Source organism: Apodemus sylvaticus, chromosome 4 (genome assembly GCF_947179515.1).
Source record: "Apodemus sylvaticus chromosome 4, mApoSyl1.1, whole genome shotgun sequence".
Taxonomy (NCBI): domain Eukaryota; kingdom Metazoa; phylum Chordata; class Mammalia; order Rodentia; family Muridae; genus Apodemus; species Apodemus sylvaticus.
The window spans coordinates 83275239-83519031 of NC_067475.1; the positions used below are offsets into that span (position 1 = coordinate 83275239).

The following is a 243793-nucleotide window of genomic DNA, read 5'->3' on the forward strand; positions in this document are numbered from 1 at the left end:
ACTCTAAGGTCCAATCCCCAGAGCTATCCCTGATGGATTGATGTCACCGCCTCTGGTGACTCTGCCTCTGGGGCTGCTGCCTGATGGACTCCCTCGCCCCCATGCTTCTTGGTTCCTGAAGTCATAAGCACTGAAGGTCACCCCACTTTACATAATTAGTGAAAGCCTGTCAAAACCCAAACAACAAACCACTGTGTTGGGGGATCAGGGAAAAGGCTCTGTGGGTAAACCTCATGCCTTTCAAGCATGAAGACCAGTGTTCAGACCACACAACATGTGTTTGTTTGTTCGTTTGTTTGTTTGCTTGTTTTTTAAAGGCACTAGGGACACAAAGACAGGTAGAACCCTGCAACTTACTGGAGCCAGACCAACCTAGTCAGTGGGTTCCAGGCTAGTGAGAGACCCTCTCTCAGAAAACAAGGTGGGTGGAGCCAGAAGAGAGACACCCAAGGATTTTTCAGCCCCTGCTCTCTTGGCCCAGTGCTTCCTGGGCCTTTGGTGGAGCAGTGATCTTGGGGAGAGTGTCCCTGGCTGCCCTCGAGCTAATTGACCACCGCAGGGAAAAGGCACATGGTTGGGTGAGTGACTTCACTTTAAGTTCATGACCACAAACCTCCAATGGGCGTGACCTAGTTACTCAGGCATTTCCACTGTGAGACTATGAGTCTCCTTCCCAGTCAGAGCTTTCAGTCTTTTCCTTCCCATCCCCCACAAAGATAACCAGGGTCTTGCCTCACACGTGGCTGAGAAGGTAAGATGCCATCAAGAGCCAATGTGATTCTCTTCCCGCCTGCACGCCTGCAGAGACCCTCACACCTCTACCTGTCTTGCCACACCACAAGCATTCTGCTCCCTGAAAACCCATGCCTCAGAATGACGGCAGCCCGAGTGGGTGGCGGCTACACCAGGGCCATTGACACTCTGGAGGTGTGCCCAGGAGGACGCCCACTGAAGGGTGAGCAGGAAGAGTTTGCCATGTGGAGAGTTTCCTTCTTCCATTTATGTCTCTTTTTGTTCTACCATCAATATCTTCTCTGCAGCATGACTGTTATCAATATCAATGGTTATCCTGATAACGGATATCAGGGTTATTGATATCAATGTGTGGAGTCTTTTATTTAAAAGAGAGTCTGTCTACATCTGTCCCAGCCCTGCAATCCTCTTCAGAGTGTGGACTAGTCTGGGACATGCTGCCATAGAGCTCCTGCACACACTTCCCAGTCTCTCTGTTTGCTCCCCGTTCCATGTCTGGTCAACCGCTTCTCCATTTCTCTAACGTTCCTTTGTCAAGGTAATCCCTGACCTCCATGTTCTCAAACTCGATTTCATTCAAGGTAGTCATCTGTAAGGCAAAACACAGCTGCCCACTCCCTTTCCTCCAGTTTGCCTTCCTATCCCAGCACATACTTGTCACCAGCCTAGTCACTGGGTCACCTCCCCAGATCACCACACTAACCCGCATCCTTCCCTAGTCAGTTTGCTTTTCCTGGGGTTTTTATCCCTGGCATTAAAGGCCATGCACTTGCTGAAGACTTGCTAATTCACTCCTTCAGCTGGATATCTCTGTAGTCCCAACTTTCAAACCATTCAAATATGGGTTTGGGAAGCATCTCAAACTAAACATTTCCTTAATATTAGCCTTGATCCCACCCTTCAACCCCCAAACTCCCTGTCTCCGGCTTTAGAATGGTGTGCCCATCACCATTTCTAAACGTCATAGGCTATCCTGTAGCTTTATCCAAGACTGAGACATAGCACCATGTAGTGTCATCCCAGGGAGTGCTTCCTGAGATGAACCCCTAGAACAGGAAGTGCTGAGTCAGAGGCTTATGTTCCGTCTAAGGAACACAGGTGCCCTTCAGTGTCTGTGGAGCCTGAATTCCTGGAACCATTCTGACACCCAGACCCACAGGTGTTCAGTCCTGTAAATAACTGTATATATTTGCATAAAGCCTATGCAATATGTTCATGTTCTTTAATATTAGCTCCGAGTCACTTACAATGCTCACATAATGATAAGCAGATTCTGGCTGTGTTGTGCTGTTCCGGGGCTGATAATAGGGAGTGTGCGTGCATGTCTAAGACAGGCAGGATTTTGTGGTTCAAACACCTTTAACCCACAGTTGGTTGAAGCTAGAGATGCTGATGCTGGAACGAGCAAAGCCCCCGCCTAGCAGTGTCTTCAGAACCTCCCAAAGGTTTTTGAAGCCCCTGACGTTATCAGTTCCAAAGTTACATCAAATTTCTTCTAAGTACGGAGTTTGCTCTCTCCTGAACCTTTTCCTATTCTGAGGCAGTCGGAGTCACCTCGGGTTCTCCCCTGGGTGATTCTGGTACAGACACTGAATAAAGTAGATACCAGGAAGTTCATGGTGCTCATGAGACCAGAACTCAGCCCAAACCCCTGTCCAGCACCCACGGCCACGGCGGAGGATCCATCCAAGCCAGACTCTTTTTTCTTTTCTTTTTTTAATGTTTTTTTAAAATTGAATATAATCTTCATTTACATTTCAAATGCTAAAACCTTTCCTGGTTTCCCCCATCCCTGAAAACCCCCAAGCCCCCTCCCACCCCTGCCTCCAAGTGTATGCCCCCCACCTGACCCACTTCCACCCCTCCCTCCATTTCCCTTTGTTGGGGCCTCTATTGAGCCTTCACAGGACCAGGACCTCTCCTCCCACTGATGCCCAACAAGGCCTTCCTTTGCCACATTTTTGGCTGGAAGCATGTGTACCCCTTGGTTGATCCAAGCCAGACTCTTAACAGGACCACTGACGGCTCTGTCGCTGGCCCTGTGCTCACTAAGTCTGGTTTAAAGCTGTTCGTCATCTTTCTGCTGCTGTGACAAAGTATCCGAGGCCGTCAGCTCAAGAGGAAGAAAGACTGTATGTTTATTTCTGATTAAATACATTTCCTAGAGTTACACAAAGGGACAGGTCCATCATGGTGTCCCCACAATACACATGGCTGTGCTTGCTCTGCATTGACCGTCCCCTTCTCGTCCCCTTCCTGCAAGACCTGTTTCCTCCTCAGATGTCTCCTCTTTGATCTCATGCCACACATATGGCAGCGAGCGTTCTTTTTATTAAAATTTATTTTTTGTTATGTATATGTGTGTGTGCCTGTGTGCATGCATGCATGCATGCATGTGTGCGTGTGTGTGTGTGTGTGTGTGTGTGTGTGTGTGTGTGTGTGTGTATACATGAGAGCAGTGCATCAGAGTCCAGCAGAGGGTGGGGTCCGCCCCCTCCCCCACCTCGAGCTGGAGCTTCAGGGGGTAATGAGTCACCCACGTGGTACCGCAAACCTTCTGCAAGAGCAATATGCCCTCTCCAGCCCTGTCTCACTCCCCACCACCCTTTCTTATCTCTACGCACCTCAGAACTCCTCACCTCTCACAGCCTCCATCCGATTTTCATGTTCTATACATACATATGTACATGTATGTGTATGTACCTGTAGCCACTCACATAAATAAAGGTGAATCAAGATTCTGACTAGAAAAGCGCAGGTGATATCTTTCTTTGAATAAGGCTTATTTCACTTAACACAGTGTAACTGTTCCACTGTGGCAGGGGAGAACATGTTTTAATTTTTTCCTTTATCTGTATTTTAGATGTACTCTGGGTAGTTTTTGTCAACTGAGGGAGGGAACCTCAACTGACAAATTGCCTCCGTGTACGAGCAGGCCATAGGCAAGCCTATAGTCAATTTCTTAATTAATGATTGGGAAGGCCCAGCCCACTGTGGGTGGTGGCACCTCTGCCCCCTGGGGCTGGCGGTCCTGGGTGCCACGAGAAAGCATGCTGAGGAGCAGGTCCATGAACAGCACCCCTCCATGGCCTCTGCATCAGCTCCTCCCTCCAGCTTCCTGCCCCACTTGAGTCCCTGTCCCGACTTCCCTAAATGATGGACTATTACCTGGAAGTCTTAGCCAAATCAACCGTTTCCTCCCCAAGTTGCTTTTCATCTCAGGGATAGACTGTGAGAGAACTTAGAAAGTATGTGTGAGTGTTTGCCTGCATGTGCATGTCTGTGTACTACATGCATGTAGTGCCCACAGAAGCCAGAGGAGGGCATCAGATTCCCTGGAACTGGAATTAGAGATGTGTGAACCACGTGTGGATTCTGAAAGCTAAACCCAGGTCCTCTGGAAGAGCAGCCAGTGTTCTTAACCACTGCGCCATCTCTAACTCCTGCAAAATCAACTAGCGCCGTGTATATTCCTGCCGTCGTCACTACCCCTTCATCCGTGGATAAACTTCGGCTAGGCCCATACCTCGGTTATTGTGACTAGAGCCACAATTAGCATGGATGTTCAAATATCTCCGAGGTATTGTGGAGTTAGAATCAGTTGGGTATGTAGTTAGATCTTATGACAGGTGTGTTTTCATTCTTTTGAGGATCCTCAATACTGATTCCAAAATGGTTGCACCAGTTTACAGTCATGTATAAAGTCCAGTGTATAAAAGTCTCTTTCTGTGCATCATGGCCAGAATTTATTGTCATTTCTTTTCTTGCTGATTGCCATTCTGACCAGGGTGAGGTGGATTTCAAAGTGGTTTTATTTGTACTCCTAGGATCTCTATCCTAAGGATAGAAGCCATTCTGATGGAGGACACTGAACGGTTTTCAAATACTTATTGGTTATTTGTATTTCCTTTTAAAAACATATTTGTATGTGTGTGCAAGTTTGTGTGTGATATGTGTGCATGTGTACTCATATGTGTACAGCTGAGTACACACATGCATGCATGCATGCAAAGGTAGAATCCAGAAGAGAATGTCTTTTATCGTTGGCCACTTTCTTCCCTTGAGATGATCTCTCACTGAATGGATAGCTTTCTGGGACCTGCAAGGCACAGTAATTCTCCTGCCTCCGCCTCACTGCTCTGAGCTAAGGCTCCAGGTTCATAAGCAGAGACACACAGAGCATTCCACGTGGGCTCTAGGGATCCTAACTCAGGCCTCATGTTAGAGCAGCTACAAGTCTCAGTCACTGACCTGCCCCAGCCCATCGTTTATATTTTCCCGTTTGAGGACTGTCTATTCCACTCGTTGGTCCATTTAATGAATTAATGATTTGGGGTTTTTGTGGGGTTGTTGAGTTGTTGGAGGTTCTTATAGGATCCCGGTGGTAGCCCCTGTCTGACAAATAATTGGCAAGGACTTTCCCCGTTGTATAGACGGTCTCTTTGGCTGCTGATGGTCTCCTTGGCCATCCATCCCTTTAATGTAATTGCTTTTGCCAATCGTTTCCTGTGCTGTTAGGAGGACTTTTCAGAAAGTCCTTGCCTATAGCTGCATGTAAAAAGTATTTTCCTTAGGTCAGAGTTCAGGTCTTACATGAGTTCTTTGAGTTGAGGTCTTACATCCCAATCTTTGGTCCATCTTGAACTGACTTGCATGCAAGTACGGAGAGGTGCATCTCCTTTCATTCGCCGCATGTGCAAGCCAGCATGGCGGTTCATTTTGCTGACTCCAGAGGTTTCAGTCAGTCTTCACTCTGCTCTGTTGCCTTTGGTCCTGTGTTGAAGCAGCTCTCCGCGGTAGAAGTGTGTGGCAGGTCACCTCTGGCCACCAGGAATCAAAAGAAAAAGAGGAAGGAATCATGTCCCAGTATCTACACCCTGCCCCCCCAGCCCATGCCTCAGTGACAAAACTTCCAGAAGGCTCTATCTTCTAAAAGTTCCGCATCCTCCCAATTGTCAGAGGCTGGGGATCAAGCCATCAATCAGCACATGGGTTTGGGGGAACATTCTAGATCCAAATTAGCAAATCCCGGAGTGGTTCCAGTGCTTTAGCGTCTCAGGAAGTAGAAAAAAGGGTACATTCCCCACTCCCAACCCCCAAGACTCTGAGAGCCTCAAAGGTAACAGATATTCCCCATGATGACACGAAAAGGGTTCCTAGACCTTTTAACAGAGAGGAATGAACGTGCAGGCCACATTTACGGATTCTCTTCCTACAGCTGTGCACAGGGTCTGATCACTTCGCACACTGCTGGGACAAAGGATCTGAGAAAAAAAAAAACAATTTAGGGAATGATACAGCACATCATGACAGAGAATGCATATCTGCAAAAACAAGAAACCAGAGTCACACAATTCACATTCAGGAATCCGAGAGCCAACAGGAAGTGAGGCGAGAGTACAACCGCTAGGCCACGCCCACAGAGGCCCACTTCCTCCAGCAAGGCCCCACCCTCCCGAAAGCCTCAACCTTCTTCAACAGGGATACCAGCCAGGAACAGTGTTCAAATACTTGAGCCAATGGAGAATATTTCACAATCAAATCACCACAGATAGGGCACGTGAACAGACATGAAACACGGTTTGTACATGGAGAAACAACATGTAAACTAAGGTTTAATTATGTTGTCAGAGCCTGGATGTGAGTCTTCTTGCCAGTTTTTTATCTGTTATGCTAGCAAGTGCCGCGTTCTGTGTGTCAATGACATATTGACATTTCTGCTGCTGCTTTTTGTTGTTGTTTGTTTGTTTGTTTTTTCAATATTCTGACAATGAATTTTAGGTCAGTGTTTTGCCCTTTTAAACAGCCTGAGAGAACACAGCAAACATTAGTAAGTGGTAAGACATCGCAATGCGGTTGTGGAAGAACAGTCGTCAGGGAGTTTCTCAGCTGGATTCTGCCCTCTTTTCTCCCTCTGTCCACCCGCGGTGGGGGAAGGGCCTGGCTCCTTTTCTTCACCAAGCATTGCATTACCATGAGAATGGAAACTGCAGCCGCCACCATTTCTACCTGCAAGAGTAGTCTGCTTTCAATTTGGCAATTAGTCCGGTATTTCTTTCCATGGGCAGGTATTTCTTGCCCTGGTTTCCGCAGGCTCATGTTCACCCGTCTGTAAGCTGGACCCACCCCTGCCGCACCCCTGCACCCCGCACCCCGCCCTCCCTCCACGCCTCCCTTCCCCCCCTGCTTTTCAGAGCAGTAGAAACCGAGACAGGTACTTAGCAAAGGTGCCGAGACAATGAGGCTGTGTTCTGGATGTCCTCTGCAGCCACCGCACGGGCCTGTTAGAACAACCCGGCCACTAGCTCCCATTCCTCCTCTCTCCACCCCACACCCCCACCCCAGCAGCAGCGCTGGCAGCAGAGGCGAGGAGAGAGCATCTCCATGAAGTTCCCAGATGACGCCGAGCGAGCGGACACGGTAGCCAGGGAAGAAGGGCAGGAATGAGACGCTAAGGTGCAGGTTTTCTTCTTCCACAGGGCAGCAGGGCATGTGGCAAGGAGCTGGAGGCAGTGAGCAGGAACACGCGCGGGGGTGGGGGTGGTGGGTGAGGTTCCCGACCGTTCCACAAGCGGTTGGTGACTATGGGCAAAATCCATGTCAAAAAAGTTATGATATTCTCAGCCCTAACTGGTAGCTAAATAAATGGTAAAGTGATGAAAGGAACGAGAAGGGAGGGAGGGAGGGGAGGAGGGAGGGAAAGGGGAAGGAAGGGCTGGAGAGAGAGAGGGAAGGAGTTAGCACTAACATTTTTCTGTCTTCTAAAATAAGGGAGCTAAAAAGATGAAAAGTTGACGTTCCAAAAAAAAAAAAAGTTTTTCAGTTCCAATTTTCTGTAATTACGGGATGGTTCAATTCCCCCATTATTGGTTTGTAGACATACGTCTAAGCGCCCCCCCCCCCCATACAGACTCCATCTTGCTTTTTGGTATCTTTTTCATAGTATTTCCAAATATATCTATGTGAATACAAGTATACCTGCAGTTCATTTTATTTGCTGTGTAATATTCCAATTAATATAGTAAACATTACTATAATTACCTCAGATACTTGCCAATTGATTGAACCTTTGTGTTTCAGCTGATGTTATTTAGATAATAATTACACACACACACACACACACACACACACACACACACACTAGTTAATTTTAAAATGCTTTGGCTACCTCAAAGGCTGGGCACTTCTAATCCTCCCCCTCCCATCCCAGGCCCAATTGGGGCAGTAACCAGTGGCCAAGTACCTCAAGACTCACGTGGCTGGTTGGTTTTATCTCCTGCAACTACTGTGTTTCCTTCTTCTCAAGTCCCTGAGATTCTCCTTAAGTCCTGCGTGCAACATTAGGCGTCCTGCCCCGTACCCAACCGTTGGCCACTGGCATCTTTATTGATAGATCAAAAATCAGTTGGGGATGGGGGGGTATGGGGGGTGGAGCAGCACTTGGGACACACAGGCAGGAGGATTTCTGAGTTCAAGGCCACCCTGAGCCTGGTCTACAGAGTTCCAGGACAGCCAGGGCTACACAGAAAAACCCTGTCTTGAAAAACAAACAAACAAAGAAACAAACAAACAAAAAACAGTTGGGGACAAGGACCTTCAGCATCTGGACACACAGACTCAAAGCATTAGCACCAATCTCCAAAAAATAATGAAAAGACTTTTATTTTTTACTGACATTTTAAAGTTATGTGCATATCATTGTGTGTGGGTGTGTGTATATGAGCATAGACCCCACAATGGCCACAAGAGAGCGTCAGATGCCCTGGGTCTGGAGTTGTCAATGGTTGTGAGCCACTTGAAGTAGATGCTGGGAGATGAACCCAGGTCCTCTGCAAGAACTGCGTTTGTAATGATTTTAGTTCATCATAATGAATGAGAACACACCTTCATCAAAAACATATGCATACTTACGCATATAGATAATTTCGGTTATGTTTGTGCATGTGTTAAGAGAAAGGGTCTTATGTCGCCTAAGTTGGTGAGTGCGTATTTGTACCACCATACCTGGTTCATGTTCTCATTCTTAAAAGTCCAACATCTTCCCATTTCTGGGAACTGTTAATCCCGTTAATCAATCCCTGCTACAGATGTTCCTTGCACCACAGGTTTCTCTCAAAACTCTTGGTGGCAGTCTCCATAATCCCATAACTCTTGCATTCTTTTGCCTGAAAAAACAGAACCATGTGCTGCCGTCCCAAGCAATAGCCAGGCTCCTCAGAAGGACCGCAGCTGCAGCCGCAGCAGCAGCCACCTCTGCCGCCCCTGGGGGGGGGGGGGGAGGGCGGGGGGGCGGGGAAGCAGAGCCATCCAAGCATCCAAGCAACCAACTAAACAAACAACACCTTCCCTGTGAAGTCTGTGAAGTCTGTTTCCGGCAGGACTCCTCACCAGCGCTCCTCTCCAATGTTGTGTCCTGGAGCCTTGGATGCGCGAGATTTTGCCACTTCCTGAATGCCCCCAAGGCCCTCTCCTACAGTCCCAGTGCAAACTGCTGCGCCCTTTTCGCCCTTTTCAGTCACCGATCTTTAGCAACTCCTGTCACTTTGTCTGCATCTTCTCAGTCTGCACCTTTAACTCTGCTGGTTCCAGTTTCCTGACCAAAATGTAAACTTCTCATGTCCTACTCTGATTGTTCATCACCAATTCTCAATGTCAACCTGGCTAAAGTAGCCAATGGTAGCCACGCTACAACCCCAAGCTCAAGCTGCCCTCAAAGTTCCTCCACCAACTTCATTGCTTTTGAACTGTAAACTTCCGCCCACGTTTCAGGACACGTGCAGAATACACATGAGCCCCTTGCCACACTGCAGCATGGCTTCTGTTCCCAGTTTTAACTGACTTTCTTTTTCCCATCTGAAGTCGCATTAGCCCAATCCTTCCTGTCTACATATCTACTGGAATTAGGGTGTTCTTGACTCCCACGAGAATGCCCCATTAAGACATTAATGATGGGGTCTGTAGAGATGGCTCAGTGGTTAAGAAAACTGACTGCTCTTCCAGAGGACCAGGGTTCAATTCCCAGCACCCACACAGTGGCTCACAACTGTCTGTCACTCCAGCTTCAGGGGACCTGACACCCTCGCACAGACATACACACAGACAAAACATCAATGCACATAAAAAGCAATACTAAATGATATATAAAGAAAGACACTAATGACATTCTCAGGTTTCTCTAACATGCATCTACAAACTCGTCCACACTCTTCCCACAAACCAGTTCTGAATCCTAAGAACCAGAGAGTCAGGTTTTGGCAAACTCACTGGTTCTGTGTGCTAGTTACATTAATGTGGCAACTAGTGCAGTCCTAATAGATAGTGTGGGGAAAGAAAGGTTCATCTGTGTGTCTTAGTGAGGGTTTTATTGCTGAAAGGGACACCATGACAGCGACAACTCTTATAAAGGAAAACATTTCACTGGAGCTGGCTACCAGTTCAGAGGTTCAGTCCGTTATCATCATGGCGGAAAGCATGGCGGCTCCTAGGCAGACATAGTGCTGGAGGAGGAGCTGAGACTTCTACATCTGGATTCCCAGACAGCAGCAAAAGAGAGTGACATTTTTGCCTGGCTTGAACATCTGAAACCCCAAAGCCCATGGCTGAGTGATATACATCCTAACAAGGACACAACTACAACAAGGCCCCACATCCCAATTGTGCCACTCTCAATGAGCTTTTGGGGACCATTTTCATTCGAACCACCACATGGGCTTCTGAGTTCAGTCCATCACAGCGAAGGCATGGCAGGGAGGCTCCGGCCACAGTCCTGGGAGTGTGTGGTAGAGCATCTTCACATGGTAGAGCTGGAAAGAAGCGCAGAGCGTGGGCTGGTGCCTGCTAGTTTTATGCCAACTAACACAAAACAGTGATTTTGGAAGCAAGAACCTCAATTGTGTAAACACCCCTACCAGACTGGCCTGTGAGCAGTCCTGTAGGACTTTTTCTTGGTTGTTGATGGATGAGGGCGAGCTGAGTTCACACCGGGATGGCACCATCCCTGGGCTGCCGGTCCTGGGGGCTCTAAGAAAGCGGTCTGAGCAAGCCAGGCGGATCCAGCCAGTAAGCAGCACTCCTCCGTGGCCAGAGCTTCAGTTCCTGCTTCCAGGCTCCTGCCTAGAGATCCCTGGATGAGAGACCGCAAGCTGTGAGATGGCATAAGCTCTTTCCTCCCCAAGTCGCTTTTGGTCATGGTGTTTCATGACAGCAATAGAAACCTAAGACAGGGCAGAACTAGGAACAGTTATGATCCTCAAAGTCCTGCCCTTGGTGAGCACGTGTGTGAGGTAGACCCAGTTCCACAGCCCTCCCTACACAGCACTACCGGTTGGGGAGCAAATCATGAGTGCTGGGAGAAGTTTCAGATCCAAACGTAACATAGGTTCTTCAACCAACCTCTGTTTACGCTCTGCTTTCTCCCTTTTATCATGCTTGCTGAATTTACCTTGTGACCTGTGTTCTTCAGAGTCACACATGGGAGTGAACACAGCCGCCTCGGACAGGGATTTCTTTCTCTTTTCTAATACTTATGTATGTATGTATGTATGTATGTATGTATGTATGTATGTATGCTCTGTTGTATGTGTGATGCCAGAAGAGGGCATCAGAAGCCCTTGGAGATGGTTGTGAGCTACCACATGGTTGCTGGGAATTGAACTCAGGACCTCTGGAAGAGCAGGCAGTGTTCTTAACTGCTGAGCCCTCTCTCCAGTCCCAAGATGGGAGTTTCTTAAACAGATCCTTCTGGTATGTCTTCATGCCCCTATACGGAACACATCTAGCTCTCCAGTGCCCTTTGACAACATCAGAAAGGGGCCAGCTCACAAGTGTCTTGACAAATCGCTTATAGACATAGAAAACATTGATTAGTTTTTACATTGGCAGTCTACTGCATGTCTTTTTTCAATCATTCTGGAGATACTTTAGTTTATCATCTAGTTTTTTACATTAGGCTAATTTTATGATAGTTTCAGAAAGCTCCATTTTCCATTTCTTTTGGCTTTCTGAGTTCACCCAGGGGTTATTGACCAGAGAAAGTGGGGAGAGTTTTTCACTGTGTTTAGTTTTTCTAATTTGCTTCATATGGGCCACTCTGACACATGGTATTCTCCTAGAAAAGGCATAGTTCCAACTTTGAAGTAGCCTGGAGCTTCACAACGCTAAAAGCTTTAACCCTGCAGGTTTAAAGGCCAGGTTGTGGAGAGGTGTGGTGGTTTTGACCCAGGCGTCTTCTTTACAGCAAACTATGAAGTGGAAGCTGGCATCGCTCCACAAAGACACCAGCGAAACCTGGAGCCCGGAGGCTGTGCATTCCTTGAGTACTTGGAACACACCCAGCACAGAGTCAGCACCCAATAAATGCTTCTAGAATGAAGGAACGGGGATCAACAAGCCCAGGGCATCCGCCAGGAGCCTTCCACCCGAGATCCTTCCTGTGAACTCCCATTCTTGAGGAAGTGACTCAGGGTTGCTATCTGGTGGTGGGTGAGAAAACATGTGCGCTCTATCAGCAGGGTGCTCAGCCAAGGAGCACCTTGGAACACATCCCTGGGAAACGATGTGTGTTTTAATGAGGACAGAGCTGACTACAGACATGCTAGTCATCTGACATCTTGGATGCCAGTCTGTCTTGGCATTTTTGGCCCCAAGGCCTTCCAGGACCTTTGAACTTCTCTGTCCAGTGGTGTGGAGGCTCAGAGAAAATTCCAAATTATGAACTTCATCGCGGAAGGAAATAGTTTTTGAGTACCTACTGTATGCAGTAGGTGCAATGAAGATGAGGTTCTGGTTGCAAGGACGGAAGGTAGATGGAGAGAGTGCCAACATTTAGTGGTAACAGAGAGCTACGGGTCTGGACAGGCAGTGTGTGCTGAGTCCATAAAGCAGCTACGTGTAACTCGAGGCAGGCTGTCAGGGAGAACCTTCTAGAAGAGATAGAAGGTGAATCAGAAACGAGGAGGTTCAGTTTTGCTAAGTGTTAACATATGCCCCTCCCTCACGTGGCCTCACAGTCTTGGATGGATGTTAGAGTCACAGGGTGTGGCAGTCAGTGTCATGTGTCACCTTGGCTAAGCTGGGTACACCTGGTGCCCAGTTGCTTGGTCAAATGCCAGCCTAGCTATTGCCCTGAAGGGAACTTTCAGCTATGATTCACTTTTCTTTCCTTCTCTCTTCTCTCGGTGCTGAGGCCTGGATCCAGCCTCCCATCTATGTTAAGCATGTGCTCTGTCACTGAGCTGCCTTCCCACCCCTAATTAACACGAAACCAGGAGACTGTGGGTAAAGCAGATCACTCTATGAGTGGTGGGCCTCGTCCAGTGTGATGAAGGAAGGCCTTAGGAGAAGAGATCGATGGATACCCAAGGTTGAGGGTGTGGATCCCCTCTGGATGACGGTGAAGACTCTTGTCAGAGTCTCTAGCCCTCCCTACACATTTCAGGCTTTCTGGTCTACCCCACAGTGCCGCTCTCAGACTCACAGTGCTCCACCCATCCTGTTGGCTACTGCTCTGTAAGGTCCTAATGAAAAGGGCTTTTTGTTTAACCAGCAGGGTTAGTGCACCCGAGTCCTGGTGTGTCTTCACAAAGGGATGTGAACCTGAGGGGGAGACACATGCCTTTAATTTCAACACTCTGGAGGCAGAAGCAGACAGATCTCAGTAAGGACAGTCTGATTTACACAGCAAGGTCCAGCCAGAGCTCTGCCTCCAAATAAAAGAAAAATCCTAAAAGCTAAGGAGCACATAACCACTATGGAGAAAATTAACTCCTTTTTCCCCTTCTTATTTGCTGTTCTGGAGCCCAGGACTTGAGTTTGCTAGGGAATGCTGGATCCATAATCTCTAGGGCATCACCCGCGCCCAGGCTGTCCTGGCAGGTTTTAGAATAATTGCTCTTCAGGTAGCGACCCCGATGCCCACCCTGACTCCCCTGAGCCTCCAATCCAAGCAATCACACAGCAACCCCTGTCAGACCCACCTCTTGTATCGCCAGATTCAGTAGCACTAGCTTGACACAATAAATGTTCCAGGGGGATCCACGCTCACTGGCTAGACACGCCCAGTGCACGTGCAGAAATTTAATGGAATAGATTTGCATTTTTAGACTCCAAAAACCCGGGACTAATTGTTAGTGCCCCTCCAATTATCATGAAATTTGGGAGTGTTTGGTTTTTTTTTTTTTTTTTACCCTAATCTTATGCAGAGTGTGCCCGAGGAAACTGGAGGAGGGCATCAGATAGTGAGGGCTACTGGTGGTTTGAACCATCGTGTGAGTGCAGGAAACTGAACCTGGCTTCTCTGCAGGAGCAAGGAGAGTTTAACTGCTGAGCCATTTCCCTAGGCTCCACGCGCTTCTTGTCACAATCTGTCGGATTTCACCCAGGGTTCCTTGTCTCTGCTCCCTGCTGAAGGGTTTTCATCTTTGTTTCCTTGGTTCTGGTGTGAGGCTTTGATGAGCGAGCTAGGCTGCCAGCAGTAGATCGGGGTAGGGACAACGAGGATGAGCTCGCTACGTACGTCCGAGGATGAGCTCGCTACGTCCCAGGCTGAGCTCCAGACTGCGTGTGCCTTATACTCACTCTTGCGTGCCCGCCACGGTCTTCAGCGGCATGCCCACGGGCGCTCCTACATTTCAGCGAGGGTCCTTTTTATTATGACACACAGTGAGAATGAAGTCACTTCAAACCTGTCTTCTGAGGGCTAAGCGGAGCCTGGACAAATAGGTTCCGCGGGGCTCTGGGCTGGCCGGAAATGGCAGGAGTATTATAGCTCTCAGAAAAGAGCCTGGGAGGTTTGGGTGGCCTGTGCAGGGCAGGTAGCCCAGGGCCTGAGTCTCTCCTCAGCTCCTTCGACGACGACGGTGGCAGCAGCATCAGAAGCAGAGGCGGCGGTAGCCAGCTGGGGCCAAGCTCTACTGATGAGTGCTTTGGGAGAGAGAACTCACCCCCAAGTGACATAGCTCAGTAAAACAGCTATTCTCTGTTGTAGAAACTATGCAAACCCGACCTGGGGTTTCTACCCCACCTTTGACAATTTAGTTCCTGGATAAAAGACACACATAACCTTCATATTTACAATTAGCCTTACACAGCGCAAGAGCTGGGCCGATCGATGCCTACCCTCTGTGCCTACCCTCTGTTAGAATCTACTTTCCTATGCATTACTTACTGTGCTTCATCTGGGCTGCTCTTAACTCCAGTTGGCCGGCCCAGAGGCCCACGTTGTTGCGGTTTCTCTTCCTCGGCAACCTTCTTCCTCGCGGTTCTCCGAGCCTTGGAATCCTAACGCTCACCTGTCTCTTCTGGCTGTTGGCATCTTCATCTACCAATCAGAAATAACTTGGGGACAGGGTCATAGGTCTATGTGCAGACTCCAAGTCTTGGGAGGCTGCACTTCGCATTACAATAGTCAGCAAGACCAAATCTCAACAACTCTCAGATGATGTGAAATAACTTGTGTGTTTTAGTGGATTGGGACTATAGAAACATTGAGGAGTGGGGGTGGGTGGGATTTAGGGGCAGGTGTTTCCTATTGGCTCAGTGTGATTTGCACGGGGAAGGACTCCAGGTAATTTTGTATGTGACTGACTGCTGTGGTCCTCTTATTGGGGTGTTGTGGTCCAGAGCAGGTGCAGAGATGTACAGGGAGTGGCTCAACTCCTGCAGATCTCAAGCCTCTGAGATTCCTGGGGTCTGAGCTCACTCAACCTTACCAGCTCTTGTGTTTGAGGCACGGGCCACTTGCCCTACACAATCCCACACCCTGAGCTCCTCTGCACCACGGGGGCTGCTCAACAAGTCCATGCGATAGGACTCAGCTGATACAGAGGTCACATGGTTTCTTCTCATTTCGGTAGTGTTTCCAATGGAGAAACGGGAAGGGAGGGACCCCCATCTTTCATATTCTGGAAAGGGCTCAACCGAGTCTGGGGCCAGAGACTTACCCCAGGTGACTGAGAGACTCGCTTTTCTTATTTACAAAATCAAAGGCTTAAGCTATGTGACCAGAGTGGCTTCTCTGTCTGCAACATAAATAACATTAAAGGGTCTGGGTAGTTCTTTTTGAGCCTTTTGTTTGTGCTGTCGAATTTATTTGCAAACCCTCTACATGCTCCCCATAACCCACTAGGTGTTTCTGATTCCTCAGAGATGCTAAAGGAAGTTAAAGATCTCAGGAAGCAAAATGGGCTTTTTTTTTTTTTTTTTTTTTTTACAGTTTCCTATATGACCTCAGCACCTCAGATCCCATAGCCTGCCCATCTATAAGGTCCCAGGATGAAAACTCATGAGCCACACTGTGACCAGAAGTAACTGAAGTGCTTGAAAGCTGTGCTCAGGGAACACCATGGCTCTGCTGTGTAGGGGATAGAGCAGGGTCTGTGTCAGCCTAGACTCGTGGTCTAAAAGTCAGGGAATCAAGACAGCCCTGTTTGGCCAGGTAGCCAGTGTGAGAAGGATGTTCAGGCGCCCTCCCACGTGTCTCCCTCCTAGTCCTGAGAAGAGGGGACTCTGCTGGGGGAGGGGAGGCAGGAACAACTTGCCTGAGATATTTCTCCATCAAGAAAGATGCCCAAGGCAGGTGCCCATGTGCAGGTAGCCTTTCCCCAGTGCCCTGGTGTCTTTAAGGGAGACTTACTTCATTCAATACTTTAGGTTCCTTAGGCCAAGAGATAGCCATGCAGATAAAACTCCAGGAACTTGAAAGCTCTTTAGGTAATTGCATCTAAAAATATCCTCTGGACAGGTATGTCGAATTAAATGTAACACAGTGAAAGCAGCCCTACGAAAACCCGGCGGCAAAGCGTTGGCAGACGAGGTTACCTGGTCATTTGCCTCTGGTTCTGGGCCTTACCATGTGCTATGGTGGGTCATTGCTGCTGACCACAGCTGCTATCCTCTGCTTTGGTACAAGGAGTGTGTGTGGGGTGCTGTGGGGGGCACTTAGCCCCACCCAAGCTGCCTCTGGGGAGACTGGAGTACTACAGCTTGCTGCAAGAAAGAAACACAGAACTAAGTGTGGACAGCAGAATCTTCAAACCCAGTAAGTAAACAAGAGGCTTGAGTTTCCTGGCATGAGATCTTACAGTCTTTGCATCACTGGGTGTTTGTTGTTTCTTAAAAGATGGACCGTGAAAGTCATCTGATTAAGCCTGGGTAGGGCTGCTTGAGTGGGTGAGCTGTGTCTTCACTGGTAAAGAAGAATAAACTAGAGAAGAAGACACTGGGCACTGTGCTGGGAGACGCTAGGGTGTTATCTCCACCCAACAGGGTTTGTGTCAGGGGTTAGCTGGCTCGCTCTCTCTGCCTGTCATTCTGGGAAGAAATTCGTGCAGATTGGAATGCTGAGTCTTCAGAGGACATCAGGGTGGGACCACTGCGCCAGGCCAGCAAAGTCTCTGAAACAAGTAACCAGGTGCTTTCAAGTTTTAAATTTCATTTTACATTTAGCTTAGTTGCGTGTAGGCCTGGGCACCTTGGGGTCGAATGATCTCTGCGGCGCCATACTGAGCACGTCTGTGGCAGGCTGCAGCTGGATCACGAAGGAACAGGATGCAGCGCTGAATGTTTCTTTTGCATATTGAAACTATACGTTTCCATCTCAGCTCAGGACCACGGAGCTGCTTTTGTTCTTGGCTTTTTGAGCATCCTGGAGAACTAGCGCCCTCTTGTGGACAATGCGCTAATCTCAGATTCAGTACGTGTCAGATTTCCAAAAGGGCCTTATATTTGAATATTCTTGGCAGAGAACACAAAAGGAAATTTGATGTTCTCTGAATGCAGAGAACAAACTTTTTTGTTAAGAAAAATGACTTGCTTTGGAACTTTAGGTCAGGGAATCTAGTATTAAGAAGTTATAGCTTTTTATTATAGTCCAAACTTCCTCTCTCTCTCTCTCTCTCTCTCTCTCTCTCTCTCTCTCTCTCTCTCTCTCTCTCTCTCTGTGTGTGTGTGTGTGTGTGTGTGTGTGTGTGTGTGTGAGAGAGAGAGAGAGAGAGAGAGAGAGAGAGAGAGAGAGAGAGACTTGGAGGTAAAGCCCTTATCTGACATGCCTTTATTTGTAGCACTCAGGAGGCTGATCTCTGAGTTTGAGGTCAGTCTGATCTATAAAGGACAGCCAGGAGTACACAGAACAGAGAAATCTTGTTTCAAAAAACTAAGTAACAAAATATAAATAAATAAATAAATAAATAAAGGAAGGAAGAAAGGAAGGAATGAAGAGAAAAGGAAGGAAGGAAGGAAGAAAGAAAGAAAGAAAGAAAGAAGGAAAGAAAGAATGAAAACTCCCTTTCATAAAGACAGTTGGATCTTTATGAAAATCTCTATAGGGCAAGCAAAGGCTTGTAAATGCCAAGTTGTACTACTTCTTTAGGCATTCACACGTTACAAAATACCCCAGGCAATCTCCTTCCCAGCCCTGATGGCTGCTGGTCAAGGATGAGGTGTGTCTCTCACAGTCTTCCCAGAGGGAATGTCCCGGATCGATGCTGCACGCTAACTGTTGTACACTCAGCAAAGACGGAGGAGGCGACTTTCTCAGGCTCACTGGTGGCCTGTTCAGCTCGTCAGCAAATACCAGGCCCAGCAGTCACCAAGCTAAGTTCTTGGCCAGACTCTGGACGTGGACAAGGGTGGTGGGGAAACAAGTGAGCTCACAGAGTCTGGGGCTGGGTACGGTGTCTCACATTAAGCGCTCAGTGTTGCGCATCTCCACAGAATCACTTCTCTCTGTGTTCCTCATCCTTTTCCTTCACCGAGAAAGACAACCTAGAAACCCCCGTGTGGGATGCGTCGGGTAATCACACAGTGAGCACTGGTGTGACGGGAAGGCCAACATCAGTAATAAAGAGCTAGAAGCCCCTCTCCTGCCAGAGCCATCTTCAAGATGCCCCTTCCCCTGACAGAGGTCTCTCCTGACGCTGATGACAGGCCACTTCAAAAATTTTGTCGCAAAATTATTGTGTGCAGGCCCTGGAGTTCAGCTTGTACCACTCCGTTCTGTGTAACTTCACATTGCGTCTTTCAGTTGGTTCGTTTTCAGCCTCGCCCCTTCTTTCTTTCTTTCTCTCTCTTTTTTTTTAAACTGTGGTTTGGACCCAGGGCCACACACAGTTAGGCAAGTACTATACCACCCGGAATATCCCCCACCCCTCTGTCACTTTTATTTTGAGACAGGATCTCTCCAAGTTGCCCAAGAAGGTCTTAGAAAGCCATTCTTAAAGAGCCCGAGAATATCTCAGCGGCTGTGGGTCACTGGCCAGTTTTTTTGGTGTAATGGTCGTCCCCTGTGCTTGGTCATTTCAGGGCCTGGAACCACAGGCTGGACCAGATGTATGCGTGATCCCTACATGAGACACTAGATGGCGCCATATCCTTCCACTCTTAGTACATCAAGCCAGATGTCTCTAAAGTCACCAAAGTAGCTCAAAAGCTACATTCGTTAATTAGTCCCTGAGAGCTTTAGAATGGTGACACCTGAATTTCGACATTTGGAGTTTAAGCGTATAGCACAGTAGTAGATCGTTCATCCAGCATGTGTGAAGCCCTGGGGTCAATCCCCAGCCCTAGAGAAAAAAAATAATACTGACTTTACCATTTAAAAAAATCCACTCAGTTAAATTTTCAGTTGAGGACTGGTGAGATGGCTCATGGGTTAAGAGCACTGACTGCTCTTCCAGAGGTCCTGAGTTCATTTCCAAGCAACTACATGGTGGCTCACAACTATCTGTAACGGGATCCGATAACCTGTTCTGGTGTGTCTGAAGACAGTTATAGTGTACTCATATAAATAAGATAAATACATCTTTAAAACAATTCTCAGTTGATATGTAAAAACGTTAACGCTGTTCATCTTCCTGGGACTCTGGGTTCTCATCCTTCATTTCCATTGTCAATAGAGTAATTTTACAGACTGCCACTCCTCACACAGGATGACAGGGTGTGATTTCAGAGTGTTATGGCTCAGGGGTTTCTCGCTCACACTACCCAGTTTTCAAGAAAATGGGTTCATTCTTGAGGGGGCGTGAGAGCACAGAAATTCTCTGTTGTGTTGTGCTTTTGCCACTCACTGACTCTGCCTGCACACAGCTTCTCTAAACAGTAGAGCACATGACGATGATGGTGGGTGAAGACCGCACCTGTGTCCTTAGAGGTGGAGCCCGGGGCTGCTTGTGAGAAATCCCGCAGCCCGGACACTGCCACCTTAGAGAGCCTGCATGTGGGAAAGATGGGCAGCAGTACGGGTGCCTGGGCGTGAGCCTTCCCCCTGCAGCTCAGATGCACCGTGATGAGGCACACGAGTCCAGCCCCACCATTTGCTCTTCCCAGGGCACAGGCGCTGTGGCCATCCCCAGCAGGCCCCACATGAAGCTCTGAAGTGGAATTCATAACCATGTTCACTGAACACAAAGTTTGGGGAGGACAGGTAACAGTTGTCAGATACCTCCAGGTCACCCTCAGAAGGTGTCCCATGAGACTATGACACTCCGAAGACTCACACATTTCAGAATATTCTGGGACTGCAGTTGCTGGCAGGAACTCTAGATTTTAATGCTCTGTTCCTTGTTTGGTTAATGGAGTCTCTAGAGATGGTTTCTGGATCCTTTGGATGTAGCTTTGGTAGTCTTTCATAGCTCACTCATATTCGGTGTGATAGGATGGTCCAGCCTCCTCCTACACTGGGATTTAGCCAATGCTCAGAGGATCCTGTTGTCTTTTGTGGGGAATGTTGTGATTTGTACACTAGGTAGACAGACACGTAGTGAATACACACTGAGAATTGCAGTTCAACCCAGAACTCACAGTTGACTTTACCTCCTTGTCTGTCTGTCTGTCTGTCTGTCTGTCTGTCTGCATTCCATTGAACACTGGAAATGGCTAACTGACAGAAGCCATCTAGGAAAGCTATGGCAAGCAAGTGAGTTTCCTGGAGATTTTCCTGGAGACGGCCCATCATCTTGCATGGCTGTGATGGGTGCACTCTGGAGAGACACAGCCACGGAGACTTCATCCCAGGATAGCTTCTCCATGCCAATATGCCTTTCCTGCCACTGTTACATAGCATAATGATTCCTGGGCACCAGCCCACCCTATTGGCAAATATTCTGCAGGTCAACATGAAAATAAACTTTCATAAGTTAATGCTGCTTAGATGAATTAATGACTTTATAGCATTCCTGATTTGATTAAAGTAATCTTAGGAAGAAAGTTTAAGGAGATGGTTTAGTTGTTTTCGCAGAAAGATGTAATACAGTTAGAATGAGGACGACTAGAGAGTATGCCTCCTCCTCCTCATAGAATATACCGGCTGCATAAGATAGACAATGAGCTTTCACAATTACACTCAGGAGAGAAATAGGCTTGGGACAGATCTGTGACTGAGGAAAAACATTCCTTCTAATTTAGGTCCAGGGATGAGGCCACAGGTGTGCGGTGCGGTAAAGCAGGGCCACGTGAGACTGCTGTTGCTTTGAGTTTGTAAAGAGCTTATGGAATGAAACACTGCTTTGAATTTACTGTTGACGTCCCTCTGTAACTCCCCTTTTGTGTAACATTTTATCTTGAGGTAATTTTATAAAGAACTTTTGTCTAAGAAGGTATAAAAAGGCTGAGAGAAAAAATAGTGTTACTGTTGGGGCTCTGCTCCATGCTCCAAATGTATATATGTCTGTCTGTCTGTCTGTCTGTCTATGTGTATGTACAATATGTCTGTATGTCTTTATGAATGTGTATCTATATGTATGAACATATATACATAACTAGGTATATGTGTATGTGTATAGGTATGCATGTGTACTTGTGAGATTGATGAAACAGATAGTTGGGCCCTGCTAGTGTGTGTGTGTGTGTGTGTGTGATATGTTTCCCCTCCCTGCCTCTTGTTGAGTTTTGATTGCTACTGGGTCCTTCTCTTGGCGATTCTGTGACCTCAACTGGATTACCCAGGCTCCTCTGTTCCTCTGTTCTCTGGGTGAGTTGCCCTGGTTACTTCGCTTCTGAGCTCATGCTGACCCCTGGCCTGCACCCATCACTGCACAGTTCAGGCCCCTGGACTGCTCCCTCAGCTCTCCAGGGACCCCTCCCTGCTGGTTACCTTGAGATCTCTTCACACATGCTGAGGGAGCTGTTCCTGCTCAGAGTTTACTGTAAATGTCTTACCTCCAGGTTCACTGTGAATGTACTCAAAGGGTTTTGGTTTTGCTTAGCTGTTTGCTTGTTTTAATTCTGGTGATATAACCAAGGCTTAACACAAACAAAACCCTTAGGTACTCTACCATGGGGTTGCATCCCAAGCCCACTTTTTTTTTTTCTGTTTTCCAGAGGGAATTGAATGAGTAAAAGACTATGTTGTAAGCAGGGCCATCTCCATTCCTCCCAGACCACTGACAGCACAACTCAACTACCCACCGTCACCAGTACTTCCATAGTGCAGATTCACCTTCAGTTGCCTCCCTGGCCCCTCTCCCTCTCCCTCTCCCTCTCCCTCTCCCTCTCCCTCTCCCTCTCCCTCTCCCTCTCCCTCTCCCTCTCCCTCTCCCTCTCCCTCTCTCTCCCTCTCCCTCTCCCTCTCCCTCTCCCTCTCCCTCTCCCTCTCCCTCTCCCTCTCCCTCTCCCTCTCCCTCTCCCTCTCCCTCTAGTGGTTTGATCTGACAGCCCTGGGGCCATGGGTTTGCCCCTTCACACTAGGTGTGAGCTGACTCGGGCTGATGACGCAGTAGGCCCACCCCAGGCTCTGACTACAAGCTGACTTGCACACAAATGCCAGTGGAACACACATTCTGAGAACTTACATCGGGCACACTTGTCACAGATAACAAGATCTCCCTCCATGTTCCCTGGGAATAGGATGCCATGGATTCTAAACTCTGCAGAAGCGCTTACCTTCCATAGAACAGGGGAAAGAAAGCCCACTAGGAACCAGTCTGCTCTGAGGATGCTAAGTTATAATTAGCTACTCAGTGAGCATTTCTCAAGTGGCAGCTGTATACCTGACATTGTGCCGGCTGTATACCTGACATTGTGCCAGCTGTATACCTGACATTGTGCCGGGTGTTGAAAATAAGACTAAATACAACATTCTCTTTCCTCTCTGAGTACAGAGGACGTTGGTATCTAAATATTAATAATGTTACAGGGAAATCATGGTGAAAACTGAAACACAGATGATATGTGTGGGTGGAGCAAAGAACGAGGGAACTGCCAACCGCGAGTCCTGCCATCGAACGCCAGACTGTCTATTCCTTCTACCATCCGACACACAGGGGCATGCACAGGCAACCGATGGAACCGGCTGTTACCAAAATAGTTTTTGAAGTGAAGGAATAACTGGGTGTTTTTTTCCTTCCCTAAGATTTATCTTAAGTGGTTGGTGATAATTAACTTAATAATGCTATTATTCTTTGTGTATGTCTATGTGTGCATATGTAGGTACAAAATATCCTTGGCACATATATATTAAAATAGGGTTCTCATCAAAGCCAAGGCTATTCTCAAACTCACAATCCTCCTGCCTCAGCCTCCTATGTGTTGAGGTTATAGGCATGAGCCCCACACCAAGCCTTAGCTCTTTCTTGATATTTCTCCTTTTCGTTGGTCCCGGGGGCGGGTGCAGGGACTGGTACTCAGGCCCCTCCCTCAAGGACACACAGTCCGGGTTTTCCCGGAGCCTTTCATGGGAGTTCATAAGGCTCTGGCCCTGATGGGGCTCTGGCCTCTTCCCCTCAGTGTTTGTATTCTCTGGGAATTATGGCAGTATTTCAAATGTGTGGAGGTCCCAGGACAACCTTGATGGCTGTCCTCAGACTCCATGTCACTTTACTAACAATATTATTTTTATAAGTATTATTCCAATAATATGAATTATTCTAATAATTATTCTAACTATTGTAATAATACATATTATCTGTTAACAGGAGCCTCACTATGTAACTTTGGCTGGCTTGCGACTCATAGGATCCACTATGTCTGTCTCTTGAGGACTGGGGTTAAAGGTGTGCATCCCACACCACACCTGGCCTTCATCTGAGATTTTGCAGAGTGAAAAGATGCAAAACCCAGACTAGGGGGAGGACCACAGTAAAACGCCAGACAGATGGTCTTAAACTGGATCCTACAGAAGGGAATGCCAAGCGGGTATTTGCAGAATCCTAGTGAGGTTTTGGGCAAGCACAGAAGTGTCCTTGCTGTAGACGACACGTGCAGAGTTCACGGCCCCTTGCATCAGGTTCCTGATGCAGAATTACTTAGGTCCAGTGGGGCCCCACAGAGCCGCACTGGATGAGCACGGACGGGGTCTGTGCCCAGGCAGGGCTGTGTTTCACACTAACTGATCCATGTGTGTTCTTGGAGTAGACGGGGAAGAGCAGGAGCTACATAACAGAGGGAGAGACCGTCCACTCATCTGGGACCCTGGTTGTCAGGACACCGGAGGAGCTGCTCGCTCTGGGCGTCACAGTGCTCCAGAAGTTTCCCTGAGCCAATCCTTTGTCCATCCAAGGGCCTGAGCAGCACTTGGGTCACAGAGTCCCTCCCCTCCCTGTGCAGCTGGGCTAGGTCTCAAACTCTTAAACAGGGCTGGGGAGTGGCTTGGTGAGTGAAGCATCGGCTGGAGTTCATTTCCCCAGGCCCCACCTAGAGCAACGTAGATCTGAAACGTATGTTGTAATCCCAGCACAAAGTGGGGGACAGAGACAAGAACCCCAGAAACTCACAGGCAGGCTAGCCTCATGGTCAGGAGATGAATAAAACACCCAATCCCAGACAAGGCTGAGAACGAGGAAAGACACTCTGACCTCCACACACATGCCCACACTCACACACATGAACGTGCCCACATACACATGAAGATATACACATTATATATGCACACACACACACACACACGAAGATTAAAAGCATAAATTAAAGTTTAAAACAGGCATGGCAGCCTGTGCTTGTAGTGTCAGCTGCCTGAGCTAGTGAGGCAGGAGAATTATCCAAAAGCTTGAGGCCAGCCTAGAAAATATATTGAGGTCTATTCTCTTAATAGATTAATAAAGATAAAAATAAATAAATACATGTATGTCTGGACACCTTTAAGGTCTGGCCTTTACAAATCCTCCTTCTCCTCCTGGCTCCTGCTCCTTCCCAAAACTCCAAATGCTAAGAAATTGCAGATGACTGAAGATTTTGAGGACACGGCTAAATAAAGCTCTGTTAACTGCCAAACCTGCCGAATTCCAGATAAAAACAAACAAAGCTCTGGAGCGTCTGGTAACGGGAAGCTTTCTAAATTGAATTCTACTTAATGTGTCCTAGGGGAGCTGTATAGCTTTATAAACTGTTTCCACCCAGGAATGAGAGGAGAAATCGCTGAGGCCTGTCTGTCCTGATTAGTACCCCCACGCCCACCTTCACCCTGCATAGTATGATTGAGTTTTGGAAGAAGTGTCTTCTCCAGGATGGATTCAGTAGGCTGGCCTTGAAGAAGCTGAAGAAGCGTCCCCAGGTGTCTTAGTATTTTATTGCTGTGAAGAGACACCATGACCACAGCAGCTCTTATAAAAGAACGCATTGAATTGGGGCTTACTTCCAGTTCCAGAGGTTTCGTCCACCCGCACCATGGTGGGGAGCATGGTGACACCCAGGCAGATGTGGTGCTGGAGGAGTAGCTGAGAGTTCTACATCTGAGTCCGCAGAAAGCAGGAAGAGAGAGCGAGCCATGGGGCTTGCTGTGGGCCCTTGAAACGTCAAAGCCCATCATCCCCCAGGGACACAAGGCCAACCCTCCTGATTCTTCCAAACCGTGCCACTTCCTGAGGGTCAAGCCTTCAAATATATGAGCCTATGGGGGTCACTTTTGTTCAAACCACTGCACCAAGTGAACACCGTCTAGGGCTCAGGAGCACAGTGGACTTCCATGGGACACAACAGGTTAGTGAGATGATGGGTTGGAGGGTCCAGGCTTCTGCTCTCTTCACAGAAGTCTGTACATCTTGGAAGAATATCAAGGTCTTGGAAGACCTTGGTCTTCCTGGGATAATATTCACATTTTCTTTATTTTTAATTAATGGTTATTTATTTATTTATTTATTTATTTATTTATTTTGAGGCGGGGTCTCACTATGTAGGTCAGGCTGGGCTGGCACTCACTATATACAGCACAGGTTGGTCTCAAACTCTGGATCCTCCTGCCTCAGCCTCCCAGGTACTCAACATTAGTTCTGCATTTTCTTTGCAGACAGACAAATTCATAGGAACACAAGAGGGAAAAGGGCATTATAGAGAATATCACACAAAAAAGGTCAACCATAAAAGATCCTTGAACTCATGAGTGGTGCAGGATTCATGTCAAAGTAGAGCTGATAAAAGGGGCAGGGAAATGTGGGGCATCCCAGCGTGAGAACTTACCCTGAGTGGCTGCTAGGTGGGGCTTCAGTGCACAAGTCCCCACAGGCTCATTCCCTTGAACAGTTGACCCTTGACTAATGATGGTGCTGCCTCCGGATTTTGTGGAAGCTGTAGGAAATGAAGTTAGCTGGCAGACGCAGGACCTGGAGGTGAGGCTAAGGGCTAACCCTGGCTTCTGGTCCTCACCTCTCTACCCTACTCTGTTAAATGGAAGTGGTGTTATCCCTGGGTTCTACCAAACAGCCTCCACTCCTGCCTGCAGCCCAGGGGCGGGACCTCCATGGTGACAAATAGCTATACAGCCCTAGTATCTGCATCCCCATGGACATTACTTAGGGTAAAAGCCTTGCTCTCCTCTAGAACAGCTGCTGTGAGGTGAGGAGGCTTTATTCCACCCCCAGCTCCCACGCCCCAGCGTACATCTTCTGGCATGAGTGACAGTGTCTAAAGGACACAGTGGCGGTGGCAGTTGGTTTAAAACTGGGAAGACCTCTAGGGACTTGGAATACGTTCAGTATCACCCATGTCAAATTGCCTCTGGGAACTTCAGGTCTCCATGCTTGGAGGGGCATAAACCTGGGAGAAGAAGTAGCAATGGATACGATGTCACACATTCAAGTGGTCAGCAAATGGGCTGGGGATATAGCTCTGCGATAAAACATTTGCCTGTGGTGCATCCGCACTTGAGCCCCAGCCTTGTAAAACTATTGTTTTTAAGTATCAAATATATGGTTTGTGGCTACATATTTATGTGATGTGCATGGTATGCAGAGAAGTAAGTGATGCCTGCCTATACCGTGCGCTTGGTCCTGACCTGGAAGGGACGTAGGTGTGGTGCTCGTAGATAAATAACTGAAGACCAAATTCAAATAAATGGTGAGTCTACTTAGTTTTTTGAGAGAGAAATGTACAATACTCTTGGACCTCATCCCTCTCTGAAAGTCCACAGCCTGCCCTTCTGCCTTCAGCCTGGTCCCAAAAAGCTTCGGCCCTGATTCTCAGATGCTCTTAAAATGGTAATTGAATCACTGTGCTTTAAAAAGACTACCTGGAATTTCAGCCTTGAGTGAAACAGCACCCCTGAGTCTTCAGGGCCAGAGAAGACTGGAAATGGAAGGAAATGGACCAGTCAGAAAAGCAGCTCACAGATACAGCTCCCAGCCCCTCTGTTCCCCCTCACTCACATGGTGGTCCCCTGAGTCCAGGCTGGGCACCAAGCCCAGATAAACGCAGTTCCTGTAGTGGAACAAAGATGGTTTCTCACTGTCCAACTTTCAATTCTCGTTTAGAAAGATTATGATAATGGAACTGAAGGTGATCACAGCAGAGCTGGAGAGATGATGTGTGGTCAGGTTTTTTAGGGTTCAGGGTTGCTTTGGAGCAGTGCTTGTTTATTTAACACATATTTATCGGGGTTGAATATGTGCCCAGCTCTGGGATACAGCAAGAACCCCGGGCATGCATGGTGTGTCCTTGTGGATGTGGCTTGGGGCCTCTAGAACAGTGTGCTAGGCAGTTATCAAATGGCCATGCGACACCCTTAGACATGCAGGCAGGACCTGGAGGTGCTGCACAGTGCAGAGCGCGTGTCTAGCATGTGCTGGGCCCTAGGCGCTATCCAATAGCATAGAGAGTTAGGGAGAATTAGAGAGTGGGGAGGGATGGATGGAGGGAGGGAAAAGGAGGGAGGGTGGGAGGGAGGGGGAAGGAGGGACGCACACATAGACAAATATAGACAGTGTTGGTAAAGTCTTAGCTGGAGCTACAACTGGAACTCAGTGGTGGAGAGACTGCCCACCATGTCTGGATTCTATGTTGAGTTTGGGATGTGGAGGACAGAGAGGAGAAAAGAAAGGCAGATTAATTTTGTGGATTGTATATGAAGAGAAACTCCTGCTACATGAACATAACAACTTAAATTGATGGATAAAATATAGAGAATTCCTCTTTGTCCATTTCGTTAAGGTATGCTACGGGCTGAAGATCCCCACTGTGGGCATTGCCTTTCTGTTGCTGTGATAAGACACTATGACCAAAGCAACTTGTAGCAGAAAGGAGTTATTAGGGGCTTACAGTTTCAAAGGGCTGAGCCCATTCAGGGAGCAGAAGAGCAGGCAAGAAGGCATGGCTCTAGAGCCAGAGCCGAGAGCTGTTGTCTTCAAACACCAAGCAGTGAGAACTAATTGGGAGTGACATGGGCATTTGAAACCTCAAAGCCCACCCCTATTGGGCCACACCTTCTCCAACAAGGCCACAAGCCCTAATCCTTCCCAAGCAATTCCACCAAATGGGGACCAGCTACTCAAATATATGAGTTTATGAGGACCGTTCTCATTCAAACCACCACATTTGCCAAAACACTTGAAATTCGTGGTAAGAGACAAGACCTTTAAGGGGTGATGAGGTCATGCCACAGCCCTTCAGCCCATGAGTTATTGGTTCTGTTCTTTAGAAAACCCCAACTAATACAGTAACTATTTTCTGTCAATACTTTGAAAATATCCCACAGGGTTCTGCTTCACCGTTGCAGAGACTGGGCACTTACAAAAGTGACAGCTGTCATCTACATTTCACATTTTTCTAGATGTCTAGTGTGTGGACTATGACCGATTTGCTCCACATCATTCCTTTAATACTTTCTCTTACTTGAAGAAGAATGTTACAAACACTTCCCGACAGCCCATGCCAGCATTCATAGTGTCTGTATCCCTGGCCCAGGACCTTGGCTTTCAGCCGAGTCCTCCCCATGATGTCCTAACAGAAGCACCTATATGTGGCTCGATGGGTTTAAGCCCCTTCCTCAGATCTCAAGACGCCATGTGCACATTCGGGTTTTTAGTTTGCTTTCCCAGGCCCTAGCTTTCTCAAACAATGAGTGAAATTGTGTTAGCCATGTGCTCACAGTCAGAGCCACGAAGGTCTGCCTATGACGTCACCCATGGTTAACTCTTATCTCCAGGAGGCCTTCACTGTTTTCAACATACTGAAGGGCTTTTAGTTATTCCTACCTGGGACCAGTTCCTGCTGGGAAATCCCATTTAAACCTCTTAAAGCAGAGTGAAAGAGATGCACTAGAAGAACTCTGGAATTTGTTTTACAGCCAGAGGTAACCCGACTTGGTGAAGAACACAATGTTTCTACTCTGTGATACCCACTGACCCCACCCAGGATCTTGAAGCCCAGCCTGCATACCGCAGTTTTCGCATCTCAGCGCTACCAACAAGTCCCTCCTATAGCCCTGAATCCGCCTTTAACGTAGCATCCTTTTACATTCTTGCTGGCACGCCCAAGAGCTGGGTCACAGTTGTCAGGGCAACAGCGCGTCTGCAGGGAGCACAAGCTCTCCAGGGTTTCCAAGGCAACCACTCAGCAGCAGGGAAGCAGGTGCGTGCCCAGAAAAGCGCCCTTAGGGCGGAGCTAGCTAGGGTGAGGACCCTTGGGGAACCGAGAGGCGTGGCCGCTACGCTGAGGAGTGCTCAGACAGGCCTTGTACTTGCGGATCATAACTTTCGGTGGAACAATTGGCTTTCGTAGTGCACTTTCAAAACCGAACCGAGGATTCCTCCCAGCTTGGTGTATCCGGCTTGTCTCCAGGAGCCACTTGCGATTGGGAAATGGTCCGAGTGGATGAACCGCAGCGGAGCGTCCTCATACAGTAAGGTCCTGTGGAACAGAGTCCTAGGAACAGACCAGGGAGTTGTTGACGTGCGCCACGAAAACCTGAGGCACAGTAGCATAGGTTTGTTGCGCATCGCGCGGTGCGCAGGACATCCCACCAAGGCCCAGGAGTCAAGTCGGAACTGGGCTGGAGGAGAACTAAATCCTTTCTGTTTGAGATGCAGGTTAGCGCTTCTGCGTAGTACTCGTCCTTGGTTTGGTCCATTCCTCTTGTTTTCTGAAAGAAATGCTGCAGGGAACCCATCAGATGTATGTTCCAAGGGAATAGGAAAGAAGCGAGGTTTTTTTTTTTTTTTTTTGACGATTCTTTGGCATTTGAACCTTGGCATCATGTGTCCCGTCCCCACCCCCATCCCCCAACCTCCACCCCGTGCAATCTTTACTGCGGCCAAGGCTGGGAGACAAGCGCAAGGCGCCGACTGGGTCTCCCGCCTGTCATCTGCGTCGCCCCCGTGAGGGGAGGGGCGGGCTGTCTGACACAGTTATTAAACCTGGCAGCTGCGTTGGCGGCACCGAGAAGCATTTTGGGGGAGCTCGGGGAAAATAGGGGGTTGCCTGCTGGCCGTCTGCTGGTTCTTTCTCGCTGCCTGCAAGGCGGTCCCTCAGACCTTCCTCGTGGTTCTGGTTGGTAACCAGAGTTCGGGCACTTTGGCAAACACTTGAAACGTGAGTATCTGCCACCTCGCCCAGGGCAGGCGACAGGCTCCAAATGTTTTCGGCTTTGCGACTGGAAACCTTAGAAAGCGATGCTTAGAAGGCTGCGGGGATGGGGTAGAGGGTACTCGGGACGCAAGTCACCAAGCCTAGCCTGGAGGTGGCGCGAGCAGGCTGCAGCCCTGGCGGCCGCGGGAGTGACTTAAGCACCTCGCACGAGGACTGCTCCTGTGTTCGAACCCAACACAAAAGAACCCTGGGCCTAGGAATCCAAGGTGCACAGTCCTGTCCAGCCGCTTGGGAAAGGCGACAAGCCACACTTTAAGGTTGGCTCACAGCAATGACACATAGCTTATGCCCTCTAGTCCGTGGGGACCTTTGTGCACTGCCTAGGGATTGCCGCTGCCCTCCCTGAAGCCACCTAGCTGGGCAACAGGCTCACGGCAGCTCATGGCCCCTGGGTCTGGATTCCGGGAGGATTTCAGAGTTCTGAGACTTCAAGTCTCTCTGCCAGGCTTCAAGATGATTTCTTCCCTTCCCTGCACATGGTGTTTGCTCTTCCAGGGCAAGCACATATTCGGAGACTAGAGACAAGCAGAAGGACCCCAATCCCCTCCTCAAATTATGAATATTGTGAAAGGGTGTGGTGGGTTTTGTTTGATGTCGCCATGAAGCAGTGGTGGAAACCTTAGTGTTCGATTTAATTTTTATATTTAATTTTGGGGAATATTTTAACTTTACACATCTGGCAAAAAAAAAAAAAATGCAAGGCCTCTCTGAGGTCTGTGTGTCTCTTGAGGAATTCGGCTTTCCCTGAAGTGTTCCCAGAAATGCACAACACAGTCCGGTGTCTCCCACATGCCTTGTTCAGATACTGGGACATCCTTCAATGTCCACATGGCTTAGAAGCCCGCACTCTTGTCTGGTCCAGTCTCCTGAGGTCTCTGTGCAAGGCTTGCTTTTGCTTCCCTGTGATTTCTCATGTCCAGCTTGCAGCTTCCCCGGGGTGTGGGTCATGGAAGACATGGCCTTCTCTAGAAGGTACTTCAGATCAAGACTAGTGCCAGCTGGGGATGCCAGCCACGAACAATCGCCGGTCTGCATCTTCTCAGGCATAACCAGGACACAGCAAAGCGATCTCCAGAGCTGCTTACGAGACATGCTAAGATCTGGGCTGGTCTTCCGATTCTGTTCCCTAGCTAAGCAGCTTCTGTCGGCCTGACCTTTGAGGGTTGATGTAATGAGAGCAAGCCAGACAAGACAAGAGGGGAAATAAAACAGGAGGGGGAGCATTTTAACTCTCAGAAAAGCCCCAGCCAAATGTAGCTTAGAAACTCAACTGATTATAAATGAGTCTATAGGTAGGAAACTAAATCTATTATGGATACATATTATGGCCCTTTAATTTTATATATGGGATTATGGTTCTGACCCCAAAGTGAGGTTTGGTATTTGGTGCTTGAATTTGCACTAAATCTCAACATTCACCCCCATGGTGTGGATTCCCAGTTCCCTGTTAATTAAAATCGGATTATGACTGAGTGGAAGTGCGGCGAGAAGCAACCGACGTGGTTCTGAGCTATGCAGTGTGACCTAGAAGCCAAAGCAAGCGTTTCTATCGAAGCCAATCGTGAGATAAAGGGGTGCTATTCCCAGCGTTCCCTGGTCTGGAATGAAAATGTGGGGAAACTGTGGGGCATTGAGGATGGGTCAGTCCAAACAGGGAGGAGCCTAGAGACCAAGGCTGTTTTGGGGAAAGAGAAGTTAGTTACTGCCAAATGCAGGTAGAGCTAGGGAGACCGGGAAATCAGACCCTGATTGGATCCAACAAAGAGATTACAAAATGGTGCTGTTCACTGCCAAGGAGCATCCAGAAGAAAAGTTGCCACCACTGTCACCTTAGCTGCTCCTAGCCCTGGCTCCAGATCTTGGACCTTTACGCCTCTCCTAGAGCCCAGGTCATTTCCCAGGCTCAGATTTTAACTTATCTGGCCCAATCTCAGGGGTGAATCTGTTCTCAGAGCTCTCTGGGTAAGAAAATGGGCTGACTATGCCTCAGATGCCCAGGCCTGTTGCTACAAGGGCAGGCAGGGGGCACAAGCGCTGAGAGAAGCCGTGGTCTAATGAGGTTAACTGGGGAGGACGGCAGAAGCCGACGACGTGCAGGCTGGCCAGCTCTGCCGAGGGAACCAGGAGTGTAGCTTTTGATATGTTGATGTGAAACCACCAGATCCTTACAGATTGGCAACTGATTAAAATAACTAAAAGTGCATTGCGCTTGCCAAACAAAATGCCCCTGCCAAATCTGTCTTACAGTCCAGATTGTGCATCCTCACCAGACCTTGTCTTCCCAGAATAGGGCAGTGCATGGGGCACAGGGGGTGGTGCTGGGTGGGCTGCCAGTTGCCCCAGGACCTCTGTCTCCCATCCTTGAAGTTTATGCTTGCTTCTTTCCCTTCTTCCTTCCTTCCTTCCTTCTTCCTTCCTTCCTTCCTTCCTTCCTTCCTTCCTTCCTTCCTCCTTCCTTCCTTCCTTCCTTCCTTCCTTCTTTCTTTCTTTCTTTCTTTCTTTCTTTCTTTCTTTCTTTCTTTCTTTCTTTCTTTCTTTCTTTCCTTCTTTCCTTCCCTCCTTTTTCCTTCCTTTATTTTTATGAAAGAAGAAATAAAAAAAAAAGAAACAAACAAACAAACCTTGCTGCCCACATTTTCTTCCTGGTGCTGCAGGCTTGGCCAATGCTGGCCTCATTCTCTGGGAGGTCCCTAGTTTTCTGACCCGAGAGCTCTGGATTATTGAAATGAAGAAACAATCTCTAGTTTCCTAGAATCTTTTCTGGCTGTTTTGTTCTGGTACCTTCTAATTGTGTGCTTTACCATTAAGTGTAAACAGACTAGTGATTTATTGTTATTGTTCTTGTTGTTGTTGCTATTGTTGTTCAGTGTTGGGGATCAGATCCAGGGCCTGCACATACTAGGCTAGTGTTTACCACTAAGTGGAACTTCATTCTCTTTTAAATTTTTGTAACTTGTGAGATATGGGGGAGGGGTAGTTTCACCCCTTCTACACATAAATATTGAGTTTCTCCGAATCTTTGTCACAGTCACTGTTCTATTGCTGTGAAGAGAAGTCATGACCAAGGAAACTCTTTGAAAAGAAAGTATTTAACTGAGGGCTTACATACAGTTTTAGAGGGTTAGTCCATTATCATCACGGGGTGGGGGGGGGTGCATAGAAAAGTAGCTGAGAATTTTATTTACAACTTGACCTGCAGGCTGTAGGCAGAGAAAGAGGGAGGGAGTGGGGAAGGGAGAGAGAGAGGGGGGGGGGAGAGAGAGAGAGAGAGATTGGGCTTGGTGTGGGCTTTTGAAACCTCAGAGCTCATATCCAGTGATACAATGACACGCCTTCTCTAACAAGCCACACCTCCTTATCCTTCCCAAACAGTTCCACTCCCTGCTGACTAAGAATTCAAATAGATGAGTCTACAGGGTCAATTCTCAGTCAAAGCACCACAACCAGGCACTAAAGAGAGAGGCAGATCTTTCTCTGGTATGTTGGCAGATACTAAGGACTGGTAGTAGGACATGGTTTTGTTGATGGAAAGCAGAACACCTGTTTCTTTCTAGCTCCTGTCCCCAAGGTGGGGCCGAGAAAGGGTGGTACCCCACTCCTTCCCTAGTGATGATACCCTGAGAATCATCTAGGGTGACATGAGACCTGCCTGAGCAAAATGACAGAGATTTCATGCAGAGGGCGTGAGTGCACAGCCCAGGCTAACAGTCAGAAGGCAGCTTTGTAGAGCAGTGGAGTCAGCAGCCAGTTGCATAGTCCATGGGCTCCGTCACGGGCTCCGTTACCGGCTCCGTTACAAGCAGAGCCATAGCGAAGAGGCGGGGCCATATTTCTTTTATTGGTGGAGGAAACTCCTGAAAAGCGATCCTGGGAGCTCCCTAAAGTAACAAAAATCAGGGCTCTCCACCCATCGGTTTCACTATTGTTGAAAGAGGAGAATTCTGAAGCTAGAAGCTAGAGACCGCCCTAGAGAGGAGAACAAGGTGGATCCAAGTGCTTGGTTGGAGTCTTCTTGTGGAAACTCAGAAGTCTCTGACTTGGAAGGACAGAGTCTGCAGCAGCCCTGACAGTGAGCTGCAGACATCTCAGGCATAGCCAGGATGCCACGGCCTGGCGTACCCATCCTTTCTGGGTGACTGCACAAAAAACAAAAGAAATGAACAAACAAAAAACAACAACAACAAAAAAAGCTTGCCTCCTTTCCTGGAATTGTGTTATCATCTTCCACCCTGGCAGCCTCTGCTGCCAATTTGGACCAGTTCCCAAGCATGAGAGGATGTTTGGTGTGGTGCTGATGGTCTGCCAGTGCCCACTTCTAACCACCAAGCAGCCTCAGGCTCTACCCAGAGTTCCTCTCTCTTGATGCCTCTATCAAGCAGGAGCGCATCCTGCAGAGGGCGTGGTGGGGTCAGCCCTTGGCCACCTTGCCTTTCCTCCTGCTGTGGCCCAGGCTACCTGCTCAGCACGACTGACCGACTGACCGACTGACCGATTGACCTACTGACCGACTGACACAGGTCCCAGGACACCTACTCCTGTCCTTCTCTGACTTGACAAAGTTCCTCTTGAGAATCTATTTATATCATCACCATGTAAATTTCCTAACGGCGGTCTATCTGATTGCCTTTCTGTTCTAGAACATTCCTATTGGCTCTTACTGTTTTAATAAATTTGATACTGTGCAAAAGGTTCACATGGGGATGGAGAGAGAGAGAGGAAGAAGAGGAGGAAGTGGAGGAAGAGAAGAGGAGGAAGAGGAGGAAGAGGAGGAAGAGGAGGAAGGGCTAATCTATTCTCCTGAATTTATTCATGATAGAAGCAGAAAAATCATTAAAGGGAAACTCGTCACAGGCTTGCAACTGTGTGTGCATCTATGAGCAATATGACTGAGGCCAATATTATGAACTATAATTGTTTTTTTAAAATAGTAACCCTATCAGAATTTTCTTTCATGAAATATTATCATTAGTAATTACACTATTTATTTATATGCTGCTCTAGAGATAAAACTCAGGGCTTAGTGTATTAGGAAAATTATCTCCCACTGAGCTACATTTCAGCGCGCGCACACACACACACACACACACCTTTTTTGACATGGTTTCCCTGCATAGCCCTGGCTATCCTGGAGTTCACTATACAGCCCCAGCTGGTCTATAACTCATAGCGATTCATTGCCTCAGCTTCCCAAGTGCTGGGATTGAAGATGCATGCCATTTTGCTCTGTCCCATTTATTTTTAGTTTATTTCAATGGTCCATTTATTTTTATGTGCATTTGTGTTTTGCCTGCATGTATGTCTGTGTGAGGGCGCCAGATCCCCTGGATCTGCACAGACAGCTGTGAGCTGCCATGTGGGTGCTAGGAATTGAATCTAGATCCTCTGAAAGCAGCCAGCACTCTAAGCCACTGAGCCATCTCTCTAGCCAACCCCCTCATCTTATTTTAAAGTGGATTATTTTCAGTACTGTATAGTGACAAGCTAAAAATTAAATTATCTGGCAAATGTATAGTTATATATAATAGTCAGCATACAAAAAGATTTAATCTATTAAGTAATGACTCTGTTTCTCCAGCCAGGTTTCCTGGGGGGAGGAGTACATTTCACAATTTTTTAAAAATTAGCTCTTATCATCGTGTTTAGAAGAAAGATTCCTGCACAGCAGCCAGACATGGAATAAAACAAAGACTGTACTAGATTTCTGCTAGACTGCTAATCGGGTGCTGGGCAGGTGTTAGCCAGTGCATGCCCAGGCTGGGAAGCGGGGCCTGGCATCTGCCCACACAGTCAGGCCACTGAGTGGTGGCTCTTGGGCTCCAAGGGGTTGTCTGTAACTGGAGTGGGACTTAGCAGAGAGCGTACACAGCTGTGCAGGGTTAGGGGCCGAAGGAGCTGGCGTTTGGCCACTCACTTCTGATAGGAAAGAGGGAATTATATACAGAGGTCAGGTCTCTAATGGGGCGTGGGAGGGGTGGAGAGCAATTTGCTCAAGACACCCATGCAGCGCCATCCTGCAAATGAAGCAGTCACTGCAGACTGTTTTAAGGACTAAGACGATCACTGGAAAGGGTCCAGCTTGGCTCACGGGGCTCAGATGACTAAGCCACAATGAGTATTGTCATCAAAACAAAGACACCATGAGACTCCGTCAGATTTCTCTACGAGGATGAGGGTTTGAAACTTGTTATCACAATGGAGGTATCCCAAAGGCCACCTGTGCTCATAGGACTTCGGGGTCTTTCTTACATCCAAAGCTCTCTGGATTTGACAAGTTCCCAAGGGACCCCCATCTGTCTGAGCTCCCTTCCACTCTCCTGTCTCTAGCATCCAAATTTAATACTTCCAAAAGTTCATTAAAACAAAAAAAGCATTATAAAAGGTTTTCTTTCGACCGTGTAGACAAATGATAAATATTTGAGGAGTCAGGTATGTTCATCTTGAATTAAGCAGTGCACACAGTATGTACACGGATCACAGCCTCACATGGGACAGCACTGATGTGTTCAGCTGTGTGTGTTCATGCACCACTTATAAAGGGACTCATTTAATTTTTAAAAGAAGTCAGGGCTCCTTCCGTCTGCTGTCATAGCTGTCTCCCTGCTAGCACGGTGCAGCCCGCCTTCTGTTCTCCACACTTAAAGGGACTTCACATCTGTCCGCACCCCGCCTTGTTGTTCTTTCTGTGAGTGTGCTGGCACGTATTTTGAAGAATTTCATCCCTATTATTCAAATATAATCTGGGGAGACAAGAATCTAAGTTTAAGTTTTGAGTGTGCACTGTAGACCCAGAATTTTCCCATGTATGCTTGCTTGCTTATCCATTTATTTATTTATTTATTTATTTATCTATTTATTTATTTATTTATTCATTTATTTACTTATTTATTTACCTATTTATTTATTATTTTGTGGTGTGATAAGGCAGTTGTGCTTAACATTTCTAATACTGCAACCCTTTAATACACTTCCTCATGTTGTGGTGATCCCCCAGTATAAAATTATTTTCGTTGCTATTTCACAACTGTAATTTTGCTACTGTTATGAACTGTAATGTAAATATGTATGTTTTCCTGATGGTATTAGGTGACCTCTGTGAAAGGTTCATTCGACCCCCTAAAGCGGTCTTGGCCCACAGGCTCATAAGGGAACCATGAGACTTGTATATACCAGGAAGCGGTCTACCTTTGATACACACTGCTGCCATAGTTTTTGAAATGTCACAAATATTTGTGTCTGGGAAATGGCTCCACAGTAAAGTGCTTGGCTTGCAAACTTGAGGATCTAAACTAAAAACCCAGAATTCAATGAAAAAGCTAAGTCTGGTAATGTGTGCTGGTGACCCCAGGAGGAGGAAGTGGGATCCAGGAGACTCGCTGACAGCCAGCCTGGCCTACGTGGCAAACTCCAAACCAATGAGAGACCTCGTCTCAAAATCAAGGTGGATGATGTTCCTGAAGATAAAGCCTAAGGTTGTTCTGAGCTCTGACCTCCAAATGCACACACGTACACACACACACACACACACACACACACACACACACATACTCACAGCCATATGCACACCTACACATGTATGTGTATATGTACACACATATGACAAATGTACAAAGTGGTTCCTGTCTCTAAAAATAGAATTCCATCAGAGGTGGGAGACTAGTTTGAAAGCATTTCCTTAAATCCATGTGATTGTCTCCCAAGAGAGTCATGTGTACACTGTACGGTCTATAATTCACTTCCCATTAACCTTTGACCTTTCTGGAAAGCTAATAGTGCTTCTAATAGAAGAGCACCCTATGTCATCCATAAAGTGTTACCTGCTAGTTACTACTGTGAGGTAAATCTCGTGAAAATTCAGAACTCGAATCCTCAGGAGCAACTTTCCATTGCTTTATTGTTATTCCTGTGTGTATTCCGTATGCCGCTATTTTTAAGTATCTGGAACAAAAACTACAGTTTCACTACGGCTTTGTTAGGGATGTGTCCATCTGGGCTCCTCTATTCTCAGTGACCCAGCGCTGCCCAGTGCATCTTAGAAAGTGAGCTTGTCTTTTTCTGTGACCTGTTCAAATATTTTTCTGAAAAGTTTCTCCCATCTCTTTCCCTCTGCTCCCCATCTCCTTGAGTTGGTCTTGATTGGCGTAAGAGGCGTGAGCTGCCTCTGTATTCCGGTATTTTGTGGGATTTGCACAGTTTCAGTGTTTATTCATTAACCATGTTGACCGTTTGGCCCTTTTCAATATGCAAGCTCACGCTTTTCTGAACATTTGTGGGGAAATACCCAGGTTTCTCCTGCGTCTCCTCTGTCCTCTCTGCTGGAATTCCTGCGCGCTGAAAATACACAGGTGTTCTCTGCTTGTGAGTTTCTTCTGTGCTATGCCACAGGTGCTTTTGTTTTCCAGGTTTAATTTCTAAAATGCTCTTCCTGATTTTTGAGAATACTGGCCCTCTGTTTCATGGATGCCATAGTTTTAGACTGCGTAGACCGCAGAGTGGCTTCTGTCTCTCTTTTTGTTCCCTGTATTTATTGTTTCTGTGTCCCAGAGTTTTCTCTGCATTTTGTTTTGTTTTGGCCTGGCTTTTTTCCTTTTCTGGATGCCTGGAGATCTACACTGGCAGACTTTGTAGAGTGACCTGGCAGTTAGCCAGGTTTTCTTTGAGTGACCCCAAAAGGCTGTGTGGGAAGGATTTCTCATTAGAGGAACAGTTCGGTTTCTTCGGTTCTGAGTGACTCAGCGGAGGAGGCTTGCTCAGCATGCTGGAAGCCATGAGAAGCTGTCCTCCTCCTTACTTCAGGGCAGGGAGGGCAAACTTCTGAGTTTGGGTAGATAAAACTGGTTTGTCTTATTTGTTTGTTTTTTGAGACATAGTTTCTCTATAGCTGACTGTCCAGGGTCTCACTTTATAAAGCAGGCTGGCCTCAAACTCTCTGGTTTCCAGACCAAAACTGTGCTAAGAGTCCACAGATTAAATTTCTCCTCTAAAGTGAATACTATTCAATTTTCAATTTTTTCTTTTTGTGTACCTGTGTGTATGCATGCCTGCACTTGTGTAGGCACACACAAATGTGTGTGTATGAGTGCACTTGTGTGTGTGTGCATGACTGTACTTGTATGGGCACACATGTGTGCCTGCACATACAGGCGAACACACATGAAGCTTGAGGCTGATATCAGGAGTCATCCTTCATGGCTTCTTCTGGTCCACTTCCTCTCCTGAGTCACGGTCTCTCAGTCAGATCCAGAGTTCAGCTGTCTGGCTGGTCTGGCTGGCTAGTCTGTCTGGCTTGCTCGCTCTGGAGAGCCCCGTGTGCATCTTTTAGAGACTTGAGTTACAGATGGGCCACTACACCACCCGGCATTTTCATCTGCTCTGCGGATCTGAACTCCAGTCTTGACAATTCTATGGCAAGTGCTTTGACCCACTGAACAATCTCTGCAGCCTCATTTTCATCCCGTACACTGCTTTACTCTGGGGCCTGATGAATATATGTGGTGGAATGAACTGTATAATGATATCAGGAACATAGACGCTGCAGCAGAGGGTTTGGGTTCTTGGGTCTTGGTTCTGTTTATTACTACCCCTAAGATCTTGGTCAGTTCCCTTTAAAGCCCTGTCCTGGGGACTCAAGGACCCACAGTGCCTAGGAAGATGAAGAGTGCAACTAGATTCTCTTCCTTTTTATTCCTCACGGTCAATTCTGTGTTTTAAGAATATGGTCTTTTATCACATACAACCAGGCCAATGAAAGCACAAAGGAATACAGACACACGTGACCCTGCTGTAGAAATGTGGCTCACTGAAGACGCTCATTGTTTTCAGACTTGGCAATTAGAAAGAAAGGGGCTTTCAACAAACCATTCATTGAGGAATAGGCTGGAACTTTAGCATGGTCAAAGACAAACTGTGACATGGAAAAGAGCCCTGAATGGAAGTTCTCTGTCACAAAGGCATCTAAGTGCATCTACCCAAATAGGAAAAAAAAAAAAAAAAAAAAACCCAACAACCCACTGTTGAAGGTCTTGCTTGCTTCCAGGGCTGACTTTGTGGTGGGGTCTTTCCCGGGGGATGTGCTCTCAGTTCTGCTTCAGGACTTAGAGTGAGATGGGTCCCCCGTGGTACTTCTTGACTCTGGGGTGAGTAGAAGTCTATGGGGGAGCACCAGAGCCTGCATCCCAGGAGAGAGACCAGGAGGGAGATCCACAGATACAAATGGTGGGGTCAATGCAATGGAGAGAGGGCATCCATTGGCCAATCTACCCCAACAATGCTTCAGACAGCAAGAAAGAGTCATCTGTGGGCTCCACCCCTCAAAGGGGCCAGTCTTCCAGAGACCACTGAAATAAATGTTTTGCTGTCTCTGTTGTTTGGCTTCTTGAGACAGGGTCTTGCTATGTGACCTGGTTGGCCTTGAGCTTGTACCAGTCCTCTTGCCTCTGTTCCCTGGATGTAGGGTTTGCAGCTGTGAGCTTCTATTGCAGGGTAAACCTGCTCTTCTGCAGATATACTAGCTCAGAAGCACCAACAATGGCAAAACATGTTGCTGTTGGAACACTGTGGAGTATTATAGACAAGTCTCATCTGCCATCTGTCTTGCTACTTAGTTACTTCTTGGTTTATCTATGGTGACTTTTAGAATAAGGAAATATGGTTAACTGTATATAAGCAAACATTTTTAAAAGGAGAAATTGTGGATGTATAGGTATCAGAAGTGTGTTAGCAGTGTGCATGCCTGCATGTGTGTGTGTGTATGTGTGTGTGTGTCTGTATGTCTCTGCATGTATGTATGTGTTTGCTTCTCTGTGTATAGTGTGTGTGTGCTGGGAGTAGACCCTGGACTTCCTCAGTTCTGAGCTACACCACAGCTTTGTGCAAGGAGTTTTGCTAGCATTTGTTTTTGATATTGAGTTATATTCATTTAGGGAACTAGTGAAATGAATTATGTTACATCCATAAAAGAAGAAGCCATTCAACCACACACATACACACACACACACACACATACACACACACAGGATGGAACTATAGTACCAAATATTTCCATAAGAAAAATAATCTGATTGGTATTCATAAGAAGGCAAGACAATCCATTAATTGTGTATATTATTTTATTTTAACTGAAACTGTTTTCACAATGCATTTATCAAGAAAACAGCTGGTCTGACAATCATTTGCCATCATTTCTATGTGATGTCATGATAGGCGATACTTAAAAGTTTTTCAAAGAACCTTTATTTCTTTTGAATTAAGAATGCATGAATGGAGCCGGGCGGTAGTGGCACACGCCTGTAATCCCAGCACTTGGGAGGCAGAGGCAGGCGAATTTCTGAGTTCGAGGCCAGCCTGGTCTACAGAGTGAATTCCAGGACAGCCAGGGCTACACAGAGAAACCCTGTCTCGGAAAAAAAAAAAATCCAAAGAACCAAAAAACAAAACAAAACAAACAAACAAAAAAAGAAGTGGTATATGAATGAAAGGTGTACACTAGTCTTTATAATATACATATTAGGTAATAATGATGTTTGTCTGCTCGCTCCCTTGCTCTTCCCTCGCTTGCTTGCTTACTTACTTGCTCGAGACAGGGTCTCATTATACAGTCTGGGCTGACCTTGAACCCAGATGTTTCTTTCTCATCACCCCAGTGCTGAGACAGGCATGTACCAACATGCCCATCTTAATATCCATTGAAATTACACTATGGACTTTGAAATAACTCAGTGTTAGTCCTTCTATTTTTCACTGTTGAATGCACTGGAAGATGCAAGTCAGTGCCCTTGAATGTACACATAGGATACGTACTGGCTGACTTAACTGCACTGAGGCCTGGGAGGTGGCAAGACGGCCCAGCAGTTCAAAGCACTGGCTGTACAGCCATGAGAACTGGAGTTTGCATCCCAGCATCCACATAACAAGCCTGGTGTTCCGTGCCTGCCTGTGACCCCAGCTCTAAGGAAGGAAAACCAGAAGACTGTGTGGGCTTGCTGGCGTCCAGACCAGATGGTGTCTCAGATTCAGGGGGATATCCTGCCTCAGAGCAATAATGGACAGTGTGAGAGGACACCCTTTTCTGGCCTCCACATACACACACAGGTATGAGTACATGCACACATATATGCATAGCACACGGACACACACACATACATTCACACACACACACTTTTAAAAAGCATAGCTTTTTTACCCTTGGCTCTAATCTAGAACAAATTAAAAATACTTTAGAAGAATTTCACGCCAGGTGGTGGTGGTGCATGCCTGTAATCCCAGCACTCTGGGAGGCAGAGGCAGGCAGATTTCTGAGTTCGAGGCCAGCCTGGTCTACAGAGTGAATTCCAAGACAGCCAGGGCTATACAGAGAAACCCTGTCTCAGAAAAACCAAATTAAAAAAAAAAAAGAAAAAAGAAAAAAAAAAAAGAATTTCACTGATCCCAGCCCTGCAGCAGTGGAGGCAGCTCCATCTCTTTGCAAGGCAAATGTATAATGAAAAGCAGTTGCCATTTGGACCCAGCACAGGGTGATATGACCAGGTGGCTTTTTGAGAAAAATCTGTCCCACTGACCCACTTGCTTCAAAAGATGAATACTTGTACTCTACATACGGAGTTTATATCCTGTCTGCTTATGCAATGAGTCCTGGAAGACCACGGCATGGACTGTCGGGTTCTCCAATGGAAACTGTAGGCTCTGCTTACCACAGCCGGCCTGGCAAATCACTTTTGATTTAATTCCATTTGTCTATTTGGGGTAGAATTTTGTTGTGATCCTGTGGGCTGCTCTAATTGTCCCCTGGCTCCACTTCCTGGTGATTTTCAACCTGTGATTTTCTTTGTGTGATTTAAGTCTTATAAAGCATATGGTTATATTTCTATGTGCATAGTGTATATGTGAATTTATATGAATTTATGTGATGTTTTGTGTGATTTCTAGACCATAAGATTTGTGAAGATTTTTTTAAAATCTCTCTCTCTCTCTCTTTCACACATACACACACACACACACACACACACACTCTCGCACCTGTGTGTGTGTATGTGTGTGCGCGCTTGTACTCGAATGAACAAGCTTGCCTGTACACACATAGGTATGTACATGTTAGTATAGTTGTCAAGGAGACCAGAGATGGCATCAGACCCCTGGAACTAAAGTTACAGGCAGCTGTGAGCCCCGTGATGTGGGTGCTGGGAACTGTACTCAGGTCCTCTGGAAGAACAGCAAGCATTCCACTATTGAGCCATCTCTCCAGTTGCTGTTTGCAAAGATTTTAATGCTGAAGGAATCCCCCGATACCCTCCATTATTACTCTGTCCAGAATGGCAACTCTGTGAAGTACCTCTCCAGTTCCCAGATAGCGTACACATGTTCTTTATCGGACTTTTTGGGGATGTCTGAATGTCTATACATGCTGTGGAATAACTCTGTTTCCCTCCATCCACACAACCAAGGGCACCCTGACTTCATCTGCATCTGCAGATCACAAGTGTGCCTTGGGGCTGTCCATGGAGGGACCAATGGTACCTACAGCTGGCGAGAGGATGGCACATTTCCAGCCCCCGAGTAACAAACTGAATGGCTTGATTGTTGGGGAAGACAATGTTGGATTTTAAACTAAAGAAGCAAAGGGAGAAATGGGAGGAGGAGATGGGGGAGGAGCGAGAGAAGGGGGAGGAGAAGGGGAAGCAAGAGAAAACAGGACCAGACTTAACCCAGTGAGACAGTAACTCATTTCCAGTGGAATAGACAATTAAAAATATCCTAGTATAGTCACCGTGCCTCTTCCCATTTTTATGGGGAAATAAAAATACATTTAAAAAATTAATAAGGTTATCTGGCATTCTTTGAGAACGGTGCTGGATAGGTTTATGCAAACTTGACACAGCTAAAGTCATTTGAGAGGAGGGGCCCTCAGGTAAGCAGCTGCCTCCCAGAGCCAGGCACAGCAGCTCTGGCCTCTCAGCCCAGCACTCTGGAGGCAGAGGCAGGCAGATCTCTGCTCTTCAGAGTGAGTTTCAGAACAGCCAGGGCTACGCAGAGAAAGTCTGTCTTGAAAAACAAAACAAAATAAAACAAGAAGAAAAAAAAGAAACCTCCATAATATCAGATTGTAGGCAATCCCGTAAGGCATTTTCTTAATTAGCGATTGATGGGGGAGGGCTCAGCCCATTGTGGGCAGGGCCGTCCCCGGGCCAGTGGTCTGGAATTCTGTAAGGAAGCAGCTGAGCAAGCCACGGGGACCCCAGCCAGTGAGCAGCACTCCTCCATGGCCTCTATGACAGCCCCTGCCTCCAGGTTCCTGGCCTGCTTGACTTCCTGTCCTCACTTCCTTTGATGATGAACTGTGATGTGGAGCATAAATAAAGTTTGCTTTTGGTCATGGCGTTTCGTCACAGCAATAGAAACTCTAATACTAAAGACAAGCACTAGATGAGGCAGATAACCAGGCCTCTCCTGGTGAGCTCCAGGCGGATGAACAGGCAACATGGCTGCCGGGCTGTGTGGTGTGGTGCGGAGGGAACATGGGGTAGGGGACACTCTACCACATCCCTGCTGGTGCTCTCAGTTCTGACACAGCTATCCCAAAACCAGGCTGGCCAGGACCAAGCAACTGCCTTTGGCTACTGAGTTCATCTCCCTACAGAGTAAATTGTCAGCAGTTTACTGTGGAGGTCTTACTACTCCCAGGAAATTTGGCCAGGATCAGGGAGGAACTACGACCCTGATTTAAGATCCATATATGGCTGCTCAGATCAACCCGCACAGCAGAACGGAGCCCAGGCTCGGGACAACGGTCCCGTGTTTCTGTTCAATGTGATGAAACAAGAACATGCTTCGTGTGTGTGTGTGCACTCGCGCACGTGTGTGTGTGCACACGTGTGTATGTGTGTGCGCACGTGTGTATATGTGTGTGTGCACACTTGTGTGTGTGTGCGTGTGTGCGTGTGTGCGTGCGCATGTGTGTTCATCAATGGGTGTACGTGTGTGAGTGCTGGGAATCTGAACTCAGGTTCCCATGCTTGCCCAGAAAGTGGTTTTCCAACTGAGCCATCTCCTCAGTACCTTTGCCTTTTGGGGATCTGGGGATCAAACACATGTTGCGCACATGTTTACCGCTGAGATATACCCCAGTCTGGGATATCTTCCTCTGATGATGCAAAGGGCTGCTGGGGAGCTTCCAAATAGTAGTGATGCCAGCTATAATTATTGACTCTTTATCAGTAGCTAGGCAGGACTAGGCGAGGCCAGTTTTTTTTTTTTTTATGTACCGTTCATGATTGGCCTATAAGGTACCAGTGCTATGGTTTGAATAAGCTTCTCCCTAAGGTCCCTGTGGAAGGGGGTTCTTGAGCCTATGGCGCTGCTGGGATATCCTGGCCACCACGAGGAGAGAAGCTTTGTTCTATCATGTGTTGCCTGCCTCGTGGTGCTGTCTTACCATAGGCCAGACCTTTTAGGACTAAGAAACCAAGGCCTGAAACATCTGACCCCCTCTCTTCTTCAGCAGGCATAGTTTTCTTATGGTGCTGGAGATTGAACCCAGGGCTCTGTGCACGCTTGGCACAGATGTGAGTGGAATTCAGCCTGTGCTGGGAGACACAAGTGAATCCCAGTGTCCGGGCTGCAAGGTAGTGATGACTGGCCTCAAACGAGTGCCCGAGACTAGAGGACAGTGCTCTTTAGATGGAGTAGTGAGAGAGAAGAGAGGAGATACCATTCTAGATCTGGGTAATGACGATCAGGAGAAAAGGGGTCGGGCGGGGGATGACAGGGAGGGCACAGGGGAGAGATGGAGCATGCTGGTGACTTAAAGCCAGAGAGCCAAGCCTGACTGAGTCACAGGTCAGAGGGCTTGTGGGTGTGACATCCTGTGACACGGGAATGGGAGGAGGGTGGATTTTAACCTGGGCACAGTGCACAACGATTACTATCAGGCTGTGTGTGACCTAGCTGCAACCAATGCTTAAAAACTCCATCCCAGCCTGGCCCCTCACCTCCTTCCTGCACTGTGTTGGCAGATAAGCAAGCCTTTGAGGTGCTGGGTGCTGGGTGCTGGGTGCTGGGTGCTGGGTGCTGGGTGCTGGAAGGATAGGAAAGGCAGACATTGAGGTTTCTAATTCTCAGTTTAGATCTGTGGGGGGAAATGCAGAGGACACCTTAAAGCAGCCTTAAAGAGGAGGTCCACGGCTTGGCACTCCACCACACCTGTTCCTTAGCTTCTGCCCGAGGAAGCCGGACTGGAGGCTGGCTTCCATTCTGAGTTCCAGCGTCCCAGGCACCTAAACCCCCTCCACCTGCACTGAACTTGCTGTGGCTCACCAGCCTCTCTGGCTCCAGGTATCACAGAAAACCGGGAGCTGCCAGGAGTTTCCATTCTCCCTTGATCCTACGGACAACTGGCCCTAGCACTGCTGGGTGAAGATGCACTACTTCACACAGTGTATTTCACTTACAGGAAACGTGGGTCTCCTATCCTTTCCCTCCGTCTTGCCAGCTGACACAGATGTCCTGGGGTTGGTCTTTGAGCCAAGGTGAACACAGAGAGAAAGGCACCTCTCGGACAGATGGGGGCTACGCACGGGCTACCCCAAGTGTGTAAAGGATCAGGGCCTCGTTAGCTGCAGACCAGGCAGGTGGCTTCGACTCTAGGGCTGTCACCAGCCTGCCAACCCCAGGATTCCTCCAGAACTGGTTATAGCAGATGGCAGTTATCTTAGCAACAAACTCACCTGTGTCTCACAATTTCATTAATTACAAAAAATTCCATGTCTTTGTAGTACAGGATGCAAGGAATTGTCTTCGCCTAAGGAGCAAAGCTCAGAGAGGCCTCTGCCTAGGGATTAAGGTAAGCGAGGCTGCAGGCGCCATCAGGGAAGGCTCCTGTGTAACCACAGATAAGAGGAACTCTCAAGGGCAAACAGATCTTGTGTCCTAAATCACCTTGGCCAAGTGCATAGCAAGGTATTGATTACTGCGGTATCAGAACAAAGCATAGACAACCGTTTAATAGCTACTTGTGTTTAAGAAGCTTGCATGGCACAAGCCCCCGGCTCTCAGTCAATGGCTTCTGCGTGCCCCGCCCCCTCCCCTTATATTAAGGAATTCCATGTGCGGGCTGAGGGGATGACAGTCTCCAACAACACTGCAGTGACAGGGGCCTCCCAGCGTCTGGAATGGGGCAGATTCCTGAGGGCAGATTTGGGGAGTCACCGAAGAAGGACGTTGGGTGGCAGACAGAGGGAAACAAGCTGGGGTCAGGGGTCCAGGACTGGCTCTACAGCAGAAGGATGGGCTTAGAAAAGAAGGAGGAATAGATCCAAACCATAAAGAAAAGGAGCGTAAGGTGAGGCACCTGCTAAGTACCCGTGTTGATCACGTCCGATGCAGCCACGACATGAATCAAAACATCACTTCATACCTCATGAAAGAAACATATGTCAGTGAAAAAACCTTCTAATTAAGAGTCACGGAGGTAAGAGGAACAGACCTGTGCAAACGAGGTGTATCTCTCAAAGTCTGGTTTCATTCTTTCTCATTGAAGTTGAGAGCATAACTCAGCAATAGAGCACTTGCCTAGTGCATGAGGCCCTGGGTTCCAACTAAGCATAGCCCCTCCCCCCAAACATAGCTCCCTCGTCCCCAAAATGGTACTTGAGACAGGACAGATATCTGTATGAACTTGATTTGATCCCGGATGGGCAAAGATGTAATTGGACAATTGGAGTGTAAACTGTAGATTAGGTGACATGATTGTGCACAAAATTCCAGGGCTCAACAACCACTGTGTCCTCTTTCTTAGGAAATACACACTAAAGGGATTACAGTTCCCTGTAAAATGACTGCCACACCTGACTAAAGACAACACATTCTTCTGGTTGCATAAAATTCTCTGGGTTTGTCTGTTTGTTTATTTATTTATTTATTTATTTATTTATTTATGTTGCTACTGATGATGATTGTTTGTCACTGTCATTTTGCTGTCATTTAAAATTTATTTATGCTCTCAGTTACATCAGTCAAGACTCAATGCAGCTGGGACAGAAAGGCCCCAATGGCTGCTTAGACAGGAGTGAAATCTGTTTCCCTTTCTGACAAGAGGCATCCAGAGGTGGGCTGGGACTCTGCTCCATCTCACTTGCCAACTAGACATCTTCAGCCACTCGCTTCAGCTTCAGCCTAATGGGTTGTTTAGTTCAGGCCGACAGGAAAGAGGCCTGCAGAAAAGGGTCGGCGGAGCAAAATGGCTCCTGATGTTGGAAGACCCGTTTTCTCAAAGCTGAAGTTCTGTCTTTTTCCCTTACACCTCGTGGGCCAAAATATCCTGAGAGCCACGGGCAGGTGACAGAGAATCAGAAATGATGTCTTTATTCTGCATAGTCCTGATGGGCCTCCTTCATTCACAGTGCTGAGTGTGACATGGACCCTGGCTTCAAGCCCCAGTATTTCAAAGAAGGGAAGGGTTCTGGAGGAAGGGGGACAGTAGCAGACAGATACCAGAGAACCCAGCCACGCCCCTGAAGAAGACAGCTTTCCCTGACAGCCTCTATGAGGCCTTCGACCTTAAAGCTCTGCTGGGCGTCACCCTGACCCAGGCTCATTTATACCGCCCTGTTATTGCGGTGGGTGATGGGCACCCACGGCGTGTGTCCCACAGCCCTGCCGTTTCAGACAGACCACACTCCCACCCCACTGACCAGGCCAAACTCCATAGAACAGCCACTTTACTTGTTAAAGATTAACCCGTCGCCTGGCATTTACCCAAGAGGACAAGCTATTTTTAAACTCAGAGGTGAATATCTTGAGTAAGAAAAAGGGCTCCAGAGCCTTCTGTCAGCTTCCAGGCTACTGGAAGAGGAAAAACAGCCTTTGTGCAGTTGATAGCGGGCACAGAGACCTATTCTGTAGAAAGATAGATATGCTAATGGAAGTCTCTCTAGTCCCCCGAGAGGCTGACTTCGGGCCATCTTTGTATTGAAAGGGAGTCATTTCTGGAGTAGTAGAGGGGGGGGGAGGGGAAGATTCTTGGCCAAAGAAATATGAGAGCCTTGCTGCGGATATGCCCCTTTCTTGGCAGTTTCAGATACAAAGATACTATGTTAGAGGCCCTGTGAAGAGTTTAGTTTCTCAGACTTGCTTCCACGACGCTTTCTTCTCCATCACCCATTGCCTCTGACTAAAGAGCTCTCCTTGGGCATCACTGTGCCTCGGAGCCCAGCGGAGTTCTCAGGTCGCCATTTTGGTCTCCTCTCATTTTGAATTTTACAGAAAATAGAGTTCAAGTCTCCTTTAGCACAGTAACAAGTCTGTTGTTGCTTCATGTGCTGCATTTGGACAGACTGGAGTCTCACTGAGGAAGGGTTGACATCTGGGTAGTGGGTTTTTGTTGTTGTTTTGTTTTTCAAGTTTACTCTATGTGCATGAGTGTTTTGCCTACATGTATGTAGTCAGCACATGTGTCCTCGGAGGTCAGAAGGGGGCATTGGATCCCCTGGAACTGGAGTTACAGGTGTTTGTGAGTAGCCATGTGGATGCTGGGAACTGACCTCGGGTCCTCTACAAGAGCAACAAGTGCTCTAAAGCACTTAGCCATCTCTCCACCTCTCACCTGAGAGTTTTTAAAGGAATACTGATCTGTGGCAAGACTTGGCAGCTGTATCTGGATTGTGACTCAAAACTGCCTGCAGCACTCAAAATAGGGACCTAAATGCAGCTATGCTAGGTCAAGGATTTGTCTTCAGAACAACCTACTTGTGAGATTTATCATCATCATCATCATTATTATTATTATTCCTGGTTCCATATTAATGGGGAGAGGACTGCAGCCTGAAGTTCTCTCTAACCGGTGAGAAATCCAGTCGCATGCAGGTTGGTAAGGGATGACAGCTACCTCCAGTTGCCATCAAACCCGTCCAGGAGTAAGATGGAGCTGCTGTCTTTAGATAGCTAAAGGATAACCAGGCAATCTTGCCCCTGTGGAGCTGGTGAAACAAAGGAATGATTGGACCCCCAAGAAATTAAGAGTCTCATTAACCTCACCCATTCAGGGCCCATTTTTTAATAATTTTGCTTTGAGTAACATAGGATTTTCTTTTGTGTGTTGTGTAGCACAGGTCCCATGCTGCCTCATAATTTAATTTTTACCTTTCCTGGGATGGAGGCTGTTGTTATTCCTGTCAGGACCCTGAGGCTCTAGGCAGCCTGGGGCTAGGCAGATAATTGGCACTTGGCCAGGAGCACAGCCACCAGCTCCCTGATGCTGTAACCTCTCTGTCAAGGCTGGTACTCTTCAAAAAGCAAACTTTTGAAACTGTGATCTCACCCAGAGATATTATAGAAGTGCCTTTTGAGAGCTCCCACGCCAACTCCTTCATGAGCAAGGGCTTAACCACTGAGCCATCTCCCTGGCCCCTGGGTCTTGCACTGATGAAAGTACTGTGGTGCAGTCCGTGTGGACCGAAGTATCTTTAAGTGATTCTGTATATTAAAGTCTTTTTGTCTAAGCATTACCCTGACTGGTAGGAAGCCTTTATGGGTTCTAGTCACAGTTCTCAGGATGGAGGGTGGTTCCTGGGAGTAAGGAATAAGTGGTCATGTGATTGCCAACATCAGGACTATGTGACAGGTGATCTTCTGGACCAGGAGAGACCCCTGGCTGTATGCCACCACCACCATCCCAGTTTCGGGATGGCTCTGGCTTCCTGGGCTTTGGCTACTTGAGATCCACACACCAGACAGAAATAAGGAAGGAGGGCCTCCCTCTGGCTCATGGTTTCAGGGATTCTGGTTCATTGCGATAGGACGGTTATGAGGAGGTGGAGGAGACACAGATCCTGTGCACAGCAGCAGTCAGGGGACACATGGAGGCTGGTGTGTGTGCATGGGTGGGGGGGGCTCCTCACATGACAGTAGGTCAGGAAGCACAAAGCAGGATTGAAGAAGGGGTCTATCGATAACCTTCATCGTTGCACCCCTTAAATCACCCACTCTCACCGGACAGGCCTCAGCTCCTAAAGGGTCCACAACCTCTCTAACAGGGTTACCAGCTGGGGAACAGGGTTCGAACATTAGCCTGTGGGGAACATTTTAGATTCGTCCCTAAGAAACCTTTTTCTAAGCACAGAGACAAATCTAGGAAGCTCTGCAGGCCCAGCACAGCACACAGAGCAGAAGGGGCTCACAGAGTCATCATCCAGCTCGGGTCTCTGTGCCTGCTCCTGCGGGTGTCCTCTAGACCCAGAGCCCTTGGGTGTCTGTTCACCACTCTGTGCTTTTCCTACCCAGATGCCCTCAGGTGACTCTGAACAAGGTCTTGTGGGGAGGATTGTGGGGTCTCTCCCCAAGAGCCTGGCGATTGTGCATTGCTTGTTAGAGACTCTGTGTGGTGTAGGGAGTGAGTGGTGTCACCAACTCCTGATTAGCAGCTTTCTCTCCTCACCTGAGTGTTCTCTGTATCTTTGAAGGTGAAACTGGAGAAGGGCTGAGGGTGGATGTTTGCTATCTTGGTCCACAGAGTGCTCTTAGCAGCCCATTTTACAGGTAAGAAAGCTGAAGCCATTGGATGACTAATCAGTGAGTGGCAGGAGGTAAGGAAGGAGGTCTTTGGCTTAGAAGCAGAAGCTACATAGAAAGAGGACAGTGCTGGGCGGGGGACGAGCACCCCCTGAAGCCAGAGCCAGTTATGATGGGCTCTGGGGATGCTAGAGAAGTTTTGAGATGATAGAACTTGGACATGGTGGGCGAAGACATGGATCCATTCCCAGCTTCCTAACTGTCCAACTGTCTACAAGGGGTCAGGAGAGTTGCGCTGTGTCATGGAGGTGGGAGACCATGGGGGCCACTGCACGGGGTTCAAGGGTGCCTTCCCTGTGTAGCACAACATGACGCTGGCTTCTTCATCTATAAGTGGTAAACATCCCTTACGGTTGTTATAGGGATGAGCAGGCTGGCGTGAAGGAGAGAACTACACCAGGGCTGGGAGTAAGTTCTGTGGCCAGGCACTCCATGAAGCTCTAGATTTAATCTCCAGCACCGCAATAAATAAATAAAATAAATAATTATGGCAACTGAAACACCTGGTCATGGCAGGCATCCACCAGCCTCAGTATTTCGTAGAAAGAGTTTGTTTTCAGTATTTAGGATACAAATGTAGAATACTCACTTTATGACCTTCTGTAGGTCTCCTCAAGTCTATTTGATGTCTCAGTTTAATTCTTGGGCTTCATTACAAAGAAAAGCTTGTCATTGTCGTTCTGCCCAGGTGCACTGGCTTCTTCTTGTTCTTGTCTCCACGGTGCTCCGCAGCAGGCCAGCCCAGCGGTCCCTTCTCTCTGCCGGGAATGATCTTCCTCCTCCCCACGCACCTGTCCCCTCTGGCCACTGGAGCCAGCCTCACAGAGTGATTTGTTGAGATCAGGCTGCGCTCTTAATGGTTTAGTGTCTAATTTCACAAGGAGCCTGTTACTTGTGACTCTTCTGTGTCTAGCACAATGTGGGATCAGATTTTAGAGCAAAGTTGGTCCTGAGAACCAAGCAGGCAGCACCCCAAAGCCTCATTCTGGGGTGCACAGAGGCAGGGTGAGGACTGGAGACTCCAGATCAGAGCAACTGAGTTTATACCACAAATCACCTGAGAGACAGAACATGGGGTACAGGAGCGCGTGGTACAGGCTTACCTGCCTCAAAGGTCACAGGAGAGGAGCTGCAGAGATGGCTCAGCGCCTACGGGCTCTTATTCCTGCAGAAGACCAAATTCTGTTCCTAGAACCTACATGGTGGCTCACAAACACCTCTAACTCCTTCCCTGGTATCCGATGTTCTCTCCTGACCTTCTTAGCTCCCAAGAATGGAAGTGGTACACACACACACACACACACACACACACACACACACACAGCCCTAACACCCATATACAAAAATAAATTTAAAATTTTTAAATGTGTATGGGTGTTTAATCTGTGTGCCACATTCTTGGCTGAAAGAGGCCAGAAGAGGGTGGGCCCTGAATCCCTAGAAGCTAGAGTTACAGGCTGCTATGCACTGCCATGTAGGTGCTAGGAATTGAACTTGGGTCCTCTAGAAGAGCACCCTGTGCTCTTAACCATTGAGCCATCTCTCCAGCCCCACAAACAAATCTGAGAGAGAGAGAGAGAGAGAGAGAGAGAGAGAGAGAGAGAGAGAGAGAGAGAGAGAGAGAGATTGATTGTAGGAGAGTCAGGATGTACACAGCACTGGACAAGAATGAGATAGGGGGGCAAGCAGGGATCCAAGCTACAATGGAGTGACATGGGGTGGGGTAGGGACCGTCACCTCAGGAGGGATTCTAGCCCAGGAGAGAGGCAAAGCAGAGTCTCTAGGGCTGCCCTGGCCAAGCACCCCAGGCCAGGTGCCCTAACAACAGACACTTTCTCCGAGTTCTGGCAGCTGAAGTCGGGGCTCGGGCTCCTGGGTGGTGCCTGGAGAGGATACTCCTTCTGGCTTGCTGTGGCACGTCCTGCCTTCCTTCCCCACTGCGTGCCCATGGAGCCTTTCCTCCGGTGCTCCCTGCTCATAGGGAAGGAGAGGGAGAAGGCTGGGGGCAGGAGGATGGGGATGACAGGGACCAAAGGAAAAGTGTCAGACTCTCCGATGTCCCCTCTTAGGAGGACACTAATCCCACTAAGACCTCATTTAACTCAATGACTTCTGGTCTCTAAACACAGCCTCACCAGGGCTTGGGCTCCAACATGCATGAAGTGACAGGAACAACAGTGTTCAGTCCTCAGCAAGGAGAATGAGGAGGATGAAGACCCGCAGACACTGACTCGGAATTCTCACAGTTCTTGTTCACTGCCGTTTGGTTCCGTTCCCTCACTTGTAAGCCTACTCGAATAAAGCAGGCTTGACCTTAGAGCCTTTAAAGCTACCATGGCTTGACTGTGTTCTGTGTAGCCTCCCCCATACAACATGGTGGGTTCAGCCTCAGAGAGCACAGCCTGGGGTGAGGGTGGGGTGTTTCCCATCATCAGCATCTTCCCTTTCTGTCTGCAGTGATGGTCATGTCTGTGATGGTCTACACAGCTATGCCTTCTGGTTTGAACAGAGCCAGGCCAAGGCTGGGGACAGAGCTCAGTGGCGGAGCAACTGTCCCACTCACAAAAGACCCTGAGCCCCACACTCAACAGTGCAGAAAAAGAGCCAAGGGAAAGCTTTATTGAACAGCTGATGAGCCAATATTAGGCATTGACTTTCTATTCATCCCTCGAAGTGTTACCAGTAGGGATCATCCTGGGACGAGTTTGTCATTCATGGGGGATGCACCTCTACTCTCAAGAGATTCATAAGAGCTTGGAGAAACAACAACAACACACACACACACACACACACACACTCACATACTCACATGTGCATGCATATGCACATTCACACACACACACATACACACACACACACACACACACAAACACATGCAGGCACACAGGAGACTCCACAAGGAGAAGCACAGAACTAGAAGCTGATTTCATGGTTCCCAGAAGCCAGTTAATCACAGCCAGGCCTGATCCCACTCAGGATGAGTCTGATGACAAACACTGGGTCTGGTCAGGCACTGACTAGAAGACGAGGATGTGCATAGGTAGTGGTCATTACACTTGACCTTTCTGTGAACAGAGGCCCAGGAAACTGCCAGACTAGTGGTGCTGAGCCGGCAGTGATTTGTCATCTATACACATCTGGCAGATGTTTGGGGATATCAAGAACCAAGTGGGACAAACCACGCAACCGAAAGAGCAGAAGCCAGGGATGCTGCTTAACCGTCTACAGTGCCCACAACAGCCTTGAACAAAGGATTATTTGCCCCAACATATCAATAGCGCCAAGGGTGGGAAACTGGGTGTCAGTCTGCGGGAACATCTGGAGCGTGGTGGGGCGTGAGAACTGGGTCTTTCCACGCCCCAGGGTTTCAGGTTATCTACCTGTGATTTAATGGGCTCTTAGGTTGCATTCGCCCTTAACAGTATGTGACTGAGTGAGCAGCGGGAGCAGAGCGAGGGCGTGAATGTCTAGAGAGCATTCAGAACAAAGCAGGAGGGGTTTCAGGACCCAGTCCTTAAACATTGGATAAACCTGTGGAACTGAACTGCTTCAACCTCTGCCAGAGCTGGAAGCACCTCACCCTTGCGTGGGACTCACTCAGGGAGATTCTTATTGAAGCTCCAGAGACAGACTCTCCTAAGGTTACGCAGGACTTCAGACGCCAGCCAGCGTACCTGGGCACCTATTGCCAAGTATTGTCTGGGCTGCCAAGCCCTGAAAGAAATACAGGGTTCCCAAGCCTGTGCTGAGCCATTATTTCATGCCCTCAAGCCATACTTCCTCCGTCCTCATAGCCAAGGACTGCTCTTCCATACAGTGGTGACCGGCTAGACGGAAGAGGACTGGGCGGAAGCAGGCTTTGTCGGCACAGGGAAGTCAGGCTAAAGGAAGCACAAACCATCAGCGTCGTCAGAACAGAGTGATGACATCATCCACACTCTCCAGAAAATGATGATTTCCAGGATAACCCCTCCCACAAAACAGTAGACAGTGCTTGGGGACCAGAGAAGAAATTCCAGTGTTAAAATTTCAAATCGTGGTCATAGAACATATGTTGAGCAGGGGCAGGGGGAACCACTTGTATAAAGAGAACTCTGAAGATCTGTCACTGTGTCATGTTATAAATGCATGCGACGACTTTGAAATCAGAATTGTCGCACGACATTTTCATGACGTGTCAGAAATGTATTCATCTGAACTTACAGCTGCAAATTGCATGCCCCTTGATCGTCATAGGCTGCGTCTCAGATGTCCCTGCAAAAGCCCAGGTGTTAGAGCTTATTCTCCACAGTGGCACCGGAAGGCGGAGGTTACTGGGGCGTGCCTCCTAATGGAATTATTTACCCCCAAATATCACCAGCGCTGTGGGTAAGAAGTCCAAACCCAGTCTGAGGGAGCGTCTGGGACCCCAGGCCTTTCCTTCTCTTTGTATTCTTCGCCTGTCTATGAGCTAAGCATCTTTGCCCATCTCCCACTCACCACCATAATATGTGGCCTCACCACCAGCCCTAAAGCAATGGGTCCAACTGACCGTGAACCAAACCCTTCAAAACCATGGCAAAAGTCAGCCTCTCTTTGTAAGCTGTTTCTGGTATTTGAATATAAGAGACATTGAATGTGAGCACTTGGGGGAGTGGCACTAAGGTAGGAGAATCGTGAGTTCGAGGCACCTTATAGTGAGATTCTGTCCCCCAAAAGCGAGCCTGAAAAGATGTCCTAGTTAAGTGTTCGCCACACGAGCATGAAGAACCGAGTCCAATACCCTGGAACCCACATCAAAAGCCAGGTGTGGCAGTGAGCGTCTGTAACCTCACACTGGGGAGGTGTGGGGTTTGCCAGGCCAACCAAACCGATAAGCTTGTGGTTCAGGGAGAGACTCTGCCTCAAAATAAAGTGGAGCACAATTGGGAAGACACCTAACATTGACCTCTGACCTCCATACGCATGCAAGCATACAGGAGCTGAAGGAAGATGGCCCCGCTGGGTGAGAGGGTGAAGCGGTTGTTAGCCTGGATGGAATGTTCTACACCTGGGTGGCTCTAGAACTTACAGGGAATCAGGTACAGCCATTTCCAGTCCAAAGTTTCTAAGTGTTGACAAATATATACCACACCCATTTTCATCACATTCATCCATCACTCCTGCCTCTGCGCTCAGAATCAGTGTCTTCTGCTGCTGTCGACTGCTTTGCTTTTGACAGACTCTGCTTGTGTTGTCCAGGCTGGCCTTGAATGCCCAGGCTCCACTGAGCCTTCTGTCTTCGCCTTTCCGGGCCGGGGCTATGGTGTGTTCTGCTGTGTCTGACTTTGTTGTCTCTTCCTTGTGGGGCTAAGGGTGGATCCCAAGGTTCTGTGAATGTCTGTCAAGCACTGTACTACTGACCTATGCACCCAGCCAGTCATCATTGCCTGGTTTTTCTTCTAGGAATGCAGTCAGTCTTGTGGCTGCCTCCTTTTCTCAGCCTGCCTGGGAGCTGTGTTCCTCGTGTATGGTATCAGTAGCTTAGCTTTGTTCCTGAGGGTGGATATGTGATTTTTTTTTTTGTTTGTTTGCACTAGTCCCTTACTTTCAGATTTGGGTTATTATTAATATATCTAAGAACAATCTAGACATGTTCTCATTTATCTTAATTAACTGGACAGAAGTGAGACTCGTAGGTTTCCAGTTGCTTACCTTTATAAAGCACTGCCCAAGTGTCATGCCTTAGGTGGGCGTGCCAGGCTGTGTACCCTGGCCATGGGGAAGAATTCCAGCTACCCTCATCTTTGCCAGCTCCTGGCACTGTCAGACTTTTCAGTTTTAGCCATTCTGTGGGTATATAGTGACTTTTGATTTTTATGGTAATGATCAATAAGCATTTTATCTTGTGTCTTTTGGAAGTTTGTATATTTTCTTTCATGAAATACTTGTTCAAATATTGTCCCCTCTCTGAGACGGAGTCTCTGTGTAGCGTTGGCTATCCTGGGACTCACTATATAGACCAGGGTGGCCTCAGACTCACAGAAACCCACCTGTCTTTGCCTTCTGATTGCTGGTATTAAAGGTGTATGCCACAACATCCAGCAGACCCTGTCTTCAAATTTATCTTAATGAATAATACGAGTCTGAACGGCCCTAATAGTTTCTCAATCTGTGACTTGCCTTTTCATTTTATTTTTCTCGCCAGTACCTTTAATGGGAAAACATTTAATTCTATTAAAAAAATCACATTTGTCAACTTCTTTCTTTTATTGCTTTGGTTTTTTGGGGGTTTATTATTATTATTATTATTATAGAAGACATTTGAAATACCAAAATGAGATCCTGCTTTTTAGAGGCTAAAATGTTCAGGAGACTTTAAGAAGCCTAAAATAGACTTAAGATATTGGCGCTCTGCCCAGAATTCTATGCAAAGGCAAAGAAAGACCAGCAGCCTGGGATGGTTTGAGAGGCTTAGTGAGATAACATGCTCTGTGACTGCCCTTCACCCTGACCCCTTTCTGTAACGTCACATTCGCCCGGGACACACGTCAGCCCACCAGCCTTTGTGTCCACCCCATCACCCAGTTTCCACAACAGGGTTAACCTGGTGCTCTAAGGCATTCATGGTATCAGGTGACTCCCATCCCTCCTTCGTGTTCAGAATCTACAGCCAGCCTTGGAAGGTGGAGAAAATAATCTTTCCGGTGTATTCCTGTGCCCTGCATTCACAAATGGATGCCTGTTTTACCCTAAAAGCCCTCCAAGCACAGAAAAGGCACACTTTTGTGAAACTCCAGGTTTTATAACCTGGAGTTTAAAGTCTTTTCCTGAGCTGGGCCTGCCCTCCAATCCCACTGCCTGCTGCTCCCTTGAACTCACTTCATCTGCAATTTACCCCAACACTGTGGGGGTAAATCGCAGATGTCCTTGTGCCGGGTCATTCTCTCTAATTAGAATATTACTTGCTTCTTGTGATATCAGGTAAGCCTCTTGAATAAAAGCTGTTACTATCTGATTCTGAAAATTTCCCACAGGTTCATGTTGAATTCTCACGATTCGTGCTTGAAGTTCATGATAAACGCCTATTTCCCAATTTGCTGATGCTTTGGAGGGAAATGGGGGCACTGGGTCATTTGGGAGATGGTGCTTGGCTGGCAGAAGCTGGTCACCAGCCTTTGAAGGTTATATCTGGGCACTGGCTCCAGCCTAGCTTTCTGCTTCCTGTTCTGTGGTGATTGTCTTAAGGTGCATTTTAAATATAAATGTTAAACTTTCAAAAAATTTTAATTTGTATTCGTATTCATCTCCTTCTCTTTCTGCCTTTTGCGTGCCCCTTGCTGGTGCCCCAGGCTGAGTGGTCCCTAATTCTGCTCTCCTCACACGGGCGGGCGTTACTTAATTTCCCCCTCTTCCCTCCCCAGCCCCCTTAAACTCTCTTCCTCCCTCTCACGGTTCCCTTCTACTTTTAGCACTCAGCACTTGTGTGCACACACACACACTCACACACATATACACATACACACACTCACTCAACTCACACACACATATTCACACTTACACACAGTCACACACACACACACACACACACACACACACACACACACACACACACACATACACATGAACCACAGAGAAAGTGGGAAAGAACCAGAGACAGAGACACGGAGAGACCCATGTACAGAGAAATTCATGTCTAGAGCCCACAAATGAGAGAAAATATGTGGTATCCATCTTCCTTAGCATCCACCCCCACCGCCACCCCACAGTGCTGGAGCTGAAGGGGAGAGCCTGCTGGAGGATTAGACTTTGGCCATTTCAGCTTTGCAGATCCTGCCCACAAGCTCTTCTTGCCTCTGTTTGCAGAGGACTTCCCTGGGGAACATAATGAGATGCCAAAGGTTATGGTGCAGGTCTGGCCTTTACCTCCCTCCCCCAGGGGACCTGATGATAATGCTTGATGTGGTTCTACTTTGCTGTGAGAAACGCCATGAGTTGCATCAACTTGTGAGAGGAAAGGGCTTATTTCATAGTACATACTCTACGTCAATCCTTCACTGAGGGAAGCCAGAGCAGGGACTCAGGGCAGGCACCGGGAGCAGAGATCATGGAGGAGTGTTGCTTACTGACTCAGTTCCCTTGAGTCAAGCTCAGCTAGCCTTCTTACACAACCCAGGACCCAGGGGAGGCGCAGGCCACAATGGGTTAAACCTTCCCACATCAATTAGCAATCAATGTGCAGCAGCTAGCTGGTCTGATCTGGACAACGGAAGCTTCCCCCTTCCTGGGTGATTCTTGATTATGACACTGAAGTCTGACCAGGACACAGAGCCTTGTGGATATTGTGGTTTTAGTATGAGGCACCTGTCATAGGCTCGTGTGTTGAGTGCTTAACCCCAGCTATTGGCACTCTCTTGGGAGAAAGGGCCTAGCTAGGGTTAAATTGTAAAGGGTGTATGCAGTCCCTGGCCCCTTCTTCTTCGGGCTCCCCATATACCATGAGGTGAGCAGCCGGGTGTCACTGTCACTTTGGTGGTCTGCCCTACACTGCCCAGCTGACTCTTCTGAAATCATGAGGCAAAATAAACACCTCCTTAAGTCCTTAATGTCCAGGACTTTGTTACAGCAATGAGAAAGCTAGCAAAATGGCCTGACGGGATACTTCCCCAGAGCCTTGCTCAGAAATTGCTGGCTTTATCAGCGATTTGCCAGAACTCCTGATGCCTTGGCCTAGAGCTGGGGCTTCCTTCATCACCAAAGTGCATGAGTGATGGTTGGAGAGCAGAGGACTGTACCTGGATGGGCGCCAAGCATCACTCCAAGGTGCCGGCTACCTCTCTGGCCCCTGTCTTTGGGTTAAGCAGAGAACAGCAGGTGCGTGTCTGCTGGAGGCCACCAGAGACACTGCATCTGTGTGAACCCAGGGAATGGCCAGAGCGTGGTGGATTTGCACTGTGCAGTGAAAGAGGGAGGGAGCTGTATCTGAGAACTGACCACTCTGATGAGACTTGTTCCCTAATGGGACAACGCCCTTTCCTCTCTCTCCTGTGTAAGTGTCAGCTGGTGTTCCCTCAGAGAAGTACTCGGCTCCTCCATGAGCCCCACATGAGCTCCATCTCCTTCCTTGAAGTTGCTAACACCCTCCAGCCCCTGACCTCAGGGGACTGTGAGGTTAGAGACTCAGCACAATGAGCTGTGTGAGCCCTGAGCTGCTGCCCCCATCGCAGGGACTTCAGCCTCTGTGGGAAGGGAGGGCACACAGGAGAACCTTCTGTATTGTACAGTAAGGCTTCATGGGCTCTGTGTCATCCAGAGCTTGAGCCTGTCCCTCTGGAGACTTAGGATTGCCAAGATGCTCTCTACCGGTCCAGCCCCTCACCCCACCCCACCCCTGCTGAGCTGATAAGGTGCTGAAGGATAAGGAGTTGCTCCTCCTCTCCATCCTCCACCTTGGCTACAGCAGCCAGGCCTTCGCTGACATGGAACCTAGTCTGTGTGGACATGGACTGCATGCTTAGGTAGTGCGCATAGCTCAAGCGCTCATCTGGGTACTTGGAAACTGAGACCCAGGACTCCAGTGTATTATGAAATGGACACAGGAGCTATCACTTTGGGCAATGAGAATAGGAAAAGCAGAGGCGATACAGCGGATGGGTGGGTTGGAGGGAGGAGCTTTGACTTGAAGGGAGTGGGGGGGGGGCGGGGGACCTGAAAAATGTGCACTCTGGAGAGAGGAAGGAGTCTGGGTTTTCAGAGGGGGATTCAAGCTTGTGCCATACTTGAGGGCATTGGGCTAGGCCTGTGAAGACAGTTGTTGAAGCAAAGGTCAGAAGCAAATAGAACCTCAATTAAAAAAAAAAAAAAGACATTGCCCTTCCTGCTCAGCGCGCCTTAGCTCCCTACCCCCTGTCTCCCCTGCTTCAGGGTGAAACACAATATCTTAAGCAAACAGAGCTCGAAGAGGCTGATCATTGGCTCCCATTGTCCCTTGATACCACAGCCCCTCCCTCCTCTTGGCCTGTGCTGTTTATATTTTTTTGTAAGGGCCACTCTTTAACTCGCAGCCTGACTACTATAATGGGCTCATTTGTCTGAGGGCTAAAGAGAGCTGCGTTCCTCGTGCGAGGAGGCTGGGCCGGTCTCTGATGCCCAGGAGTGGCTGCTATGGAACTCAGGTAAGACCTCTGTCTGTATGATGAGTCTTTCTCTGGGCTGGCTGGTTAATTTTGGGCACGGAGGGGAACAAGCTATGTATGATCTGGCGGCTAGAGTTTTGTCATGGGTTTTCAGTTCTTGTTTGTAAAGACAGAAGAAAGAGAGACAAATATCTGAGACCTGCCCAGGAAGCTTGTACGAGACTGGTCCACTCAGGTGAGGAAGGAGAGGAAGCAGCATGGGGCTGAGCTGAAGACTTTCCCACCCCCTCCCCACACCCGGCTCCCACACCCCAGGCTGCCGGCTCAGCTCAGAGGTTCGCTTATCCAATGTGAACAGCTTACATCTGCCGTGGTGGGGTTTCTGTAGCTTGTATACCCCGGTCGACCCCCTTTGGGAGATCTAATATATTTTAGTATTTTCAAAGGGAAGGGGTAGTGGACTTGTCATAAGCAGACCCATTCAGAAATGTGGGAATGTTTGTGACCCAGCGAGCTGCTGTAAAGTTTAACTGCCCCATAAAAGTGCTCAAAGGGTATGTGGCGTTAAGGACCAGCCCTGCGAATAGAGAGTTTGTCCTTGATTACTGGAGTGAAAAGGCTGGGGGGTGGAGCGGCCCTGGCTGCCCCACCCCCACCCCTATCATCAGAGGATACTGTGAGGTGGGCGAGTCTGCTGGGGTTTGGCCAGCCATCTGCAATCTATACCTTGTGGTTCCTGGGTCTGGTTTCTGGGGCTGTCTGTCTGTCTGGTTTCCTCTTCTTAGCCCATTTGGCAGTAGACACCTGTCCTAGCATGAATCCATAAGGGCAGGAAAGTGGCGGATGCAGGGAACCCTAGGAAGGCTACCCTAGAGACCGCTTTAGAAAATCCCCCCTCCCGCTGAGCTAAAGGACTGTCCCTCAGTCCGTGGCAGCTTTGATCGGCCGTTTGTGCGCATCCGAGGAGCCTGGTGGTGCGTGAACGCACTGTGCGTTTGGTGTGCAAAGCAGTCTGATGAGCTGTAGAAACCAGGCTGGTAGTCAGGGGCCATCATTGCAGTGCTTTTCAAATCTCTGGCTCCTCCCCATCCTCAGTCTTTGTACCTGGATACAGCACCTTTGAATGTGTCGTCCTTCTGGGGAGCTAGAGGAGTCAATTCCGACCGAAAGCAGCATGGCATTTTAGCTCACCTTATGAAAGTGTAAAGCAGTTTGCTAGCAAGGCCAGGCTCCTGAGGGAGTGGTCTGAAAGCCTGGGGGGTGGGGGTGGGGAAAGGGAGTGGTGGGGGGGGGATGAGGGCTTAGGGGTGTGGGGACAGGGCACGGGGGAGGTGGCTAAGTTGTTCCTTGGAGAAGGCGGTTAAAGGGAAGAATTGAATCTGAAAATGAGCTTCATCCTGCCCAGGGTGGGACTGGTGCAAAGGAAGGAATGTGTGTCACCTGCCCTCCAGCCCCACCCTGCAAAAATCTGTGTTGGGGACACTGCATTCCCACACTCCTGCCTGACTAGATATCTTCTGATTTCTGAAAGCAAAGTTCCCCCAAACTGCCTCACCCCAGGGGCTGACCGCAGCCCCCATTGTCTCTTTTGCTACTGACCATCCTCCGTAAGTCAGGAGTCCCAGCAACCTGAGAAGGGCTGGTGACTAGCCGGGTAACTGTCTAACTTTGCCCTCAAGTTCAGTGAGTTGTTAAAGACCGTTGCTTACAGAACCCGGGGAAATGCTTTTTCTGTTTGCTGGCAAACAGGATACAATGGAGAAGATAAGCACTCAGATTAAAAAGATGCATGCGATAGAGATGGGGCAGGGAAGGGGCCCTCCCGGCACCTCCACCTGTTCAGCAGATGTGCTGTGACTTTTGTTGTTATTGGTGGCTTTGCTTTGTTGTGTGGGGATTTCACTGCATAGGCTCCATTGGTTAGATTATTGCCAATGGGGACTGAATCAATCTCCAGAAACATTCTGCCTCCTGGAGGCTGGCATTGGCGCTGCAGCAGGAGAATGGTTCTCCTGACAATCAGACCCCTTCCCAAGGCTTCTGGGACCCAAAATGCCTTCAGCCTTTGTATATCCCATGAGCACACAGAGATACCTTTTAATTTTGTGCATCCTAATGGCTTCAAGAACTGTTTGCCAAGAAACAGGGACAAGACCAAATATATATCATCTCTTGTGTATATTTGTGTAATTGCAGAATGTCTCTGTGTACCAGCTCCCAAGTGTACAGAATTTGGTTAGTCCTAAGAAGGGACAGCCTAGGGTAAGTCCTTGGGGCCCAGCCCTGCCACATTGGTAGGGTGACCCCAGAAAGATGAGGCAAAAGTTCCAGAGTATTAGGCTAAGAGCAAGAGCTTCGATGTAGACTCATCCTGGTCAGCTCTTCCATTTGCTGTTTTATTTATGTAATACTGGGCAAATATGCTTTTCCAAAGTTTCTGACTGGACCACTGTGAGGTTTAAATGTGTCCACAAGAAACAAGTCTGTTGTGCTCAGCACAGAAACCCTGTGATAAACTCGTTTCTTTCCCAACTACCAGCACTCAGTGTTAGGCCTAACCACAGGCTAAGTTTGGTGAGTGCTGTAGAGGGATCATCTTGTGAACTGTTTGGATGCCTCACCTGTCAATTAAAAAGCCTGTTGCTTGTGGTTTAGTTAGGGAATGGAGGTGAGACATCGGGAGGAGAAAGAACTCTGGGAGAGAAGGAAGCTGGAGGAAGAGCCTGAAGAGAGGGGAGAAGAGCACATGGCCGGCTGGTCCCTGAGCACAGGAAACCAGCCTGGTCGCAGAATGTAGGTTAAAATGAATGGGTCTCTTTAGTTATGATCTAGTCTGTGTAGAGCCTAGCTAAATGGCCAAGGTATTTGTAAAAGTAATTTGAGTCTGAGTCTTATTTCTGGGAGCTTGGGCCTGGGAGGCAGAGCCAGCTTTAACTATAGCAGAGTGTGTCCCAGGCTTGTTTGAAAATTCTTGAGAGAGGAACTAGTCAGTCACCTGTACAAGGTCATGATCTAGTCCATACACCACGCTGACTGGCAGGTGCGTGACTCTGGATTAAATGTGTCCCTTGAACCATTGTCATCTGATCTGTCCACAAGGCAACATCTTCACAGTCGTTCTAACTCTTCATCCATGGGTAGATCTGGCAGATCTAGCATATACCTCAGAGTTGAACTTAATCTCAGGAAGTCCCTTACCCCCTCCAGATCCCTCACGGCCATCACTAGCACAGTGTGCCCCTCCTGGGGCTGTTTGAGAATTGAAAAGATAGGAAACAGAGATGCCTTCAGAAGGCATGGCCTGGGGCCCTTCCCGCCCCTTCCACCGTGAAGCTCACCCTCATAGTGATGGAGCTTTCTAGAATTTGTTTCAGAGTTTCCCACAAGGAGTAGGTTGAAATCGTTTCTGAGTACAGAAGCCTGATCCTGCAGGGACAGGGTGGAAGCTAGGAGCCACAAGGAGAGATGATGGAAAGTCAAGGCCACACCCGCACCACAGGAAAGCAGCCCTTTAGAAAGCCCAGCCTCAACCCCCTCCTAAGATCGACAAGAGCAATCATTTCTTCACCAGGTCCTTTCTGTAGAAAACCCTTAGAAAATGGAGGCCCCGAAGCCAAGGGTCTAATACAGTAGAATCAGGAAAAATAGTGGACAGTGCCTTTTATCTAAAGAGCACACAGCCTGGTGACCTTTGTGCTCCTGGGGCCTTCTTATCGACACAATGAGAAGAGTCACAATTTGGTATGTATTCATAGTCCCTGTACTTCAGAGTTTACTGCAGTCTTTAACTTTCAAACTGTATACATACACCTTCATCCACGCTCAGTAAACACCCTGTTTTGTCACCCTGTTTTGTCATCTGGGGACATTAAAGGGACTCATCAAAAAAGACAGAAAGCAAATCAGACACCTTCCCTGAGAAGCCTCTAGAGAACCTTTCACCTCAAGCCACTCTCGGGAAGCACATCTCCTAAGTCACCTCTGCCCTCCCAGCCTTTCAAGGATCTCACTGCCACAGGGTCCCCACTCTCCACTGCAATTCCCAGCACTGTGCTTGACAAGCTGAGATGAAGGAACTGCATGCCCCACAGCCTGTCCTCATACTGCTGACTCTAGAAACCACAGGCAATCAAAAGGCCATAGCTGACATCACACACACACACACACACACACACACCTCTTGAAAGCAGCACAGGAGCCATCTCCAAGAATGATATTCTCTGCAGGTATGAGGAAGACCTTGGAGTCCATGGTCTCACAAAGCCTGTCTGTAATCTTGCTACTCCCACGGGGGCAGTTGCCAGTGTGTGACCCTTGCTATAACAGATACCCTGCCAAGGAATCTCCAAGGACAGATTCTGACGGGAAGTCTTCTCTCTTAACTCTCCCTTCTTCCCAGAAGAGTGAAATAGAGTTTTTTGTTTTGTTTAGTTGTATTGTGCTGGGGTGACACACAGGGTGTCCTGCACGCTAGGTCACCCTGTTCCTAAGTCACATTCACCCACTCCCCAAACCTACAACCAAGCTGAACTTTGAAGCCATTAGTTAGCTCAGAACTTTGTGTCATAAAGGCTGCTCTTGTGTTTCCCAAACAAGTTTAATTTGCATAAATTTCACCCCCCTCTCTTCCTCTCTCTCTCTCTCTCTCTCTCTCTCTCTTTCTCTCTCTCTCTCTCTCTCTCTTTCTCTCTCTCTCTCTCTCTCTCTCTCTCTCTCTCTCTCACACACACACACACACACACCACATACACATACACACACCACACACACATACACAGACAGTACATACACACAACACACACACACACATACACACAACACACATACACACAGCACACATGTAACACACAGCACACACACATAACACACACATATACACACAGCACACACACATAACACACACATACACACAACACACACATACACACAACACACACACACATACACACAACACACACACATAGTCTGATGCTGTAGGTGGCAGACAGCATTGATGCTGTAGGTAAAGGATAGCACTAATGTGCATGTGGAGCACTAACGTTCATATGGAGCACTAATGTGCATGTGGAGCACTAACGTTCATGTGGAGCACTAATGTGCATGTGGAGCACTAATGTGCATGTGGAGCACTAATGAACATGTGGAGCACTAGTGTGCATGTGGAGCACTAATGAGCATGTGGAGCACTAGTGTGCATGTGGAGCACTAATGTGCATGTGGAGCACTAATGTGCATGTGGAGCACAGAGCTGACGCTGCAGGTGGCAGACAGCTCTGATCCTGTAGGTGGGGGGAGCACACACTGACTTGTCTGCACACCCATTTCCACCATAATTTTTCCTTCCTAATGAGGCACAGCGAGCAATGAGCAGAAGTGAATCCCAAGGAGTGCTTACAGGAGCAAGCAGTGTGATAGCATTTCACCTACAGGCTACTGGCTTCTAGAGCTTTCCATTTCATGTCTTTAGATCACAGGTTACTGAAATCAAGGGAGGCTTAAAAATGTCGTTACGGTGATCCCCGAACAGGGGTTTCAAGTCAAATGTATGTGTGGCCTCTGCCTGCTCCTAAAGTCCACAGAAATCTGCAATCTCCTCTCCCATGGTGGCCCCTGGGTGCTTTCCAGATGGCTAAAAATTGAATTTCCAGAGTACCCAGTCCAGCCCAGTGCTTCTGACGGCTGGAAATGGAATTTCCAGAGTACCCAGTTCAGCCCAGTGCTTCTGACGTATCACTGGCCCTTGGGTTCTTCCTCTAGAACCAGGAACAGAATGCAGGCTGTGAGCTTTATGGTTCTTGCTGAGTCTTAGCACACAGGCTCATGCCTGGGCACAGCGCCTTTCTTCTGTCTGTCTTTTGAACAAGAAATAGCAGCCATTGGTATTTTCTTAGGAATGAAAGTTCTTTCAATCCACCCTCAGCTTGGATAGCTGTTGTATCTCTGGATCCTTTCTGTGTTCCGGGCACACTGGGGACATAACATAAATATTAATTACTCCTGGTACATTACCAACAGAAAATGGAAAGACCCCTATACGGCAGCAGTGACCCCAGAAGTCCCAGAAGCCGTGCTGGCTATGTGACGAGGACAGATAGTGACAAGACATTAAAAAGCTGCTGTCTTCCCACACTAAGCACTTGCAATAAACCAAGGGTGCCATTGTCTGAGCTGTCACTGAGGCTGGGAGAAAGCCGGGAGTGGAGCAAGGGCAGGCACTCCTCCCACATGGGTGTTCTGGTCTCTGGTGGGAACCTCCTTTTCTACTTATGGGCCACACCGACCATGGGCTCTGAGCTGTACACAGACCCAGTGCCATCCCAAACTTCTGGGTGTGGTTTTTGAGGGCAGGGTCCCTGGAGAAGGAAGAGTTAGTGATAGTGAGGGGAGCTGAAGTCAATAGCACAGGGTAAGCAGAAGGGCTGGCAACCAGCAGCCCTCGTCCTCTAAGAATTGAGGTTAGTGGGTCAGAAGGGCATCTCAGTCTCCAACACTCTACAAGCTACTTGTGATGCCATTTCTGTAGCAACCATGTCAGCTATGACCTCAGCTCCACCTAGGGTGTTAGGAGTAAGAGGTAATGCAGGGAGACAGACACTGGTCCTTTCTTTTGAAAGTTGTCATTGTACATCTTTTCCCTATGTGGATGTAAATTTATCTCTCCTGATCCCTTCATTTTAATGTTTTAAAAAAATCCACAGTGAATAGGGGGAGGCAGGGTCTGGCAAGAAGAGTTGGAGTGGCAACTGGGGATTAAAACCACTGCAGCCCCTTTCTTATGTGTTGCCACATTGGGTGCTTTTGCTTGGGGGGGGGTGGCTCTTCCTCCCACTTTCTTGTAAGCAGGGTTCTATGCTCTGATGCTGCCCACGGATCACCTGTCCAGTCCCCTCACATGGTGACTGTGGTACCCAGGTCCAGGCTGGTATCTATTGTGTGTTCCGTTAACTAAAGGGGAACTTGGATTTTGTTCTTCTGGCTTTCTTGTTCCAATGAATTGGGAGACAGGACCAAGCAGTCTGGCTGCACCTGGAGATGCTAACACCTCTTATGCTGAGATTCCTTCCAACTCTGCTGGTTAGCTTTCCATCACTGTAAGAGATGCCCACATCAAATAGACTTTCAAGTAAGAAAGCCTTATTTGGGCTCCTGGTTTCAGACGTTTTAGTCCATGGTTCTCTGGCACTGTTGCTTTGGGCCTATGGTAAGCATGATTGAGGAAGACACATAAGGTTGACCTGTGGTTTCCATTCACACAAGAACATACATGTGCACACACCTGTGTGTGGATGCACATTACACAGGACACTGACAGACCACTGGAGATGCTCATAAAGTAATGAAGGAGTTGTCTACACAAATAAGTAGGGTGGCAGAGTGCTATCAGGACTTTCCGTGTGTGTGTGTGTGTGTGCGTGTGCGTGTGCGTGTGCGTGTGCGTGTGCGTGTGCGTGTGTGTGTGTGTGTGTGTGTGTGAGTGCATGTCCCTAAGAGATTATAGTCATCCAAGGCCAATCAAACTCTACAGTTAGGGTTCGGATTAAGGATAGGCTGTAGACTGGGGAAAGAGAAGAAAGACCACAGCAGGCTCAGGAAGAACTAACATTACAAAAGGTACGTGAGCTGAAACTGAAGATGGCAGATGAAAATATAGTGGTTAATCATGTAGTCTAGGAGGAAGTCAGGCTCAAAGACTTAAAAAGAGTTAGTGGTCTTTGACGATTTGAGCCATTCATATGTCACTAATACATCATCACCTGGCTTTTCCTGCAGTCTTCCAACAGATGATTTATTTGAGCACTAGAGCCCCATTCAGACACCCTGATGCATACACACACACACACACACACACATGTATACGTATACTCGTGCATACACACATGCATGTACACATGCATGCACACACATATGTATACATATACTCATGCATACACACATGCATGTACACATGCATGTAGACATATAGCTCATACATACAGACACCCTGATATATATGCACACACACACGTATACATACTTGTATATACACACATGCATGTACACATGCATGTACACATGCATGCACACACATGTATACATATACTTGTGCATACACACATGCATGTACACATGCATGCACACATATAACTCATACATACAAACACCCTGATGCATACACACACATGTGTATATATATATATATATATATATATATATATATATATATTCATCCATATACATACACATGTACACACGTATGCACACACATATGTATACATATGCTCATGCATACACACATACATGTATACTTGTATGCACACATACATACAGACACCCTGATGCATACACACATGCACACATACACTCATGCACACACACCACACACACATGTGCACATACACATTTTCCATGAGTCCTTAGAACAGTTGCAGTGCCTCTTTTATGGAAAGGCTCATAGTTAACTGTATACTTTGACTCTTACCCCTATTAGTCATCTGACTCACGGTACAGGAAACAGTGTTGTCTCCTGTGCCAAGATGTTGTACATAATCCGTGTGCACAGCAAACACTGGCTACCCTGAGGCAGAAGGAACGGGCTCTTTCCAGCTGTTTCACGCACAAGTCTTTCTGCTAATCTGACATCTTAGATACTGGACAGATGTAGTAGGTGAAATTAAAGCCGTCTGTGAAGAAGCAGACCCCAGTCCCTGAACAGTGGTGTCAGGAAGCTGATCTACCAAAGAACTCCAGCAGGAAACGGTTTCACCTTGACCTTGTCATGGCCTTGTAATGCCAGTTAGTTCATGCCAGGGTTCTCAGAACATCCCTTCCCACTTCACAAACTTCCTCACTGATCCCCAAAAGAATTCCACCCTTCTGGTCATGAACTGAATACCAGAGAGTCCCCCCAGGAGGCCCCTTTAAGTCAGCTAACCCTCCAATGGTTACTGTTGGGATAAAGAACTCCACAACACACGTATTGTGTTGGAGTAAGATGTAAGATTGAAGAGCTAGGCACAGTAGCACATGTCTGAGTCCCAGCTATGTGGGAGATGGAGGAGGATCGGTTGATCCAGGGTGCATTGGAGACAAGACAGTAACTCCTGCTCCCTCCCCACCCCAATTCCAAATGAAAAGCTGTGTGAGGAGAGTTGGGGCTGCAGCTCATGGTAGAGCACCTGCCTAGTATGTGCCAGGCCCTGGCTTCTATCCTTGGCACCACTGTGAGATAACATGTAAAGTCTTAAAGAAACAGAGACCAGAACTAAGTTCTACCTCCTGTGTGTTTGTCGTGTTCTAAGCTGTTTCAAAGCCTTGTGGATGGCATTGAAGATGATCCAAAGGTTACATGTGGCATCGATGTCACAGCCAGGGCGCAAGGGGCTCTGGCACTAAGACAGAGGGGAGGCACGGGGAGGGAAGAGTCTAGAAGGAAAGGGGCAGCGGCTGGCCTCCAGGCTTGGCATCAGGACTAAGTAAGTGTAATTAAACGGGGAAGCTGTCAGACCTGTGCTTGTGGTTGTGTTCGGGGCAGCCACTGGCACATTGAGCCTGTGCCCAGATAATACATGGCATGTGATAGATTCATATAGAACAGGAACACTTTAGGGGAAAAAATAATAAAAGTTCCAAGGTGGTATTAAATAGAAGACATGATCAGACAAGTTAGTGTGTTGGGGTGTGTATGTGTGTGTGTGTGTGTGTGTGTGTGAAATTTAATAAAACTCCTTGCATTTTCTAATCCTCTTTCTCACTGTTTGCACCCAAGGTGTCCCCTGCCAGTGGCTTTTCTCCTCTCCATCCCCTGATGTAACTCGGCTCACAGTGGGTGAATCTTATGAATTCAGTTGTTTTCTCCAAATCCCTGTGTTGAAGCCTTAACCCCTTCCCCCATACCTCAGAATGGGACATTTTATGGAAAGGAGGTGATTTTGCCATTACAAGATAGAAATATAATGCCATTAGATCCTAGACTTTTCAAAATTTCCCTGCATTGAAGACTTGTCCCCTACCCCCAGCCCAGCCTGCACTGCTATAGTCAAGTGCAGGAGTGTGCAACTTCAGAAGCTTGGCCTAGTAAAATGGAGTTCAGTTGTGGGCACCTGCCCTTGAAGGGAATTTTGGAAGCACAGTCTGTCTGTACATCTCTCTTACCCATGGCCACCATGGGTAAATCAGTCTCCTTTGTCATGTTCCCAGCATCATGTCTCACCCCTGATTCCATGGATGTACACCTGTGAGACCAGATAAACCTTTCCTCATTTTAAGTTGTTGGTTTGTTTTTTTTTTTTTTTCTTCGAGACAGGGATTCTCTGTGTAGCCCTGGCTGTCCTGGAACTCACTCTGTAGACCAGGCTGGCCTCGAACTCAGAAATCCGCCTGCCTCTGCCTCCCAGAGTGCTGGAATTACAGGCGTGCACCACCACCGCCTGGCTTTAAGATGGTTATTTTAGGCATCTTGATATGGTGACAGCTGGCTGTCACATGAGGACAGATGTTATTAGTGAAGTACAGTAATTCTGGAGGACGGCGGGCCCCTAACCTAATATGACTAGCGTCTTACAAAAGGGGGGACATCTATCTGGTCATAGAGAGAGAGAGCCAGGGACAATCAGTGCTACAATGCCACAAGCCAAGGAGCCACAGGAGGCGGCAATGGGCTCCAGTGGGGGGTGGGGGTGGGGGGGTGAAGTGGGGGTGGGGGGTGGGGATGGGGGGGGTGGGTGGGGGCGGGGGGGTGGAGTGAGGGTGGGGGTGGGGGTGGGGGGTGAAGTGGGGGTGGGGGTGGGGGTGGGGGGTGGGGTGTTCTCTTGCTGGAGCAAGCACCTCCCATCACACTGGCTGCAGGCACCCAGGCTGTGAGGCAATACATTTCTGTTATTTAATCTCCTCACTTCCAGGTACTTTGTTTTGGCAGATGCAACAAACTAATACAAACTGAACCATTCTCCCTACTCCGTATTTACCTTTGATGGCTAACCACACACCTGCCCAACCTGTCTTGCTTAGCCAGAAGGTCCCAAATACCTTAGAAATGTGTGTGGTTGGATTGCATTCTGTGACCTCGTTCTGAACCCAACTCCTGGCTTCTCTGGGTCCTCTTTCATTTTCTTCTACTTAACCTGCCACCTGAGGCACAGAGATTGTCAGGCTATAACCTCCCTATGATACCTGCGCCTCCTACCCCCTTGTACTGGACATCGTATCCTAGTTTCTCTCTTGCTGTCTTTGGAGTCTTTGCCGTTCATTTCAAGCTCACGTCCACATTCTTTCTAGGTTGGACTCGCCTTGTGAAATTATCTTTCTGCGGTGTCAATCTTATTACATCACTTGCTAGCTCCGAATCTCTCAGACGGTCCCTTTAGTTTCTAGCCAGATGTCAAGATCCCAGACAAGCACCGTGACCTAACTTCCTTGCCGTCCACCATAAAGCGTCTGCCCTCATTGCTCCTGCCCTGTCCCTACAGCCACATTCAGGATCAGCTAGTGCCCCACTTCTTTGTTCTAGGGCCTGCAGAAGCCCAAAATTTAAAAGGCTTGTCCAGGAGGTGGCGGCAGGTGGGGGTTTGGGGGTGGGGAGCTGTCTTTGGATTCCAGAGTGATTGAAAATCCCCATCTGTGCTCTCCTCAACCCCACCCTGTGTTTCTTTGACAGTAATTTTGCAGGCTTGGGAATTGGTAATTCTTCCTAGCATAACCTGCCCTAGATTCTAGAGCGCTTGAGAGTAAGTAGCGACTTCACGCTGTCCAAGGCACTCCAAAGTGAGGAAGGGACAGGGGAGGAGATAGGGAGAAGGCAGCAATTTTGACCAGCTGTTTTGGAGAGTGAAAATTCAGTTTGCAAAGACAGCACTTCCGCATCCTTTTCTGTGCTGACTGTACTGTAATTGACTCGTGAATTGGAATTAAAGCAAACGCCGAGTTTCCCCCACCCCCACCCCGGTCACGTTCGGCAGACTTTGCTTTCAATACCGAATGCCCGGTGGTGGAGGCCGGCGGCGCTGAGCTCGCTCTGCCGGGCGCAGCTGAAGTCACTTCCCCTGCAGGGACAGAGCGTGCTTTCGTGGGGTGGGCGGGCGGGGGGTGGGGGGTGTGAGTTTTCCGCAGTAGACCTGAAAACCCAGCCAGCCGCGGATTGGCGCATCCCGGCTGCTGCCGCCTTAGTCATCGGAGTGGTTCTGGAACTGGGCACCAACTTGCGTGTTTAGCCGCGGCTCTTTGTGCGCGGATCAGCTGCGGCGTGGGCTCTGGCATCTAATCCAGGATTTGCCTCTGCGCGAGGCTTATGGAAAACAGATGTCTCGCCGCTCTGGGACTGAGCACAGAATGGAAGTGACCCAGAGAGGAGCTGTTTGGCACCGACGACACGGAGGGAAGGCCCCGGCGCGGCCCGCGAGGCCAGCTCCGCTCCTCGCGTCCGTTCTCTCTGCCGAGCCCGCCGCTCAGACCGCGTCCCGCGAGCGAGCCGTGTGACCGTGAGGCCGCGTGGGGCGGGAGCCGGGACACCGGGGTCCGCAGCCGCCAGAGATCTGGGTGCGAGCAGCAGCCGCGAGGGTCGCGGTAAGTGTCCCGGAGGGCGGGGGCGTGAGGGGCGCGGGCATCTCGGCTTGGGCTGCTGAGTGCTTTTCCGTGCTGTCAGCCAGCCAGCACCGTTCCTCAGGACCCACGGACCCCCCGCAGACCCTGACCTGCAAAAACGCTTGCAAAGTCATTTGACTCAGGAGAAGAAAGCTATTCTACAATCTTAAAGCTTAGAAAGGCGTCCTCTTCTCCCCCGCCCCCTTCCGATTTCATTTTCTTTCAAAAAAAAAATGTTTTTCTCTTAGAAGTGACTACTCAACTAGAGTCCCTTCCAATTAGCTTTCACGCTTTCCCTCTGACTTCTGGTTTATTAAGGGGGAGTGGGGGGGAGGTGAGGTTGCCTTTTGGGGCTTTTGACTGCTGTTGAAAAAACTGCATGCTGCTGTCAAGAGGTAAAGGATTGGGGGTGGGGAGAAAGCTTGTCCTAAAAATGCCTGTCAGATGCAAGACATTCTGCGAACCCAGACCCTTTCCCATTTGTAATCTAATCAATTCCAGGGAGCAAGTGACTTATTTTCTGCACCTTCTTAGTCGATTTAGGGCACAGACGGCGTCATATTCAAGTGCTTTTTAATTGGGGGGGGCGTGTTTGTTTATTTTGAGGTTCTGCGGATCAAATGCCGGGCTGAACTAATGAGCTACGGCTCCAGCACGCAGATACTTTTTAGAGAGTACATTTAAGAGCATTTAGAGTTCTGAGAATCTAACGATTAGGCTAGACCCTAGGATATCCATGAGAGGCTGTTCTCCTGACAGTATGCACATGCATGCCCCACCCCCCGCGCCCCTCGTCGCTGCTGCTCAGTTTTTGGGCATTTTTTTGTTTCTTCTAAGATGAAGCTCAACCCTCACATCTGTATCCTTAAAATATAGTTATAAACTCACTACAGCATAACTAGTATTTCCAGATTCCTTCCTGGGGGCGGGAGTTATCGTGCCGGATTGTACTTGACCTCTAGTTTCAGATTTCCACTCGATTTCACCCTCGGCAGAGCTAGCCTGCGCCCTTCCGCTCCAAACAAGAGAAGAGCAGGGGCGCTTCAGAGCCTTGACCACAGACAGAAAGTATTTTATAGACTTTGTATGACACACATTACATTCCCGTCCTGTTCAAACATAGGCTCATATAATGATTAAAGATCAGTTAGAAGAAGACAGGCTCTGCCTCCCTTCTCCCTTGGGTAAACATGGCTTTTGGTGAGTTGGGCAGGGCCTTCTGCACTCAGGATTGAGCACAGAAAGGTCACGCTGCCTTCGTGTTAGCATTTTCTTTTCCTGGTAGCCTCCTTTCTTCCCTCCCTCATTTGTAGAATTCTATTTCACTCAATTACTATGACCTCATTTTGGACTGTGGCACACATGAAATCATCACCTGTCATTATCAATGCTTGTTTGGGTGAAAATGGTCCTTATCAGTATTTTCTGAGAACGTTTACCCAAACCTTGCCTTTATTTCCCTAGAAAACTCTCCATATAATAAATTGTACTGTATCTGTCAAAAAATAATTGTGTCATCCTTATCTTTAATTATTCTTGTATCATCCTGTTACTGTTGACTTATGTGGATTATTATTTGGGGAGATTATAGTTTCTATTTTATACTTAAGTACAAGTAGAAGGAACTTCTCATAAGACACTAAATATAAGTGGGTTAGAAAGTATGGCCATTAACATCGAATGCTCTGGCTTTTTCTTTGTTCTGCGCTTGGGTTGAATTCTGCCTATTGACTCTTTAGGTCAATAGAGCTGATAGTTACCATGCAGATCAAGAGTGGCTTGTTTATAGTCCAAGCTACAGGAATTTACTGCTCTCCAGATTCATCACTGTGAGAATGTGGCCCATTCAGTGGAGATAACCCAATGGGGTGATACTAGAAATTTCCAAAGAAGCTTTGAAAGGAAGTCCCAGAATCTTGAAAGGAAAATATCAGAATATCCTCCTTTCTTTGCTCTGGCTAAAAATGATGTTGCTTACTTTATCTTACATCTGTCTTGGATAATCAATGTGTAAAAGTCAGTGTTAACTTGATTATTTTATACACTGAAAGTTTATTCTGGCAGGTTCTTCATAAATGCCCTTTTCATGAAGTTGCTAATGACTAAGGCTTGGACAATGATAGCATTCTCAAGAAGAATCACTCCCAAGTGTCTGCTTGAGTGGCCTGTCTCTCAGGGTTATCACTGCAGAGTCTCTGCTTGAGTGGCCTGTCTGTGAGGATGATCATAAAAGCCTTGAGGCAGAGATTGAGGCCTTATCAGACTGTCATCAAAGTCATCCGTGGCGCCCGTAGCTAAGATCCAGTCATGGCAGGTGCTACCTTGCTGCTGACATTCCTTATTCAGTGAGGCCCATCATGGTATCGTGTCCCTTCTGAACAAGCAGCCCTCTTTGTGTCTGGTCATTACTCCCTAAGCAGCACAGTAGAACTGTAATTCAAAACTGCATAGGTATTACAAGCAATCTGAGATGACTTAAAATCATCAGGGGATAGGCATAGGTTATGTGCAATAGTATGTGGTTTTATACAAGCACTTAGTTATATTCAGTTTGGCGTCTATGGGGTGAGGATGCCCGTGAACCATTCTTCAGATGCCAAGAAATTCCCTGTGTCTTATGCTCTTTTATAGTAGACTTGAAAACTGAATGGCAAGTTAGCAAGTCTTTTTTTTTTTAAATAATTGATTTGTATGCATTTTGTATACATTGGTGTTTGACCTGCTTGTATATCTGTGTGAGGGTGTTGGATACCATGGAACAGGAGCTACAGACAGTTGTGAACTGCCATGTGGGTCCTGGGAATTGAACCTGGGCTCTCTGAAAGAACAGCCAGTTTTCTTAAGTGCTAAGTCATCTCTTCAGCCCCCAGTTAGCAAGTCTTTTTTTTTTTTTTTTGGGTTTTGTTTTTTTTTTTGGTTTGTTTGTTTGTTTTTGTTTTTGTTTTTGTTTTGAGACAGGAAGCCCTGGCTGTCCTGGAACTCACTCTGTAGACCAGGCTGGCCTTAAACTCAGAAATCTGCCTGCCTCTGCCTTCCAGAGTGCTGGGATTACAGGCGTGCGCCACCACTGCCCGACTCAGTTAGCAAGTCTTTAGAAAGAAAACCCCAGAAGCCATCAGTGAGACCAATGACTTAAGTTCTCTGGGAGAAAAAGATACTTAGTTTCATCATATGGACAGTGTTTGATCTGAGACTGGAAAGAACTGACAACTTTATTTGAGGTAAATAGAAAATTAAGGGGGATAAATATGGTGACGTCAAGCCAATGCTTACTTCCCACTTGGATTTTATGTCATTTGTGAGGTTTGGTAGAAGTTAAACCTTAGAATCAGTGCTTATTAAAATTTCTTCACAATGGTTACTTCACACACACACACACATACACACACACTGCATCCTGCCTGCCGTTGACTCTCAATGTCAGAACAGAAGTACCTCTTCCTAGAATTTTCACTGTTCCCATTTGTGCCTTACACACTGTATGTCTACATGAAATTTACTTATGCAGAATGGCCCTAGGAGATTCTAACATCTTTGGTTCTGTGGATATGGAGGGTGTGGGTTGCCTCCTGGCATGCACAAACCCCTGGGTTTCATCCCTAGCAACATATCATAAAACAAACAAACAAACAAACAAACAAATGTCTATCCTGAGTCCTTGGATCAAACAATCAGAGTATCTGCCTGCACTGTCATCAGCCTACGGTGGATTAGAAATGTGCAACTGGAAGGCGCTGATACAGGCTTCCTTCTGCTTAACAGAAACAAATGAATCCACCTGAGACATACCAACTTCTGCTTCCAGAAGCAGTTAGCTGAGGACGCTAGAGATGGCTGGAGCTCTGGAAAGTAATTAGCTTTTAAAATTCCTGTTGTCAGTGTGTAAATATCTTTCAGTTTTCAGGGTCTGCTTCTCTTCCTGATGCCTGGTACCTCCCTTTAAATACACCCATCAATTTAAACTAAACTATCAAAAGAAGTGAAAAACCACTCTTACCTTTTGGTCTCTCTTTTGGACCTGGACCAACACGGTAGAATTCTGTGTTGTTTTTTCAGCAATGGTGATTTTTAGATCCAAAAAATATGGCATGTTTCAGATTTAGGCTTCTGTTGAGCAATCTGATGTAAGACCAAAATGTGGTGGGAAAGTTAGAAGGTTTTGTTTTGCTTGTGGCTAGGGGCCTCAGACTGGCTAATAATGAACTCGACTTCAAGCCCCCACAAGTGTTCTTTTCAATTGTTCTGCCCTGTCTGGTAGAAGGAAGGAAAGGCACTGTTCTAGTCTGTCGGCCGAAGAGATTTATGGAGAAAATATCTGATTTCAAAGTCCTGCTTTGTGATCTGGAAGTGCAACAACACAGGTGCCACAGTGGACACAGTCTCCCTTTGTGCAACGGTGTGTAACAGAGAATCTAAGCCTGGAAGGCAGTTTCAAGCATTGGTGGTGTCTGTTGAGTAGCTACCAGGGAGCCTCCTTCTCCCACCACTTTCTTCCAAAGGCTTCCCTCCAGCATTGCCCCTCTGTGCTGTGTGACACCATTTCAGTGGAGGCATGAACAGATAAATGTCTACTCACCCCAGACAGGAAACCAACTACAGATCAAAGTAAGAGCAAAACCAAAGTCCAGTTCGATGACCTAATGAGCTTTATTGGGGTTACTTACAGGGGTAGAGAGGACTCAAATATGGATGCATCCCTTAACCCCCCAGCCTTACCCCACAGCTTACAGCCAGCTCAACAGATTAGAGAGGGTCTCTCGGTACAGCTGGTCTGAGCCCCTTCTAGGCACCTGGGCCGATTTCTGCTGCTCCCAGGTGGGTTGGCTAGGCCTCACTTCTTGCAGGCAGTTAAGTTGGTCTCCTCCTTCTAGGTGGCTCCAATCTGAGCCTCTTCTAAACAGCTCAGCTTGCTGAGAGTCACTGTCTCTTTCAGGTGGCTTGGCTGGTCTAAGTGTCTCTCAGCAATCCTTACTGCTAATATATGCTTAGGGAGAGAAGGGCCTAGTGTGTTTGGTCAGTTTCATGGACTTCCAGAGGCACAAGTTGTTAACGTCCTGCGTTTTAGGGGTTTCCTTGAAGGATGAAATGTTTGACTTTTCTCGCGAGTATCCTATATCTTAATAAACATCCTTCTAAACTGGAAGTTTATGGGAGGATTGGTACCACAACACCTTGTCATCCCTTCCAATCAGCTCTTAGGTGGCTGAGGCAGAAGTACTAGACTTTTTGAAGCCATGGTGAGACTGTCTCAGAAAAAGCAAAACAGCAAAAGAAATCTTTTGGCAACTTGGAGACCTTTTTAGAGGTTCAGATGCAGATGTTACCTCAAAGAACCTAGAGGTCCCTGGAACTGAGATACCTTTGGTGGTAGAGAGTATTTGGGGGTTTTTAAATGTAACCAGTGTCCTGGTATTTGTTGCATACTTACTCTCAAAGACTTAGTAGGTCTGGTCTTGCTCCCAGGGGTTTACGTCCACAGATAGCCCTGTGAGTGGGATGGTTAGCTGCAAAATGACCCTTAATGGGAGTGTGGCTGGAGGGTAAATGATACTCTCTTGAGCTTTGCAGTAGTTGAGAAGATGATATCAGACCCCCTGTAATCACGAAAATAGCCTCTCAGACTAAACAAAGACAAAGCTGTCTCATTCCCTTTGACTACATGCAATTTATTTAAATTAGTGTTGCGCTTTCTACAATGGTCTGAAGCCATATTATGAAGCCACCATACTGAATAAGTTTTCCGGGCCTTTGCTTAGGGATGAAAACAGTTTTAGGCACATTGAACAGGATTTGCATCTTGTCAGCTTCCCTGTGTGACTTGGGCCACTGAGGACAATAGAAACCACAAGTCTCTCTTTTTAGCCAGACAGTCTGCCTTGATTATGATTCTGCTGGGAATTAAACTGGTGATCTAGGAGTCTGGGGGAGGCGAGGGGGTAGCAAGAACTTTCAGCACACTCAAAAGAAGAAAAGCTTGGGGTCAGACCTGGTCCCTCCCTGCCTTACAGTTTGAGATTAGGCAGTACAGCGCGCCTTGGCTGCAGCAGAGGCTTACTCTATGCGTAGGGATCTCTTTGATGTTACCATGTGAATTGTTTCCTTCTAGCTCTGAGTTACTAAATCATCTTTGGTGTGCAGTAGCTATCCAGGGTCCTTCCTTTCACCCAGTGCTTTGGATTCTGCTTCAGGAGGGCAGAATAATAGCTAGCCATTCTACTCAAAGAAAGAAGCTGTAAAGTCAAACGTTGTATGCAATGTAAATGCAGACTTCAGGTCCTCCTGAATCAATAGTTCAAATGGCCAAGGATCAGTCTTCCAAAGAGAGTAGACCGAAGGTTACTCACAGGGCTGAAAGCTTCAGGATTAGCCCCTTGCTACCCATAAACACCTATGTGAATTGCAGACACTCCATCTGATACTTTTCATCTTCCACTCCTTGCAAATATGAGTCACCCTTACCCCATCAGCTTGCTCACGTCTTAGCTATATAGTTAGTACCTCCTGACTCTCTAGACCAGACGTCCCTGGCCACTGTACCTTATGGAGGCTTGTAATGGCTGAGACCATCAGTGCTGAGTGGCTTTACAACAGTTTTAAGAACAGGACAAAGTAATCACCAGTGAGAAAGACCAGGCTACAAGCTCACACTGGGTGTATGCAGCTCTGTCGAGGGTAATAGGGATGTCAGCCTTGTGGCTCGCTGTGCAGAACAAATGGCAAAAACTGGTTATCTTTATCATCTCCCTCTGCCAAGAATGAACACACTGATCAAAACCAAATGTAATGAAATCAAGTGTGCAGAGTGCGGTCTCCAGATCTTTGCCATTAAAATTCTCCTTTGCAAAGCTGTTTCCCTTTCATGAGAACAATACGTTCGCCATCTGCATAGCACACACTCTGCAGCACAATTGAGCTGAGCTGATAAATGGTCTCTTTCACTCCAGCCATGTGGCTGGCACCCACCCCGGGTACAGTGAAGTGACAGGGAGCCATTTGCCCGAGGGAGGGATGGATGGAGGCCAGTGCAATCCTTTCTGGTTTTCCTCATTCTTGGCTATAAAGTAGCAATTTCCCTTGGAGGTTCCTTAGTCTCCTGCCCTCTGCCCCCAACAGTTCTCCAATCAGAAGCCTGAAGTACAAAGTAATCTATGCCTGAAGGCTTAAACCCACCCGGAGCTGCCGAACCAGCCACCAGAACAGAGTAGAAAGATTTAGTAGGGGCCACAGTGTGGCTCAGTGGTACAGCACAAACAGCATGTATTGGGCTCTGGGTTCATCCATGCACCAAAAGAAAGCACTATCAGCTACAACCCTAACGCTGTCTCACTTGTAAATGTAGTTTCATTAAACAGTAAAATACTAAGTTTCTCAGGTATTTCCTTTATAAGTATTTTGCTTGTAAGTTACATGAGTGTTTTGTTTAAACAAAGATTCTAAACTTTTAATAAATATTTATTATAGGTCAAATTCATACAAATTCATATCGCCTCTCCCCTCCCTCTCTCCCTCCTTTCTCCCTTTGATGGGGTCTCACTGTGTAGCCCTGGCTGGTCTGAACCTCTCTATGTGGGCCAGGTTGGCTTTGAACTCCTTAGAGATCCACGTGCCTGTCCTAAGTGCTGGGATTAAAGATGTACGCCCTCGCTCCCGGCTGTTCCTTCCTTTCCTTCAATCTTTCTTTCTTTCTCTCTACTGGTATTGAACCCAAAGCTTTGCCATGCTAGTGTGACCTCTACCACCAAGCTACGCCCACATTACTACCTAAAGAGACTTTTAACACCCACAATAGGTTTTGGTTTTTTTTTTTTTTTTTTTTTTTTTTAAGGATTTGCTTTCAATAGAACAGTTTCTGTTATGGAGGTAGACAGATTTATGGGGTTATAAAATTGAGAATTCCATCTGCATAGGGGCTGGTTTGCATTTATAATTCGGAACAAAATATTCTTGGCATGCTCGAGGCTTATTTCCAACAGGATGTTCAATGCTAAGCCCCAGTCAAGACAGAACTAGGTAAAGTGCTTTTCCTACATGTCTCCGAAGCCATTTTCTCTTTCTCAAGTCTCTTAGGTAAATGCATTCACCAGAGTGACATCAAGTCAGGCTTCATCAAGTCTTCCTTATACAGACATTCTGCTAGTATGGCATTCTGCTGATGGCTGGTCAGCAAGGTACAAAAGACCCCCAAACCTTCTGCTTGTACCCCTTGAGGCCACCCAGGGCTCAGCCTGTGACTACACACAATGACTGCTGCAGTAGTTAGAGTTTACAGCCACAACTTTAGAATTGGCACTCCTTGGTTCATTCCCGATCTTTGGCACAATTTTTTTCAGAACAAATATCAAAGGTGACACAGGAGAATAAAGTTCAGCTGAGAGGCGGAGGCGGGGGGAAATTGGAGGTCAAGGTTAGCCTCCCCTGCATAGTGAGTTTGAGGCTATCCTGAGCTAAGTAAGCACTGCCTCATAATATCCCCTCTCTACTGAAACATTCATTTGTTCACTTTAAAACAGAAACAGTTCACTTAACATTGAAGTTATGGGGTTGGAGAGAGCATGGAACTTAGCAGTGAAGAGCACTGGATGCTCTTCCAGAGGTCCTGAGTTCAAATCCCAGCAACCACATGGTGGCTCACAACCATCTGTAATGGGATCTGATGCCCTCTTCTGGTGTGTCTGAGTACAGTGTACTCATATACATAAAATAAATAAGAGAATTTAAATTAAAGTCATATGGAGGCTTTCATACAGAAAGTTTGGCGGTTTGAGGCTGTAAACACCAAACATATGGACTCTGTCCCGCTGCAGTGTGTCTTATTTGAAACAGGCAGTGAGGCCAACAGCTAGCTCTTCCTTGATCTGCAGTGCTCCTGGGACAAATCGTATTGAGACTTGTAGCTGGATGTCCATTCTGTTTTCCTTGAATGGTTAGCACTCTGGTTAGCTTTCAGTTGTAAATCAATAGAATTAGATTAAGAAAGAAACAAAACCCACAAACAAGCAAACACTAAACTCTTGGCTTAGGGTAATACATTACTGTGTGTGTGTGTGTGTGTGTGTGTGTGTGTGTGTGTGTGTGTGTGTGAATGTTTGTATCAGAGCTGTTTATTGGAGACTGTAGGTGGTTTCTCCCTGGAGCCTGGGATATTGGAGCTGCCAGGAAGATTGAACTGACAGTCGACTGTCTCTTTCTTATTTATGATGGCCGCCCTGTTGACCCACCGGGATGTGCTTGGCCATTTTCTTTACTCTTCCCACCACTCTCTATTAGTCATAAAATTTATTGGCTCCGGTGGCGTGAATCTAGAAGAACCTGCTCCCTCAGCTCAAGCCCATAATTCCTTCAGTGCAGCGGTTAACTAGCTAGGCTCCTTTGGCACAGAGATCGTAACAATGATTTACTCTCAGAGTTGAGAAAGACTTTACCTTTAACAATTCCCTTCAGGGCTGAGGGTGGGGTTCAGTGGAAGAGTGCTTGCTTACCTGTGTGTGCCAGATCCTGGCTTCTGTCTCCAGCACCTGAAGCAAAGAATAAAACACAAATAGATACATTGTTATCTCTAAGGAATGCTCCAGGAATTTGAGCGCCAAAAGGAGTATTCCCACCTAGGGCGTGCGTCTCACTAGACCTGATGCTCTGTGGTTCCTGACTGAATGATACATTATGAAGAAATGCTAGGAGCCGGGTAGCTTATGGTAGAGCACTTGCTCAGTGTGCATGAGGTCCTGGCTTCCACCTGTATCAACAATAATGAGAGAATTGTGGAAGACTCTAAATGAAATTGTCTAGGTTAGGATTTCTATTGCTGCGATGAAACACCGTGACCAAAAAGCAAGATGGGGAAGAGAGGGTTTCTTTGGCTCACACTTTCACATTGCTGTTTATCGTTGAAGGGAAGTCAGGACAGGAACTCACACGGGGCAGGATCCTACAGGTAGGAGCTAATGCGGAAATCACAGAGGAGTGCTGCTCACTGGCTTGCTCCTCACAGCCTGCTCGGCCTGCTTTCTTATAGAACCCAGATCCCTGAATTCTTAAGTTTGAACATTTCCTGAGGTAGCAATATGAAGTTTGATCATCCTGAATGACACTGGGCCACGTCATCCAGCCACAGCCCCAGTCTACCCCATCAGCTCATAAGCACAATAGGAAAAAGCGAACATTCTAGGTGATGCTGGGTGGTGCCTGGAGTTTTGGATGCAGGTCTCAAACACACCAAGTGAGTTATTCAACATTCATGCATAACTTTGGCTTGGGAGGATGCTGCCCAGCTGTAGGCAGGGGCTAAGCTAAGCTAAGCTAAACTGTTGATTATGAAGAGGTATGAATGCATTATTTATTTATGACATTTCCAACCCCAGGAGGATTTATGAGAATGTAACCCCAGTGTGAGTTGCGCGGCACCTGTATCTTGATGAGGTCACCTTGTGGGAAGATATCAACACAGCAGGTGGGGCTTGGGCCACAGCAGGGACTTCTACAGTGGGGAGCGGAAGAGTGTGGTGCTGAGAGCAGAAAGTTCTAGCAAAAGTTGACAGAGCACAGACTGACTGGTGAGTGCACCAGGGGAAGAGAGATCTGCTGGCTGGTCAGAGAAAGGGGAGAAGAAATATGTAAACTCAAAGGGAAGACTATGCACAAGTCTTAAGCAGTGGCAGTAATGGTATATTTTGGGTGTGGCACCTTAAGCCTGGGAACACCCCCACTTCTGATGCTTCCTCTGATCTTGAGGACTGGGAAGCCGATGTCCCTGTTCTCAGTGTCTGGCTGAGGTCATTTCAGGGAGAGGTCATCTTCACCAGGCTCTGTGGCTGCCAGAGGCAGGAGGGTGAGACCCAGTGCCACACGTGTTAGATCTTTAGAGATGGCTACAGGACCAGCTGTCCTCCCATCGGATAGACTTGGATTTGGGATTTAGATGCATAGCAGCAGCCCTTTAGTCCCCAGAGTAGGTGGGCTCTGACAGTGGGAATATAGAAGCTAAGCCTGGGGATTGCTATTTCAGTAGCTTTCCGGACTTGGGTGACTGCCAAGAACCAGCCCAAGAAGCATTTGCAGAAGTCAGGGAGACCAGGGAGCTCTCCAATGGACGTATTTACAGTGGGATGATCGGGAAGGCAGAGAATGGTCTGAACGCTTGGGATGACGTTGATTTGTAGAAACAATGAGGGCTGTGGAGAAAGCAAGTACCAGGGAAAGGAGGAGAGAGGATGATTGCAGGATAGAGGGATAAGGGAAAAGGGATTTTTACTCTAAAGCTCTGAGTTTTCCTAAGCAGGGCATTCAGTGGATGGATTATGGTGTCAGAAGCTCATATCATTGACCCCAAATGACTGTGTATGGGCCAGAGAACCTAGGAAACCAATAGAGTCCAAGGAGCTGGAAGTCTCAGAATAAGAGAGACCAATGAGGAATCCTCAGTCTGAGACTGAAGGCCTGGGAGTCCCGTGTGGAGCTGTTAGTACAAGTCTATACTCAAAGGCTGAAACGTAGGGCCATGGAGGCCCATGGGGCATAGATGGAGTGAAACTGTACCCACTCAGGAAAAGCTGATAATACACCAGAATGTGTGCCTTGTTTTTAATTTTGTCTTCCATAGTTGCCCCCAACCCAGTGAAGAATTTGGCCAGGCTTCAGGGCGTGTCTTCTGCCCTCCGATTGCTCATGAGCAGCGGTTAGCTTTACCAATTGACCTGACCATCCCCTCAAGCCAACATTAGCCATTAGCGGCCGAGGGGGTGATAGGGTGGCAGGCGGGCCACTCAGAAGGAGTTGTTGGATGAAAAGGAGCACGCCACGCCTTTCTGAAGAACCGAATAAAGCGGAGGGGGCCTTATGTTCAGGGTCTATGATGTATTTGGGAATCGGTTCCCACAGTCTGACCAGCAGAGCTGTTTCCTGCTGAATAAGATGTCACCATCGTATGACATCATTTCTGCCCAGAGTTAATACTTCTCCTGCAGTTGCTGTCTGCAGAAATTACGTTAAAGAAGTGTAAGCACAGGCTAGGTTGTTTGGGCTGTATGCCCAAATCCTTCTGCCATGTAACAGTGTGGCAATTTTAGAGCAAATAACTTTAAAAATTCTCCAAAGTTTTGTGCATCTGCCTCCCTTCCTGTATCATAGATGGAGGGGGGGGAGGCAGCAAACATGGCTTTAATCCCCACTAAGACTCATGGCAGCCACACATGACTCAGTGCTTAAGAACTGGCTTCTAGAGACATGTCCTCCAGCGATGACTCGGCAGAGGCAGCTCGAGGCTTATCAGGCTGTACTGAAGACTGAAAACCTAGCAGAAGCCAAGGTTTCTCTTTACATTAGCATCTCTGATGTTGGTCACACCTCCCCTCATCTTTGCAAAGCTGCCATGAGAGTGCAGACGCAGGGGTGGGAGGCGGAGGGGCGTCAGACAGCAGTTCTCAAGCTGTGGCGCTCCTGAGTGGGTTGGGAAGCAAGTTGGTGCGTTACAGCCAGTCTATTTTAGAAATGAGATCTGTGCCAGGCGTGGTAGCACATGCACTCTGGAGGCTGAGGCAGGAGGATCGTAAGAGCCAAGCCAGTCTGTGGTACACAGCAAGACCTTGACATGAATGCATGAATAAAAATCAAAGGTTAAACATGAACTAGCAAGGGGCGGGAGCTGAGTGTGAGCCCATATAATCTTTGTTTCAGTGAAATGTATGTCTGTATCTTACCCAACATAAAATACTGGTTTATAGTCACAGAAAGGGTAGAAACTCAGGCATAGAAGTACAGGGAGACTAAAAGACATACATAGTCTATCCCATGAAAATCATGGTGGTTATCAACTTTATTTGGCCGTTGAAAGGGTTAAACACGGAAGGCACTGTGACCTTTGCCTGGTTTACAGTGCTTACTGTAATGATTTCCTCTGCCTAGGTTTCTTTTTCATCTCTAATCCTTGTTTTCTACCCAGGCCTTTCTCCTGAGGTTAGAAACTAGAACTCAACAGCTGCTGACATTTCCAAGTTGTTCACAAACAATTGGAGCTCAATATGTCTGCCATAGTCAGTTTTCTGTTGCTACAACCAAATACCCGGAAATGGATCATTTATACATAATACACATTTACTTGGTCAGTGATTCTGGAAGCTGGAAAGTTTGAGGTCAAGAGGCCTCATCTGGAGAGGATCTCTTAGCAGGTGGAGACACTCTGAGGTGTCCTGAAGTATCCTGAGGTGGCAGAGGGTATGACTTGTTGCCTGGGGCTCAGAAAAGAAACAAAAGCAAACCAGCTTCTATAGTAGGCCCACCCTCAAGGTAATGCATTAACCCATGGGCCAATGACTCTGCCATGGTGGCCCAGTCACCTTTGAAGGATCCCATCTGGGTCCAGCACTTAATACCTTGCAAGAGAGACTGAATTTCCACTTGAGTGTCAATGGGGATATCCACGACAGGTAATGTCCACACTTAAACTCGTCACTGCTGCTTTCTCTCTCTAGTTGTTGCTTCCATCACAAAGCACACAGACTCCTCCATCATCCCTCACCCAAGCTTCCTGACTTCAGGAAAGTTTGTAAAGTGGGAATGGTAATGACCTTTGTGATAATTAGATAAGTTATGTGTAACAAACACTATCTGGACCTGGGTTTTTGTCTCAGTTAGTAGAGGACTTGGCCAGCATGCACAATACTCTGCCTTCCATTCCTAGCACCAATAAACCAGAGAAGGGGGTACACATCTGCTGCCCTAGGACTTGGAAGGTGGAAGCAGGAAGAGCAGATGTTCAGGCTCATCCCTGACTATAGAAGATACACAAGACTCTGCCTCAAACAAATGGACAAACAAATTAACTAATAGAACAGAGTCTGGGCTGGAGAGTTATAATCAGGGCCCAACTCATGTCTCACACGCACAAGGCATTGGGTTCATTTCCCAGTACTGCAAGCAAACAAATATGTAAGCAAAATCACTCAGTGATTGGAACATGTCACACACTTGCTAAACTGCTGTGGTCATTATTTGATGTGTAAAGGTAGCTATTTTTAATTTTTAGAAAAGCACAATTTCTCTCATCCTGGACCAGAGCTGCCGTGGGTATGAGGTTGCTAAGGATCCCTGCACCAGCTGCTCCTTCTGACCACTGTATACTTCCTAGACTTCATTCTTTGCCCAGTCTCTGCTTCTCCCTCAAGAGTAATCTAACCTAACTTGTCTCTTGTCTTGGGCCCTCCAAGCATACTCTGTGCTCACCTCATCCAATCTCTTGCCTGTAAGAATTATGACTCTTCTTTCCTTCTGGACTCTATGTCTCTTGAGAGTCCCATGTGCAGCTCATCACAGTAGCAAAAGCTCCTCCCTCGAGTGTGCAGGTACCTGCTCCACAGGACGCACAAAAAAATGCCTACTGGGAGATGAGTATCTTGGTCTGTTTTCTGTTGATGTAAGAAAATGCTACAAGCTGGGGGATTTCTTTTAAAGAGGTGTATTGTGTATAGTTAGGGAAGCTGGGACGTGAGGTCAGGGGACCCAGACTGTTGAGCACATCGATGTTGGTGAGGACTCTGCCGGGTCCCCAGACAGTGCAAGGTCACACAGTAAGACAAAACAGAAGCCAGAAAGTTCTCACTTTATAACAAAGCCACTCCTGAGATAACCCATTTATTTCCTCCTAATCCATTAACCCAGGATGGATTAATGTCCTCTTAGAGAGCCTGCCTGGACCCATCACTTTACCTCACGGTGGGAATTAAATTTCAACATGAGCATTGGTGGAGACATTCAAACCAAAGTAATGAATGCATGAAAGGGCTTACTGGTGTAATAGCTTCCTGTTCCGTGCCCATGTCTGCCTCCTTCAGGAAATTCACTCTGTTGCTTGCTGGACATTTAGTACCCCCGGCCTTTGTTCCACTTTAGGTCTCCATTGTGCGCCTCATATCACAGAAAAGTAGGCTGTTCACTCCAACAGTGGCCCCCTCCTTAATTCTCTGGTGCCAGCGATGCTGGGTCCAGAAAGATTCACTGTTTGGAAAGATTCACTACCTCTAACTGTTGCCTTTTCACCCAGTGGTTTCTGCTTGTCTCATGACCCTTTGAAGGCCTCTCAGCCGTCACATGACAGTTCTAGACCCTTCTCTCGCCATGTGCAACCAACAAAACAGTTACTTTCAATCTCCTTTGCAAAATTCTTTCTTACAGAAGAGCCCTTCATCCAGCAATGTCTTCCTCATGTTTGTTTTCACTGGCTTTAGAGTCCAAGGGTTGTGTCTTAAATATTCTTGCAAACTGCTTGGCCATCAGTTCTGTGTCACCTCTCGCAAGTGCTGGAGGAGGGAAGGGAGAGCTAGTCCAACCTGAGCCTCTTGCTTCCACTGGCTTAACCTTGGAGACCGGCACGGGAGAGAATTGAGTTTAACTTGTCCTTTGACTCTTAAAGGTACCTCATCTGACTCTTCAGTGGTGTCATGACATAACCGCATGCTGCTCAGGCCTTCGGTAAACTGTTTTGATTAATTGATTGACTGGTGTCTTTCCTAGTAAGTGTACCTTAAGTCTGATGCTTAGCTAATTTGGGGTATGCACACTAATAAAACAAAACCAAGAGCCAAAGTATATGAACTGTTTAAATGTCGATATAGAGACACGGATAGACTGCTATGTACATAAGTTGTCACGCCATGCCAGTGGCATGACATAGTGTCCTGACTGTCTATTGGCAGCCAGCCTTGGAACCTAGCATTGTCTCCTGTGCAAAGAGCTACTTTCCCAAGTGACTCAAAAGCTTGTCTCCATCCAGAGGCCATGCTGGATGACCTGTAATAGTGAAGAGAATGATGGTGGTCAGTGCTGGATCCAAGAGGACAAAACTCAGTTTCTTTAAATCACATTAAATGGAACCACTTTCCTGCAAGAAACAGGGACCCCAGAAGTTGGGCCTTCTTATTTATTTGTTGTTCCTTCTCCATCGAACTCTCAAGGAAAGATGAGCCTAGAGTAGTAGTTCTCAACCTTCCTAACGCTGTGATGCTTTAATACATTTCCTCATCTTGTGGGGACCCTTAATGATAAAATTATCTTAGTTGCTACTTTGCAACTGTGATTTTGCTTTATCCATGTTTTCTGATGGTCTTAGTTGACCTCTGTTGAAAGGGTTTTTCTACCCCCAATGGGTCACTACCCCTAGGCTAAGAATCACTTACCTAGAGAAGCTGATAGACACACCATTTGTGTCAGTGTATGCCAAATAACACTCAGAGACAAGCTGGCAAGCCACTCAGTTATCACAGTTTGGCGGAAGGCTTGCCAGTTCCCAGTCACTCACATGTTTCAATATCTGTTCCCTTTTCAAACCAAAAGGCACATGGCCTACACAGCACATTTCCCGACATGGACTCGGGCAGAGTCCAACGAGGAGAAGGGTGATGAGTTGTGATAGATCACATATGCCCTTATACTGGAGGCAGCAAGGTCATGCAGAATGCCCTGTCGTGACCAAAGGTCACTTGCTGGTATCTTTTGTAGGCGATCACAAATCAGAACAATAGGAGAGTGTATGTGGTCAATGGAATAATTTTTAAAGAATTTTTTTCACACAATTTAAAAAGTATCATGCCCACCACACAGATGGAGAACATTTGCAAGAGGGAACCATATGAGAAGTGATGTTCCAGTCCACCATCTACAAAGGACACATGAAGAGTGTCCCTCTATCACAAGCCACTAACTACAGACAGAGTGGACCAATGGGTAGAGTCCCAACAGTACAAGTTACTAAAAACGCGTTGAGTGTACCTGTTGGTAGAGCCCCCATGCCACAAGCCACCGAATCCAAATGGGTAACTGTGCCACATCAACTCTGCTGCTAACATTACTGAGGCACTCTTACTGTTGAAATCAAGTTGATAGCCTCTTGGCCTTTCACATAATTTGGTAAGTGTAAACTGTGCTAAAAGGTTGAATTTCAACCATGTATACACCACGTTGCTTGGTAAAACATTGCCTTCAAGTATTATACTCCTTTAAAGTTAAGATAACTAAGCCCCTAAAATACCATTCATTCAAAATAGATCTGGCATGTCACTCCCAGTTTGAGACTATTCTCTTCCTTCTAAGAGAGTAGTTCTTCACCCTCAATTTTATTCATTCAGTCATGTTCCATGTAGTGAAATTTTGGTTGGCACCAGACCACACGTGCAGCGGTGTCTCACAGGACTGGGAGGGAGCTGAGCCTGCTGGTGCTGACGTCATCATAGTGTGCAAGGTGCTTTTCCTGCGAGTGCTGAGATGCTGTGTCAACAAACCTGCTGCCCTGCCGGCTTCATGACCTTACAGCACACAGCCACACAGTACAGATACTTGACAAGGGCGGGCGGTTCATGGTTTTATACTATTCTCTTATTATTTTAAAACAACTCCCCTACTCATTTATTTTGTGCATGTGTATATGTGTACATGTACGAGGGCACATACACACGCGAGGTCAGAGGTCAACGTCAGGCATCTTCCTCGATAGATAGATCTTCCTCCACCTTATCTTTTGAGTCAGGATCTCACCTTGAAACTGAATCCTTTTTTTTATTTTCTCATGCTGACACAACAAGCTTTTTACTGACTGACTGAGCCATCTTCCCAGCCTCCACTCCCCAGCCTCCACTCTCCCTACTTACAAAGGAGCATGATGGCTCCCACACAGCACAGCACAGCATGTGGGTGGGGACCTCAGGGCTCGTACTTTCTGTCACCCTTCATTGCACCATTTTCTCTCATTGCCTGCTTTGCTCTCACAGAGTTTTATTTATTGTGGCCCGGGGGACAGTAAGCAATGCCCTATACATATTTACAGCCACTGAAGCAAGATGGATAGTCATCTATACCACTGGGGTGTCTGCAGGGGTCTATTCTGTGGTGTTACAATCATGAGATCAACTGAGGACTCTTCTCAGAACTGTCTCCTATCATTACGTCATGCGTAATCCTGTGGTGGTTAAGAGTGCTCGGTGCTGGGCTGGAGAGATGGCTCAGCGGTTAAGAGCACTGACTGCTCCTCCAAAGGTCCTGAGTTCAAATCCCACCAACCACATGGTGGCTCACAACCATCCATAATGAGATCTGATGCACTCTTCTGGGGCTGTCTGAAGACAGCTACAGTGTACTTAGATATAATAAATAAATTAAAAAAAAAAAAAAAGAGTGCTCGGTGCTCCTGCAGAAGACTATGGTTTGGTTCTCAGCATCCATGACAGTGGCTCACAATTACCTGTGGCTTCAGTTACAGAGGATCTGACACTGTTGTCTGATCTCTGCAGAAACCTGCATGCACATGGTACGCATGCACACACACATGCACACGCACAAACATACACAGAAAAAGAAATGATAAAACCTTTTAAAAAGAAAAAAGACAGGGCTTCTCTGTGTAACCCTGGCTGCCCTGAGACTCACTCTGTAGACCAGGCTGGCCTCGAATTGAGAGATCTGCCTGCCTCTGCCTCCCACGTGCTGGGATAAGGTGTATGCCACCACCGCCCAGCTAAAATGCTACTTTCACTCCCCTTTCACATGTCCCGTGCCAACTGAGCACTCTCGCACTGTTTCATGAATTGAATTAAGACAATGAATGTGTAAGCGAGTGATGGCCAGGAACAAGAAACTTGTGCCACGTTTCCTTCTCATCCTCTCTTCTTCTGTCTTAGCTTCCCCTTCCTTTTTTTTTTCTCTTTAACACATACCATGACTTTTATTAGGTCACCTCTCTTTCATTGATCCCTGTCTTCATTAGAAGCAAAATTTTGGGGCCAATGAGATGGCTCGGCAAGTTGAGACACTTGCTGCCAAGCCTGATGATCTGAGTTCGAGCCTCAGGACCCACAAAGTGAAAGGAGAGAAACCAACTTGTCCTCCGCCCTCACATGTGTTCTGCAGCGTACACACAAACCCACACAGTCATCAAGCAACATTTTCTGAGCAGAGCTCACATGAACACAGAGACGGAAGCAGCAGCATGCACGGGGTCCCCAAAGGTCTGCACCAGGGCCCCTGTGTATACACTGGGGTTTTTATGGGAGTCCTGAGTGTGTCAACAAGTGGGGATTTGTTTCTGTGCCTTCTCCTGGGCTCCTTTCCTTCTGTTTGTCGTGTCCAACTCCAACATCATGGTTTTTGTTTTATCTCATTGTATTTTATTTTGTCGTATTTTATTATTATCCCTTAGAACCCTGTTTGGTTTCTAAGGAGAAACAGAAAGGGGAATGGAGGGAGAACCTGGGAGGGGCAGAGGGAGGAAAAACTATAACCAGGATACGTATGTGAGAAAAAAATTCAATGAAAAGAAAAACTAAGTTAAGTAATTTTATTTTAAATTTAGAGCAATATAACATGACCGTGTCTAGGTCCCTAAATAAAAATTGAATATCCTGCCTATGATATCTTGTTTGGGTTATATACAAAAGGTCACTGCAACTGAACTGTGTGTAAAAAACAGTTGGACTATTTTTGAAAATATTTTCCTTTGGTAATGCCGGAAATACTTAAGGGCAGGCGGGCAGTAAAAAATAACAAGATATATCTAATTTGGTAATATTTTGCTTTCGATATTGATTTTGGGCTTGACACAGTTCTACAGATAAGAGTTTTGCAGGGGGGTAAAAACTACATCTTTGCCTAAATAGTAGTCATCTCTTTCTTCAAAACTAAACCTAGATGATGTTTGGTAGATCTGCTCTTCCCACTGGCCTGGTTTTATGGCACTGGGGCGGGGTCTCTCTCACTCAGAGCTGTCCTCGTCCTCCTGTTAGGCAGGCAGGCAGGCGAGCGAGCGGTCTACCACTGAGCTATGCCGCAGCCCTTAGACTCCCCTGGTAAGCTAAGTCCTGTGAGATGTTTCTAGGAAGGCATGGTGTCCTTACTCCTCCCTGTCGGCCGTCAGCCACAGCGTGTTCTCCCAGCACTCGGTGGTTTGCTGGAGCTCACTAGTTCAGAACACGTAAAAGCAGGACTGGGGTAAAGCCCGGCCTAACACGATCCCTGTGTTCTTTCTCCAGCAACGAGAAGGGAGGGGGGGATTGGAAAATGTCCAAATGATGCTTATTCCTCATTACTTCCAGTATTTATTTATATCCCGTAATCACATAGATATATTATTAAGTGCACTTTAACTATTTTTCTTATTCTATGACAAAACTATTTGACCATAGCCTCTTAAGAAACAAAGGGTTTACTTTCAGCTCCTGGTTTAAGATTCCTTCATGGTGGGGAGGGCCCAGCAGCAGGAGCTGACTGGTCACACTGTCTGTAGGGGGGAAGCTGGTGCTCAGCACTTTGTCTGTTTTCTCCAGACCGGGACCCTAAAACGCATGCGCTATACACACACTACACATAGACACATACAAACACACACCACACACATAGATACCCACATACCACATACACACACTATACATGAACACATATACACACATACCACCCACACACATACTCACATACCACACACTCACACACACATACACACACCACACACACAAACTACACACACCACATACATCATATACACACTACACATACCACAGACTACACACCACACATACACACACACAAATACACTATACACACACCACACACATCATTCACACACACTACACATATACACACCACACACACACACAAACACACCACACATGTACAAACACCACACGCACACAAACATACCACACATATATACACATATACACACACCACACACACACACACCACACACACACCACACATACACAAACACACCACATACACCATATACACATACACCACACACACACACACACACAGACCATCCACACACCACACACACAAGCATACCACATACCATGCACACACATACATATACTACACACAGCACACACATAGCACACACACAGCACACATACACCACACATACACCACACACACACCACACACACCACACACACATACCACACACATACCACACACACACTCACACACATACCACATGCACATACCACACACACACACACACACACACACACACACACTGTTTCATATTACACACACAGCACATCACACACATACACACACACCATTCACATACTCACACACTCACACACACACACACACACACACACACACACATACACACACATATTCTTCCATGTCACACACACACACACACACACTCTTCCATGTTTGGGTTAGTGCTTGCTTTTTGCTGCCAAGGCCATGTTGAGGACTTGGCTTCTTCACTACAGCGTTTTGGGTCTTTTTGCTTCTTACTAGTCCCTGGAGTTTTCCTCTTCTGTGAGTCCCCTTCTAACAGGATGTCATGTTTATTTCTTCCCTGCCCTTCGCCCAAATGGCTGGCCAATCATTGACCTTTGAGGACTCCAACCCTTTGTGCAGGGTTCCGGTTTCTCTGCTATCTTGGGAACTCCCGCTGTTCGCCTGGGGAGTATATACTCACAAACCCTGAGTCAGAGTCATTAATTCCTCTAGGGGCCTGCTGTGCGGACAGCCTTTTTCTATTCTTTTTTTTTTTCTTTTTAAAATATGTTTTTAATTCAATTTGGAATTACATTACTTTGCACTTCCATTGCCCCACTCTCAAACTGATGAGACTCCTTTTCTTTGATTATTATTGTTACGTACATTATTATATGCATACATGTGTACAAGGATTTAACTACAACCTGCTGAGTCTGTTTTCGTTGTTTGTGTATATTTGGTTTCAGAGTTGACCATTTTTTTTTGTTTGTTTGTTTGTTTTACTGGATATTTTATTTATTTACATTTCAAATGTTATCCCCTTTCCCGATTTCCGCCCCTAGAGACCCCCTATCCCATTCCCCTCCTCCTGCTTCTATGAGGGTGTGCCCTCACCCACCCACCCACCCACTCCTGCCTCCCTGCCCTCGAATTCCCCTACACTGGGGCATCAAACCTCCATAGGACCAAGGGACTCTTCTCCCGTTGATGTCCAACAAGGCCATCGTCTGCTACAGATAGAGCTGGAGCCATGGGTCCCTCAGGCATGTTCCTTTGTCTGTACTGTAGAGTTCAAACTGCCTTTATGCTATCCTGCTGTTCTGAAGAGATGTGCAGGGCAGGGGAAACAGTGGGTAGAGTTGTAATGGAACATGCTTTTTCCTACCCTCATCTCTGTGCAGGGATGGAACCAAAGTCTTGTAATGTTACTAAGCTACCTCAATGTTGTTTGGAGAAGGTATTTGTGGTGTTCAAATGACTGGATAAAACCTCCTCTGAGATCCTTTGTACTCTGATTCTATGAAACTTGACTTTGTGTTTATTTTGTTCAGTTATTGGCAAGAGCTGGGAATTGGGGTGGAGCCCCTGAGTCCCTATCAGCACAAGCACAGCGGACCTGGGAGCGCATGGCAGCACAGGCTGTCTTACTTTGTTCTGTGACTTGAAAGAGAGGATGAGGATAGGCTTGGGGTGCCACAGTTCCCTTGAAGAGCACACCCCCTGTGACCTGAAGACTTCCCAATAGAACACGCATCTTAAAGGCTCCCCAGCTCCCGATAGTGCTGCAGACTGTGGACCAAGGCTTTAATCACACGACCTTCAAAGAATATGTCCACACTGAAGCAGATGGAGTTTATGACCCTGATCCAGGCTTTTTGGTCCACAACTTTACAGTCTATATGTCACAGGGAAGTAGATCTCCTCCCTTTAGGAGGTATGAATGTCACTCTTGGTAGGAAGGCAAAAAGGAAAAAAACTGTTGGGCTGGAGAGATGGCTCAGCGGGTGAGAGCACCAACCTTTTCTTCTAAAGGTCATGAGTTCAAATCCCAGCATCCACATGGTGGCTCACAACCATCCGAAAGATGTCTTTCTCAGATTCAGATGTAAGACATCTGACACCCTATTCTGGTGTCTGAAGACAGCTACAGTGTACTTACATATAATAAATAAATAAATATTTAAAAAAAAACTGTCAGGTCCTATGACCTTGCGGTTGTGCTTTTTTAGATAGATAGATAGATAGATAGATAGATAGATAGATAGATAGATTGGTTGGTTGACCTGAGAGAATATTTAGGCATTAAGAGAACTTGTCACTCTTCCAGAGGATGGGGTTTCGGTTTCCAGGTGCACAGAGCAGTTAACAACTGTCTCTAACTGCAGCTCTGGAGGATCTGATGCCTCCCCTCGCCCCCATGGGCACTGCATACATGTGGCTCTGCATACATGTGGCTCCCAGATGAACATGTAGGCAAAGCACCCATATACATAAAAATAAATAAAATATTCATAAAAAGTAGTCTATACAACATTTTCTGTTGATTTTTCCTCCTTTCTTCCTCTTGAGTCCCACACCACCTGGTATCTGGCCACGCCCACGTATTTCTCCGTGGGTATAGAAGCGGTCGTAGTGTGCTGTTGGGTATACTGTGACCTAGTGCCTTCCCTTTCTCCTCTCTAATGATGCTCAAGATTGATCTTGCTTGTTTCCTTCATCATATGCCAGAAAAAAAACACAAAAGCAGGTTGGCAGGGAGCCAGCTGTTACCTGTGACTCAAAGTGTCTGGATGAAAATGTCTGCGCTTATAGCGGGCTGAATAAAGATGGCCCCCACAGGCTCATACAGTTGATTGCTTAGCCACCAAGGAGTGGTGCCCTTTGAAAGGATTAGAAGGCTTAGGAGGTGCGGCCTTGCTGGAGGAAGTGTCGTCAGTGACAACACTTTCAGCTACTTGTCTAGAGCCATGTGTGCTACCTGCCGCCTTGCTCCTGGTCAAGATGATGATGGACTGACCCTCTGAAACTATAAGCAAGCCCTCATTTAAGTGCTGGCTTTCAAAAGAGTTTCCTCGGCCATGGTGTCTCCTCACAGCAATAGAATAGTGACTAAGACAGTTGTGGTTTTTCTGGAAGAGAGGCTACAGCCGGTCAGTAGGTATTGGCATGGCATCTGGCAGTGAGGGCTGTTAGAGGGGTCTGTTTGGCTGTATAAGCAAAGATATCCTTTCTCTAAGGATAATGGCTGGATGCTGATGACTCTGTGCAAAAGCAAACTGGATTCTTGGACGGCTTTACAAAAGAGGCCTTACATTTCCTCTAGTGATGAGAAGCAACTTTAATGATTATTATTATTTAAAGTTATTATTTATAAATTGCAATACCTCTGGATTTGGTAGTTACTTTATGTTATTGGAGAAAAAAATTATGGCCTGCAAGAAAGTTGATATAAACTTGAAACTGAAAGTCTTCTCAGATTTCAGAAGAGAGGAAAGCAACGTGCCCTAGTTCTATCTGCAATCATTTAGGAGGAGCACGGAGAGGCAGTGCAAGAGGGAACGTGCATTGCTTGGGGTACCCGGATGTTTCACAGCAGACTCATTGATGATCTGATTCCATATCGTTCGGAACTGCCACTTTCTAGTAGGTTCTTCCTATGCTCCTTTGCACTCCCCAGGTCTCTTCACTAAACATGCTTGCTGCCTTCTGACCACGTTTATAAAATCTATTACGCCTGTGACCCTCAACCCAGTGCCTCTCACCATGGCTTCTTTCTTTCTTTCTTCCTTTCTTTCTTCCTTTCTTTCTTTCTTTTCTTTTCTTTTCTTTTCTTTTCTTTTCTTTTCTTTTCTTTTCTTTTCTTTTCTTTCTTTCTTTCTTTCTTTCTTTCTTTCTTTCTTTCTTTCTTTCTTTCTTTCTTTCTTTCTTTCTTTCTTTCTTTTTCCGAGACAGGGTTTCTCTGTGTAGCACTAGCTGTCCTCACTTTGTAGACTAGGCTGGCCTTGAACTCAGAAGTCTGCCTGATCTGCTTCCCAAGTGCTGGGATTACGGGCATGCGCCACCACGCCCAGTTACACTGTGGCTTCTCAGCTCACAGAGCCAAGCGACAAAGTGCACACACAGGCACACCCCTGCATCTGTCAGAAGCACCGTGCCTACCTTTGCAAAGCCCAGACTGTCTTTTCCATGTCTTATCTTGCTGACTAGCAAATGGGTACTATTGTTATCTTGTCTTGTGCACAAGTCTTGTAGGCTTTTACCTGTGAAGTTTATGCAGTCTTTGGACTGGGTTATAACTGTGTTAGTCAGTCTGGTTTGCATCCAGACACTGATGCAGAGGGTCATTGAAGACCTCTGGTTGGATATTTCTGTGAAGTGAAATCTGTGAATAGCACAGCATCTGCCATTTCACTGGGCTTACGCAGGGATAGGCAAACTAGCCAGCAGGCCAACGCCTGACTCCTAGCCTCTTTCTACACAGTCTCTGTGATGGGGATGCCTTTTATGCTGCTAGTCAAAATGATTTGGAAAAAGCCAAGATAAAAAGCATTCTGTGATATAAAAGTTAGATAAAATTTCAGCTTTTCGCATCCAAAAAAAACAGTTTTGTTGGCACTTGCTTGCCCACGTGTCCGTAGCTTCAATAGAGTTAAGTGGGAAACTGCCCTGATGCTGTGCTGGTCCGAGGTGTTTACTCTCTGGCTCTTTAGAGAAAATGTGCGTCTGATTCTAGGCTTGAGTAGGTGATATTGTGATATTTTCAAGTCTTGTTATGTACCTGGCACTGGGCTGATGTCGTTTAGGCAACAGTTCACCTAGTTCTCACAGCTCACAATCTCTCTGTATCTCTCTGTATCTCTGCCTCTCTGCCCCCTGACTCTGTCTCCTCTAGAAAGTACCCTCTCTACTTGAGCCTACTGTTTTAGAGACAAAGGCCAGAGAGAATAAATAATTTGCCCCCCACACAGCTTGTCTATGTCAGAGCTGAGGTGCATATCCATCTTAATCTGTAACCCAAATCCTTCCCCCACTACAGAAACTATCCCGTCAGCTAGAGCTGCATCCATTTATCCCTATAGGTCTGAGGTAGACAATGCAGATAAAAAGTATTTGAGATTAGATTTATTTTTATTACCTTTCTTGTTTAGTGAGATATTAATGTGTTAATCTCTCATTAAAGTACGTAAATCCTTTAGTGGTAGTGACCATCACATGACACAGCACAGTGCCCTGCACATCACAGACACTAAATAAAGTTTGCTGGATGAAGTTGGTAAGAAAAGGGAAGAGGGCAGGGGGTTACACACAAAACAAATGAAACAGGAGAACAAAGAACAGAGAACAGAAGGAGAAAGACATCAAGGAAGGATTGGGGTACCTCGGTATTGGCCATGAGGTCCCAGTGGCATGACCCCAGGACTCACAGCACAGCAGGACACCTCCTGATAGGTCCAAGCAAAATCTTATATTCTCTCCTTCTGCTGTGCCCCAGCTGTTTCTGTTTTCTAGCTCCCGTGCCCTCCCATCCAGTGGTACTGTGACCTCTTGGCCCGAGGCCCAGACACACTCTACTCTTAGAGGGCACTAGGTAGGTCAGCCTTTGCCACAGCATGTTCTCTCAGAAGAGGGCACGGAAACAAATCCTGAGGGCTCCGTGTCCAAAAACTATGGCAGACATCAAAAGGCTTAGCTTTGACTCTGGAACAAGACCAAAGGGAAACTGGTCTCCTCCAGTCTTTCCAGGAAGTCTGCTGGCTGGAAGAGCGAGAGATGCTGGAGCCAGGCTTTCTCGGGGGGGGGGGGGGGGGGGGAGGAGGGCGAAGAAAAGAAAAGGAAAGAAAGAAAAGAAAGAAAAGAAAAGAAATGGTGGTGGGGAACAGAAACTCTCTCCCTTCTTGAGGTTGGTCTGGCACTGAGAATGGGTGTGAGGAGCCTCCAAGGTCCACAAAGAAGCCAGAAGGAGATTGCTAAGCACTCGGGAAGGAGCCATGGAGGCTGGGGCCAGCCTCATCCTGGGAAGTATGCATCGAGGCCTCTTCTGTTTGAGTCTGTCCACTCTCATATGTTGGTTTCAATGAAATCAAAATGAAAGTGGGGAGTTACACCTGACTCTTAGGATTGCTGCTGTCCATCCAGAAGTCTGACAAGGTCTCCCTCCACATCCCAGGCTGGTGAGGAGCTCACTGTGTGCGCTGTTACCCTCAAGCCCCTGCCACGGCCCGCTGAGTGCTGGGATCGTAGGTATAGGCTACACACCAGCTTTAATCTAGTCTTACCTCCTATAACCAACGTTTATTGAGTCGTATATAAACCCAGCTCCAGAAGTACAGGGTCCCGAATGAACTCGTAAGTCCACTAGGCGCTTCACTCAGCACACTCGCTTGTGTGCAGACTTGCCTTGCCCCCTCTAGCTTGCTCAGCTATTTGTCTTAGACAGCCTAGACCCACCAGCCTGGGGATGGCATTGCCCACAGTCCACTGGGCTCTCCTACAGCAATTAGCAGCCGTGAACCACCCTCAACAGACATGCTCACGGGCCAGTCTGATGGAGACCGTTTCTCAAGTGTTGGTTCCTCTTCCCGGGCACTTCAAGCTGTCAACCAAGATTAGTCATCATGCTCTTATTATATTAGTTGGAAAATGGAGGAGTACATCTGTGTGCCATTTGACAGGCATGATGAACTCTCATGCTGTCTGCTCTCACCTGCCCAGAATGACCCCTTTGTTTAGTGTAGTCGTGTTGTCGAGGGTACCCACCTGTTAATTGTCAGCCTCTTGGTAAGTAGATCCATCAGTGCCCGTGTTCAAGTATACTTTATTTAACTTAATAAAGTCCCTAAGTGCAGAAACTGGGCTGCTGTTATTTCAGATATGCCAGAGAAACTGCAAAGTGCTTCCTGCAAGTAAAAGGGTAAAAAGTTATTTTAAGAACAACACATTCACATAACCTGATTACAGTCTATTGTTTTTGTTTTCTATTTTAATCGGTTGTCAACTTCTACCGCTCCTAATTTCTAAGTAAAATTTATCACCATAGTAAAAGTTATCACGGGTGTGCATGTAACACACCTAGGGTTCAGAACAATCCAGTTTCAGACATCCACAGGGATCTTGGAACGCATCGCCCAAATTAGGAGACCTGCTGTAGAGAGAATCCGAGTCACGTGCTGGCACTCACAGGGAGACTCCGTGGGATTACAGGACCGAGAGAACTCAAGCCCTATAGACTGCTTAGAAAGATACCGTCCTCCGTCGCCCCACTGGAAGAGGCAGCCAGTGCGGACTAAAGCCCAGTCCGCAGTTTATTCCCTTAGACAAGGTGCCTCTTTTACCACCCCCTTTGGCTTAAAGCTCTGAGTTATTGAATGCTTAGTAAACTCAAGCCTGGTTCCTGCAGAAAAGCACCTTAAATCCGCAAGATCCGGAGCATCCGCTGAGACTCTGGAACCCGGATGGGCAGGAGGCAGACGAGCTTTAGTCCTAGAAGACTGGGAAAGGGCGTCGGCTGAGAGAGCACATGCGTTGTGGGATGTCAGTCCTCCCTGGGCGATCCCAGTCACTTACAATTTAGGACGCTGTCGTCACAGCCGGCAACGCCCATCACTGCTGCTTCCAGGAGTTTATAAAAAAGCTTCAGCTGCCAAGAAGCATTGGTGGTTCAGTGGTAGAATTCTCGCCTGCCACGCGGGAGGCCCGGGTTCGATTCCCGGCCAATGCACTTCTAAAATCTTTTTAACAAACTTTTATGAAACCACCAGAACGAAACAAAACAACGTAACAAAACAAATATACAAACAAAATAACAACAACAACCAAAAGGTTTTAATGCCCTGTGAGGAATAATGTTAGCCAACGAGACCTACTGAGGGAGAGAAAGGAAGAAATTCTATGAGCAAAACCATCACTATCTGGAAGGAGAACTATTGCCATTACGTTTTAGCTGAAGCCCGGCTGGCTTTCTCGGGGGGAGCGGGGAGGAGAAGGGACCTATTGCCATAGAAACGGAAGGCGTGGCTATGCAGAACCAGGAAGTTCCTGGGGCATCTGCAGGCTGAAATTGTCTTGATTTTTCCCCCCCTCATAGTAAAGCCAAGGAGGTGGGATTGGTTGCTTAGTACGAAGGAGCGCGTGCCAGCGCTCCGATCCTCTCCACGGGTCAGATCTCCTCGCTGGTGTAAATGTACTTTATTGTGTGGACCGCATGAAAAGAATTTCCTTAAGAAAAAGAAGGGCGCCCAGCCAGGCACGAGTAGCCATGCGCCGAGTCACCCACCTACTGCCTACGGAGGGCAGTCTGGGCTTGGTGGCGCCTCTGGGTGAGGTCAGCCGCGCCCACGTGGTTGCTAGGTAGGACCATGAGGCCAGGGTCAGAGCCCTTGCTCATTAGACGGAAAGGCTTCAAGCTTCAACCCTGCACTGACAATCAGGGACTTGCACTACGTTGAGTTTGACCTTTAAAATGAGAAGTTTGATAGCCTCTGACGTGCAAGTTAATTTTTCCATGGATAAACCTTCTGTACACGTTTCCAAACGTACATGTGCACGTGGAAGCCAGAGTGGATTTTTTGAGACAGAATCTTCTTGTTGGCCCAAAACTCAGCCGAGGAGTCTAGGCTGGCTGGTAGCGAGACTCGGACCCTCTTGACTTCTTCGGGAGGGGAGATAACAAATACAAGCTGTCGTGACTGGTGTTTTTGACTTTTTAAAACACGTTTTTTGAGGGACCAAAGTCAGGTCCTCATACTAGCTAGGCAAACCCTTTACCTACGGAGCTGCGGTCTGGCTCAGCACGGGTATATCCAGGAATCTAGAGTTAGCACGCAGTACTAGGAGATCCCATTCCAAGTGTGGGAAGGAGACATTCAGTTTTGAATGATACACAGCCAAACAATGGCAAAACCAAAGAGCACTTTGCAGGTTTGTCTTTGCCTTTGGTATCAACTGTGTGCTTGCTTACTCCGCCGTATACAAAGCAGAGAGCCGAGGAACACAGAAACTCACAGCCTGTTTCCCACCAATCATCTGTCTTCTTTCTTCTTCTTTTTTTATTCTTTCTCCATCTACACTTGCATACCTAAAAGGGGCATCAGACCCCTTTATAGATTATTATGAGTGCTGGGAATTAAACTCAGCACCACCGGAAGAACAACTAGTGCTTTTAACCAATGAGCCATCTCACCAGCCCTAGGAGGTTTTAGGGTGTGTTTCTTTTTCCAAAAGATTTATTTATTTTATGTATACGAGTACACTACAGCTGTCATCAGACACATTAGAGGAGGGCATTGGATCCCATTACAGATGGTTATGAGCATGTGGTTGTTGGGAATTGAACTCAGGACCTCTGGAAGAGCAGCTGGTGTTTTTAACTGCTGAGCCATCTCTGTCCAATCGTCTAGATTCTTAGTTGTATTACAGACTCACATGTCTACCACTGCTCAGCACAAACAAGGCAAAGCCAGTGCTTCCCACTAGAATTGTAAGGGAAGGTTGTGGGGGGAACCCAGGTGGCACTCAGACTAGTCTGTGCCAGGCTTTGCTTCATGTTATCCCTTTACCCAGTGCAGATATTGCAGGTTGAATAGTATCCCCTCCCCTCAGAATGCACTGAGGCCCTAACCCTTGACACCTCGTTTGGAAATGGAATCTTCACATGCATAAACAATTTACGATGAGGCCATACTCAGATCGGGTCCTAATCCAACATGACTGGTTTCTCCACTGAGAAAAGAGACATGGAGAAAATGCCATGTGGAGACAGACATACAGACAGGGAGTTATGTTAGAACATGTAACATGACTGGGGAATTGCCTCTATAAGCCAGAGGACAGGAATGGACCAGAACTGGAAGAATGCTTCCCTAATGGCTTCCCTGGGAACCTGGCCTTGTCAGCACCTTGGTTTTGAATGTCTGGCCTCTGGAACTATGAATGAATATATTTCTCTTTTTTAAATTATGCCAGTCTGTGGGGCTTTGGCCCTCAGTCTCAAGGACTGCAGTAAGTAAAAATAGCATAAGGGGAAGCACACGTATCTAAACGAACCTGTGTCCTTGCTTCCACAAATTCCATTCCAGGATCCTGAGATGATATATAGCCCAGGCTGCCCAGCCGCAGACCCCAGTGTAGGGAAAGGGAAAGATCCCTCAAGACTCAGGTAGGAAACCACACTTCTCAGTTAGAAAAATAAGATGATGGAATCCACAGATGACAGAGGAGCTGGCTACCAGGCGCCTGTTGGGTGGTGACAGTAGCGGGCAGCTCAGAGGCACCCACTAAAGAAAGCAGCCTTCGTTCTGTCATCCAGACCAACTGAAATGCTGTTCTGTGTAGGATTTTGGACTCAAGTTTTTGTTGTCTGCTCAACATGAGTCACCATGAGAAAGGTATCATGAACTCAAAGGTCACTACTGACAGAAATGCAGGGTTTGGGGGAAGAAAAGCAATGGTTTTGTTTTGTTTTGTTTGTTTGTTTGTTTTTGTTTTTGTTCTCTGTGCTGGGCAGACTCCACCAAAACACATCTTCAGTCAGGGTTCTATCTGGGTCTCCATCATTGCCCTTATTCCTGGCTGGAAACAGCTGTCCTTGCATCTAATCCACATGACTATAAGCTAAAGGCAGGGAACCCTGCCCCCAGGGCTGCTTTCTAGAAGGTCTTCTTCTATCGCTTACTTTTCTGTGTCTAACACACCTGCTGGCACACAGTCACTTGTGAAATGGACACACAGTGGGAATACCAACACCAGGTGTGATGGTTTGAACATGTTTTGCCCTTAGGAAGTGTCACTATTAGGAGTTGTGGTCTTATTGGAGAAGTTTTAGCCTTATTAGAGGAAGTGTGTCACTGTAGGGTGGGCTTTGAGGCTCCTAAGATCAAGTTCCGCCCAATTGGGGAAGAGAGATTCAGTCTGTTCTTGACTTCCTTTGGATGAACATGTAGAACTCACAGCTCTTCCAATGCCACACCTGCCTGGACACTGCTGTGCTTCCTGCCTTGATGATAATGGGCTGAACCTCTGAACCTGTAAGCTGGTCCCAGTTAAATGCTGTCCTTTGTAATAGATGCCGTGGTCATGGTGTCTCTTCACAGCCATAGAAACACTAAGACACCAGGTCAGTTCTGATATCAACTCTTGGTTTGAATCAGTTGTTCCTTACCTTTGTCTTTCCTAAGAGTTGGGTAATAATTCTCACAAGAGTTCTTTGAAAGCCAAAGACAAGAAAAGTTAAGTAATGATTACCCCCAGGCAGTTGCTAATATTTCTGGTTTCTGGCTTCCCATTTTTCATTGGTTATATCTATTATGTCACTGACACACATTTCCGCTCTAATCTTTGTTCTACTCTGAATTACCTGTTTACTCTTTTTGCTCTTTTATCCACTAGGGGCACCATGGCACAGTTCACTTCTACGGTATAGCAGCTATTCCTTCAGCTAGGCCCTTGACTTTCTAAACTTGTCTTTACTAAAATCGTAGTAATACCCACTCTGCCCCATGTCCCCACATCTGACTATAGGAAAGAAGAAACACACCAACAGCCACTACCTCCACCCTGTACCTGTTGCCTGGGAATGTCAAGAGGAAGGTGCTGTGGCCTGCTCAAACATCCTCCAGCAATCCAATTCCCAGCTTCCAAACAACTGTGCTCAATGCTAAGACACACCCTAAAAACAAAGGTGCATTTTCCTACGGCAACCTTTCATAGACTCATTAGGTTCCAGCTGAACTCCCAACAGCCATCCTACCCAGACAGCAGCAAAGCCACGGTGACAACGATATTTGGAATAGGGCTATCCTATGTACTGCTATAGCTACAGAATGTGTATTCCTGTCCAAGTAAAAGGTTGGAAATAAACTATGAGCCTTGTATTAGTCAGTCTGTTGTCACTGACAAATACCAGAGAGAAACAGTTTCAATGTAGGAAGGTTTGTTTTGGAGGTTTGCAACCATGGTTGCTTGACCTCCACACTGTGTGCATAAGACAAAGCAACACGTAAAATGAATTAAATATTCTAGATAGCCCGTCTGAAAGACACACAATCCAGGTGCTTTATTTTCAAGCTGTAAGCCAAATTGGGCGGGTTTTGGAGCTGTTCTAACTCACATCTCAGCATAGGTCCCCTGCCACTTGCTGCTTCTCCTGGCCATGGCCTCATGGTCCTTCTCCCTCATGGAGACTTCCTCTTCTCTCCATCTCCTTTCTCCTCTTTTGTCTCTACTTGTGACCTCCCAGGCAGGTAACTGAAAATCCACATACCTCTATCTACAGGCCAATCACAGGTTTAGCCTTTTATTGACCAATTAACTTGGTGAGCAAGTTTATATAGTATCACTCGGTGTACATGAGGATCTCCTCGTGGGGACAACCAGATCTTGGGGTCCAGTAATTTGCATTTCAATACATAGCAGCACAAGACCAACCCCAACTGCAACATGGGAAAGGGGATAGTGGAACAGGTTGGCCAGAAAGTAGGAGCACGGGCCAAGACAAGAATATCGAAGTCACACCCAGCAGTGTACTCCCTCTAAGTAGGCCCACCTCCTAATTCCATCACCCCTCACTAACAAATGATGAAGCCATCAATGTGGTAATCCCTCCATAAAGTCAAGGTGCTCACAATTCAATCATTCCCCTGAAGTCCTGAGAGATTGGGAACTAAGCCTTTAACACATGAGCGTTTGGGGGACACATTACATCGGAAGCTCTGCCCCTCTGTTCTGCTCTCACTCCAGGCTCCAGCAGTGCTGAGCCAGGACTCCCAGTGCTGTGAGCCAGCTGACCTCTCAGCCTTTGCGGGTCTAGTGCTTGGATGAATTCCCATCCCTCCTGTGTGTGCCCAAAGCATCCCTTTCCTCTTCTGTCAGGCACTTACGCGTTTACTCCATAACTCCCTGCATGCTAAACTCTGTCTTCTGTATCGATTGTGACCTAAGTGCTCAGAGCCTGTTAAACTCTTCTGTGTCCTCAGTTCCTACTCAGTGCCTGGGACACTAGACAGTGAGAGTGTTCGTTGAACTGAAGGATTGAATGTGTGAGCTGCCTTTAACTATGAGTCCAGCAATAAGACCAAGGACCACTCCCTACCCACTGCCTCATTTCTTACCATCATTTCCCACCATAACAAGCCAGGCACCTTTGTAATGGCCTGTCTTAGGAAGCCATTGTAAACTTATGTAGGGGGGACCTGGTTATGGTTTTAAGTGCTGATCCTTAATGCATTGTAAACTTTTGAGGCAGAATATACTATACATCCACATAAAACCCTGTGCACAAATTTATTATTTATTGTTATTCATTGCTGCCCAAAGTCAGAAACAGCCCTGGTGTCTACCAACTAGTAAGAATGGATAATTACAGGTGGGCGGTGGTGGTGGCACACACATTTAGTCCAGCAGAGGCAGGCAGTCTCTGAGTTTGGAGCCAGCCAGCCTGGTCTACAATGTGAGTTCAAGGACAGCCAGGGCTGCACAGAGAAACCCTATTTCAAAAAAAAAAAAAAAAGGAATGGATGATTACACTGTTCTACATCTATACAATTAGATATTGTTAATAAAGGTATGTGATACTGATATATGCTATGGTGTATGAACTTTTAAAATGTCCATTTTATATGATTTCATTGTCATGAGTCTAGCACAGAGAAATCTATTTGTGGATGAGGGTTCCCTGCAAGTAGAAGTCTACACAGCCAGAAAGTAGATTAGAAACTGTTTAGGATTATAGGGGATAGAAAGGTAGGTGGTGACAGCCAAAAACTGCAGGGTTTCATTTGGTTTTGAGAGAGTGAAAAACCTTACACATTGAGTGTGGTAATCATTGTCCACCTCTGTGAATATGTTAACAGGCTTTGAAATATGTGTTTTATTATTGTCAGGAGTAGTAGAACTTTGTCTATTTTGAGAACATTTTCCCTCTGCAGCCTAAGTTGATCTGGAACTCAGTATCAAGACCAAGGTTGGCTTTAAATTCATGACAAACCTTCTGCCACAGGTCTCTTGAGTGGTAGGATTCCAGATAAAAATCACCATGCCTGACTAAAGAACACTTTGAGATAATTGTGTAGTATATGGATTATAGTTCAGTAAAGCTGTTAAAAAAGAAAAAAAAATCAGCTGGATATATGTAGCATTGCATGCCTTTAGTTCCAGCACTCAGAAGGCAGAGGCATGTGGGTCTCTCTGAGTTTGAGGGTAGCCTGGTCTATAGAATGAGACCCTGTCTTTAAAAAAAGCGAACAAGCAAGCAAGCCCACCAAATTCCAGAAAAGTCTACAGTGTTAATCTTGAGAGTGCTAATTCTGAGAGCTAAGTGATCCTAAAATGTCATACCTAAGGTCACATGTCCCTACATTTTTCAAGACCGGTTGACATCACTAGACTTTCAACTCACCATCCCACTACTAACCAAGATCACCTTCGCTGATCTCAGGAGTCATGGCTCCATTAAGGCCTCAATGCAGTGCTTATCTTTGGGGAAAGAATGACTGTCATCAAATATGCAATTTCATATATTAGAATATATGAAGAGTGGTCACTCTTGAGCTAATGAAGATCGCACCAAACAGTATTGCCTGCCTCCACTGTGAGAGGAAAGCTGTCAATTCCATTCTAACATGTCTGGCTTTGATTCTGAAATATTGATTACAATATAAAGAGCCCTTAAGCACTGTTAGATAGGCACTTGTTGGCCATTTTGTACTCTAAATATTTTAAGTAAGTTTGATGACTTGGGAGGAAACCAAGCTATGGGCAAATGCAAAGTTTATCATGTTTCTCAATCCTTAACTGAAACCAGAACAGAACAGAGTCTGGTTTGCCCTAATCAGAGTATGCACCTGAGAGTAATCATTTTCTCCTCCCTAAATGATTAGAACTATTAAAGTCAGAGAAATATCCTTTGTATTGTTTGGCTTGGTGGAACTGTGTTACACAGACCTTTATTGGGAGCTACATCAGGTGGATAAGTAGAAGAAGCTGTGGAGTGGATCTGATTTTGCATTTCAAACAATCTGCATTGTTTCAAGCTACTTGCTACATCCAAAGAACCCGATTTTAGTTGAATTAACTGTTGAGAATCTATGGTGTCACACCCACTCAAAACACACCTCTAAATGTGAACTTTCATCCACTCTCGAATCTGTTCTTCCTGCCTCTGTGATGGTTTATTTGACCAGCAAAGCTTCTTTCTGATTGGCAACCCCTTGGGTGGGTACCAGTTTTGTCGGCACCGCCAGTGATGCTTGCTCCTGATGCCTCCTGGGGTTAATCCTGCAGTCGGGGATTTAGGGATGGAGCCTGGCTGCCTTGCACCGGGAGCATGCGAACAGCTGACTGCTGACTCAGAGGGGAAAGCCAGCCACCCGCGAATCTCTTTGCAGCTCGTTGCTGCATCCCTATCCCACAATCCCTTGCTGCAGTGTGGCTTGCTGCAGTCCTTTCAACAGACGCTGAGAAAAAAAGATGTCCTGTAAGATAAAGATTGATTGGTCTGAATTCGGAAGGGGGTCTCCTACTTGTTAATGACCCAGAAACATTCCTGCCGACTTTCCTGAGCCTTCTCTCATTTCCTACATTTTTCTCTTCCTCTGTCCTGTTCATGAGCTGGCACATCTCTACCTAAAGCAGAAGATATGCTGGGCTTCTGATGATGGCTGCATTGCATGGTAGGGAATTTTAACCAGTCTCTTTGCATGGTGCTTCCAAACTTGAGACGGTGGCAGAATTGTGCATTGTTCTTTTGGATGGCCGCGGAGCTGCAGCGATAACCTCGAGGGGGTGCCTTTCTTTACCTCGCTGACTAGTCTGTTTATCGGGAGAAATGGGTAGGTCCTTGGTGCTTGCCTGTATATCTGATGGATAACTGCTTTAGCTGCTCTCCTTTCCTTTTTCTTGGTGAGGCTGCATGTTCTTTGACTACAAAATAGGGGAGGACCTGCTCTTTGCCTAAACAAAAGCATCAAATTAACAAGTGTGGGGAGAAAGCTGTTGTGAACAGATTAGGTTTTTAATCCATTTTGGTCGTTATTTTAATGTTGTCTTGACTTATTCCAAGAAGAATTACTTTTCCTGTATCTTGCTAGTGAGATAAAGTATTAAATTTGCAGGATTCCTTCCTGGCTACTCCTAGGTGGAGGGTGTGCGATTCTACCCTTCCCCCACCCGGCTCTCTGCCTTGGGTTGAGCTCCCTGCCTCCCAGTTACCATTGGAAACCCATTCATTCATAATGCATGACTCGACCCCCCTGGATTCTAGATGCCATTGAGAGCTGCAAACGTACATGCATCAAATATTTCTTTCTGACAATTTTTCCTGCCATGGAAGTACAATCAGATCTGGGTGGAGCTCAATGGAAGAACTACATAGAGAGAGAGAAATCCTTGGGTTGGTCCTCACTTCTGCTTCCTCGAATCACGGGTAATTTTTGTGTTAGTTTTTTTTTCTCTCCCTCTTTCTGCAAGAATGCCCCACCCTGACATTAATCTTCATTGTATGGCGATAGGAAAGCCAGTAGGAAGGCCATTTATTTTCAACTAAAATTTGGATGTTGAATAAACGAACTCTGGAGCCAAATGAAAATATTTTCATCTGAAGAAAAGATAGGTTCTGTGTCCTAGCTGCCATGATTTAGACTCCAAATGAGGCATTTAAAAAAACTATCAGTACTTCATCTTATGTTACAGCAGTTTTATTCTCCATGAGTAAATTGCTAGAGGTTTTGAAACAATGTAATAAAGAGGGTCATTTGTTGGCTTAGCTCCCTAAGTTGGATTCTGCTTTGCTGATGAATTGATTTTCAAAGCACTTCCCTTGTGTTTTAGGCAGGTGCTTTGTCGGCCCTGTTCTGACCCAGTGTAGGGTTAAATGATGCCGCCACTGGAGGGCTAGTCAGCAACACACAATGAGAAGTTTCCTGTGTGGTGTGGCTACTGCAGGTGGATGTGCCTCTGGTGCCTAGTCCTCCAGATATCCTTAGCAGGCCCTCTGAAGAGTTCTTCTAAAAAAGACAAGCAATTTGCATCACAAAGATTGCAAGGCAATGTAAAAAATTCCCTGACGTAGAAGTGCCATTTGGAGACTGATGAATGTCCCATATTTAACCCACATAGCTTTAAAAAAAAAAAAAAAAAAAAGACTAGTCTGGACAGGTTTCTACCCCTGTGAATGTCACAATCCTAAGATAATTTTTAAATGATTAGGGCAACAAAAGATTAATGGGTGCTATGAGTTATGAAACAAAGTAAAAACACGTACTCGTCTTCAAAATGAAAATGCCCATCTTTGGGATAGCCTTTGATCATCATTTGGATAGCCTTTGACATTGATTTCTCCTAATTCAACATTATCATCTGCCTGCTTTTCATAGAAAATATGTAGATATGAAGATATTTCTTAAAATTACCAAAGCTTACATTTTAAGAACCCTCTCACCTCTTCTCATTATTTCTCTGATGAAGACTAATGCTCTGGCCAAATGTTCTCCTGAACTACAACATATGAAAGAGAAAGAAATATTTTAGGTTTAGAAAATTGATGCAAATTATCTTTGTGTGTGTGCCAGAGAGAGAGAGAGAGAGAGAGAGAGAGAGAGAGAGAGAGAGAGAGAGAGAATGTGAGGCGACGCCTGTGCCCTGTTGAAGACCACGTGCTTGCCAGAAGTGCTGCTTGGAGGAACGCCCCCAACCTGATCGTAGTTTATTTCTGCAAAATTTTGAGTGTATTACTTCTAAACTGTAGCAGAGTGTTAACTTGAGTACATCTGTCGTGGCTTTAAAAAAAGAAAATGCTGTGCTGCCATCTTTCCCATACTACAGAAGGGCAGCAGGTCAGAGCCCAGGGCTTTGCCAACAGAGGCTATGAGGGGTTTCTGAGTATTTCTGTTCTGTAGGTTGTCTGAATTCAGGGGATCAGGTTTCTGCCTGAAACTTGGAGCCTTAGATTAGAACTGAGTGGGGTGGAGTGGGGAAGCCAAGTATGTAAATCACCTCACTTGAAGGACCCACATGTTGCTGCTTTTTGTTTTGCAATCTTTCTATAGCCGCCTCTTCACTTTGTTCTGCCTTCAGATCTGATATCCTCCACTTCTCCGTGAAGCACTCTTTATTCTTTTTCTGAAAACTTATTATTGAAGGAAGCATACCTTCAATACCAACTAACAGCAGAAAGAACACGCCTCTGTACACCAGAGGCAAGGGCACAGAGGGTGGCTGTCATGCTGGTTTGGGAGTTCTGAGGTGAAAAACTTTCTCCCTTTTTGTCAGCCTCTCATAGCTCCCAGAAGGGATCCTTACCCCTTTGCAACATGGCTGCTCCCTGCCTTTCTGTGGTTGCAGAATTCTCAGCTGCTTTGTGTGGTCCCCAGAGGGAATCTGGGGGTGGCACAGGCATGGATATAGGGAGAAGAGACCCCATTCATCTTGTTTGTCCCAAGGCATTGCAAGGTAAATGTCGATTAGCTCAGCTACTTAACACTCCTTGCACAGACTCAGCCCTTCGGAACCCCAGAGCGCAAAGCTTAAGAGAATGGGGACTTGAGTCCGGCTTAGGAATCAACCCCTTGCAGAGAAGCCAACACTTCAAGGGAGCTGTCACACATCCATCCCTGGCAATAGAAGCAGAGTTTTGGGCAGCTCAGGCACACCCTCACCTGGAGACTGACTGAAATTAAAGAGAGGCTCTCATCCTTCAAACACCACACACACACACACACACACACACACACACACACACGAAAGAAAAGATCTTGGATTCTAATTTACAAAGTGACTCCCAGGAGATCCGACTTGATTTAACTGAAAGTGGGTCACCCTGTTTTCATTCCGCTGAAGACTGCCCTCTTTCTTCTAGCTGAATCACTAGTAACAGTGCAAATTCAAGTACCCATAGGCTCTTAACCCAAAACACTGGCTGGGGGGAGGTACTGCCTTGCATACACATGTGCTCTTGTGTGCCTATGTGTGTAGAGGCCAAAGGTCAGTGTCTTATATGATTCCTTTCCACCTTAGTTTTTGAGCCGGGGTCACCAGCTTAGCAACACTGGCCAGTCAGTGAGCCAGGGCCCTACTTGTCTCTGCCCACCAGAGCTGGGATTACAAACTTCTGCCATGCTGGCTTTGTCTAGGGATTAGAACTTGGGTCCTTACGCTTGCATGGCAAACACTTTACTGACTGAACCATCTCTCCCAGCCCCTAAAACACCTGTTCTTTAGATCGTACTTCACCCATGCCTTGGGGGCCTGCCCAAGTGTCACCTGTCCTGATGGCATATTGTGATTTAATAGTTCACTACTTCCTTTCTATAAATGTATCGGAAAGTTTTGATCTGTTAGAAAAGCTGGGGTTCTGTTTGTTTGTTTGTTTTCTTATGGCCGGTCCTCCTCCTCATTAGCTAAAGAACTTTTTTAAAAATGTAAGCACATTATTAAGTATACTCACCAGAGAGGCCCAAGACTAATACTGACCCAGGAGTGGCGTGGAGCTGGTCTGTGGGACAGACGTGAAGCCAGGCATGATAGCGCACACCTCCAGCATCAGCTCTCCGGAGGCCGAGTCAGGAAGGCAATGAGTTTGAGGCCAACCTGGGCTACATAGGGAGACCCTGTCTGAAAACAAAAGAAATGGAATCTCGTATCTCTGGGGCAGTGTGCACCACGCCTTCCGAATCGCAGGCTAAGGTTCTACTTTCTGCCATCTTACCAGGACCGGCCCACCAGCCCGTGCTTGCTCCTGCCCTTTCTAGATTTTGTCTTCCCCTCTCCCTCCCTGCTCTTCCTCATGCTGGTGTCAGCAGCAAAGCTGGCTACCCTTCTCCTCTGAATGGTGTAATTTGGGGTGGGAAGTGTGGTCTGAATCTCGGGATTGCAGACCCAGCCTTCTCTCCTCGTCTCAGCTCCCCTCTCAGGTCGTCCCTCCCCCCATTCAGTGGCAATTCCCACCGCATTGGAAGAGACTGGAGCGAGTGAGAAAACACGAGAGATAGTGCAAGGGAAGAAAGGCTGGGGCAGGGTTTGTCTGTGCAAGGACTGTGTTTCCTGTTTGCCGAGTTGCTTTTGCCACAACATGCCATGTTCAGCTGGCAAACCCACCCGTAATGAGGGCTGTCTGCGCCAACTCTCACGCTGTTTACTGTCGTGCATATGTGTTCTCAGCAGATTTCCGGTTCTTCCTCTGAATTTGTGAACATGTTAAAAATATGTTGCTAATACTTACCCTCTGGATGATAACGTGTGCTGCTTTAGGTTTAGACTGTCACACCCGGAAGCAGGCACCGCTGATGGTGACAGCATTCATAACAAACATGCTTTGTCACAGCGTCTCTTTCCCACTGTCACGCTTTAGTCCCTCCCCCTCCCCGCAGTATACTCTGTTTATTCAGAAATCAGTGACCATGAAGTACCAGGCACATACAGTCCTAGCTTCTGGGTTGACTGCAGTGTGCAGACACACACATTCCTGTCACCACAAATCTGATACAGCAGGATGAGGGGGCAATACAGGGGTGGGAAGATAATACGAGATATATTAAACAAGTTGCATATGGTATCAAAGTGGTTTTATTCAGTTCTTTACTGTAACAAAAACTACCATAGACTAGGTAGGTGGCTTTCAACAATTGTTTCTTCCGGCTCTGGAGGTTGGAAGTCCTGAATCAGGGTACCAAGACCGTGGGGTTCTGGTGAGAGCTGCCCTCAGGCTTTGCAGACAGATGGCCTCCCCTCTTGTTGTATCCTCACGTGGAGAGGGGGGGAGGGCTGCATATTTCACTCAAGCCAGCAAGCACAGCGGGGCGCATGCCATCGCTAGAATCAGCTGAGGAATATGCACAGACCTGCAGCCTTTAGCCAGTGCCGTGCGCTTCCTCAGGTGAGCAGTTCCTGCTCTGTTTGATTAGAAGAGCAAACCGTACCTGGTTTCTTGACTGGCCTCCTCTCCCATCTGGGTCTCTGAAGGGCTGAGACCCTTCCTACCCCAAAGCAGCAGAAATCTGTGCGGGATAATCCTCACGGCCCGATGCTCCCCCACAAATGATCACAGACTCCAAATACACTAAGGGACAGAGCTTCAACAAATGAACGGTGGGGCACTGTGTAGACATGGGTGTCCACCAGGGAAAACGTGCTCATGGAGCTAAAGACGGCAAAGCCAAGAGAGACCGCGTGCTGGAAAAGTGGAGACAGCGCGGGGTTTACACTGTGTGAGCAGGTTGAGAGGGGACCCCTAACAAATCAGTTGGGTGGGGTCAGGGGTAGAAGTGGGAGCCAGGGCAGGGGTGAGACACCCTCTGGAACGACAGTGAACTTCAGCTTGGCTTCATTTAAAAGTTCTTCTAGCTGGTGGATGTCAGTATCAGTCTAATGTAGACTGTGTCCTATAAAAATGACTTTTGACCAGGCATGGTGGCTGGTGGCCTGTCACCCCAGCACTTGGATGGTTGAGATAGGAGGACTTTTAGAATCTGGTTGCATAACAAGACCCAATTTCAAGAAGAAAGACTCTTCTGCCTTACCTCCAGTGGCCTTTTGCCAGTGGGTGTGACATCCGCTCTGCTGGGCTCCAGCGCTGGTTTCTCCCACATATTCTGCTGATTGCCAGCAGAGAGCAATTCTGTTTCTGACGTCAATCTCTTGCACTGACTTCTGCCTCATCATCTAAGGGAAGGAAGGCTCAATGACAGTTTGGAGCCCACATAGGGAGGGAGGCCCAGGGGAAGTAAGCGGGCATTCATTGTTGGTAGTGCTCAAGGCCTTTTTTGAAAACTGCTGCCTAGGCCGTGGTGGTGGTGGTGGTGGTGGTGGTGGTGGTGGCAGCGGCAGTGGCTGCGGCACATGCCTTTAAATCCAGCGCTTGGGAGGTAGAGGTGGGTGGGTCTCTGAGTCCAGTCTGGTCTGCAGAATGAGATCCAGGATAGGACAGCCAGGACTACACAGAAGAACCTTGTCTCCAGAAAAAAAGAAAAAAAAAAAAGATACTGCCTAGAAGCGTCCCAGTGAGCCCCTGGCCCCTGCTGTGCCTGAGATCTTCTGAGCACATTGTCCCTGACAATGAACTGCTTTCCCTGGTGCTTCCCATACAGCAGTATCCCCAGAAGTGTCCTTATCCTGGCAAGGCTGGGGGTCTTTGGAGCCAGGAGAGCTTTTGTGTTGACTGTGGGAGTTCTAGAACTGCAAGATGCCTTCCACAGGCCACTTGTGACAGATCTGCAACATTGTCATGATTTTAAATTAGGGTTAATGAGTAGGCATAATTAATCTACCATGTAAATGAACAATACTAACAAAGAGGAATTATCACCACAACAATTACCACAGAATTAGATTCAATGGGTTGGGTTTTTTTTTTTTTTTTAAAGCTTAAGAGCGTAAAAATGTTGGCTTGAGAAATTTCACTTGGTTAATACATGCTATTTGATTAACACAAGGCTTTTAAAAAGTACCTTAAACCTAAGGGGTTCTTTCCCTCTCGGACCTTTCTTTGGGCTGTTATTGTCCAGCATTGCTGAGCGCATAGAGGTCGCGTGAGAAGCATCAACCGTAGTCAAGGACAGGCAAGGTGGCTCAGCAGGTGGATGTGCCGCTCTGCCAAGCCTTGGAACTCAGTTTCCTGGGACCCACACAGTGGGAGAGCCTGCTTAGCCTCTGACCTTCCATATGTTGGCTGCGGCCTAGAGGCCTCCTGTACCCCCAACACAAATGGATAAATAAGTGCAGCTCTAAACTTTTAGAGCTGTTCAAAATGAAATTTAGCTGGCTTTTCAAAATGTTGTTGTTTGTTTAATTTTTACTTTTGATTTTCTGAGACAAGGTTTCCCTGTGTAGCCCTGGCTGTCCTAGAACTCCCTCTGTAATTAGACTGGCCTCAAGCTCAGAGTTCTCACTGCCTCTGTCTCCTGAGTGCTGCGACTGAAGGCGTAGGCCATCACATGTAGCTGACTTATTTATGTTTGTTTTACGTGTATGCGTGTTCCATGTGTCCGCCTTGGATGCCAGAGAGGGTGTCCTGGAAATGAAGTGACAGTTGTGACCCATCCTGTGGGTTCTGGGATCTGAACCCAGGTCCCTCGCAAGACCAGCAAGGGCTCATAGCTAGTGAACCCTCTCTCCAGTCCCTATTTTACTTGATTTTAATGAAAAGTTTAAGAGAATGTAGGGGAGTACGGGGAATTGTTACTGAGTATGTGCTCTATCACTGAGCCACATCTCCAGTCCTCACTGTAATAATAATAATGCTGATAATAATAATAATAATAATAATAATAATAAACACTTAGGGGATTTTTGTTCAGGAGTTGTGTTGATTTCTCACAGTCATGCAAATTCTACTGCCACTGAGAGAGCATGCTGTCATTTTTAGGAGGCACACACAAGTAGTACCCTTGTTTAAGATTACCTATCATAGCCCTATCAGAGAAGGCAGAGTCTGAAATCTGAGCTTTCTGCTCCATTGATTTTCCTGGATGATCTTGGGCAGGTCATTTAAACCCTCAGCTTTGGTTTCCTTTTCTCTAAGACAGACAGTGCTTCCCTTCACTAGTCTGATGTCATAGGATGTGGTCGGGCTCCTGAGAGATGACCCGCCCTTCATTTGATCCATGAACAGCTAGCTCTCTCTCGTCTTTAGGGAACACTCTATGGAAAGTCTAGCCAACAGTGATGGCCGATTAGCTATTCTGACCTACACTGCCTCACCATGCAGGGAGTCCTGACTAAAGTATTCCTAACAGATGCTTTACAAGGTACCATTTATTAATCATATCCTTTATAAAACTATCTATGTGTGCAACTCTGCTAAAATGGATCTTGACAGGACTTTATGTTTTTAAATCTTATTTTAAATTAAAATGTAATTATACGGGCCGGAGAGAAGGCTCAGCGGTTGGTTAAGAGCACTGACTGCTCTTCCCAAGGTCCTGAGTTCAAATCCCAGGAACCACATGGTGGTTCATAACTATCCGTAATGAGATCCAATGCCCTCTTCTTGGGTGTCTGAAGACAGCTACAGTGTACTTACATATAATAAATAAATAAATCTTTTTAAAAAATGTAATCATACCATTTCTTCCTCTCCTTCTACTCCTTCCTGCCTTTCCTGTGATCCTCCTCTCAAAATGTGTGATCTCTTTTTCTCTAATTATTATGATTAAAGGTACATAAAAGTACTTGAAAGTGACGCGCAAAACCCAGTATAAAGCTCTGTAGCTCCAGAATGACTATTCTAAATAAGTAGAGGTTTATTGAGATATGTAGACTTTGGATCTTATTAATTTGGGTGTGTGGTACTCATTTTATTTGCACATTTTAATAAGCATATAAAATTATTGTCACATATATAGATGCACATTTAAAAATGTATAAATATATAATTACATCCCGCTGAGTCCATTAGTGTTTCCCGTATGTTTATGTTTTTAGGGCTGACTTCTTGGATTATAAGAGGTAGGATTTTCTTAATAAAAGTTGAAGTGCTTGGAACTGCAGAGTGGGTCAGCAGTTCTGAGCACTGGCTTTCTGGACTGCAGAGTGGGTCAGCAGTTCTGAGCACTGGCTTTCTGTCGGAGGACTGGGATTTGGTTCCCAGCACCCTACTGTTCACAACTATCTGTAACTCCAGTTCTGGAGGATGTGACACTCACTTCTAGCTCCTTTAGACACCAGACATGCTTGCAGTGCACATACATGTGTGCAGGAAAGACACTCACATACACAGAATAAAAAATAAATACATCTTTAAAATAAAGAGCTGAAGTACATCTAAAAACATGGATTATTGGGCAAGGCATAAGAACTTAATTCATGTTGGGAAAAGAGTGGCTCCCACAGGAAGCACAGGGCTGTTCATGTTGTAAATATGCTGCGTTTTTCAGCTGTGGACACAGGTCACAGACCATGTTCTTGTGCCAAATGTAAACTAGGCTTCCAGAGCTCAGCCTTATTGACACATAAGTCAGAGGGACGGGGGCAGCTTATGAGGTGAAGAGGCTTTAAATTTCAGAAATACAGACACTACTCACCCTGCAGGGTGTGTTCCATGTATGTATGTATGTATGTATGTATGCGTGCATGTGTGCATATGTGTGTGTGCACATGTGTGTGTGCATTTGTGTGTGTTTGATGAGAATAAAATATTCATCTCTATTATGTTAAAAATTAACTAGGTTTTTATCATTCCTTCCTTCTTTTCTTCCTCCCTCCCTTCCTTTTTGATAGAGTATTTCCCTGGAGAAAAGAAGGCCATAGGAACCTTTCCAAGTGCTTAGAAGATTGATGAATGAATTTCAGTTCAAGCCACACTAACTGTTTGAGATAGGAGCCAGACACCGTAAGGTGGTTGGCCAGAGCTGTGTTAGTTCTAACTTTTGCCCAGTGGACTCTGTTTTCTTCGCTGGTCTTCATACACATCACAATTTGAAGTTTCCTCTGTATTGACTTCTTTTTCCCCTTCAAATGTACAGAAGTGAGAGGATCTTCCTTTAAGATTACAGGGACTGTCTTGCTTTCTCTCCACTCTGTTACTAGGTAATAGATTCTAATAGCCTCTGATCACCGTGAGGATCTGACAAAGGCAACAGGGTTGTGCTCTGGAGCAGTACTGTGGGAAGGCTGTGTCTAGGAGTTTTCTCAAGCATGGTTTGCTAGGAAGACCCATGTCCCTGCAGTCAGAGCGATTGAGAGCCTTCCCTGCATTTCAGAGTGTGGAGGGGCAAATGTCCTCCATGAAAGGAGAATTTGGGAGAGTCAGGTTCTTTCTATTTACTGTTGAGAAAATACCCAAGTCTGATCAATCTCCTTGGGTTTGTATTTCTTTTCTTTGAAACTTCTGAATATGTATAATTAAGAATACTGGTGTCAGCCGGGTGGTGGTGGTGCACGCCTGTAATCCCAGCACTCTGAGAGGCAGAGGCAGGTGGATTTCTGAGTTCGAGGCAAGCCTGGTCTACAGAGTGAGTTCCAGGACAGCCAGGGCTATACAGAGAAACCCTGTCTCGAAAAAACCAAATCCAAAAAACAAACAACAACAACAACAAAAGAATACTGGTGTCAGGACTGAAGAGATGGCTCAGTGGGTAAAGGGACTTGTAACCTATCCTGAGGGCCTGAATTCAGTCACTGGATCTATGTGTAACTATTTTTCCTCTTGGGCACCACTCACTTTCAAACCCAGCAAACATCTTGGTATAACGCACCCTCTCCTGCTCAGTTGTCTGCGTGGGGAAGACGCCACTATTTTGTCATTATTTAGAGCATAGACAAGCTTGCTAACCCTTCAACCGAGAGCTGATTATTTTGAGGTCACCAACATTGACTGCTACCTGTATTTAAAAGGGATGAGCTGGGGAGTGGTTTACATGTACAGGATGATCATCTTGTTTTCCTTTTGTCTTTTCTCTCTGACCACAGCAGCGTGCAGGGTCGAGGACAGCCGGCCCCCCATGTCAGTGGTCTAGGATGGCCAGTGAGGGCGCCAGCATCCCAAGTCCTGTGGTGCGCCAGATTGACAAGCAGTTTCTGATCTGCAGTATATGCCTGGAACGGTACAAGAACCCCAAGGTCCTGCCCTGTCTGCACACTTTCTGCGAGAGGTAAGCTTCTTTTGTCCTGCCCCACCCACCTTCAGCCACCTGCACGGGCTCTTTCCCAGGACTCTACCGCTACCCAAGGGAGACAATGCCCAACCTGTGCTTCCAGCAGACATCTAGGAACCCAATCAGGAGTTACCAGAGACTTACTTCATTTCAAACGATTACAAGACCGAGAAAGCATCCAGGAACAGACTGGCTCACTGTTGAGACTCAGACTGGTGAAAGAAATGAAGGACAGGAGGGGAGTTACTATTGGATGAATGGCTCCTATCTCTGTTTTGCTGAGATGAATGGCTGGAGACGCTATTCATCAAGATAGGGAAAGAACACAGTCTGAGGAAGAACATTGCTTCGGTTTGCTGCCTAATGGGATTTATGACCCTTGAGACGGTCTAAGAAGCGTCAAGAGGTAGAAGACATAGGCCTTAGAGAGCGTATCTGTAGGACGAAATACAATGTCTGCTATACTTGTAATGCTCTAAGATCCTAGAGGAATCTTAGTGTGGCGAGATGAGTAACGCCAAGCTTTATTAACTCTGAAAAGCTCGAGCAGCCAGGAGGACAAGACTCCGTAAAGGAAGATGATGTCCACCAAAAAAGGGAATAGAAGCAGGGTCAAGCTTGATGAATGTCAGTTGCCTTGTAAAATAAGATGGAAAATGCCTCTTGGGCTTCCGTGCCATTTCTGACTTCAGCAGATCTGCTTCCTTTCTGGCAGGGATTCAGCCCTAGCTCCCCCGAGTCACTGGGCAGCCACCCCTCCTTGGTGCCGCTTTCTCCATCTGCAAAAGTAAGAGGCCACATTGGTGGTTCTCAAACTCTGGCTAAGCAATCTGAAAACGGTATACAGTATAATTTGGGGTCTGTTTCTGCAGTGCTAGGATGAAAGCCATGTATGCTGGGTGAGCACTTAACCACTGAGCTGCAGTTCCAGCTATTAGAGGTTAGATTGTGACGTCAAACTGCCTGGGTTTGGATTCCCACGCTAGCCCTGGCCTACTAAAGAATGCTAGGCGAGGTTGATTAGCTCCTCTTTGTGCCCGTGTTTCCTCATTGTCCAAAGGGATCATAATGGTGCCTCCTCCGTAGGCTCATGGGAGTATGTCAAAGGTGCTTTGTAGCACATATGGCGGTTATTACTGTTAATACAGTTCTTTCTTTGAGTAACTGCTAAATGATGCTTCTAGAGAAGGAAGAGGCGGTATGTCTGAGCATAGGTGTCTCATACTTACTTCAACCAAATAGGTCCATTTCAATGCTTTTTTAAAAGTTGATTATAGTTTTGTGTGTCAAATGAATTGCAACATTAACAAACACATTTGATTTTTCCCTTCCCCCCAATTGCTAAAGTCCACATACTTTAAATATTTATTTCATTTATGAGTACACTGTAGCGTCTTCAGACACACCAGAAGAGGGCATCAAATCCAATTACAGAAGGTTCCGAGCCACTGTGTTTTTGCTGGGAACTGAAATCGGGACCTCTGGAAGAGCAAGCAGTCAGCGCTCTTAACCTCTGAGCCATCTCTCCTACCCAAGTCCAAACACTTCCGAGCTCAATGCTTACAGAACAAGGTTTTCCAACCCTTAGTCTGTGTGGGAGTCACATGGGCATCTGATCTGGTAGGTCTGTCACGTTCCTTGGAAGGTCAAGGTTGCTTGTTCTTGAACCAAACACACTGTGGGTGTCAGGGCTCTAGACACTACACAAGTCTGTGACATTTTCTTTTCCTCAAGCACAGTTATTTGTCTGATCAGTGGATAGAGCCAGTGTGAGGACAGATTAGGGATTGGTCTCTGAAGCATCATTTCCCTGTACAGGACACCACAACGTGGGTTGTGGTGCCCTGTGCTGACTGTCCCCACGTGTGCTCTCCCACAGGTGCCTGCAGAACTACATTCCAGCCCACAGCTTAACTCTCTCTTGCCCGGTGTGTCGCCAGACCTCCATCCTGCCTGAGAAAGGGGTGGCTGCACTCCAGAACAACTTTTTTATCACAAACCTCATGGATGTGCTGCAGCGAACGCCAGGCAGCAACGGCGAGGACTCTTCCATCCTGGAGACGGTCACCGCTGTGGCTGCAGGGAAGCCTCTTTCGTGCCCAAACCACGATGGGAATGTGAGTGAGGCATAGCGGGCTGCCTGGGGGACATGGTGGCCCGGGGTGGGCTTTGGATATGTCAGAGATTCTTCATTAAAGCAAAGCTGCTTCTGAGAAATTACTAATTAAAAAAATAACAGCCATTAGACTGTTTTGCCTGCTCACTGCCTCTAGCCAGAATTACTTAAATTGTAAAATCCATCTTTATCATCTCTACTTAGAATATACTGTTGCTATCCTCAGGAAAGAGAGTCAGTTGCTGCTTGCAAGCTAGGCATGTGTACTCTGACATAGCATGAGCCAAACAATCATGGATAAAGATTTAATAGCTGATAAACACTATAGGTTGAGAGTGATTGCTAAAATGCTAATTAGAGTTTTATTAATATTAATATTATTGTTATTGTTATTACTATTGGAGAAGGTTTTTTCCTCATGTTTTAGATTCTGCCCCTTGGGAAGGTAGAACTCAAGCTCTGTGAATCCCTGGTAAAGACTTTAGATTGTGAGTTGCAAACATACTTCCTGCTTCTAGCAAGCTCAATAACTGTTATGAATGCAAATGGACCCGTAACACTCACCCAATCCGTGACTCACGCAGGCTCTGTGCCTGGGAGGGACAGGATAATGGCATGGCTGGAAGCACGGCTGAGTCAGCCTGGCTGATTCAAACCCTGCGTCTGAAACGTATTCCCTCCTCAGCAATAGCAAGTTTATTGAACAATCACTTCCTTTTCTGTGTTAAGGAAGTCATGACAGAACTTACCAAACAGGATTATTTGAAATTGGGAATTGAAGAGTTTAAATGACATAAAGCGCATGGTGAGCTCTCAGTAAAGATTACTTATTACAGATATTTCTTGGTCCAGGAGAGGTGTGCAGACCTATCATCCTAGCACCCAGGAAGAAGAGAGAGAAGGCTGATGAGGTTGAGAACACCTTAGCCGTACAGAGAGACTCTGTATCTATCTATCTTAGAGGTTGGAAGTGTGGCTCAGTGGTAGAATGCATGCCTAGTGTCTTAGTTGGTTATCTATTGCTGTGATAAAGCATCCTGGCCAAGGTAACTTGTAAAAGAAAGCATTTCATTTGGGGCGTAGGTTTCGTGGGATGATTTTGAGAGCAATGATCGTGTTAGGGAGCAAGTCAGCAGGCAGTCAGGCATGGTGCGGAGCAGCAGCCAAGAACTTATATCTTGAGACATGACCAAAACCATGAGGTAGAGAGAGACTGGGAATGGTATGAGTCGTTTGAAATCTCAAACCCTGCCTCCAGTGACACATCTCCTCCAACAAGGACAAACTTCCTAATTGTTCCCAAACAGTTCCATTAGCTGGGGACCAAGCATTTCAATATGTGGCCTATTGGGGCCATTCTCATTCACACCACTACGCCGTGCATATGAACGTCTCTGCATTCAGTTTCTGGCACTGCTCCCTGAACTGGATGGTGATGGTGATGGTGATGGTGATGGTGATGGTGATGGTGATGGTGGTGGTGGTGGTGGTGGTGGTGGTGGTGGTGATGGTGATGGTGGTGGTGGTGGTGGTGGTGATGGTGGTGGTGGTGGTGGTGGTGGTGATGGTGGTGGTGGTGGTGGTGATGGTGGTGATGGTGGTGGTGGTGGTGGTGGTGATGGTGGTGGTGATGGTGGTGGTGGTGGTGATGGTGGTGGTGGTGGTGGTGGTGATGGTGGTGGTGGTGGTGGTGGTGGTGATGGTGGTGGTGGTGATGGTGGTGGTGGTGGTGGTGGTGGTGGTGGTGGTGATGGTGATGGTGGTGGTGGTGGTGGTGGTGGTGGTGGTGGTGGTGATGGTGATGGTGATGGTGATGGTGATGATGATGATGATTTGGTGTTAGAAATCAAGCCCAGGGCCTCATGAATGCTCATGCCCTGTCACTGAGCTATACCTCCAGCCCTATCATTATATTAATTCTAGTCAATGACTTTATTCACTTTCCCCCCTTGTATTGGCCAAATAAAAAGTATTTGAAACTACTTGTAAGTCCCACATATTATAAACCACCAGCAAAAACAAGTGGTTGTTGGAGCTGAGAAAACTTTATTAGCCATTGACGACGTCTCACGCTGCCCCATACCTGCTCCCCTGCAGCCTGCCCGGCCTCCTTAAAGTCCTCAGTTGCCTGGCCTCCTTAGAGTCCTCAGTTGCCCAGCCTCCTTAGAGTCCTCAGTGGGCTTCCTGCCTTCAGGCTGGCTGAGCCATTCCTTCTGTGCCTTTTCTTAAGTGTTTGTTCTCTTTCATTTCTGTTTCCTTCCTGGAACAGCTTTCTCTGTTCAGCTATACTCTCTGGGTAAGCCATGCCACCTCTTTTTTTGAGACTGAGTCTCACTATGTAGTATTCCTTACTGGTCTAGAAGTCTCAGATGAGACCAGGGAGGGCTTGAACTTGAGGACATAAGCCTGTTTGTCCTCCTGAGTACTGAAAATAAGGTCTTGTGTCATTATGTCCAGCCACGCTACCTCTTAATAGCATTTACCTCCCTCGTGTCACTTGCCACCCTGTCCCATCGTGTTCATCATGTCATCTGTGGGCTGTTTGGTCTCCTAGCTTTCCTTCTAGAATGAATACAGGTAGGCAGAGACTTCGTCTTCAGCAGATTGTAGAACAGATTTGCCAGACACCCACCCTTGGCTTCTCAACAGTCTACAAAGCAGGTGTGAGTTACCCTCGATGGAGAGTCTCAGATTTGGACAGGCTAGGCAGCAGTTTGACATCCATGAAGCTAGGGCTAGAAGAAATAGCATCCTGAGCTTCATAGTTTCAAACACACGATGACACCATCACTTGAACATCTTTAACTATTTAATTGGAAGTACCCTGGGCTAGTAAGCACAAGGTATAACATATAGATGATGATAATCCAAGGGACACTATAGTGTAGATTTTACAAGACAAGCTTAAAAGTTTCATCCCAAGGCAAGCTGAATGTTATTTTTCTGACCCCTTTTCTTACTGGCTCAGAGTAAATACTGAGGCTCTCTGCCTGGGCTCCCATCCAAAATACTACATCTAGGACAGCATTTCTATCAGCTACAATTCCCTTAAAATTTAGTTCAGTCATGGGGCTCCCTGCAGACCCTGATTGACAGGGAAGGAAGTCTTGGAAACAAACAGTAGGAGTCCCACCATAGGCCCCAGCCTAACATTGAACAGGTAGTCATATAGAATGCAAAAAAAATGGCAGTTGGAAAGTAACATCTTAATTGGTGTAAGGGTGTGTTGGTGTTCAGGAACAGTAGGCAGCTGTGGCACCTAGAACATGAGGTCTGGAGGTGGGGCCAGAACACGAGTGGGCAGGAGACTTCCAGCGAGGAACCAGCAAAGTAGATTGGGGGAGCTTGTGACACACTGTGATACCATCAAGAAAGTGCCTGACCTCAATTCCAGAAGCAGCATGGAACATTAAACCTTCAAAGGCAGAGGTGGATAGCTCACTGTTTGAATGGTGGATGGACAGTGAGCCTGAGGCTGGGCTCCAGGTTTGCATTTACTGAGATGTTCATCTGAAGTGGATAAGAGGTTGGGCTAGAGAGGACCACTGGGCCCAGGGCAGGAAGCAGCATGCATTCCTGCAAGAGTCTGAATCCCACACAGGAAAACCCACGTGTTTTAAGAAGGCAATATGTGAAGCCAAGCTAAGACTGGGTGAACTCTAGCCCACTGAAATTCACTGTATAATTAGGTCACAAGGGGCGGGGCGTGCTGGAGAGATGGCTCAGTGGTTGAGAGCACTGACTGCTCTTCCATAGGCCCCAGGATCGATTCCCAGAAGCCACATGGCGGTTCACAACTGTCTGTAACTTCAATTCTAAGGGACTGGACACCCTCACATAGGCATACATGCAGGCAGAAAAACAATAAAGATAAATGTGTAAAATAAAGATAAATCAATTATTTTTTCAAAAGGTCAGTATATTTACCTCCTGCTCAGTGTGCTAAAATTAAATTGTCGATTGTTAACGGAAACAAAGCCGCAAAATGTCTTTTGAAATTCACTCCCATTTAAAACATAAAGAAAGGGTAAACAGGACTTTCTGGAACCCAGAAATGAATATTTTACCATCTAATGTATGGGGTAAATAATCCCATGGTGTTTTTTAAAGGAGACTTTTTAGAGGTTAAATAAAGTAGTTTCTTTTATTTGAAAAGACTCAGGAAGTTAGAAGCCAGATGTGCCGCATAGGCTTGGGCAGGAGGAGTTCAAATCTCCTCAAGTCTGAGTGAGTTCAAACCCAGTCTGAGCTACATAATGAGATCCTATCTCAAAAACCAACAAGCATGCACAAAACCCAAGAATCTAAGAAAAGAGCAACTATATAGACTATGAAACGTGAAAAAAACCCGTGTCTGTGGTTCTCAGTAGACTCCCAATAGAGACAGAAAGCTGCAGACAGCCAGGCGGTGGCCGCATGCGCCTCTAATCCCAGCACTCAGATGCCCAGGCCAGCCTGATCTATAAAGCCAGGGCTACACAGAGGAACACTGTCTCAAACAAACAAAAGGAGAGAGACAGAGACAGAGAGAGACAGAGAGAGACAGAGAGAGAGAGAGACAGAGAGAGAGAGAGAATTATGACACATTTATATTCCTGCTACTAAAATCTAGGGAAGGAAAAATGAAAGCTATTAATAATTTAACTTATAATACTATCTTAGTCAGGGTTTCTGTTCCTGCACAAACATCATGCCCAAGAAGCAAGGGAAGGAAAGGGTTTATTAACTTACACTTAAAGGAAGTCAGGACTGGAACTCAAGCAGGTCAGGAAGCAGGAGCTGATGCAGAGGCCATGGAGGGATGCTGCTTACTGGCTTGCTTCCCCTGGCTTGCTCAGCCTGTTCTCTTATAGAACCCAAGAACACCAGCCCAGGGATGGCACCACCCACAGGGGCCCTCTCCACTTGATCACTAATTGAGAAAATGCCCCACAGCTGGATCTCATGGAGGCACTTCCCCAACTGAAGCTCCTTTTTCTGTGATAAGTTGTCCAGCCTGTGTCAAGTTGACACACAAAACCAGCCAGTACAAATACTAACCAATACTGTTAATTAAAGGTCCTCAGAGGGTTCCTTATATGTAAAGAGCACTGATAAGCAAACTATGAATATTTCAAAGAAGTTGAGAAAAGAATGTAGAAAACCCACAGGGAGGGTATAAATAGCTAAAAATCAAATCACAGAGGTTAAGCTTCACAAAAAATACCTCCATCTAGTTATTTTAAAAGGTAATAACCAGGGGCTGGCAAAATGGTTCATCAGGTAAAGGCACTTGCCACACAGGTGTATGAACTGAGTTCAAACTCTGCACCCACATAAGGCAGAAGGAGAAAACAACTTCTCATAGTCACCCTCTGTCCTTAGGTCTTGTCTTAGGTTTTTTGGGGAAAAGAGTAAATTGCTTTCAGAAAAGTGATGTCAGTTGGGCCAAAACATAACAAGTGCTTTAGATAAACTTTCATTTTATAATTCAGCAATTTCACTAAGAGATTATTCCTAAGTAAATTACTAGATAAGATGATGATTCAGTCTGAGTGTTATCATTTCTATATTATAGTAAAACTTAGAAATAGAAATTTACAATATTAGACACCTGTTGAGGTTATTGTAAGCCCATATAACCGATTGCTAGGTAGCTATTATAGCTATTAAAAGTGATTGATTGATTGATTGATTGATTGACTGATTAATGCTAAGAATTTTCAGCCCAGGGTTGAGAACATGCTTTAACACTGAGCCTTACTCACAAATAGATATTTTTGAAATAAATGACATGAAAATTAGTATATGGAATTGTGTATGTGTATATGTATATATTTGTGCTTATAGTTCTGGTTTTTCTCTATGAGATTACAGTGTATTCAGTATATGCAGTATAGCGTATACTGTCTACAGTGTAAACACTGTAGTAAGGAATAGTGTGTTGCTCAGAAGGGACAGAGTCTCAGAGAGAATGGACATGTCCAAGAGCCTGCTGTGTTTCACTGTGCCATTGGCCCGGTGTCCTCAGGAACCAAGAAATGACATTGGCCAGAAAGGCTAAAAGGTCAGGATCTGGAGGAAGGACACTGGGTGCAGTTGTTGGATACCTGAGCCCGACCTTAGTCTGAGGCTCTGTTGAGGAGCATTCAGAGCTGGCACACCTATGTGATATCTGTTCATCTCAAACTAGTTGGAGATGTGAGAGAGTGGATTCAGATCAGTGAAGAGATAGACGGAAGCTGTGGGAGTCTGCTGGAGGAGTCCATCAAGCGGCTCTGATCCAGGCCAGCAGGAATGAGGTTGAGGAACTGGACTAAAGGCGCTGATTGACACCAGACTAATGATGTCTAACTGTAGTGACCAGTGATGCCGGGTCACTACAGGTCGCACTTTAGTACCAAGGTGCTCTCCACTGAGGTGATTACCTCTAAGATGACTATGCAGCAGGAATGGTAGTGTTGGCTGTAATTCTAGCACTTGAGAGGTTCAGGTAGGACAATCACACATTCACAAGTTCGAAGCCAACTTGGACTATGAAGCCAGATTGCCATCTCAAAATAAATGGGTGAAGGGAGGAATGTGTCTCACACTCATAGGGCCTTGGCCTCAAACCCCAGCGTGGAAAAAAAGTGAATAAAGTTAAACTACAGGACTTAGGATGTGACTTGTGTTAGGACATCTGCAAGGCCATGGGTTCCCTCCCCACAGCCTCAGAAACATAATAAAAACTGAACAAACCGAGTTTCCATAAAATGCACTGTCTTTCTTAGGGAGAGCTAAGAGAGGTGGGGTCTCTGGCTTCCTCCTGGGGGAGGACAAACTAGCAAAGAATTCCTAGGTTGATGTCACATGTCTTCAGTCATAGCATTTGGAAGGATCTCTGTGAGCCTGAGTCTGAAGCCTGTTTGGTCTACATAGTGAAAGCCTGACTCAAAGGAAAAGAAAGACTCCCCTAATGATGTTTACCTAATGGAGCCCATGTTAGCACCAGAGACCCTCAGATGCCAGAGGGCCGTCAAAGATTCTTCATGTTAAAATAGCCCCTCCCTTCCTTTCTACCAAATGCATCTCCTCTGGCCCCGCCAAAAAACAAAATCTATCTAAAGGCTCTGACCCTCCTTGAGGTGAGCAAAACAGTTTAAAGTATGTTCTGAGCACTTCCTACATGTAGAATCACTGTGATTCTTCGAGATCACGAAATTTAGAAGGCAGTGAAAGGCCCTGGGGAATTAGTAGCATCCATCTTAAAGCTCTCCGTTGTCTGATCATAGATTGTAGGCGCTCATGGCGATGTCGCTTTGAAACGGGGATGCTCATTGCATATGCAAGCCAAATGCAGTATCCCAGATAAATTGCATGCAGTTAATTGCCATGGGTAAATCTTTAAAAACAAGTCAGGCATGTGAAGGTTAATAAAATCGGGTGATTAACAGCAGTGCGGGGTGCTGCCATGCTGATTAGCACCAGCGGCTGAAAGCCCTCCAGTGCTGAGATGCTGTGCACTCTGCTCATTAAATTGCAGGGACAGCACTGCCAAGTGCTAAGAAAATGGCCATCGGTGATCCAAGAGGCTCTTTGCTCTTAAAGCCAACTCTCATGCCTTGTGATCCTAGGTAGACAAATGACCACGAACCCTGTCTGTGCTCAGTGAGGCTCCTTACTAACAAGGATGTTGACAGGAAGAGGATGTTCAGGATCCTCCCCTCCCCCACCAACTGTCAGGATCTCCATAAAGGCCTCCAGATTGGCCACAGGCCTGGAGCATCCTTTTCCCCCTAGGAATGCATGTGGCCCTGCCAGCAACTCTGCTGATGGACACAGACGGTGACCACCTGTCAACAGCAATGAGCTCACCCTGGCCTCTGGCTGCCCTCCCACCCCTGGGGACAGTGCCATCATCTCTCCAGAAATGGATGGGCTCAGCTGAGGGGCCCATAGTCACCCCACAATTAGTGCTGAATTCAACAAGCCTCAGCTGTGAAAGCCTGGAACCAGCATTTAAGAACCACTAGCTTTCGGCACCTCAAAACGATTCCCGAGTTCTTTCTCCCAGGATGTACTTGGGATATTGAACCACAGACAATGAACACTTACTTCCAGCTCAACAGGGGTTCTTCTTCCTTTTTCTTTTTTCTTTTCTTTTTAGGTAAAATTTATATAACATCAATTTCAGTATTTCCAACACCTGAAATGGTATAGTTAGTGGGTTTTATATTCATAAAATTATGCAAGTACATAAGTAAATAAAGTGTGTGTGTGTGTGTGGGTGGGTGGGTGGGTGTGTGCCTCATTTCCTAATTCACTGGGCCTAATTCAACACCCCATAATAGTAGCCTCATACCTATAATCAGCCATCTCGCCCTGATGATACAACATGTCCTGGTCAAGATTTTCATGTGTGACTCTCCCTGCAATCCTGGGATCCTTCTGATATGTGGGTCAGTTTTGTTAGTTTATTGTGCAATCCCAAATTTACAAGGGAGATCAGTCTGCCATTGTCTTATAATGCCCTGTGGCCTAGAGAATTAGGAAAGGGCATACACAAGTACACACGCATATTTTATTTACTTATTTACTTATTGATTGATTGATTGATTGATTGATTGACTGTAGACAGAATCTTACTAAGTTACCTTGCCTGGGACTCTACTCTCTCTAGACAGCATGTATTAGCATACTGTTAACACAGAGCCTCAGACTCACAACAGATCCACCAGCCTCTGCCTCTCATGGGCTGTAATTAAAGGTGCTCACTATCACAACCAATTCCTCTCATGTATATTTTTGGAAGTGTGTGGGAAAGGTTGAGATAACGCCTTACCTAAAAGCTCGGGCACTTCTACCGTTGAAGCTTTTGGTCAGAGACTGTCCTTGCCGGTGACTTTCTGACTATGTGTCTATTCAGAATTGCATTCATCTTTGTATCTTAGTAGTTTGGGTGTTTCTAGGAATTTGTCTGTGTCATTGGGGCTGCTTAGCCTGCTGGCGCCCATAATGCCATTATAATTCTTCATGTTTCCAAGATTCAGTAGGACTCTACCTACTTTCTCTCCTGATTTTAGTAATTCAAGGCTTTCTCCTTTCTTGGCCAATCTAAATAAGGTTTTTCTTTTCTTTTCTTTTCTTTTTTGCCCTCTCAGCTTATATGATGATCTGTCGGTTACATGCTTTTCTTTGTGACAGCAACATTTGCCTCAGTCTGTTATGTTTGGTGATTTTTGCTTATACTTTACAGAAAATTTCTTTTCCACTCCTAATGTTCAACATTCAACTTGTTTCTTTGGACATTTATTTATTTATTGGTGTGAGGTTAGATCCAGTACCTTGTGCATTGTGGGTAAGTGCTCTATCATTGAGCTATGTCTCCAAACCTTTTTGTTGTTGCCATTGTTGTTGTTTTAATGATTAATTTTTATCATTTTAATTTTGTGTGTGTGTGGGGGGGGTTAAGGTTAGAGTTAGGGTTCAGGGTTCAGGGTTAGGGTTAGGGGTAAGGGTTAGGGTTATGTACAGTGCCTTGTGAGACCAGAGACATCCAATTCTCCTGAGTTAGAGTTCCAGGCAGTTGTGCAAAGCCTGAAGTGGGTGCTAGGAACTGAACTCAGTTACTCTTTAAGGGCAGTATATGTTCTTAACAATGAGCCATCTCTCCAGCCCTGAGACTTTGGTCATTTTGAGGAAGAGTCTTCCTATTTAGTCAACACTGGCCTTGAACTTACGATCTCCACCTTCACCTCCCAAGTACTGGGACTATAGGCTGATGACATTATGCTAGGCCTGATATGTTCTGGGATAGGACCTGCATTGTTAACTTTACTGACCATTTCCTGTCCATTTCTTTTTGCTTTCAGGGTTCTCTTTTTTGTGTAATGGGTTGGTTATAAGGTACCTTGCTTCAGTTCTGTTTGAGTTGGCTACTTAGGGTTTATGCAGCTTTTTTGGCTATGTTGATTTGTCTTTTTCATCAAATTTTGAGGAGTTTCCAGCTCTAGTTTCTTCAAAGTATTTTTTTAAAAAATACTTATTTCATATATTCAGTGTGTGTGTGTGTGTGTGTGTGTGTGTCTGTGTGTGTGTGTGTGTGTGTGTGTGTGTGTACAAGGTCAGAGCTTGGGAGTGGAGATCAGAAGGCAATGTTGCGGAGTTGGTTCTCTGCTTTAACTGTATAAGTCCTAGAGATGAAACTCAGGCCAGGAGCCATCTTGTGCACTAAGCCGTCTTGCTGGCCCTCAAATATTACCTCTTCCTAGTACATGTTTGGTACTAGGTTAGGTTACTTTTCCTTTGTTCTTTGGTCTCTAGTGGATTTTACATTTCAGTTGTCGTGCTTTCCAATGCTGGAAAACTTTTGTTTGGTTCTTCCTTAACATTTCTGTGTCTTTAATATTGTCTATTTGATGAAGCATCATCTCCTGGTTTCTATGCTTATTTGTTTGTTTTTGAAAGTATGTATACGTTTCTTTTAATTCTGGGACCATATGTAAGAGTTAATTTAAGCTCTAGTAAGGCTAATCTGGATTTACTAAAAGACAGTTATTATTCACTTATTTTAGTGTGAGCCACCTTCTCTTTTAAAAAATTGGGATTTTTTTTCTTTCTTTGGTGTATATGGGTGTTTTGCCTGTGGTGTTATGTGTACGGATATATTCTGTATATCATGTGTCCAGAGCCCACAAACACTGGAAGGGGTTTTTGGATCCCCTGAAACTGAAGTTTGCCTTCGTTAGGTTTTATTGCTGTGAAGAGACACCATGACCACACTGACTTTTATAAAGGACAACATTTAATTAGGGCTGGCTTACAGGTTCAGAGGTTCAGCCCATTAGCATCATGGTAGGGAACATGACAGCATGCAGGCAGGCATGGTGCTGGAGAGGGAGCTGTGAGTTCTACACCTAGATCTGCAGGCAGCTGACGGAAAGTGTGTCCCATATGAGGCAGAGCTTAAGCATGTATGACCTCAAAGCCCGCCCCCACAGTGACACACTTCCTCTAAGTAGATGTCATATGCCTTCAATTACAACTACTTGAGTAGTTAACTCAGGGAGATGGTGAGTTTGAGAATAGCCTGTGCTACATAGTGAAATTCTTTGTTTTGTTTTGTTTTTTTGAGACAGGGTTTCTCTGTGTAGCCCTGGCTGTCCTGGAATTCACTCTGTAGATCAGGCTGGCCTAGAACTCAGAAATCTGCCTGCCTCTGCCTCCCAAGTGCTGGGATTAAAGGCATGCGCCACCACTGCCTGTGAAATTCTATATTTAAAAAGAAAAGTAAATAAAAGAACGATAATATTGTGGCAACTCTGGAAATCATATTTTCTCTGCATTATTCCCTCTCTGTGTGTCTGTCTTTTTCTTTTTGCTTAGTGACTTTTCTGGGCCAATTATGTAAAGGCTGTAATTTTTGTCATGTGTGGCCACTGAAATTATGTTCCATTAGGTTAGCTTAGTCATCAGCTAGTGATATGGCAGAGATTTCCTTATTCAGTAAATCCATTTTCCTGCCACCAACTGTTGAAAATATAAATTAAGAAGAAGGGCTGGAGAGACAGTGGCTCAGTGTTTGGAGCACTGAATGCTCTGGCTAAAGATCTGGGTTCAATTCCAGGCACCCGCATGGCAGCTTAGAATCATCTGCAAGTCTAGTTCCAGAGGATGTGGCATCTTCCTCTGCAAGCCCCTGGCAAAATGCTCACACATGCACACGCACATGCACATGCACACGCACACGTGTACACACACACACACTGTAAAGCAAAATGATCAGATTAGGAAGAGGTGTGGTGACCCTAGGACAGATCCTAGGCTCTGCTCGTGATGAGATTTTAGATTGTTAGTGTCCATGTCTTACTTCATGTTTTTCTCTTCATATAACTTTCTTCCCACATCATCCCACGCCTCAGACTGCAGAGGGCAACTGAACTCAGACCAGAAAGTGCAAGTAGGATGGCGCAGTGCTTGAGATCTCTAACAACTGCACAGACACTGACTTCTAAATAAGCGTTACCTTGCCTAACCCGTTCTACATGGAGGCAGCCTCTGCTGTCAGTGGAAGTGTGCCAGTGGGTTGGATGAGCACTGCCAGTGTGTCACACTCTCCAGCCCAGACCCGCGCATTGGTCCCCACACCCTGAAGAGCCTGACGGAGGAAGCCTTGACATTCCACTCCTGATTCCTTCCTCCACACAGTGATTTCTGGCACCAGTGGGATTTCATAGTATTTACTATGAAGGTGAAATATTGGTTATATATGATCTAGAAATGAAAAGTTCTGATGTTGTGAACCACCTGCTGAAGCCAAGAAGTGAAGAGAGCCTCAGCCCCCACAGGATGGTGCTCCAGGGATCACTGGGAGGATTTTCCACCCTTTCAGATGGATCCTGGGAAGGACATTTTTTAAAAAAAGTTTTCATTATTTATTGGAAATTTTTGAATAATTCCTTTCATCAGCTCTTTGAAAGACAGGAATCTTTTTAAATTAATGATTTTTTAAATAAATAAAATATTTGTGATACAGGGCTCAAATATTGTCACTTAATATTTGCATTTCCAAAAGTCATTTCTAAAAACCTTACAATTGGAAATTTAGCACGACATTGCATTAGTTTTAGGTCCTCCTGTTTCCTGAACAGTGAAAGCAGGGCTATGTTAAAGTACTGTAAACAATCCAAAGTGCAGCTCCAGATGCAGAGAGGAAGATCAGCTGAGAGGACCCCTTGGCTCATACCTTATCTAGCAGTTTCTGTGTGGTAGACATTGAACTGGTCAGAAACATATGTATAACAAGCAAACATTCAGTCTTCCCTTGGAGGTTCAAATTTCCATTTGAGTTTGTTATTAGCATACAATGTAATAGAGCAGGAGGAGATATTCTGAACAGGACATGGAAAGAGAAAACTTCGGGCTACAATGGCACTCAGTGGTTCAGCATCTGCTTATCATACACAGAGCCCTGGGTTTGAGCCCCAGCCCCACTCCCCCCCAAAAAAGGGGGAGAGAAAGAAAGGAAATTTCCAATTATAGTCCAAGCCTAACAGATCTTCCTATGTGACAATATTTTTTTAATGAATTGATCCCTATCTCAAAAACAAAAACAAAAATTAAAAAAAAAAAAAAAAACCAGGAGTGGGGTTTCCAATTTATGGGCCAAGCATAGTCTTAAAAGGTCATTTTATGTGACAAAAATAAATAAATAAAACAAAATACACATTCCTGTAACGTATCATGTTCCTGCATCAAAGTGCAGTGGTACATGAAGTCTAAGATTCTTGTGGAAATGTTTTGAAGGACTTTTATCTGAACCTGGTTCACTCAGAAAGATTGTTTCCAAAACACAATCAGCTCCAGAAAATACTATCAGAAATAGTGAGACTAAGGAAGGAGGCCTGTGGGTTACCATGACACCAGTCCCTGGAACACGAATAAGGACACCCCACGATTCCACAGCCCCAGAGCCTGCAGTGTTGAGTACCTGTAAGAGGTACCTGCCATTGCTGAGGCACGACCTGGGCTCTGTGTAGACCGAGTCCCTGTGCTCAGGACCTTGTTGGCTTCAGTGGCACCGTGAAAAGCCCATCATCCATCATGTTGGGCCAGGACACACGCCCTTTTTGGCATGTGTATGACTGAAACCACCACATAAAAACCTCCCTCAAAAGTCCTATGAGAATTTAAAACAGACCTTGTGTCACATTGTTACTAAGTGTCCATCCTAATTAGGATAAGTGGCTTAATTTCACGTTAAGGACAACCAGATGATGTCATTGTCATCACCACAGCAGTCACTAACTGGGAACCGTTCTGAGCTGGTGCCAAGCATCATCAAGTGTGTATTAATCCAGTCAATCTGCACAGCAGGCCATGGAGCCTGTTACTGTCAGATACTGTGATCTATCTCTACTGGACAGAGCTGGAAGTTGAGACTTAGTAGAGTTAGCTCATTTGCCTATAGCCATTCAGCAAAATGGAAGATGGAGACAGGATGAAAACCGAGGAGTGCATCTCTGTTCAAGCAGTGGCAATTTTAAATAGCGCTCTAGAATGCCGTGTGACCTCCCTCCCCCCACCAACCCCTCCCCACTCCCCCCAACCCCCACTGTCCACAGACCGCTGAGGGGATCCACCAGGTGAATGCTACAGTCATAGCCAAGTGTGTCCAGTGGAGCTTTCCAGGGTCTGTCTGATACGTTCTGTTCTGATGGAATGAATGCAGAGGCAGAGAGGAGAATCCCGCTGCCTTCTGTCAAGTCAAACACTGCAGAGATGTACTGAAATGCAAAGCAATGCCGAGTTCCAACCTCTTCCATCTTAAGTAACAAATTATGTTACTCACCACTAGGATTTAAGTGGCTTCACGATTACTTTCATGACATTACATTAGTAATGTTTTATTTCATTTTTAATGTGACAAGTATCTATGGAAAGAATCCACATACGCAAAAGTACTTTTATTTTATTTTATTATATTTTATTATATTTTATTATATTTTATTGTATTTTATTGTATTTTATTGTATTGTATTTTATTTTATTGTATTTTATTTTATTTTATTTGAGACAGGGTCTCACTGTGTAGCTGTGGCTGCCTTCAAACTTGCTATGTAGACCGGGTTGATCTGGAACTTACAAAACTCCACCTTCCTTTGCCTCCTGAGTCCTGGGACTAACAACTCTCAGCTCCATGCTCTTTTGAAGTCCTCAGCTCTTTTTAAAGAGCTTGGAGAGGCTCAGAGACCAGAGTGTTTGAGAGCCATAGCAGTGGCTTAGGCGTCGCATGCACCTGTTCAAGGCCTGTCATACCAACATCTGGGCACTGTAAAACCAACAGCTTCAGTGACCGGGAATGATGGGAGAATGTGTGTGTGCTTCCCGCAGAGTAAGCTCTCTGTGTTACCCGCAGGTGATGGAATTTTACTGCCAGTCCTGTGAGACCGCCATGTGTCGGGAGTGCACGGAGGGGGAGCACGCGGAGCACCCCACAGTCCCGCTGAAGGATGTGGTGGAGCAGCACAAGGCCTCCCTCCAGGTCCAGCTGGATGCAGTCAACAAAAGGTGCCACGCCCTTCCAGACTCCCCATCCCATGTGAGGCCCGGCCTCCACACCCAGTGTCCCTGAGATGGCAGGGTCCTGCTAGCCTGTATACATGACTATGTCCTATGTTCTCCTGGATCATGTGATCCCAGAAATTCCCACCTGAAAGCAGAGGTGGGGGTTTCCTTAGGCTGCTGACGTAGCTCTCTGCCCGTGGTGGTGGCTGGGATAGCTTCTCTCAGCCTGAGTCCTGCACAATGGGGCTGAGCAGTGGTTGCTCAAATTCCCTCCTGTGCTTGTCTTGAGGGTTGGTTTTGGTTTTTTTTCCCTATTGGTGTGGACACAAATGAATATAGCAGCCATGTCCTGAATGAGCAAACCAAAAAAGGAGGTTAACAACCTGCTGTAAAACAAAATAGCTGATAGTCCTACTGTCAACAGTCCTAGTGAGAAAAGTATAGTTGTGGGGACAGAGAGATGGCTCAGTGGTTAAGAGCACTGACTGCTCTTCTGGAGGTCCTGAGTTCAAGTCGCAGCAACCACCCACATGGTGGCTCACAACCATCCATAATGAGATCTGATGTCCTCTTCTGGAGTATCTGAAGACAGCTACAGTGTACTTACATATAATAATAAATAAATCTTTAAAAAAAGAAAAGTAAAGTTTAGTTGTTCGATGTTACCTAAAGGAACTTGGAAACTTACAAGCGTTCTCCGGGTACTCTACAAAGTTTATGTGGTTGGAAGAAAAAATATAACTAGACACTTAGAATATAGCGGTTCTAACACTCACACACACACACATGCATGCACACACATACACATACACATACACACACACACACACACACACACACGCACAAGCATGCACATGCAGATGTACACTTGGTGATACCTAAACACATTTTGGGTGTCCTAGCAGTGGTCTGGGAATGTGCTATTGATTATGAAGAGGAGACTCTGTTAAACATCCTATATGCATGGGCGTCTTCTGCTACAAAGAACATCTGGCCATAACTGTTCCTCCAAGACCTTTGCACTATTAATAATTAATGCGGGTGGTTGATGGTAGACTGGAATAGACATGACCCTGAAGGACTCACCTGTTCCTTCCTATTGCCTTTTAAAGGTGAAGAAAGAGGCCTAGATAAGGCGCTTTGCATTTAGCGAGGCTGAAGGTGTGTGGAGACAGGCTTTGGAGTATTTCTAGGTAGAAGTTAAATAATGATCACTAACAGCTGTCCTGTCTCTCAGACTCCCAGAGATAGATTCTGCTCTTCAGTTCATCTCAGAAATCATCCATCAGTTAACCAACCAAAAGGCCAGCATCGTGGATGACATCCACTCCACCTTTGATGAGCTGCAGAAGACTTTAAACGTTCGCAAGAGCGTGTTGCTCATGGAGCTAGAGGTCAACTATGGCCTCAAACACAAAGTAAGGCTCTGCAGTCCCGCGGGCTTCCTGCAAGAGATGGGGCACAGGGGGCGGGCCTCTGTGTTCTAACAGAGGCAGTGGCGGTGGCCAGGGACCTGTGCCACTGTACTTCATCACCACTGCACTTTCCTAGGGACCAACAGTGAACTGCTCTTAAATTTAGTAGAAACCTGCCCTTTTGTTTTTTTCTTTCATCAAAACTGGGATTCTGTGGCTTTTTTCTGTAGCAACATATAGTTCTCCATAAGGAGAGGTTACATATAAAAATGTTTTCAGGGCTTAAGGTTGCCTGGAATGTTTTTCTTCCTTAATTATAAGGCGGAGGAGCCTCTTAACTGCCCCCTCTCTCTCAACTACTCTAACCTGTTCCTCAGCTTCAAAGCAAACCTGACTGCCGCCTTTGTTTGGCTCTGCAAGTCTGTGCACCAAGCAAGGGTGGAGAGCTTCTGGTATTCAGGTGTAGAGACTTCTCAAATGCTTGGGTTTTGTTCCCTGAGGTGGTGACCGGCAGCTCTGAACAGCTAGGGAAAAGCCACTGGGTAATGACTAATTCACATTAAGCAGACAATTTGTTTGCTGTTGGTCGAGTCCTTTCTCTTTGCCCCGTGTAAACAGATGACCTAAGAAACGCACGTGTGGGTGAGAGGCAGGGTGAGGCGGAAGGGAAATCTCCAGATGGTACTGGAAATGCAACTTAGCATTCCGCATGGGTTCACTGGGTTAAATGGAATGCAGGTGGTTCCGAGCCACCTGAGTGGGCGGGCGTAGCTGTTGCTTCTTTTGGGCGGAGGGCAGTTCCTGGCAAAGTGTCCTGCAGGCTGCACCGAGTCCTGCAGGAAGCGCTCACTGCCTCTGTGTACCCGGCAGGTGCTGCAGTCGCAGCTGGATACCCTGCTCCAAGGCCAGGAAAGCATTAAGAGCTGCAGCAACTTCACGGCGCAGGCCCTCAACCATGGCACAGAGACGGAGGTGCTCCTGGTGAAGAAGCAGATGAGCGAGAAGTTGAACGAACTGGCGGACCAAGACTTCCCACTGCACCCGCGCGAGAACGATCAGCTGGATTTTATCGTGGAAACCGAGGGACTGAAGAAGTCCATCCACAACCTGGGGACCATCCTCACCACTAACGCGGTCGCCTCTGAGACGGTGGCCACGGGTGAGGGGCTTCGGCAGACCATCATCGGACAGCCCATGTCCGTTACTATAACCACCAAGGACAAAGACGGAGAGCTGTGCAAGACAGGCAACGCATACCTCACCGCTGAGCTCAGCACCCCCGACGGCAGCGTGGCGGACGGAGAGATCCTAGACAACAAGAACGGCACCTACGAGTTCCTGTACACTGTGCAGAAGGAGGGGGACTTCACCCTGTCCCTCAGACTCTACGACCAGCACATCCGAGGCAGCCCGTTTAAGCTCAAGGTCATCCGCTCTGCCGACGTGTCCCCCACCACCGAGGGGGTGAAGCGACGAGTCAAGTCCCCGGGGAGCGGGCACGTCAAGCAGAAGGCTGTGAAGAGACCCGCCAGCATGTACAGCACCGGCAAGCGAAAAGAGAACCCCATCGAGGACGACCTGATCTTCCGTGTGGGTAAGGAGTGGGCGCTGTCCCCGACTCTGGCTAAGGGGCGCCCTGGCAAGCGCTCCCTGTTAATTGGAATCCTGCATTTCCGAGCAGGTGGGGAGCTCCTGGTTGTTTTGCTAGGCTAGTTTCTGTAGGCTCTTCTTCCTAAATGTTTCTTCTTCCGTTTCCTCCTTTCCTTCCCCTCCCGCTTCCTCCTTTCCCTGATAAATGCAGCCAGTGAGAAGCAGAAGGGGGGAGGGGAGCAAAAAAACCCCAACAACCCATAATTAAAACAAAATAAAACAACCCAAACAAGAAGGGGGAGGGCAGCAAAAAAAAAAAAACCCATAATTAAAACAAAACAAACCCCCAACATTTATAACCTGGAAATTCAGAACAATTCTCACTTTGGTGGGAGCGTTTTTGAAGGACTCCTGACTGACTCAAAGGCAGAGAGCCTTGCCTCAGGCAAATTCTTGTATTTCTGTGAACTCTGTGGGCTTGGGCAGTGGCTGTCCCACAAACGGAATTCAAATATTTCTGCATCCACTCCTGCAAGGAGTGGGAAGTGGGGGGGGGGGGGCGGCAGAGCTGGAAAATAGCTCCTAAGACCTCAGGGTGGAGAAGGAAATGGATTTGAGGTGGGGTTGCGATGAAGCCAAAGGTGTAGCCTGAGCTCTGGAATGCAGTTGCCCCTCCCTCTGATTTATTACCTGTTGCTTTTTACCTATGTTTGTTTTCACTGCTTGTTTTCTCAAGAGGAAGCGACCTAAATATAAACCAAAATAAAGGGTGTCCAGCCATTCTTAAGGAAAAGAAAAGCTTGCATTTTGTTTCAAAAAGGACCAGCAGCAGCCTATCTCGTTGTTCTCCTAGTTCTGTCTTTACCGCAGCCTGGCAGCCTGCCTCAGTCTCTCTGCTCCCTCTGGTGGGTGTCCACATCACGGGGCCTGAGAGAGCTGCAGTTTGTTGACTGACACACCTAGAAAGGAAATAGACTTTTCTATCACAAAACTTCAGAAACTGGAAATCTGCAGACTCCCATGTGCGCTGTGGGAGGAAGGCGTGAGAGACCATGCCGGCCAACCTTTCTTGTCATCTATTTTCCTTGGACTGTCTTGGGCAGCTAGGGCTCCTTGGAACATTGTGGGCTGAGTCGCCCAGTTAGCTCTCAAGGCTGAATCCAGTAAGGACTGTGGAAGGAAGACATGTCCATTCAGAACATGCCTTTCTTGGTCACCTGTGTAGTATGGCTCCAGGGGACAAGCTAGGACAGACACAGGCCTGGATCCTGCTGCTCCAGTTCTTCCACTTAAGCCTTGGGCCTCTCTTTCCTTCAGAGTCAGCTTCCATGTCCGTAAACCGCAAAGCTTCCCTTTAGAGTCTTCCATGTTGTCGCAATGATACGGTCCCGAGGATCAGTTTCGTTTCTTCTTGAGAAATCCTAGTAGTAGTCATGAACTATATGTTAGGACCATTTTTGATTATGTGCGGAACCATCACACTGTTTACATCATGGCTACAAGGGACAGTCTCCTCGGGGCAATGGTAAGGCTTCCTTTTTCCACACCCTCCTCAACAGTCTCCTAGTCTTTTTGATGGCTGGTTGGTTTTCATTTGCATTTTCATGGTAGTTAGTAGTGTTGACCACTTTTATATACTTGTTGGCCACCCGTATGTCTTTTAGAAATGTTTATATAAATCATTTGCCCGTGTTTAAATCACATTTGAGATCATCATCATCATCATCATCACTACTACTGTTGTTGCTATTGAGGGTACAGGTGTCTCAGCGAACATGTGGAGGTTAGAGGACAACTTCAGGGCTGGCTCTCCTTCCTCTGTAGGAGTTCTGACCATCAACAGACCACTAGGTCTGTTTGGTAAGTCTTTACCTGCTGTGCACCTCGCTGGCGCCAGGTTGTCTTCTCGCCATAGATTGTTTGGAGCCCAGAGCCCAGACAGACCGGTGTACCAATGTAATTCCAGCATTTGAATTATATTGGTCTGAGAGTCTGAGGCAGAAGGATTTCGAGCAGGTTACAAAAGCAATGGTTTTTCTTAATTTCTTTTTATGAGTACCACAACCTGGCAACAAAAGCAAAAACGTTAAGCTAAGAAATTTCTGTTCAATAAACAAAACTGTCAGCAGAGTGAAGAGACTAATGAAAAATAAAAAAAGAGAGTATGTGATTATTTTAGCTCCTTATGCATCTCAGCTATCAATGCTTTGGTGGATGTATGGTTGGTGTGGAATTTCTTCCCTTCTGTTTGGCTTTGTTGAGGGCGCTGTTAGGCTCATGCCTAAAAGCCTTTGCTCAGACCAGCATGATGAGCTCCTCTCCTCAGCTTCCCCCTGCGGGCTGTGCAGCTTCAGGTGCCAGGCTTCGAGTCTTTAATCCAGTGTGGGTTGTCACAGATCAATTAACCATAAATGTGTGGTCTGTTGAGTTTTGTCTGTTTCTGAGGCAATCTCACTATATACACTTTGTAGTCCAGGCTCCTCTTTTTTTTCTCTCTCTCTCTCCTGAGATAGCGTTTCTCTGTGTAACCTTGTCTGTCCTGGAACTCACTCTGTAGACCAGGCTGGCCTTGAACTGAGAAATCCACCTGCCTCTGCCTCCCATGTGCTGGGATTAAAGGCGTGAGCCACCACTGCCCGGTCAGATTTCTCTTAAATTCTATATTCCCTGCCTTGGACTTCCAAGTGCAAGGATTACAGGTGCCAGCATGCCCTCCAGGCCTTATACACTCTCTCTCTCTCTCTCTCTCTCTCTCTCTCTCTGTCTCTCTTTGTGTGTGGGTGTGTGTGTTTGTAGGTGTGTGTGTGTGTCCATCCTTTTTATGCTAAAATTATTCTATCTTTGTCAGAAATAGCTTTGAAGTAGATGTTGAAATCAGAGAATAAAATATCTCTGGCTTTGCACTTTTCCCTCAGAATTGCTTTAGCTTTTGGGGGATTTCTGTGGTTACACATGAATTTTAGCATTGATTTTTCCTTGAAAAAAATGTAATTGGAATTTTGGTGAACAGTACATTGAATTTGTAGATTGAGTAGTATGGACAGCTTTCTAATATGTATTCTTCCAATCTGTGAACACAGAATATTTTCCCACTTATTAATGGCTTCGTAAGTTCTTTCATAAATGTTTCTTGGTGATTATTGTTCAGACCTTTTACATTATTGGTTAAAAATATCTCTAGAACTTTTGTTGTTGTTGTCGTTGTCGTCGTTGTTGTTGTCTTAATTCTTTAACTTCATGTCCTAATTCAGACTCTTGTAAAAGTTAGCACTCATGACACAGTGATGAAGCTCAAAAAATGTTTCTAGAGCACCTGACCCTGGCAGGCATTATGCTAGATAATGGATATATTATAGAGACAACAGAAATATGATCTCCTTCCTGGAGGAGCTTACAGATCTATATAGCAAATATATGAGTAACTCTGTCTCCTACTGAGGGAGTGATGGAAAGCTACAATACTAAGGAGTTTAAACCAGAGTTTCATAGGACTTCCTCAAGTCAACAGATACAATTAGCAGGCAGAGTTTAAGCTGGAGTTTCAATGGACTTCCTCAAGTCAACAGATGCAATTAGCAGGCAGAGGGATCAAAGAGCAAAGCACAGGTGAAGAGAGAGACTAGGGCTGATGGATTCACGCCATGCACATCTTGTGCTGAGTGAGTAAAGGTCCAAAGGATATAAAGTGAAGTGATTGGACGCATCCGTGTGGTGTGATTGGACACATCTGTGTGGTGTGATTGGACTCATCCGTGTGGTGTGATTGGACTCATCCGTGTGGTGTGATTGGACTCATCCGTGTGGTGTGATTGGACACATCTGTGTGGTGTGATTGGACGCATCCGTGTGGGAGCCCACTGCTGCTCAAACACTCTCTGTATCCTCACATGTGACCACCCCCAAGCCTGAATCCACAGGGATTGCTATTGTTATTTATGCTGTGGTCTCACCACCCAGGAAGACTGTAAATTCCTTCAGGTCAAGAGTGATGCCAGTCGTATCATTTGTCATCCCCAGCAACACTCAGAACTTCTTGGTGCAGCATCAAGGCATGAGCTACAGAATCTAAATTTCCTCTTTTGGGTCGGTGAGGTGGCTCTGTGGGTAAAGGCATTTCTTCCCCATTCTCATGGCCTGTGTTTAATCCCCGCAACATTACTTTAATCACGAGTCTCAAGGAAATGTTATAATTTAACTGTACAGATGATTTAAACGGTAACATTTAAAGGTGCATGCTAAAAGTTAAAGCTGGGTATGGCGACACATGCCTTTAATTCCAGAACTCTGGAGGCAGAGGCAGGCAGATCTCTGAGTTCAAGGCCAGTCTGGTCTACATAGTAAGCTTCAGGACAGCCAGGGCTACATGGTGAGACCATGTCTTGAACCTTGTACCTCCCAAAACAACAACCAAACACACACAAATTAAAGGAATTCTAGATGATGATTGGAATCAGGGGAAGGATGTGGACATTTTCTGAGTCAGGCATTGTACTGTGTATCATCTTACTGAAGATCCGTAGATAAAAGACTGCTTCAGTTCTGATTACTCTGCTGAATAGTGTACTTGTTGATGTATGTAATCTTAGCTGTGCTGGAGGCAGCTACTGCTAGTTTATTCGAGGTCTCTATGATTTTAACTCGAAATCATGAAGAATTATTTAAACTCTGGAAATGAGTAAGTACCACAGATCAGAGATCCCTCTCACAACCCCAGCCCTACTCCTAAAGCCATATTATCAGGACAACATCTAATCATCCTTACCACAGAAGAAATGCAGACTTAAAGAACTGACAGCTACAACTTGTAAACACCCCTTAACTTCTGTGGTTTTACTAAGTTGATGGTGTGGTATCTCTCATGCCTGGCAACTTAATTGCATGCCCACATAAGTTAATTATAGTGTCTCTCAATATTGTATTGGAAAATAATTCTGAATGAGTTAAGAGAAGTAACTCAGAGCTCCTGTTGGTGACAGTTCCAGGCCATGCAGAAATTCCTTTCTGCATTTGCTGACTGGGAGTTATAAGCTGGTTTAGTTGGCAATTGAGAGCATCATTGAACAAAGGGGAGTGGAAGATTTGGGAGGGAGGGAAAGAATCACAGTTGATTGTTTCAAAATATGTAATCCATCCCCCATACCTTAATGAGTTAGTGGGAAAGTGGATGAAGCACTCATCTGTACTTGAGAGCATGACATTTTAAATGGACGTGTGGGGCTGGAGAGGCAGTCTAACTCAGAAGCTCTACAGACTCTGGGATTGATCTACTAACACGGAGAAGAGAAAATGTGACTAGAATAGAATAGAATAGAATGCAGTGCAATGCAATATACTTCATGTAGCATGTGCTCAAAAGTTCATAGAAACACACTACATTATTTCATCCCACTCCTGCCTTGCCTCTGTAAACCACTTTCTTCCTTCAAGTCTGAGATGAGGGAGGTCATTCTAAGACCCCTGCTGCAGTCCTTTGGGAATCTTATCCTTGGGAACTCTCCCTTCATTTCAAGTGGAAGTAGATCCAGTTTATAGTTACCGTAGTTATTAAGTACTAAGCACTGTACCACAATTGCTAATCAAATTTCTCTTCCTATTAAAAACAAAAACAAAAAAATCCTTGAGATATTAACTAAAAAAGAGAAAAGGTTTACTTTGGCTCACAGTTTTGGAGACTCTAGTAAATGATTGGTTGGTTCCATTGTTTTGAGCCCAGCAGTGAGTGAGGCAGCACCTTGTGTTGTGGAGGGCTTGATAAAATGACCATCTTACTTCATGGTGACCTGGGAAGCAAAGTCAGGAACAGTAGGACGGAGGTCCCCATATCTTTGTCAAGGTATGCCACTAATGAACTAACTTCCTTCCACAATGCCTTTCTTAGTCAGGGTTTCTATTCCTGCACAAAACATCACAACCAATAAGCAACTTGGGAAGGAAAGGGTTTATTCAGCTTACACATCCACATTGCTGGTCATCACCAAAGGAAGTCAGGACAGGAACTCACACAGGGCAGGAACTTGGAGAATGCTGCTTATTGGCTTCCTTCCCCTGGCTTGCTCAGCTTGCTTTCTTATAGAACCCAGGACCACCAGCCCAGGGATGGCACCACCCACAACGGGCTGTGCTCTCACCCCTTGATCACTAATTGAGAAAATGCCTTACAGTTGGATCTCATGGAGGCATTTCCTCAAGAGAGGCTCCTCTCTCTGTGATTACTCCAGCTTGTGTCAAATTGACACACAAAACCAGCAAGTACAACGCCCTACATCTTTCAGGTTCAAACACCCCCAGTAGTGCTATAGGACCAAGCCTTCAATACATGGGCCTTTGGGTGACATTCTACCTCCCAGCTTGAGTGCTGTGCTATAAAGTGCAGCAAGGGAACAGGACAGATGTTACAGATGTTACTCAGGGAGCTTATGGTATAGGAAGGGATACAGTTAAGCAATTAAAGTATAGTGTGATGGATAGGAGTGAACTTCTCCAATGAATTTTAAGAGAAAATGTGGTCCATGTGAGCTCAAAGAAATCCATCATGGAGTTGGAGAGATGGTAGTTGTTGCAGAGGACTGGAGTTCAGTTCCAGTACTCACAAAATGGCTCAGAACTGCTTGTAATTCCAGTCTCAGAGGCCTCTTTTGGCCTCTGTAGGCACTTGCACACACGTGTGTGGGTCTCCCCACACTTGTAGATCATCCACGAGGGCAGTGTGAGCAGAGATGTTGAAAAGGGGGTTTGGAAGCCCTTTAGTATATATGGTGAATGGCCACATTGGTACTGCTTGTCAGTAGGCAGGGACTCTACTTAAGGTGACTGAAGGCTTATAAAGTTTTGGGAGACTGAGGTTAGGGACATCCAGGATGGGCAAAGGCCATTGGCTGGAGGCCTCATTAGCATGGGGAAGCATTTCAGGAATCTCAGGTGCTGGCTGAATGGGTGTTGTCAGAAGAATGGAAATTGATCCTATAAATTAATTGAGGCTATGTGACAGTCCTCAGGTAGAGGTGAGTGTTAAGACTTAGAATTCCCCAGACAAGGTCAGAGAAGGAGAAATTTTGTTATTAAAGAAGGGAGTCCCCCATTATGTTCCAAGTCCCAGATTCTCATGTCAATGGTAGACTTCGACCTTAATTAGCAGAGTTCTCCCAGACATGTGGACATACATATAGAAGATGACATAGACAATAACTATTATTTTTGGACAGGGCCTCACTATGTAGCCCTGGCAGTCCTTGAATTTTCTGTAGACCAGACTGGCCTGAAACTCGAGAGATGTGACACATGTCACATCTGCCTCTTGAGTGCTGTGATTAAGGAGTATAACACCGGAACTGGCACAAACAAAAGTGTGTGTATAGTAAAAAGAATGCAGTTTTCTCCTTCTTCTGTCTCTAATGTGACTAGCTTCAATCTCTTCAGCTGCACAATGGAAATGATGATATTTATCCTGATGAAAGGGAATTCATATGAAAGTGCTGTGTATGCTGCTGAACATTTCACTTTCTCACGATGCAGCAGCACGACTTAGGATTTGCCGCCCGGCATTAATAACTCACACGTGCGCTCAGCCATTGCTCATTCAGCACCTGTGTGGCCCATCCTCCTGCAGTGGTCGGGGTGCTTCCCTCAGTAACATCTGGGGAGATTCTTTCATTCAGAGCTCCTTGCATACTAAGTTGGAGGGGGCAGTCAGAAGAGATACACATTGTTTATCCTCTGGATTCAGTTTAGGGGTTCACCTCCTGGACATTTGGAAGTGGTCATGGGGGGTAGAGTTCAGAAGCTGTGGGTTTGAAAATTCCTCTTGTGATTCATAGGTTAGTTTATCATCGGGAAAAAATAGTTTATCTGTTTTTCTTCCTTTCCCTTTCTTTCTTCCTTCCTTTCTTTCTTTCTTTCTTTCTTCCTTCCTTCCTTCCTTCCTTCCTTCCTTCCTTCCTTCCTTCCTTCCTTCCTTCCTTCCTTCCTTCCTTCCTTCCTTTCTTTCTTTCTTTCTTTCTTTCTTTCTTTCTTTCTTTCTTTCTTTCTTTCTTTCTTTCTTTCTTTCTTTCTTTCTTTCTTTCTTTCTTTCTTTCTTTCTTTCTTTCTTTCTTTCTTTCTGACTTTCAAGACAAGAGCTTCTCTGTGTAGCCCTGGCTCCTGGAACTCCCTCTGTAGACCAGGCTGGCCTCCAACTCGGAGAGCCCCCTGCCTGGGCCTTCCGAGTGCTGGGATTAAATGTATACACTGCCACCCCAATAGTTTAATTACCTTAAGAAATTGTTGCCAAATTATTTATAGCTCCCTTAAATTCTGTTGATTAGTTAGTAGCCAACACAAGTAATTGTGAAATGAATCTTTTAGATGTAAATAGGAAATGATTTGATAAGTACTGTTAATATATGTGTTGTTTTACTTATCAGTGTTAAAAAAGAGTTTGCCTTCATTACATATTTTCAGTGTTCTGTGTACATATATATGTGCACACATGGATGTGTGTGTGTGTGTGTGTGTGTGTGTATACAAGCTTGTGTGGCCAAGGATTGAACCCAAGGTCTTGTATAAGCTGGGAAAATGCTCTAAGACCAAGAAGAGAAACAGTGGGAATTTCTAACAAGACAAACGGTGCTCCTAAGAATGAGGGTCAGGTACAGTGCAGGCATGCACAAGGCTGGGCTTGGGGAGGCGTGGTCTTTAGCTCTTGGACACAGAGAAGGTTGGAAAAGGGGGAGGCAGGTGGAGAGGGAGGTTTCACTATTATGACATTTAATTGGCAGTTTGTTGTCTTTGATGGTGTGTCTGTATTTATGTGTGTGTGTCTGTGCTTCTGTGTGTCTGTGTGTCTGTGTGAGTGCAGGTGTACATGTGAATGTCCGAGGACAGCTGTGGGAAATAGTTTTCTCTCCTTTATTGGGGATTTGGGACAGGAACTCAAGCTTGCAAGTACTTGAATGGTACCGGCATTTTTTACATTTTCCACCTGCCGAGTGGCCTTGCTGAGCCATGCCTGTTTTATCTAAACTGTGCAGTGCAGCTGACTGATGTCCCTCCCATCCTGTGGTTTTATTTATAAATGGGCCAACAGATAGAGAGGCGGCTGGCACCTCGATGGCCAGATGCTCGCTCAGCAGAGGCTGCAGAGCCCCTTTTCAGCAGTGTGCTTTGTCCCACTGCCCTGGTGACCCGGTGTTGGCAGCTTCCAAGAACTCCCTCATTCACTGCAAAAGGAAAGGATCCTCCTGGCCTGGATTCTGATCGGATTAACATGGGGTTTGACTGAATGTCTTCCTGTCCCCAAATGCGGTTCTTTGCCATTTCTCTTGGTGCTCAGAATCGTGGCCTTATTTCTGTACAACACAAAAACATGTTGGTGTTTTGGGTGCCTCTGTTGTCTTTCTTTCAACAACAGCTGTATGTTCTAGAAAGCAAACGGAATCTTTTCACTAATACCATTTTTTTTTTTATTTCCTGGTATGCGCTGAGTCTTCTAGAAACATAATGGCCTCTGTCCTTAGCCAAGGGCTAGATGAAGGAGATCCTCAGGCAGTGTTTGTCCCAGCCTGTACCTGAAGGACAGTAAATCAGGGTTTGTCTACTTTCCTCAGGTGTCTCTTGGCTGCCTTTCCTCTTCTGTTTGTCATCCGCCACCGTAGCCATGGGCACATTGCCAGTTTCACATATGCAAGGATCTGATAAGTTTTCTCTGCCAGTGAAATGAGCCAGTTCAAGCCAGATTACAGCATCTAAGGGCAGGTTTATTGGGAAGCCCCCTCACAGGGAGGTCCACTGGTCCCAGGAAGGAGGCCAGGGAAGTTGCCATAGGAGGGGGACACAGGGGACCGGGAAGAGAAAGAGAAACCGCACTCTAGCAGAGACAGAGAGACCTAAATATTCAGATTTTATATAGGGAAGAACTTCTGGGGGGAGGGGAAGCCCAGCCCCTTGGTTGGAAAGTTCAGGGCAGAGGGCAGGGTATGCACTGTAACTGGGAGGGACTGAGGGATGCTGGGAGAGCCTGGAGGCCAGATCCACTTTGGTATGCTAAATATGCACCTTAGCTTTTTGTCCTGGGGTCTGAAACCCAACAGTATTACATCACTGGGGTTTCTTTAAGGTCATTTCTTTTGTTTCTGTTCCAATCTCAGTTCTTATAGGGCTCTTTTTAAAAAATGTATTATTAGTGTGGGGGGCCATTGCATGTGTGGAGGTCAGTGGAAAACATGCACATGTGCAGTGTGCAGGCATGCATTCTCTCTTTCACCTTTATCAGCTTCCAGGGATTGAATCCCAATTGCCAAGCTGGTGGGATTGACTTGATGTCCTGCTGAGACATCCATCCATGGGCCCTAAGACTCTTGCTTTCAAGTTGGTCCTGATACCTCCTTCTGATAATGCCATACTTTGGTTTATCAATTTTAAGTTTTATTTATTTATTTGGGGGCAGGGACTATCTGTCCCAAGCTATTTATTTCCCTTCTCCACCCCACTCTCAGGTGTGCTTGGATTACAGGTGTATTTTTGAAAAGTCAGGGGTTTGGGTTTTTATTTTTCTTAGAAGCACTGGCCTTACCACCTTTAAAAAGACGTTTGTAAAATAAACACTGTAGAATCCTTCTTTTCCTGGTCCTCAGTTTTGCTCTTCCTGTGTCTAGTTACTCAGATATCAGCAGGAGAGACCCCAAACAAAGCACACTGATACATGCCTCTCAACCATACGTTTCTCATCCATGTGACCAGATATCAACTCATTCTTTATCTTTTTATTTATTTTACTTGTCTGTTTATTTGTTGTGAGCCTGACTCTCACATTGTTGTCCAGGCTGGCTTTGAACCCCTGGGCTAAAGCAGTTTTCCTGCTGGGCTCCCTTTGGGTACCACAATGCCCTGCTTTCACATGCAGGCTTTAAAAACATGCTCACTCATTTTGCATTCATGCGTCTTGCAAAGATCCTGTGCACCAAGTGATACAGTTAATGAAATAGAAGTTTCCTTCATGATGCAGGACTTTCTCTCTGAGGATCTGAGGTTTTTCTTTCCTTGTGCTCAGAGACATTAGACACAGAAGAAGAAGTAAACCCGGGAGGGCCCCTGACTTCGGTCACTGGGATCTGGTAGCTAATCTGAAATGGACCTGCCTGCATGGCAGCTCTAGTGTTGGTTTGTTTAGCTGACATCTGGGGATGGCTAAAAACTACTACATTGCTCTTTTAATATAAATTTAATTATAATTTATTTTTCTCATTAGGAATTAAATGTTAAGCTTCTTTCCAGGTCATGCTTAGACAGTTTGCCTATTTCTATCCATTAATACTATGTCCTATGGAAATAAGTTATTCAATTTTTTTAAACATAAAGATATAGCTGATAACATGCAGATGACACGCTTTTACTTCTCTGCCCTCCTCTCTCTTTCTCTCTCTCCCTTTTCCTTGTAATCACAGTCCAGTGACCAAAGTTTGACCTTAAGCCCAGCATTAGGGAGACTAAAGGGAGAGCAAACTCAAGAACAATTGGGCCACACTTAGTAAGATCCTGTCAACACACACACATAATTAAGAGTGAAATATCAGGAATATAGAAGTCCAGAACCTTAGAAAAGATTGCAGACATGGATCCAGCGTGGGAGAACCATGCCTCTGGTACAGGACATCTGTGGCTCCAGGGTGCCCGTGTGCTCTGAAAGTCAGATGTCCAGGCTTCCTCCGAGAGCTACAGAGGAAGAGTGAGATTTTTACAAAACTTAAATATACTCCTCTCTTGTAACTGAATAGTTGGAATATTTTTATTATTTCTTTGTGAAATCTGAATGTATTTTAACTGTGTTAATATTCAGCTACAGATTGATTAGAGAGAATTAGCATTTGCCTAAGAACGATTTTTGCAAAGACTTTATTGGTCTGAAAGAGAAGGCGAGTAGTTCATGTTCTCTTATTAAGTTCTCTTATTAAGTCATAAGAGAGCCCCCATCCCTGCCCAACCCCATAAGTATATAAATATATATGTATGTGTATATATATATATGTATATATATATTTACTGAGCTACAGCCACAGCCTTTGCATTGATACATATACATACACATATACATATACAAGATATACGCACACACATATATGATGTACATACACACAATGTATATGTATATATCAATGTATATATACATATATATCAATGCAGAGGCTGTGGCTGTAGCTCAGTAAGCACCTGCTCAGCATAAACACAGCTATGAGTCCATCTCTACCATGGAAAAGAAAAAAGACAATGTATTCTCATGCTACTTATAGAGGCTGAATTGCTAATTTAATTCTTTATAACTTAATTTCTGTACTTTTCTCATTTATTCTTAGGTACCAAAGGAAGAAACAAAGGAGAATTTACAAACCTGCAGGGTGTGGCTGCATCTACGAGTGGAAAGATATTAATTGCAGATAGTAACAACCAGTGCGTGCAGGTATAGCCCTTCGTGTGCTCATTTGACTATGTTGACTAGAGCTAGGTGTGTATTTCTTTATTTTAGATTGAAGATAAATAGTATAGGGAAGGAACAAGATAAGTATGTAGACTTCTGTTTTAATTGTGGGGGGGGGGGCGTGGGTGGGTAGGGGAGTGTCAGGGGAGATTTCTTAAGCAGCACTGGCAGATTCTGATCCGAGGTACATTTCACAAATGCCTTTCCTGCCCCAGTGATCTCTGTGCTAGTTCACATTCTAATGGATGTAAATTCATTGAACAGATCTTTTCCAATGATGGACAGTTCAAAAGTCGTTTCGGCATCCGGGGACGATCCCCTGGGCAGCTCCAGCGGCCCACAGGGGTAGCGGTGCACCCCAGTGGGGACATCATCATCGCAGATTATGACAACAAGTGGGTTAGCATTTTCTCCAATGATGGGAAATTTAAGGTAAGAGTGACTACTGTTTGGCCACTAAATAGTAGAAAGAACAAGTAATATGACATTAAATTATGTTTTTCTTGTTTAAATCCAAGCCATTATCTTCTAATTCTTCATAGAGAGTCATCAATCTCAGTTTTATTAAACAAGAGTGGCTGTGATTATTTGATAAACTTGCTCTCTTTCTCTTACCCCACACATGCACACATATAATATACAAGTGTAAGCATATATATGCATATGCACACATACATGTATATACATATATACAGGTACACATATGCATATCTATGCATACACATACATGTGTATTTTAAGTGTCATTTATTTTATAAGGCTTATTTGCTTCAAAAATCACATTTATCAAGAAACTATATTGATTGCCTTAATTTGAATTAAAAAAAAAACACCCCTGCAAAGGGTTATCAAGGGGGCAGTTTGTGATTTCCAAATTAATTTGCAGACTGTCACAAGGTTTTGATCTTTCTTAGGCCTGTGGTGGAAAGCCTGGAAGAAACACATATAATGCATATTTCCTACTTTTAAAACACACAGAGGCATACTGCGGGGAAAGCCTGAGGCACAAGAGCTGTCAGTTGTAAATTATTTGTTATAACCTGAAAAGGCAACATTGATGAATGTCGCATAGAACTAAGAAAGAAAAGAAAATGGAGGCCGATTCCATAGGGATAAAGCCAGTTCACCTACACCCTGGATCCTGTCATGAGAGACTTGTGCTACTACCCTTCTGTCCTCTTTTGGCAAAATGTAAAAATGGCATCTCTGTTAGTCAGCCCTTTTACTGCTGAGACAAAATGCCTAAGAAAATCAACCTAGAAAAGATTTGTTTGGCCGACAGCTTTGAAGGCTTCAGTCCACAGTCACTTGGACCTGGTGCTTTGGTGCTGTGGCAAAGGGAAGTTTAGGATGAGGGATGGAGCTCCTGACTCAGGAAAGCAGAGCAAGCAGGAAGTGAACAGAGTCCCACAGCCTCCTTCAGGGATGTGCCCCAGTGATCTCCCTCTTCCCACCCGGCCCTAATGCCTCTCTGCTCCAGTGAGGACTAGGCCTTTGGCAGCCAGGACTTTGTGTGTATTCAAGATACAACCGGAACAACTTCTGTTTCTTCACAAGTCATCAGGGACTAGAGGAGCCCAGTGGATTCTCCTCTTAGGTGTCACCAAGGAATCACCATCAGTCAGACCATTTTGTTCTGCCATTCACAAGTCTATGAGGCGCTGGGTCAAAGGTCTTTCAGAAGACCGTGCACACTTCGCTTTGTGCTATCTCTCATAGAGTACCGACGGCTTCTAGTTTATTTGACAACATGAACATTAACTGGGATCAACCCCTGGAATCCCACTTCTGGGCTTTACTAACTTTTGATCTTTGGGAAAAATCCCATCATTTTTCTGAGTATTTAACATTCGGAGTTTAAAAACATCTATCTCACAGGATTTGAGTACAAATTAAATGAGATTTATTTCTGAATTTTTATATGGGTCTCATCTAAGAAATGTTTTTCTCCATGCCTCTTGTAATCTTTTCCAAAACATAAAGTTTGTGTGACCAGCTATGACTTGGGCTTCATAGCTGAATGAAGGTGTTTAGTTGACACCACATCACTTCCTTCTCTGAGGGTTTGGAGTGTGTTTTCCTAATCCATTCTGGAACCCTACTCACTGACTGAAGGCATTGGAAGGCTTTGGGCTGTCATAGTTACCTCATGGTATTTACAAGAAGGTATTTAAAAGATGGGTTACATTTTTTTTTTTACTCTCAGATTAGAACCCTTGCTTTATGTAGGGCAATACCTTTTCAACCTAAGGAAATAAAAGGCTGTCCCTTTAACATTGCATTTTTTAGTTTGGCTAGAACTTGACAACTCCATAGAATGGCCATGGATACAGGGAGCTCTTGTGCCTTTCTGTGTCTTCCAACACCCAACCATGACAACACTGGTAGCAACATAGATAAAACTGTTTGCTGTTCTCTAGAAGAACTCTAGTTTGGAGAAAACCTTCTTATTCTTGTTTTAGACTCTGGCAAAATGATTAGCAATCTGTACACTTGGGAGCAAATACAACAGTAGCTTTTGCATATTGAGCAAGAGTTTGCTAGCTGAGAGAGAGAGAGAGAGAGAGAGAGAGAGAGAGAGAGAGAGAGAGAGACAGAGACAGAGACAGAGACAGACAGAGACACGAGGGCTCCCTGACTGGGATATTTTACACTCATGACTTGATAGTTCCATACTCATAATAAATACTTGGAAGAACTGAAATCCTAAAGTTGGGCTCTGTTGGTCATGAGTGCCTTAGACGCTGTGAAGTGCAGACAAGATCTTGGAGCAATCCTGCCCTCCAGAGGACAGAGAAGGATATTGCCTGTTGCAGCAAGAATCTCTTCAGGATAGATGTTGGTTAGACCCCATTGGGGTAAAAAGAGAACATGAAAACACTTGAGTACTGTAAAAAGTCCTCCCAGGTGTGCAGGCTACAACTTAGTATCAGGAGATTACAGTTTTGCTCTTTTAATGGGTCAGTGAACTCACCGTGCCGCTGACTTCCCTGTTACCCCAGCATGATCTTTCTGTCTGCTCCTGACCATCTCAGATGGGTAGCATCTCGACTACCATTTTTATAGACATCTGGTATGTAGTCGAATAGTTATCCTCTCCTGCCTCCTTTTATGTCTTCCCTCATGGCTTATATCTTCCAGACCAGCTGGGAGCCTTTTGTAATCAGAAAAAAATTAAAATTAAAAATATATACATACGAAACACAAATATGGTGACCTTTATGGCCACTGTATTCTAAAATGTCTCAACTTTCCCCTCTTCAGCATGAAAACCATTTGTTGAGTTAAATGCTCTTGTTTAACTGACTCCAAGATCTGAAATATGTTTCTTACTCTTCTATAATAATAATGCCTGGCTTGTTATTTCACTTTGTAGAATTCAGTGCGTCTGAACTGGAAACAATATGGGGGGAATGGGAGAAAGCAACATTGGGTGTCAGCTTTAAGTTGTGCTTGTAGATCTGCCCTAGCTGACATCCCATGGTAGAACTAAGATAATCCTTTGGCTTCTGTTTTCATTCTAGATAATTATCCACTTGGTATTATATGGTTGAGTCATTCTGGGTAACAACTGCTGTTTGTAACGTTAAGTAGTAGTGCATTACGCGGTAATGAGAAGAGTGCCAGCTCTCCTTTTGATCTCCGTGATACCTTCCTTTCAGACTTGAAAGAGCGTGAGCGATTTCCTTTCACGCCATTATGTTAGAGCCTCTTTGATCTGTGGGCTTCATTGCAGCATCGGAATCAGACTTACACAAGAGAGTCGCTGGCCTAAGACAAGATGCTTCCTCTCCACGTAGTTGTCTCTCTGCTCTAGGGCAACCGCACCTGAATCTCCATCATTCGTAGACTTAGAAGAATAAAGAGTCCCATGAAAAGTCCTACTCCGAGAAAGCTCCATCGCTGTATTAGGAGATGAAGAGTAGATATGTAGGAGGCTGGAGAGAGGGTTCCGGGGATGAAGCTTTTGTTGATTTTGTAGAGAACACAGCACCCACGTTGGCAATTCACAACCATCTGTAACTTCAGTTCCAGGGGATCTGATGCCCTCTTCCCACATCTAAGGTCACCAAGCACACACATGACACCCAGACACACACATAGGCAAAATACTCATACACATAAAGTAAAATAAATAACTCTAAAAATTAAAGGGTACATCTGTAGCTCTCAGATTTCTATCAGGCATGCCAACATGGAGGGAGAAGGCTTTATAGCAGAACATTTGAAATGTAATCAGTGGGGGTTAGTTTTTAATTTAAAAGATAACACAAATAGCTTTAAAAATATGTGTATGAAAAAGTATAAAATAAAAGGTAAGAGTTCCTTTTGCCACCACTGACCCTCCACTTCCTAGGCTACAGAGTCTGGCGTCTACTTTTCTTCCCAGAACTCCAGTCTCTATATGGGGCTGGTTCCTGGACCCCTCTGAACATCAAGGCCCAAGATCATTCAGGATTTGCCTACAAAATGATGGAGTTCCGATACCATCCATGGACACCTTTATATTTTGAATCATTAGATTACTCATATCTAATACAAATGCCTTGTAGATATTTGTTGTGTTGTATTGTTTTGGAATAGTGAAGAAAAAGGTCTGCGTGTGTTCAGTAGAGATTTTGATATGAGGTTGCTTGAGTCTATAGAAATGTAGTATTAAAATATATGGAGTCATGATTTGGTAGCTGGAAAGATGGCTCAGTCTATAAAGTACTAGTGGTGCCTGTAATGCATGTTGTAAAAAAGGCCAGGATGGTAATTCAAGATGGAGAGGTAGGAAGGACAGGTCCCAGGGGATCCCTGACTAGCCAGCCTGCCTAGTTAGCAAGCTCAAAGAGAGACTGTCTCAAAACACAAGGCCCCTGGCCTCTACATACATGTATCACACATATGCATTTACCTCCCCACCTACATACATGCATACCTATGCCCCGACACAAATAATAACCATGATTGGGTTAGCTTATAAATAATTTTGGTTTTGTGTAGTAAACAAATAGCCATTGAGTACAACTTTCATGCATCAGTAAGTGTGGTGGATTTTGAGCACACAGTGGTGGATGGAGTCGATGTAACTTCTAACCACATGGAACTTAATAAAGTTCGTTTTTTGAGACAGGGTTTCTCTGTGTACCCCTGGCTGTCCTGGAACTCACTCTGTAGACCAGGCTGGCTTCCAATTCAGAAATCCTCCTGCCTCTGCCTCCTAAGTGCTGGGATTAAAGGTGTGCGCCACCACTGCCTGGCAATAAAGTTTAATGGCACCTGCCTGAGATTTTAGTACTGAGTATGGAATGTATCTGCAATAGTAATGGCTTCTATTTGGTGACTGTTTACAATTATATAACATTGAATAGTTTTATATTATTTATTAGTTGCTTTTTTAAAGGTTTTAGAAAGAAATATAAGGAATTCTAAGGTTAGATGAGGTGAGTAAATCTGTCTGCAACTTCCAAAGTGATCAATGCAAGTGACAGGAGAAGGAAGTCTTTCTCTACACCCTGTACTCTTTCATCAAGTGTCCATTTACAAGGGCATTGTGGTCCAAATTTGGTGGCAAATGCCTTAAAAATAAAGCTTTTATATAAATGTCTGTAGTAGATGCTGAAGACTGCAGAGCCATTTTTCTGAGACAGAGAGAACATTTGAGCAAATGTTTTCCTAAGACAACTAACTAGCTTCAGATTGGCTTCTGGAATGCTTCAAACTTCGATGTATATTTTTCTGTCCTTGTTTCTAACAGACAAAAATTGGATCAGGAAAACTGATGGGGCCCAAAGGAGTTTCTGTGGACCGCAATGGGCACATTATTGTGGTGGACAACAAGGCATGCTGCGTGTTCATCTTCCAGCCCAACGGGAAAATAGTCACCAGGTTTGGTAGCCGAGGAAACGGGGACAGGCAGTTTGCAGGTACACTCGATGGTAATATGTGAGCCCCCTTCTTTTTGCTTCTTATGCTCACATTTGCATGCTGTCTGAGCATGTTGAAGGTGCCCTGTTCCCCAGTGTGTGTGCAGCCTTTAGGGGGAATGCTGAGGGTGGAGCTAGAGCCGGGGGGGGGGGGGGGGGGTGCCGGGGGTGGAGCCAGAGCTGAAGCAGTAGGCAGTTGTCCTGAGAAGGCTCAGGTGAAAGTGCAGCCTTTAAATTGTTTCTCCTTGCCTGGCAATGGTGGCACGTGTCTTTCATCCCAGCACTTGGGAGGCAGAGGCAGGCCGGTTTCTGAGTACGAGGCCATCCTGGTCTACAGAGTGAGTTCCAGGACAGCTAGGGCTACACAGAGAAACCCTGTCTTGGGAGGGAAATGGCTTTAAAAAATTTGTTTTCTGCCGATAGTCGCTCACACTGCAGACGATGGATTTTTAAATATTTGTATTAAATGAAATAATATATCTTAAAATAAAATATTTACCAAAAACAAAAACACCCGACAAGTGCTTGAAGACCAATGAGTGAGTTTCCCATGGCTGCAGTTTTCTTTCACGAGCCTCAGGATGGGGGTTATTTCACCGTTGTGGGTTACTGTAAGAGGGCAGGGGTGTAGAATATCTGCTAAGAGCAGCAGAGGCAGTCTTTTTTGTTTATTTTTTAGTTTTTAGTTTTTTACTTTGTACTGTGCAACTTTGCAATCACAAGCTTTTTCGGATGTGCACATCTGCAAGGAAAGGCTGAGCACGGCCCATTGATTTTCCTTTTCAAAGGATGCTTGGCACGATTTCCAGTTTAGCTGGCATCGTTTTTCTTTGTGTTCATTCTCTCCTTCTTTGTCTAGCCCAGATTCTGAACACTCAATATTATAAAATGTGGGTTTTATGCTCAGTTTTTTTTTTTTCCAAAAGAAAAATTACATTTTGGAACCTCTTTCCCAGAGTGGAGAACGATGATATCTTTGTAGGAGTCCTTTACTTCCGTACTTAGCAAAAGCATGCTGTGGTCAGAGGTGGTGGGTGTGGCTTACCCAGGGCGGTGCAGAGAAGGGCTGCTGGTACTTCCTGCTCATCCTGCTTCCTTAGGACTGCCACTCTAAAGGCTTGGTGGGGCGAGGCCAGAGCAGACAGCTAAGCAACGTGCTGTATCCAGTGTATCAGGAGCTAGAAGTCTGGCGGCGTCCATGGACTGGGGCTTGGGTTCTTTGTCCTTCCTTAATTAATTCAATGTGTCAGTCTTGTCCTGTGCTGCAGCGGCTACTGTGCTGTCATCTGTCAGCGTGTTTGCTGTCGGAGCCCTCATGTGTTTCTCCCCCTGTTTTATTGCAGGTCCCCATTTTGCAGCTGTGAATAGCAATAATGAGATCATCATTACAGACTTCCATAATCATTCTGTCAAGGTACTATTAGCACTCCAACTGTTGTTACTTGGCATTGCTTGTACGGAGAAATTGGTCTAGTTGTAAATAATGTGCAGCACTGTGCAGACAATCAGACCCGAGTGGGGTAAGCCTACGGGGATCTGGCTTCAGCTTAAACACGGAGGTTTTAATATAGACTTACTTACTTGGGATACAGTATGATGGCTGTCAGTTTCTTAGATGGAAACTGAGATGAATGAGAATGATTTAAACATTTCTAAAACAGGTGCTTGGACATAGAGACAGAAATGACAGAAGTGCATATGTTTCTAGAAGGAGGAGATTTCCTGAGGGCTGGGGATGCAGTTCAGTGTGTGTCTTAGTTAGGACTTTATTGCTGTGAACAGACACCATAACCAAGGCAGCTCTTATAAAAGAGAAACATGTAATTGGGGCTGGCTTACAGACTCAGAGGTTCAGTTCATTATCATAAAGGCGGGAACATGGCAGCATCCAGGGAGGCCTGGTGCAGGAGGAGCTGAGGGTTTTACATGTTGATCCCAAGGTAGCCTGAAGAAGATTGTCCTTTCTGTACTGGGAAGAGCTTGAGTTTAGGAACCTCAACCCCCCCCCCCCCACACACACACACACACACACAGAGTGACAACTTTCTCTAACAAGGCTATACCTCCTCCACTAAGGCTGTACCTCCTAATAGTGCCACTTCCCATGGGCCAAACATATTCATTCACACCACCACAGTGATACAGTGTGGGCTTAGCATGTTCCAGGTGCTGGGCTCAATCTGCTGCATCAACATTAGTAAACAACAACTCCATACAAGTATAAAAAGCAAAGCTATAAAATTCATTTCAGCTCTTAGATCATCTTCATCTGAGAAATGTATGAGTAAGTGAATGACATCAGGTGAGATGCAGAAAATATAAAGTGTTTGTGATTATTAAAGGTCTGGAAGAGATGGTTTCAGGATCCAGAGATATTATGCCAACTACTTAAGCTCACCTTTCATCTGAAGGAAATCATAGCATTTGCTTTATGTTTTTCTCTCTGACAGATGTTGAATGGTATGCGTGGGGTTTGTTTCCCATGACACAGCACTTAGCAGTAACTCTCAATTCAATTGATTTCTTGCTTAGTAACCGTGAAATCTATAAGTCAGAGTTAGTAAGTAGTCTACTATGGGTTTTTAAAAATATATTCTTATTGTTTTAGTAGTGTTTGGGGGAGCAATAGTCTGGGATTCTATAGATACTATGAGTTTTTCTTTCCTGTGCATAATAATTATGATACAGTTTAATTCATAAATATCATGTAGGAAGCTGTTGTGTGAGCATTCTGCTGCTGTGATCCAGTATCAGAGAATAACAAAATCAAGGAACAAAGGTTTATTTTGGTTCATGGTGTCAGAGTTTCAGTCATAACCACTTGCAGAGACAAAGAGAAAGAGAGGCAGAGCTAGGGCTCCGAGACCTTGCATCCATGACCTACTACCTACAGATAGGCTAGACCGCCTTCAGTCTAGACCGCCTTCTGCTTCGGCTGTCTTCTAGTGGTCCGTTCATCGATGACCCCCATCAGTGAATTAATCCACTGATGAGGTCAGAGCACTGGGATCCACGTGTTTCCTAGAATACTCACCTCTGAACATCCCAGCATTTGGGGACTGGACCTTCAACTCCAGAACCTATGAAGGGCCAAACCACGGCAGCAATAAACAGTGATGACTAATTATGCGATAGAACAATGATAACCCTGCTGTCGCTGTGATCTGAAACTGTGACTTACTTCTGGAACATTCCACTCCTTTCCTGCCACAGTTGCAGGGCCCTGAGTAAAGCTACAGATGGGTAGGGAAACTGTGGCCTTTTTTCTTTTTTCACCACAAGACGACTGAGCGATGGGTACGGTGAGCTTGCCTGGAATTCCTAGCACTTGCAAGGCACAGGCACAGGTGTGGGCAGGGACAGGGGGATCAGGAACTTGAAGCTAGCCCAGGCTACCCATTGAGACCTTATCTTCAATAAAAATCCCCCCCAGGCCCAGAGTCAAACAACAAAAATAAAGTGAAGTCTGCATTTTAATTTTAATGTGAAGGAGATGTACTTATGCCAAGTAAAATATACTGGATGGGAAAGTAAGCAAGGACCACCAAAAGGATCGTGTGCAGGAATCAATAGCAGAAGGCCTGTTGGTGTCTTTACCAAGCCAACGCATGCTCACTGGTCTCTGGAGTTGTTGGGTATCAGTGGCTATGGGACTAGAACTAAGGAAGGCTTCTAAACTCCTCCTTTTCCCTGCCCCTTCTCTCTCACTCATTCTTTCCCCTCCAGTCCCCTTTCCGTCCTTCTTTTCTCTCTTCTTATTGCTGACGATAAAACTCAAGGTTTCCTACCTGCTAGTGTGCAAAGTGTGCCTGCCGCATTCCCAGCCTGCATCGGGGCATTCATAACCTAACGTATTAGCAAGAGCTGCCTGTGCTTGTTTCTGAGGAGCCAAGGAGGACTCAAATGTCCTGAGGTCATCCTCAGATCAGATCGGTGCTCAAAGCTGTGAACCCTCTGAGGCCCACACATGAGCAACCGTTACTGTAAAGGTTGCCCTGACTGTCACTCTTCTTGATTTGTTAGTTAATATTTCCATGCATCTAAGCAGTGCCATAATGGATAGTTAGAACAACATCCCAGGGACATCTCCGGACCATTAAGTATCATCTGAAGCATCAAGATACAGTTGTTCACTGTGGTGACATTAGACACATTGAATGTATTTAACATTGTCATTAAACATTTCATTCCAAAACCTGTGACCTATATTTGTATAATGTATACTATTATGCAAATACCCGGTAAACCACAGTAACTGATCGATCAACCAATCGCACCAGGCATGAGAGACCTCCGCCCTCTTGTTCTTAATATGTTGATATAGTAAAAAATGGTAATAAACCCTGAGTATTTGGTCTAACAAAAACCTGATCCAAACTGAATGGCAACCCATCCTATAGAGACGTAGTGCCCATATTTTAATTTTTATTTATTTAATAAATAAAGTTTCTTATTTGAAGAGAATAATATTTAGTGTTTTAAAATAAATACTTAAGTTTTATTCAAAACACCTTATAATATCTAGTATTTTATAATTTGTAATTTTTTTGTATTTGTAAGTATTTAGCAACCAGTTGTAAATGGCAAAAAAAAGAAAAGTAATTTAATAAATAATAAATGAAATTGCATATGCCCTGGGAATCACAAGAGACAAGTGTCTAGTATATAGACCACTTTTTTCAGACTGTTCTCCAGTCACAGGTCTCACTATAAATAACTTGCTCAGACAGCTATTTTTTTTTAATTTGGTTGAGTCATCTATTTTAAATAAAAAAGTCTTTCAATACTTCGTCCAGGTATTTAATCAGGAAGGCGAATTCATGTTGAAGTTCGGCTCAAATGGAGAAGGAAATGGGCAGTTTAACGCACCAACAGGTGTAGCCGTGGACTCGAATGGAAACATCATTGTGGCTGACTGGGGAAACAGCAGGATCCAGGTATGTTAGAGCTTCTACAGAGTGTGTCAGCTGGCAGGGATTGAAGAGTTGCCATTCTAGAACCTGGGAAGTCATAACACCATAGATAACCTCACATGAAGGACCAAACACCCAAACAGGAAAGGTAGAAAAAAGATGGCATCGTTAGCATAAGATCTTCTCATTCAAAGTTGTTACTCATTTATTTTGGTTTAAATATTGTTCTCTTCAGACCTCTAAAGGGCTCATTGCTGGGATTCAATGCAGCCATTGAATAAAAAGGTACTACTTGGGTATTTTACTCAAAAGTGAAGACTCAAGTTTTCTTAATTGTGAATACAGGCAACAATCAGTAGTTTTAGAAAATTATGATTGTCACTAAGAAAATATACATACACACACACACACACAAGCTCATTACAGTTGGCCCAGACACCCCTCACTGCTGTTTATGTTCATTGTGGCCATCGCTTCTTTTCATTTAATGTGCCAGTTAATTAGCAAACATCCAAAACCAGATGTGGTGACACTTGACAATACTCCCAGCACATGGGGAGGTAGAAGAAGAAAGATAAGTAGTTCAGGTTGTCTTCATCTGTGTAGAGTTCAAATCCAGCCGCATTGACTTCAAGCCATATATATGGTTATACTACACATATTTAATTTTGTACTTTTTTTCATTTCTTTGAGATATAGTCTATATAGCCCAAACCCTGTATAATCAAGAAAATAATTGAGAATATCCATGTAATGCTTTTACTTCTCATATATATTTCTCATATGTATATATTTCTCATGTATATAAGGTCTATCACTTATCATACATATTATATGTTATATAATTATATATATATGTATATATATACATATATACATATATATATATAATAAAGCTTATACTATATATCTTAATTACTTTAACTGACTTCTGTATTCATAGAGACATTCTGGGATGAAGATGCATGTAGTAGCTCAGTTGACATACTACTTCTCTAGTACGCATAATGTCCTGAGTTCAGTCCCCAGTACTATGTAAGTTGGGCATGGTGGCACAGACATATGATCCCAGCACTTAGGAGGTAGAGACAGAAAGATCAACAGCTATGTATGGTTGACTACATAGCAAGTTTGGAGCTAGCCTGAACTATGTGAGGCCCTGTCTCTAAAGAGAGAGATTCAGAGGTCTCACTGTAGTAGGTAGGAGGGTACTTTAGAAGGCAGGAGCCAGGCGAGTGTGGATGCTGTTTCTATTGTGTGGCCTCCTGGCATCCACCTGTTTACATTATTCCTGAAAACCCCGTGGGCTAAACAAAATGGTTGGAAGGAACCCAACATGGGAACTTGTAATGGGGGAAGTGTTACCGGTCTGGGTTTGCATCTCTTAATTTCATCACAGTAGAATCACATGGACCATAAAAGAGCTGTTGCCTATTCAGATGTTGCCTGAACTGTAGACTTGGACAAAGAATGAAATCTCTGTTTTGTCATTGCACAGCCATAGTAAGAATGAGGCATGGCAGTTCTACAGTAGTGACTTTAGTCATGGAGGGAGCAGGGAAAGAAACACGACCAGTGTAAATGGAGACAGGGGTGCTGTGCTGGGGTCCTCACTAGGACAGAACAGATGGACTGATTGCGTGTCACAAAGCAGCTATTAGATTGGCTTCCATGACTCAGGCCAGCGAGTCCAACATCAATTGTCTGTATGCTGGAGAGGCCAAGAAACCAGAAGTTTCTCAATCTACCAGGCCCCTGCCTCAGCAGTCCCAACATGGCAGCTAAGGGCTAGACTCTAGGCCCTGAGCAGTGGTTCTCCATCTTCCTAATTCTGGGACCCTTTACTACCTCATGTTGTGGTGACCACCAACCATACAATTATTTTCATTGCCACTTCACAACTATAATTTTGTTACTGTTACTACTTGTAATGTATTTTTGGAGATAGGGATTTGCTGAAGGAGTTGAGGATCACTGCCCTAGAGGATTCTGAGCGAACCTCAGGTCTTCAGCCTGTGCTGGAAAGTTAAAGAGGCTGGGTTCCAATGTCTGCAAATGATGGTGGTGGTGGTGGCAGTGGCAACAACAAAGCAGATGCACCCACCAGCCAGGACAGAAGGCAGTAGGCCAAAAGCAGCAACTTCTCTCTTAGACCTCCTTAGGCCTGGACCACAATGAGGGAGACTCCCCACACTGAGGGAGATTCATCCCCCGCTCAGGTCATCTTTTCAGGAACCATACTTATGGATATTTCTAGACCCCATCTCATCATTATTTCTAGAACTAACTAAATCAGCAACCAAGATTAACTATCAATACTATGTGTGTGCCTGAGCAAGCCCAGAAATTCCCTTACATGCTTTCTTTATTTTAAATACATGTTCTTCAGCATCTGTAATTTCTCTGATGCTCTGTTTTTATGATTGTGCAGGTTTTTGACGGGAGTGGATCATTTTTGTCCTATATCAACACATCTGCTGACCCGCTCTATGGCCCCCAGGGCCTGGCTCTCACTTCGGATGGCCATGTTGTGGTTGCAGACTCTGGAAACCACTGTTTCAAGGTCTATCGGTACTTACAGTAACTGCGGACAGCTCTGTACTGAGGTCTTGCACTAGAAACTGGAACAGAGTTCTCAATGTGGGACCAGATTACGATAGGACTTTTCACACTAGGAAGAATCTTTGGTGAACTTCCCAAGGTTATTTCTGAATGTAATCATTTCCTTAAAAACTGTTTATCCAATTTCCATAATTCACTTTTAGGATTTAAAAAGAATCTTCTTCTACTGAATCTACACAAACTGCAAAGTTTTACACCTGTGAACTATGACTCATAGGACAGGGATTTCTGTAGTTAAACTAATTTTGCAAATCAGACGTTAAAAAGAATTAGCGTTATCTGTTGACTGGTGAATGAATGATAGACTTTGCATAGAGCTTCCAAGAACAAAACTTGTAGATGCCTATTTTATTTAACTTCAAGACCCAAGGGACCTTCTAACCTCACTTTTACAGTAGGTGTTATTATTCTGGTGACATGTTTTTGCTTATCAACAACCACATATAAATTACCTTAGAGAAATCCAAGGCTGTCTTGCAAGATCCTCTCAGCTGTGACTCAGGGCCCCCTTGAGTTGAGCCCTTCAGAATCAATGCAAATTTCCCAAATTTTCTGGGTTTGATCAAAGATCGTTTCTGTGTGTTCTCTTCACCTTCTTGTGTCTGCTCACCTTGCATCAGAAAATGAAATATATTTTCAGGAAAACCTGAAACTCCTGAAGGCACATAGCAAAAACAAGGGGACCCTTTGGTTACTAGCTTCAGATCAACACGCTGGAATGGACTCACGAGAAGTCACATTCATGTGCCATGTGTTCATATGTCATTCCTCTTCCACGTCCTGAAAGCGAAAGCTTTACCTCCTGCAAAACGTCAGCACATGTAGTCGGACACCAGTGTCCTAGGACAGAGAGCCATAAGCAGCCCTTTGGAGGATGAATGGTGTCAACCAAAGGCATGTGATTGATTCATGATTTCCCCTTAGAGAGCAAGTGTTACCAAAGTTCTGTTGAGCATTACAGGTAAGGGCATGTTGTGGTTATTTATCAGTGTCTAATGAATAGTAGAGGCATTAAAAGGGCAAGTATACATGGTTAGGGTAAGATAGAATGTATTATACATATATATATAAATATATAGACGAGTCCTTGGTGGGTGGGAATAGGCAGCACTTCTGAAAGACAGAAGCATTGTCCAGCCCGTCCTTCAGCCGGTTGCCTGGCTGCTGCCATCGGAAGCGGCCGGCCTTGTGGAGTGAGCCCTACTGCAGGTTTCGGCATTGCCATTTTCTGGCATGATGGTGATGTCTGGCTTCCAGTCAAATGACCTTCTTTGTGTTCAAGAAAAAAAGAAGAAAGAAAAACAAAGAAAGAAATCTTTAAACATTGAGTTTGAGTTACCTTTCATTTAGATATAAATGCATTTTGAGAAACATTACCTGTTATGGATCCTGTAAACCTACATGTGTTCTCTTTCCACTGATTTCCTACTCAGTTCTACCAAATAAGAAAGTTGTGTTTGGCATATTTGTTGGCAATGTTGGGGTGTCATTCATTGAAAACACCTTAGATATCTACTGTAAAAACATTTTCCCTCAGACACAAATGACGATGTTTATGGCTTATTATCTTAAAATTCCAATGTTTGTGATATAAAAGTTTTTTAAAAAATTAGAAAGAAAATCTGGCTACTTCTAATGGTCTATTTAATTCATTATAACTAAATCAACATCTGGGTGGAAAAACTTTATTTTCAGAGATTCATCTTGGTGTTTAGCTTATTATTATTTTAGTTCTGTGGGATTTTAAAATATACAAGCTTGTCTGTACTAGACATAAAATTCAATGCCAGTTTTAGAGTGGTAAAGTAAGACTACTTCTGAATACCATAAAATAAGTCTTTGATTTTATATTTTGGTTTTAATTTTTTTTCCTGGTGCTGGGGATGCTCCTCATGGCTTTAGAAATATTGAGCAAGAGCCCTGTAGCTGGGCAGTGCCTACAGCCCAAGCCTTCAATATGAAGTTCAGTGTCCCTGTCCTCAAGCTTCCTATGAGGTCAGGAGTGCACCTAGACCCTGGGCCAGAGGCATGCATAGAGGAGAAAGGTATCCCTGGGCAGTTATAGCTTATAGTCTGGAAAGGAGGATGTGTTGCGCTGTTTATTAATGGTCTGCCTGCACGACTGTTTCTGTTTCTTGGCTATTTAAAAGAAAGCTTTTTTAAAAAAAAATGAGTAAATTACTTTTCATTAATTTTCACAAGCAGAAAACATGTTTTTAAGAGACTGCTGCAGGCTGGTTTTGTTTGATTCTTTTTGTGGTGCTGGCAATGGAATCCAGCACCTCAGGTGTGCTCTGCATCTGAGTTGTGCCTCCACGGTGCAACTCTTATTTTGAAAATGAATTTATCAAATGAGTTCTTTTTTTTTTTTTGTACAACGTTGAGATATTTGTGAAGTGAGAAATTAATTCATAAACAAATCAGCCGCATATATAAAATATCGCATCAGGCTTGATAGATCAATAAGAAATAATACAAATTGGGTTGTTTTTTTTTTTTTCTTAACACATAAATATTGGTATGAACTGGAATGAAAGAGTAATTTAATCTAGTTCTGTTCCACCATCATAAAGCACCCGCAGTGGGCGCTGTAGGAAACACTACATTCTGCACTTGGGTATGTGTGTGCATTTACTGTATTTCTTTGTGGTAAGCATATTTGTGGGGGGGTGGGAAGTGCTGCTACTAAGATATAAATAGACAAGATCTAAATGAAATCTTGTCTCATTTGGTCAGAATGGTTTCTGGTAAACTGAGAAGGATTATTAAAATAAGTGGCTTTTTTTTGTTGTTGTTGTTCTAGGCTACTGTTACTGTCTAATTGATCTTAGTCAAGTATATAGAACCCGTCATACATTCATGATAACGTAGCACTGAGAAAGTAAGCATTCAAATTTCCCTTGGGCACTAAGGACAAACAGTTAGGTTTTATAGGTTAACGATAGTGTATCTTCTCCCAACATAAACCTCCCCTGCTGGACACGGGGTGGTAGGGAGTACTTGACTATCCAGAAACACACAATTAGAAAGTCATTATGACTGTTTGATGGTTTTTAAATGATGTGGAAGATTTTGATGAAACTTTAGTCTCTGTAACCAAATAAGCCCCTGAGTTTCCTAAACTTGACAAAATTTGAGGCACTACGTACCCCTGGTCCATGCAGCCGTTACACGACTGCTCCTACTACATGTACAGGGTATGTATGTCCTCACAGGGAATGAACTGGAATAGCGGTGCATGACCAGGGATATGAAGCCTCACTCGAAAGGGTTAGCATAAATGCTTTGGTAATACCTACGGAGGAAACTGGAGAGATCAGATCAACATCGGGTCATCTGTAGATCACGTCAAATGGGAAATGTCTCTCTATGCATTTGAACTGTGGAGCCTCTCTGTTCACCAGCTTCTGAACAGGGAAGAGGAATTTCTTTTTTGGGTGAATGCTTTTAAAACAAGACCTTTCCAAGTAGGATAACATCGAAGCTGCCTGATGCAAACCTTACCTAATTTCCCTTAAAATCAAAAGTCCTAATACTGTTACTTTATGTAAATGTTGCAGGGTGTTTAAAAATTTACAATTATTTTAATATTTTTGATAACTAGGAATCTAGTATTGCCATAAAGGAAACTAAGTGCCCATTAAAAATTTGTTTGGTATAAAGGAATACTTTTTTGGTTTTGTTTCAAATGACAGTAAGCTACAAAATCGCAATGCTAATCTTCAAAAACACTTTCTAATGAACTGTGTGGTAGTTGATTGTGTGGTCTGTTTGTGGAGAATGTGTGGATGCGATTCATTAACATTCTAGAAGAGATTAATAATCAGCTATGTTGTTCCAATGAATGTACAGCACTTCCATTAACTTTTGAAAGCAACACAGCCTTAACCTCAATGCTTTTGCTTTACAACATGGGATGTTGTGCTATCAACCAAGTACCCTCTGCTAACATTTTTTCTTATCATCCCTTACTGCAGCCTTTGGAGGCTGCCTATGAGAATGAGGGTTGTTTGTTCCCTTTTCATTTCTTTGAAGATCTTGTACATTCCACCTTGACACATCTGTCTCATACATTCTGTGTACTGCTGGTCTTGTGTTTTCTGCCATTCATAATGATATAGCCTCCTCCTGTGTTCTTTTATGAATTGAAATGCTGACTGCCTATTTAAATAGAAGAACGGACGCTGTGCATCAATGTGTTTGTATGTTCGTAGATACATACGTACCACAGTATTTTGGATGCTTTAGTCTATAATAAAACTTTAAATTAATTCTGTCTTGAAACACGGGAGAAACAAGATTCATGTGTATATCGTTACCATGCACAAAAATCTCAAATCATTATAATAAAGCTTGTTCTCTCCATCTGCGGACTGAGTATTTATTCAACAGGTGGTTCCCTGAGTGACAGGGAGTGGGAACTGTTCTAGAACATATAGAAGATTGCAATACCTCTATGAAACTGTTTAGAGTAGAGAACCTGAGTGCTATTTTTGTTGGTTGTGCTGCTAGCCACTTGTTAATATTCAGGATGTATATGAAATAGGAGTTGGAGAAATCTTGACACAATGGGCTGTGTGTTTGCTTGTAATCCTCAAAGATTTCAAGATGAGATGGCCTTCTGCTGGCTGTGGCAGATGCTACTAGGGGGCAGGGACCCTAGAGGGACCTCATACAGCTAGTACTTCTTGGATCAAGAATATATTGATGCAGAGTTCATCATAGTAAGGATTTCTGTATTACTGTACATTATACCTAATGGCTGGTGTATTAGTTTGGGTTCTCTAGAGTCACAGAACGTATGGATAGTCTTTATATAGTTAGGGGATTTGTCAATGACTTACAGTCTATAGTCCAACTTCCCAACAATGATCAGCAGCAGCTGTGGATGGAAGTCCAAGGATCTAGCAGTTTCTCAGTCCCACGAGGCAAGCAGGCAAGGAAGAGTGAGAGAGAGTCTTCCTTCTTCCAATGCCCTTATATATCTCCAGCAGAGGGTGTAGCCCAGATTAAAGGCTGTAGGTCTCCAGCAGAGGGTATGGCCCAGATTATTGGCGTGTGGGTCTCCAGCAGAGGGTATGGCCTGGGTTAAAGGCGTGTGCATCCATGCCTTTAATCCCAAATGATCTTGAACTCGGAGATCTCCTTGTCTTAGCCACTATGCTAAGGTCTCCATGCCAAGATCCAAGTCAGAAACTTATATCTCTGAGCCTCCAAATTAGGATCATAGGTGAGCCTTCCAATTCTAGACTGTAGCTCATTCCAGATACAGTCAAGTTGACAACCAGGAATAGCCACTACAGCTGGATGTGTACTTCAAGCCACAGAATCATCTAGAGACTAGATCAAACAATCCTCTGGTAGTTCAGTGTCAGGGAGCTTGATGCTAAGTGGATGTTTCTATTCTTCTCAAAGAAACTTGTTACCACAGTCCTCAAGTTCAAGAAAACACCTCTCAAACAGTGTCTCCGTGTGCCATATCCAAGCTGTCATGCTCAAATGTTTTCTCCAGAACAGACTAGAACTCTGAAAGAGGTGGTTAGAGTTAGCCTTACAAGGAGAGATGAAACAAACAGAAAATAGAATAAAGACCCAAACTGACATTAATAAAATAACATTTATTTTTTATCAAATCTTTGTTTTTCACTTTTATTATTGCTGTTTTGCTTATTTTGAGGCAAGGTCTTGCTGTATTGCTCTGGCTGGTCTAGAATCTATCATGTAGCTCAAGCTGGCCTTGAGCCTGCACAAGGCCTCCTGCTTCCCACCGTCCACTTTTCCCCTTCTCCCGGCATGTCCCACTGCCATCACAGGCTCTTCAGAGTCTATCAGATTTAGAGAGGAGTGCCTCCGGTCATCCGGTACCTCAGATGTTCAATCAGAACACATCTCCTGTGAAGCCCGTGGCATCTCTTTCCAGAGGAGCAGGATTCAGTTCTAGCTACAGTTTGTCCTTGTGGAAGTGAGGAGACAGGCAGGGCAGGCAGATACAGTTTTGGACCACTCTACCACTTAGCATCCTATAGTCCAAACACGCATGGCAGGCTAGAGTTTCTGCTAAGTGGGAAGACTTCGACGATGAACAGTGAAACCTGTATCACCCAGGAGCTTACCGTCCAAAGGATGAAACAGACTTGTACTTTAGCAGTGTTATGAGTGCTGTTGACGCACGCTTGCAAGTATAGTGCTTACTCAGAAACCCTGCTCATCCCCTGGACAAGCTAAGAAACCTCATTTGCTCTTCTTCCCCCCAATCCTGCCCACAAGGAGAAAATTCCCAGCAACGTCATCTCTCCTGGTCTCCGAGTTTCTTTACCTTATATGGCCACAATCCCAGATCCTAGCTCACATGTCATCACCCCACACTCAAACCCCATTACAATTCCCTTGCTTTAGGCTGGGCTCACGACTTCCCTGATCTCCACCTGTGACATCAGTGAACTCACCCAAGGGCAGCCTCTCAACAAACCTGCCTTTATACTTCTGATTCAGCTTTGATTGGTTCTTTTCATTGGTGGAGAAATCTATTATATACCATGGCCAGCAGAATGCCCAGGCACTGTTCTGATTACTAGAGGATAGCAAAAGCCCTAGGTTCATTCCAGCACATAAGCCAACAACAATAACAGCAACTCCCTAGTCTATAGGCTTGAGAAAAATGAACATAGCATCAGTTCCATGATCTACAGGGCCTGGTGTGAAATGAAAATACTGGGCCCCCTTTTCTGTAGAAAGGGGCCTGGAGAGACAGTGTCTTAAATAGGGTCACTATTGCTGTGATACCACGGCGATTCTTGTAAAGGAAAACATTTAACTGGGGCTGGCTTACAGTTTCAGAGTTTTAGTTCACTCTCATCGTGGTGGACATGGTGCTGGGGAAGGAGCTGAGAGTTCTATATGCTGAACTGGAGGCAGCAGGGAGAGACTGTGTGTCATACTAAGCGTAGCTTGAGCATGTATGAGACCTCAAAGCCCACCTCCATAGTGACACACTTCCTCCAACGAGGCCACACCTACATATTTGCAGGTACGAGTTTGTTCCACTCCCTCTGGGCCAAGCATTCAAACACACGAGTTGATGGGGAACCATACCTATTAACACCACACATGCAGCTTAGTGAAGGGCTTGCTTTGTTGGTGTGAAGACTTGAGTTCCATCCTTCATGTCATGAAGTGTTGGACATGGTGGTATGTGTTTATAACCCCAGCCCTGGGGAGGTAGAGTCAAACAGACCCTGCATCTTGCTTTCAGGTCATCCTAGACTACTTGTCGGGGTGTTAGAAGTTAGAGAGTGGGAGAAGCCTAATAGGCTCTGGAGTCACTGGGGTCCCAGTCCCCCAAGCCACTGTTCCACTAGCTTGACAGCATCCTGTCAGCACCATCAGCTGCTGAGTGGTTGGAGACCATCATTGCCAGGTGACATCCTGGGATATGGGGACACCAGGTAAACCAGAGTAAGTGTGTGGGCGTGCTAGCTATCACAGAATAATTGCGAACCAGATCAGATCCACCCGTGTGGGGGACAAGAACACCACTGAGAAGTAAAAAGAAAAATCTCTCAGTCTGAGAACTGGCTAGAGCCTGTTTGGCTGAAACGTTAACAGACTGACAGATTCTAGCCTCCTAGTTAGCCCTGAAGTCCCCATCTTTGAGGAGATGGTACTTCTCATCTTCTTATGCAGATGAAACTCTTGTTTTTAAAGTGGTTAACTGTTCTGCTTCTCCCTCCCATGGCAGATGAGACTCAGGACTCACAGTCCAAAAGGTTGGGGGGAGATGTTTGTGGCTCTCTCCTAAGAGTTTGCATTTTAAGTAGCTAGGTATGATCCCAGTTCCTTTAAAGCATGGATTTAAAAGGTATTTGCGAGGTGATTATAAAGCAAAGTGTTTGCCTTCCAGAGACAAGGATCCCTGGGTCACCCACACTGTGGAGCACACGGCACTCAGGTTCTTTCTTTCCACAAGCCCACACAACTCTAGGGACTAACACAGCCCTTCTTACTTCTTAGCTGCTCTGTTTGCCCTACCACATACGCTCTAATTAACTGACCTTTTGCTCAAGTTTTGAGAGTAAGAGTGACTTTGTGCTTTGACTTCAGTCTTTAAAATACATAAATTATGTGTATAGATGAGCAACCTACCAAACTTAACCAATACCTAGAAAACTTTTATTAAAGATTTCAGGCCTAATATAAGTTGACCAAAAGGAAAATGACTAAAATTGCTTGTACAGAGCCATATTGGGGCAGTCTTGCACTTGGTCAGAGTTTGACTTTGGTCAAGGTTAACTTCTCCCAGTTAGCCAGGATCCTGCTCCACCTAGGGTGGAGTGCACGTAGTAAAGGTCAAGTTCATTGTTCCTCCAGGTATAGGGATTCCTGAATTAAACAGGTGACCCACCCAGCTGCCGGAGCAGTCAAGACGAAGACCTCCAAGAGAAGCTAGACAACTTCCACCGGAACTCAGCCTGGAGTCTGGGGGGAAGGGTTTGCCCGAACTGTTATAAGGTCTGGCGCCATTAAAGTTTACGGCTTTGATCAGTGAACATTGACTTGGCCGTACGTTCTTTTCGCCTCTCTTCCCTATGACCCCAAAATTCTCTCAACAGGTAACCCGGTTCACATGTAGCTGCTGGCGGCTACATAGTGGCGCCCAACGTGGGGCGACCTGGCACGAGAGAATTTCTTGAGGTAGCCCTATCCAGCGAAGCTTCGCAGAAAAAGGTGAAAATTAATGGTGTCCGCACGGTAAGCAACATAGAGGGCAAAACTAGCGCTAGTGAATTCGTGTCTATGGTTGTGAGTGCAAGGAATGGATACAGTTTTTCAAGCATACTGCGTGGACCCAGCGCAGGACTGCTTGGGTTGATAAGATAGGGAAATATGGGGAAGGAATTTGGTAGGCATTTGCCCAAAGCTCGTAAGAGCTGATTTCGGCGAAAAGAAAGGGGTTTTTAAAAATAGGCATATGTCCACAGCTTCTAAGAGCTGTTTAAAGAGGAAAATGGATGCAATTGCTTAACAAGCACGCTTAACTTTCTGTGTATCTTTCCGTGTTTGTCCCGGTGCACCGACTGTCTGTCTATGTGTATGTTTATGTCCTCTCTGTGTCTTTGTGTGAATGACTGTTTCATGTTTAAAAGAAAAATTGGTAAAGATTACATCTGCTGGTAACCTCTTGAGCTAGCCACAGTTTGTGTGGGGAATGATTCAAAGCCACGCAGCTCACTCAAGAGACAAGCGTGGCTGGGGAAAAAGCCGCTCTTAAAGCCCAGAAACCTCAAGATTTGGGAAGACCTTGGTTTGGCTTGTGAAATTCATGTAGTCGCTTTATACATGTTTCTAATTGGTTTTAATGATATAAGGCTTTACATTTCTGGACTAAAGATTTATAAATTAATTGGTTATTATGTAAAAGGTATAGTGTTATTAAGAAAAGGTTAGTTTAAAACTGGTGATTCAGTGTTAGAGCTATCTTAACTAACTACACGTGGCCTAACGCCACTCATGCCTTGTTCTTGTTTATAATTGGATTTAAAGGTATATTTTGCATGTCTTGACTATAGAGTATTGGCTTAAGTCACTGCACATGATTTAAAAGGTATAATGTTATTAACAAAAGTTAGGTTAAGGCTGGTAGTTTAGGGTAGTCGCCATTTTGAACACGTGGCATGATGGTTAAGGCTGGTAGTTTAGGGTAGTCGCCATTTTGAACACCACGTGGCATGACGCAATCCAGGAAATACAGGCCTTTGGGACGCTCCTAAATTGGCATGGTGTTTCATGTGAATCTTGGCCTGGAGATTAGACTTAATGAAGATTAAGATTTAAAATATTGTCTCTTTAATAAGTTACACTGTTATACACTTGAACATAAGAACTGGCATACAAACCTTGTGCTGTAAATATGTGTTTGCCATTAATTTTAAAGAAAATAGATTGTTTAAAATTGAGATTTGCTTCCAAAATTACAATTGTGCTCTAATATTGCAAGAAAACATTGAGTTACAATAAAAATCAGTGTGTCATTGGCTACAGTTTTCAGTTTGCAGGCTCGTAATTGTTAACATTTTGTAATTAAGATAATTTTGAGAGTGATACAGCTATGGGATTTAGAGGCCCATTGCCACTTTTCCACAAGTTTATAGGCTACAATGGTAGGAGCAAAATTTAACCCTCCAAGATTAAAAAGGATATCTCTGTAGAAATGTATTTGATATCAAGTAGGTTCCTTTGACCATGAAATTACAGGTTTCTTTTGTTTAATCCTTAAATTGTCCTTGTAGGTTTGGGTCTGGTCTTAGATAAAAGGCTCAGATTAGAAGATATTTACATTTGAGGAATCTCATACAATGTCCTTGCCAAGGACTCAAGGTGGATCCTAGGGCAGATAAAAAAATTTACATTTGAGTTAATGCAAAGCTTAGAGCTGCCTCAGGGGAAGCTAGTGAGGAAGTTTTGAGAAATTGTTTCTGCCTTACAGGCCCCACCTAAGGAGTGTTTGGCTTTAAAAAAAAAAAAAAGTGTTTTGTCTCTGTTTTTATACTAGAAGTTAAGATCTTAAAATTTTCAGTGTATAATGTTCATAGAATGTTTGTTACAGGCCCTTGCTCCTATAGACTTTTAGAATTTTTAGGTAAATGGCTTTCAAAAGTTGTTAGGATATATTAATTGGCTTTATCTTATATTTACCTCATTTTAAGCTTGCCACAGAAGGTCTTAAACCTCTGTTTTCAAGGTAGGAAACGTTTGTTCCTTGCTTCAAGCAACAATCAAATTTATTATTAATGGTTGATCTATTACATGGCAAGCATTTTTAGGCAAAATTAATAATTGTTATCCAAAAGATAATTTGTACTATCAGATCACATGTTTATTCCTTTAAGTTTCTCCCTGCTTCAACACAGATACCTGAATTGGGTGCTATAGCAGCTATTTTTAAGATGTTAAGGTCAAGCTTTTAATAATAGTAGATATACATAGCTCATGGTTTATAATTGCTTAAAATTGGTCCATTTTTAATACTGCTAATTCTTAATTTCTACAGTTTATACAAATGTGATTCAAATTTCTAAGAACAAAGGATATGTTCTCTAAATGACTGTCCTTTAGGTATTTGAAATAATTTTATATTTTGTGCACATCAAATTATAATGATTTGTTCTTGATGTCCTCAATTTCTACCTCTACCACGTAATGGTGTTAATCCTAGAGGACTTAGTTATTACAGATAAATGATATTCATATTTCTAATTTAAAAGATTAAAAAAATATGTACATGTGACTAATGATTCATTTTTAGGCTGTCTAGTTGCAACTGCTCTAACAGAAAAAGCAACTATATTTTATATAATTACATAGTTATTGCCTATGTTATGGTTTATACTTTGTGTTCCAACTTAAATTAATAAAACAATATCTTCTTGGAAGAAAGAAGAGAGGGGAAATTGTGTCCCTGTGCATATAATTTAAATTATGCTTACATGTTTTTAAAAAAAAAAAAATTTTAAAATTTAGATGCCAAGAAACTCCTTGCTAAATGTATATGACATCTTGTAATTAGACATATTGATGTCTAGGTGAAATGAAGGAATTCACTTACTAACATATGCCATGATCCTGATTTAATATTGGGGGAGAAGGCATGCCCTCTGTTTTTTCCACAGAATGCTGCAGAAGATATGCTGACTGTGTGCTTGCTGAATGCCCAGACCATGGTAACATAAGAGCTATATTGGGTATATGTTCTTGACTTACCTCAATTGTTAAATGTCCCAGGTTAGATAAATTGCCTAGCTTCAAGCTTTTAGACTTTGTGGGACAGAACATGGAGACTGTTATGCTAGCTTAGGAAAAATTAATTAAGAAGAGTTAAAATGACTCTTCTCCTTATTGTGTTCAGCTGACTCAACCATAGACTGGTCTAGAAATAATTCCAATATTGAAGATTCCAATTTTGAAGATGGCTAACAATCTTCAGCCAGCTGTGTTAATTTAACATATAGTCTCCACTTTTCCTGAGAAGTAACAGCTTAATTCTTGATTCACAAGGCTACCTCTCCCACCTCAGAGGCCAAGCTTTGGATCCTTAAAGTTGTTAATTTACAACTGAATTGGATACTTCTGGGACAAGTTAATCCTATTCCACCTTTAACTCTTGACCTTGTCTGTTAAGCAGACTGGCTGTCTCCACCCAGGCTCACCTGGATGGAGAGATTACATGTCTGTTAAAGACACTTGCAGACCCCCCTGGCTTCAAAACTTACACAAGTGGATCTCCAAAGAGGGAGCCACATAGAACTCAGATCTATGTGTGTTTGTTTTTGAACAAACATGGGTACCAGCGAGACGTGCGAGGCAAAGCACTGCATGGGGAGGTGAATTTCTGCTTCTGAGTCCCCAGGAAGTACACCTAATTGCATAGGGGTTAACGTCGAGAGGCTGTCCTTAAAATAATAAGGGAGCCTATTACCCCTCCTCTGAAAAAGACGTTATACAATATTTAAGAGGAATTACGGTCAATGCTTCCCCTCCTGGTTAAGGCCCGCCTTCTTATGAAGGATATTTATCCACTTGTTTTCTACCTCCTCGTGTTCAAATTAATAAAAAAAGGGAGGACATGTACAGAGCCATATTGGGGCAGTCTTGCACTTGGTCAGAGTTTGACTTTGGTCAAGGTTAACTTCTCCCAGTTAGCCAGGATCCTGCTCCACCTAGGGTGGAGTGCACGTAGTAAAGGTCAAGTTCATTGTTCCTCCAGGTATAGGGATTCCTGAATTAAACAGGTGACCCACCCAGCTGCCGGAGCAGTCAAGACGAAGACCTCCAAGAGAAGCTAGACAACTTCCACCGGAACTCAGCCTGGAGTCTGGGGGGAAGGGTTTGCCCGAACTGTTATAAGGTCTGGCGCCATTAAAGTTTACGGCTTTGATCAGTGAACATTGACTTGGCCGTACGTTCTTTTCGCCTCTCTTCCCTATGACCCCAAAATTCTCTCAACAGGTAACCCGGTTCACATGTAGCTGCTGGCGGCTACAATTGCTTGCATTTGTATAGTTGTTACTTGATTGGTGTCTTAGTCAGGGTTTATATTCCTGCACAGTCATCATGACCAAGAAGCAAGCTGGGGAGGAAAGGGTTTATTCAGCTTACATTTCCACATTGCTGTTCATCACCAAAGGAAGTTAGGACTGGAACTCAAGCAGGTCAGGAAGCAGGAGCTGATGCAGAGGCCATGGAGGTATGTGTCTTACTGGCTTGCTTCCCCTGGCTTGCTCAGCCTGCTCTCTTATAGAGCCCAAGAGCACCAGCCCAGGGATGGTACCACACACAAGGGGCCCTACCCCCTTGATCACTAATTGAGAAAATGCCCCACAGTTGGATCTCATGGAGGCATTTCCCCTACTGAAGCTCCTCTCTCTGTGATAATTCCAGCCTGTGTCAAGTTGACACACAAAACCAGCCACTATTAAGCCTTAACTCTTACTTTCTTATTCATCCTCAAGATCTAAATAACTTTAAAAGTCACACAGTCTTTACATATTAAGAGTTCAATCCCTTTAAAATGTCCAATATCTTTTAAAATTCAGTCTCTTAACTGTGGGCTCCACTAAAACACTTTCTTCCTTCAAGAGGAAGAATCCTTTTGAAAATATCAGGGCAGTCATAATCAAAAGCAAAAATCAAACTCCAACAATGTCTGGGATCCAACTCAAGATCTTCTGGGCTCCTCCAAGGGCTTGGGTCACTTCTCCAGCTCTGCCCTTTGTAGCACACACCTTGTCTTCTAGGCTCCATCTGCCTGTACTCCACTGCCGCTGCTGTTCCTGGTGGCCATCTCATGGCACCGGCATCTCCAAAACACTGCTGTCTTCTGCTGTAACTAGGCTTCACCAATAGCCTCTCATAGGCTCTCTTCATGGTGCCAAGTCATAACTCCTTTGCATGACCCCTTCAATCCTGGGCCATCAGTTGCAACTGAGTTGCACCTTCACCAGTGGCCTTCCCTGGCCTCTCACAGTGCCAAGCCTCAGCTGTTCTTCATGACCCCTTCATGCCTTCAAAACCAGTACCACTTGGGTGACTCTTACACATTACCAAGTTTGGCCACAGTGTGAGGTACAACTGTGGCTATCTCTGGAACACAGCCTCTGTGCGCTCAGAAAACACTTCCCAGAAGATTTCACCACAGTGATGCTGGTCTCTTGTTAATCACTGCTAATTTCTTAGCTCCAGCTAAACAGCATCAATAGTCCCAGTAAAACTAAGGTTTGCTTTAGTGGTTCTGGTATCTTGTTAATCACAGCTGATTCTTCAACCCCAGCTAACCAAAACCACAGAATCTTCACAATCAAAACACAACCTTGATAGTCTTTATCAGGTGATGGTCTTTAATCTTCCCTCTGAAATTCCACAAGCCAGGCCTCCATCATCTGCACTGTTTTCAACATTATCTTCCAAGCTCCTACACAGCATGTCACATGGGTCTTTGGGCTAGAAGACTGAATGGGTCTTCTAGCCCAAAGTTCCAAAGTCCTTCCACAGTCCTCCCTAAAACATGGTCAGGTTGTCACAGGAATACCCCACTATGCTGGTACCAATTTGTCTTAGTCAGGGTTTTTATTCCTGCACAAACATCACAACCAAGAAGCAAGCTCGGGAGGAAAGGGTTTATTCAGCTTATATTTCCACACTGCTGTTCATCACTGAAGGAAGTCAGGACTGGAACTCAAGCAGGTCAGGAAGCAGGAGCTGATGCAGAGGCCACAGAGGGATGTTTCTTACTGGCTTGCTTCCCCTGGCTTGCTCAGCCTGCTCTCTTATAGAACCCAAGAACACCAGCCCAGGGATGGTGCCACTCACAATGGGCCCTCCCCACTTGATCACTAATTGAGAAAATGCCCCACAGCTGGATCTCATGGAGGCACTTCCCAACTGAAGCTCTTTTCCCTGTGATAACTCCAGCCTGTGTCAAGTTGACACACAAAACCAACCAGTACAATTGGATAAACTTATTTCCAGTATAATAATAATAATAATAATAGCAGAGAGAGAGAGAAAACACAGCACTTGCTGTCAGGAAGTCCTATCCAGAAAACCTAAGGTTGAAAAAAAAAAAGAATAATTGCAATACAGAGCAAATCAAGAGCTCTAGAAAAGTGTTAAAAAGGTGGATGCGACGAAGCTCTGTGTCACACAATCGACAGGGACACCTCTGCTACATACCTGTTGTCAGGGTTTGAGCATGGCAAGCAGGTTTGGATACATACTCACTTCCCATCATTACTCTCCTTTGGAGAGGCTTTAGACTTATGCTAATCACCTTTATCCCATCTTATGAAGTAAAGATTTTAGTGAAACTTTGAGAGACAGATTCACTAGTAGTTGCAAGAAATACTTTAGAAAGCTTCCACATACTCCTTATTAAGTTCTTACAATGAGCAGAACCAGAATATTTACAGTTCACTCACAATACAGAACGCCTGCACTACTCTATCCTGCACTACTCTATACACTCTCACCCTTCTCTATCAGAGTCCTTTTTAAGGCTAGAGGTGGTGCTCGACTTTAATCCCAACATTTAGGAGACAGAAGCAGGTAGATCACTGAGTTCCAGGCCAGCTTGGTCTACAGAGAGCGCTCCAGGGTAGCCAAGGCTACACAGAGAAACCCTGTTCCAAAAAGCCAAACAATAAAATAAAATAAGATAAAAGAATTAAATAGAAAAGAATCTTTTATAAATGTTCTCATTTCCTGCAGTCAAATCCCCATTTTTTTTAAGTTAAAAGAACACACTTCAAAGCGAAAACTCAAAAGTTGCCTTTAAAAAGAAAAATAAAAGCTACATTGAACACATAAGTAGCAAGCAACTCTGCAACCCCAGAGGCGCCGGAAGGGCACGGAAGCCGGTCGTGCTCCAGCCTCTACCCCAGGCCCCCTACTTTTCCTTTCTGCACACACGCCCGCCCAACCCAGACCAGTCTGTCTGGTCTCAGTCAGGTCCTGCCTATCTCAGGCCCCTCCCCTGCTGGCCCTGCCCATCACCTCAGGCCCCGCCCCGGCCAGGCTCCTCCCTCGAGTCCCGCAGCCTACGAGGGCCGCCAGGGGTCGTTGCACCTCCCCTGCACTTCCTCCGGTCCTTCCCACCCTACGCTGTTGTTGGCGCCAGACTCAAACAAGGAGGCCGCTGCGCGCAATATGGTAAGAGCGAGGCTCGGACGCGTGCATCTCCCGGCTTCGGGGTCGCGGCGGCAGGGGTTGCGCCTGGCCAGGCCTTTCGAGGTTGGCCCCGCGTCCACTGCTGAGCCCGAGCCCTGATGGGTCTGGTTCCGGACTAGAGCGTTCTAGAACCGAATCCAGAAGCCTGGCAAGTGGGGCCGGTCCGCGGCTCCCGACCGAGAGCCCCAGGGCGCACGCGCTGCGGAGTTGGCCACCGAACTGTTCAGTGTCCTTCGGTTCTGCTGGAATTAGAACCCGGGGCCTTTTACTGGCTGGGCACAGCGCTCCCCTTCACTCCAGCCGCACCCCACCCCTGTACTTCGTAGGCTAACAGGAGCAGCCCAGTAGGTCTTCCCTCCGCCTTTAGATCATGGCAGTGACACCCCCTCACCCCACCCCGCGACCCCGCCTTTAAGTAAAGGGTAGGACGCCCCCACCCGCCCCCAGCTCTGCCTTAGCGTGGGGCCCATGTGTGCGGGCTAACCCTGGTTTACTACCAATCTGCACTGTCTTTTCGAACTTAATGACTCTGCCCTTTGGATCGTTTTCATCCACCTTCAGAGTTTTGTGTTATTCTTCCCACTTTTGGCGATCGAATGTCAATGTGTCGCTAGAGTGACCCCAGATTTTAATATCTTAATTTAGTTAAGTGGCCGTTACACAGGGTGGACCAGGATCAGGTCGTAGGGCATTTATTTGATGAAACTTGCCCAGCTGCAATTATAACTGATAACGGCTTCTTTGTGGTTAAACTAACAACAGGGCCACCTGGGCATGAAATGGCCCAAGGAGCCCAGGACCAGACTCAGAACAATGTTACCAGTGTTTGGTGCTATCATGTTTCTCTTTGTAGAATTAAAGTACCCAATTAAAAGGAACTCCCGTATTATTGAAGTGCCGGCCTCACCCTCCTATTTAACCCTCTTTATAGGGCAGTTGCCTACTGCTAAAGGGATTTAATGACTGTTAACGCTTCACATAGGTATTGCTATTAGTTTTATATGTGAGCAAGAAAAAAGTTCAGTGTTATTCTGGTCAAAGTTAAACTTTTGACCTCTTTCCTAATCGTGAATTATTATTCTGATTTGATTTGTTAGGTAAGCTATTACAAGCATAGGCATACAGTTGGAAATCGGAGGTTAACTTTGAGAGGGACATTTTTTTCAAAACATTTATTACAAATGACCAACAGGGCTGATAGGAGGAATTCTGTAACTACGTATATTGGAGAAGATTCTTTAGATACAGGACTCTAAAAAGTAGCTTAAAATACTCGTCAAATAGGAAGTGTCCTAATCCTCAGGTGGCTTTGAGTCTCCTTTATAATCTGAAGGCATCCCTGTTTTACCACAAGGAGACACCCCTCCCTAGTTTTAAAGACTGAGTCCTTGTTATTTTTCTTTCTTGTTGAAGTCTGTAATGCCAGTATGATGGCCTTTTTATATTTGTACTGGTTAGTTTTGTGTGTCAACTTGACACTAGTTGGAGTTATCACAGAGAAAGGAACTTCAGTTGAGGAAGTGCCTCCTTGAGATCCAGCTGTGGGGCATTTTCTCAATTAGTGATCAAGGGGGATGGGCCCCTTGTGGGTGGTGCTATCCCTGGGCTGGTAGTCCTGTGTTCTATAAGAGAGCAGGCTGAGCAAGCCAGGGGAAGCAAGCCAGTAAGTAACATCCCTCCATGGCTTCTGCATCAGCTCCTGCTTCCTGACCTGCTTGAGGTTCAGTCCTGACTTCCATTGTTGATCAACAGCAATGTGGAAATGTAAGCTGAATAAACCCTTTCCTCCCCAACTTGTTTCTTGGTTTGTGCAGGAATAGAAACTCTGACCAAGACAGTATTAGTTATTTTAAATCTGACCTTGGAAGTTTCCAACTATGATTAGTAAGAACTCATAAAAGACAGAGATAAATCACTCTGAAAGTAATACAAATGTATGATATAATTCAGCTGTATTTATATGTTTATATCTGTTGAATTAAGAGCTTTCCTAAACTATGTTCCCCAGGACATTAGATTCTCCTTATTGCTTGCCTCTGGGGGATCGCAAAGGACTTTCCAGAACCTGTTTATAATACCAAAATATTAGGAGCTTGCTCCCAGATTGGGGCTGTTTTCTCCTGATTTAGCCACAGGATAAAGTCCTAATGTCAGGAGCTGAGCGAGCCTTGAATGAGTCAAGTCCTGAGTGAGCATGTGCTGTTGGCCAGCTTGGCCTCACCAGAGACTCCCCTGCCCCCCCAGCCTCAGGCTTAGAGAGCTGGCAACGTCTCCCCAGGAGAGGAATGCGAGTTTTGACAGTCTGCGTGGAGAACGCACACCGCAGCTTTGCTCCCTTCCGCGTTTTTATGACCTGAAGACCACTCCCCTAGAGAGACTGCTCTTGGGTTACCAAGATGAGTTAAACCTGCCTCCGAGTCCAGATGTATGTAATAACCCCGCCTCTGTGTTTATCAGCACGTAATGCCCCACTGATGCAGTCCCCTGCCTCTGTTCAACTCTATAATGAACTCCTCGCTGAGCTGCAGGGCTGCAGTTTCTCCATCCAGGAGCCCAGCCCACACCATCCCAGCTTTCTGCTCTATTTCTCCTCCGTTCCCTCACTGCTCCAGTCAGGCCCAAGTCCCTGCAGCCATGCAAAGGCACTGTACCTGAAAGAGATTTCCACTTCTCTCCCAGAACCCCTCATAGCCTTGTAAATCTAGAGAGAAAAGCAAGTTACAACCACAGAGAATACTTTTTAATATGCACACCCAGCCCCATAACTAGCACTCCAGTGTGGTTCATACAGGGTGACCTCAGCAGTAGCCTTTTTAAAATTCTTAGCTGAGTGTATATACGGTAGCTTGCACGCACTGGCGAGGGAAGGGAAGCTTAGCTGAGGAGTCTTTTGCTGGGTGTGATCTTCATGATTGGCTCAGATACTGCAAGGGAGCAGTGTGGGAAGGGTTATAAAACCCTCGTGGATTCTAGCTTTGGACCTGAGGTTTAGACAGCTGTTCTGTATAGCTTCCTGGGGCCTGGTACCCTCCTGGGGAGAGTGCTTTGCTTTCTCTCTGCAAGCAAGGTGATGGCTGCGGGCTTTCCTGCTATTTAATTCACCCTGGGTGTGTATTTAGGAGTGTGGTGGGCTTTGACACTTGAGCAGCTTAGCGTTGGCAGTTTTACAGGTTGTGGCCCTGAAGTTCAGAGCTGGCCTGTATGTCTGCTCTGTCTAACTTACCCCACTTGCTAAGCCCTGAGAAGGCAAAGGACAGTGGATATTCTGAATTTTCTCAGTTTGCTGACATTTCAGTGCAGTAGACCAATCAGTGCAAATGTGTCCTGGGAACACAGGCTCAGCCTATGAGCTCAGCCGAGGGAAATCTGTGGGGAGAATGCCAAATTACGCTTTGGGGGAACTCTTTGAATATGCAGAGGAGAGATTTTTCTTTTAGGTGGAGGAATAATTTTATCATCATCATCACGACCCAAATTACATAGTTCTTCACTTTGTTATGGTAAATTTGAGGGCGAGAGCTACTCTAAATAGTAAGTTGGGTCAGGTGACAAAGGGCTTTCTACATCCTCTTAGGATGCTTGATATGAGGACTGGAACCATCAAAGGTTTTAAGGAGCCTCACAGTCAGTTTCTGTTAGAGGATGAGACAAAGTGTGTTTAGGCAGCTGAGGACAGTTGCAGGAGATAGCCAATGAGGGCTTGGATCCAGACAGAGGCAATAGAGTGGGCCAGGCAGGACGTATTAGAGTAAGAACCAGCGTTGACAGAACTTGGTAATTGGTAAAGAGATGGAGGCACCTAGGATGGCCGCCAGGTCTTTGGCATAGGTAAAGAGTATATCTGAGACTTCAGATGTCAAATGGCAAGTTTGGAGTATGTGTAGGAGAGAAAGGATTCAGTTTGGACCAGTTGAGTTTGAAGTCTGTCCAGCAGGCAGGTAGATACATGAGATGGAAGTTCAGGGGCATCTTTAGGGCCAGATATAAAGATCTGTGGTCTCATCACAAGTGCTAATTAAAACTAAAGAAGATGAGATCAAAGAAGAGATTTGAGGAGAGGAAAGGCTCAGTGGATCCCTGGGGGACTGCTGTGCACCAGAGGGACAGATGGGGAGAGTGGGGGCTGCGAACGAACCTGGAGGCTGCTTTCCTGTGCACACACTCATCAAGAAACACTGCATCACCTTGGTGCTGTCAGATGAGTTAGCTTCTAGTGTTGCCAGAAGAAATACGGAGTGCTTCCAAGATCCTTTTCTTAAGTGTTGGAGACTGATGCTTTCTTATGGCGTTTTTGGTTGGACAGAATCAGTCTTTATCTTCTTATATAAAAATACATCTTAATAAACAGTTTTATTTTGTTATGATTTGTTGAGTAGTAGTTTCCTCCAAGATTAAAACTTTGCATCTTGGAGAAATTCTAAGATACAGGATATGGAAAGGTCTTGAAACAGAAGAGTGCAGGAGAGATAGTTACACAGGAGAGATAGTTACACAGGAGAGATAGCTACACAGGAGAGATAGTTACACAGGAGAGATAGTTACACAGGAGAGATAGTTACACAGAGGTAAAGCAACAGGACGGTCTGAGGCCGTGGTGCTCAGCCTTGACAATGCTGCGACTCTTTAATATATAGTTCCTCATGTTGTGATGATCCCCAACCAAATGATTTTCATAGCTACTTCATAAATGTAATTTTGCTATTGTTACAAGTCATGATGCAAAGATCTGCTTTCTGATGGTCTTAGGTGACCCCTGTGAAAGGGTCATTTGACCACTGGCTGAGAACTGTTGATCTAAGGAGCCGTGGAACACCCAATCCTGAGGGAAAGCTCATTGAATTTAGACAGGAAGTAAACAACTCCAAAGAGCTTTAGGAAGTCCCTGAAATTGACATAGGCACAGCACTCCCAGTAAAGACTGCTGAGAGTCACTCAGATGAGCTTGAAAGTGCAAGACCAGTGCAGCACCCTGAAGAAACAAAGACCAGGCAAGCGGCCTGGGAGAGGCTCAACTAACTGAACTTCTGGGAAAGGACACTGGGTGGTTTGTTGAGGCGATGCAAGATGTACACTGTGCTCCAGATCTGCAGCCTTCTGAGCTGTCAGGTACCTAGGGGAGGCTTTGGGGATGCAGCTGTCTGTGTCAGTTCTACTCCTGTAAGTCCTTTCCCATAGTCCAGCAAGTAACCCAAGAAAATTCATGAATTCACCAAGTTGAACTTTGATGGTATATGTACTTTGAACTGTCATCAGTTATCTATCTGCTGAGACTAGACACTTATTCCTGTTTCCCACGGATACAGTGTCACACAGCATGATCTTGTGCAGTTTTTGAGAAGGATTCAGAACACTTAACTATTGGGCCAGGTGAGATGGCTCTTTGGGTAACAATGCTAATGCTAGGCCTGGCCTTCTGAGTTCAAGCCTTGGAACCCACATAGAGGAAGAAAGCCAACTTTGGAAGGTTTTCCTCTACCTTTTTCATTGTTCCTTAGCACCCCCTAGTAAACAACTAATAAATAAACGTTAGTGTGGAATCCCAATCCCAGACTAGTGCTGTTTCTCAAATTGTTTTTATTTTCATTGGAATTTTTGCCTGGAAAAAACTTGGCTCCTCTTTTTGTTTAATTTGAATGTAAGTTGATATGTTATATATCAGACCAGCCAGTGGTCTTTAACCTCTGAGCCATCTCTCCAGCCCCTGCCGCTACACTTGAATTTGACTCTAATCTTGTCATTCCTCAGCTCTAGAAATTATTATATATATGTGTATATATATATATGTACATATATATATAATAAGAATTATTCTGTATTTTAGTTACATATTATCTTATCTTATTTTCAAATTTGATAATGACTCACAGATATTACAGGCTTCCATTTTCTATCTGGATAAGTTTTTTCTTTCTTGAGCCTACACATTCCTGTCACTGTTTGTTTCTTTCTTTCTTTTTTTTTTTTTTTTTGGTTTTTTCGAGACAGGGTTTCTCTGTGTAGCCCTGGCTGTCCTGGAACTCACTCTGTAGACCAGGCTGGCTTCGAACTCAGAGATCCGCCTGCCTCTGCCTCCCAAGTGCTGGGATTAAAGCCATGCGCCACCACTGCCCAGCCTGTTTATTTCTTTTTAATTAAAATATTTAATTTTTTTTATGTATATGATGTTTTGCCTGAATGTATATTTGTATACCGTGTATATACTTAGTGCCAAGAACGCCCAGAAGAGGGGGACAGATGTCCAGGGACTGAAGTCACAGAGCCACCATGCAGGTGCTAGGAAATGAACCCTGTCCTCTGGAGGCACAGCCAGTGGTCTTTAACCTCTGAGCCATCTCTCCAGCCCCTGCCGATACACTTGAATTTGACTCTAATCTTGTCACTCCTCAGCTTTAGAAATTTCTGAGCATTTCTTCATTGTCGTGGTGAGACCCACTCTCTTCCCAATTAGCCTCTGGTCATCTGACCATTTGTTCCCTCTGCACAGTCCATCCAGTAGCCATCTTAATGCGTGTCTTGGATGTCACAACACTGTGCTTGTGAGTGGGATCTGCACAGGGCACCCCTCCCCACTTCCTAGTCTGACCAAATCCTTTTCATCTCTAGCCTTCTAGATTAACATGTCTCCCTTCCCAGGTGGGATTAATTAACTCTGTGCTGTGTATTTATGCTACAATTTGTGCTTGTAGTTATTAATTAGTTATGAGTGACTATCTGTTTTCTTTCAAAAGGCAAGCCTTCTGAAAGTTAATACAGAGGCTTGTCATTGCTTCATTTTATAGATACTAAGTTTCAACAAAGGGTGTGGCGGTACTCACTGACAGGCTGGTGGCTCTCTTAGTTCAAGGCCAGCCTGACCTACATGAGTTCCAGGACAACCAAGGCTACACAGAGAAACCCTGTCTTGAAAAACAAAAACCAAAAATAAAAATACATTTCCACAGAATGTTTTCTCAATCACTGTTTGCATAGAAAATTGTCAGTCCCTACTTCAAGAGTTGACATATAGTCATTGAAGTGAGTATTCGGCCAGGTTTGAGAGCGACAAACCTGATGCTATTAGAATCAAACACATTTTAAGATAATGTTCAATGCCAAATTGTTGTGGAATGCTGTTTTTGTTTAAAACTGCTGCTTTTTGTTTTTGTTTTTGTTATGCTTTAGTCAAAAAAAAGAGGACTGAGTGCAGACGAAAAGAGAAGTCGGATGATGGAACTATTTTTTGAGACAGTAAGTTATTTCTCCTAATGTTGTTAGTATTCTGTGTCTTTCACAGTACATATATCTTTACAGTACGTTGTGATTCTTCTGCTATGTAAATCAATGGTAAAGATATTTTTTTGTTAGAGACCCATACTGACTTGGTTCTGCCGGGACACAAAAAGTTCTGTAAATTTTGGCTCTTCTGAGCTGAGGAAGAGGAAAGGGATGTATCTCTTATCCACGGGGTTTTATCTGGACTGTCCTATACAAGTACTCTCACTCTGACTCATGTGTTTGATGGTGACTCTTTCTGTCTGACATAGTTGCAGTAGTTCCCTGAGTGCTGGTGAACCAGGCCTGGGTGCAGACCTGGCCTGGGCGTCGCCGAGTGTGGGTTTTATGAACTCACCAATGTGCAGTCCCGTAAGGTCATCTGCTTTGCTTTACAGCTGAGCACTCGGAGACAGGGTGTCTGACCCAGGATCTCGGAGAACCAGAGTGGACATTAGCCGGCTTTAAACAAGGAGGGTCGCCTGGTTTTATGGGGAGCACGAATACCTTGCTTCTTTGTGTTTACCAGTCTGTCTACAGCGCAACGTTTATGATGATGCCCAGGACTTCTTAATGTATTCCAGATGTCTGCCAGTCACTAAGAGGAAATAAAGTTTCAGCTTCGCTGAGTGACAATGTCAGAGTTCAAACCCAGGCTCCAGAGCCTACTCTCTTTACATGTTCCTGTATGTGGCCTTTCTTTCAGGAAGAAACAAGTGCAAACAGGCCTTGTACTCCCTTCCCCCCATCTCCCCAAATCGTCCCTGTGGCTCAGGAGGACCTTTGCTCCACTGGCTATTTTCATCCTATGCAGATGGGGGAAAATGGTAAAATAAAATATTACATTGCTAAAACTCCTTTTCATTTGATAGTGCAGACTCTCAGTAAAGCAGTTAAAGTGTTCGCGGGACTTTAGAAAGCCTGGCTCTCACCACTGCTGTTCCAAAGATGAAGTGTGTGTTTTAGGTTCTTTTTCTTTGACTGAGTTGAAAATTTTTTTCTGTAGCCTTAGAGCAAAAACAGATTTAATTTCTTCCAGGCAGTAGAAACCCAAGGAAAGTAGTGAAATGATTTTATTTATCCTTTGAGTATAAATTTTCTCAAATAACAAAGTTGGCCATTTCTGATTTTAAAATGTTCACCTTCACCTTCAATGGCATTTTGACACTAAAGACCAACACTGAAGACTAGCCACTTAAAGATGTTAATACTGAGTTTCCCTGCAGTTGTTAGTTCTGTTAGTTGGTTCTTGTCTTCCTATTTTTATCTTCATGCTATGATGTGGTATGTTGTTGCTTACTGTCAATGGGGTGGGGGGTGTAACAGTGAGCTTTGAAAACCTAATGGAAAACATCTCATCTGTTTTTCCCTGAATGAGACCCAGTGTATCTGGGATCCTCTTATGCCAAATGTTGGTAATTATTAGGCATCAGCCCCTCAGGATTCAGAATAAATCAATGTTATGGTCCAAGGTAACGTGGATTCTGGAATTCAGTTTCTGGAATTTGGATTCTAGTTTCATTCTTGATAAGTAAAATTCCAACAAACTCAAATATGGTCACTATGCTGTCAGTCATGGCATTGGCATTCGATGTGGTCCTTCTCCAAGACAGTGTCAAGACCTAGTGCTCACTCTGTGGTGCTAAGTAGAAAAATGCAGACTCTAAACAAACAATTGCAGTATGATTCTACATGTTAATGGTAGGGTTATGTTTATAGTCTGTTTTCTTGGTCACGCTAATGAAAGTGAATACCTTCTGAATTAATTAGAAAACTTACTAGTTAAGCTCCGCCACTTCTAATCACAGATGCTGGCTGGGCACCATGTACCTTACCACTTCTAATCAAGTACATGGACCCTGCTGCCTCTAATCAATCGAGGGTGCTGGCTAGGCACCGTGTATTGTATTGTCTAATCACGGGTGCTGGCTAGGCATTGTATCCTGCTGCTTCTAATCATGAATGGTTCACCAACAATGTTTTGGGAATGTTTTCAAAAAACATTTGTAGTAAGGACAGCTCATGAGGAGCCCACAGTTGCAGTCCTCAACATCATCCACTTTCTATTCCTTTTGTTTTGGAGACAGTTTGTGTATTTCTAGATTCCAGGCTGCTTTGTCGATAGACAGTTTGCAAATGCTTTCTTTTAGATAGTTATCTGTCCTGTCCATTTCTTTTTTCTTTTTTCTTTTTTTTTTTGTTTTTTGTTTTTTGTTTTTTTCTGAGACAGGGTTTCTCTGTGTAGCCCTGGCTGTCCTGGAACTCACTCTGTAGACCAGGCTGGCCTCGAACTCAGAAATCCGCCTGCCTCTGCCTCCCAAGTGCTGGGATTATGTCCTGTCCGTTTCTTAACATGTATGTTTGGGTGAGCAGTGGTCGTGAGCATTATCAAGGTTTAGTTTCTGTTCTCCTGAACTTGCTTTTTCAGCTTATTTAGAAAGTAGTGGGCCCCTAGCCCATCCTAGTCACAGGGCTTCCTTCTAATTATTCAGTGTGTTAGTCTTTCCAGACTAAGTCCCTTGCCCTGACCAGATGCTTTTCCACACCTCAGTGGTCAGCAAGAGTGACCCCTGGCCACTAGATTAAATCCACCATAGGTGCATTTCCGCTCTGTGTATATTAAGTGTATCAGCATGTGGGTCAGTAAGTGGATCAGTGATTGGTACACTGCATGAGCTAGACAGTTTCTCAATCACGAAGAGTTAACTGCTTCATAAAACCTTAAATGAAAACCAAGTGGAGAGTTGTCTAACTCTTAGTGACTGCTGCGTCAGAGGAGCGTGATGCACACAGTAAAGGACTGACTTTCCCCGCTTTCTTTTTTCCTTGGCTCTCATTCCCTCCCTCATTTCCTCTCCCCCTTCTTTTCTTTTTGATATATGGCTTTGTTGTATTGCCCAGACTGGCTTCGAAATTTGGGGCCCAGGTAATCCTCCCATCACTGAGCTTAGTAGTTTTTTGTTTTTGTTTTTTTATTTATTTTGTTTGTTTTTCTTAGATTTATTATTTTAAAATTTTTCTGTGTATGAGTGTTAGCCTGCATGTATGTAGTATACCATGTGTGTGCCACAGATGCCAGAACACATCAGATGCCCTGAACCACCATGTGGATATTGGGAACCAAATTAGGATCCTTTGTAAGGGCAGTGAGTGCTTTTAACCACAGAGCCATCTCTCCAGCCTCCTGGTTTTGGTTTTCTGAACATCAGAGTGTCAGAGCAGCACGTTATCTGATGGCGCAGGGTACCCACCAGGGCTAGGTTTCCTGCTTTGATGAGAAGATGTGTTGTTGTTGTTGCTGCTGCTCTTGTTCCAGTCATGAAGAGACAACTGTGCTCATGTAGAAGTATGTCTGCCTTAAGTTCAGTGGATGGCATTGAATGAGATAGCTTCTTCTAGTTCTAAAATGCTCATTTTTAGTACAGTAGTCATTTGTAGACATAGCTTTTTGGTGTTATGTGCTTTGAACACAGCTATAGTAAATATAATAAATAGAAAGTAATCATGTATTTCTCATCTTCTTAAACTCTTTTAAACAGAAAGATGTATTCCAACTGAAAGACCTGGAGAAGCTTGCTCCCAAAGAGAAAGGCATCAGTAAGTACTAAATAGACTGGCAGAGGGGGGATTGGGGGCCCAGGACTCAGTCTTTTCTGCAGTCTTCTTTCCTTTTATGGACAATGCAGACATCTAGAAATAAATGTATTTGTAAAAGCCCCATGTGACACTCCTTAGGAATCAGCGCAGTCTCTGTGTTTGGACCCTCTGCCCTAGAATGCATATGTGCACTTGCATATATACTTTTACCCATGTGCACTCTTATTTTATTGTTTATTTCAAGAGAAATAAAGATTGTTTCATTTATGGTAGTGTTTGTCAAATATGATACCTTTACATAGTGCATTAGTTTCCTGAGGCTGTATTACTGTTTATTATAAGTTTGATAGCTTAAAGAAAGTGACTTCTTTTCCATGCCTCTGAGCTCTAGAGGCAGAAGATTGACATGAAGGTATAGGCAGGGTTGTGTAGTGATAATTCTGGAGTTTTGGTTTCTTTAATAAATACAGAACTATTATAAGAATATGTTTTCACTTTAATCCTAGGTGTAGGAATATGGGGCTGCTTCCCAGCAGCTGACTATGATTTGCCTCATGCTCTAGCAGGGATGTGTTTTTGCCAGTTGTAGTTAGTTTCTATATTTCTGTGATGTTTGGATTCTGAGAATTTTTTAGAGGATATATAAATGCCAGAGCCCCAATAAATTGGGTGGGGGGTGGTGGGTTGTTCGGGAGAGTTGGGTGGGTGGTGGTTGGTTGTTCGGGGGAGTTGGGTGGGTGGTGGTTGGTTGTTCGGGGTAGTTGGGTGGGTGGTGGTTGGTTGTTTGGGGGAGTTGGTTGCAGTTTGTTAGTAGTTGTGCTCAAAGAAGAACTAAAAAGAAAAAGTTAGATTTAGATCTCTCTTTCTCTCTCTCCCTTCCTCCCTTCCTCTTTCTCCACCCCCAAGCCCCATCTGTGTTTCTCTACTGTCTAGTTTTAGGGGGGAAAACTGGGTGGATAAAGGGTGGGAAAAAAAACCCACAGAGTAGCAAAGACCAGCTACAGGGTTGGTTCCCTGGGAGATGGAGGAAGACCCTTCTCTCCTAGGACCCCCTGGCTGGCAGTCGTGTGTGCCTGATTCCTGTCCTTGGTACCGCCTGCTAATGGCCTTCCTTTCTTTGTTGTTTGTTCCCTTTTCTCTGTGACAGTCATTGACCTTAGGGCTGATTCTGCACCCAAGGTGATTTTGTCTGTATTTTTTAATTACACTTATCTGCTAGTCAGACTTTGCATTGCTATGACAGAATGTGTGACGGAACAGAATCAGAGGAGAAGTTAGTTTTGCTCAGTTTCAGAGGTTTTAGGAGAGATGGGTAGAACAGCAGCTCCCATCGCTGAGCTAAGGAAGAAAAACGTTGTAATTTTCCTGTTCTAAAATCACGACTATAAACATTTTGAAGTTTTATCTGTCAGTGTATATCTGTACAGATCTGACATGAGGGAAGCATGCTGCTTATGCAGTTTTGTGTGTGTGGTTATTTGTCTGTGTGGTGGGGCAGCTGGTGTGCTGGGGACTGGCCTCATCCTTAGCCTAGTACTCTACCACTGAGCCGCACTTTGCTATTATGTATCTGTTTAATATAACACCTTGCCTGCATGTGTATATAGCCTGCTTTAGAAGTGAATTCTATCCTGTGACTACTTATCAAACTTGCATAGTTGGTCATCTGTTGTTGACTATTCAGATCAGTGCTCCTTAACCTGTGGGTCATGTTCCCTTTGAGAGTTGAATGAACCTTTCACATGGGTCATGTAAGATCACTGGAAAACAGATATTTACATGACTATTCATATCAGTAGCTAGATGACAGTTAAAAAGTAGCAGTGAAAGTCATTTTATGGTTGGGAGTCACCACAACATGAGGAACTATATTAAAGGGCGGGAGAGTTAGGAAGATTGAGATTCACTGATCTACATTGTGTACAAATGCTGCTGCTAAAAATATTGTGTAATTAACATGCTCTGTGCTCTGAACTGAACTGTGCTCTTTCATAATTCATATGTTGAATCTCCAACCCTCTGGAAATCGGATCTTCGTGAGGGAGTTTTGCAGTCTCTGCACTTGGGAAATCATGAGTTGAGTTAGTTTGATCTCCATGGTGAGAGACTGTCACAGTCAAATGCAGAAATGAATGATTATGTGAGGTTTAAGAGTGGGATTCTAATTTTAAGAACAGGAAGAGAGAGATCTTTGTGCATGTCTCCTGAAGAAAGGCCACTCACAATGAAAACACAGACTGTCTGCAGAACAAGCAGAGCATCCTCACTAGTGACTGTTGGGTCCTGTCTTGTCCTGGGTGCCAGAACTTTGGGAACGGGGACTGAGCACAGGGCCTTACCCCTCTGAAGCCAGTGCTCTCTGGTGGTGTCTTCACTGCTGTTGGTGTGACTGCTCTGTGGAGTTTGGTTATGGAATACAAGCAAACCAAACCTTTGTCTTAAGTGTTTGTCTGCCTCTCAGGTACTTCATTAGGCTCTGTCTGCAGAAGTAAAATCAAAAATAAAGTCTGTGTAGCTCTCAGAGTTTGACTGTGTATTCCTTTGTTTGTTTGTTTGTTTGTTTGTTTGTTTCGAGATAGGTTTCTCTGTGTAGCCCTGGCTGTCCTGGAACTCGCTCTGTAGACCAGACTGGCCTCGAACTCAGAAATCTGCCTGCCTCTGCCTCCCAAGTGCTGGGATTACAGGTTGACTATGTATTGTTAAGTTGTCTTTTGGAAAGGTTTGACCAAATTGTACTCACTGGCTTTTCTTCTCTTTTTCAGTCCTGGGCACTGTGTCCAGGTCCTGTCCGAGCCAGGCAAGCACTGGGTCACGGAGCCTTCCCACTGGCTCCTCTCATTTTTACGGTCCAATTTTAGAGTCTTAGTTTTAGAAATCCAATTATTATGCTACTTTCCAATTTCTTTAGATACTAAAAAATTGCTTTGACAAACACGTATGTCCATCTTTGTGTTCTGTGGCTGAATTCACACAAGGGAAATTTCTTCAAGAAGGAAAGGCATACATGTAAAGCTTTAGGTACACACTGCAGTATTTCCCACCCGTGGTAATGCGGTAATCCTTGAGTCCTCTCTTCTATCTTTCCATGTTGTAATTTGGTTGGGGGGGTGCTATACTGTTTGTTCTAGGTTGTCTTCAGCGTGGGTTGAAAAGGCTAGGTCTGAGCTTAGCAATAGAGCACTTATCTACATGTTCAAACCTGGTTTCAAACCCTAGCACTACAAAAATAAATACAGTTGAAGCTAAAATATATTGACCATCACTGTGTATAGAACATGTTTCCAGGTTTTCCCCTGGTGCTGTGATGTATACTCTGTTGTGGTTAGTCGCTCTTCCCGCCTGTCTCATCGTCGCCTCTGAGTACCAGGCTGTTCCCACCACCAGTGTTCAGCTGCCACCGTCATGCCACCGTGTCCTGGTACCCTGTGCACCTCCTCTTTCTTCTCCCCTTTCCAGTCTCATGGCCTCGGCACACATTCACTCACGTAAGCTCCTAAGGTCTGTGTGGAAGAAAGACCTGCGCTGCTTGCCTCCTGAGCCTGGTCACCTCACTTCTGGTAAACACATAGATGCCTAGCTCTTAATTGTAATATTCTCTGCAGTGTTTCTCTGGTTATTGCTTTTGAGTTTTCCTTAGGATGCTGCTTAACATAGCATCTGCGAATGCTCTCTCCCCAGCCGCCATGTCAGTGAAAGAAGTCCTCCAGAGCCTGGTGGACGACAGTATGGTCGACTGCGAGAGGATCGGGACGTCCAATTACTATTGGGCTTTTCCGAGCAAGGCTCTTCATGCCAGGAAGCGCAAGTTGGAGGCTCTGAACTCTCAGGTAAGTCACCACCGAAATGGTGGCACAGAAGTGCTTCCCTTAATGCTTTTCTCATTCAGTGGTTCCCTTTAAACTTCAAACAGGTATTCTTATTTGGGCTCAATGTCTAAAGAAAATTACCATCTCTTTCTCATAAAAGGGATGGCTAGGGGCATAGTCGGTGGCAGGATGCTTCCGTCGCTTGCACAAGCCCCGGGTTCCCCTCCCAAACACTACAACCATAACAACGCAAGACCTTAGAAGGGCCTTAGCGTGCTTCACTTTTATTTTCCTATGTTCTATTACCTAGTATTTTAGTTCTTTTAAAAAAAAGTCAGTAGACTCCGGGAGGGGCAGCTTTAGAGTTGGTTTACAGGAAATGATGGAAAAGGAGAGAGAAGCCCTAATCTGTTCCTTCCTGTCTCACTCTTATAATTTCCTGTTGCTTTTATCATGTATTATTAATATATATATTTGCATAATAGTTGGCAAGCCAGTTTTGATATCTTATTAGCTAGAGCCTGCTAGAGCTAGGGGCTCACTGTTAGGTGTTTTATGGCTGTTTTTTTCTTCCACATGTGTAGAGAAAGGGTGTAGGGTGTGTGCGCGTGCACTCATGTGTGTGTATGTCCTATGTGTATGGATGCGTGGGGGTCCGTGGGGGTGATTGTGGGGGGGGGAGAGAGAGAGAAAGAGAGAGAGAGACAGACAGACAGACACTGGAGGGCAACCTTTAGTGTCTTCCAGAATGCTGTCATCTCCTACTGAGACAGGGTTTTTATTGACTAGAACTCAATAATTCGCTAGACTGGCTGGCCACAGAGTCCCAGGCATCCTCCTGTCTCCAGCTCCACAGTGCTAGGTTTTCAAGCATGCACCACTTGACATTATTGTACATGGTCTGGGAATTGAATGAGGTTCTTGTGCTTTGCTTTACTGTGAGGTTTTTGGTGGTGGTCTTTTGCTTTTTGGTTTATTTTTTGTTTTTTTGAGACAATGTCTTGTGACTTAGGCCAGCCATAAACTTGCATTGCACTTGAGGAGATTTTTGACCCATGATTGTTCTGCCTTCACCTCCCAAGTGTTAGGATTATAAGTGTGTGCTACCAACCAACAGATTTTGACAAATGCATGATTTCATGTGTCTACAAGTCCAGTGTCTTACCCAGGAGTGTCACTGCCTGAGACGACGCCTTACTCTGCTTGCCCATCCTTCTAGTCCTTCAGCTCTGGAACCGCCGCTCTTCCTCTCAAGACAGGATCTATCTGTAACCCAGGCTCCTCACTACAGTCCTGCCTCAGGAGGCAGCTGACCTTTTATGTCTTTAGAATTTTACTTTTCCAAACTTGCATATGAAATCATATGTGCTGTAGCCTTCACAGATTGGCTTTTTGCACTTAAAAAATGCATTTAAGGTTCCATTGTGTCTTTAGAGGTTTGATAGCTTAGTTTTCTTGTCAGTGAATAAATTTTAACACATTCATTATGTCTCAATATATGCATTGAGCTTTTGGACATCTTGGATGCTTCCGGGTTATGAAGAATCTGCTGTTAGACCTTTGTGTCTGTGTGTTTGTCTACTGCATGCTTTCAGCTTATTTGGGTTTTACCGAGGGTCATCATATCTGGATTGTGTGGTTAGTGTGATTTGTGTGCCTTCCAGTGTAGATGCATGCACTATTGTGCAGACTTGAGTTTCCCTGTCATGGTACAGTGGTGTGGTCAGTGGATAATCAGCATGTGGTGGTCTCATTGTTTCTGTCTGAGCTTCCTGCTGCCGTGGTGGGGAACTCCATTTTATACACGCAGGCCATCTGGATGGGAGAAGATAGAATTTTATTTTAATCTTTTGCTGATTTTTCACTGGTTTCTTCAGTGTTGACTTGTAAAATTCTTGTATCCAAAGACATGAAAATATAATACTGAAGAGGTTTTAGAATCCATGGTCAGGGCAGAGTTCTTATTTTTATTTAGTAAAGATGGTGGCTACCCAAATACCTGCCAAGGGAAAATGAAAATTGAGGCTTATTCATTGTAGAAAGGAATAAATTCTGATATACAATACAGTGTGAAGATATGCTAGGGAAATGAGCCAGCTATAAAACAACCCATAGTATGTGACCCCACATGTCTCATGGCCAAAGTACATCATGAGTCAGGGAGCAAATAGGAAGAGAAAAGGCCCGTGCCCACAATGCCTTTGGAGGACTGCCCCCATGACCTCATTTCCTTCCATTAGACCCCACCTACTAAAGGTTCTACCACCTCTCTGTAGTCCCATTTTGAGTTAAACCTTTAACATGGCAAAATTCTAAACTATGGCATGTGGCTGTTTTTCTAAACCTTATTGCATTTTTCTGTCTTGATTTTTGCTTTTATCACTTTTGAGAGTTCAATTTTCCTTCATCTGTTTTTAGCCAGATTCTCACACCTCTGAGACTTTGTCTCAGACCCGCTAGCTCACAGACAATTGTTCTTTATGCTTGTGTTAAGGTCTTACCACAAGTGTTGTGTGTGGTTTTGATATGCACTGCCTGTGTCCTGTAGTAAACATGGCGTGTGTTTACTAATGTAGTAAACATGGCGTGTGTTTTTCTAATGTAGCGTGTGCTCTGTTAAGGGAACAGTCTATCTAAAACAAGCTCCTTCTCTTCCTTCCCTCCCCTCCCCTCCCCCTCTTCCCTTCCCCTCCCCTCTCCGAATATGACTATAGAGGAATGTCCATTAGCAGCATCAGGCTAGGTTGTGCATCCAGAAAAGCCTAACGACTAGATCATAAGAACAGCTGAGGCTGTGTTTCCGAGACGTGTGTCACAGTGCTTCATCAGTTTGTGAGGTGTGAATTGGAAGTAGGCAAGTTTGGTTCTTGAACAATCTCTGAATGGTGTTCAGTTTCTTAGGCAAGCAGGTCAGGACCCTGTCATGAGACGGGTGGAAGGAAAACCCCCGGTTGTGATATTTTCTGCAGCACAAGTGAGATGTGGTGATCAGGGGATGGTGAAGTGTACCAATGGGTGGTGTCTGTCACGAGACAACACAGCGCAGAATATCAGCCAGTGTCTCAGCCAGGCCTCAGAGAAGTGGTGTGTCAAAAGGAGGCTCGAATGTATGTATAAGGGAAGGTGACTGTGGTGAGTGTGTGGATGGAGATAGTGTGAAGCAGCCAGCCACAGCAAGCACAGCCGGTGAGTACTTCTAAGTGACCGGATGAGAGAGACAACGGCATACAGTGGGGGGTGCTTCTGGGATCATGTGTAATCTATACTTTAAGTATACATACATGAAGAAGCATGAGACTAAAGACTTGCTCCAAACAATGGCAGAGCCTAAGTAAAAGATCTTGGGTCTTCAAAAGCACTTCGACCTCTTTACCTCTGGACCCCTCTGGAAATTAAGCCTTTGTTAATTATTTCATTACCTTGTTAAGTAATTCATTACTTATGGTCATATTCTGAATAAGTATATTGCTTTGTAGTCTTTTTATAAATCTAGGTTAGGCTTTCTGTTAGTTATCTTTTACTGGGTGAAAAAACAGTATATCAAACACTGTAACTTCAAGAAACAAACACTGAGAGCATCCATCTCTGTGTGTCTGAGAACTGGGCCCGGTTTCAGTGAGTACCTCCGGTTTCAGTGAGTACCTCCAGCTTGCGGTTGTGCTGGAGGCTGTAGTTACACTGGTAGGCAGGGCAGCATTCTCGGCCGAGCGTCCTCCTGAGGGGGCACAGGCCGCTCAGCACTGCCCTTCAGGTACAGGTTTCGGCTCTGTAGGCTCTTGGGCTAAGGACCCCACATCTTTAACTTTGGGCCAGAGGTTTCCCTCAGTTCTTACTGTGGGTATTTCCAGAGTGCAGTTTACTGCAGTCATACCTAGACTATTACCTAATAAATGTAAATTCTTTGTAAAAAATTATGTTTATAGAATAATGACAAAAATATAAAAGTCTGTACATTTCTAGTACAGATGCATTCTCCCCCTGAATATTTTTTTAATCCTAGCTGATTGAATCAGTGTTTGTGAAACCAATGGGTACAAGGACCAATTAGGAAAAAAAATTTTTTTTGTTAAAATTTGTTTAGTACATGTCCATATTTATTTTTATGTTTTCTGTATGCAATGTGTTTCTTCTAAGGATATATAATTGGGTTTTGTATTTTTATGTAAAGTAACAATTTCTGTCTTTTAGTGTGTTAGACCTTTTATATTTAGTGTTAGGATTGGTGTGATTAAATTTGCTGTCATAATTGATTTTTGTTGCTTGAGAATAAAGATTGTTTTCTTGATTCAACAAATAATGTACTGAACATTTGAGCCTTATAGATGGTTAGTTCTATCTTAAATTGGTTATACAGGTGCTTATAACATGTGCCTATGGTATAAGGCAGAGAGATACTTTACCTTAAATGAAAAGGGCCAAACGTAGTTTCGTTTCTTTCTTTCTTTTTTTTTTTTTAATTTTTTTTTTTTATTTTTGGTGTTTCAAAACAGGGTTTCTCTGTGTAGCCCCGGTTGTCCTGGAACTCACTCTGTAGACCAGACTGGCCTGGAACTCAGAAATCTGCCTGCCTCTGCCTGGGTCCGCTGTGTCCTGTTCTGAGCACTGTTCTAACCTACCCCAGAGCTTGGTTTTTGTTTTCCTCAAGCAGCTGGGAAAACTTGCGAGCTTTTCTTCAGCTTTTCGAGGCTTGCTTTCCCCGATTGTGAGAGAGGCCACTCTGCTTTCATGGGCTGTGGTGAAGGTGAAGTGCAAGGCTCCTGCTACTTTAGGGTTTCTGCAGATGGTGGTCGCACATTCAGGTAAATTATGGCTCGCGCAGGAGTGTAGACGGGAAACTTACTTGCTCAACCAGAGCAAGTAACTGAGGGCGTGCATTTTACCGAAGGCCATTCAAAAAGGAGAAGTCAGTGTTCATGCTTGGTAGGAAAAGCTGAAGCTGTGTGGTAGTGTGATTTTTATATGGAGGGCGGAGTGAGTGACGCCTGGGGCCCACAGCCTGGAGGATGCTGCTCACCTGAAGACCAGGTGCCCCTGATTGGCCACACTCATGGCTGCAGTGAAGGATCCGCTCCTCTGCAGAAGGCCAAAGTAGAAAGTCTGCGACTTCCTTTGAGTTTTCTTGTTAATTATTTCCAGATTGGCCTGGGGTGGGGGTGGGGCAGCTCTTCATTTCCTTCCTTTTCATGTCATTCCTGTTCTGCCACTGACTCCAATTACGTGCAGGAATGTGCTTGTCTCTTGAGGATAGACATTCTTATAGGAAATTTGAAAATTAAATCAGGAAATATATTTTTTCTCCTCGTTTCAGTTTTTTATTTTGGTCATCATTGAAGACAGTCTGAAGGACTCACAGTTTAATTTGTTTTAAGTTCACCATTTTCTAAAATGACAAGCCAACAGTGCTGTCTGTATCATGTGTTAACTTCCCAGAGATTTGCCATGTGCTGGTAAATTCTCTGAGTGTAAAAATAGGTGATCTGTGCCTAGAGGATTTGCAGTTTCCTTGATAAGGCATGGTTATCTAATGTACTTGAAAATAATTAACAAAAAGCTATAAAATAACTTTTAATATGGTAGCAGCAAATGCTAAGCTTTGCTGTGTATTCTGTTACACAGTTTAGGACAAAGGCAAGGCTCTTACAATTTTTTAAATGGCATTTATCTATTTATTTGTTTGCTCATTCATTTTGTATGTGTAGGGCATATGTATGTGCCATAGCACATCTGTGTGTTCAATCATTCGTGTATAGGGGTGTATGTGCATGCCATAACACATGTATGTGTTCATTCATTTGTATGTATAGGGGTGTATGTACATGCCATAGCACATATGTGTGTTCATTCATTTGTATTATAGGGGTGTGTGTATGTGCCATAGCACATGTTTGTGTGTTCATTTGTATTTTAGGGGTGTATGTATGTGCCATAGCACATGTGTGTGTTCATTCATTTGTATGTATAGGGGCGTATGTATGTGCCATAGCACATGTGTGTGTTCATTCATTTGTATGTATAGGGGTATGTCTCAGTTAGGGTTTCTATTCCTGCACAAACATCATGACCAAGAAGCAAGTTGGGGAGGAAAGGCTTTATTGAGCTTACACTTCCACATTGCAGTTCATCACTAAAGGAAGTCAGGACTGGAACTCAAGCAGGTCAGGAAGCAGGAGCTGATGCAGAGGCCATGGAGGGATGTTTCTTACTGGCTTGCTTCCCCTGGCTTGCTCAGCCTGCTCTCTTATAGAACCCAAGAGTACCAGCCCAAAGGCGGTACCACCCATAAGGGGCCCTCCCCACTTGATCACTAATTGAGAAAATGCCCCACAGCTGGATCTCATGTAGACACTTCCCCAACTGAAGCTCCATTCTCTGTGATAACTCCAGCCTGTGTCAAGTTGACACACAAAACTAGCCAGTACAATTGACCCCTTGTCAACTTGACACTCAAACACATCACTATTAAGCCTCAACCCTTACTTTTTATTCATCCCCAAGATCTAAATTACTTTAAAAGTCCCACAGTCTTTACATATTAAAAGTTCATTCACCTTAAAATGTCCAATATCTTTAAAATTCAAAGTCTTTTAAAAATTCAAAGTCTTGTAACTGTGGGCTCCACTAAAATACTTTCTTCCTTCAAGAGGGAAACATATCAGGGCACAGTCACAACCAAAAGCAAAATTCAAACTCCAATGGTTCAATGTCTGGGATCCAACTCACAATCTTCCGGGCTCCTCCAAGGGTGTGGGTCACTTCTCCAGATCTGCCCTTTGTAGCACACAGCTTGTCTTCTAGGCTCCAGCTGCCTGTGCTCCACTGCTGCTGCTGTTCTTGGTGGTCATCTCATGGCACTGGCATCTCCAAAACGCTGCTATCTTCCACTGTAATTAGGCTTCACCAATAGCCTCTCATAGGCTTTCTTCATGGTGACAAGCCTCTGCTCCTATGCATGACCCCTTCAAGTCCTGGGCCATCAATTGCAACTGAGGCTGCACCTCACCAGTGACCTTCCGTGGCCTCTCACTGTGCCAAGAGTCTCAGCTGCTCTTCATGACCCCTTCATGCCTTCAAAACCAGTACCATCTGGGTGACTCTTACACAGTACCAAGTCCAGCCACAGCACAAAATACAACTGTGGCTATATCTGGAACACACTCTCTGTGCTCTCAGAAAATACTTCCAAGAAGATTTCATCTCAGTGATGCTGGTCTCTTCTTAATCACTGCTAATTTCTTAGCTCCAGCTAACCAACATCAATAGTCCCAGTAACACAAAGGTTTGCTTTAATGGTTCTGGTATCTTGTTACTCACAGCTGATTCTTCAGCCCAGCTAACCAAAACCACAGAATCTTCACAATCAAAACATGGCCACTGTAAGAGTCTTTAATCTTCCCTCTGAAATTTCACAAACCCGGCCCCCATCTTTTGCACTGTTCTTAACATTGTCTTCCAAGCTCCTACAGAACTTTCCACCGAGCTCTTAATATTCTAATGGCTTTTCTAGCTCAAAGTTCCAAAGTCTTTCCACAGTCCTCTCCAAAACATGGTCAGGTTGTCAAAGGAATACCCCACTACGCTGGTACCAATTTGTCTTAGGGTTTCTATTCCTGCACAAACATCATGACCAAGAAGCAAGTTGGGGAGGAAAGGGTTTATTGAGCTTACACTTCCACATTGCTGTTTATCACTAAAGGAAGTCAGGACTGGAACTCAAGCAGGTCAGGAAGCAGGAGCTGATGCAGAGGCCATGGAGGGATGTTTCTTACTGGCTTGCTTCCCCTGGCTTGCTCAGCCTGCTCTCTTATAGAACCCAAGAGCACCAGCCCAAAGGCGGTACCACCCATAAGGGGCCCTCCCCACTTGATCACTAATTGAGAAAATGCCCCACAGCTGGATTTCATGGAGACACTTCCCCAACTGAAGCTCCTTTCTCTGTGATAACTCCAGCCTGTGTCAAGTTGACACACAAAACTAGCCAGTACAGGGTATATGTGCATGCCATAGCACATGTGTATGTTCATTCATTTGTATGTATAGGGAGGGGTATATGTGCCTGCCATAACACGTGTGTGTTCATTCATTTGTATTATAGGGGTGTATATATATATGCCATAGCACATGTGTGTGTTCATTCATTTGTATGTATGTGCCATAGCACATGTGTGTGTTTATTCATTTGTATGTATAGGGGCGTATGTATGTGCTATAGCACATAGGTAAAAATCAGTAGATAACCCACAGGGATCAATTCTCTCCTTTCACCATGTGGAAGGTGATCAGGCTTGGTGTCAAGTGACTTCATCAAACTGAGAAATCTCGCATCCAAAGACAAGGCTATAAATATGTATAGTTAACAAAGAGTTCTTAGAAACTGTTTTATTGAACTGAAAGGTGGGTTAGGTTTAGATCAGTGTTTCTCAACCTTCCTAATGTTGTGATCCTGTAATACATTTCCTCCTGTGGTAACCCCCAACCATAAGTTATTTTGTTGCTACTTCATAACTGTAATTTTGCTACTGTTACAAGTTATAATGTAAATATCTGATATACTGAATGTCTGACATGTAACACCCAGAGGGGCCGCGACCCACAGGTTGAGAACCACTGGTTTATGGAAGGTGGAGCTGTGTGGAGAGGCGCTAAGGACTGCTGCAAAGGGTTGTTGGTGTCTGCTTAGGGAGGGTTAGTTATGAGCTTGTGAGTGCTGTTTGAGACATCAATATTGATAGTAACTGTGTTTTACATATCAGAAAACTTGCCCAAGGAGACACTATTAGGAGGTGATAAAGGAAGATTTGCATCTATGTGTTTTCACTATGTGGCCCATGCTGTTAAGAGAAGACAAACAATTACATTCAGTGCATAGCTGACATTTAGCTTAGGAAGAATGTGAAGAGACTTGTTGTGTGGTCATGGAAGCATAAAAGTTGAAAGTCACATTGAGGTCATACTATTATGGGATGTCTTAATGGTTATGTACACCAAGCAGAGGAAACTCAAAATATCCTGCCAGAATAAATTTATATTTTTTTCTAACATGCTTAAAAACATTAGATTATAAGCATTAGAAGACAATATTGTTATTTTCCCTCCCTTTGCTTAATGTGGTTAAGTAAGATATTACTGATTTTGCTGAAAGTAATTCACAGTATAGTAATTTTTTATACAAAGCTAAAATATATAGGTTGACCTGAAGAAATGGTTTTTAAACTGGCCCCTTTAGTAGCTGTGATGCAGTTGTAGTCTCATAACTGAAGGGTTCCAGAGGCAGGAAAAGCTTCTTTTAGAGATGCTGCAAATAGCAAGGCACATTGCCTTCTCATTTCTTTTGAAATTCATGTTTTGGTATTTGATACCAGAAGCAGCGATTTTTTAGCTCAGGTGACAGTAGAAACTGACTGGACCCCTCTCACAAGTCGTTGTTGTAATGACTCTTGTGTGTAGCCTGAACAAACTCCCAAGTGAAGTGACATTTCTCTGTACCCTAAAAGATGTAAAGAAATTGTTAGGGGGCTGGAGAGAGATGGCTGAGCAGTTCGGAATCCATTCTGTTCTTACAAAAACCTGAGCTGGCGCCCACACCTCATGGCTCCCAGCCACTGTAACTCCAGCTACAAAGGGATCAACCTCTGGCCTCCAAGGGCCCCTGGACTCAAGTGCAAAGAGCCTCCCCCAGTATAATTAAAATAAGATAAAATAATTGTTAAAAGCCAAGAATGGCCTTGAAGTTAATTCTTGAGCAATCGTCCTGACTTCAGTCTATGGAGGAGGCTCTCTGCTGGGGCAGCGAGACCTTCAGGCAGGTTCCCCTGGTCCCCTTCCCTCACTTAGGCTGAGAGACTCCGTGCCCAAGTGAGGAGCGTGGCAGGGCTTCGCTCCACCACTCTGTGCACAGTGTGTATTTGTCTTTCAGGAGATTGCTACAATAATTCCCCTTGTGTTGGGCATGAAGTGAAGCCAGACTCAAAACAGAAAGTAGAGCTGAGGTTGCTGAGGTCTGGACTGGGGAGGGAGATCTTGTTGACCAGATGACAGTTCTGGGGATTGATTACAACAGCCTGAATGCACTAAGGACTGAGTTGTACAATTACAAATTAAGTATAGAAAATGCCGTATGCACTTTTTTTACATTTTTAAAAAGTCAATGCAATATTTTAAATTTGCAATTAAAACGTGTGACTTCTTAGCATGTTTTAATTCCAAATGGCTTGTAGCATGGCAGCAGCTATACCGCAATATTCAATATCGCAGTATTCAATATCGCAGTATTCAATATCACAGTATTCAATGGGGTTTTAGACAGGTGAGAATTAGGAAGTCGCTCCCCCAGAACTTTTGTAGTTCTTTATTCAGGATTTGGTTCGGAAGTTAGTTCAGGAATTGGTGTATAGTGAGCATTTCATCCTGAAAGGGAAAGAACATGTAGCTGGATTTTGTTGTGTTAGTTTTGGAGACAGTAAGAGATGGTCTCAGTTTGGACCCTCGGCCACCGCCACCGCCTCCAGGGTTTAGAAATAGGTATATAGATATTTTTACAGCTAAAATTGAGTTCTCAAAGGTTAGGTCTACTTTGGGACTATGTTGATAACTAGAAATTTAAAAAAATAAAAAATAAAGACAGGCACTACCTCTGTTAATTCATTTGGTGAATGTTTAGTGACTGTTTGCTGTGACAAGCATTATGACTGATGTGCAGGATATTAAAGTAAGCCCCTCAGCAGCACATCACTGTGATATGGTGTCGTTACCACACAGTCATGAAGAGTGAGTGGTGCTGTTACTTCCATCTAACAAAATGCCGGAAATAAATAACTTGAGAGGAAAGGATTCACAGTAGTTCTTCCCATGGCAACATGTGCAATCTGGAAACATCAACAGCACTGCCCGTCACAGATGCTGTCTCTGCACTTCCTCTGTAGCACGAAGAAGCCTTTGTGTAGTTAGACCCACCGGCGGGTCGTCTGTCGGAAGGGACTAGCGCTTGCTCGCCTTTGGTGACATGCACCGCAGAAACTGAGACACATAGAGATGTGAAGTGCTGAACAATCATGTTAATCACTGCGCCCTGCCTAACTCCAGCTACATGAGAGCCTGGTTCAGCCCCAGTGCTGGGCACTTGGTCTAGGAGCCTTGTCCCCTCCCTAGGTTGTCCTTTCCTCCACCTGATAACATACCGCAGTAAAAATGACTTCCACCAAGTCGTCATGATGATTGGAGCCCCGGTGTAATCCTGACTTTTTAAAACCTTGGCTTGGTGAGTGAACGCTATGTGAGAACGATTAAGTGTGTATTTTTAACTTCATTGTTTTCATTGTTTTACCATTTTACCTGAGTTATACTTGACAGGATCCTGGGTAACAGATGCAGTGTGTTACTGAAAAGGAGGTTCTGTAAGCAAAAGAATTTGGAACCCTGGGTTCACAAAAGTAACTAATTTGAATTCTCTGAGTCTTTAATATGCAAGTGTTCCTTATCCTGTTTTCTTGAGTCATTAGTGTTCCATGAAACACACTTTAGTAAATTCTGTCCAAGTTTATGGCACCACTTCAGCAAATTAAAACTGTATGCACTGCCACGGGCTGCCCTCTCAGAGTTTGAATACATTCAGGTGAGACCTGAAGTAATCTCAGCTTGCAGATCAAATTCCAGCTTGTGTAGACTCTGCTGGTGTCAACAGGTTCTGTGTGTCTCTTCCTGATTAAATACACCTGCCCTGAGTCCCTGGGCGAGCCCAGCTGGCATCCCTTAGCCCTGAGAACCCTCTGACCAGGCCCTCTTAGAGGAGCAGCCAATTTGGTTAGTGTATTTATGGTGTCTATTTTATGGGTTATGCGTCATTTTTTTTTTCTGTCCAGTTAGCTTCCTTCAGATGTCTCTGATAGACATTAGCAAGGAGGAACTTTCCAAGCTACAGAAGTTCACATTACCCTGTTATTTTAAAAATAGTCACATTGGTATTTTTCTAAAATAAATTTTATATTACTCACTTAAAACTAAATACTATTAACATTCTTAAAGCATTTAACATTTTTACTTTGACTTCTTTGTATATGTGTGTGGTTGTGTCTCCTGGAGCTGGAGTTATAGCAGCTTGGGTTTTGTAGAAGAGCAGTACACCCTCCTAACGTCTGAGCTGTCTCCCTCTCCTGCTTTATTGTTGACATTTTTATGTATGTGTAAACAAATGAGAGAAAAGTAATTCAAATTGGGTTGCATAATAGGGATTCATTATCTGAGGTAAGAAGCTGCAGGTAGCCTTCTCAGGGTGGCTAATTGCACTGCACTTTATCTAGACTGCCTTTGACCTCTGGCTTTCCCTGTTTGGTTGTAAGTACTTACTGAGACTCCTAAGTCCTCTCTCAACAGTGCCCAGAGAATAGACTGCCCATTCCTGCCCCCCTTTCTCCCTCCCTCCCTCTCCCTCCCTCCCTCTCCCTCCCTCTGTCTCTCCCTCTCTTCCTCCCTTTCTCCTTCATCCCCACCCCCATCTTTTATACAAGAGGAAAATGTCAGCATGCCCCCTTGCCCAAGCAGGCTGGGCTTATGTCTCATTGGCTGAGTCTGAGTTGACAGCCTTGCACTGAAGGGCTGTTCTGGGGAGCACCCTGTTCTTTTGGAGCACGTTACCACTGTAGTCTGAATAGAAATTGGAACTCTGTTAAGAAAGAAAGGCTTTGGAGAAGCAACTAAGAGGGTCTGCCAAATAACATCCATATGTATTTGAAGCCTTGTAAGCTGGGCATCCTGACTGCTCAGAAGGCTGAGGGAGGAGGGTATCCAGAGGCCGCCCTGGACAGCACAGTGAGCCTCTGTTCTCCACCTCAAATGAAGACATGCTTTTAAGTTGAGTATTATTACTATCTCCTGTTGTCCCAGGTAACTAAGAGTTAAATACTGTTTGCAGAGAGAGGATAACTGGTATATTGGAGATGGGAAAAGGAAATATGTGTGTATTTTGATAAACAGTTTGAAATAGTTTAAAAATATTCAGTGGTTACAGCTGTTGAAATGCACAAATGTCTAATGACATGTAAGTTGTCAGAGATTGTAAAACAATGTCTACTGTGTGTTTTGCTCTCTGATAGGCAGCTTCAGGCCAGGCTTCCAGACAGCCCTAGAAATTACTCTTCTTCACTGTAGGGCCTTCATGATATGGTTGAAAGGATGACCCTGTACTAGCTCTCAGATTCTATAGTCCCTGCTCCAGACACTGTTCTGTGTTTCCTAGGAGATGCAAACCTGTGAGAGTCACTCTACAAAATTACATTCCCCTGTAAACCAACCAGTCTGGAAAAGACCCAGTCCGCAAGAGCCGGGCTGTAATGCCCTGCCGCCAGGTGGCGGCAGAGTGTCAGAAGCGTGCATGCCATTTAAACGCTCATTTCAGTTTGTTTACTGTATTTTGTCCCCAAAAGGCCCTCAGTATTTTATAGATTTTAGTATTGACATTCTAATAGCAACTCCAGCTGCTCTGTATTTTATAGACATTTCATAAAAATTAACCCTGTTACTGCATTTGTGTTTGAACTGAGCTTTTGACTCAGGGCATGGTTCAGACTTACGATTGTACTGGATCACATTCAGATACAGAGTCCTATCACTTTCCGAGTATTTATATGTATTTATAACCATGACTTGCCTCTATTATAATTCTTTTCTAATCAACTTAATTTTAGACTAGATATAAAGCAAGTTCAACTTTGAAATTTGTTGATTTTCATATTTTCAAGGCTACACATTTACATGTTGACTCCCCTTAACACTTCAGTTCACTTCAAATGTTAGTGTGACTGGTATCGTTGCCTGTCGTTTAGTAGCACCAAAACCAAGTTTAAATCTTAACAAACAAATGAAGAAAAGTATGTACACTTGAGTGAGGATGTCCATTATAAAAACATCAGTTTGTGTCTGTCTAGCTAGTGATGACCAACACCCACTTGGTTTTTATCAATTATTTTTAATTCATGTAATAAACCAATAAAGGACCAAGAATATAGTTGAGAGGAGGAACCAGCAATAGACAGTTGCTCAACTTTTTGTCTGGCCTGCTGCCGCTTGCAACATAATCACTGTTAAGATTTGTGCCTGTCAGAAAACTGAACAAATACAGTGTTGCTGTAGTTCAACATTGGTGTTGCTAGGAATAGGCAAGAGAGTGAGGCTGTGTGGAGAAGCCTAAATGGAACCCAGGTGAGGGTTGGATGTGAAAACTGTCTCCACAGAACTATCGTGGACCTCTGTACACACCTGTGATGTGCACGACCACTCAGACAGCGTGAGCAATACAATACAGAATTCATAAGTTTTTAACAATGAAAAATATGTATGAGATTGAGGGTATAGTTTAGCTTTAGATTGCGTATTTAGCATACTTAAGGGTCTAGGTTCAATTCTCAGGACTACAGGGAAAAAACTTGATTCATAAAAATGTGAAGATTTATTAAATATCAATAACTGAAATTAGTCCAAGGGGTGGGTGGCTCAGAGTATAGAGCACTTTGCCATCCATTTGTAAGGACCTGAGTTCAAATCTCCAGAACACTTGAAAAACTGAGTGAGATAGCACGTAACTATGAATCCCACTGCACGGATGGGCAGAGGCATGCTGTCCCTGGGGGCTCGTGGCCATCTGCCCGGCAGATGCAGAAGTAAACAGAGGTGTCTCCAGGTGGAGAGTGAGGGCCAACCTTCATGCTTGCTCTCTGACTCCACAGGAGCATCATGGCAAGCAGGTGTGCACATATGCACATCATATGTGCACAGATGTTAAAAACATAAGAAATAAAATGCAAACAGTAATGCGTGTGACTTCTCTCATCCATAAGATCAGCCACCTTTTAAATGACGGCAGTATCCACTCTGGGGGAGCTTGTGAGGAATTAGCCTACTCTTCACTGCTGGTAAATGTCAGAACTCCAAAAATGTAAGTTCAGCACTTATGTCACACGCAGTGAGGTGGACATTATCACAGTAAAAGAAAATAAGTGTTAGCAAGGTGTGGAGAACTTGAAGTGAGGACTCAAACAGTACACCAGTGTCCATAACAGCGCTCGTGACAGCGGAGGAGACCATAAATGGCCATCAGTATGTATATGAAATGTGATGTACACGTAGAACACAATTTTGTTCAGCCTTAAAAAGGAATGGAATTCTGGTATGTGCTACAGCATAGATGATCCTTGAAGCATGCTAAGTAAAATAAGCCAGATACAAAAAGACAGATATTCTGTGGTTCCATGTATGTCCGGAGTTTAGGCTAAAGCAGACGGGTAGTAACATTGGAAGAGTCAGGAGAACAGGAGGGCGTTGCTAGTGGATAGTTTGTGTGGAATGATGAAAGTGTTCTTCAGTAGACAGTCGTGATGTTGGTGCAGCAGCCTGAGTGTATTTAATGTCATTGAATAAAATATGTTAAAGGATTCATTTTATGTCTCTTTTCCACAATTAAAAAAAAATTAAAAGAAGTTAGAGAGACGGCTTAGCTAAGAGCGTTGGCTGCTCGTGCCAGGGACCCAGATTTGGTTCCCAGCCCCCACTTGGTGGCTCACAGCTGCCTTTAACGCCAGTTCCAAGGGACCCAGTGCCCGCTTTTAGCCTCCATGGGCACCAGGCACATCACACAAGACACATGCAGGCAGGCACTCACACATATACATGGCCACTAGATGCTGGGAGGATACAGAGCAAAGGAGCTGTCCATTTGGGACAGAAATTGTGCAGTTTGGCAGTTTCTTATTAAAGTAAATGAACTTTTACCCTATGACCCAACAGTTGTGTTCATTAATATTTATCAGAGTAAGTTGAAAACTTATATTTGTACAAAATCTGTATAGACATTTATAGTAAGATTTATTTATAATTACTCACACTTGGTAGCAGCAAGAGTGTTTAGTAGCTTAATGGAGGAACAAACTGTAAGTTATCCAGATACTAGAATATTATTTACTGATGAAAAGAAATTAGTTATCATAAACCATAGGACAGTTTGGAGTTTAATAGGACTTCAGTGCGTATTGCTAAGTGAAAGAAGCCAGGCTAGCGGAGGAAGGGGTGACTAAATAGAGCACAGAGAATTTTGACCAGTGGAACTATTCTGTACGAGACTAGAATAGTGGGTGTGTCCTAAAACCCCCAGAGCGCACAGCAGCAGTGTTGGGTCCTAATGTACCCCGGAGTTCAATGATCTTGTAGTGAATACTTTTGATAATATAAGATAATATCTTTTTAAGTTTTTTGTAAGTATGGACTTTCAGTTTCTAAATACAGAGAGATATGGAGATATTTCTAGTTCAAACAACAATGTATAGCAGTAATGTTCTTTTTCTTAGAAGCTAGATTATATTTTTTCTATTATTAATATCTTATGTATTTCAGTTGGTTTTGCTACTCAGAGAAAACAAATTTTTATTTGGATCAGTATTTCTCAAAATTGTGGGCCCATAATCAGCGGGATCAGCATCATCTAAGAAATGTATGAGAGCAAATTGTTAGGACTGTGGCTCAGGGCGGTGCTTGCCTAGCGCTCAGCGCGTTGCTTCTCGTGGGAAGCTCAGGCAGTGGAACAGCAGCTAAAGAACTACTGACTCTCGGCTCCGTAGTCAGTGGCGAACATCTCGGTTCCTTCCCCTCAGAGCCCTGCTTTGATTTCATTCCACAGGGACTATTAGGAAGTATAGCACATGACCTCTTACAGATCAAAACAAGCAAAAACCTAAAACCCCAGCAGAGCCCAAAGTCAGATGGCAAAGGCAGCCTGCAAGAGCTGCGTCTACCATGGGTTTGGGGTCAGTGTCTGCTTCAGCAGAAGCATCTAGGATCCTGTCATTTAGACTGTGCCTGGTATTACCAAGGTGCTTTACATAACAACACATGAATGTAGTGCTTCATGATTATAAGTAGACATGTACCTGAGTGTTTCATTCAAAAAAATATAAAATGCATGTTAGCATGTTCATTTTACATAATTATTAACTTTAAGGCTAATGGTCTGATTATTTTATAAAAACTTCCATGTTTTTAAATATGTGCGTGTATTATTTTAATTGGAGAATTCCCCTGTTCCTGAATTGAAGTGGTATATACAATTAAAGATTATTTCAGGTAGATCCTTCAGGATATAGAATATTAACTTTTTAAACTTGGAGGTTTAAAGAAAATAAATTGGAATCTTCATTGGAGAACTGGATTTTGTTGCTAAATTTAAAGCCTTGAAGCTTGCTTTGGCTCAGAAAGCTGCTACATGCATTTTGTTCTAACTGAAGCTAGTGTCTCTAGAAGAGGCACAACTGCTCCGCTGCCAGCATCTGGCCTGTAGACTTGTGCTCTTTCAGAGCCGGAGCCTGGAGAAGCAGTACAAGGAGCTTGGGGGTGCTTCCTGGTCATACTTTCAAAGGTAGAGGCGTCCTGACAGTAGAGCTACCCATTTCCTAAAGATGCTGTTTCTGAATTTTAAGTAAGACTGGTATTTAAATACTCATCTCCCTCTATACAACTAGATTTATATTGGGAGAAGTCAGTTTCTTTTCCGCTAATAAATTAAATGAATGCAGCCCTCAATTATTTCCCAGATGTCTGTGACTCCAGAGTGACAGAGGCATGGGAGATACTAAGAAGGCTTCTCTCCAGAGTTTGACATTTCTTAGCTTATAGTAAAAGATGTGGTAGACACTGGGTGTTGGGAATTTGCTGTGATTATTTATTTACTCAGACTCGGGTGAGAGTCTCAGTTTTAAGGGGTCAGGAGTACTCTGAAATTTGTCAGTCTTTTCCAGGGATATGCTTGTAGATTTTCCATACTCACTGTCTGGATGACCTCCACATGGAATTTATCTGCTTTTTAAGCTGAATAAGATGAATACATTAGTTAAATATCCAATTAAACCTGTCTAGAATTGGCATCAGGTAACAGAGTCTTTGTCCTGTGAGAGTTTACTGTGTGGAGTGCAGCTCCTTTTAGGTCTCTTATCCGGAAGAGTGAGGTACAGACCTACTGAAGTGCACCGTACAGGTCTACATGGAACAGCCTGTGGAGGTTTTGAGTGTCCTTAGTCAAAGTGAAATGAAATTTAAATAGAGGTTTTTAAAGGAGATGTTTTTGAATGTTCAAATCCAATTTCTAAGTAAAGTAATTTGAAGTAGAGGTTATTTGTGATAGAGATGGGAAAGAACTAAAGATTATATAAAAGTGTTGAAGACCTATTAGGGTTGGGTGTGCTGTGGCCTTTAGTCCCAACACCTGGGGAAACAGAAACAGGCCATTCTCTTTGAGTCCCAGGCTAGTGAGGGCTACATAGTGAGACCCTGTCTCAGAAACAACAAAAATTAAAAAAATTAAAGGTATTATATTTTTGGATCATATAAGAAAACAATTAGTTTTTGTGTAGGCTAATTTTATGTTAGCCTGACACAGGCTAGCCATTTGAGAGGAGGGAATCCCCAATTGAGAAAATGCCACTTCTGCAGCAGTTCTCAACCTGTGGATGTCAAATGACCCTTTCACAGGGATCACCTAAGACAGTTGGAAAACACAGATATTTATATTAAAATTCAAAACAATAGCAAAATTACAGTTATAAAGTAGCGAGGAAAATAATTTTATGGTTGGGGGTCACCATAAGATGAGGACGTGTACTAAAGGGAAGGTTGAGAACCACTGCTGTAGAACATTTTCCTAACTGATGGGGATTAATTACTAATTAATTAACCGGTGGGGAGGGCCCAGCCCATTGTGGATGATGCCATCCTTGCCTGTTGATAATGGGCTTTTTTAAAGAAAGCAGACTGAGCTTGCTGTGAGGAACCCTTTCATGGCCTCTGCAGTAGTTCTTGCCCCCAGGATTCTGCTCCGAGTTCTTGTTCTGACTTCTTCGGCAATGGACTTGGAGGTGGAAGTGTAAGCCAAATAAAACCTTCCTGCCACGAATTCCCGTTTATGGTTATGGTGTTTCATCATAGCAACAGTGACCCTAACTAGGACACCTTTCTTTAATTCTACTCTAAAGATTCATAATTTTTTTAAATTAGAAAAAATTTTCAGTGTAGCCTTTAATATTTTTTTTCTAACACAGAGCTGAGCCAACACTGTTTCATTTTGTCTTCTAAAGGCATCTTGTAGGCAGCTTCTCAGCCACTCATTCCATGTTTGATTCTGTCTCCAGCTGTCAGAGGGAAGCCAGAGGCATGCAGACTTACAGAGGAGCCTTGAGAAAGCTAGAGTTGGCCGGCAAGAGACGGTATGTTTATGTTCTGTAAGTTATATAATAATATAAATGTGTGCATGTGTGTCTATTAGTACAGAATAGACGGTACGTTTATGTTCTGTAAGTTATATAATAATATAAACGTGTGCATGTGTGTCTATTAGTACAGAATAAACGGTATGTTTGTGTTCTGTAAGTTATATAATAATATAAATGTGTGCATGTGTGTCTATTAGTACAGAATAGATGGTACGCTTATGTTCTGTAAGTTATATAATAATATAAATGTGTGCATGTGTGTCTATTAGTACAGAATAGACGGTACGTTTGTGTTCTGTAAGTTATATAATAATATAAATGTGTGCATGTATGTCTATTAGTACAGAATAGACGGTATGTTTATGTTCTGTAAGTTATATAATATAAACGTGTGCATGTGTGTCTATTAGTACAGAATAGACGGTACGTTTGTGTTCTGTAAGTTATATAATAATATAAATGTGTGCATGTGTGTCTATTAGTACAGAATAGACGGTACGTTTGTGTTCTGTAAGTTATATAATAATATAAACGTGTGCATGTGTGTCTATTAGTATAGAATAGACGGTACGTTTGTGTTCTGTAAGTTATATAATAATATAAACGTGTGCATGTGTGTCTATTAGTACAGAATAGAAACGTAAATCCTGGAGCCAGACTGCCTGAGGTTGAAAAATCTAAATTCTCTGTTCTTAATTTTCTCAGTTGTTACATGGGGAATAATAAAATACATTTCATTAGGTTATTGTGTGGATTAAGCTAGTTAATATTTGCGAAGCTTAAAGGAACATCTGGTACATAGAAAGCCCTATTAAATACTTATGTACATTTTTTAAGAGTTGTAAAATCTTTTGGCACATAAATGATCAACATAATATTCTTGTGATGCTGTTTTTGGTCATCAACGTGACTAAATCTGGAATTAACTAACACCAAGTGATTGGGAGTACTTGTGAGGAATTTTTTTCCTTAATTAAATCATTTGAAGTGGGAAGACCTACTTTTAATCCACTTCTTTTGAGGTAGGAAGATCCACTTTTAATCTGAGCCACACCTTCTGGCAGCAACCTAAAGCAACATAAAGGACATGGAAGAAGGAAGCTTGTTCTCCCTGCCTGCTTGCTCTCTCTCTAACTGGCACGTCCATTCTTTCCCTGGCATTAGAGCCAACTTCCTCAGGATTCCAGTGTGCTGAAGACCAGCCAAGACAACCAGCCTCGTGGACTGAACAGCTACTGGATTCTTGGACTTTCTGTTGATAGAAAGCCACTGTTCAACTAGATAGACCATAGTTTGTAAGCCACTCTAATAAATCCCCTGCCTCTGTCTCTGTATCTTTCTCCATCCCTCCTTCCCTTCCTCATTCTCTCTTTCCATATGTAGATGTATATATGTAAATATGTATGTGTGTATGTTTATCCATCCTATCAGTTGTTTCTCTAGAGAATCCTGACTAATACATATTTGGTACCAGAAGTGATTCCAGAGCAACAAAAGTATAAGAATGAATTTAAACGCATCTAGAATAAGTTTTCAAATTACCAACACCTACAGTTATTGAAGCCTCTCCTAGACACTTAAACAGTATTGAAACCCCATGGTATGAACTATTTTATAGACAAATGTATTTGATTATTCACCAGCTGTGAGAGGCAACAGATTTGGTGACTCCATATATAAAATTTTTGACAGTTTATAGAAAAATAAGGAAAATTATGATGCTGGTTTGTTGCTCAGAGCATCTCTGGATAATTTGACAAAGGAAAAAAAACTGCTCTGTGTTAAAACTAAGAAACTTGTAGCATCTCAGAACACAGTGAAGGACAGTAGTGCACTCAGTGATAAAATTTACCAGCTTCAGGGGCACATAAACAGTCTAAAGGTCCTAAGTGTGCCCTGGAAGAGAATCTTCTTTTCAACAGCTACAGAGCTTAAGTTTCAGAAAGTCAAACTGAAGCCATCTTTATAAGACTGGTTGAATTTACAAAAATTCAAGTCCCAGCCTTTAAGGATGTTAAAGTGGGGACATTAACTGGTAAAGAATGAGATCCTCTAGCTTGGGATGAAGATGTGTGGGAGGACCCTACTGAGGTTAAGAACTTTGAACCCTCAGATTCTCAAAGGTTTATCTCCCCTGAGGAAATAAGTATCTCCACTCTCAGCAGAAGATGCACCTCCACTCACACCCCCTGAAATACTGCCTTTTCCAGTATTGACTGAAAAATTAGTCCTTCATTGTCCAATAACCCAGCAATGATTTTCCCTTTAAGGAGATGCTAAGTAAGATAATACTGATGTTCCCCAGAGCCACCAATACTTGTCTGTAAAGACTGAGCAGCTATAGTCCTCCAGGATGTATGTCACGCTATTACAAAGCTTAATGATTTTGGTAGTTTATTCAAGCAGAAGTTTGGGGAATACATGTGGGAATGGATTTTAATGATGGAAGGAACATAAAAGTGAATCAGGCTGAATTTATTGATAGAGGCCCACTGAGTAGAAGAGATTCTATGTTTAATATGGAAGTTTGCTCAGTTTTAAGTGACATCAAAAGTCTGTTGAATGGCTGGCTGGCTGAAGCATATGTCAAGATGGCCTACTGGAAAGAATAGAATATGCCTAATATCCCTTGGCTTAGTGTTGATGACGGGATTTTACGGCTCAAGGAAACTGCAATGCTAGAGTAGCCACAGTGTGTCTTCTCTATGTCTCGCTATGGCAGGCCGAGAAGACACGCCCTTCACTAATCATATAAGACAGAGTGGTGGAGAGGCCCCAGCACATTTGAAGAGCTCTGTTGTCACCTTTCCCTGTGCCAGACTTTACACCTGGAGACACTGCTGCTCGCTCTATTTGATGAATTAAATGCAAAGGGTTCATTGGGCCCCGGAGTAGCACTGGCCAAGGTAGCAGCACTGACTGGCCAAGACAAGGTGTGCATAGTTACCATAACAGGCAGCACAGGCAAAGAGAGGAACATAAAAACCTAACTCATAATGGGCAGCACAGACAAACAGATGTCCATCATAGCCTAACTCATAATGGGCAGCACAGACAAACAGAGGTCCGTCATAGCCTAACTCATAATGGGCAGCACAGACAAACAGATGTCCATCATAACCTAACTTATAATGTGCAGCACAGACAAACAGATGTCCATCATAGCCTAACTCATAATGGGCAGCACAGGCAAAGTGATGTTTATGGTGGTATGACTTAAATGAACCTTTGGTACTGACTAATCAGTCATGGTGTTTTCAGGCATGAAATAGATAAAAAGCATACTGCATTTTTATTTGAACTATATAAGCAGAAAAAACAACAAATGAAAGAAAGTGTACATTGGATCATAGCAGAGAGAAATCTCAGCCTGTGAACCAGTTTCCAGACTTGAGCCAGTTTGCGGACCCAAGAACCCTTAAATGAAGGGATGCCAGGTTCCCCTGGAGAAAGATCTTGATTAAATACCCGAGCTTTACTGTTAGCCTTTCTTTATATGGCCTTTTATAAGAATGACTGTACACTGAAGAAAGGAAACAATCACTTTCCGGGATCTGTTGGATACTGGTTCTGAACTGACACTGACTTGGGTAGGGAGAACCCCAACAAGCATTGTGACCTTCTGATTGGGGGGTTTATGGAGGTCAGATGATAAATGAAGTCCAACTCACAAGAAGTTCTCAAACTCATCTTGTGGTAATTTTCCCAGTCCCAGAATGTAATCAGCAAAGATAGGCTTAGAAGTTGGCAGAATTCCCACATTGGTCCCCTGACCTGTGGAGTGAGGCTGTTATGGTCGAAAGGACCAGATGGAAGCCTTTAGAGTTGCCTCTGCCAAGGGAAAGCAAAACATAGTGAACAAAACACAATATTGCATCTCAGGAGGAATTGCAGAAATTAGTGCTACCAGCAAGGACTTGAAAGATTTGGGGGTGATGATCCCCTCACTTCCCTCTTAGCCCTCCTGTCTGGCCAATGGAGAAAACGGATATATCATGGAGAATGACATTGACCTCTGAATCGCAAGTCATGCCTTGAGTTATAGCTACTGTACCAGATGTGGTGTTCTCATGAACACCTTCTACCTGATATACATCTATTGATCTGGAAAATGCCTTTTTATTGTTACCTGTTCATATGGACTATCAGAAGCAATTTACTTTCAGTTGGCAAGGCCAGTAGACTACATTTACAGATTTACTTCCATGATATAGAAACTCTCCAGTCCTGTGACATAACTTATAAGAGATATTAATTATCTGTCTCTTTGATAAAAATATCACGAGCGGGGGGGGGGGGGGGGGTGCGGGGGGGGGGGCGCGGGGGGGGGGCACACGCCTTCAATCCCAGTACTTGGGAAGCAAAGGCAGGTAGATTTCTGAGTTCAAAGCCAGCCTGGTCTAGAGTGAGTGCCAGGACAGCCAGGGCTATACAGAGAAACCCTGTCTCGAAAAACCAGACAAAAAAAGAGAGAGAGAGAAAGAGAAAATATCACATTGGTGTACTATGTTGATGACGTTATAATGATTCATAGGTAACACATGTAGATTCTGCTACCCTGCTTTAAGCTCCAGGTGGACCATGCTACCAGCCCTGCTCAGGTTCCGTCGGCTCTGAGCATGAAACACATTAACTTGTTTTTATATGGTTTTTGCTCAGTGACCAAGCTCTTGCAAGCCTCTCTTGTTTAGTGTGCCTGTCTCTTCACTCCTAGCTCAACACCTCTAAATCTGCCCTCAGCTCAGTTACCACTGGTCCTAGTTCAGCACCCTTGGAGTTATTGTGTCTGGTGATTAGAATCATAGGAAACTACAGCAGCCTAATCCAAGCAGGGTACATACCCTTTATGAGTAAAGGTATGGGTCACTCTTCCAAGAAAAGAGCCAAGACCTGCTGAAATGCCTGGTGAGGGTGGAGGAAATACAGAATGGGCAGTTACAAATACCAGCTAAGTCCATGTGACCAGTTGCAGAAGCGAGGACTATAATTGACATGAATATTTCCCTCATATTTTGCTAAGGCTGTGTTTGTATTGATATTTGTGTTTTCTTTCCTCCATTTCTTTATTGTGTAATCTAACATCAGTTAAGAGAATATCATTGATTATCATGTTTAAGTCTGAGATACGGAAAGAATGGCCTTTAAGGGACATCGGCACCTATTCTAAGTTTATAATAAGCTTGCAGTTGTATAAGGTATGGTTATATAATGTTAGGCATAATTATGACCTGATTAAATATATAATATTCTTACATTGTATGTATATATTGTATGTTAGAGAGTTTTATCATGTTAGATGTAGTTATGACCTGGTTATTGTTTTCATTTAGAAGTTAAGCATGACTTAAGGAGATATGATTGTGTGTGTTAACCTGACAAGGAGTAGACTTGTGGTTGTTTTGGATTGTGAACTTGACTGTATCTGGAATTAACTAAAATCTAAAGGACCATGTATGTGTGAGGGTCAATATGTGATTTAAGCTGTAATAGAGTTTCTTTTATGAACTTGGGTACCCTTATGTTTGCTGCATAGATGTTAAGAATTGCAGTATCCGTGTCCGCTTTGTGGGTTTTTCCTTTGAGTATGTAGTGTCTTTGCCTGTCTCTTCTGACTAGTTTTGATGAAATAGTCAAGTGGCTCTGCTGGCTCGATTCTTAGGTCCATTTGCTTGGGATATCTTTTTCCATCATTTTCCCTGAGGTGAATTCTATTCTTCATGTTAATGTGTTTCTTGGATGCGGCTAAGGGTGAAGCCTGTTATGAATGGATCCATTCTGGTAAACTGCGCCTTTTTATTGGGAAATTGAGACCATTGATGATGAGAGTGATTGATAGACAGTATCTGCTGGTTCCGGTTGTTTTACTGTAGCTGAGGGTTTGTTTGTTTGCTTGTTTGATTGATTGCTGATCTGATACTATTTATTTCTTGTGTTGTCTTGGGTGTTGTTAGCTTTTTCAGGTTGAAGATTTCCCTCTAGTGCAGTGGTTCTCAAACTTTGGGAGTCAATGACCCTTTCACAGGGGTTGCCTAAGACCATCAGAAAACATATACTTACATTATGATTCATAACAATAGCAAAATTACAGTTATAAAGTAGAAATGAAAATGGTGTTATGGTGGGAATTCACCATAGCATAAGGATAAGCGTTAGGAAGGTTGAGAACCACTGCTCTCGTGCCTTCTCTGGGGCTGGATTTGTAGATAGATAGTGCTTACATTTGGTTTTATTATAAAATATCTTTCTCCATCTATTGTGATAAAAAGTTTTTCTGGATGCAGTAATTTGCAATGGTATATTAGAGTCTCTTAGAGTCTCTCCAGGCCGGTCTAGTGTTTAGAGTCTCTATTGAGAAGTGAGCTCTTACTCTAATATGTCTGCCTTTAAATGTTGTTTATTCCCTTGCAGCTTTTAATAATCTTTCTTTGTTTTATATGTTTAATGTTTTATTATTATGTGATGTGGGGAGTTTCTTTTCTAGTCCAGAGTCTGGAGTTCTGTGTGCTTCTTATATTTTGATAGATATTATCTTCTTTAGGTTGGAGAAATTTTCTTTGATTTTGTTGAAGATATTTGCTGTGCCTTTGGCTTAGGTTTCTTCCTTTTCCTCTATTCTATTATTCATAGAATTGTGCTTTTTGTAGTGCCCCTGATTTTCTGGATACTTTGTGCCTGGTGTGTTTAGATGCACCGTTTTCTTTGACTAAGGGATTCAGTCCTTCCATTCTGGCTCCAGTGACTGAGAGTCTCTCTTCTATCTCCTGTGTTCTGTTGCTGAGGCTTGCCAGCTCTGAGCTTCTTGTTTGAGGTTTTTTATTCTACTTTTTAGCTTTCCCTCAGTTTGGGTTTTCTTTACTGGACTCTAGTGGAGACATGTTGTCCTGGCTATTAATACTTGTGTTTTTATGTGGTATCTTGTCATCTGAGATTGGGAAGATTGTAATTTAAGGTGCTGATCTTTGGTCTTGTCTTTGTTGAGTGGGTGTTTTACTCCTTGGTTTCTGTTGCCTTGAGTTTATCTGGGAATCTTTACTAGCATTTGATTTTGTGTGGAATTATTTTTCAGACTTCACAAGTGTTAGTCACACAGCTGTAGCACTGTGGCATCTCTGAGTTGGCGAAGACTGCCTGGAATGTCAAAGGTCCTGTCTGTGGACTCGTGCTATTTCAAAGCCTTATTTTTTTCACCTTGAAAGAAAAATGGCAGGAGGCCATTTCTGATCCTTTTAAATATTTATGAAGGTTAATCATTTAAAATCGGAAAAATCTCTAGAACTTTTTTCAAACACTCTTTAAAGGATAATTGCTCAATGCTTGATGCTGCCAGGAACTATGACTTACACATGTAAGCACAAGCCATGGCACTGCCCAAAAAGTAGTGCAAGCTGCCCCTGATGCATCATCTTTGAGTTCATCCCTGTTAACCATCTGTTCTTGCTTGCTTACAATTATTACATTCAACATATTTATTTTTATTTAATTATTCAGTATCTATGAATAGCACTTGAGATTTCAGCAAAGAATAAGAATTTGGCTTATTATACTGTACATATGTGTGAGTATAATCATACCTCAGTTTCCACAGAGGGATTGGCTCCTAGACCTTCAAGATACTAAAATCTAGATGTTCAAGACCCTTATTTAAAATAAGTTGGGCCAGGGAGGGCTCACCAGGTAAAGGCTCTTGCTGCCAAGCCTGACAGCCTGAGTTCAATCCCTAGGACCTTCAGGATGGAAGGAGAGACCTGCCTCTTGCAAGTTGTTCTCTGACATCCACACAGATAATGCATAAATTAAAATGTCAATTATATATGTCTTTGTGTAATTTATTTATGTAAAGTGCATATTTAGATATAAATGTAATATATGTCAATGAGATGGCATAATAGTTGCATATAGCTTTTATAATCATATCTTTTAAGTAATCTCTAGATTACTTATAATTCTACTACAGCAAAATGATCTGTAAACATTTGTTATGTTGTATCATTCAGAGGGTGAAATTTGTACATATTTAGTACATTGAGAGAAACTTTTGTACATGTTTAGTACAGGTGGGGGTTTTTTGCCTTGTTTTGTTGTGTTTTTTAAGTAGTTTGATCTGTGGATAGTTGGATCTTCAGATGCAGAACCCATGGACACCAAGAACTGAGTATATAAATGTAGCATGTCAAAAACATGTATTTTTGAAATTTATTACTTCATTACACATCAGATTTTGTTTGGCCTAACTGTACATGAAATCCTTTACATCCAGGAAGAACGGGCCATGCTTGCAAAAGAACTGTCTTCATTTCAAGACCAACGGGAAAAACTTAGGGCAGAAGTGGAAAAGTACAGAGAATGTGACCCCCAGGTTGTGGAAGAGATACGTAAGTTTACATCATAACTTGAGCATCTTTAGTTTGGTAACAGGAAACTTTGCATCTCCAGTTGCCTGGAAACCATCCTTCTCTTGTTTATGAGAAGACGGGCTCCTTCCGAAGCCCGCTCCAGGTTGTGCTCAGTCATCTAACAGAAAGACAATGCCTTACTCATGATTTCTGCTAAAGAGTCTCAGTCCAGCCTTGAGTGGCGGCCATAGCTTTGTTACTGAAATGATTTCAGGAGTAAGGAAAATACAGGTAAGCAGGGTAAGGACAATCAGGCATAAGTCACCCAGGAAGCTGAGAGGTCGGGGAAGGAGCAGGGTGCTCTCCGGCACCTCCAGTCTGTTGAGGACATTTACTGTTACCTCTAGGAAAGGGGATAGATAAATGCAAGAGCATGCCAAGTTGTAAGGTTGCTGTTTGAACGTACCGGTGACTTTCTTCCAGACTGTGTGGAGGTCAGAGGACAGCTTAGAGCAGTCGGTTCTCTCTTCTCCCCATCAGGACCCCAGGAGTCTGACTCGAGCATCAAGCTTGGTACTACAAGCACCTTTACCCACTGAGCCCTCCTACCTGCCCTTCTTCTATTTTAAAATAGAACCCTCAAAGCTTGGTATTATTTATATGTTTATAGAATATAAAATTATAACACAGAATTGTAAAAAAAAATTATAAAAATATAACATTAAACTGTTTAGGAAAATATGTATAACTTTCCCCATATTTTTCTATTTAACTAACTTTTGTTTAGGGCAAACTTTACCAAGTGTATCTTTTTTTGTTTGTTTTTTGTTTTTTTTTGTTTGTTTGTTTTGAAACAGGGTGTCTCTGTGTAGCACTGGCTATCCTGGAACTCACTTTGTAGACCAGGCTGAACTGGAACTCAGAAATCCGCCTGCCTCTGCCTCTCAGCACTCCCTAAAGGCATGTGCCACCACTGCCCGGCTTTTTTTTTTTTTTTTTTTTTTAGATTTATTTATTTATTATATGTAAGTACTCTGTAGCTGTCTTCAGACACTCCAGAAGAGGATGTCAGATCTCATTATGGATGGTTGTGAGCCACCAAGTGGTTTCTGGGATTTGAACTCAGGACCTTCGAAAGAGCAATCAGTGTTCTTAACCGCTGAGCCATCTCTTCAGCCCCAAGTGTATCTTTTTAAAACTCAGACATAGTACATGACTGAGACTCTGAGAAAACTGGGACTACTTGGTACATTAGAAGTAGCCTTAGCAAAGTTGGATTATAATTAAGGTGGCCTAGCTGGAGTGTGTGTGTGTGTGTGTGTGTGTGTGTGTGTGTGTGTGTGTGCGTGTGTGCGCGCGTGCGTGTTTATGCATGCTGTCTTGAGAACAAGTTCTCTCTATGTAGCACAAGCTGGCTTCAAGCTGACAATTCCCTTGCCTCAGGCTCTAGAATGCTGGAATTACAGCCTGGTCAGGGCCACCTGCCCTAGGAAACATCTATGACCATACAGTAGAGACACAGAACAAAAGCTCTTCCTTGGCTATGGCCAAGAAGTGTAGAACAGAAACAAAAGGAAACAAGCTAGCTAAGTGAGCAAGCACTGCCCTAAAGAAACAGTGGCAAGGGCCATCTGACACTGCAGGGAGCAAGGAGCAGACCAGTAGAGGGTCTGAGGACCAGATTTGCTTCCTGGAAACACTTGAGAATGTGAATTGATCACAGAGCCTGGGGAAGAAAGATCTGTGAAGCGCCTCGGGACCTCAGGCACACCACACAACTGTATCTTGAGCAGGTGACCTTTCCCTTTTGAGAGTGGAAGAATAGCGGGCCCAGCTTCCTGGTAGCCAGCTCCTAAGTCTCCTGCTGCTGTGAGCATCCTGGGTTCACTGATGTCACAACCCTCAGTTGAAATAGCTAACTTTATAGCCCCCGGTATAGCAAAGCACTTTGTTTTCTTTATGGCGATAAAGAATCTGAGCAGACATGTCTCCCCGAGCACTGAGTCTGTTGAGAGTAGCTGTGTCAACGAGTTTGCTTCCATCTCTGTGAAATCTTTGTCTCTCCGGAGAGAGGGGCGGACGGATCTCTGAATTCGAGGCCAGCTTGGTCTTCAGAGATAGTGCCAGGATAGCCAGGGCTACACAGAGAAATCTGAAAAAAATAAAAAAGAAGAAGAAGAAAAAAAAAAAGAAAAAACCAAAAACTAAACCAAAACAGAAAATCTAAAGAATAGCACCAGCTGGCTGCTGTGCCGTGGCTGTCACCACTTCACTGGGAACAGCACTGCTTGTCTTCATGTCCCCTTTCTCTCTCTCTTTAGGAGCTGTACGTGTGTTTGCCCTCCTTAGTGGGGATTTGTCACTTTGTGATTCTTATGGTACTGCAGCAGGTGTTTCCTTGGGCAGATGACCCTGGCCAGCATCACTTACAAACATCACTCATACACCATGAGACTCAAGATTGAAAACAGCCAGCTATTGCCAGGTAGCTTAAATGCCCAAAATAAGCTCGGGAGTACTTACAAAGATCTAAAATCACCTAGCGAACAATGCTTGCTTGGAATGCAGGCCAGTGTCTCCAGTTGTGCAGACTAGGAAAGTGTGATGCAGACTGAACCAAATAAGGTGTCAGAACAGAGTCATGATCAGAGGCAGAACCAGTGGGGCAGGACATTACAATGGTCCTGACAGGCAAGCTATCTCTGACATGACAGTTACACCGGATTGGATTAATAGCCGATTGCTTGTTGCCAAGGATCAGATTAGTGTATTTGAAGAGAGCAAAAACTAAAGTTAGATATTAAACCGATGGCCATGAGCTGAGGACATCTTAGCTTCACATATGTGTAACTGGACTCAGAAAGGAGTGCAGTTCCTGCTAGACCAGGAAAATATCTGTAAAATTAAACAATTATTTTAAAATTTTTATGAGGCAGATTGTACTCTGGCTGTTGCCCAGCCTCCTACACCGTGCAATATATGCAATAAATTATTCATGACCTTTTTTTCAGTGAAAACTACAATTTCCATAGATCTAAGAAACTTAAATTTGTTAGTAGCAGATGTCAGAAATACCGTCATTAAATTTAAATAACTTTACTAGGCTCTAACTTCTGACCCCAAATGTTAATGTCCTTTTTTATAATGAAGGTTTTCATAGGATATTAGCTATCAAGTTAGTCAGAAAGAATTGGATTAAAGGATTATGTGGTTTAGAAATTGGTTGTAATAGGATTTAGCTCTTGACAGCACAACTCATAGACCCACATTATAACAACGAGGCTTACCCAAGCTCTCCTCTGTTCATGTGGGACAGGATTTCCTGATCATAGTTCATTTAGATGTGGCCAATAGTAATCTCTTTTTAAATATTGTCTGCAGGAAATATTTGCAGTTCAATGATACCATTGATAATTGATACCATTCACAAGTTTAATTGTAAGTAACCAGGAAAGTGAGAAGTCAGAGCAACAATTTTATTTTTAAAAAATACTATTTTAGCCACCTTAGTCATTATTTGTACAAGACTAAGTAAAACTAGATACAGAAACTAAATTTTCACAAAAATGCTTGAAAGTAAGCCAGGTGTGGTGGCACATGCCTACAGTCCCACCTGTCTGGGGGCCTGAGCAAAAAGATCAGAAGTTCAAGGCCGACCTGGGAAACTTAAATCCTGCGTTGTTCCCTGAGCACTGGGCGCGCTGTCCCCACCTGACTGCCACGGTGCATGGGCGTGTGCCACTGCAGCCCTGCAGCCACGGTCTATTTTTAAATCCTCAGTTTTGTATTAAATATTATAGGACATGCAAAGAAAGAAGAGAGTGTACCTCACAGGCTGCAGGAGAGAGGCTGCTCTGAGGGAGCAGGGGCAAGCTCAGTAGACAAGGTTAGCGAGCTGTTCCAAACATTCGCCAGAGGAGACCATGTGTAAAGACGACGGAAGGCCTAGGCAACTCACGGAGCACATAGCATTAGGAAAGGAGTAGAAGCCACACAAGAAGGACCGAGCAGAAACTCTGGAGTTTAGAGCTGCAGTATCTGAAGTGAGGTCAGACTGCGTACAGTACGGTTTGAGCTGACTGGGAAAGAGTCAACAGAATGAAAGATGGTGCAGTAGAAATGTTCTGATCTTAGGAAGAGGAAAAAACATTGTCAGGTTCTGAGACCTGCAGGACATCATGATCAAATTGTTTTAATTAAGGGTAATTTTGAAAGTAGCAAGAAACAAGTCATTGTAATCAGGGAACTTCACTGAGATTAGCCACTTATTTATACTTAGAAATGCCAGCGGCCAAAAGCATTTGTAGCAGGGAGGGGGCCTTGGGGAGGATGTATTCAAAATACTGAAGGAAAGCTGCCAATCAGGGATTGTATTTCCCGAAACAGGTCCTCCAGAGACAAAAGGCAAAGTAAGATATCTTAGTGAGCATCTAGTAGCTTGTAACAGAGGAACCCTTCAGAAGTCTGAAGGGAGGAGCTCTTCAGATGGAGGTAAAGTAACATTGGCACCTAAGGTGGTCTATATGAAGAAGTAAATCACCAGTGAAGGCTACTAGTTAAGTAAATAGACAATTTACATATATCTCATATATTTACCTTTTAATCTGATTTAGGAGACAGCTGTGTGAAGTACTCTTGTCTGTAAATAACCACGCAATGTATATAAAGTATAGTCCGTGGCCACTGCTGCATACCTGCAGGAAAGCTTGGGATGGAAATTTGTCAAACTAGAATGCTAAAGACATTAGTGCCAATCCTTGGGATAGTCATCAAAAGATAAATCTAGAATTCTTAGGATAGTACCAAAATCCCGCTCCCAGAGTACTTGGTACAAAAACCAGTGGGGGAGCTGGGGTTGAATTTCTTTTGTAGAGTATTTTCTGGCAAGCAAAACTGAGTTTTTTTCTTTCTTTATTTTCTGAGACAGGGTTTTCCTGTATAGCCCTGGCTGCCTGGAACTTACTGTGTAGATCAGGCTGGTCTTGACTCATCAATTCGCCTGCCTCTGCCTCCGGAGTGCTGGGATTAAAGATATGTGCCACCACTCAGCTACCCTGAGTTTTATTTTCAGTTTTGGTATGTGTGTGTGTGTGTGTGTGTGTGTTACATTATTTTAGAGTGCAGAATTTTGAGGAAGAAAGGGAGAAAGACAGAAAAACTTTAAATAATTCTACTTAATACAAACATCAGTTTTAGAAAAATTGAAGGACAAAGGGACATCTGACAAAGAGCACTCGTTATTTTCTGTTGCTATGATAAACACTGCAAGCAAACACAACCTGTGGATGAAAGGGTTCCTTTGGCGTGTGGTTCTGAGGGTGAGGCCACAGTGGTGAGTGAGGCGTGGAGCCAAGTGCTGGCCAACACGCTGGAAACTACACACAGAAGAAAGCGTCAGACGGAAGCCCTGCGATCCAAGCTCCAAAGCCCACCCCAGTGATGTGCTTCCTCCAGTAAGGCTCTGTCTTTTGAAGGTTCTGTGACCTCCCCAAACAGTGCCACCAACCAGGGACCGGGTGTTCAAATCTGAGAGAATATGAGGGACATTTCTCATTTAAACCATCATATTCGGGAAATGACAGAATGTCATGTAAACAGTATCTAATTATACTTAGTAAAAATGGCCTGTTTTCCAGTGAAAGGCTGGGAAGGCCAGAATGGAAGGAAATAAGTCAACTGATGATATGATATGCCACCTCGAAGAGACTCCTATTTAAAGACAAAAATATGTTGAAAATAAAAGGCTGGAGGAAGACTCAACAATTGTAATTGAAAGGGGCCATAGCAGCTACACTAAGAGCAAAGAAAATAGACTTTGAGGTGTGTTATTGCTAGTGTGGAAAATGCAGCTTCTGAGGATGAAGACAACGAATCAGAACGTTGTGTATGCAGAACGTTGTGTGATGGTTTCAGAGAGTAACGCCCCCTGGAGCGCCTGCGTTTGAATACTGGTTCCAGTTGGTGCCACTGTTTGGGGAGAGTTCGGAGCTGCAGCCCAGCTGGAGGAAGTTTCCCAGGAAGTGGGTCTTGAGAGTTTGAAGCTTTTTACCCATTCCGGTTTGCACTTTGCCTCCTGTTTGTGTTTGAAGCTCCCTGTTGCTGCCCCCAGGCCTCCCCACGCCTGCTGCTTCCTGCCTGCTGCCTGCTGCCTGCTGCCTGCTGCCTGCTGCCTGCTGCCTGCTGCCCCCGACCTTAATGGAACTCTATTATAATGAATAGTTAAATGAATAGATGTTTTTCTTCATAGGGTGCCTTTGGTCATGGTGTTTATCATAGCAACATAAAAGTAATTAATATATGCAGATAAAACATGAATTATGAAATCCATGGGACAAAAGCCTAAAGAAGTAAAGGGACAGATAGGTAATTCCTTAGTAATAGCTGAAGCTCTAATATTTGAATACTGAAGAACACTTTGAACGAGCAGTTGAACGAGGGATGGTGTAGTCCTGTGGCTCCCTGCTCCTCGTGCACGAGGCGTGGCCTGGGTTAAACCCCCAGTGCCCCTTCGCTGAAATCACGTGAACATGAATGTAAGGGTGCAGATTGACCTCTGAACTACGCAGGCATGTACAGATGCAGGCGGCGTCCAGTGATGGAATTCTACTGAATGTTTAAGTAAATCTTTGAAGCTGAGCACTAGAGAACTTTGTAGGTTGACACTTGGTGACAGAGATAACATGAAAGGAAAATTAAGTTAATAGTTAACATCTCAACAAAATAAAATACCAGTCGGCCAAGTCCAGCAGCCCAGGAGAAGGATTCTTCATCTTGATGATGTGTCATTTAATCTTGAGGATGCAGGGTTTGTTGTGCCTGGGAAAAACAAGATAAGCTGCCAAAAATGCAAGATATTTATAAAATAAAACTTGGTGGGAGGAGACAACCAAATCTTTATCTAAATAAGTGAAAAATAATTGCTCCGTTTTTGTTTCTGTTTTTGTTTGGGGGGGCGGGGCAAGGCCTCTATGCAGCTTTGGCTGGTCTGGAATTCATTATGTGGACCAGACTGGCCTGTTAATTGACAATTATTCCCCCTGACCCCTGTCTCTGCTCCTTGGGTGCTGGATTAAAGGTGGGTACTAAAACACATTTTTAAAAATGTAATAGTCTTATGTAATTAACAGTATTCAGTAAACTGGTACTGGACGTGAAGTTTCTCACTCTGTGCAGAGGCCGTCCTCCTGATGGAGTCCACCCTCATCATGAGTTCCACCTGTACTAAACGTTCTAGCCAGGGCAGTCAATCAAGAAAAGAAATAGCTTGAAGAGGAAGAAGTAAAGCCAGTGCTTTTAGATTATATATTTTTGTAGCTATATAGACAATCTTTAGCATATTTATATATGTGGAAATAAATGTCCCCACAAGAAATTTTCAATAATATTTATATACACAGAAGCAAACATCCCTAAAACTATGACTAATAATGTCAGAGGTTTGCACTAGTTTAAAGTCAATACTTTAAAAGCCATATGTGTTTTCTTTGATTGTTTGGGTTTGGCTGCATAGTCTAGGCTGACCTTGAATTATTTATTCTTCTGCCTCAGCCACTTCAGATGCTGGGATTTCATTACCATGCTCAAGTTCATTTGTACCTCTGTATACTAACAATGAACCAAGTGAAACTGAAGTTAAAAAAGGAAAATTTGTGTTTTTGCATTGTGTCAATACAGATCAGATGACCTATGAATAAAGCTATCAGAAGGGTAAGATGTGTCTGAAAACTGTGAAACACTGTTGAAACAAAAAGATGCCAGTTAATAGAAAGACATTCCAGGTTTGTGAGGTGAAAGACTTAATATTGTTAAGGTGAAAACACTCCAGATGTCAATCTCCATAATCAGTGAAGAATCGATCATAGTTGTACCTGCTTGTTTTTCAGGCGTTGATAGAGTAGTATTTAAGTTCATATAGAAGTAAAAGTGACCCAAAATAAAAAGATTATATTATTTAAATATTGAAGACTAATTTTATTAATTCCAAATTTAATACAAACACCCAGCAGTTGAGGTGGTGTGATGTTGGGTCATGAGAGAAATCGGTTAGTGAAATGGAACTGCACGTCCAGAAGTCACCATGGCTGATTGTAATCAGGATTGTGGATTCTTAGATCACTGAGCTGAAAAAGAAATCTTTAAAGGCTGTTAGGCACAGTTAGATCTACAAGTGCAATAAATTAACCTGGACCTACTGCTTACCATAGCAAAAACTGAATGTTCCAAAGACCGAAATGTAAGGGCTCAGACTCCAATTCTCTCCAAAGGAAGCACAGGCGTGTATTTCCTCCTAGGATTAACCAGCATCACTGTGACGGCAAAGGAGAGCATGCTTGAGTTTACCAAAACTGAAAACTTTTCCAAATAACAAAATTGTTATTGTAGGAAGATAAATAATGAGAAGAATGTTCTATTTGACAAATAGGCAATATCCAAAATACATAAAGAACTCATAATTCAGTAGTAAAATGATCAAAATGTGAGCTTAAGTGGTCAACAGATTAAACAAATGCTCTTCCACGGAAATAAACAAATGGCCAATAAAAATGCAGCCTTCCTCAGTAGCAGATCAGAACCACAGTGAGATGTCTGTTCACTGGGGGGGGGGGGGGGGGGCTGGGGGAGCGTCGGTGGCGCACGCCTTTAATCCCAGCATTTGGGAGGCATAGACAGATGGATCTCTGAGTTTGAGGCCAGCCTGGTCTACAGAGTGAGTTCCAGGACAGCCAGGGCTATACAGAGAAACCCTGTCTCGAAAAAACCAAATCCCCCCCCCCCCCCCCAAAAAAAAAACAAGAAAAGAAAAAAATAAAAAGATGTTTGTTCACACTCTTTGGGATGGAATTTTTTCCCTCTGTTTTTAATTTTATGTGTTTGGGTGCTTTGCCTGTGTATATGCCTATGCCCCATGTAAGCGAAGTACCCATGAAGGCCAGAAGAGGGGATCAGATTCCCTGGGACTATGGTTATGATTGGTTATGAGCTTCCGTGAACCCAGGCTTTCTGAGAGAGCAGCCAATGCTCTTAACCACTGCGCCATCTTTCCAGCCCCAGATGGCTACAGTTTTGGTTTTGGTTTGGTTTTAAGATCACAAGTGTTGACAAGGACATGGAGAAATTGGAACCCTTGTGTAACTGGTCAGATTACAAAGTGGTACAGTTACTTTAAAAAGTAAAGGTCTGGTCTAATGGCACATGGTTAGAATCCTATCAGTTGGGAGCAGAGGCAGAAAGATTAGCAGGTTTAAGGCCAGCCTGACCTATATAGTGAGGTTCCAGATGAGCCAGGAACTTAAGGTAAGATCCTGTCTCAAAGAAACAAAGACTCCCCTCAAATTATTCATTCCTCAAAATAATACAGACCATGCAAGTCAGCAATTCTATTTCTTACACCCAAGAGAATTAAAAGTACTTCAATGCAAGTATTGTTTGGCTTAGTGGAAATGGCCCAGTGTCTGTCAGCAGACACATCGGTAAGCAAATTGTGAAATGAGTATTACTATAAAAACTAATAGGTATTGATGAACCCTGAAAATACTGGCGTATGGAGAAAAGCCAAATTCAAGGGAATACATGTTTTCCTTCACATGAAGTGTCCCCACAGAGACATAACATGGAAAGCAACTGGGTGATTAATGGAGGCCAGAGATGGGGGTGTTGTCTGCTTTGTGTGCACAGTTTCCTATTGTTAATAATTAAGATAGTGCGAATGACCGTACAGTCCACTGATTTGATAGGGTGAAATCTGTCATATATAACTTGTTATTTTCAATAAAACAATAAACATCAGAGCTGGAGAGACGGCTCAGAATTAAGTTCTTCCAGAACACCTGGGTTCACTTCCCAGCACCCACGTGGCAGCTCACACCTGTCTGTAACTCCAGCTGCAGGGGCTCTGTCACTGTCACACATGTACATGCAGGCAAAACACCAACGCACATAAAGTGAATACATTATTTAAAAACGTAAATGTCAGCAGGACGTGGTGGTGCTTAACTTTAATCCCAGGACTCGAGAGGCAGAAGCAGGTGGATCTCTGTGAGAAAGCAGGGCCCAGGATATTAAGGACTTTTACACAGAGAAATCCTGTCCCAAAAATCAAGCAACCAAGCAACAAAAAAAGATATCATTGTAAGTAATATTTCTGCCCTAACATGGCATTGTTAGGTTCTATCTAAGGTGACTTGAACGATATTTGCACAGACACATTTAGTAGCAAGCCATGTATTTATTACTCCAAATGTTTTTGTCTTATTTTGAGACAAATTCTTATGTGTAGTTCATGCTGGTCTCAGACCTGAGATCCTCCTGTCTCAGCTCTAGCATGAAGTAACAGCCATGTACCTGGCTAAGATCATATATTTAATGTATAAAGTAAATGGAACATTTTCTCCTATGGGATACTTTCTTGCCTCTAAAATGTTTGTTTTGACTTGTTTTATTTTGAGACAAAGTCTCTTAGAACTCACTATGTAGACCAGTCTGGTTGTGAACTTTAAGAGATCCCCTGTTTCTGTCTTCCAAGTGCTGGGATTAAAGGTGTGAAACACCATGCCTGGCTTTGTCTCTAAAAATGTTTAAAGTTAGATTTATCATAGTGTAAGAATATATACAATAAAACTCTTGCTACTAAATTGTTTTTATCATCTGTTATAGTAAGTTGTTTCAGAAACATCTCATTTAAACCTGTACTTTAGAGGCTGGCAAGGTATCTTAGAGGATGAAAATGTTTGCCACCAGATCTGACATCCTCTACAAGGTGACCTCTGACCTCCACACCTGTGCTGTGCTACCCAGCTCATAAACAGGCAAAGTGTATAGAATAAGCCTGTACTTTAAAGAAGTCAGTACAGTGGGGATTGAGATTTAGAAAAGGGAAGGTGTTCTTTTCTGAGTGTAACTGAATAACCTAAAATTTTCTTGAGCATTTGAAGAAATTTTTAAGACACAATGTTAGAGTACTATTTGAGCTTTTTCATGGTAATTTCTAATATATGTGTAATTTGTAATATATTGGTTCATATCTGTAGAGTGTTAGAGATAGTTTTATATGTATTAATAACTGCATATTTTATCTTTTTTTTTCAGGTCAAGCAAATAAAGTAGCTAAAGAAGCTGCCAATCGATGGACTGGTAAGTAGGAGTAACTGCAGTAAAGGCCCCGTGACTCATCTTTATAAAGTTATTTCTGTGAGGCCAACAGTAGCTCCAGGTTTAACTTCTGTATGACTTTTCATAAGCTAAGTTTCTGGTTACTGAACTTACATATCTAATGAGGTGTAATTGAAGTTTCATGTGGTTTTGCTTTTCTTTGGTACTGGGGATCGAATATGAGGCTTCACATACGCACAGCAGGCAAACGCCCTCCCACTGACCTGTATCTGCAGCCCTAAGTTTCATGGATTTGACTTTATAATCCACGTGGGAGTATCATGGGATCCTGAAGGTTTGTCTTCGTGCTGAAGCGCTGATGTGTCTGAGGGCTCTTTGCGGCTTCACTGTCAGGAGTGCCTGTGAGTGCTCTCTTCTCTGCTCTGTGGTAATCCTCAAGGCAGTCGTGATCACTGCCCTCTGTGTGAGGAGAATCAAGGTCTAAGGAGCACAAGGCCACAATGTGTTGTGCAGCAGGACTCAGACCGGCTTTCTGATTCTTCGCTGGAAGCCTGCTTTCTTTTTCTGGTCTACATCAAGAAGTAGGAGTAAATAGGGCACTGTGACACCAGGTGTGGGCACCTGCCCACAAGCTTAGTAATTGGGAGGCTGAGGCAGGAAGATCCTGGATTTAAGGTCAGCCTGGACTACATAGTGAGATTCCATCCTGTGTCAAGTCTTCTCTCCTACCAGTGCATTCTGTGTGTCCTAATAAAAGAAAGTAGTGATAATTGTGGTTTATACACTAGTATAATTAATAAGATTAAACCTGTCAGAAAGGCCCCTGATGTTTCCTTATATTTGATAATAAAATGGTGGTGACTGAGTGTCTCCACCTGGGGACAGTCTAATGCTGCCCATGTGTTAGTCCTTTGTGCCCCCACGGGAGGGTGTGTATAGGGCTCGAGCCTCAGGTTAGCCTCGGAGACAGGCAGGGGTGCCAGTTTCCAGCTGCTAGTACAGGCTTGTGTTTCACAGAATGTTTAACTTCATTTCCCCTAATCCATTTTATAATAAAACAAATAGGAAATATTAATAACTCTTTGGCCTCCTAGTTATCTGTCTATCTGTCTATCATGTTTATTTTATTTATATTTATTTTATTATGAGTTGTTTCCTAAACAAAATAGTGCTTTAGTGAAAAAAAAAGAGAAGAGAAAAAGAGCAGACATTGTGTCAGGTGAAGTGTAAGTGAGGAATATGTCGTTAGGCATGGTGACACATGTCTGTAAATCCCAGCACTCAGTAGTTGGAGCAGGAAAACCAGTCTAGGCTGTGTACTGAGTTCAAGGATAACCTGGGCTACAGAAGACCTTCTTTCCCAAAATGCTAAGAACAATGACAGTGATAACAAATGTGATATATGTGTGAGAAATATAAAATTTTGAGTGTGCAAATGAAGCAAGTGGACTCATGGATTAAAGATACATTGGTCAGGAGGCTGAGGTGGCTCAGGACCTAAATTAGACCCGCGGCCGAGGCGGGGAGCTGAGTCTGACCTCCACGCATGAACCATCTCACACATGCTCACTTTGTCCCACCATGCACAACGTGAATAAAAGTGTATGGTTTCCCTCCAGTACTGTGTGAAGAACAGCACAGCAAGCAGTGGGAAGAGCAGCGCACGCGCGCGCGTGTGTGTGTGTGTGTGTGTGTGTGTGTGTGTGTGGTGTATGGTTTCCCTCCAGTACTGTGTGAAGAACAGCACAGCAAGCAGTGGGAAGAGCATCGCACGCGCGCGCGCGTGTGTGTGTGTGTGTGTGTGTGTGTGTGTGGTGTATGTGGTGTGTGTGTGGTGTGTGTGGTGTGTGTGTGTGTGTGTGTGTGTGTGTGTGGTGTATGGTTTCCCTCCAGTACTGTGTGAAGAAAGGCACAGCAAGCAGTGGGAAGAGCAGCGTGTGTGTGTATGTGTGTATGTGTATGTGTGTGTGTGTGTGTGTGGTGTGTAGTTAACCAAACCCAAACACTATACAGTTGAGTGTTTCTATCTAGTTAGGGTATAGCACTGTTTGTTCCACTTGAAGTAGCAGTATTTACTCTAGAAAGAAAATTGAATTCCAAATTTATATTTATTTAATACTTAGAAACAAGTCCATGGAATAGTTTATAAAGAAAGCTCCAATTCCATGTATTGACTTTGAAGATGGCAGGTTATATACTACAGAGTAGTTTTAACAACAGAAATGACTACTCTCACTAGTCTGAAGGCTGGGGTCCTGTTTCTTTTGAGGCCACTTTGCCTTGCGCATGGCTGCCTCCTCCTAATTCCTCCTGTCTTCTTTCCTCTGTCAACCAATGATCAAGCTCTCTTTGTGTCTTAACTATAAAGACACCAATAAGATTTTGCTAGGTCCTAGCCGGGTGTTGGTACATGCCTGCAATCCCAGCACTCTGGGAGGCAGAGACAGGCAGATTTCTGAGTTCGAGGCCAACCTGGTCTACAGAGTGAGTTCCAGGACAGCCAGGGCTATACAGAGAATCCCTGTCTTGAAAAAAAAAAAAAAAAGATTTTGCTAGATCTTACCTTAATGATTTCATTCTAAGTCAATCTTCTTTTTTCAAAGTTTCTGCCTCTAGCACACTGTAAGCTGCGTGGTTGGTGGCTAGGAGGAGTGACATGGCACTGCCTTGGTGCTCAGGAACGTCTTGCTTTAATCTTGTGTTCATTTTTAATACTAATGCACTATACTCTGACAGATTTGGAAAACCTGTGCCATTGTTCTTGTGTTTGTAGAAAGCATTTTAATTAAACGTTATTTAATATACGAGAAATAGTAGAGTTGCAGGGTTGGCCTCTGTGCATTGGTTCTGTCCGCATCCCTTTCTGCCAAGCAGTGACGCTTGAGGAGTAGCCATTGGCCTCCCTTTTGTTACTGCACTGGGGTGAAGATCCTTGTCTCGAAACCTTTTTATACAATTTGGGGTTTCCCCTTCAGGTTAAATTCCTTTACCTAGGTGCAACCCTTTTTTCAGTAGGACGATATAAATCCCCTGTGAGGATGCCGAGGACACATCTGTTTCTGTGTTATTGTAAGAGGAGAACCCTTTCTACCCCTCTCGCCTGGTCCCTCAGGCTGGCTAATTGTCTGACTGAAAGAACAGAGGTCTGGAGAGAAAATGCCCCCTTTGAGAGCAAGAGCAGCTGAAATTGCTGAGGAAATGGAGCCCGGCCTCTGTAGAAATGTGGGAGAGACTCCAGGAAGCTGCCCTGTCCGTATTGTTCTCCCTCAGCACTCTTAGGAGCAAACCACTTCTTACTTTAATATATCTGAGGGTCAGCATGGATACAGATAATTAGACTAGGATGTTTCATGATTGTGTGTTTAATTCTCAAAAATGTTTTTTCAATTTTTTTTAGATAACATATTTGCAATAAAATCCTGGGCCAAAAGAAAATTTGGGTTTGAAGAATCTAAAATTGATAAAAACTTTGGAATTCCAGAAGACTTTGACTACATAGACTAAAATGTTGGTGCTGAACAAGGGTCTGTGAGCTTGTAAATATGTCAGGTTTTAAACATCTAACTAATGTTACCCAATATCATCTCTCTGTTAATAGTTTATCATCTGTATAATTATTTATCTATCTGTTTAGTTGTTGTTAGCTTTAAATAAAATATACAATAAGGATGTTCTTCTGTTTTTGGTAAGTGTGTCCCACAGTACTCACTAAAGCGGGGTGGAGCAAACAAAGACACCCATGCCATCAGTCAGGGTCCATGGGAGTCTTCAAGAGCAAGGACAACATGATAGAGTTTCTGAGTTTCATTCAAACGCTAAATACTGAATCAAAGGCAGATAGAAACATGCACACAGATAGATAGACAAACAGACACAGAAAGAACCTTTAAACCCAAAAGGTTGTTTCACTTTATCTCAATATTTGGTGGAAACATTTGTGATTGACATTCAGTCTGCTGCCACATCTTTGCAAACTGCAAATGAGAAAGTGCAGCAAATTGTTGTCCTTTGATTTAGAATTATAATTCCTCAGACATGGAGGCTTCTTTGTGCTAATGCTTGGTACCTTTCTACTGGAAAGAACAAGCCGAGGGCCTCTCTGTCTAAATTTATGCCCTTTTAGAAGATGGAATGTCTGTGTTTCTTAAAACACATAAAACAGTATGATTCTCCCCCAGCCCTCTGCAGAGTGTTCAGCTCAGTCACGCGGAATGTTCTCAGACACTACAAACTAAAGACGAGAGCCAGCATGGCGGCCCACTACGCACGCCTTGATATCATCATGCTGTTCAACTTTGCTCTTCTTTACGTTTCTTGAGCAAAGTGCTCTATGTCTGAAGTGACCCAAATGGCATCCAGGACAGTTGCTAGTGAATCAGGCCTTTGTATTTTCAGGAGTTGCTCTGGGCCTACTTAATCCCTTCCTGGTTGTGGGCAGTGCAAATGGGTCCACCTTTGTTTGTTCTTGGGGTCAGTTTATGTTGCTAGGGCAACAGACCTTCTCACTGGGTAAAGAATTTGATGTTTGAAACAAGCACAGAGCTTAGTATGGCCCCTCATACTTTTAGTCATAGCACTTGGGATACTGAGGCAGAAGAATTGCTGTGAGTTTGAGACCAGCCTGGGCCACAAATGAAAAGGGGGAGATATTAAAAAAAAAAAAAAAACAATACTAAACATGGAAATTCAGAACTAACTTACTAATTTATTGCTTCCCCCTGTGGAATGTATGTTTTCCTCATAGTTGCTGCCGTGCTGTTCTGAAAGCAGGTGGATCGTGATTTAGATCTTCAGGAGCATGGTGGCGAGTCAGTGAGGTGGGGCGTGTTCATGTCAGCCACTGGTGCGCCGGTCAGTGGTTAATAGAGACTCAAGAAGGAGGGGGGTCGCTGATGCAGTGCCCTGTGTTAGAAACACGCCTGGCGAGGTGCCTCATCCTGTGACGATAGTGCAGAAAGGAGAAGGTTGGGTAGGTGGATGTCAGCTCCCTAATATCTTAGAGCATCAGGACTTGAGAAGATACCAAGATTCCCAAAACTATCAAATAACCTAGTGTCCCTGAACCAATGGCCCAGATTCCAGTCCCACACCGGTAAAACCTAAAGTATTCCTCACAGCTTTACAGACTAGCCAGGCTAGTTTTGGGCTGCTCTTCTTGTCAAGCTGAAGAGGTATGAGGCACAACTTGAGTTGGCCTGGGGTCATGTTATACGTGATCTAGGATCTAGCCCGGCTGAGTAAAGTGTGCAGCCCCTGGGAATCTTGGTATCTTCTCAAGTCCTGCCGCTCTAAGATATTAGGGAGCTGACTTCCACCTACCCAATCTTCTTCATATGTTATCTTGTCTATCTCTCAAATAGTACCTGTTCCAATTTTAAGAGATTCTAAAAGGAAAATAATTATACATTATCCTGACAAGTCTCATCATTGTCCCAGGTCAGATCACACCACTGAAATGACTTCTAGAGGCTGGACAGGGGCCAAGGACTCTTGCTAAATGAAGTGTATATGAGATCCCCTCTGATGTTTGTTATGTCACTGGTAGCATATAAGTTCTTGGGCTGCCTCTGGTTTGTGCCACTACCCTTAACTTTATCATATATACTTAGGAAACTAGGAAATAAATACAGCTGGCAAGCCCAGCAGAGGCACAGGTGCTGCTTAGCAGAGCGGTGGAGCTGTGGCTGAGCCAGCTGTGTAACATGAGCTGGGGCTGGCTAAGTATAACAAACGGTAGAGCCTTGTCTCACAGCGATGCGGGTGCTGGATTCGGAGGGCAGCTTCCTAGACCCTCTATGCCAGGAGGAGCTGACCCTCTTAGTGGCTTATGCATAATCTGCTTACCCAAGACTGCCTTCTAGGAAAATGAGGAAGATGTGACAAGAGGTCATGTCGGGTACTGGACTCTTCTGGGGTACTGGAGGTTGAATTTCAGGGTCAACGTAAATTGTTAAACTATTTCTGTGAAAGGTAAATTCAAAGTTATGCACATACCTTCTTTTACTGTATTTTGTATTCTTGAGTTATAAATAAGAATGTGAAATGGAGATTATGAGTAGATTATGAAACCAAAAATAGTTGCTTTTTGACCCTTTACAAAAAAAGTTTATTTCCAAAAAAACCAAATCTCAGCAGTATGTAGACTAGATGT

General features: G+C 44.8%; 2 protein-coding genes and 1 non-coding gene across 4 annotated transcripts; all 3 read left to right on the forward strand.

The window, feature by feature from the left end:
• Positions 1 to 62113: 62113 nt before the first annotated feature.
• On the forward strand, positions 62114 to 172455 carry Trim2 (tripartite motif containing 2). Of its 2 annotated transcripts, none has more exons than XM_052180282.1 (12): positions 62114 to 62222; positions 121866 to 122047; positions 123930 to 124167; positions 139045 to 139196; positions 140431 to 140611; positions 141479 to 142202; positions 154522 to 154625; positions 154908 to 155075; positions 160387 to 160555; positions 161899 to 161969; positions 165352 to 165492; positions 167900 to 172455. In XM_052180282.1, the coding sequence occupies exons 1-12, from the start codon at positions 62193 to 62195 to the stop codon at positions 168050 to 168052; spliced, it is 2313 nt and encodes a 770-aa protein (XP_052036242.1). In that variant the 5' UTR covers positions 62114 to 62192; the 3' UTR covers positions 168053 to 172455. The 2 variants fall into 2 exon arrangements, with proteins under 2 accessions (XP_052036242.1, XP_052036243.1); XM_052180283.1 differs by lacking the exon at positions 62114 to 62222 and adding an exon at positions 74258 to 74720.
• On the forward strand, positions 103121 to 103191 carry Trnag-gcc (transfer RNA glycine (anticodon GCC)). The gene has a single exon. It is a non-coding gene; the product is annotated as a tRNA-Gly (tRNA).
• Positions 172456 to 184182: 11727 nt separating the features above from the next.
• Positions 184183 to 241492, forward strand: Mnd1 (meiotic nuclear divisions 1). Its single transcript, XM_052180284.1, has 8 exons — positions 184183 to 184290; positions 191470 to 191535; positions 195099 to 195156; positions 198835 to 198983; positions 218120 to 218194; positions 226458 to 226572; positions 237619 to 237663; positions 241040 to 241492. Exons 1-8 carry the CDS (start codon positions 184288 to 184290, stop codon positions 241144 to 241146), a joined length of 618 nt encoding a protein of 205 aa, XP_052036244.1. The 5' UTR covers positions 184183 to 184287; the 3' UTR covers positions 241147 to 241492.
• The last annotated feature ends 2301 nt before the right edge of the window (positions 241493 to 243793 follow it).

Coding starts and splice junctions, on each gene's coding strand:
- Trim2 (XM_052180282.1), top strand. CDS start 62,193: ATGCCCAGGAGTGGCTGCTATGGAACTCAG. Junction 139,197..140,430: donor CTGGATGCAGTCAACAAAAG/GTGCCACGCCCT, acceptor CCTGTCTCTCAG/ACTCCCAGAGATAGATTCTG. Junction 160,556..161,898: donor CGGGGACAGGCAGTTTGCAG/GTACACTCGATG, acceptor GTTTTATTGCAG/GTCCCCATTTTGCAGCTGTG.
- Mnd1 (XM_052180284.1), top strand. Junction 195,157..198,834: donor TCCCAAAGAGAAAGGCATCA/GTAAGTACTAAA, acceptor CTCTCTCCCCAG/CCGCCATGTCAGTGAAAGAA. Junction 198,984..218,119: donor TGGAGGCTCTGAACTCTCAG/GTAAGTCACCAC, acceptor TTCTGTCTCCAG/CTGTCAGAGGGAAGCCAGAG.